A 241168-nucleotide genomic window follows, 5' to 3' on the forward strand; every position below is an offset into this window, starting at 1 on the left:
AATTGGCTTTTTATCTCCACCATAACATTGAAACAATTCTAATCAATTCCACAAATATCTTCATCTGTGACTGTGATGCACTACTCTTTTTCGGTCTTATAATATCTTGGTAGCACTTGATATCATGGAACAGATGCCTGCCTACTTTGATTTACTGAGTCAAATGCTTTGTTTAGGAAGATGAATACAATGTAAAATGCTCAGTGTCGTTCTTGCAATTTGACAGACAAATTCAGGAACAAACAACATGTCAAAGGTTCCTCCGCGAGATTTAAATAGACATTGTATCTGGATAATTTCCATAGTCACGGGAAGAAGGTAAACCAGGAGATTGTGTTTCAGGATTTTTCCTACCAAGGATAAGACATTATCACTTAATTTTCACAGCATGATTTATCTCCCTTCTTGAAGACAGTTCCAAATATCAAATTCCTAAAGTCAATGGAAATGGATGGGTTTTTTTTTTCTTGAATCCATAGGAGGTGTGCATGGAGTCTTAATGTGTGAAAAAGCCCATTAGCTTTGAAGACTTCAGTTGGAATAACATTAGGGTTGTGACTTTGTTTTTATCACAGGGCATTGTGGTATAATCTAGAACATATCAACTGCCACTGGACTCAATTTAGGGGGTTGAAAACTGTTGACAGTTGGTTTTCTCATCCACAGGAGAGAAACACCATCCTTTGGGTGAAGGAATTTTAATCACTTGAAGTTGGTCTATAAATGCCCTGGTGATTTGAAAAAAAGCTTTGCATGCAACAATGGTTAGAATTGTTAGATCGCCTGGGTTTTCTCTTACCCTCACATGACTTTTATCCTCTTAATTGTTCTGTGAACGTTAACCATAAAGCTTTGGAATGTTGCTACCTTGATCTGTGACCCTTGGTTGCTCTGCCAGATAATGATGAGTATCATTTGTGTTGTAGGAGTTCATATTTCAGCAGGACGTTTATCTCCTCAATCCTGGTGTCTACAGTGCTTGACCACATTGGTTTGTACGTGGGAATCTACTACAGTTGATTTGATTTGATTCCACTATTCTCAAGCAGAGTTTGATTTTTAACATTGTGAACAACACTTGAGATTTCTTTCTTCAGTCAGCCTAGTTTAGGGTTGAGATATTATTACCAAATGGATGTAAACACTGAGCAATTTGATCTATCCAACAGGCATCGATGACATAATTCAGGAGTGTTTAACCGAGGACGTCACCACATAGTTCTGTATTTGACCCTCTGGATGATAGTGTTCGTTATAACGAGGCTCTGCTGAGCACACTTGGTCAGCAGGTGAACACTAGTTGCATTGGCTTTTTCCACCACATTTTTCCTAATGATTCTGCTTCAGATATCAGACTCTGCCAATCCTAGCATTAAAGAAAGATCTTTTCAGATCGTGTTGAGGACCTCTTAAGTTATGATCTTACTGAATGGCAATGTAGGTACGTAATGGGTCAAATGGAGTTCGGAGTTGTCATAGGTATTGAGGGTCAGGATATAAGCATTGACTAGAGTGCCATATTGAAAAAGACTGAGCTTTAACAAGATGTCATTTATACCTTTGAGGAGTTCTGGGTGCTGTATTTCAGGAATGATGTGAATGCATTGGACAGTGTGCAGAATAGGTTTATGAGAATGGTTCCAGGAATGAGGAACTTACATTATGAGAATATGTTGGAGAGATTACAAGTTTGCTCACTGGAACATTTGTTCTTCGACTTCATCAACATGCGAGGTAACCTCTTCAGTTAGACTCTGTTGAAGCGCTGGTGTTCTGTCGCACTTTCTATTTGTCTGTCTTAGTCTGTTGTGGTGGGCAATATCACTTCCGCTTCTTTTTCTGAGGGGTTTGTTAATGGGTTCCAAATCGATGTGTGTTAATGGAGTTCTGGTTTGAATGCCAGGCCTCTAGGAATACCCGTGTGTGTCTTATTTTGGATTGTCCCAGTTGAACTGGTGTCCCTCATTGTCTGTGTGTAAGGATATTAGTGATAGTTGGTCATGTCTTTTGGTGGCTAGTTTCCTGCCAGTCTGTCCAATGTAATGTTTGTTGCAGTCCTTGCAGGGTGTTTTATATATTCTGCTGGTTGTTGGTACAGGGTCCTTTTAGATTCATCAAGAGCTGTTTGTGTGTTGGTAGATTTGTGGGTTACCATGATGCCAAGGCGCTGGAGTAGTCTGATTGTCATCTTAGATGTCTTTAATGTATGATAGTGTGGCTAGAATCTTTGGGTGTGTTGTGCTTTCTTGTATAGGTTTGTTGTTTAAGAATTGGTGGACTGCTTATTGGGTACCTGTTCTTGAATACATTTGTATAGGTGTTTTTCTTTGGCATCTTGTAGTTCCTGGCTGCTGCAGTGTTTTGTGGCCCATTTTAAATAATGTCCTGATGCAGCTCTGTTTATGGGTGTTGGGATGATTGCTACTGTAGTTGAGTATCTGGTCTGTGTGTGTCACTGGTCTGCAGTATTCATTTGGCTTTTTTGTTCTACTATGACATTTAAGAAGGGGAGTCTGTTGTTCTCTTCTTTGACGAAGTTTATACTAGTAAGGACATAATTTGTGTTTGTGGGTTTTTTCTAATTTGTTCCATTTCGTGATGACAAAGGTGTCAACCACATAGTGGACCCAAAGCTTGGGCTGGATCATGGGGAGGGGTGTTCGTTCCAACCTCTGCATAACTACTTCTGCCAAGAATCCTGACATTGATGATCCCATGGGTGTCCCATTGAATTGTTTGTAGGTCGTGAGGTACAGATCTATTAGCTTGAGGATGCTGTCCTGGCTGATGGAGTTGGTGCAGTCTGGTGTTCTGTCCTTCGTTCATTTAGTAGTGATGCTAATGTTTCTTCGGCCAGGGTAGTCTTTATTGATGTGAATAGGGCCATCATGTCACAGGAAACCATGGCCTCGTCCTTTACCTTGGTGTCTTTGTTCAGGAATTCCTAGGTGGACTGGAATGAGTCTTCTACTAGGTATTTCAGTTTGCGTTGAAGTTCCTTTGCTGGTCTGTATGTCCTGAAGAAGGGCTTATGCCCGAAACATCGATTCTCCTGTTCCTTGGATGCTGCCTGACCTGCTGCGCTTTTCCAGCAACACATTTTTCAGCTCTGATCTCCAGCATCTGCTGTCCTCACTTTCTCCTGTATGTCAGTGTGCCAGGAAGTGAGACCATGGGTCTGAGGGGTGGGGGCTCTGGTTTGTAATCCATAGAAATGGGGTGTTGGATCATTTGGGTTTCATTCTTTGGAGGTCTGTCTTGTGGAGTTTCTTCAGTGCTGCTGTGATACTGTATTCTAGCTGTGGAGTTGGATCCATCGCCACCAGTTGGTAGATGTCGGTATCTGAGTCGTGTGTTTTACTTTTCAATGTACTGTGTTGTGTTTTGTTCAGAATGGCAGTCATGCACCCTTTGTCTGTTGATAGAAAAGGCAGAAATTTTGTAATCCTGTGTGTTGAGGGTGTTTCCTTCCTTCCTTTTCGCTTAGTGTTAGTGCTAGTTCTGAATGGCCTGCTGGATTTCTTCAATAAGTCTGTTTACTTTCACAGTTGATTCCAGTGCTGCTAGGAAACCCCTTTTTGTCCGAGTCCCTATGGTTGAAGTTTATCCTTGTACTAGGACGGCGTTTTCCTTGTCGGTCGGTCCTTTATCCAAGCTTCTGAATTGTCTTATGTTATTGCTGCATATGAGCTTGTCCAGTTTTTCTTGTAGGGCTAGTCTTTTCTTTGTCTTGGTCTGCTGTTTAGTGTTGATGGCTCATTCTAGTGTACTTGTCCATTCCTGATCAGTTGTGTTGGTGTAGAGTTTTTCGCGTGAAGTTTCCCATTCATATTTGTGGAGTTGGTTGTGGGCATCACTTATCATTTCTCAAAAGATTCTGTGGCCGTTCTGTTCTGCTGTTCTGGCTTGTGGGGTGTTGAGAGGTGGTTTGTATTTGACACATGGTAATTCCTGTTTCCTGAGGCATTCATATAGGACGCACAGTTGGTGGGTGGCACTCAGTTAGATGTTGGTTTCCCATCTTCAGGCTAGTTTAAGTGTAATGTGCCCATAGGTGATTGTGATTTTGGAAAAGATTTGTAGTGGAATATATTGAAGAAATTGGGTCAGGAAAGAAGGCTAAGAGGAGATTTGATAGGTTTCAAAATAATAAGGCTGATTGGACTTTTATAGGAAGAAAATGTATCCTCTCTGAAAAGGATCAAGAACAAGAAGGCGTGCGCAAGTTTATTTGTAAAAGAAGAAAACGTGAAGTGAGAAAACCATTTTAAGTGTTGTGGATGCAGGTTCCCTTGAGGTATTTGGGAAGACAGTAGATAATGTCAATAGAAACAATATTCTGGGTTATGTTGAAAAGACACATCTTATTCATAGGGCAGGTGTAGGTGCAATGGGTCAAACAGTCTCCTGCACTGTAACAATTGAGATTCTGACAGTGCATCTAAGGTCCTATTCTGGGTGGCTAAACCAAACTTGTAGTCACAAGATTGACTGACTGTCAGCCTTTCTTTTCCCATAGAAGGTGTATCCTTGCTTGATTTTTTTTTTAAAAAGCTGTTCTTACTGAAGAATGTTGGCCTCACTGAGGTTAACAATGTCAAATTGAATAACATATAATAGTTGTTATTCTGGACTGTAGCTTGAGATTATTCTTGTTTTCTAACAGTCCAAGTTGCAAAATTTAATGTTTTATTTCTTTTGAGCATAAAAATGATGATCCTGCAGATTTCTCTAGCAGGAGAGTGGGTACCTCCATTGTGGTGAAATCAGTGTCTTGCATTTCTCCGGTTTATAATAACAATTTGAAATCTGAATTTCTAGAGGCAGGTCTGGAAGGTCTTCTCAATACTCTCCTACCTGACCCCACTCTAGCTGCAATTTTATATAGGATGGTGAGGCCCAGGACAGCCCACCTCGAAGACCACAAATTGTAGGAGCAGAAATAGGCCATTTGGCCCATTAAGTACCTACTCTGCCATTCAGTAAGGTCATGACTGTTCTGAATTGTCAATCCCATTTTCCTGTCCACGTTTATAACCCTTGATTCCCTTAATGATTAGAAATCTGTCTATCTCAACCTTGAATATACATGACAACCCTTGACAGTCTTTGACCTGTAATTGCCCAAATTATTGACCACTTGAGGTGCAATTTCTGAAGAGGAATTTGGAGGTATGGGAGACCTGGCAAATTGTCTCCAATTGGAAAGTTCCCTCAAGAGCCACCTTATTATATTGATATCACACCACTCTTCCCCTCCCCAAGATGTACCTCCTTTGGGTGTTTACTACCACACCAGCCTCTCTATCAAGACCCAAATCCCACAGACCTCCCCTCCACTCATTCCTGTGAGAACTCCTGCACTTAACCTAGTCATGGACTTCAAATCTGTTGTGCTGCTTGTAGCCCCAGTGCTGGCCACCCTGAGGTTTGTTCTCCACTGATTCCAGATAAGTGGTGACCATTCCTGACTGTCTATTTGTATGATCTTAATGTGTTTTTATTTTGCAAAAAGGATATTGAAGTAAAGTTTGTTTTTGGACCATCTCAGCATTTTGTTCCCAAGATCTGTGACTGGAAACTCTTATTTTGCTTTCTGGGAATAAAGCTATACCTAATTAAATTATTCAGCTGAATATATTTCCTTTACATTCTTACCATAATTAACACAGGCTTGTTAGCAATGTATTAATTTTGCACAGATTTTAGAGAAAGAGACGGAATATCTTGCAGTGTATTACAAACTTTAAAATAATAGGCAGTTGCTGAACTATCAAATCATGTTCTCATCATCATGTCAGTCTGAGAATTTAAGTAGTTTGGATAGATGATTGCATTCAGAAGATTTGATCTGGTTCGAAAGCAGCCAAAATATATTTCTTCATTGCATGTGCACTTCAGTGTCATAACAGCCTAACAGTAGCAGTCATGGTCATAGTTCCTGTTTTCAATCAAAAAAGAGTACTCTAACTACAGAACGGTTATTGAGAAAAAAAGATCTTGCACCCCTCAAAGCTGCCAAAATTACATCAATGCCTAAAAATAATAATTGATGTTAATTATAACTCGTTCAATTTATCTCTCAAACTTTTTGCTGACAATAGGTAGCTTCCAGAGTTGTATAAAAGTGCATTTACTATTAATGTAGCAATATTTATTATTGAGACATGTATTTAAGGATTGAAACCTACTCTAGCCCTATTGATAAGAGTACACACACATTCAGACATTGACTATGCCTTTATACATCTAAACTCCACAATTTGAAATTCTCTAGTCTTTTTTCACTCACTATTGGCTGCTTTGTTTCAACCCCTAGACTTAATAATCTGAATTCCCCCTTGAATGCCTTCTCTGCCATGATTCTACTCTGCAGTCCATCGTGCTTCTGGCATCCCTCATTATAGCTCCTTTCTTGGCTCATCCAGCTTTTCTGATTATGCCTTTGTGAAATGTCCTGAGATGATTGCTACATTAATGTGAAATAGTAACTTTCATATTTTGAGTGATTTTTTTGCTGTGTTCTGTCCTTCATTGTGTTCCATTTCTAACTATCTTTAGTAGGTATTGGCCTCTTAGGCAGTGCCAAGCATCTAGTCTCCAATGTCAGTAAGAACATAAATGAAACTTGAAAAACCAAGGCATTTCAATTTTTCGCAACAAATTTTATAGGTACCTATACAAAGTAATCTCTGATACTTAATAAAACTGGGAAAGGTAATATGAAACAACCCTTTAAGGAATCAGACAAGAGAACAAAGATTTAGGGATACAAAGGCCAAATTTAGGACAGATGCTAAAAAACACCTCTTTTATATATCTGGGTTAAGTTGCCAGAAAGTGAGATTTAAAACCTGGACACTGGATTTGTTTAGAAAAGGAATTTGATGATTTAATTGAGCAATGGTAAGGTTGGCATTTTGGAAAAAAAGGAACCAAATAATTTTAAAGTTCTTCATTATCTGATCTTATCTTGAGAATACCACGAAAGAGATGCATATTAATTAATGTTTAGTCAGTTAACAAGGCCATCACTAGTACTTCCGAATTGTCAGATATTCTAACATCCAATTAATTGCGACATGTGTCCTTGAATTCACTTGCAGAGGTTATAATTAGACTAAACGATAAAAGTTATCTCAGACCCAATGAGGTATGCGCTAAGTAATACATCGTTTTGTTGTGTTTGAGAATGTTCCTGATGTTTTTAAAAGATAATATTTTAGCAATTTGAGCAATTAATTACAAATGATGAAGTGAATCAAATGGAGTTCAAAGGCAACTTAATTTTCAGTAATCTAAAATGCTGAAATATTAATATTGAAAAATATTAGGGTTGAATGTTCTGTCAAAACATCTGCACTTGCTGCAAAGTTATGTGAACCAACAAGGAATTGATCATACAATAACAATTACTGACTTGTTATGAAGTTGAAGTTGTGTACTGTACCTTTGCAAGAGTGAATGCAGTTCTGAACTGAGAGTTTACCTGTGTATAGAACTAGATAGCAGTCCCAGAGTGTACTGGAAAATTGAAAATGTGTAACATTTGGCTGTGAAATGGATACCTGAGTTTTGGTTGCTATTTTGATTGACAACAATTCAAATTTAATCAGTTTAAATTATGCCCCAGACTACTAAAACCCAGTCGCGTTTGGTTCAATGAGACGATCTGATGTTGGGGAATATAAAATGTGGGCATTTTGAAAATTGGTCAGAGAGCAACTGCCATCAAGACAAATGCAAGGCGAACTAACATCTTGTTCTCCAAGAAATTAGGAAATGCTTTCTATCAAAGATACCTTTTCATATGAAATGTACTCTCAATAGAAAGAAAGATGACAACCCCAGGGAGATGCTCTGACAGAGGAAGAAAATCACAGAAGACAACAGCAACGGTGTGGTTTTGAAATTAAGCTGATGTAATTTTAATAAATATCTTATCGGAACAGTATATTGTTATATAGTTGGAAGCAGATAATAAGCAGTTAAGAGAAAGGGGGTCTTAGAATTATTAGTAGTTGTTTGATGTTCACTTTTAGAGGTAAAAAATAAATTCATGTTATTTTTCTTTAAATGAGTTCTTGCTCGTTTTATCAGATTTTGAGGTGAGCTTTTCTGGGTGTTTAGTTTAACTAACAGAGGGGTTCATCTTCATGCCATATACTGTACTGTGTTAGTCAACAATAGAGGGGTTGTGGGATTTTTTTTTTTAATAAATATTTACCACAGATGATTCTTCTGCCTCAGTTCTCAATCTCTTTAGCAGTGGCAATTTCTGAGCACTGGCCAATGGAAGACATTATAGAATGTTTTTGGTGACAGGGCTTTAAATACTACACTATATTTCTATGAACAAAAAAATTTCTTATGGAACAATGTCTGTGTAGAAAAGGAAGTTTGCAGTTAAGTATGAAGCAAGTTTCACCACGCACCCCAGCCCTCACCTCCTGGATCTGTATAGATACTTGAAATACTATGAAATGGCATTGATATTCATCCAACTTGTTGCAATGTGTATGACATGATCTTAAAATAAAATGAAAATCCATTTATTTTACTGACAAATTTCAGAAACCAGGAAATCTCAAACTAAAAGGGCACAGTCAATCATTAAAACCAGAATTAATGATGTTATAATTCACAAGTTTAATAAGATTCTTAATTCCAAACAACATCTATGAAAAAGGCATTGAGGTAATTCCCTGTTAATTATGACTATGTGCCAGATCTAATAAAAGTGACTAAATACACATGATCTTTATTCCTGTTGTATGCCATATCTAAGTGGTTTGGGAGAAATAACCAATCATTTTAAAATGTATTATTGTACCAAATGCATTAAGAAATCATTTATTTAAAGCAAAATAGCTTAGCTTTGATTACAACATACATCTGTACATTCCATGGATGAAAATTTCCAATATTCTTTCCACCATACAAACCTGTGTATTTGGACCTCGAAATTGCTCTCTTCCATGTAGGAAGTCTCAAACTTGACTCCAACCATATCAAGTTGCTAAAACTGTGAACTTGCCATAGGAGCCAGATTGCATGCCAATTCTACTCTCAAAGCAAAAAAGTGCTGATCCATCTGCTGTTTATATCCATCATCTAATTTTATTTCAGACTGCCAGTACGAACAGTTTATTCTTTTTTTAGTTCTTTACTGGCACCATCACTAATAAAACCAGTAATCATTGCCTACCTGAATTGCTAATTCAGAGAGCAGCTAAGAGTCTGTGGTGAGTCTTGTGACAGTAGATATCCTTCTCTAATGTAAACCATGTGGGATTTTGTAATAATCAATGTAGTTTTTCAAAAAATTGATTTTAATAATTCATTAATTGTATTTAAATATCACTGTGGTTTGAACACAAACCCCAGAATATTAGCCTGACCTTCTGGCTCACTAATGCAATAACATTACCACTATATCATCACCTACCAGTTATTAATTATTGTTACTCCTTGTTAGTCAAGGTTAATTTCACAATGTTCAATGCTAAAGCAATATGTCCATATATTTTTCAAATAAAATGGTCTTTAGTTTCTTCCATCTCACATTTATTTGTAGTGAGAACTAATCCCAACTAAAAGGAAAGGCAATCCCAGATCACTTGCTTTAATTGGATTGGAAACTTGCTGTGTTGGGAATCATAATTAGGAACGATATTGTAGCACAGAATGCACACTTCTATGTCATAATAATATTAAAAACAAATATGTATTAAATTATAAAATCATGAAACTTCTTAATCATTCTAAAAATCCAAACTAATGCTGGAAGTCTGGATGCACAATCTGTTGTTTTAAGACTTATAGTCTAAAATATTTTGAAAGGTATTACAATATACTTCCACATCAAACATTAATTTTGTTGTTTTAATTGATTACTCAGTACAGTAATAGCTCATTCAATTATTTCACAGAATCATATCAAAGTAATCCAATATCAGATACAAATAAAAACTGCTCAGAAAAGGAATTGATAGTTCTTGATTGTAGGTAAAGAGAACTATGTCAAAATAAAGTTTATTCCATTTTATGTAAAGGTTATATTTTCAACTGTTATGTACTCTTTTCTCACTTTTCATTACTTGCCACTGGCGAATTAAATATTGAATGTTTGGAATACCTTTTATCTTGAGTTAAGCCCACCACACAAACATCTTTAAAAGCAGATGTTGCTTCTGTAAGACAATAAACATTTCTTAATTTTTAAGTGATTCCATAAACAAAGTGCATTGTGAACTGAAATTGTAAACTTTGAATAACCCATACCCAACCTGATGACCCAATGCATTGATATTGAATCTCCTGGCAAAGTGCAAGAATGCTGCTGAAATAGGGACAGCAATTTCCATCAGGATTTGCCCAGGGCTAGATGGTCAACCTAATCTGACTCCTCATTTTTGCCAGTTCAAATATTTACACTTGGGAAAAAGATTGGGTTTGTGTATGATTTCAATAACCTCCATTGTTTAGCAGAATTAGCACGAGGAAATCACCATTGGTCCCCTAGATTATCTGGAGCCAGCAATATGACAATAGTAAATTCTGATGAGCCTCCAGAAAACTACAGCAAATGGAATTCTCCAAATGAAGCAACACAATTAACTGGAGGTGAAAATTGAGCACATGTAAAAACCAATCATTGCCAGCAGACAACAGAAGTTCTAAAGAGTTTTTGGACTTGAAACGTTGAATGTATTTCACTCTCTCCACAGATGCTGCCTTTCTCTAGTATTCTCTTTTATTATTTCGGATTTCCAGCATCTGTGGTATTTTGCTTCGACTTAAGAAAACAGAAGTTCTTAGCTCCACAGTAACGTGACCTGGATGGAGCCCATTGACAACACCATTACTGGAACATCAGACAGTCTGAGCCATCTATGGGAAAAACATGGAATGAGCTCCATCCCGAAACAATTTTTTTAAACACGTAAGCATTGAACCATCTTTGGTTCAGAAATTACAAATGCAAAGTGTGGCCATAAAATAATCACAATAGACTGAACTTTCCTTTTTCTTGGCAATGTGTATATTTCAATGAGATTCATGGCTGCCAGATTACCATAGTCCATGGTGGCATTGTTGATGCAGCCTGTGGCTCTTCAGCTCGTTAATTGTGCAACTGGCCCCTCTGGCGCACATCTCTTGGCATCATGGGGCAGGAGATGCAGAAGCGCCTGCCAGTGGCTGGGGCTTTGTGATGTTCACACCACTCATATCATATCTGACCCCCAGTTATGCACTACTTCAGAGGAGGGAAGCCAAGAAGTGTCCCTTATTCTACATTGTTCCAGCATTATCCCCAAACAAATGGCCCAGAAAGGGAAGGTAGCTCCTTCTTTGCAGATAGATACATTGAGGTGCTGGTGGACAGGGGCTGGAGAGGAGTGCCATCCCTTTTTCTTGTTGAGCCACAAAGAGGACACACACCAGACTCAGCCAGCCTGGACTAAAATTAGTGCCTTGAGTCAGCGCAATATCCCAGTTTAAAAGAAATGCCCAGGAAGAAAGTGATCTTTTGCACTCTGCAAGGGTAAGTATCATTATCTTCTCTGTGCTTCCTCATACTCATTCTAACTCTGCCACTGCTCATATCTCTCACCAAGGTTCACGGACTACAACTGTTGGAGGCAACCCAGAGAGGGTTCATTAAGTTGATCCTTGGTATGGAGGGACTTTGGGATTCAGTATTACCCAGTCCAGTCAGTGGCTTTCACCCACCTTATCCTCTCACCTTATCCTCCCAAATTGCTAACTTTTCAGAGAATTGTCAGACTCTGGAAAAGTCCCTGAAGATTTAAAACAGCCAGGGACAGAAATCATTGAAGTCCCTTTTTAAAAAGTGAAGTCAAAAGCAGGGAACTATAGGTCAGTTATGGGGAAGGTATTTGAGTCTATTATAATGGATGAATTAACAGAGAAGTTAACAATACATGACATGATCAAGCAGAGTCAACAGGTGCTTCAGTAAGGGTAAATTATGCATGATAAGTTTACTACAAGTCTTTGAGGAGTCAACAAGCAGGATAGGAAGCAGTGGGTGTAATATACTGGATTTTCAGAAAGCATTTGATAAGGTACCACTTAGGCCACTTAATAAAATAAGAATTGATATTGGAGGTATTGTATTAGCATGGATAGGGAATTGGCTAACTCACAGAAACTAGAGAGTTGGGAAAAAGGGTGTATTTTCAGGATCACAACCTGTAACGAGAAATGATTTAGGGATCAGTGCTGTGGCCAAAATTATTTGCAATGTGCATTAATGACTTGGATGAGGAAAGTAAATGTATTGCAGCCAAGTTTGTGAATGTCCCAAAAACAGTGGTGAAGATAACTCAAAAAGGGACTTAGACATGTTCAGCGAATAGGCAAAAATAGGGGGCAATTAGAATATAATATGAAAAAATGTGATGCTATGTACTTGGTCACAAGGAACCAAGGGGACTAATATACTGGCAGGGAGATTTGCTAGAGCTGCTTGCAAGGATTTAAACTTGTAAGGTGGGAGGGGAACGGGACCTGGGAGATAGTGCGGAAGGTGATCAATCTGAGACTGGTACAGTTGAGAACAAAAGCGAGTCAAACAGTCAGGGCAGGCAGGAACAAAGCAGAGAACAAGGTAGGACTGATAAATTAAACTGCATTTATTTCAATGCAAGAGGCCTAACAGGGAAGGCAGATGAACTCAGAGCATGGTCAGAAACATGGGGCTGGGATATCATAGCAATTATAGAAACGTGGCTCAGGGACAGACAGGACTGGCAGCTTAATGTTCCGGGATACAAATGCTACAGGAAGGATAGAAAGGGAGGCAAGAGAGGAGGGGCAGATGTGTTTTTGATAAGGGATAGCATTACAGCTGTACTGAGGGAGGATATTCCTGGAAATACATCCAGGGAAATTATTTGGGTAGAACTGAGAAATCAGAAAGGGATGATCACCTTATTGGGATTGTATTATAGACCCCCTAATAGTGAGCGGGAAATTAAGAAACAAATTTGTAAGGGGGTCTCAATTATCTATAAGAATAATAGGGTGGTCATGGTAGGGGATTTTAACTTTCCAAACATCGACTGGGACTGCTATAGTGTTAAGGGTTTAGATGGAATGGAATTTGTTAAGTGTGTACAAGAAAATTTTCTGATTCAGTATGTGGATGTACCGACTAGAGAAGGTGCAAAACTTGACTTACCTTTGGGAAATAAGGCAGGACAGGTGACTGAGGTGTCAGTGGGGGAGCACTTTAGCGCCAGCAACCATAATTCTATTAGTTTTAAAACAGAGATAATAGACAATAGACAATAGGTGCAGGAGTAGGCCATTCTGCCCTTCGAGCCTGCACCGCCATTCAATATAATCATGGCTGATCATTCCTAATCAGTATCCTCTTCCTGCCTTATCTCCATAACCCTTGATTCCACTATCTTTGAGAGCTCTATCCAACTCTTTCTTAAATGAATCCAGAGACTGGGCCTCCACTGCCCTCTGGGGCAGAGCATTCCACACAGCCACCACTCTCTGGGTGAAGAAGTTTCTCCTCATCTGTCCTAAATGGTCTGCCCTGTATTTTTAAGTTGTGTCCTCTGGTTCAGCACTCACCCATCAGCAGAAACATGTTTCCTGCCTCCAGAGTGTCCAATCCTTTCATAATCTTATGTCTCAATCAGATCCCCTCTCAGTCTTCTAAACTCAAGGGTATACAAGCCCAGTCGCTCCAGTCTTTCAGTGTAAGGTAATCCCGCCATCCCAGAAATCATCAGGGCAAAAAAGGGACATGAGATAGCTTTGGCAAATAGAGTTAAGAAGAATCCAAAGGGTTTTTATAAATACATTAAGGACAAAAGGGTAATGAGGGAGAGAATAGGGCCCCTCAAAGATCAGCAAGGCAGCCTTTGTGTGGAGCCGCAGGAGATGGGGTAGATACTAAACGAGAATTTTGCATCAGTATTTATGGTGGAAAAGAACATGGAAGACATAGAATGTCGGAAAATAGATGGTGACATCTTGAGAATGCTCATATAACTGAGGTGGAAGTGCTGGATGTCTTGAAACGCATAAAAGTGAATAAATCCCCAGGACCTGATCAGGTGTACCCCTGAACTCTGTGGGAAGCTAGGGAAGTGATTGCCTGGCCTCTTACTGAAATATTTGTATCATCGATAGTCACAGGTGAGGTGCCGGAAGACTGGAGGTTGGCTAAAGTGGTGCCACTGTTTATGAAGGTGATAAGGACAAGCCAGGGAACAATAGACCGGTGAGTCTGATGTCAGTGATGGGCAAGTTGTTGGAGAGAATTCTGAGGGACAGGATGTACATGTATGTGGAAAAGCAAGAACTGATTAGGGATAGTCAACATGGCTTTGTGTGTGGGAAATCATCTCTCACAAACTTGATTGAGTTTTTTGAAAAAGTAACAAAGAGGATTGATGAGGGCAGAGCGGTAGACGTGATCTATATGGACTTCAGTAAGGCATTCAACAAGGTTCCCCATGGGAGACTAGTAAACAAGGTTAGATCTCATGGAATACAGGGAGAACTAGCCATTTGGATACAGAACTGGCTCAAAGATACAAGACAGAGTGTGGTGTTGGAGGGTTGTTTTTCGGACTGGAGGCCTGTGACCTGATGCCACAAGGATTTGAATGTGAGCATAAGTGGAACAGTTAGTAAGTTTGCAGATGACACCAAAATTGAAGGTGTAGTGGACAGCGAAGAGGGTTACCTCAGATTATAACAGGATCTTGATCAGATAGGCCAATGGGCTGAGAAGTGGCAGATGGAATATAATTTAGATAAATGTGAGGTGCTGCATTTTGGGAAAGCAAATCTTAGCAGGACTTATACACTTGATGGTGAGGTTCTGGGGAGTGTTGCTGAATAAAGAGAGCTTGGAGTGCAAGTTCATAGCTCCTTGAAAGTGGAGTCGCAGGTGGATGGGATAGTGAAGGACGCGTTTGGTATGCTTTCCTTTAGTGGTCAGAGTATTGAGTACAGGAGTTGGAATATTGCATGTAATTCTAGTCTCCCTCCTTTCAGAAAGATACTGTGAAACCTGAATAGGTTCAGAAAAAATTTACAAGGATGTTGCCAGGGTTGGAGGATTGGAGTGATAGTGAAAGGCTGAACAGGCTGGGGCTGTTTAACCTGGAGCGTCGGAGGCTGAGGGGTGAGCTTATAGAGGTTTATAAAATCATGAGGGGCATGGATAGGATAAATAGACAAAGGGGTGGGGGAGTCCAGAATGAGAGGGCATAGGTTTAGGGTGAGAGGGGCAAGATATAAAAGAGACCTAAGGGGCAACTTTTTCACGCAGAAGGAGGTGCGTGTATGGAATGAGCGGCCAGAGGAAGTGGTGGAGGCTGGTACAACAGCAACATTTAAAAGGCATCTGGATGGATATATGAATAGGAAGGGTTTGGAGGGATATGGGCAGGTGGGATTAGATTGGGTTGGGATATCTGGTCGGCATGGACAAGTTGGACCCAAGGGTCTGTTTCCGTGCTGTACATCTCTATGACTCTCTGACTCTATGACTGTAATAGAACAGCTAAATAATATATAAATAATATATAAATGGAGAAAGATTACAGAAGGCTGCAGCACAGACCGATTTGCAACTCCTCATGCATGAATCACAGAAAGATGGCATTCAAATCAGCAGATAATAGAAAAAGAAAATGGAATGTTGGCCTTTATATCAGAGGGAATAGAATACAAGCAGAGGGAGAAATTGCTAAAGATATACAAAGCACTAGTCTGACCACAGCTGGAATACTGTGAACAGTTTTGGGCTCTTCATTGAAGGAAAGATATACTGCGATTGGAGGCAGCCCAGAGAGGGTTCTCTCAGCTAATACTTGGTATGGAGGTACTGTCATATGAAGGTGGTGTACGTTTGGTGTATACTCACTGGCATTTCGAAGAATCAGTGGTGATCTTATTGAAACATACAAGATTCCTAATGGACTTGATGAAGGTGAATGCGGAGAGGTTGTTTCCCCTTGTGGGAGAGTCTGGACCAAAGGACATGATCTCAGAATACATGATTGCCCATCTCAGTCAGAGTTGGAAGGAATATCCTCTTTCAGAGGAATAAAAGATCTGTGGAATTCCTTACCACAGAGGACCGAAGAGCCTTGTTAAGGGTTATTAAATGTACTCCAGACTGAGATAGACAGATTTTTAATTATTAAGGGAATCAAGGGCTATGAGGAAAAGTCAACAAAGTAGAATTCAGGATTACCAGTGCAGTCATGATCTCATTGAATAATAGAATGGCTGGCTGGGCTGAAAGGCCTACTTCTCTCCAACATCTCAGGGCATTAATGTTTGCAGCCAAAGCATTTGATTTTAATGTGAACATCACTGAGGCTACAAGCAATATTCAGGAATTGTAGTAAGGGTTGTCCTGCACAAATCCATATTCACACCACTTTGTAAGTTATGGTATGGAATTCAGTGATGATTGAATGGGCATTAGAGGTGAATAATGGAAAGCTTGCATATCCACTCTACCTGATCTTTCCGTGGTCTGCCAAGATAAGCCTACAAAGTGCTACCGCTTTCCTGCTAAATGCGGACCTATAGGATACTCAACCATTTCAAGACAATTTAGCAGTCACAAGATTTCGGAAACATTGAAGGCTAACTGATGATGGAAGAGTAAATAACAAGTTCCTCAGGATTAATTCCAGCTTTCTGCTAATCATAAGACTTCACTCCACAACATTTGGATAGCATATGCTGACTGAATCCACAAGAGTTGCCTAACCTCAGGTCCATGTGGAATTGCTGCCCTAGCTCTCTGATTGCAGCATGCTCCTTTTCATTGAGGAAGATCTGTAATGTGTAGATATTTGAGGGTGGGATCGCCTCAAGGTATCAAGCAGCCAATTGTATGGAATAAAAACATTTCTTTAGGAACAGACAAATTCAACAACTACAGAAGTAATCATGTCAATGTATATTTTGGACTAATTTGTCACATAACCAACAGTACATTTCACAATAAAAGGAACTCATTTTGAATGAGTTGGCAACCCAACTCATTCATCCTGGAAGTAGATAATGATTCAATTCTACCTTGGCTCATACTCAATGATGCATTACTCTATCATGAGCTCTTGATGTTGCTCTTCATCAATTCTTGTGATTCTTATCCTAAAGAGATTGCTGTCAAACTTCCCTTTTCCCCCACCACCATTTCCTTTACATCTGGGACATTCTCCTTTGTCAGCTCCAGTCATGAAGGGCACAGTATGTCACAATAATATAGCACACCCTTTCTGGACTACACTCCATGATACTGCCAGAGTGTATCAGGCATCGAAACCTCATCTTAATAATCCATCTCATCCAATATGGCTGTAGTGAAAGTGTTCTTTCTCTGTTGAACACTGTAAGGGTTTTGTAAAGGTGTCATTACCTATGTTGGGTATGCCTTGTCTCCCAGCAGCCATCCCTGCATGGTCCAAAGACCTTGGAAAGTCTCCAGTATGTATGCTTCACAGCATCTCCCAGGTTATCTGGCTTAGACTTTCAAAATCTGGCATCTATGGTCACAGAAACATTGAACATTGAGGAGTGGAAGCCTTTTCTGTTGATAAACACTGCAAGTTGCCGATCGGGTGCTCTCAAAGCAACATTGATGCAGGCTATAGCTCCCTGTACCTGAGGGAGGCCAGGAAAGATGGAGAATCCCACTATAGCCTGACGATGCCCAGACACTGCTAAGACCAAGCTCCTGACTGATGTTAGCCACCTGGCTGGACTGGAATCAGATATGTCCAGTAACTGTCTTTGTTAGCACACCTGAATGAATGGGCAGTCCCCCTTGATCCCATTAAGACCTGGTTCCCTTTGAATTTCATACATGGCCATTTTGTTGATGCACATGCTGTGTTTGTTTGCCATGTAAGCTACTGGTATATTCTATATATGCAACATTAACATAGTTTGGTGCCATTTAGCAATACGTCTACTCTGGAAAGTCATTGAGCTGAAAACCAATGCAATGCACAGAGCCTGGAAGCCTCTAAGTGAGTTACCACTGAAAATGTAAGCTAAGAGTCATAAGTTGCATTCTTTATAGACGCACAAGATGTGTGCACATTCCAGCATGCAAAGTGACCTGGAAGAATACAAGTCATAAGTGTTCCTGAGATCCAAAGTGAAGTCTTGAAGTGCTGAATTGGCATGCGGGTTGGTCTGAAATTAGCAATGATGATATGGTGAGTTTGGTGGTTTGGCAATACCTAATTCCTTGCAGGAAGGCTGGAGGAGGATGGTATCCATGGACCATGGACTAAGGTGTAGTGATGAAGGACAGAATTGTCTCAAGGCCTAGAGCTGTTGCTGCCAGGTAATCACTCTGATTTCCACGTTGGGAATTGTCACAATCAAGTTTATTGGGGAAGGAGAGGTGAATTGGGAACTGCATAAAAATGAGACAGGATTACTATACAAATAATAATCGTATAAATTGATTGGAATAAGGTAGTTCCACTCATTACTGAGATTCATGTCTAAACTCTAAGGGGAAAATATTTTTTTCTTTTTTTCTGCCATATTTTCCCAGTTTTCTTACTTTTGCCCATACCACTCAGGGAAGCTGAAAATTCTGCCCTCTATAATGCTGAATCTTGCAAAAACAGAAGTCAAGATCTCTATGTATGCTGTGGCCAACAATAATGAAGGTAATCATTAAGTTATGCATATTATGCCACAATATGTTTACGCACTGTCTTTAACTTCAGTAGCCACTTATTGATGTCTCATTCCTAATATCTTCAATTATCTACTACTGTAGAATTGGTATACAACTTTCATAACTTAAGCCTGCCACAAATATCCAATCCCTATTCAAGCTCTTGGCACACAGAGATGGGCGTGGTGTTCAAATGCTTCCTGAAATTTCAATGATTTGCTTTTATTGGATCAGTCCTTCTTTCAAAACAAAGTGTTTTGGACCATTCATAGAACATAGAAATAACAGATTTCTTCCAGAGTTAGTCAGGTCTGCAATTTGACAAATGAAAATTGACCTGTTAAGCTTATGCTTCTAAGTGATCATAGATTATTGCTGTGATTAGTGAAAATTATTGGTAGATTAGCAAGAAAGAACCAGTGCTTTGACTTGGTGATTCACAGATTTTGTCTGACAAAAAATGCTTTTCCTTTGATTTATTTGACATAATGGAAATAACAACCTTTCTATTTGAATTGTATTTGAATTTGCCAGATTGACCTTTTGAAGTAGTTTATATTGGTCTCGCAAATTTGAATGCAAATATCCCTGAATTTTGATTAAATAATTAGCAGGATAATGGCAATCTTCTCTGAGCTGCTCTCTTTTAACAAAAATAGTACTGTATTTGTAAAGTTTATAAAAGTACATATAGTAACCAAAATTGACATTGCAAAGATGCAAAACATCAATTCTTTTCAATAAAGTATGTTAGTCACTACATTTACAATTATAGTTAAAATTTAACAAAATTAATTTATGAACCCAAAGTACTAAGAGGATTTTAATGTGTAATTCCAAATATTGATTTTTTTAAAAATAGGAGAACTGACACAGCCAAAAAATGGCTGCGAATGTAAATAATGTTGTTGTCTGAAGAGAGCGCCATGAAATGTCACATCGAAAGATGTGAAGATAAATTCAAATAACAACTCTTCAAAGAGGGAAGATGCTAGTCAATCTGGAATCTCTTGTAACTACTAAGGTAACAAGAGAATGATGACTCCACTCAACAGCAAGCCGTATCCCATGGACTACATCCCAAACCACAGATGCATTTCATGTTTTGCCTCAAAAAACATAAACAACCAATTTCAACTCTACTCCTCTGTACTAGTGGGACTGAATTCTCTCATATGGACTAGCAGGCCAAGATACAGTGTGTATTAGCCTAGATTCAAGCATTAGAGATCAATCCAAGCAGTGACAACATCAGCAACAGAGTGAAGGAGAGCAAACCTGGGAGTGAACAGCGGCAGCCGCAACAGGATAAATACCGGAGGAGAGGATTTAATGCAAGGAGTATGGCAGGTAAGAACTTAGAGCTTGGATTAGTGCATATAAATATGATATTGTCCCAAAACAAAGACTTGGTTGAGAGAGGTACAAGACTGGCAGCTTGGGGCGCAAGGGAAAAAACTGTTAACCTTGTACAAAATCTTTGTTTCGCTTTTAATCAGAGAAGAGGCCCCAGAGGACCGAAGAATAGCCAATGGTATTCCTTTGTTTAAGAAGGGCAACAGGATAATACAGGAAATTACAGGGCAGTGGTTGAGAAATTGTTGGAGAAATTTCTTAGGGATATGATTTACTCACACTTGGAAAATTACAGACTAATTAGTGATAGGCAACATGGCTTTGAGCAGGGCAAGTCAAGCTGGTGTTTCACAAACTTGATTGAAGTTTCTTAGGAAATGATAATGATGACTGATGAGGGCAGGACTTTAGCATAAGGTACCTCATGGTAGGCTGTTACAAAAGGTAAAGTCAAATGGGATCAGCAGTGAGCTGGTAAGATGGAGTCAAAACTGGCTTAGTAATAGAAGATAAAGATTAGTGGTGGAAGCACGATTTTCTGATTGAACATCAGTGAGATTGGTGTTCTGCAGGGGTCAGTACGGGAACCTTGGTTGTTTGTAAATTATATACATGATTTGGAGAAGAATGTAGGTGACCTGATTAGTCAGTTTGCAGATGACATCAAGATTGGGGATCTGCAGATAGTGAAGAGATTGCTAGAGGATACAGTAGAATATAGATAGGTTGGAGACTTGGTGGAGAAATGGCAGATGAATCCGGACAAATGCAAGGTGATGCATTTTAAAATATCCAATGCAGGAGAGAAGTATACTGTAAATGGCAAAGCCCTCAGTAGCACCAACATACAAAGGGATCTAGGCGTACAGGTCCACAGTTCCTTGAAAGTGACAAGTGAATAAGGTGGTCAAGAAGGCATGTAGCTTGCTTGCCTTCATTGGTTTGGCATAGATTATAAAAATTGGCAAGTCACATCACAGCTGTATAAATTTGTAGGCCACATTTGGAATATTGCATACAATTCTGGTTTCCACATTACCAGGAGGATGGAGAGGATACAGAAATGGTTTACCAGGATGTTGGCTGGTTTTGAAGGTATACTTCACTTGAACATCGAAGGATGAGGGCGACCTGATAGAAGTTTACAATATTATGAGAGGCATGGATTGAATGGATAGTTTGAATCTTTTTCCCAGAGTAGTAATGTCAGTTATTTGGAGATGCAAGTTTAAGATAAAAAGGGGTACATTTAAAGATGTGAGAGGCAAGTTTTTCTGCACAGAAGGTGGAGAGTGTCTGGAATGTGCATATAGAGGAGGTGGTGGGGGTGGATACAATAGCGATGTTCAAGAGGCATCAAGGCAGATAATTGAATAGGCAGGGGATAGAGGGGATATTGACTTTGTAGAGGCAAAATATAATTAGTTTAGAAAGGCATCATGCATAAGCACAGTCTTGGTGGGCCGAAAGGCCTGTTCCTGTGCTTTGTTGTTCTTTGGTCTTAGCACACCCTGAATGTCACAGTTGAGGAAGTATCTCCTAGTCAACCTTGTCATAGAGTCATAGTCATAGAGATGTACAGCATGGAAACAGACCCTTCGGTCCAATCTTTCCATGCCGACCAGATATCCCAACCCAATCTAGTCCCACCTGCCAGCACCCGGCCATATCCCTCAAACCCTTCCTATTCATACACCCATCCAAATGCCTCTTAAATGTTGCAATTGTACTCGCCTCCACCACTTCATCTGGCAGCTCATTCCATACACGTACCACGCTCTACGTGAAAAAGTTGCCCCTTCGGTCTCTTTTATATCTTTCCCCTCTCACCCTAAACCTATACCCTCTAGTTCTGGACTCCCCGACCCCAGGGAAAATACTCTGTCTATTTATTCTATCCACACCCCTCATAATTTTGTAAACCTCTATAAGGTCACCCCTCAGCCTCCGACGCTCCAGGGAAAAAAGCCCCAGCCTGTTCAGCCTCTCCCTATAGCTCAAATCCTCCAACCCTGGCAACATCCTTGTAAATCTTTTCTGAACCCTTTCAAGTTTCACAACATCTTTCCGAAAGGAAGGAGACCAAACCAGCTCGTTAAGACAATAAAGAGACTCAACCAACCTGCTGAACTCAGAAGCTTGAAATTGACTATTCAGCTCCCAACACCAATGCTACTGGTAACCTTTACTGCAACAGCAGCAAAATTCAACTGCCTCCTCTTCACAAACAATTCAGAAATTGGTCCATATGCCATTTTCTTTTAAATCCAGGCTTTTTTGCACTCCCCTCTCAATCCTAATTTGTATGTAAGTGTGTTGCCTTATTACTTCTTCTCATGTTCAGCAATTAATAAACTCACTCTTTCACTCACGGTTTTCATTAACCTAATAGTTTTCCTGCTACTGTCGATATTTACCTCAGTTTACATTCTTGGAAGATTATGATTAACCAACATATGCAAGAATTTCTTGATGAACTACATAGATAAAAGGGTACCAGTGAATTTGATATACTTGGATTTCCAAAGGGTACTTGGTAAGATGCCACATCAAAGACTACTAAACTAAATAAGAGCTCATGGTGCAGGAGGAAAATTATTATCATGAATAAAAGACTGGTTGGCAGGCAGTAACCAGTGGAATGTCATAGGAGTTGTTGTTGTTTCATAATATTTAGAATCTACATGGATGAGGGGATAGATACATAAATGCTAAATTGCTGAGTTAGGACATAAGAATCATAAAGGGTTAAAGATAGCTCGAGTGAGTGAATAAAAACAATGGCAAATGGAGTATAATGTGTCAAAATGTGAAATTGGCTCCTTTGACATGAAGACTAAGGAAACAGTGTCTTATTTAAATGGGATTGTAATCTGTGGTACAAACAAATCTAGGTGTCTTGAGTGTTTCTTTTCCAGTCCACTTACACTAAATCTGCCTTCAGAGCTTTTCACTTGCCTTAATCTAAGTTTAAGACATTAGTTTTATATCAATCTTTCTCACTCAACTTATTATGTTAGGTGCTGTCACATCTACCTCGAAAGATACAGTGAAAAGTGTTTTGTCGTCACAATCTGGTGCAAATTTGAACTATACAAAGAATAAAAAAATTTACACAAATAGGGTTCATCTTCTGTACAAGAGATCTTCAACCACAGCTCCAGGGCTTCAGCAAGGTGTCCCAAGCCTCAAGGGGTCCCTGCTACTGGTATAGCAAAGACAACGATGCTTCAGGCACACGGCAGCCGGGAATCCCCACTGCAGGCACTGCCACTCTCACAGCCAAACACCCACTGAGAGCCTGTCCATGCTTCAAGCCTTCTGCAGCCAGGAGTCCCCATTCCAAACACCAACACTGCCACAGCCAAAGCTCTGAGCACCACCATGGTTATTAATCTTAACTTAGGTTTCATAGCTCATTTGTTAGAACACTGGTCTTGTAAACCAGTGATCATGTATTTGACTCTTAAGTGGAGGTGTTCTCTTAGTGATAATTTCACTGGTCTAGTAATCCAGAGTCTGTTAAGGAAAGAAATCGGCCATCCTTATTTGCATGTGATTTGCACGTGATTCCTAATGCAGAGCTTCCAGCAAGGTATTTGGCTCTTTCCTGCTTGCTGAGCAATTAGGAAGGCCAATAAATGTTGGCCTAATCAGTGATGCCCACATCCCTTGAAATAATAAAAAAAACTTGCAAACAGAATGTGAAATTGCAATATTTTACAATCACTCTTGCCTCGAAGATCCTTTATTATGAGGTCACTAACTAGAATAAATTAGATAACTCATAGCTATATTCTAGGGGTAATACTTTCATGAAAACCTCGAACAAAGTTGTGGCAAAGTTGCAATTATATTAAATTCCTGCTGGTGGCAATCTTGAGTTGTAGAAATGTAATTTTAGCCAAACTACCATTCAAAATAAAGGCAAATTCCACTAAACATCATTTGTTTTTGCATTTGTTATATGCATGCCTGAATAAATATCTTAATATCTTATTGAACTGTAAAATATTATACAATCCATATGAAAATTATTACAAATCTAACTGAACACAACTTTGGCATTTATTGGTGAGCTGATTTATTTTTCCTTCCTTATATAGAATGAAGAAATATTAATACATCAAATGCATTGAATGAAGCTCAAAATGGGAGGTGTATGTGGTCTTATAGTCCCCTATATGTGACATGAAAATAGAAGCAAGAAACAAAGAAAAACAATTAGTCATGACTCACTTTAGAATACATCACTTGAATTTACAAATGGCTCTATTTTCTGCATTTTTCAATAGGGATTAATGATAAGCAATTAAGAGCAATACCTTCATCTAACTATTTTCCTTCCATATCCCAGAGGAATAGGCCTAAATCTGTCACTTCCACGACTGCAGTTAAATCCAGTATCTCAGAATATGGAAGAAATTAATCTAGGACCATGCTGATGTGCTCTATATGCAGTTAAGGCATCTGCAAGTATTCAAAGTAAACGACTGCCCCATTTTTTTCCTTACCAATGTTTCTGTAGTTGTTCTCATGTTGGGAAAATACTGCTTCCTTCTTACTTCCTATTGTTTGTCTGTTTAATCCTTTATTACACTGGTGGTCAGTGCAGACGTAGAATATCTGATTCTTAACTGGGATATGACTGAATTCTTCTTTCTTTCTTAGTAACTAAAAGAAAAAGACCACAAACAATTAGCTCTCAGTTGATTATCCTTGGACAATTGCACTTTTAAATATAAAATCCCTTGAAGGAATACAGTTAGCTTTGGTTATTTTTAGCTTAATTCCATGACGGCATGGTGGCACAGTGGTTAGCACTGCTGCTTCACAGCGCCTGAGACCCGGGTTCAATTCCTGCCTCAGGTGACTAACTGTGTGGATTTTGCACATTGTCTGCGTGGGTTTCCTCCGGGTGCTCTGGTTTCCTCCCACAATCCAAAGATGTGCAGGTCAGGTGAATTGACCATGTTAAATTGCCCGTAGTGTTACCTAATTGGTAAATATAGGGGTATGGGTGGGTTGTGGGTTGGTGTGGACTTGTTGGGCCGAAGGGCCTGTTTCCACACTGTAATGTAATCTAATCTAATGACAGTTGCTTGCTTTTCGATATTTTAGTTCAAACAGAAGTATCAGACTGACAGACATTAGCAGGGGCAGTAGAATATTGTAACAATGTAATATAGGAAACAAAGTTTGATTGATGCCCCTGGGTGAATGGCAAATCAATTGCATTTAATTTAGCTCCATCTAATTCACTAACTCTTCAATCACAATGCATCCATAATTTTGCTTATGTCTACACTTCAAGACATGAAGAATGAAGGTGATGCGCCTGTAAATAAAATTAATAGTCTGATGGTAAATAGGTTGGCACAGTGGCTCTGTGGTAAGCGCTGTGTTACAGTACCAGGGAACTGGGTTTGATTCCACCCTTGGGCGACTGGATGTGTGGAGATTGCCTATTTTTCCTGTGCTTGTGTGGGTTTCCTTTGGGTCCTCCAGTTTCCTCCCATATTCCAAAGATGTGTAGGTTAAGTGGGTTGGCCATGAGAAATATGGGGTTACAGGGATGTGGGTGGGTCTGGGTGCGATGCTCTTAGGAGAGTCAGTGTGGATTCTTTGAGCTGAATGGCCTGCTTCCACACTATAGGGATTCTAGTGACATTGTTAAAGACTTGTGAACATCTTCCTAATGGATGGAAATATTTGGTGGCAATTGCAAAGCAATAAGTGGATAAGTTAAAATTGGCTTGGGAAAATAAGATTCATGTATGACACTGGAGATACTTACATGAGAGTTTGATTGTTCTTGTAATTTTTCAGCTTTTTCCATTTCTTTTAATCGCTGTAAAATATCAGTCATTAGTTAAGTCAAAGTGTAAGGAAGCAGAGAATAATAAAAGGCTATTTGGATCAATGTCCAAGTTCACTTTACAGTGTATGGAATGCCATGGATCAGACCTTAATCCCTTGTAGAAAAGTTCCACAATAACTTTTCCCTGTCATTTGCTAAATGAGATGAAATTCAAATATATTTATCTACTTCAGTGTTTCTGAAACTGACACCAAGATCGTTTGAAAGTTCTGTGGGATTTGTGAATTCTAGGAGCAATATGTTGATCATTGAGTACGATCCCTAGTTACCCTTTTGTCCTTAATGTCTTTATAAAATCCCTTTGGATTCTCTTTAACCCTATTTGCCACAGCTATCTCATGTCCTCTTTTCACCCCCCTGATTGCCCTCCTAAGTATACTCCTACAGCCTTTGTACTATAAGGATTCACTCGATCTCTGCTGTCTATACCTGACATATGTCTCCTTTTTCTTAAACAAAACCTCAATTCTCTAATCATCCAGCATTTCCTAGACCTACCAGCCTTTCCTTTCACCCTAACGTGAATATACTGGTCTCTGGACTCTCGTTATCTCATTTTGAAGGCTTCCCATTTTCCAGGAAATATGTTAATGTGCAGATTCTGCATATAATTAAACATTGATTAAAGACTAATGGAATGCTATCCTTTATCACAGGAGAAATTGAATATAAAAGTAAGAACACTATGCTTCACCTATATAGGACTGAGACAACAATTTGAACATTGTGTGCAGTTTTGGTCTCTTACTTAAATAAATGTATAAATGCATTGGAAATGGGTCATAGGAGATTTACTAGATTGATACCTGGAATGAGCAGGTTGTCTTATGAGGATTGATTAGACAGACTGAACTTGTTGAATTAGGAGGGACTTGATTGAAGTTTATAAAATCCTGAACTGTCTTAAGAAAGTGGATATCAAAATAATATTTTATCTTGTAGGCAATTCCAAACCAGAGGGCACTATTTAAAATGAGGAATCACCCTTTCAGGACAGAGATAGGGAGATTTCCTTTTCTTTAAGAGCATTGTGCAACTGTTGAACACTGTCTCAGAAGGTGTTAAAGATGGATCATTTAATATTTTTAAAGTAGAAGTGGACAGATTGTGGACAGGGAATCAAAGATTATCAGGAGAAGATGGAAATGTGGAATTTAAAAAACAAACAGATCAGCTATAATCTTATTGTATGGCAGAGCAGGTTTGAGGGGCTGAATGATCTATTTCTACTCCTATTTTGGACAAGAGGAAATTAGCTTGAGAGATAGATCACCAAACCTTGTATTCTTAACAAAGATTGAAATAACCATTTAATACAGTTCAAAAAAGAACATGAATTTTATATTGCTACTTTTGTGATCTCGGGATGTCCAAAGTGCTTCACAGCTAATTAAATATTGAAATATAGTCACTGTTTTATAGTAGGAAGTCCAACCTGCTCATTTACAATGGCATGATCTTGCTCAATCACAAAGCAATTTGTTGTTGTTGATATCCAAATGCTGGGCCTAGCAATACTGCTATTTAAGTAATGTTGAAACATTTTTTTCATCAACCTGAAAGAGAGGATAAGGACTTATCTGAAAGAAAGCATGTCTAACAGTAGAGACAACTTAGATTATAGGCAAAAGGTGGACAGGATCTGAACTCACAATCCGTGACTTTGCACATCGTCAGTAAGGTGCAGCTGATAGCTTTAAGAGGTCTATTTCCTATAAATACCATAATTAAGTCTAACTGCATGTGAGAATACATTGCCTATTGACCATACCAAGCGATGCTCTGACCTTCCAAAGTCAAAACTAGCTGAAGCCAATTTTGTTAAAATTGACATACCCCTGTCAATGAAAGTCACATGAAACAAAGTTATGATGCTGGATCAAGAGAAGGATTAACAATATTTACTGACATATTCTGTTTGTTCCTATCTATTGGACTTTCTATTCTGCCTTTGAGGATCTTAAAATTGTGAAAACAAACCTCCAGTAGAAACACAATGCAAAGTTATAGTATAACATTGTTCATAAATGTCAATCAGCATTGTTTGTATGAACAACGCATAGAAAGCATTTAACCTTCTTCATTCCAATGACAGCTCTGTGCTTTACCTTTGCTGTTCTTTCCACTATACGTTCCTGGGCAAACATTGGGATTCCTCCATTGCTGCGGTTTGCATATTGATTCACAAATGGTGTATAGCTCTTCAAGATCCTCTGATTGATCTGTAATTTGTTAGTTGGCTTGTTTATTTTATAGTAAATTCATTTGCTTCGCTTGACAAGAGAGTTCTAAGCCCCTCCCCCCGCCCCCAGTTAGTTCACAGGAACGTGTTTAAAGATATTGTCCTGATGGTCCACAGCAGCCCCATCTTGGATTCATGCCAGTATGTGCCTGCCGACATTGACCTCAAAACAAAAACCCACTTGTTGGCTGGATATCTGTTTATTTACCTTGATGCGCCAGGCAATTATTCTGTCAGTGATACATTTATCACATAAAAACAGAAGTTGCTGGAGAAACTTGGTAGATTGGTAGCATCTGCGGACAGAAAGCAGATTTAGCGTTTCAGATTCAGTGACCCTTCTTCAGAACAGAACTCTGATTTCTCTGCACAGATACTGCCAGACCTGCTGAAGTACTGCAGCAATTTCTGTTTTTGTTTCAGATTTCCAGCATCCCGCAGTTCTTGGTTAGATTTTATGCATTTATGAGACCTGTTCAAACTTGGCATACAATAGCAATGTGGCCAAGTCCAAAGTAAGTGTTAGGTCCTTCCTCACACCCAGAAAATACTCTCAACTGAGACAACACATCAGAATACCCTTGGCAAAATAACAATATTTGAGGAAACATGTTCAGGCCAAATAACCTGCCAGCAGACCTACCAACATCTTGCTGTATACCACTTATTCTTACTACAAATGAATCACCTGCAATATCAGGTGACAAGCTCAATAAAATATGTCCATATTTACCTGCTTTGATTTCAGCTTGCCCATTTGACGAATGGAGAGGGCAGGAAGAGCAGATCTGACTTTTGAGGGTTTTTGTTTTGTTGGCTTTGTTTTGGAATAAAGTGTTACTTCTGATTCAAACTCACTATCGCTGTCTTCACTTGTTCTGAAAAATGTAGAGGCATTTTTGTTTAGATGCTAATGCATTTAATCAGAAATTCCTGCCATGATAGTATTACAATTAATAAGGAGAAGTATCATTTTTTCTTCTCCATCAGATAAGTAGAGTGTCATCTGTGATAAAATACTGGTACTGCAATAGGAGTAATTTAAAGTCAAGCCCGTTAATGGCACTTTGTTAACCACAAACAACATCAAATCTGTCTCATTTGAATGGGACATTTAGTTCAATGTCACTCATTTCAACTGTGCCAGTTTGAAAAGTGCCTGAAAATACCATAAATATATAACTATGAAAAGATAACTGTCACAGGATGGTAGGTCCAAATGAGTATGGACTTCCTCACTCCCAGTAAGCCAACAGAAATATGCTTTGTTCCTTTATAAGGGGATGATAAAATGTTGTCACAAAATTACCTCAATCAATGGCGGTCCTGACCTTGATTGGAAAAATATCCAAAAACGTAGAATGATGTGCCCAGTGATTTTACTTGCTCAAAGGATATATGGGATCAATTGTTGACTATCACTACTTACTTTTGAGAAGGGAGTGCAAGCTGTCTTCTTGAACAACTGGAGTCCATTTGATGTAGGTGCAGTCACAATGCCATTCAGGAGGAGGTTTCATGGCATTTGATCCAATGACAGTAAAGAAACAACATTATAGTTCCATTTCAAGGTGGTATGCAACTTGGAGGGGAACTTTGAGATTGTGATGTTCCTATGTGTCTGTTGACCTGATTCGCACAGGCAGGAGAAGCCATGGCTTTGGAAGATGTTGTGGAAGGAACCTTGGTGAGTTGTAAATGAAATACAGGAGTTCCTGGCAGGTATATCTTGGTCATGTGGCCTTTCTGCTGCCCCACATTGATCCTATCAGATTATACCAGGAATGCACTGGAAAGGTTGCATTCTATAGACAGGCACATACAACTTACAAAAAGAAGCACAAACTTATAAATCTTGAAGCATGTTTATACAATTTTATACAGTTTTAATATGTGTTGAATTCTTCCAGTGGATTGAATACATACTCTGAATCGAGCACAGCCTCAGGCAAGTTTATCTGGCTTAGCAATGTGCAGCATTGCTGTATTGACTCCAGAGACATCTTATCTTCCAGCTGAAGAAAATTCTTTGCTTGTTGATGTCTTGGCTGCTTTTTCAAGAGGTTCTATGAAAGTATAATAAAATTAAGACTATAGGCACATGAATTTTTAATACTTCAATACTGACAACACTTGTCATAGACATGAATATTTGATTTGTAGGAAAATCTGACAGTTTTATTATTAAGCTTAACTAGATTCAATCTGGATAATTTGAAGCAAAAACGTACCCCAGACAATTAAGAAAACAGACATCTCGAATTAAAACTTCTTGGCCTCGATAGAAAATGGGTAAATTAAACAAAAAGCTAAAACACAATTTGAAACTTGTGGCACCTATTACACACAACAAGAGTGTACAAATGAACTTGGCATGTGAAGTACATTTGATCCTTATCTTAATTGTGTCAACATTTATCATTTTAAAGAATATGAAAATAATCTCAATTAAATCAAAATGAACTTCAAAACCAGGTCAGTGCAAATGAAGAGGATAATAGAGGGCATGATTTTCCAAGAAGTGGTAATTACATAAAGACTGCCAGACCATTCCTTTTTTATGGATTGAAAAAGGTCCATATTTCTGACATGACATTTTGATCGGTGTTTCTTCCAAAATGTGGATCTGTATTTCCATTCTGACAGGTAATGTAGAACATGGTGGGGTGGGGTGGAGGGATGCATGGAGGCAAACCATGCCCCCTTTTTACAGCAGTCAGTTTCTGTAATCTCTCATTTAAATATCAGTAATGCAGTCCCCTTAACAATTCTTGTGGAAAGGTAAGTACATAAAGGAAGTGTGAGGCTAAGATGACAGGAAGTAAGGTGCCAAGGTACAAGCTGAGGGGACTAGGTAACGATGGTAGATTTTCCGGTTCAGTGAGGGTGAAGGTGTGGGTCCAGAGAAGAAGTGGGAATTGGGTCCAGCGGTGGGCAAGAGATTGGGTTTCAGCAGTCGGGGTTACATTCTGATTCCCTCGGGAGGGGGTTCAGGTGGTAGCAGGGGATGATGTTGAGCTGTTGGGGTCTTGGGCATAGAGGGGATGGCATTGGCTCAGGACTTGGAGGGTTTTTAGTGATTTTCGGGAATTATAGTTGTTAAGGGGTGGATGGGGTGTCAGTTACGTTGGAGGTCAGTTTAAAAGTCACTTGGGAATTATGTAGGACATTTAACAGTCTAATATTTCCTGAGTAACTATTTCCTTAACTGCAGTGGAACCTTCTGGATTCCCTGATTTAAATGAATACTTTTGGAGGGGTCTGGGTATTGATTAATTGTCCAGTAGAATCTTTAAGTTCCTGGGAAATTTCCTTGGATTCTGGTGTGTTGGGGAGGCTGTGAGGTCCCCATGCATCAGAAATTCCATACCATTAAATTTATCAGCATTAATCAATAGGGCAACATTGTGTCATTGAAAATGACATGTTTCCATTTTCAGAGATACTCATTAAAAAGGAACTGGACCTGCATTTGGCGAGGTCCTTCTGCTTCGATTGGCAGGACTGGATAATTTAGTAAATGTCTCACCTCTTCATTGTATTCATTTATTTTGCAGCTTCCTTTTACAGCATCCAACTGAATCAAGTTCGAATCTGAATACAAAATGAAAAGCAAAAAATGTTGTAAATACTAAGGATTTTAATAATAGTAAATATACTTTTAGAATTAATAATAATTGTATGCAATATGAGTGAGTTTAGTGTCACTGCTGCAAATGTTAAGTGACTGATATCCTTTCTAACCACAAATGAAGCTCAGTTAAGTGATTTTTGTATGTCACCACCTGAAGAAGGGTCATGGAAGGATGTTTCACATTGATTTTATCTACACCATAGTTACCAGTGCCTAGTTAACTCTTCTGATGCCTTATTGGGAAGTGCGTGGTGAAGTTGTCAGGATTTTGTGGACCAAGTTCTTGAATACTTTTCTGCTTAGCTCAGTTGAAAGTTAATGGGACTCTTAATCTCAGCATCATGGTCTCAATTGTATATGATACGTTACAGTCAGTTCTGCTATAATATGTCTTTTGTTTATACGAATTGGCTGTTATATGATTGGGTGAATAGGGAACATTATTTCTGAAGCACGAACCTTTAAAGTACGTTGACTATAATGTGATTAAATCGCCAACACTTTAAGTGTTGTTTATGTTGCGTGATGTTTGTACACCACTGGGACGCACAAGAGCGCAACTATCGCAATCTGGAAGAACTGCCTGTATTTTATTTAAAAGCTTCAAATTGTATTCAATTAACAGAGTGAGAAACTTTTAGAAGAGGCTGTTTATGCTCAATTCTTTGACAGATATGGTTTGTTCCATTATGAAACACTATCACTGATACATTCAGTGGAAATCATCTAGATTAAGTACTTATAGAACCAGGTATCGTTCCTGCAACTATTGCTACTTTCCCATTTTACTTTGTCATGATTTTGCTAGTCTAATTTTCAACATAACTTTAGGGTAAAGCATGCAATGGGTGCAACACTGTAACTTCAGTTCACCGGATCTACGCATGTTAAAGTTCTCCCTTAGTCTTTTGGCACAAATAAATGCAACAATTGACAAAGCACTACTTTCTATTTTTGGCACACTGGTACTTTAAACTATAGAAAGGAATGTTCTATTTTTGGTACTTATCACTTGCCATAAAGTTTAACCCACAAACAGTGAATAGTTGCTTCCAGTTTGCAATGAGTTTGGTTTTCCCCAATTCACCAAGCAGTAATTTTAGGTGTCTGCTTCCAGGTGCATTCTTGAGTTTGCAGTGAGTTTCCTAAATCCATCATCTGCAGTAAAGCCTCTTGTAATTATTCAGGAAAGCCTATAGCCTGATCTCAAAATGACTTTCTCAGTGTTGTTCCCCATGGCAAATTAAATCATATTAGTCTGCATCCAAATAGGAATGCTGATTGGCTACTCTTGACACCAACTCATTCATCTTGAAGTAAATGGAAAGTTTACTTCATAATTGTTTACAACCCAAAACTTTCAGTACCATTCTGGGGCTTGTGAATGCCCATTGTCAATTTAGAGGTGACTGCCATTGTTCCCAACCCTGACACTGTTTCCCCAGTAACTCAGTCTGGGCTTTCCTTTTATTATTAACTGCCTCAGGTCCAGCAGACTTCAGAACAGGTCACAGGACCTCCTTCATTTTACCTTTAATTTAAAGAAACAGTCCCAAATCATAATGTTATATATCTCATAACTGGAACATGATGAAAGGAGAAAGTGAGGACTGCAGATGCTGGAGATCAGACTCGAGCATGTGGCACTGGAAAAGCACAGCAGGTCAGGCAGCATCCAAGGAACAGGAGACTTGCCTTATTGGGCATAAGATCTTCATCAGGAATGAGGCTTGTGGGCCGGGGGAGGGGGGAGGGGTGGGGGAGGAGGTTGCTGAGAGATAAATGGGGGTGAGGGGGGTGGGGGGAAGTTAGCTGAGAATGCAATAGGTAGATGAAGGTGGGGGAGAAGGTGATAGGTCAGAGAGGAGGGTGGAGCAGATAAATTGGAAAGACGATGGACAGGTCAGAAGGGCGATGCCGAGTTGGACTGGGGACTGGGATAATGTTGGGGGAGGGGAAATGAGGAAAACAGTGAAATCCACATTGATCCCATGTGGTTGCAGGTGTTCTTCCTCCAGGCATCGAATGGTAAGGGTTTGGCGATGGAGAAGGCCTAGAACCTGCATGTCCTTGGCAAAGTGAGAGGGGGAGTTGAAGTGTTCAGCCACGGCCACAATGTGGATTTCACCAGTTTCCTCATTTCCCCTCCCCCCTCATTGCCCCAGTCCCAAGCCTTCAACTCGGCACTGCCCTTCTGACCTGTCCATTGTCTTTCCCATCTACCCGCTCCACCCTCCTCTCTGACCTATCACCTTCTCCCCCACCCTCATGTACCTATCATATTCTCAGTTACCTTCCTGCCCACCCCACCCCCACCATCCCCCTCCCATTTATCTCTCAGACCCTCAGCCCACAAGCCTCATTCCTGATGAAGAGCTTTTGGCCGAACATCAATTCTCCTGTTCCTTGGATGCTGCCTGACCCACTGTGCTTTTCCAGCACCACACTTTCGACCAAGATGAAAAGTATGTTCACCCAAGACATGGAAGAATGCCTGTGAAATGTGCAAAGTGCCCGCTGAGGACACAATGATTAATGCACCAGTCTGCACAAAAATGCTTCTGCTTTATATTAAAATTTCAAACAGAATAAGTGGTCATTTATCTACAGAATCAAGTATAATAAGTCAGATGTGACAAGCAAGAACAAACTGAAATAAAAACTAAGCATGCTGGAAGTACTTAGTAGATAAATTTGAAATGTTAACAATTGTTTCTTTTTCCACAGATGCTGATGGACCTTCTGAGCATTTCCAGCCACTTCAGTTTTATTTCAGATATCCAGCGTATGCAGTTTGTCACTTCTTTAATTAAAGAATGAAATGAAGTGGAATGGGCTCTTATAGTTATTTTGATCAAATTTCTGCAAGTCTACCCAGTCCTTAAATCACACGTGGACTCTACATTTCTGCCTGCACAACTATAAATGAAAAGTAAGCATAAACATATCTTCTAGTTGAAGTTATGTTTTTCTCATTTTAGACAGTACTTCCTTATAAATTACCATTATCAGCAGTGGTTTTTTCATGTTTCTGTCTTTTATCTTCTCCTTCAAACAAATTGAGTTCTGAACTGACTGTCGCAGTATTGTTCCCGCTATGATTTGTTGCTATTGAATATGTCAAATTTAGAATTGCTTCATTAAGTTTCCTACAAAAACAAATTCACAGAGGATTAAATCTTGACTGTTTACTCTGTACATCATTACAGAAAATTAAAGCCTGGTATTAAAATGACATACATACCAATAAATACTTATGCATAACTTGTGCAACATGTTAATTAGCAATATTATAATATTTAAATTAGATATTGAATTCAAATACTTTGATGTAGCAGCAGCAATTTCTGTTGAAGAGAGGAACATGGCTTAAAATACATTGATTCTTTTCCAAGTATTTATATTTTCAAAAAATAAAATGACAGCTAATGGTAGAATGAACACCATCTTTTAAAATGAAATTCTACAATGATAGGGTAGAAGATGGATAAACATCTGCTAAAAAAAAGCATCAAGAAATGAAAATGAAATATGCTGTGTAATGCTTGAACAATCTTCTCTGACAGGTTTACATAAAGTTGATGAAGATGAGAAATTGCTGACAATTATGTCACAAGTGGCTAAGTTAAATATAGTATAATTTAGCCATCATTTTGTATATTAAACTCTTTCTTCCTCAAGTTGCTGAGGATCAGAAACACACCTGGGCCCACGTCCACCCCCTCCAGGTCTCAAAAGGTTTGAGGCATTAAAGTGGAGTCACGCCAGAGAAGAGTGAAAGCTCAACTTTAGGTCCTGATTGGCTGAGGAGAGAAATTCAGCGGTGGAAATACCTTTCATTGCAAATTTTAACATTTGACTTTTCACAGATATTTTGGGGATTCAATCAAGCCTAATAGAGATCTGTTAGGGCACACCCAGCAATAGAAGAAGAGCATGACGATTCAAAATGGCCACTAGCATTCAGCCCAAGCTCCATGGGGTCGTGACCCACGTGTTGAGCAATGTGACATCAACATGTGCCTGAACCTAGAGGCCCAAGATTGTCCCAAATTAGACAATTAACACAGTCAAAACTACCCCCATTGATTGCTTATCAAGAAGTAGGAAAATGCAAGTGGAAAATGTGTTTGGTTATTGACTTTCCTAATCCAAATCTAAGGAATGCTCCTTGTTTAAAGGCTGATTGATCTTGGCTTGCACCTGCAGTAAATGTAGGTTCTACAATGGGGATATGCTCATAAATCCCCATTGTAGAACCCACATATTACTCATTTCCCAATATTACTGCTTGCTGACCATTCCTATGCAAATACACCTTAACAGCATAGTTATATTGTTTGCTCCCGGAGTCCAGCTGACCCAGATTTTCCATTGAAAAAGATCAGTGAACTCCTATTACACATTGTAACCCCCATGCTCCCACCCCCACAATGGCCCAAGTTTCATGGTGTTGAAGTCTAATTGGGAACTTCTGGCTGTTGAAACCCAAGAGAACTGGAACTATGCCTTGCTTTACTTTGTGATATTTAGGCACATTTCCCTGCTTTGGGAGGTGTAAGTGGTCCAGGGAGGAAATCCTGATATTCTTGAGTATGGAGAGAACTTTGGATGCAGTGCTCCTATCTGCCACTATGGCAAGGGATGAGACAAGAAAATCTTCCCTCCTGCCTTGAAATTTTTCTGACTTGTTATAACACTTTATAAATTACCAAACCTACAAGGGATTTTCATCCAGACTAATATAGTCTATAATGCCTTCACAGAAAGTTTTCCCGATTGACATAAAATCTTGAATGTTGAAATGACGCTCAGCAAGTCTGAAAAAAAGGAAGACAAACATCAGAATTGGAAATTACAGCTACAGAACTTTCACAAGGAGCTGTTCAAGACCAGTTTGTGTTTAAAAGTGAGAGTGACAGCAGATAACCATGGTTTTCAACCTTCTCTCTGCAGAAACTCCATGCCTCTGTACTCCTCTACCTTTTGACTGGAGATGTCCATCTTTCTCAAATTATGGGCCAGAGTACTCTGGTCAAAATTAATGAGTGGGTTTCACATAACAGCATACAAGTACAAAATTGATGAGTGGGCTTCATATAACAGCATACAAATACAAGCTTCCACATTCTAAAAGTGAATTTTTCCCTCATCTGCACAAAACGTGGGTTCCTCTCTACGTACAAGACATAATCCCTTCCCATCCACTTAAATACACAATAAAATGAGATGGCAATGAGACCCCAGTCTTCTCAAAAATGAAAAGCCTGAACAAAAAAGCATAGTTTCATCACACAGTATAAAGTGAGCCCCAGATTCAGTATCTTTTCCTTCCTTATCTATTCTTCCTCTCCTTCACTGCTTCCTTTGAATTCTTTAAAACAATTAAAGCTCCAGATCTTTCTCGAGGATTGGCCAAGGCTGATGACTCATTGGTACTGAATAATCATTCTTTGAGTATTCAAAGCCTACATAAATAATTATTAAGTCCTCTATGCACAAAGAAAAGAGAAACCATTAAGATCTTGTTAACGAGAGAATCAAACAGAGCCTGCAATTGGTAGCATCGTTATACCTGCCACTCCATGAGGTTAAATGCTTTAAAAAGAATATCCTCTTTCACTAGACACTTGTAAGTTGGATTTGGTAGCTCTTCCAGGAAGGGTGGATAGGAAAAATACATTCTGGTATTATTCACAAAAATGTAAACTTATTGAAAAGTAACGGTGGTAAACCTAATTTAACTTACACTTATGAGGCATTTGTAAATTCTCAGAAGACAGCTGAGGCAAGAAAACCTAGGCCCACTCCCCTGCCAGTTAATTCATGCAATCATTCTTGCCTGGTTGAATGATTTTAGCCTTCAAGCGCATTTGCAACCCTGGGGGCTGTAATGAACCAATATCCTAACATTCAGTAGATTATTACATTGATGGTCTGCTGTAAGACTTTGCTTTGTCACTCTCAGGCAAAGTCAGTCATCCCACGGCTATCAGCTTTGTCCTCCAGGTTACTGGTGGACTTGTAACCACTGAATCATTAAATTTGTATTCTTGTTTATAATTGTATATACATATATAAATATATTTTAAAAGGTGTGATGTATTAGAGACACAGTGATTTTCTTACTGTTCTTTTATGGCTCCTGAGAATGAGGCTTCTAAGGTGAAGGAATCTATAAGGCCGAGCTGCCTGTACATCACCACACGTCCTGTCGATTCTTTACACTTTTGGATATGAAACTTGCAGCTCTTCCAGTCAAACCTCTCTGGATCCTCACAACAGAAAATGTAATGTAATTTGTTCAGTCACTCGTATGACATAGATGATACAATAGATGATTCCTGAAGAAGGGCTTATGCCCGAAACATCGATTCTCCTGTTCCTTGCATGCTGCCTGACCTGCTGCGCTTTTCCAGCAACACTTTTTCAGATACAATATCTCACCCAAGCTCATTATTACTTTTTATTGAGAATATATAGCCAGCTTCAGTAAAGAGATTTGGATTAAATCAAATTCCACAGAACATTTACAAATTAAACTTTGCTCAAGGTTCTGGAAACTCTTAGAAATTATTTTTAATAAGAACCAGAATGAAATAGAAAGCTTTGAGTCATTAAAGATGAATAATGTTTGATCACTTTGGAATGCTTAGTACTTCTGTAAGAAGTATTACAATAAAGGCCACTGTTAATTGTTCTAAAATGCTTTGGAATCCACTGCAAGCCTTTTCCAAACCATGAATGTGATTTTCAGAAATATTGATTAACTCCAGCCATGGATGACTGCTCTGTAACTGGTTTTAATTATAAGAAACATTGTTGAAAAACACTGTAGAAATTTCGATTAACCTCACACTATCTCAAAGTCAATCTTTGCTCAATGCCCAAGGCTGATAAATATTGTTAAAATAAGACAAAAGCAAAACACTGCTGATGTTGGAAATTCGAAATAAAAATTGAAAATACTGAAGGAAATCAGCAGGCCTCACAGTATCTGTGGAGAGAAAAACAAAGCTAATTTGAACCCATATATAGTATAAAATGAGACCCAGATTCTGCATCTTTCCCTTCTTGTCTATTCTTCTTTCCTTTTACATTTCCTAAGTAGCAAAGCATTTGGAGATAAAAAGGTGTAAATGTTGTGTAATTTATACAGTAGGAAAAGAGGGCTCTAGGGACCCATTTCCAGGGAGAGGCTATCTACTAAGATTCATTATAAACCATTCATTCTCATAGTTACGTTTATTACACTTCCTCACACCCTGCATCCTGTAGAGACTCTATTCCATTCTCCCAGTTTCTCGGTCTCCATCAATCTGTTCTGATTATGCTACCTACCACAATATTGCTTCCAACATGTTTTCCTTTTTCATTAATTCAGAATTCCCTCCCATTATGATGGACAGGATTCTCAACTGTGTTCCATCCATTTGCTGTTCTTATGTCTTCTCTTTCATTCCACAACTTCGATAGGTTTCACTTTGCCCTTATTTTCTACCTGCACCTCTATATTCAAAGGGTTATCACCTCCCAATTCTACCACCTCCAGCATGATACCACAACCAACACACACACATTCCTGTCCCTTTCGTAGTCAGTAATCCTAAAGGACCATTCCTTCCATGACACCTGGTCCACTCTATTTCAACATCTCCCTCATCCTCCTCCCTTGGTACATTTTTAGGAAATTGCAGGAGATACAACACCCACTGCCTCTCTCTTCAGTGTCCAAACATTTGAATATTCCAAAGTGAAACTGTAATTCTTTCAATCTACTGTACTGTATTTGTTGCTCACAATGCAGAGTCCTCTACAATGGTGAGACCAAACATGGACTGGGTGACTGCTTTTCAGAACACTTCCATTCTGTCTACAAGCAAAACTCTGACTTTCCAGTTGCTTGCCATTTCAATATACCATTTTGTTCTCACCCTCGTATTTCTGTACCCATCCCACTGCAATGTTCCACTGGAGCCCAATGCTAGTTGAAGAACCAGCACCTTATTTTCTACTTAGGTATTTCACAGCCTTCAGGACTCAATTTCAGATCACAAACTCTGTCCTCCATTTGGGGAATTCCTCCAATATTCTGTGCCCGTGTCTGGTTTTCTTAGTTTTGCTTTCAGCAGAACTGGCTTTTATTTTCTTATTAATATCCTACTCCAGACCTATTTCTTCTCTCTACAACCTTTATCTTTCCCTTTGCTTTTTTTTCTGAGAAAGAAATAATCTCTAATCTCTTTCTTCCTCAAATCTTACCCTCTTTCTGGTTCATCATTTCACCTCACCTTTCTCTACATCACTTGAGATGAGTTATCATTGGTAAACAAGCTCCCAAACAAGCTGGGAAGTTGATGTCTAATTCAGATGGAAGCACTGGATACCAAGATTTCATTCAATTGGAAAGCCAATGATCTGTAAGTAAAATTAATCCAGTGAAATAAATCATGTCCCACAAGGGGGAAAGGGAGCTGAAACATTCTTTTTTAAAATGAAGGACTGTTCACTAGACTTCCCCCCCAGTTGAGAATTCATTAGCTTGTTCTTCTCTCACTATGTAATTTCCCCATCTTTGATGGTCCTATTGTATTCCTCTCCACTTGATTCAATCCCTACCTTCATTCTCTTCACTTCCAAGTCCCATGACCCATGTCCTTCTCCCATCCTTCTTTTCTATTATTCTATGTCTTTTACTCTCCTGCTGTTTGGTTTGCCTCTCATCTTCTCTGCTATGTTTCCTTTCTCATTTGATTGAATTTAGACTTTTAACCCTGTTTGAGCTGAATGCCCAATCTGTTCTTGGTTAAGTACCGGTACTATCATGGGAAATCAACCAACCCCTAAAAAAAACTTCTTTGAGAGCATCTTTCAAACTCATGGTCGCTACCATCTGGAAGGACAAAAGCAGCAGATGCATGGGGTCATCACCACCTGCAAATCCTCCTTCAAGCAGTACTTCATTCTGACTTGGAACTCCATTACCTTTTCTAAAATGTCCCTAAATTCTAAAACTCCTTTCCTTACAACACTATGGTTGTACCTACCCTCCAAGGACTGTAGTGGTTGAGGGACGCCTCTCCCCATCATCTTCTCAAGAGCAATTAGAGATGGGCACTAAATGCCACCCTAGTCAGCGACATCCAGATCCCATGAACAATTATTTTTTAAAGTAGCCTTAACACTAGTGTTCTGATCATTATTTTTTTGACAGATCTATTAGCAACATCATTAGGGCTGCCCTGATGTTGAAGATTTCATATTCAAAACAAAGGATTACATAATTTATGACTTTAAAAACTAAGAAAAAAGGTTGATTGAGAATTCATTGGAATCATAATGTTCTTTTATGATTCCTAGGAAATTGTTACACAGGTTTTATTGTGAATTAACAAAAACTATTTGAAATACTATAGCTGACTGTACACTTGTTGTAATTTTATTCTTATACTGAATCCTACATTGATTTTATTTTTAAATACTGCTAAGATATACCCCAAGGTAAAGATTGCTGAGAAGTGGGATGATGTGATTTGGGCCTTCCTGGACCAAATAATAAAAAAAGTAAATGTCAGCAGAAATCTAGCAGATTATGAAAACAGACAGGCTACCGTGTAAGAACTAAAAGATAAACATCTCAACAGCGTCTCTGGGGCCTAGATATGGATAGAACTGAGACAAAATAGCCAAGTATCAAGGCCACCCTGTTTTTCTTGCTTTAGTCAAATTTGGTATTGCAATGTCAATGTGCTGATAAGAGTCTCAAAGTAGAAAGATGATGTTGAGAATTATGAGACACTGACTTTGCATGGGTGCACAGACATAAAAACTGCATGTTTTCTAAAGAGCTACTCAAGTAATAGGAAGGTAATTATTAAATGAAATCAAAGTTATTTCTGTGGCTTTAAAAGAAAAGTATGGGATCTTTTCCAAGGATAGAGATCACAGAGGTATGAAGTCTGACATTGGCTGATGCAATGATACCTGGGGCATGACCAAGGGAGCAGTAGCATAGAGATCTCATCTCTACCCGCAACTCAATGGAATACAATAGAATGCGTGATTCTACTGCTCAGCAATGGCCATTTCTCAAATCTTACACCAAATAAAATATAACCACTGTCTTCATTAAAATGTAACAGTTCAAATCTCAATGGACCTTATAAGTGGTGAAAGTGTTAATTAAATCTGATATCTTGAATTCCAACATCCTTCTGGCAAAGATCAGTACTTAACTCTGAAAACATTAATTCCAATCATTTTGCTTGTGAACATAACAACCAGAAGTGATATTTATGATTAGATTCCCTACAGTGTGGAACAGGTCCTTCAGACCTACCAGTCCACACCGACCCTCCGAAGAGTAACCCACTCAGACCCATTTACCCCTGACTAATGTACCTAACACTATGTGGTGCTGGAAAAACACAGCAGGCCAGGCAGCATCCGAGGAGCAGAAGAATCAATGTTTCGGGCATAAGCCCTTCTTCCTGAACCTAACACTATGGGCAATTTAGCACAGCCAATTCACATGACCTGCACATCTTTAGATTGTGGTAGGAAACCAGAGCACCTGGAGGTAAACCCATGCAGACACAGGGAGAATGTGTAAACTGCACACAGACAGTTGCCCAAGGCTGGAATTGAACCTGGGACCCTGGTGCTGTGAGGCAGCAGTGTTAACCACTGAGTCACATGCCACCCCTATCTTGCCAGGTTTTGGGCCAAATGATGGTCTCAAGCAAAAATAAAATGATGGAAGCATACAGCAGGTTGGGCAGAATCTGCAGACTCACTTGTTAACTAGTCCTGAAGATATAAAATGTATGTGGAATCCATGATCTAGCCTTGTAATGAAGCTGCAAAAACTCCTTCATTTCAGGAACAAAGGTGACCACTAGTATTGATCTTAGGTAATACAAGAACTGCTAATATATCGCTGGATTTACAAAGTTCGCAGCTGGTCAATGGAAACAGGATAGTATAGAAACTGAAAGCTAGCTCATGACATCAAATTACTGTCAATAAGCATAAAAGATGGCCAACATAAAAGTGCTTGTAATTAGGCTGAAATACAGAACAAAACACCATTCTGAATTACCCTCTGAGAGATCAGCCATGGAAATATTCTCTCTCTGAGGTAGTTGAGTATTTCAAATTGACAAGTGTTTCCTGTCTGACTGCAGCCATACATAAAAGCATTGGGTTTTCTACTGTGGCCATGGAGATCTCCATACAAAAGGATCTGCGGTAAGGTAAAACACAAAATTAAGACATAAATCCATAATTTTCCACAGATCATCTATTTGTCTTCAACATCATAAAATGAAGATAAAAGCAAATCAACTTAACTGAAGACTGATAATGAGAACAAAGTCTTAGTCCTTAATGATTCAGACTTTTATAAAAAGTACAATATTGGACAGTTGGGGAAAAGATAATATTATAATACAAGGGTATCATATGTTTCTACAAAATATGCATGGTGTGGTCTCTCAGCTGCATCATCTTTGACTCACGTAATAGTCTTTCTGTAGCTCTTCAACCATCTTTTTTGTGTGCCATACTGTAGGGAAGAGTTCCTGTTCTGGATTCCAATAGTTTCGGTTGAGGTCTCTAGCAGAAAGAGAGCACCTGGAATGAAGAGGATGCATTCTGTAAATAAATGTTATGATCCATTATAACTTAACCAGAAAAGCTCAGTTTTACAATAATACATGTTTAAATGCAGTACTGTGGAGAAAGGGCTAATGTTTTTTGAAGCTTTCTGTCTTACACCTATCAAACAATTTGCAAGAATACCATTTTAAGGTCAAAAACAACACTTATAGTGTATGAGAGTGCAGATTAGTTGGCAAGTTAAATTTGACTGATAGAAACATCACCACGGAGAATGCATCAATTGGTGATGACTGACAGGCTTTGTTTATATTTTAAACCAGACAGGTTGCCTGTGATTGGTCAAGGCATAGACATATTTAAATTCTATAAAGCCTCCTGTAGAGTAAATAGAAATTTTTAAAGACATATTAATTAACAAAACTTATCTAGTAGTATGTGTGGTGTTTTTCCAGATGACTACTCCTGGTACCTAGTGACATTTTCCTCCTCTACTCGTATGTGATTGTAGGTAAGGACTGTTTGAGGTGACAGCAATCATGCTTTCTTTTATCTTTGTCTTGGGTGTATCTAAGTTTTATTTTTGCATTTTGGTTACCATTGGTGGTCAGTCACTGAATGTAGTCACAAGAGGCTAGCAGAAAAACATCAAAGTTTATTACACATAAAAAGGAAAGAAATTCAGAACTACTTTACATCGCATTTGACTTGATGGGCCTCTTTTGTATTGAATCATTCTATGATTCTGTATGAAACTTGTTGAAAAGGCCTTATTACAAATATCAGAAATAAAAATTCCACATTTTTTCCTTAAAAAATTCTTATAGACTCCCAAATTTAGTGAAAGGTCACTCTTTTCCATTTTAAAGTTCTCTATTCACTTGGAACAGCTGCAATGGTTTTAATTTCATCAAACTTCTAACTTTACTTGATGCTATCTTCTTTAGTTTATGTTTCTTTATGAGATTGTTAAACAAACCATTAATATAGCTCATTTAATCCTTAACAAAATTTTCTTTCACTCCTTTTTCAAAGTCTTCCAGTCTTCTATTTCTGTAGTTTCTTAGAACTGCTTTCTCCTGTTTTGACTGTTTTGGAGAATGTTAAATTGCACCCCTGCTAATACATTTCCTTTCTCTCTGAAAGAAACCTTCATATTCGCTAACATTCCGGATTGTTCTCTCTCTCCAAAGGGAAAACCTTCTATATCTCCCTGTGTCACATGACACTCTGTTGCTGGGCAATAGTCCAATTTTAATCTCTTCTACTCTTTTGCTAAGGCACAGAACTAATGGCACATTTAGATGTATATAAACAATATTTCAGTCACACAGCACCACTCACAGATCTCTAAAGCAAAACCATATATTCTTCTTCACATATACAACATAGAAATAGAATTCCAACTTATAGCAACCATAGTTTTCATCTTCCATTCAAGTTATTTATATAAAATTTTAAACTGTTGATGCCCCAGCTCCATTTGACAGATGACCTGTCACATCTTAAGAACCAGAAAATGATCAGTTTATGTCTACTGTCTGTTTCCTGTTAGCCAGTGAATCTTCTATCATTGACAATATGTTATGTCTTGCATGAAAAGCTTTTATCTTCCAATAATCTTCGATATGGCATCTTATCAAATGCCTTTTGGAAATCTAAATACAGTACATCCACCAATTCCACTTTATTCATCACATGTTACATCCTCAATAAATTCCAATAAATTGGTTAAGCATGATTTCTCTGAATTCAAGTTGGTTTCCTACGCCTCCTAAAGGCTTTTGAGCCACATCCAATCAGATTTACCTGCAGTATCATGGGAAGGGTCCTTCATTGACAGGCAACCTGTGCCTGATTAAGGACTAGACATTAGGAAGAAGGTATCACCTAAAAGTATTAACCTTCCATTTTATAACATAGAACATGGAAAAATACAGTGCAGAACAGGCCCTTCGGCCCTTGAAGTTGGGCCGACCTGTGAACTAATCTAAGCCCATCCCACTACACTACTCCATTATCATCCATGTGCTTATGGATAGTTTAAATCTCCCTAATGTGGCTGAGTTAACTACATTGGCAGGCAGGGCATTCCATGCCCTTACCACTCTCTGAGTAAAAAACCTGCCTCTGTCTTAAATCTATCATCCCTCAATTTGTAGCTATGCCCCGTCATACAAGTTTACGTCCTCATCCTAGGAAAAAGACTTACCCTATCTAATCCTCTGATCATCTTGTATGTCTCTATCAAATCCCCTCTTAGCCTTCTTCTTTCCAATGGGAATAGATCCAAGTCTCTCAGCCTTTCCTCATAAGACCTTTCCTCCAGACCAGGCGGCATCCTGTTAAATCTCCTCTGCAAATTTTCCAATGCTTCCACATCCTTCCTGTAATGGGGCGACCAGAACTGTACACAATATTCCAAGTGAGACCGCAATAGCGTTTGTACAGTTGCAGCATGACATCATGGCTCTGGAAGGCAATCCCTCTACCAATAAAACCTAACACACTGCATGCCTTCTTAATAGCACTATCAACCTTGGTGGCAACTTTCAGGGATCTATGTACATGGACACCAAGATCCCTCTGCACATCTACACTACCAAGAATCCTTCCATTGACTCAGTATTTGGCCTTCCTGTTATTCTTCCCAAAGTGAATCACCTCACATTTATCGGCATTGAACTCCATTTGCCACCTTTCAGCCCAATTCTGCCATTTATCCAAGTCCCCCTGCAACCTGCAACATTCTTCCACACTGTCCACCATTCCACCGACTTTAGTGTCATCTGCAAACTTACTGACCCATCTACCTATGCTTGTGTCCAAGTCATTTATTAAAATGACAAACAGCAGTGTTCCCAAAACAGATCCTTGTGGCAAACCACCAGTAACTGGACTCCAGGCTGAATATTTTCCATCAACCACCACTCGCTGCCTTCTTACAGAAAGCCAGTTTCTAATCCAAACTGCTTAATCACCCTCAATCCCATGCCTCTGCATTTTTTCCAAAAGACTACCATGTGAAACTATATCAAAGGCTTTACTGAAGTCCATGTACATCATGTCAACTGCCATACCCTCATCAATATGCTTGGTCACCTTCTCAAAAAACTCAATGAGGTTTGTGAAACATGACCTGTCCTTGACGAAACCATGTTGACTATCTGCAATCAAATTGTTTCTTGTTAGATGATTGTAAATCCTATCTCTCATAATCCTTTCCAAAACTTTTCCTACAACAGGTGTAAGGTTCACTGGTCTATAATTACCTGGGTCATCTCTACTGCCCTTCTTGAACAAGGGCCCAACATTTGCAATCCTCCAGTCCTCTGGTACTAAACCTGTACACAATGATGATTCAAAGATCAAAGTCAAAGGGTCCAACACCTCTTCCTGAGCTTCCCAGAAAATCCTCAAATAAATCCCATTCGGCCCAGGGGACCTGTCTACTTTCACAACTTCTAGAATTGATAACACCACCTCCTTTCTAGTCTAATATCTCGTATCTCATTCTTCTCCTCTACAATATTCTCCTTTTCCTGAGTGAAAACTGATGAGAAATATTCATTTCGTACCTCTCCGATCTCCACAGTGTCCACACACAACTTCCCACTTATGTCTTTGACTGGCCCTATTCCTACCCTAGACATCCTTTTATTCCTCACATACCTATAGAAAGCTTTAGTGTTCTCCTTTATTCTACCTATTAAAGACTACTCATGTCCATCTCTTTAAATCCCTCCTAGCTAATCTGCAAACCATGGTTCCCTTACCTTATCACTTCCTCCCTGCTTGACAGGGATATACCTATCAAGGACGTGCAATATCCGTTCCTTAAACCAGCTCCACATTTCGATTGTTCCCATCCTCTGCATTTTGCTACCCCATTCTATGCCTTAAGTCTTGTCTAATCACATTATAATTGCCCTTCCCCCATCGATAACTCTTGCCCTGTGGCATGTACCCACCCCCTTTCCATCACTAAGTAAATGTAACCGAATTATGGTCACTTTCTCCAAATTGCTCACCTACCACTAAATCAAACACCTGGCCTGGTTCATTACCAAGCATCAGATCCTGTGTGGCCTCCCCTTTTGTCAGCCCTTCGATAAACTGCATCAGGAAACCCTCCTGCACACATTGGACAAAAACTGATCCATCCGACGATCTAGAGTTATTGCATTTCCAGTCAATGTTGGGGAAATTAAAGTCCCCCATAATGACCACCCTGTTCCTTTCACTCCTACCCAGAATTGTTTTGCCAATCCTCTCCTCCACATCCCTGGATCTCTGCACAGTTTTATAAAAAAACTCCCAGCAGTGTGACATCTCTTCTCCTGTTTCTAACCTCAGCCCATACTACCTCAATAGACAAGTCCTCGTCAAAGGTTCTTTCAGCAACTGCTATATTGTCCTTGACTAACAAGACCGCACCTCCCCCTCTTTTAATGCTTTCCCTGTTCTTAATGAAAGATCTAAACCCTGGAACTTGTAGCTGACCCTGCTCTATCCATGTTTCTGAAATGATCACAACATCGAAGTCCCAAGTACCTATCCATGCTGCAAGCTCACCTACCTTATTTCGGATACTTCTGGTGCTGAAGTAGATACACTTCAAACCAGCTTGCTGTCTGCCAGCACAGTCCTGTGGTGGTGAAATCCTGCCCATGCCCTCCCTACTCACATCCGCCTGTGCGGTGGAATTACACCATAGCTTCCCAATCCCTGCTGAGCTAGTTTAAACTATCCGAATAGTACCAGCAAATTTCCCACCCAGAATATTAGTACCCTTCTGATTCAAGTGAAGACCATCATGTTTGAAGAGGTCCCACCTTCCCCAGAATGATCCCCAATTATCCATGTACCTGAAACCCTCCCTCCTGTTGGAACCCCTAACAAACAAGGGTAGGGCTTATACAATTAGTGGTAGGGCCTTGGGTAGTGTTGTAGAATAGAGGGACATAAGGGTGCTGGTACATAATCCGCTGAAGTTTGCATCACATTTGGACAGGGTGGTTAAAAAGGAGTTTGGCACACTTGCCTTCATTTGCACTCCTTCGGATATAGGAGTTGGAAAGTCATATTGAGGTTGTACAGGACATTGGTGAGGCCTCTTCTGGTGTACTGTGTTCGGTTCTGGTCACCCAGTTATAGGAAGGTTATTATTAAGCTAGAGAGGGTTCAGAAGAAATTTACCAGGATGTTGCTGAGTATGGAATGTTTGAGTTATAAAGAAAGGTTGGATTGGTTTGGACATTTTCATTGGAGCGTAGGACATTGAGAGGCAACCTTATGGAAGTTTATAAAATAATGAGGGGTATAGATCGAGTTAATAGTAGTTGTATTTTCCCCAGGATGGGAAATTTCAAGGCCAGGGGGCCCATTTTTAAGGTGCAAGGAGAAAGATGTAAAAAAGGCATGAGGGGCAAATGTTTTACACAGTGGGTGGTTCACATGTGGAATGAACGTCCTAAAGAAGTGATGGATGTGATACAATTATAACATTTAAAAGACATTTAGGTAGACACATGAATAGGAAAGGTTTGGAGGGATATGGTCCAGGAGCAGGCAGGTAGGATTATGTTCTGCATGGACTGGTTGCACTGAGGGTTAGCTTCTGTCTGTATAACTCTATGACTATGACTCTTCACAACCCCAAAGATGCCTGTGCTTATATCATGCCAGGGGCCAGCATCAATCCTGTGGCTTGGACTCTGTGCAGTACCGGCATGTACCACCCCCACCCCCCCATCAATCCCAACAAGTCAAGCTGTGAAATTTCCGCCTTCAAAAGAAAGATCCTTAATCACGTGGTAAGCCCAACACTGGCCAGTTCAGTGATGATAGTCACTGGGTTCCCACCAGCTCTCCAACTGGTGAGGTCTCCACATTGCTGCAACACAATCCAGCCAATTGAATTTATTAATGCAATGTGCACAGCTTTCAGACTGATCATTATTTCACAGCTGGAGCCAATATTGCTTCTTACTCCTCTGCTTCCGTCTGTCTTTCATAACATTTCTTATGTTCACATGTGGCTAAAATGAAAAACATTACACACTGAAAGAAGAATGTGGTTAACTCCGCTTGAATGTTAGAATATGAATTTATTCTCACTTGGGCTTCAAATTCTTTCTTAAATTAGAGACAGAAAGCATTGGTGAAACTCAGCAAATCTGGAGTAATAGAGTTAACAGTATACGCCCAGTATGACTCTTCAGGTTAACTGGACTTCAGTCATACTAGACTTAAAACATTAACTCTGTTTCTCACTCCACAGATGTTGCCACACTTGCTGAGTTTCTTGAAAACTTGCTGTTTTGATTTCACATTTCCAGCATCCACATCAACAGTTTTCTAAGTGCTTCTATTTTTGTACAGTATATCCAGTGGGAGGTGGGGACCAAATATTTACTTGGTGCCACTGTATCTAAACTGGATGCTTGGCAGAAACTCTGCTAACATGTGTGAACAGAATTTCTGTGGCACTTGCAAATAGTTTACAAAGGCATAAGGAAATAGCAGCAAGAAAGTTCCTAATATGTTTAAATAAAATGTCTGAGCTGAATTATACGTGAAATGTAAATAATAAAAATGATTTCTGCTGGCCAATCAATGACCAACCACTAATGGACGATCACATTTGGCTCATTTATATGTGATATCTTCATAAAGATAAAAGGTGCAGGTTTATGCAAAGATCTAGCCTCTTTATTATAGAAGCAACGTAAGCACCTGACAGTACAGAAAAGCTGGGAATTGATGGTTTTATCTCATCCAGTTTTATTCGGTGTATTTTGAAATTTATGAAAGTTATTCAAAGTGAATATATTTTGAATGAATTGATCCCTCCCAACAAAGTGAAGGCAGAATTTTGAACCAATATTAGCAGCACTCAGATAGACTCTGATACAATGTTTTATATTCCAAATTATTGAGTTAAGAGATAACCTAGAGAGAGGCATCTTGGGGGACGAAATGTTTTGAGTAAGTATTGGCAATGAGAATCCTTGATAAATGAATATTCCACGTCTATGATTTCTTGATAGATGTTGGCCAGGACAAAGCCGTTGGCTGCCATTATAAACATGAGAGGTTTTATATTGAACTTGCATAAAATGGGAAGAATGGATGAAAACTGTCCATTCCAACTGTCTTTTGTATAAATCAACCTTCTGAAAGTGTTGTCCTCGGCTTCCTCCAAAAAGCAGGTCAAAATAGCAACAAAACAATTGAAAGATAATGCGTGATATATCCATGTATAATACAGATGGACTAAAACAAAATTTAATTTGTTTTTAATGTAATTACTTAGAATGCTTTACCTATAGTTTCCGACTATCACTCCATCTGGATTTAGCATAGGAATGATTTTAAAGATGCATTTCTTCCGCAGTTCCTATAGAGAAAAAGAGTTGTTAAAATTAGTGAAACATAATTTAAAATATACTTTATGAACATGAGGCAGTTGTTATTACTTGTAAAGAATAGTCCAAAAATTATTTTTCCAGAAACATCTTTTGCTTTTTGTTGCTGATACTGTGAAATAAAATGGCAACTGGCTGTCAGGGCCAAAAGAGAATGACAATCCTGATTAGGATCCAATGAGGCCTCAATTCAGTAGTGATCAATAAAGTGGCTAATTCCTATGAAAGATGACAGCTTACCAAAAAGCTGCCAGTCTAAATCAGAGGGGCAGCAATGCAGTAACTTCAACAGCACCATGACTAGCAGTAACTATTGTTGAGCCTGTCATTGTGAGGAAAGGGCACCTCAATGGTCAAGGCTCTGATGAAGAATGGAAGGGAGACTCCAGGGCCTGGCAGGTGGAAGGTTGTTGTGAGGAACAGTTAACACCATTGTTGTGATGGAGGTGAGGTGGAGGGAAGGCAATCCATCAGAATTGGTGGGCCTCAAAAGCAGGGACATAATAGATGATGGCACTTTATCCTGGACAGTCTCCCATGACTCAGAGGTCATGGGAAAAATGGCAAATGAGCCGTAGGAAGCCCTTAATTGTGTACCTCAGGGGCCAAATTGGGCTCCAGGCAGGTAGCAGATCTTCCCACTTTTATCAGCACTGTTAAACTGACATGGCTGTGGAAAAATATCAGGGAATCTCCTCTGTGCCATTCCCAAGCCATTTTGCCAATGTTGCCCCCTCCCAGCTCATCGCTGAAGGATTGGTAAAATTTACCCTCATCATTCATTCCCTCCTCAAGTCTCGGTTAAAACTTCCTTGATGCCCCTGTTACCAAATAATCTGAGTATGTACATTCAAAGGCACTGAGGATGTTTCAGCCACTCTCTGGAAGCAGCATGCAGTTTGCAGTCAGCCAGATCTGGTTACCTCAAGGAAATATCCCAAGCTCATTTAGTTTCCCACCCAGTTGGTTTCTGCCAGCTTTAGGCAATATCAATAATTTCCTTAACGTTTGGAAAGAAAGAAGGTGTGAATGGTCATTAGTAGCAGCAAGATAATGCCACAGCATGGCAACTCTTTACGAGCTGTCTACTACAGATCTTATTCTTACATACTTTATAATCGTTCTGCTCTTCTATACCTCAATTCTAAGTCCATCAGAATTATGAACAATGCTCTCTAAATCTACATTCAGGTATGAAGGTTCTCTGACAAATGAGGTCCAATTTCCAAAGCCCAACCAGCACGGGAACAAGACCTGACTCCTCAGTGGCCTGACATGGAGGAGACCAGACCAGACTGTCTGCAAGACCCCCCCCTCCCCACCCCGGGAGTTTATGAAAGGGACTAGTGCCCAGGGCCCCAATAGATGCATCAACTTATCTTGCTGATGCTGGAACCAAAAGCCCAGAGGGATCAGAGGCCATCCTGCTTCGCACAGACCTAACCTCTCTAATCTCATGGAAACCCAGAACCAAGGCCTGACCAGTGTGGGACAAAACCTGACTCTATAGCGACCCGCTATTGAGGAGGCCTGACCAGACCGACCACAAGACACCCCTGGAACATTCAAAGACATGCCCGGTGCCCAGGACCTCATCAGGAGCACATACTTACCTCTCAGAGCAGCAGACTTCTCTCACCAATGCCCAGAATCGACTAGGAGCAGCAACCTATCCGGGAAATGTGGGACACATGCTGGTCTTCAGGTCTCCCTCCCTCCCCAGCAGACTCATGGCAAACATCCAAGCTATTGAAAACAAGATGGATGACCTCAAAGCTAGACTCACCTACCAAAGGATTTGAGAGACTGTTGTGTGCTCTGTTTTATAGAGACATGGTTCACTCCTGATATACCTGAATGTGCTTTACAACCTGAGAGTTTCTCAGTCCACTGAGTGGACTGCTTGGTATCCATGGGCATGGCCAGGGGTGCCTGCTAATCAACACCACGTGGAGCTTGGATGTGGTCAATCTGGCGAGCTACTGCTCCCCAGACCTAAAATATCTTACAGTGAAGTGCTGTCCCTACCACCTGCTGCATGAGTTCACCTCTCTTATCCTGACAGCAATCTACATGCCATCTCATGCAGAAGTGAAGAGTATACTTGACAAAGTATACAATGCTACAAACAGCCTTGAGACAGAATACTCAGAGGACTCTTTGCACGTGTTCACTTATACCTACTTGCATGCTTACAGCATCTGTACTTGCCTGTTGGTGCAAAGATTTTCAACACTGCCACATTGACATGATCTTTAGCATAGACACACAGGCTGCAGGTCATGCTTTTATGGTAGAGATCTGTTGTTGTTTTTGTGGAGGGCTGATGTCATTGAGAAACATCTTGATGGGGACAATTCTCAGTTCAGTGAAAGGACTGAGAATGTAGGTGTTGGGATGGTGTGGATTGCTGTCTCTCAGGGGCTCCCATTTATGTCAGACAAAGGCACACAGTCCAGGAGCTTGGTCACCATCACTTGTCCACTTAGGATGCTCACTGTTAGGAGATTTGTCCTGGTGCAATCCAGTGAGTTGCTAATGGTCAGTCCTGTTGGCCTATCGCAATCCGTCAGGGAACAGTGTACCATCAAGTGGCAGTAGGCAAAAAAGAACATCTGAGGACTGGTCAGTCATGTCTAGAATCTGCTCAAAGGAGTCGGTCAGAGTTCTGACAGTTGATCGTTCAGGACGACCTGAACATTTATCAATGGAAATCCTTTCCTGCTGATGAATTCTGCAGTTTTATCATGCAACCCTTTCAATGTCACATGAGTAGAGTCAAAGGTTTCCTAGACCTGGTTGACCTCAGCTATATTGCTGAATCTTACAGCTCAGATTACAGCACTGATCACATCCTGGGTACTAAGTGAACCCATGTGGCTATGAGACATCAGTCACTCTCCTGGTTTGATTGTGGGTGCATGACTGAGCGATCTCCTAAAAAAGATTCAGATAGTAAAAGGACCTATAAGTAGTTTGATGCAATGAAAAGGAGCACAAAAATCCCAAATTGATTTTTGTTATAATGTAATATCAACTTGGGTGAACTAGATTCAAAAGTATTATGTAGTTATCTTGTTTATCTCTACCTTTGCTGTAGGCTCCTCAGAAAGCAAAAAGTCCAGAATGCCTTTCATCATCCAGCTGGCTTGAGTCTCCCCAGGATGTACTCTTGCTGTCAGCACAACACCAAGCTTTGATTTAGAATCTTCCATATCTGTCATAAGAGAAACAAGGCCCCTATTTGCCAAGAAGTCACAATAGACAATTATCATTTGGACATCTCAGGATGGCAGCTGGTGACAAGTGGTGTTCCACAAGGCTCAGTGTTGGGACCACAACTTCTCACTTCATACATTAACGATCTAGTTGAAGGAACTGAGAACCTTCTGGCTAAGTTTGCAGACGATACAAAGATAGGTAGAGGGACAGGTAGCATTGAGGAGATGGAGAGGCTGCGGAAGGAATTAGACAGGTTAGGAGAGTGGGCAAAAAAGTGCCAGATTGAGTACAACATGGGCAAGTGTGAGGTCATGCATTTTGGTAATAAGAATAGAGACACGGACTATTTTCTAAGTGGGGAGAAAATTCAGAAATTTGAAGTGCAAAGAAACTTGGGAGTTCTAGTCTAGGATTCTCTCAGGGTAAACTTGCAGGTTGAGTCAGTAGTTAGAAAGGCAAATGCAATGATGGCATTTATTTTGGACTTGAATATAAAAGAAGGGATATACTTCTGAGGCTCTAGTCAGACCATATTTGGAATATTGTGCAGAGTTGGGCCCATATCTCAGGGAGGATGTACTAGCCCTGAAGCTTGCTTAGAGGAAGTTCACGAGAATGGTCCCAGGAATGAAAAGCTTAACATAATGAGGAACGTTCAAGGACTCTGGTTCTATACTCAATGGGATGAGATGAAATCTAATTGAAACTTACAGAATACTGAATGGCCTGGACTGAGTGGATGTTGGGAAGATTGTTCCATTGGTAGACTGATCTACCCAAACAACCACTTCCCATGATACCAAGACGTTCAACAAGGTTCCCCATGGGAGATTGGTTAGCAAGGTTAGATCTCATGGAATACAAGGAGAACTAAACATTTGGATACAGAACTGGCTCAAAGGTAGAAGACAGAGGGTGGTGGGTGGGGGGTTGCTTTTCAGACTGGGGGCTGGTGACCAGTGGAGTTCCACAAGGATCAGTTCTGGGTCCACTACTTTTCGTCATTTGTATAAACAACTTGGATGTGAACATAGGAGGTATAGTTAGTAAGTTTGCAGATGACACCAAAATTAGAGGTGGAGTGGACAGCGAAGAAGGTTACCTCAGATTACAACAAGATCTTGATCAGTTGGGCCAATAGACTGAGGAGTGGCAGATGGGGTTTAATTTAGATAAATGCGTGGTGCTGCATTGTGGAAAAGCAAATGTTAGCAGGACTTATACAGTAAATGGTAAGGTCCTAGGGAGTGTTGCTGAACATAGAGATCTTGGAATGCAGGTTCATTGTTTCTTAAAAGTAGTCACAGGTAGATGGGATAGCAAAGAAGGCATTTGGTATGCTTTCCTCTATTGGTCAGAGTATTGAGTATGGGAGTTGGGCGGTCATGTTGTGGTTGTACAGGATGTTGGTTAGGCCACTTTTGGAATAATGTGTGCAATTCTGGTCTCCTTCCTATCGGAAGGATGTTGTGAAATTTGAAAGGGTTCAGAAAAGATTTACAAGGATATTGCCAGGATTGGAGGATTTGAGATATAGGTAGACTCTCAGTAGGCTGGTGCTGTTTTCCCTGCAGCGTCGGAGGCTGAGGTATGACCATATAGAGGTTTATAAAATCATGAGGGACATGAATAGGATAAATAGACAAGGTATTTTCCCTGGGGTGGGAGAGTCCAGAACTAGAGGGCATAGGTTTAGGGTGAGAGGGTAAAGATATAAAAGGGGCCTAAGGGGCAACCGTTTCATGCAGAGGGTGGTATGTATGGAATGAACTGCCAGAGGAAGTGGTGGAGGCTAATACAATTGGTGGAGACTAAACAGTTAAAAGGCATCTGGATGGGTATATGAATAGGAAGGGTTTAGAGAGATATGGGCCAAGTGCTGGCAAATGGGACTAGATTGGGTTAGGATATCTGGTCGGCATGGATGAGTTGGACCGAAGGGTCTTTTACTGTGCTGTGCACCTCTATGATTTTATGACTGTAAGGGTCCTTTGACAGAACTTATGACCAATGACAGCAACATGAAAACTCCACCATCTATGCTTTGCTGCATGTCACACACCAACTTGATTGGAAATATAACTATGTTCCTTCAACATCATAGGGTCAAACTCCTGGAATTGTCTTCCAAACACCACATTGAGAGTACTTTTATTACTGTCATGAATGAGGGTCACAATTCTGCAAACAAACCAAACTTTTCATTCCAACATTTGTTTTAAGCGAGGGCTGCTATAGCCAAAAGATGATTGCAGATGTAAATCCAGTGGTTGTTTGAGACAAATTTGGAATGTCGCATCTGAAGGTGCCTAAGAAGCTTCAAAAGGAGATATGCACTGTAAACTACTGTATAATTGCCTGTAAGGATCTCAGACTGTGAACATTTTTGGGGAAAATACATCAATCTGGACAAGAAGCATTTTGCATTTTCCTCTTTTGCAAGTGCACAGTGACAATGTTTAAAAGTGCATTTCAAACCTAGTCTGACATACTAACGTATGAATAAATGTGCTGTGAAGGTCACAGTTTGAGAACAGCCATTAAATACCCCTGTACTGAAGGTGAAGAAAGGGCCGAGAGTAAGCAGTTTAGTTCTGAATCTATCAAAAGGAACCAGGACAAAAGAATTTTAATCAATCTGAAAGTATGTCAAGAATCTCAAAATCCACTGTTCAACTATCAATGTCAACAGGACTGGCACCATCTTATGTAACAGCTGCAGTATTTGACTACCTATTCTTTAAAAATGACTCAGAGGCTGATCCATAAATCTTTTTAACCTTCCACTTTTTATTCTTAATCTATGAGCAAATATGTTGTATTATTGATTCTTCTTGTGGTTGGTAGCTAATAAACTCATTATTTGATTAACTCATGCTATCCTGGTTAAATTGGCTTCTTTCAAAACATATCTTCATTTGGGTCTGGCAGAGAGATATCCACGTGGGAAGGGAACCTTTTTTAAATTAACCACGTTGCAACCAACCAGGCAGAATACACAAATAAAGACAGGGAGGTAGTACATCCCTCCTTAGAAAGGAGCCTAACAATTTTAAACATCCCGCCTAGGATAAGAACAAATTGGGGAACTTTGCCTGGGAATTGGTCATAACAATTACACAGACTGTGTAATTGGTTCATGGTGGTGGCTTACCACCATGTTCTCGGTAGGAATACACCGTGGCTTTGCCAATGATGCCCACTTCTCAACAATAAATAAAGAAAGATAATCTCTCAAAAGTTATCAAACTTGTCATTCTATATTCCAAACTTATTCGGTGATCATGCATCCAATTCATTTTTGTGTTAAGAGAATAGAGATAGAACATAATTAAGCTTGCTTTCACTATGTCAATTGTGTTCATATCTCCATCAGTTCTCTGCCTGAAGGTTAGTTTGATGCACAGAGCCACAATCTCTGTCACAGATATAGTAAGGAGTTTAGTTCTGAATCTGCCACACATTCAAGGGGATTGTAAGCTATGCTCTTGGACTGGCATCAATCTGATCCAAGCATTGCCTAGGAATTTATGTTGGTGGGGCTGCACTTTTAAATGCATCTTCTAGTCTGGAGCTATGGATAATGATGATAGAAACTCCAATTTTCTTTCCCGCTCATAGCTGATCAGGAATCTTTTGCAAATTTACCGTCTGCCATTAGCACAGGTTGGAAAGATTATCAGACTGATCAGTTACGAACACACCTTTCTGGGCCATTAACTCCTGGAGTGGGTCTTGAACCCAGAACTTCTGGCTCAAAGGTTACCCACTATGTCATATGTCCTATACATAAAATGCTCACGAAGGCCTCAAGTCACTGCAGGGGGCATATGTATTGCAATGGTCATTTGAAATCACCTGTCAGGACATTGTATAACTGAGTACGAGTCAGGTATAAACAGTACACAGTGTAAACAGGTTGATTGGGAATTAGCTACAAGATATAATGAAAACTTAGTGCAACTCACCTGTATAGTCAGTGATTGTCAGCAAAAAGCAGCTATTTCCTGCTCTTGTTTCACACAGTACCTCCTTTTTAAAATGTGCTGAATGTTTAGAATCATTTACTATTTCATCCAAGTGAGCCTTTAGGTCAGTATATCTGTAGGGGTAGCAATGCGCTAGGTAGTATGTATCATTCCTATTATTAAATTCCTGAAACAAAATGGAAGAACTAGTGTGAAAGCCTGATCTGAAGCAAATAAAATTCAAGCTTTCCAAAAGGAGGTTAATTACAATCATAGCCAACAAGTTTCAAAACATCAAATTAGTGTGATGTGCATTGCAGAATTATTCAGCTAGCAGTGTTAGATTCAATCAGAAGCTACAAAGAGGAAGGGTTGTATTTTGATAAATTGTTGCTGATAAGATGACTTATTTATAGGCAGTATTTATAGTGGTGCTAATTGGTCCTAATTTTGACTCAGTATGGTGGCTAGGTGGATAGTTGACATAAGACCATAAGACAAAGGAGCAAAAGGAGGTCATTCAGCCCATCAGGTCTGCCCTCCATTCATTGAGATTGTGGTTGATCTGATGATCCTGAACTCTAATTTCCTGCTTTTTCCCCATAACCCTTGATTCCCCCAATGATTAAAAATCTATCTCAGCTTTAAATGGACTTAATGACCCAACCTCAACAGCCCTTTGCAATAAACAAATTCCACATATTCACAACTGTCTGAGAGAAAAAAAAAAATCCTGCTCATCTCTGTGGAAATGCGTGACCCCTCACTGTGAGATTGTCTTCTGGTCCTAAATTCTCCTACAAAGAAAAACCACCTTTCCACTCCTACACCTTCAAACCCCCTAAGAATCTTGTATGTTTCAAAGAGGTTGCTTTTCCTCTTGCTAAACTCCAATGAGTATACACCCAACCTACTCAACCTTTCCTCAAAAGTTAGTTCCTCTATATCCAGCATTAGCTTAGGAAATGACTTTGGACTTCTTCCAGTGCCAGGATATCTTTGCTGAGATAAGGGCCCAAAATTGTTCACAGCATTTCAGCTTGTTGTCCGATTAGTGTATAGTAGAACTGTAGCAAGACCTCTCTTTAGTTATATACTCCATCCTCTTTGAAATGAAGGCCAACATTTATTTGCTTTCTCTATTTCCTGCTAAACATATACACCAGCTTTTAGTGATTTATACACAAGGATGCCTAAATCTCTGTACTGTAGCTTTCTACAGGCTATATCCATAATATTTAGTTCCTCTTCCTCCTGCCAAAGTGCATAACCTCATATTTGCCCACATTATTTTCCATCTGCCGATCTTTTTCCCACTTGATTAACCTGTTTATATCTCTTTTGCAGACTCTTTGTATCACCTTCACCACTTATTTTTGTGTTGTCCACAAACTTGGCTATTATGCATGCCTACATATAATACTGCTCAGTCAGAGCAGCAGCCAGAGAGAAGCAGAGCAGAGTGAACCTGGGAGTGAATGGCAGCAATGAAGCTTCCAGATAAAACCCTGAGAATCTGCACCCAGATCAAGTTCAGTCAGCACAGCAGTGGGAGAGGAGAGGAGCAAACATTCGCTGAATCAGTAAACAAAGCTCCTAAAGGTACATCATGATTCAAAAGTGACCTAGGGCAAGAGGATTAGGGCAAAAGTGACCTAGGACAAGGGCTAGCACAGTGGTTCAGTGGTTAGCACTGCTGCCTCAGAGTGCCAGGGATCTGGGTTTGATTCCCTCAGGCAACTGTCTATGTGGAGTTTGTACATTCTGCCCTCATCTGTGTGGGTTTCCTCCACGTGCTCCCATTTCCTACCACAGTCCAAAGATGTCCAGGTTAGGTGGATTGGCCATGCTAAATTGCCCATAGTGTCCTGGGATGTGTAGATTAAGTGGATTAACCATGAGAAATGCAGAGTTACAGGGATAGGATAGGAGGGTGAGTCTAGGTGGGATACCCTTCAGAGTCAGTGTGGACTTGCTGGGCTGACTGGCCTGTTTCTATACTGTAGAGGGTTCTACAATTAGTTGCTTGGCAACTGGTTTTAGGGACTAAGAGTTCTACTGGGAATAAAGTCTTAATTTTTGTAATTTGTTAGGAATAGACAAAGAGAAATCTGATTTGATGAATAGTGGGCAAGGTTGAGGAATTGGATCTTAGTTTATTATTTGCAGTTGGTAAGATTCACAATGGCAGGAGAAGTCAGTCCCCAGAAATACACTTCCTGCAACATGTGGGAAATCAGGGACACTTTCAGTGTCAATGGTGACTACATTGCAGGAAGTGGGGTCAGCTGCAGCTCCTGATTTGCTGCATGGAGCATCTAGGGAGTATCCATGAGGCTGAGGAAAGCGAGTTGGTTACACCACAAGCAAGGGCTACACAAACAGAAAAGCACTGGTGACCACGAGGAAGACTGTCCACAGGTGCAGCCAATCCTGCTGAGTTGCTCCAGCATTTGCTTCTGATTGTTACAGATCTCACCTTACATGGGTTTTCATCTTAGATGAAGCAATTACCTTTCTGCGAGCACTGTTTTCACATAATCCCATCAATTTTCTCCAGTCACAAAGCAGGAAATTTCCACTTACTATTTGAAATGCTAGGCAGTAATATTGTACATTGGGCAAAGATTTGTTGAAGCCCTTGTTATTCCATGGTTTATATGTGATGTGATGACCTGAACGAAACCAGCCAATATTGTGTTCTTTCGCATCTTTCTCTGAGTAAACTAAAGGTTTCATTCCTAATAGAAAGATAAGTAGAAATATAAGATGATTCAAACACAGTCGACTTCATTTGAAAGGTTGTGTGCATATAAAATATATACATTCCCTATATATATATATTCTCTATACTTTGCAATTGGCACTCTAACAGTGCCTTCCTCTCCAGGAAATTAGGTGGCATTCAGGAATCTTTGACTGTTTAAAAATTCAGTATTCAGCATGACACAGCAGAGTAGGAAGTCAATGTGTACTGCGTTTTCCAGCTTTTTGAAAGAGCTTTCCAATTAGTCCCAGTCCACTACTCTTCCCCTTTGCTCTGCAATGTTTCCTTTCCATATCTCTATCCAGTTACTCTTTGAATGTTATTAGCTCTTTTAGACAATGGATCTCTCGTCATACGATGCATTGCTTATAATCATTTCTCATCTCTCTCTTGGTAATTTTGCGAAGTGCCTTAAATCCATATTTTCTGATTTCTGACTTTGTGCCAATGGAAACAACTGATCCCTACCTACTCTCTCAGATCCCCTCTTAATATTGAACACCTTGAACAAATCTCTTAACCTTCATGGCGCTTTGCCCAAGTTAGTAACCAAAAAAGTTCAATCTCTCCATTCTAAAAATTTATGTTTTATATTATTACTTTACTGCTGTCATTTTATTCCTCAAGTCAGATGCAGTTTTCTAACATTTTATTATGGTTTTGTGAGTTTTTAGCCCATTTATGTGTTTTAATTGCCATTGTGGTTTCAATCTGGAAATATCTCCTGCGCCCTGATGTTGCACAATCAGTGAATATATAAAATCCCAGTTTTCTATTCCTTCATGGGAAGACCAGTTTGATGGCTCATCATGTTGAATTTTTGTCCCCAACATTCTTGCTAACCCTGTGTGATGTGTGTTACTGCCTCAGGAAACAAAACCATTTAAAAACATTCAAGGGATTGGAACTCATATATTCCACGATATTGTGGTGCTTGGAAAGCACAGCAGGTCAGGCAGCATCCAAGGCAGAAACCTTCCTGATGAAGGGCTTTTGCCCGAAATGTCAACTGTCCTGCTCCTCGGTTGCTGCCTGACCTGCTGTGGTTTTCCAGCACCACACTCTCAACTCTAATCTCCAGCATCTGCAATCCTCACTTCGTCCTATTCCATGAAGCTGCTCACTAAAGGCAGCTTTCATGATTATATTTAAGTTAAGGACACACTTAGGATAGCTGTATATAGCCCACTGAACCAGAGATTTTGTGTGGTAAAATACTCTTCTTCCCTGTTTTCTTCTGATCATTTGTAAGTTTAACAAGACCCCAGTTGATTGCCTGTTCCTTTTCTATCTTTTGATATTGAGTTAACTATGACAGCAATGTTAAAACTGAAAGTAAAATTAGAGTAGAATTCTAAAATAGTGCTTACCATAATTATAAAGGCTATCTTTTTTCAGCAAGTTGACGATCTTAAATTTGTAGGTGACATCTGACACTATGTTCTGAATCCGAAAGTAATACCATTGGGTGTGTCTGTTGGTGAATGTATCCATTGCCAACACCAAATTATACTCATATTGGCCTCTGTAGATAGAGATACACAGTTTATTTGTTTGTAAAGTTCACATCGCCAAGTCAAATAAACCCCAGAGTACAAATGAATCATAATGTTATGTATTCAAATTATTTTTTCAGCATTTATCATTCCAAATTCAGATCAACCAAAGGAATAAACTAAAAATAACAACTGAAACTAATAGATGATTGTTTCTAAAAGATGTGGGCCTTTTCTTCTTACTGAGGTTTGCAAGAAATTAGCTGTAGTTCCTTTGCCAACTATGATTCTGTAATTAAAGCTAACTAAAATTGTAAATTCCTCATTTGGAAGTAGACAATACATATTTATTTGGATACAAGATGGCTTCAGCTGCTCACTAACATAAAAATACATTGTAACGTTGAATACAAGTCTGAATGTTCTTAAAATATGCTAGAATGAACTGATGTGGGGGCCAGTGACACACTGCCTGAGCGAAGATGCTGGATGGGCTCAAAAGTGTTAAGGTGGTCAGTTGGGTGCATTGGTACACCTCACTGGGGTAGGAAATAAAGTTCCGCTATTCCTACATTACAAAAGTTAAAAATGTTAAAAAGAATTCTCCAATTTACTTATCTTTTCATAGCCAAATTAACAGAAAGCATGCACCAAGTTTCTATATTTAACAAGAGGAACAGGGGAAGTTGATGGTCCAGTGGAGTTATTGCTACAGTATTAATCCAGAGACCCAGGTAATCTTCTGGGGACCTGGGTTTGAATTCCATCATGGTAGATGGTGGAATTTGAATTCAATAAAAAAACAGTGTGGAATTAACCATGAAATCATTGGCGATTGTTAGAAAAACCTATCTGGTTCACTAATGCCTTCCAGGGAATGAAATTTGCCATGCTCACCTAGTCTGGCCTACATGTGACTCTAGAGCCACAAGCAATGAGGTTGACTCTCAATTGCCCTCTGAAATGCCATGGCAAGTCACTCTGTTGTTTCAATTGCTACAAAGTCTCAAACTAGCATCAACCTAGGCACTGGAAAAGACAACGGCAGAAATGGCCCTGTCGACCCTGCAAAGTCCTCCTCATTCCCATCTGTAGGCTAGTGCCAAAATTGGGAGAGATTTTGACTCACAGACAAGTCAAGCAACAGCGTGACATTATCATACTCATGGAATGATACCTTACAGACAATGTCCCAGACACCACCATCACTAGCCCTGGATATGTCCTGCCCATCGGCAGGACAGATGCTGCAGAGGTGGCATCATAGTGGTATACAGTCAGGAGGGAGCTGTCCTGATTGTTCTCAATGTTAACTCAGGACTCCATGAAGTCTCGTGACTTCAGGTTAAACATGAGCAAGGAAACCTCCTGCTGATTACCACGCATTGTCCTCTATCAGCTGATGAATTGGCACTCCTCCATGTTGAACAACACTTGGAGAAAGCATTAAGAATGGTAAAGGAACAAAATGTACTCTGGGAGGGAGATTTCAATACCCACCACCAAAAATGGCTCAGCAGCAGCGCAACTGATCGAGTTGGTGGGGTCCTAAAGGACATAACTGCTAGACTGGGTCTGCAGCAGGTGGTGAGGGAACCAACAAAATGGGAAAACATGCTTCACTTCATCCTTACCAATCTGCCAGCTGCAAATGCATCTATCCATGTCAGTATCAGTAAGAGTGACCACTGCTCAGATCTTGTAGAGACAAAGTCCTGCCTTCACATTGAGAATAATCTCCATCGTACTTTGTGGCACTATCATTGTGCTAACTGGACAGGCTTTGAACAGATCTAGCAACTCATGACTGGTCATCCATGAGTTGCTGTGGACCATCAAAACCAGTGGAACTGTATTCCAACATAATTTGTAACCTCATAGCCCAGCATATCCCCCACTCAACCATTACTATCAAGCCAAGGGATCCACCTATTTCAATGGAGAGTGCAGGAGGGCACACCAGGAGCAGCACCAGACATACCTGAAGGTGAGGTGTCAACCTGGTGAAGTCACCAAACAGGGCTACTTGCATGCCAAACATGTGCAAGTGATAGGTATAGCTAAGAGATCCCACCACCAATAGATCAGATCTAACAGATCCAGTCCTTCCATATCCAGTCATGAATGGTGGTGGATCATTAAACAACTCACTGGAGGAGGTGGCTCCACAAATATCCCTATCCTCAATGATGGAGGAGCCCAGTGCATCAGTGCAAAAGATAAGGCTGAAGCTTTTGCAGCAATCTTCAGCCAGATATGCTAAGTGGATGATCCACCTCGGCCTCCTCCAATGGTCCCCAGCATCACAGATACCAGTCTTCAGTAAATTCAATTCACTCCACGTGATATCAAGAAACAGTTGGAGACACTAGATACTGCAAAGCATACGGGACCTTACAACATTCTGGCAATAGAAATGAAGACTTATGCTCCATAACTTGCTGCTCCCTTAGCCAAGCTGTTCCAGTACAGTTACAACACTGGCATTTACCAACAATGTGGAAAATTGTCCATATGTGTCCTGTACATAAAAAAAAAAGACAAATCCAACCCAACCAATTACCACTCTGTCAGTCTACTCTTGATCATCAGTAAAATGATGGATGATGTCATCAGCAGTGCTATTAAGCAGCACATGCTCAGCAATAACCTGTTCAGTGACGCCCAGTTTGGGTTCCACCTGAGCCACTCAGCTCCTAACATCATTACAGCCTTGGTTTAGACATGGACAAAAGAGCTGAATTCCAGAGGTGAGATGAGAGTGATAGCCCTTAACATCAAGGCTGCATCAAAGAGTGCGACATCAAGGAAGTCTGGCAAAACTAGAATCAAAGGGAATTCTGGGGAAAACTCTTTGGTGGTTAGAGTCATATCTGACACATAGCAAGATGGTCGTGGTTGTTGGAAGTCAGTCATCTCAACTCCAGGACATCTACGCAGGAGTTCCTCAGGGTAGTGTCCTAGGCCCAACCATCTACAGCTGCTTTATCAATAAGGTTCCCCCAATCACAAGGTCAGAAGTTGGGCTGTTCGCTGATGATTGCACAATGTTTAGCACCATTTGCAACTCTTCGGACACTGAAGCAGTCATGGACAAATTCAACAAGATTTGGACAATACCAAGGCTTGGACTGACCAGTGGCAAGTAACACTCACGTCATACAGATACCAAACTATGACCATCACTAATAAAAGATAATCTAACCACGCCCCCATTGACATTCAGTGGAGTTACCATCACTGCATCCCCTTGGTAAAAACAATGACTGCAGATGCTGGAAACCAGATTCTGGATTAGAGTGGTGCTGGAAAAGCACAGCAGTTCAGGCAGCATCCGAGGAGCAGAAAAATCGACGTTTCAGGCAAAATCCCTTATCAGGAACACAGGCAGAATGCCAGAAGGGTGGAGAGATAAATGAGAGGAGGGTGGGGGTGGGGAGAATGTAGCATAGAGTACAATAGGTGAGTGGGGGTGGGGATGAATGTCATAGGTCAGGGAGAAGGGTGGGGGAAGGTAGCAAAGAGTACAATAGGTGGATGGGGGTGGGGATGAAGGTAATAGGTCAGAGAGGCGGGTGGAGTGGATAGGTGGAAAAGAAGATAGCCCGGTAGGACAAGTCATGAGGATGGTGCTGAGCTGGAAGTTTGGAACTGTGGTGAGGTGGGGGATGAGGAAACTGGTGAAGTCCACATTGATGCCCTGGGGTTGAAGTGTTCCGAGGCGGAAGATGAGGCATTCTTCCTCCAGGCGTCAGGTGGTGAGGGAATGGCGCTGAAGGAGGCCCAGGACCTCCATGTCCTCGGCAGAGGGGGAGGGGGAGTTGAAATGTTGGGCTACAGAGCGGTGTGGTTGATTGGTGCGGGTATCCCGGAGATGTTCCCTAAATGTTCCCTAAATGTTTTTGTGGTGTATATGGACTTTAGCAAGGCATTTGATAAGGTTCCCCATGGTTGGCTCATTCAGAAGGTCAGGAGGAATGGGATTCAGGGGAACATAGCTGTCTGGATACAGAATTGGCTGGCCAACAGAACACAGCGAGTGGTAGTAGAAGGAAAATATTCTGCCTGGAAGTCTGTGGTGAGTGGTGTTCCACAGGGCTCTGTCCTTGGGCCTCTACTGTTTGTAATTTTTATTAATGACTTGGAAGAGAGGATTGAAGGATGGGTCAGCAAGTTTGCAGATGACACAAAGTTTGGAGGTGTCGTTGACAGTATAGAGGGCTGTTGTAGGCTGCAGCGGTACATTGACAGGATGCAGAGATGGGCTGAGAGGTGACAGATGGAGTTCAACCTGGATAAATGCGAGGTGATGCATTTTGGAAGGTCAAATTTGAAAGCTGAGTACAGAATTAGGGATAGGATTCTTGGTAGTGTGGAGGAACAGAGGGATCTTGGGGTGCAAGTACATAGATCCCTTAAAATGGCCACCCAAGTGGACAGGGTTGTTAAGAAAGCACATGGTGTTTTGGCTTTCATTAACAGGGGTATTGAGTTTAAGAGTCGTGAGATCTTGTTGCAGCTCTATAAAACCTTGGTTAGACTGCACTTCGAACACTGCGTCCAGTTCTGGTCGCCCTATTATAAGAAAGATGTGGATGCTTTGGAGCAGGTTCAGAGGAGGTTCACCAGGATGCTGCCTGGACTGGAGGGCTTATTTTACGAGGAGAGGTTGACTGAGCTCAGACTTTTTTCATTGGAGAAAAGGAGGAGAAGAGGAGACCTAATTGAGGTATACAAGGTAATGAGAGGCATAGATAGAGTCGATAGCCAGAGACTATTTCCCAGGGCAGAAATAACTAACACGAGGGGTCATAGTTTTAAGCTGGTTGGAGGAAAGTATAGAGGAGATGTCAGAGGCGGGTTCTTTACACAGAGAGTTGTGAGAGCATAGAATGCGTTGCCAGCAGCAGTTGTGGAGGCAGGGTCATTGGGGACATTTAAGAGACTCCTCGACATACATATATGGTCACAGAAATTTGAGGGTGCATACATGAGGATCAGTGGTCGGCACAACCATCGTGGGCTGAAGGGCCTGTTCTGTGCTGTACTGTTCTATGTTCTATGTTCTATGTTCTAAAGCGCTCTGCTAGGAGGCGTCCAGTCTCCCCAATGTAGAGGAGACCGCATCGGGAGCAACGGATACAATAAATGATATTGGTGGATGCGCAGGTAAAACTTTGATAGATGTGCAAGGGTCCTTTAGGGCCTTGGATGGAGGTGAGGGAGGAGGTGTGGGCACAGGTTTTGCAATTCCTGCGGTGGCAGGGGAAGGTGCCTTGGACGGGAGGGTGGGTTGTTGGGGGCCGTGGACCTGACCAGGTAGTCACAGAGGGAACAGTCTTTGCAGAAGGTGGAAAGGGGTGGGAGGGAAATATATCCCTGGTGGTGGGGTCCGTTTGGAGGTAGCAGAAATGTTGTCAGGTGATTTGGTTTATGCAAGGGTTGGTAGGGTGGAAGGTGAGCACCGGGAGGGTTCTGTCCTTGTTATGGTAGGAGGGGTGGGGTCTGAGGGCAGAGGTGCAGGATGTGGACGAGATGCGTTGGAGGGCATCTTTAACCACGTGGGAAGGGAAATTGTGGTTTCTAAAGAAGGAGGCCATCTGGTGTGTTCTATGGTGGAACTGGTCCTCCTGGGAGCAGATACGGTGGAGGCGGAGGAATTGGGAATACGGGATGGCATTTTTGCAGGAGGTAGGGTGGGAAGAGGTGTAATCCAGGTAGCTGTGGGAGTTGGTGGGTTTGTAAAAAACGTCGGTGTCAAGTCAGTCGTCATTAATGGAGATGAAGAGGTCCAGGAAGGGGAGGGAAGTGTCAGAGATGGTCCACCACTATCAACATCCTTGGGGTTATCATTGACCAGAAACTCACCTGGACTCATCATAAAAACAAAGTGACTACAAGATCAGATCAGAGGCTAGGAATACTGCAGTGAGTAACACACTTCCTGATTCTCTAAGCCTGCTCACAGGCACAAGTCAAGTGTGTGATAGAATGCTTCCCATTTCCCTGGATGAATGCGGCTCCAACAACACTGAAGAAACTTGACTCCATCCAGGACAAAGCAGCCTGCTTGATTAGCATTACACCCAGAAGCATCCACTCCTCTAACCATCATGTTCAGTAGCAGCAGTGTGTACTATCTACATAACTTGAATTGTTCTAACTGTGGAGTGAAGAAATAGCTCCTGAGATCTGATTGTTTCTTCCAAACATTTACACCCTCAAACTGTCAGGCTGGCTTGGAGCCAATCACATTGTTGTTGGCTTTTGCCATCAATAACTGATCACATTTAATTCGTCCAAGCTTCCTGTTGCCAGCCAAAACATCTTTTGTACACATTCCTTGGTTCCAGCTCATCAGCAAACTAGGCTTCCATTAGAGCTTGAGCAAGCATCTGTGTAAACAGTACTTGCAATGCATAGCAGCTCACCATCACTTAAACAGAGCAACAATCCTTCAACAATCCTAGATATAAAACAGTTTCTTCCCCTATTTCAATCCATAATTAGAATACAGAAAAATATGAGACATACACACTTTACACCATACATCTCATACATCAGTCATTAAGAATTAGTGACTCATATGCATGTAGAAATATGACTGGGTCATATCATTTTATTTGAAATAAATCCAGTTGGACATATGAATAGTTGTTTGGTAGTACGGATCTTGAGTATTATTGAAATAAGCCATATTTTGTTGTAGTTTTCCATCTTGCACTCATCAGGATAATACGCAAGAAATGCCAGAGTAAAAAGAGCAGAACATGTATATTGGATGAGAACAACTTCAATGTGTCTTTACTGAGCAGTATATTAATTGGAGTTGTATAAAGTACAATTGGAGTTGTATAAAGTACAATGTATACATGATATTTCTTCCCTGTATCGGGAAGAACCATGGTTGTTGCTATACTTTACTTTCAATTTTTCTCTTTAAATACATTTACTTTTTAAAATGTTGTCAAAATTAGTGAAGCAATAATCTGAGTGGAAATTGGTCAATGGAAGCAATAATAAATGTGCAGGATCTAGCCACCAACTAATGTGCAAGAGAATTGAGTTCAGGCAAATTATTTTAGTACTGAAATGAGCCTCAGTTCAACGTTTAAGTTTTTGAAAATGTCCCATGTTTATTCCAAATTTATAATTGAAGTTTTTCTCATGAACATGATCTACTAACAGATGGTTGGAGTTACGTTCTGCTGCCTTGTGGAAAGAAACCAGTTCATAACATGGATTATAATAACACAAAGGACTGCAGAATCTGAAAATCTGAAACAAAACAGAAACTGTATTTACTGCTCACAATGTGGTTTCTCTACGCTGAGGAGACACATTTCAGGCTGAGTGACAGCTTTGTAGAACACTTATGTTCTGTCCTTAAAAATTATCCAGAGTTTCCAGTTATCTGCCATCTCAGCATACCACAGTCTGCCCTGTCCAGCATTTCTATGTTGGGCCTGCTGCAGTGCTCCAAGGAATTTCAGTGCAAGCTGGAAGAACAGCACCTCATCTTCCTCCTGGGGACTCTGTAGCCTTCAGGTTTCAATATCAAGTTTAATAATTTTAGAGTCTAAATGCTTCCTTCAATATCCTTTACCCACCCCCACACCCCAGGACCTATTAATCATATGGACTGCTTTCAGCACAACCAACCCATTTTCACCCACGCATGATGCCATTATTTACTTTTCTTCTTCCCTTGCTTACTATCAAGCAATCTCTTTGCTTAACATTCTCTCTGTCTCTCTCTCTCTCTGGGCTCCATTTCCAACTTTCCACTCATTCCTCCTTCTTCCCAACACAAACACACAATCATCAGCAGAAGTACCACCTTTTACTAGCTATCAGTCCTGAAGTGTCACTGAACTCGAAACATTAACTGTTTTCTCTCCACCGATGCTGCCAGACCTGCTGAGTTCTCCAGCCTGATTTTGTTTCACAACATGGATTGTTCACCCTCAGGTGTGAAGCAATACAGAAAAAGCAGAAAAGGTCAGAAAAGAGATACCACTGCATTGGGGAAAGCAATGCACAATTGTCATTAACTTTCTGCTCTGCAGTTCTGCTAATAATTTACAATGGAACTATGGCTCATAAAGGTAAGACTTTTTATATACAGACCAAAATTCTGTGGAAAGGTTTGTGGATTTTGTGGGATAACCATATGATGTGAAAACTACTTTAATTACACTCCCTTCCCAGGTTGAAGGGTAGAGAGAAAGAGCTGCCTGTAGCCTGTATTGAGCTATGAATTATTTATTCCATATATCTACCAACCAGCAAATATTATTCAAAATATTTGCCAGACATGTAAATAGATGTTGTTAGAATTTCACATAGAAAGGTTTGATGTTGAGTTTCACTTTAAAATCTGACTTTGTGTGTGGCAATTATTCCCCAATATAGCAGACTACTAATGTCATAGAAAAATATTGCAAACATCATTTAAGTATAAGCTTAGGCCACAGTTTTACATCACACTGCCAAATAAAATAGCTAACACTCAGATGCCGTGAAAACACTTTTAGCAGCTGTACTGAAGTAGATGCTAATAAGTGGAATAAAGTTGAGTCTTCGTAGGAGGTTTCAATTAAGTTTTCATTCAAACTGTACCTTTGGTTACCAAAGAAACGTTCATTTTTCTTTCAAATTTGAGTGAATTTTTAATTAATGCTCAGATAAAATCATCCTTCTGCCACTTAAGTTCATATTTTACTTCCATCACCTTACACCTAAGCATAAATGGGCAGTTACCTTAAAATAGACTATTATGTGCAAAAGCAATGGGCAAGTTACCTTAGACTGTTTTATGCAAACCAAGTGAAATCTTTATTTCTCCTTTGTAAATCTTTTCATCTGTCTTTAAAAGTCTATCATTCATTTTTTAGTCTGTATCAATCAATTCGCCAAAGGAAGGAGATCAACAGCTCTTCTATTCTTTTTGGTTTTATTCAAAATGGTTACAACTAGGTGAGGAGGAATTAGTCAGCTCCCCCTTTTTGCTCCCCTGTATATTCTCAGTTACTCATCATATTTTTAAATCTTTAATGATTTGCTTAGTAGTACAGCACTTAAACATTGCTAAACGGAGACAAAAAAGTCTAAGCTCTTCATCCTGCACCCATCAGAACTAGAATGCAAGAAGTAGACTTGGCAAAAGGGGCACCAGTTTACACATCATCAGAAGAGTGCTGAAACTCATAGCACATTACACAAGGGCTTACTGCAAGGTAACTTTAAGAGACAGCTAGTTTCACCTAGCTGTTCTGAAACTGAAAAATTAACTTTATTTTCTCTCCACAGATACTACCAGACCTGCTGAGCTTTTCCAGCAATGTTTGCTTTTGATTGTAGCTAGCATTGTCTGTTTCTCAATTTTTTTGAGAACTTTCCTTCCAGATTAACCTGAAGTACACTGCGCACCATTAGTCATAGAGTCATAAAGATATACAGCACGGAAACAGACGTAAGTGGTTTCTTCCAATATTAGGCTACTGTTGTCCAGGGAAAAAAATATGTTTTGCCAGCTAATCAAATATGTCATATGATATAAGTTTCAATGTCAATGTGATGTCACATAACGTAGACCTTACATCCCAATGATTTGTGGACCACGTCAAATAATATAACTCATTGATCATTCACACTGGCCTGTGGTTGCTAGCCTCAGCCCAACATTAAATGTGATACTGCCATTGAGCAACATTTACTGAAGAATCTGAACTGTGCTAAAAGTTACTCTGGAAACCAATTTAAACTTTATCAGTTATGCATTTGTGCATATTAGAAGCTGCATATATTAACACATAGGACCTTGTTTTAAGATTGCAAAAGGAATTTGTACTTGTATTACAACTGTTTTATTGGGATAAGAAAAGCCGTCATGGAGACAGCCAATTTCTGCTGCATTCCCATGGCAATATCCTGACCAATCAGAGTCCATCGGTCTGGTCTAAGAACGAAGATTGACTATAATTAGGTCTGTATTCACTAAAATCTAGGAGGTTGATCGGGGATCTGATTGTAACTGAGAAGGTTCTAATGCCACCTCGCTGGACAGGTTACATACAAGGAAGGGGGAAACAGAGTTAATGTTTCGAAGAAGAACAAAGAACAAAGAAAATTTACAGCCCAGGAACAGGCCCTTCAGCCCTTCAAGCCTGAGCCAAACCAAATCTCCTGTCTAAACCTGTTGCCCAATTCCTAAGCATCTGTATCCCTCTGCTCCCCACCTACTCATGCATCTGTCCAGACGCATCTTAAATTAATTTACCGTGCTTGTCTCTATCACCTCTGCTGGCAATGCATTCCAGATGCTAGCCACCCTCTGTGTGAAGTACTTGCCACGTGTATCCCCCTTAATCTTTCTACCTCTCACCTTGAAAGTGTGACTTCTCGTTATTATCCTTCACCCTGGAAAAAAGCTTGTCTCTATCCACCCTGTCTATACCCTTCATGATTTTGTAAACCTCAATCAGGCCATGGGCACCCGCATGGGCCCCAGCTATGCCTGCCTCTTCGTAGGATATGTGGAACAGTCCATCTTCCGCAACTACACTGGCCCCACCCCCCACCTTTTCCTCCGCTACATCGATGACTGTATCGGTGCTGCCTCGTGCTCCCACGAGGAGGTTGAACAGTTCATCCACTTCACCAACACCTTCCACCCCGACCTCAAATTCACCTGGACAGTCTCAGATTCCTCCCTCCCCTTCCTCGACCTTTCTATTTCTATCTCAGACGACCGAATCAACATGGACATCTACTACAAACCGACCGACTCCCACAGCTACCTGGACTAAACCTCCTCCCACCTTGCCCCCTGTAAAAACGCCATCCCATTCTCCCAATTCCTTCGACTCCACCGCATCTGCTCCCAGGAGGACCTGTTCCAAAAACGTACAACCCGGATGGCCTCCTTCTTCAAGGACCGCAATTTCCCCCCCGACGTGATCGACGATGCCCTCCACCGCATCTCTTCCACTTCCCGCTCCTCCGCCCTTGAGCCCCGCCCCTCCAACCGCCTCCAGGACAGAACCCCACTGGTCCTCACCTACCACTCCACCAATCTCCATGTACAGCGCATCATCCGCCGTAATTTCCGCCACCTCCAAACGGACCCCACCACCAAGGATATATTTCCCTCCCCTCCCCAATCAGCATTCCGTAAAGACCACTCCCTCCGTGACTCCCTCGTCAGATCCACACCCCCCACCAACCCAACCTCCACTCCCGGCACCTTCCCCTGCAACCGCAGGAGGTGCAAGACTTGCGCCCACACCTCCCCCCTCACCTCCCTCCAAGGCCCCAAAGGAAACTTCCATATCCACCACAGATTCACCTGCACCTCGACACACATCATCTATTGCATCCTCTGCACCCGATGTGGCTTCCTCTATATTGTGGAGACAGGCCGCCTACTTGCGGAGCGTATCAGAGAACACCTCTGGGACACCCGGACCAACCAATCCAACCACCCTGTGGCTCAACACTTCAACTCCCCCTCCCACTCCACCAAGGATATGCAGGTCTTTGGACTCCTCCATCGCCAGACCACAACAACACGACGGTTGGAGGAAGAGCGCCTCATCTTCCGGCTAGGAACGCTCCAACCACAAGGGATGAACTCGGATTTCACCAGTTTCCTCATTTCCCCTCCCCCCACCTTGTCTCAGTCAAATCCATCGAATTCAGCACCGCCTTCCTAACCTGCAATCTTCTTCCTGACCTCTCCGTCCCCACCCCAGTCTGACCTATCACCCTCACCTTGACCTCTTTCCACCTATCACATTTCCGACGCCCCTCCCCCAAGTCCCTCCTCCCTACCTTTTATCTTAGCCTGCTGGACAAACTTTCCTCATTCCTGAAGAAGGGCTTATGCCTGAAACGTCGATTCTCCTGTTCCCTGGATGCTGCCTGACCTGCTGCGCTTTTCCAGCAACACATTTTCAGCTCTGATCTCCAGCAGTCCTCACTTTCTCCTCAATCAGGCTCTCCTCAATCTCCTTTTTTCTAATGAAAACAAACTTAACCTACTCAACCTCTCTTCATAGCTAGCACCTTCCATGCCAGGCAACATCCTTGTAAACCTTCTCTGCACCCTCTCCAAAGCGTCCACATCCTTTTGGTAATGTGGCGACCAGAACTGTACACAGTATTCTAAATGCGGCCAAACCAATGTCTTGTATAATTTTAATATGACTTGCCAGCTCTTATACTCAATACCCCATCCAATGAAGGCAAACATACTATATGCCTTCTTGACCATTCTATCCACCTGTGCAGCAACTTTCAGGGTACAATGGACCTGCACTCCCAGACCTCTCTGCCCATCAACTTTTCCCAAGGCTCTTCCATTCATTGTATAATTCGCTCTAGAATTAGACTTACCTAAATGCATCACCTCACATTTGTCTGGATTGAAATCCATCTACCACTTTTCCGCCCAACTCTCCAGTCTAACTACATCTTCCTGTATTCTTTGACAGTCCCTTATGCTTTTTGCTACTCCACCAATCTTCATGTCATCTGCAAACTTGCTGATCATAGCAACAGATCATTTATGTATATCACAAACAACAGTGGCCCCAACACTGACCCCTGTGGAACATCACTGGTCACCTTCCTCCATTTTGAGAAATTCCCTTCAACTACTACTCTCTGTCTCCTGTTGCTCAACCAGTTCTTTATCTACCTAGCTAGAACACCCTGCAAACCATGTGACTTCACTTTTTCCATTAGTCTACCATGGGGAACCTTATCAAATGTCTTACTAAAGTCCATGTATATGACATCAACAGCTCTTCCTTCATCTATCAACTTGGTCACTTCCTCAAAGTACTCTATTAAGTTGGTAAGGCACGAACTCCCCTGCACAAAATCATGTTGCCTATTACTGATAAGCCCACTCTTTTCTAAATATAAATAGATCCTATCCCTCATTACTCTCTCTAGCAACTTTCCCACCACTGATGTCAGGTTCACTGGTCTGTAGTTACCCAGAATATCCCTAGTACCCTTCTTGTACAGGGGGACAACATGAGCAACCTTCCAGTCCTCCGGCACCTCACCTGTATTTAAGGATGCCACAAAGATATCTGTCAGGGCCCCAGCTATTTCCTCTCTCACCTCCCTCAGCAACCTGGGATAGATCCCATCTGGTCCTGGGGATTTGTCCACCTTAATAACCTCTAGCCCAACACATCTTCCTTACTTATGTCAACATGATCCAGACTAATCAAACTTCTATCTCTAATCACAAGATTCATCATGTTCCTCTCCTCAGTGAACACTGATGCAAAGTAATCATTCAGAATCTCACCCATTCTCTCAGGTTCGACACACAGCCTTCCCTCATCATCCTTTAGTGGACCAATCCTTTCCCTAGTTACCCACTTGCTTCTTATATAAGAATAAAATGCTTTGGGATTCTCCTTAATTCTACTCGCTAAAGCTATTTCATGACTCCCCTTAGCCCACTTGATTTCTCGTTTAAGACTTGTCCTACTCTTTTGATATTCCTCAAGGGCCCGTTCTGTTCTTAGCTGCAAGTTAGTGGTAGGGCCCTGGGGAGCATTGTCAAACAGAAAAATATTCTCAGAACGTATTTGAAATTATCTTTTAAAACTAACAATGGTAATGTTGAAGTAATGTTCCCTAGCAACCCGTGAAAACGGTACAGAACCTGAGTGTACTTACACCCTCCAAGCTTGATGCAAGTTTCCAGATTCGAATCTTGACTCAAACATCAGACTGGGAGTCCAGTCCTCTGGAATTGAATGTGGAATTGACAATTTGCTCATTGTCCTCGAGTCAAAAACCAGATGTTTACATCTTGAAGGGTTGTTCTGAGCTTGTGAATCACTCAACTCCCCTGCAGTTATTAATGCAGAGAAAATGTCAAAGGTGTTATACCAAGTATATTTTTGTAACCAAGTTATCGAGATAAATAATTGCTTTGTTTACAGTTAATGTTCAGCTTCTAAACACAAAAAGCAAAATATGAGATATAAGATAATCCATGTGCAGAAAAGAAGCTCATGGACTTGTAATTTTCCAAAAATCCTTGGACTTGTAATTTTCCAAAAATCCTTGGATTCAGGAGATGAACTAGACAATTGAAAAGCTGCCAATAAACTCAGAGGGTTGAGAGTCTATGGAACTTCCTGCCACAGAGAAATTGGGGGGTTGAGGGGTGGGGAAGGGGGTTTGAATCATTTTGTTATTTGATGATGAAATTGATAGATTCTTGATCAGTAGCAGAAACGGAGGTTACGGTGAAAATGTTGGAAACTGGATATGAGGAATGTTTGATCAGCCATGATACTACTGAATGGTGGTGCACAGTCTTGAGGGGCGGAATAGCCTACTCCACTTTCTTAGTGTGAGCCTGCAAGATAGAAGGCCAGAAGCATCAATACTCCCAGGATCAATGGTTTTCTTAACATTGCCATAATGTCCCATCCCTAAATTGGAGATTTTTGTCACTTATCTAACTTTCGCTGATTACATATTTAGAAAAGCAAATGGAAGGTTGGCCTTGACTGAAAGTGGGATGGAGTATAAAGGTGGAGACATCTTGATACAACTCCATCAGGCATTGTTGATACCAATGTTATGTGGAATACACATAATATGCAGCACTGATCACCTTTCGTAGGGAAAAAATTACATTGATTGGAAGCAATTCAGAGAATGTTGGAATGAAGGCATAGTTTTCTAAGGAAAAGGTTGAGCTACTTCAGTTCTATTTAACAAGTGGAGTTCAGAAGTATGACAGGTGATCTTATTGAATCAAAAGATTTTGAGGAGGTTTGATAGAGTGCTTGCTGAGAGAATGTTATCCATCAGGGGAAAATCTAGAACTAGGGAATATTATGTAAAAATTAGGGATCTTCAATTGAAGGCTGAGATAAGGTGCCCTACAATAGGTAGGAGCTGGTGGTTTTGGGTGAAGTGTTAGCATGGATAGAGGTTGGTTAACTGATAAGAAATAAAGAGTTGGAATATGTGAGTCATTATCTTGTTGGCAAAATGTAACTGGTGTCACAGGAATCAGTGCTCAGGCTTCAACTATTAATATATTGAACTATCTGCATGAAGGGATAAAGGTAGGCTAAGTGAGTTGGAAAAAATTGACAGTTGAAGTATAATGTGGAGTAATAGATTGGATCATATTCGAGACTGAATTCGACACTTTGAATTTGCAAGGGAGTCAAGTATTATAAAGTGCAAGCAGGAACTTCTTAAGTGGATAGATTCATTTGTGTTTTGAAACATAGGAACAGGAGGAGCTGGATTTTTTTTCAGTTTGTTCCGTCATTTGATTAGGTCATAAATGTATCTTAACTACATAACCTAACTTTACTTGATATGGCTTGATTCTTTTACCTTACAAATATCTATCAATCTCACTTTCAAAAATGTCAATTCACTTAGAACCTACTGTATCTTGTTTTTTTATCCTATCTAATCCTTTTGTCATTTTGAAAAGACCTTCATTGAATCACTTCGAAATGCCAAGGCATACTTGCACTGCAGGGCAAAAGTGAGTATTGCAGATTCTGGAGATTAGAGTCACGATTAGAATATTGCTGGAAAAGCACAGCAGGTCAGGCAGCATCCCAGGAGCAAGAAAATCAACATGTTCCTGCTCCTGGGACGCTGCCTGACCTGCTTTGCTTTTCCACCACTGCTCTAATCATAGTTGCACTGCAGTCTTATTGCGAAGAACAGATGGAAAATACTTCTATTTCTGGGAGAAATATGGTCACCTGGTTCAATCTTGTGCCAAAGTGCTTCATTTTCAGGACAGTTTATGATGTGACTTGGGGTTGAACATAATGGACCAAATCCCACAGGCCAGAAAGGATCATGTCTGTGTTGAAATATATAATCAAGATAAAGAGTTATTGCATGCCAATTGAAAGTAATTTGCTGTAAACTATTCCTTATGGAATTATATAAAAATATGAAATGCAATATCATTGATACCTCAAAGTAAACTTTTATTGCATACCTTTAAAAATGCCATGCTAATTAATAGTTTGTAAAGTAATATCCAGAAATGATCTCGGTCTTCATTTTCTGAATTCTCCCTGACCCACTGGGCATTTTCAACAAATGCATATGGCTAAACCATGCATTTGGAAAGGTACTTCTCAATGAACATCCAACAAGAATCGTTCTCCCTCACATGCTGGCCATAAGCATTCATCCAAGGTTTACTTGGTTCTGGGTTTCCTGCAAAAACTTCAGTTCCCTTGCTAGGCTGATTTAGTGATCCCAGTTGAAAGGTAATCAGCTGATCTCATCTCATTTGGTGTTGCCAACACACAAACATCATTTGAATGGGCTTTTTGTGTTCATTTTTGTCTGGAAATGATTAGCGGCCTAGGCAGAACATCTGGAGAATAGTGGAATCTGACTGTTTCTTTTCTGCAGTAATTATAAGCACAGAAGGGGAATATGGTAAATTAAACTTGGTAAAAATGGCCACCTTGGTTGAATGCAGCCTGCCTGTGTTTTTGCGGTAAAAGCAACAATCTTGGTTTGGGAGGTTGGTACACAGCGATACCTAAACCAACATCAAGGATGAAAATGAAAGTAGAATTCTCAGTCATGAGCAGAAATGCCAAGGCTAAACTGAAAAGAATTTACTAACTCTAAATCAGTAAATAAATGTATACCAAAAATGCTCTGTTTTAACTGGGTGCAAGTGATGGGAGGTCTTTTTTTTTAACCCTTTGTCACCAAATCCCTTTTAGCTGTAAGGTGAGCTTTACAACCAATAAATAGAAAGATAATTCTAATGTCATGTGCTAAACCTCTGTATATTCAAACTGGGACAGCAAACTACTTTGAGATGATGTTGCTATACATTTACAGAAGTTTTAAGGAAGGACCCAGCAGTGGCATTCACTGTTCGGACAAATGCTAATGACCATTTATTAGTTAATGGATGAAAAGGGGAAGGCCATTTTATTGGCACTGAGAGAAGATTATGGTTAGCCCTACTAACACAAGATCACCAGGAGGCAGCCCTGAAAAAGTCATGAAGATTGTTCTCTGTGAATCTATTTATACTTATTGGTTTTGAAAACAACTACAGTTTTGAGTTGATTTGCTATTTTAATCACTTGGAGGGGGAGGAAGACGAGGAAGGCGTTCTCGTTCTACTCTTCGCTTCATAGGCTCATCGGCTTCAAGGTTGGCATATTCAGCATTTGACATAAATAATGACTAAATTGGACCACTGCAAAGATAGGTGAGCTTTGATACAAGCCCAATTTTCCACGTCCTCTCGCCAAAAACATGGCACATTGTTTTATTTTGTTTCATCAAACTTGCCAGCTAGTAAATCCAACAACAGAAGATTTCCTAAATACATCTCCAGTATCCCTTAAAAGTTTAATTTGTTCATGCAGGAATCTTTTCCCAGCCTTGAATAAAGATAAAACTAAAATAATTTAGTTTAAAATTCCCAACAATCTTTTTTTAAAATGTCGTTCAAGGCTGAAGAACATTTAAATACTTAATCAACATGGCTTTGTGCGTGGGAAATCATGTCTCACAAACTTGATTGAGTTTTTTGAAGAAGTAACAAAGAGGATTGATGAGGGCAGAGCAGTAGATGTGATCTATGTAGACTTCAGAAGGCATTCGACAAGGTTCCCCATAGGAGACTGGTTAGCAAACTTAGATCTCATGGAATACAGGGAGAATTAGTCATTTGGATACAGAACTGGCTCAAAGATAGAAAACAGAGGGTGGTGGTGGAGGGTTGTTTTTCAGACTGGAGGCCTGTGACCAGTGGAGTGCCACAAGGATCAGTGTTGGGTCCACTTCTTTTCGTCATTTATATAAATGATTTGGATGTGAGCATATGAGGTATACTTAGTAAATTTACAGATGGCACCAAAATTGGAGGTGTAGTGGACAGTGAAGAAGGTTTCCTCAGATTACAAGGGGATCATGATCACATGGGCCAATGGGCTGAGAAATGGCAGATGGAGTTTAATTCAGATAAATTCGAGGTGCTGCATTTTGGGAAAGCAAATCTTAGCAGGTAAGGTCCTAGGGAGTGTGGCTGAACAAAGAAACCTTCAAGTGCAGGTTCATAGTACCGTGAAAGTGGAGTTGCAGGTAGATAGGATAGTGAAGAAGGTGCTTGGTATGCTTTCCTTTATTGGTCAGAGTATTGAGTACAGGAGTTGGGAGGTGATGTTGCAGCTGTACAGGACATTGGTTAGGCCACTGTTGGAATATTGCATGCAATTCTGGTCTCCTTCCTATTGGAAAGATGTTGTGAAACTTGAAAGGGTTCAGAAAAGATTTACAAGGATGTTGCCAGGGTTGGAGGATTTGAGCTACAGGGAAAGGCTGAACAGGCTGGAGTGTCACAGGCTGAGGGGCGACCTTATAGAGGCTTACAAAATCATGAGGGGCATGGATAGGATAAATAGACAATGTCTCTTCCCTGGGGTGGGTTAGTCCAGAACGAGAGGGCATAGGTTTAGGGGTAGAGAGGAAAGATATAAAAGAGACCTAAGGGGCAACTTTTTCACACAGAGGGTGGTACGTGTATAGAGGCTAATACAATTGCAACATTTAAAAGGTATTTGGATGGGGTATATGAAAAGGAAGGGTTTGGAGGGATTTGAGCTGGGTGCTGGCAGGTGGGACTAGATTGGGTTGGGATATCTGGTCGGCATGGACAGGTTGGACCGAAGGGTCTGTTTCCGTGCTGTACATCTCTATGACTTCATGCCTTGACACGGTACTGACGCTGGAGACGTAAAATTGATTGTGAAGAGGAGTCGCTGGACTCAAAACATTAACTTTATTTTCTCTTCTTAGATGCTGCAAGACTGGCTGAGTTTCTCGAACACTTTCTGTTTTTGCTTGTTTCATATATCCACTATCTTCTTCTTCATCTTATTGTAAAATTTATTACATTTTCTATCAATAAAAGAATTAACAAAATTAATAAAAAATGGTCACCTGTTCAATGGAATTCGATTGGTGACATTGCTATCACATGAAATCAGGTCTAAAAATCCTTCTTTGGAGTATTTCCTGAAGTTGAAGAAAAATTCTATCATACTCTTGTCTTATACATCCATTCATCACAAGCCATTGGTACATGCAGTAATCACTAGTAACAAACAAACACACTGAAGGGATCAGCATCTGACATGAGCAATGTTTTCTCAGTTGAACATTGCCAGTAGTTTTTAAGCGTAACAAGAAATACAGATGAATGATACAAAACTAGAAAGGGAGTAAATTAGGGAGTAAATAATTATGGTGACAAGGGTCTCACAGGAGCTCTGCGTTAATACCCTCGGGGAAGGACTGCTGAATTTATGCCAAGCAAACCTTTAAGTGGCCAGTGATAGATCTCCTTGGGTATTAGGGATACTAAGGGGTGGGAATGTCCCCATCCCGCTAGCCCAGGCGCTGTCAGCTCATCAGATGGTGGCAACTGTAAACTGCAGGCAATACTAACAGGTGCGGTCTCATCTACCAGCAATGCATCCAGAGAGAGAGCTATGATTGCCGAGGAACCTAACTTACAGGTGAATAAAGATTAAAGGCTAAGTAAGTGGGCAAAAATGGAATGTAATGTGGGAAAATGTGAAGGTGCTCATTTTGGAAAAGAGAACAAAAGAACAGAATATTATTTAAATGGAGTAAAACTGCAGAACGTTGCAACACGAAGGGAACAAAACACAGATAGCTAGCACACAGGTGCAGCAGGTAACCAGCAAGGTGAGTGGAATGTTGGAGGGAACTTACTTATGGCTCAGTGGTGGTGTCCCTATCCCTGAACTGGGAGGCCTGGGTTCAAGTCCCACCTGCTCCAGAGGTATGTATAACATCTCTGAACTGGCTGATTAGAAAAACAGGCTAAATTAAAAAATTGAAAAACATTGGAACATTGTCCCTTATCTCAAGGGGGTTAGAGTAGAAGAGTTGGGAGGTATTACTGCAACTCTACAAGGTGCTGGTGAGACCAGACCTGAATTACTGTGAGCAGTTTTGGTCTCCTTATTTAAGGAAAGATGTCAGTGCATTAGAGGCAGTTCAGAGAAGGTTCACTGGGATGATCCCTGGTATGGAAGGATTCCTACTGAATGAATGGAGCAGGTGCAAAGAGCCTGCTCCTGTTTGTATTTCTTATGGCCTTATGGTCTTATGGAAAAAGTGGGTGTTGTGGTAAATAGCAGGGAGAGAGCCTGCAGAAGGAGCTGGTTCTTAGCAGGTAGCCCCTTTCCCCCTTCCACTGCTGCGTCTCTCCATCATGAACTAAATGCCTTTCATTGCGACACATCACAGGGAATCTGAAAGCAAGTCAAGCAGGATTTATTTCTTGAACTTCCAATGCGGTGACTGCCCACACTCTCTGGTCAAACACCAGTGGTGATGGGATGAGACCATTAACTGGATAATAATTAGGGTTTAAGTTCTAGTTTTGATTGGTTACATGGTGGGAAGGCTGTCTACTAACCATCTCATTCCCAACCTTCACAGGATCACAGAGGTGCATAGCACAGGAGGAGGCCATTTGAACCATTGTGCGTACACCAGCTCATAAATATGCATCCTTATGCCAGTGTCCTGTTTCCTTCCCCAGGCCCTTACAGATTATTTTTATCTTGGTAATCATCCAATGCTGTCTTGAATGCCTCAATTGAATGTGCTTCCATCATATTTCCAGGCAGTGCATTCCATACCCTAACTACTTGCTGAGTAAAAAGTTTTTCCTCATTTCAGCCTGGCTTCATTTGCAAAATCACTTTAAATTTATGTCTTCCTGTTCCTTTTATGAGGAGGGACAGTTTCGCCCGATCTGGTCTATCCAGCTTGCTTGTGATTTTGAAATTTCAATCCGATTTCCTCTTAGTCTTCTGCTCTCAAGGAGAACAACCTCTATCTCATCAAATAAATCCTCATAACTGAAGTTCCTCATCCCTGGAAACATGCTTGTCATTTTCTTAAGGCAAAGCAACATAATTGGGGCAGAGGTGTAAAGTCAGTGGGGCCTGAAACAACCATCTTCCCAAAAAATTAAATACCCCTCCACCTCCAAATCCAGTGCAGGGGAAGGCATTAAATTCCCTCCAGGTCAGTCAGTCAGTCCTGGTGGAACATCCTTAGTTCACTCGTATAAGCAATTCATAGGAATAAAATCACACTTTCTGATAGACAATTATTCCCAATTTTACTTTTTGCGTATTTTATTATTTATTACATTGTAGAACTATTGCACAGCCTCTGGTCAAAGGCGTAATTAAAACATACTTGCATTTCCTGAGCCGCGTTTGGTCCAGGGATGACAATTCTCCATTTTTCACCAGTTTTTTGACAGTTAAATCCTTTGATCTCAGATCAACCTGGCTTCTGTCTTTCAATGTACAGCCTCCTGTTGTGGTTAGAATGAAAATGACAAGGTAAGTGGCAAAATTTGACTTGTCAAAACACATATTCTGCCTCTGGTCAATTCTGAAACTCATAGTTAAATACGCCTACGTCCTCACTATCTCCTTAACCTTGTCGAACCTAGTCTGAATTGAATGCATTCCTCCAGTACTGGCCTGTTATACATTGTTGTCTTTCATTTCCCACCATGTCTTTAGCACTCTTATCCCGAATTTGGTTCACTCCGCATGATATCAAGTAATAGCTGAAGGCACTGTATGCTGCAGAAGCTATGGTCCCTGACAACATTCCGGGGAATAGTACTGAAGACCTGTACTCTAGAATGAGCCAGCATGCTAATCATTCTGGGCATGACTCTGATAATTGGAGAATTTCAGCCCATCCACCCCCAGCCCAAACCTCTCCCTCTTCCTCGCCAATTCCTCTTCACTCCAATTTTACTGGGACTCCTTAATGGTCCACTTGGTCAAATTGTGTCTTGATGTCAAGGGTAGCCACTTTCACCTCCCCCTCTGGATTAGACCAAGGTTATAATGAGATCAGAAGCTGAGTGGCCAAGCCATTCAAGTACAAGTGAACATCTGGCATCTATCCAGCAATGTGGACAAGTGCCCAGGTATGTCCTATCCATAATAAGCAGGATAAATTCAACTAGGCCATCAGTTTGGACTGACCCATCAGTCTAATTTGACCCTCTGTAAAGCATCACCATTAGTGCAATTAACTGTCACTTGCTCAACAATAATCTTCTTGTGGATGCTTCATTTAGCTGACTCTCTCATGATCAATATGCTTAGTGTTACTGGTGACTGAAAACTACGCTGAACCAGCAATATAAGTATAGCGGTTACAACAGCAGGTCAGAGACTTGGAATTCTGTGGCAAGTGACTCACTTCCTATTTCACCAAAGCTCATTCCTGATTTATAATGTGCGATCAGGAGCTTGATGGAATATAGTCCACTTGACTGGATGAGTGTAGCTCCAATAGCTTTGAAGAAATTTGGCACCATTCAAGACAAAGCAGTTTGCTTAATTGTTACCCCATCTGTTACTGTCAAGATTCACTCCGTCATCACCCATGCACAGTGGCATTAGTATTGACCATTTTCAAATGTCCTGCAGCAACTCACCCAGACTCCTTTCATGACATTTACCAAACACACATCTACCACCAAGAAGGCAGCCAATACATGGATACGTACCACTTGAAAGTTTTCCTCCAAGTCACACGTCAGCCTGATCTAGAATTATATTGCTGTTCCCTCAATGAATTTGGGTCAATATCCCTCACTAACAATACTCTGGGAGTATCTATATCCCAAGCTGTTTAAGAACACCACCGTATTCTCAAGGACATTTAGCAATGGGTAATAAATGTCTCAACCAGTGATACCCAACATTGCACCAAATTAATTTCTTTGATCAAGGTTCTAGTTATCTGTACTAGTATCTCCTACTTTGGCTTAATATTCACTGATGCTGCTCCTGTGAAGGGTCTTAGCACATTAAAGATTGGACATAAATATATAAGTTGTCGTTGGTTTTGCTGATGCTGGGTTCTAAAATATATTTCATTGTATGATAAAGCTCTGGACGACTATCCAAACAAGTAAATCACCTTCATGCTACACTTTCCTTTTTATTTACACTTTGAGAGAGGTTGGAACCAATTGCAGGAGATTTTTGTGTTCTGGGAAAAATACCTTTTCTAATAGACATCATAAACACTAACCATACACAGGTGTAAACATGACCGCAGTCACAAGGTTGCTTGTGAGAACTAATCATGACGAAACGTAGAGGACCCAGCACCGATCCTTGTGGCACTCCACTGGTCACAGGCCTCCAGTCTGAAAAAAACTCTCTACTACCTCTGTCACCTACCTTTGAGCCAGTTCTGTATCCAAATGGCTAGTTCCTAATCGATCCTTGCCTTTCCAACTACATATACATACTGTCTCTCAGGATTCCCTCAAACAACTTGCCCACCACCAACGTCAGGCTCACTGGTCTATAGTTCCCTGGCTTGTCCTTACTATGCATCTTAAACAGTGGCACCACATTAGCCAACCTCCAGTCCATGCCACCAGGTCCTGGCAGCTTGGACTCAGGAGTCTGTCTGTGTCATTGCCATCTCAATAGTTTTGGGAGATGGTCAGCTGTGCCAAAAGAAGATCAATGACCTTGTGTGGTTTGCCAGGGTAAGGGCAACATCTTCTCTGTTACCTCACACTCATTCTGTCTCTGCTACTGAACACACATCCCACCAAGAGAAGGCTCTGCCACTCTCTATTTCCTTTAATATTTTTCCTCACTTGCCCTCATTCCACCTACCCCACAACTTCCAAACCACTAACCCTGTACGCCATCAGCACTGCCTCCTCACTCTGGTGTAAATACCTTGCCATTGTTTAACCACCTTCACCAGGAGAAAATGTTGTGCCTTCCAATTCCATCTCTCTCAATCCCTCCCTTTATCTCATTAGGCGAGAAGACATCCCACAATAGGGTAGATAGGGCCCGAAAAGGCAGAGGGGTAGTCAATATGTAACTCCTCATCCCCTGTAAGAGGACAATCCTGATGGTAACAGAACAAGACTGTCCATGCAGGACGACTGAGGCATCCATGTCCTGCCAACGGAGTAACTCTTCTGTCAAACTTGTTCATTACACATCACTTCTAACCATGGCCCTTAATGCTTTCTCTTTCTTTTGTCTCACAGGTACCACCAGTATCTCCATGATGTTGGTAGCAAAACAGAAATCTCCTCCTCTATCTTTGAAGGCAAGAGCACTGAGGCCTCAGATGAACCACTGGCAAGGCTACCCACCCTCCACCAGATCAGACATTGACACATCAGAGGGAACATTAGTTTTAGAAAATTTGGGATCACAATCTGGTGATCACCTCACTGCAACAGCTCCGCAACTGGCTAAGGAAGGAAGGCCCAGGCTGTTCACTCCCAGAGGACTGCCAAATTGCTGAGTAGTGCCAGGTAGGAGAGGACCCTGTGGCATCAGTCATTGGGGAATTCACCAGAGTACACAGGAAGGGATAGAAGCAACAGACAGGTATGCAGGATGCAATGACCCTCATCGCCCAAAGCTGCAGCAGTGCCTACCTCTGGTTATAGCCTAGGCAGGTCCACTTGTCTTGGGCAAGATGACCTGTAGCATGCCTGGGCCACCTAGACATAAACACCCCTCAGGGGCACCTGACCAAACCTTCAAAACCAATTGGCTTCACTGTCAAGAATGCTCCCTCTACAACAACTGAGGAACCAGGGACTACACTAAGATGCTGTGGGAAGAAAAGAATACTGAAGATCTATTCAGGGTATCTTGGTGTAATGGGTAAAAATGCACTGTTCATGAATTCTCCCATTTGTACAAATTGTATCGCATTGAAGCCTAATGTTGTGTCAAAGCAAGATGTCCCTGGATTGACGTTTGTGTTGAGAGCTTGCTGCAGCATCTGGAAATAAGGTGAAGAAGGCATAACACCCTTCTGGCACAATCGTCCTTCATCCTACAACACCCCTATTCCTTTTTTGGTGTCAGTGTCCAAAAATGTTGCTGTGAATAAGTGGTCAGTCATGTCTTGGACAGGGAGGTGCACAGAAAACAGGGGATCAATACTTTAGGGTGGCCAGAGGTTAAGGACCCCACAGGTATAGGTCCTCAGCACTACATGGATCTGTGTATAATGTTTTTATCTTTTTAAAGGGATTCACATTGATGCAACCTCCTCCCTCATACTTTGAGGTTCTTACCCTGCCTTCTCTGAGTGTAGTTGTAGCTATTTCTTTCCCCTGTTGTGTACTTTGCTATTCAAGAATGATGGAAAGCGACAATGAGCACTCTTTGACCAATGGCTTCCAGCATCCATCTCTACATGTTAGTCAGGTCTCAAACATCCAGATTCCCTTTCTGGTAATTTTTCCCATTAACCCTATGGGCTTTCACCTCCCTGGTCCCCAATCAATCCATGTACAAGAGGTCCACATCTGCTCATAGTTCTCCCCCAGCCCCTGGCATATGAGGCAACCAAGCCAGGTATAGCATTCTTGAAGTTAGGGTGTTCCTGACCATAGATGAATCCCCTCTTTTGCATGAATCCCCTACTCTGTTCCCCTCCAACCATTACCATATCTCTCCGTTACAAATAGAGTTGGCCATTTTCACAACAGTCATCCCTCTTGCCCGAGCCTGAAGCCTTCAATTCTGACAAGCAGATTCCTAAGTCTCCTTCCAGTCATTGAGGTAAAAACAATGACTGCAGATGCTGGAAACCAGATTCTGGATTAGAGTGGTGCTGGAAAAGCACAGCAGGTCAGGCAGCATCCTAGGAGCAGGAAAATTGACGTTTCGGGCAAAAATCCTTCATCAGGATTACAGGCAGAGAGCCTGAAGGGTGGAGAGATAAATGAAAGAAGGGTGGGGGTGGGGAGAAAGTAGCATAGAGTACAATAGGTGAGTGGGGGAGGGGATGAAGATGATAAGTCGGGGGGGGGGAGAGAGGAGTAGATAGGTGGAAAAGAAGGTAGGCAGTAGGACAAGTCAGTGCTGAGCTGGAAGTTTAGAACTGGGGTGAGGTGGGGAAAGGGGAAATGAGGAAACTGTTGAAGTCCACATTGATGCCCTGGGGTTGAAGTGTTCTGAGGCAGAAGATGAGGCGTTCTTCCTCCAGGCGTCTGGTGGTGAGGGAGCGGCGGTAAAGGAGGCCCAGGACCTCCATGTCCTCGGCAGAGTGGGAGGGGGAGTTGAAATGTTGGGCCACAGGGCGGTGTGGTTGATTGGTGCGGGTGTCCCAGAGATGTTCCCTAAAGCGCTCTGCTAGGAGGCGCCCAGTCTCCCCAATGTAGAGGAGACCGCATCGGGAGCAACGGTTACAATAGATGATATTGGTGGATGTGCAGATAAAACTTTGATGGATGTGGAAGGCTCCTTTAGGGCTTGGGTGGAGGTGAGGGGGAAGGTGTGGGTGCAGGTTTTGCAATTCCTGCGGTGGCAGGGGAAGGTGCCAGGATGGGAGGGTGGGTTGTAGGGGGGCGTGGACCTGACCAGTTAGTCACGGAGGGAACGGTCTTTGCGAAAGGTGGAAAGGGTTGGGGAGGGAAATATATCCCTGGTGGTGGGTCCGTTTGGAGGTGGCGGAAATGTCAGCGGATGATTTGGTTTATGCGAAGGTTGGTAGGGTGGAAGGTGAGCACCAGGGGCGTTCTGTCCTTGTTATGGTTGGAGGGGTGCAGTCATCACCCAACTGTCCACCTTCTTCCTCTTAGTCTCTGTGGTTGGACCTGATGGACTAACTGTTGCCCATGCCCTTCAATGATGTCTCTGCACTGGCCTGGATGAGCTATAAGGCCCTTCGCTTAGCAACTTGCCTCAGCCTAGTGAGAAACCCACTTCAATCTGGGAAAATTGCATTAAAGATGCGGTGGACTACCACCAACATCATGACAGGCCTCCCTGGATCTCATCCGATTCTGCCACAGATTGTGCTGCAGCCCATGTCTCTGAGACCCTGTAAGGTTCTGTCCTATATCACCATATCACCAGGCCAAAGTTCTGGAACTCCCTATTCAACAATGCAGTAGATGACCTATGATACAGGGACTTGCAATGTTTTAAGCCTCATTATTTTGGAGCTTGGACCTGTATTTATTTATAGCCCTGCCTGCCAAAGTTATGCTGCAAAACTAGCGCAGGAACTTCGAAATCTTAGACCTAAAAGTCAGCTAATAGAAATGATCCTTAAGATGTTCATCTCAAATCTTAACCATTTGCTCCTTTTTTAGTCTACCTGTCAAAAATGCAAACTTCTGATTGATGTTCCCACACCATTAACATTCCCTAAATCTGTGAGAAGACTATAGATATTCAGTAAGAGAAGAAACAGAGACTTGAGAGACATAATGTGAAACAAGTCCAAGTACCTAAAAATACATGATGGTCTGATTGCCGAGGGCTGGAAAGGAATATCTCTTTCATTGAAGCTTGAAGACTTTTTATTTTATAGCGATGTTTCAACATGTTCCTCGTATCAGAAAGATGATGTCCCGAAACTTTCTGAAAGTCTAGTAAACTGAGGTGGGCGACTGTTCCAATTGGTAATTCACTGCCAGATTGAAAGCTGAAGGGAAGGTCTTGCAATAAGTCCTTAGTGGATTTCTCTTCACACCGCTCACGTTTCTGCTTTTCAACATTCACATTGTAACTTCTTGTTCTCTCCAAAGTTGATGTCTCCAATGTTTTCAGAACTCGGCTCTCCAAATCTGTTTCCTTTTGCTTCTTCAAGGATTCTTGCCATGTCTGGTCTGTACATTAACAAAGTATGAACAAATTTTACTCATTTCTTCCTGAAATATCACCATATTACATAAAAAATGATCAGTCATGTTTTAAAATCTGATCAACAAATAGATTAATATGTAGTGCAGAAACATAAATAGTGGAAGCTAAAACATTTCTTACATTCTTAATGCCTGCATACTTTTTGAAATATCTAACAATTCTGCTTATAACATTTCAAAATATCAAAACAAAAAACGTTAATGTAAAGCAGGTTCCTTAAGCATTTTGAAAGTTACTGAGTCCTGACACCTACCAAAGTTTCATTCAGATCATAAAGCAGTAGTTAATTCACATTTCTACTTCATCCTTGACACATTTATATGAACTACCCAACAGGGTAACTCAGTGGTTAGCACTGCTGCCTCACAGTACCAGGAACCTGGGTTTGATTCCAGCTTTAGGTGATTGTGTGCAGTTTGCATGTTCTCCCTGTGCCTGTGTGGATTGCCACTGGATGATCCAATTTTCATCCACAGTCCAAAAATATACATGTTAGGTGGATTTGCCATAGTAAATTGTCCATACTGTCCAGGGATGTGCAGGCTGGTTGGTTAGCCATAATTCCTTTCTAAGTAAGGAGATCAGTGCTCCCAGTGTCGTCTCACCAATGTACTGCACAGTTGTAACAAAATCTTCCTAATTTTTATACCATAATGCATTCTAATTGCAATTAAAGTCAACATTCCAGTTACCTTCCTAATTACTTGTTGCATCTGCATGCTCATGTTTTTACAATCCATGCACTAGGACATCCTTATCCCTCTACTACAGTCTTACTCCATTCAATTACTATTCTGCTTTCCAGAATTCCAATTACTATTCTTCCTGCCAAAGTGCATAACCTCATCCAATATTCCATCAACCCATTTTTGCCCACTTGCTTAACCAATTTATTTTTCTCTGCAAACTCATTGTATCTACTTCATGGCTTTATTTTCAAACTATCTTTACATTATCAATAAACTTGGCTACCATACTCTCTGTCCCTTCAACCAAGTTATTAAATTTGATCATAAATAGTTGAGGCCTCAGCACTGGTCCCTACGGCTACCAGTTATATATGCCAACCTGAAAAAGACCAAAATAATACTGTAAAAAACCTTCTATATATGCTGATATATCACCTCAAAGCATGAGATCTTACCTTTTATAACCTTTCATGTTCAATAACCTTTTATGTAATAAATTACTAAATACATAGTTTGGGAAACAACACATCATGAAAGCCATTTGAGTAATCTGGCCAGTTTTGTTATTTCCTATTATTTATCCCTTAACTGTGTTTGTTTGTCTGTCTGTCTATAGCATGAATGGGGGCTGAAAACAAATGTTTTGGGTTAGGAGAAAGTGAGGACTGCAGACGCTGGAGATCGGAACTGAAAAATGTGTTGCTGGAAAAGCGCAGCAGGTCAGGCAGCATCAAAGGAGCAGGAGAATCGATGTTTCGGGCATAAGCCCCTGGGTTGACAGCATAGGCATTAATCTGTTTATTTTGTTATTTAATATTTCCTTGTTAAAATTAATGTGTATTAATGAATGGTTAAGTCTTTTGTTTGAGATACAAAACTGGTGTCTGGAATTAATTATTCACAAAGTCTGGAGTTGGTTATTCAAAAGTCTGTTTAGGAACCATTGGAGTAATTGCTGGAGTGTCTTTGATGGTTTAGTTTTACTGTGTCGCAAGTTCAGAGGTAGAAGATTGATTTTGATAGTTATCTGTCACCAGGTTGTAAAACTGCTCAGCCATTCATTATGATCATGGCTGATCACAATATCATATTAACTCTGTCAGCCTGCTGACAGATTTGTATGATTTTCTAAATGTCCTGCTACCATCTCCTTAATAATATGTTCTAGTACTTGCCTAATAGTAATGGTAAACTAAATGGCCCATAGTTTCCTGCTTTTTGTCTTTCCTTTCTTGCACAGTTGTATTACATTTGTAGTTTTCCAAACTGCTGGGACCTTTCCAAAGTCTAGACAATTTGGAAATATTATAACAAATGCACCATTATTTGCATTGACTTTAACACCCTTGGAATTAAGTCATTAGGGAACCTGTCAGTCTTTAATCCAATTAGATTTTTTTTTGTGTGTGCAGGTGTGGAATCTCCTGTTAATTTGTTTTTTTTTCTTTTTTACCCCCACACTTCCGCCTAACTGCGGTAGTGCTTATTCTTTCCCCTGCACCCATGTTGTGTGTGTGCAGGTGTGGGACACAGTGAAAGACACAAGGTGCACAAATCTTTATTCAAATTTCCACCACCAGGAAGAAAAGCAACACCCAAGTGGCCAGTGAAAAGGCCACAGACTTGCCTTCTCTGTGGATTGAACTCAGGACCTTCAGATTATGAGACTGACGCACTGCCTACTGCGCTAAGAAGGCCAGCCGACTCCAATTAGATTTTATAGTACGTTACCTCCAAAGATCATTGGTTCACTTTTGCCCATTGCTTTTCTACTGTTCTTGGGATGCATTTTGTGTATTTTACTATGAAGTAGACAAGCAGGAGGCTAGAAGAATACAGCAGGACAGGCAGCATCAGGAGGTGGAGTAGTTGACATTTCGGGTGTCACCCTTCTTCAGGGCTGGGGGTGGTAATACCCAAAACATCAACTTCTGCTTATCTACTTTGGATTCCAGCATCTGTAGTTATTTTGTCTCTATTTTACTATGGAAGCAGATACGAATCACTTGTTCAAAATTGCTGCTATTTCCTTGACTCACCCTCCAAAAGATTAATATTCTCTTTTCTTTGCTTTTACACGATGTTTCTGTTTCTTTATTTCTGATTTTGTTTTCCTCCATTACCTCAATTTCTCACTGCTTACATTTTTCTTCATCTTTCTTCACTAGCTTATAAAATTTTCCCAACATACTGAAATATCAATAATATTTGCAACACTGTACGTGTTCTCTTTCAAGTTGATACCAGCCTTATATTCCTAAGTTAACCACAGATGCTTGCAGATTCTTTCCTTCTCAATAAAATATACATTTGTATAGTTTTAATGTATCTGGATCTCCTTAAGTGATTGCCACATCTTATTCATTATGTTTTTTTAAACCTGCTTTTCCATTCCACTTAATCAACATTGTCCTCATACCCTTGTATTTGTATTTATTAAAGTTTATGACACTAATTTCCTGCCTTCAAACTGAATGTGAAATTCTATATTATGATCACTCTTATTTACCACAAACTCCAAATTTGGCCATTTTCCAAATTCTAAACAGGAGAAAAATAAAAAAAAGTTCTGATGAACTATAGAAGAACCCATGTGTACACTTAATATAAAACTTCCTTCTTCTTTGTAGAAAGTTTTCAAAAAAATCTGAAATCATTCAGCAGTATTTAATTGAATATTAACTGCCTAAATCCAGTTTCAAGTTGTGATACAAAGGAAATGAGTTAAAGTTTTAATCATTAGTTCTCCAGAAATTACACCATGCAGCAAAGGTCTCTTTTTATACCATTTTAATAAATGGTATAAAAGTTGAGATTCTTGATAAGCAGTAAATTAGTACAGTATTCATTTATCTGTTTGATCTGCCTGCCATTACATTGATTTGATGAAAACAACATATAGCAACAAGTAGAAAAGGCCTTCAAATATCTCCAAACCCTGATCTGTTAGGGCATATGCCTAGCACAAAATTAATTCAATAAAACCCAATTTTTGAATCAAATTAGAAATTTTTTTGAGAACTCAATAATCAGAGAGTTAGATAGGGTGGACAGTGAGAGCCTTTTTCCTTGGATGGTGAAGGCTAACACGAAAGGACATAGCTTTAAATTGAGGGGTGATAGATTTAGGACAGATATCAGGAGTATTTTCTTTTCTCAAAGAGGAGTAGAGGCTTGAACCAGCCTGCCTGCAACAGAAGTAGACTCGCCGACGTTGAGGGCATTTAAATGGGCATTGGATATACATATCGATAATAACGGAACGGTGTAGGTTAGATGGGCATCAGATTAATTTCACAAATTGGTGCAACATTGAGGGCCGAAGGGCCTGCTCTGCGCTGTAACGTTCTATGCTCTATGTTCTATAATTGGCTGATTAGGGAAATGGGTAAAATGTCTGTTCAATTGGTATCAAGGACCACGATAAACTAGAATAAGTTTTAATCTGCATCAAACTGTGTTTTATCAAAGCTGAGGTCTTACTCAAGATTGGATTCAGAAATTACCCTGAGAAACCTTCAGCACTAAAAATATTGCCACTCAATCATCTTAGGCACTAGATTTAAAAAAAAAAGCTTCAGGAAATACATCTATGAAAAAGTATACATGAATTTCATAAAAGAAAATAAATCAATTCTTATCGATGAAAAACATGCTAACAGCTCAATTGTTCCATTTAACAGCCCTGACAGTGAACTTGCAGCACATTTCAACTGAATTCTCTTGGAATATACAAGAAAATAAGTGTAGAACTAAAATTATGTTTTTCCTTGTTTACGTTTAACATCCTTGCACATCTTTCTAGATAAATTCATATTCCTTGAACAGGAGTAATTTGTGAAGAAATTAATATTTTCAAGAAAAGTTATATATTGCCACTCAAGTTACTTTGCACTGGTCAATTTCAATTCAGAAAATGACTGAAATAAAGAAAGAAGCAATGGAATAATAAGGGATGGGTTTCCATTGATAGAGGTTATATTGAGGCTACAACAAAAATGTTGCATGCTCATGCCCAATCTCTGCTGTGTTAGGTTCATGAAAACAAAAGAAAGTAAAATAAATATTGTTTCATTCTCTTCTGCCAAAATTATGGTGTATGTCGGAGAGTTCATGTGAAAACTCATTCTAAAATATCAAAAATAGGAATTGTTCGTTAGAGATGTGGAACAGACACAGACATTTTGAAATAATAGGATGATGCATTTTAAAATTATGAAGAACACGTTAAAAAATACAAAGTATCTGCACAAAGAAGAACTAAGAATTCATGTAATCATATATAAATACACAGGAAAAGAGAAAGGGGAGGAAAAGAGGAAAGGACATTGAGGCAGAGCGAGGGGACAACAGATAGGGCCATAGTGATTGTGAAGGGGATGGCCAAACAAATATTTTAGATTAGATTAGATTACATTACAGTGTGGAAACAGGCCCTTCGGCCCAACAAGTCCACCCCACCCGCCGAAGCGTAACCCACCCATACCCCTACATTTACCCCTTACCTAACACTACGGGCAATTTAGCATAGCCAATTCACCTGACTTGCACATCTTTGGACTGTGGGAGGAAACCGGAGCACCCGGAGGAAACCCACACAGACACGGGGAGAATGTGCAAACTCCACACAGTCAGTCACCTGAGGCGGGAATTGAACCCGGGTCTCTGGCGCTGTGAGGCAGCAGTGCTAACCACTGTGCCACCGTGCGGCCCACAATATGGGGAGGTTGCACAAAGGTGACAGGGGTGAGGGGAGAAGTTGGTGGGAGATAATTGGGACTGAAGTGGCAGTAAGATCAAAAGAAAAGGAGGCAATTTGAGTATGGAAGCAGCGATAAAAGAGATTAATAAAAGGGAGGTCATGGGATGGAGCTATGTAGCTAATTAGCTCACTGGTGGGGATGGGCCTGACCAATTCAAAGCATGTGCAATGTCAGAAATGTAATAATGACATATGCATGTAGACAGGTGACTAGAGAACTGGATAGATGGGTCATGGAAAGAGTTGCAGTTACAGAGTTTGAGAAGCTAATAAATTCTGGATTAAGTTCCAGGGTGAATAGTGGGAGTAATGCCTCCTCTATGCAGAAAAATCCAGATATGACGTTTGTAAAGCCATCAGAGATGTTAGAAGCCCAAATTAACCATATAGACACCAGGCACCTGTGGCAAGGTTTAAACAACATAATGGGATACAAACTGAAGCAGAGCAAGATAGCAGAGAAAGACACATCCCGCCCTGATGCGCTCAATGCATTCTAAGCTTGGTTCAAGTAGAATGCCAGCAGCGTGGTGTCATCTGCCCCAACAGCCCAAGATTCACCTTCTCCCTCCATCACCGCTACAGACATCAGATAGGTCTTCCTGGGAGTCCACCCAAAGAAAGCGAAAAGCCCGATGGAATTCCCAACTGTGTACTTAGATCCTGTGTGGACCAGCTGGCTGGTGTATCACTGACATCTTCAATCTCTGCCTCCTTCAAGTCGAAGTCCCCATCTGCTTCAAGATCACCATAATTCCAGCACAAGGAAACACATGCAATGGGCCTTAAGGACTACTGACCAATGCCTCTGATCTCCATAATCATGAAGTGCTTCAACAGGCTGGTCATAGCCCATATCAAATCTAATGTCCCAGTCTGCCTCAATCCCTTACAGTTTGCCTACTGATGTTCAACACCATTACCCCTCCAGACTGATCTCAAAACTCCATTACCTAAGTATCATCTCCACCCTCTGCAACTGGTTCCTCAGCTTCCTGATCCATCGACTACAATCAATGAAGATAGATAACTGCACTTCCTCCACAGTAACCCTCAACACTGAAGCCCCGCAAGGATGCATTCTAAGTCCCGTACTATACTGCTTATACACCCACGATCGTGTAGCCAAACTCCGAATGAACACCATCTACAAGTTTGCTGATGACACAACCGTGGTAAAATGGATATCAAACAACGATAAGTCAGAATACAGAAAGGACTTAGAGGGCTTGGTGTTGTGGTGCAATAATAACAACCTCTCTCTCAATATCAGCAAACTCTAATGAACTGACTATTGACTTCAGAAAGAAAGGAGGAGGCCACACCCCTATCCACAACAACGGAGCTGAGGTGCAGAGGGTCGAGAGCATCAGGCTCCTCTGTGTGATGATAATCGACATTCTGTCCTGGACTTCCCATGTAGATGTGACAATCAAGAAGTCGTGACTATGCCTCTTCTTCCTCAAGAGACTTAGAGAATTCGGCATGTCCGTAAATCTTCTCACCAACTTTTATAGATATACCATGGAAAGCATTGTATTCAGGTGCATAATGGTCTGGTACAGTAATTGCTCTGCCCAGGATTGTAAGAAACTACAGAAAGTTGTGTGCATAGCCCAGACCATCACGGGAGCCAACCTCTCATCATGGACTCCATTTACACGTCCCATTGCTGTGGAAGAGCTGCCAATATCATCAAAGATCCCTCCCACCCTTGTAATGTTCTCCTACAACATCATCTGTCAGGCAGAGGATACAGAAGTTTGAACACAGGTTCAAGAACAGCTTCTCCCTGACCTTATTAAATAGATGAATGCATTCTTTAACTTCAAATAGTGCAGATCTTGTTAATGTTGATCTTGCTTTGCACACCTCCTGAGTAGTGTGACCTGAAAGCCTCACTCTGTCTAAGCGCACTATGATCTGTATGTCCTTGCTTACTATAATCTGCCTGTACTGTTTGCAAGCAAAGCCTTTCAATGTACTTAGGTACACGTGACTGCAATAAATCAAATCAAGTTGTGCAGCTGCTTGGATGATCTGGACAGCATTTGTACACGATGCGTACACAGACACATTGACTTCTGGTTTGAGGAATCATTGCTGTGTACAGAGCTCGAAAATCCATGCAGCAGCAGAAAGAAGAATTAGAGGGAACATAAATTGGAGAGTGTGTGACATACATAAGAACATAAACAATAGGAGTAGGAGTAGATTCTATAATCCCTTGAGCCCACTCCCCCATCCTATGCAATCAAGGGAACATTGAGATGAGCATAGGAATTAGGGACAGGAGTTGGCCATTCAGCCTCTTATGCCTGCTCCACTATTCAGTAAAATTATGGCTGATCTGATTTAACATGAAATCTCACCTTCCACCAAAACCTTTCACCCATTTGATTAACAAAAATCTTTCTACATCAGCCTTAAAGATACTCAACGACTTTGCCTCCACTGCCTTTTCAGAAAGAAAGGTCCAAGGACTCACAACCTTATGATAGAGGGAAACAAAACTCAGCTCTGCGCTAAATGGGTGATTCCTGATTTCAAACAATGCCTCCAAATCCAGATTCTTCAATATCAAGAAACATCCTCTCCTTATCTACACTGTCAAAACCCTTCAGGATCTTATATGTCTCAATCAACATCGTTCTTACCCATTTTGAACTCCAATAGATACAAGCCTTTTGTGGAGGGGAGTGCCAATCATACAAATATATGAACATGTGAATTAGGAGCACGAGGCAACCAATGGGCTCCTTGAACCTGCTCATCATTTAATACGATGGACAATCTGATTATTCCACATTCTCCTTCTCCTGATCACTTTACACCCCCTTACTCATCAAGAATACAACTATTTCCGACTTAAAAATAAACAAAGTCTCAGCTTCCATTTCTTTTTGGGGAAGAAAATTCTAAAGATTCATGACTCTCAATGAGAAAAACAATTCTCGACATCACTGCGTTAAATGTGTGATTCCTCATTTTAAAAACGTGATCCCTGGGTCTAGATTATTTCCAAAAGTGGAAACAATTATTTCACTTCCACGCTATCAGAGCACCTTCAAGACTTTTCATGTTTCTATCAAATCATCTCCTATGCTTCTAAACTCCAGCAGATAGAAGCCTTGTCTGTCCAATCTGTCCTCATAGGACAACCTTCCCATTTACTCAATCGTCAAGTAAACCTTCTCTGAACAACTTCCAAAGGATTTCTAGCCATCCTTAAATACCACACACAACATTCCTGATGTGGATTCTTCAATGCTTTAAACAACTGAAGCACAACCTCCCCACTTTCATATTTAATTCTTCTTGCAATAAATGGTGCCATCAACCGTGCTATCTCATAGCACCTGCTCAGCAAAGACCTGCTCAGCAACACCCAGTTTGGGTTCCACCAGGACCACTTAGCTCCTGACCTCATCATAATCTTGATTCAAACATGGACAAAAGAGTTGAGTTCCAGAGGTGAGGTGAGAGTGACAGCCCTCAACATCAAGGCTGCATTCGACCGAGTGTGATATCAAGGAGCCCTATGAAAACTGGAATCAATGGGAGTTAGGAGGCAAACTCTCCGGTGGTTAGAGTCAAATATGATATGTAGGAACACAGTAGTGGTTTTCGGAGGTCGGTCAGGGAGATTGAGGCCATTTCTATGGACAGAGGAGAAGTATTCCACAAAGTCTGTGCTTGGTCTCAGAAATGTAGAGGAGGCTGCATTGTGAGCTGTGAATATAGTAGACTGGATTGAAAAAAGTATGAGTGAAATGGTCTTCACCTGGAAAGTGTGTTTGGGGCTTTAGACAGTGAGGATGGAGAAGGTGAACAGGCAACATGGGAAGGTGCTATTGTTGGAGTGAGGAAACTTTAGGAGTGATGGAGGATTGGAGCAATGTGAATGAAGGCACATGAAATGGAATGCCGACAGTGGAGGGAAGGGGAAGATGGTGTTTGATGGTGGCATCCTGCTGGAGGTGACAGGAATAGCAGAGGATGATCCTTTGAATGTAGGAACTAGTGGGGTGAAAGTAAGGACAAGTGGAACTCACTGTTCTTCTAGAAACATAGAAGATAGGAGCAGGAGGAGGCCATTCTGTCCTTTGAGCCTGCTCCATCATTCATCACAGTTACAGCAGATCATCCAACTCAATAGCCTATTCCTGCTTTCTCCACATAACCTTTGATTCCATTTGCCCCAAGTGCTATAGAAACATTAAGAGGGAAGGGGTGAAGGCAGCAGTGTGGGAGATGGTCAGACATGGTTGAGGGCTGTATTAACCATAATGGGGGAGGGGGGGTTCTTGCTTAAGGAAAAAGGGTGCCATGTTGGAAGCAGCCATTGGAAGCTGGCATCATTCATCAGATGTGATGGAGTTGGAGAAGCTGCGAAACTGAAATTGAGTCTTGCTGGAAGCAGGCTGTGAGGAGATGTAATCGAGGTAACTGTGGTAGTCGGTAGGCTTGTAATTGATATTCGTGGACAGCCAATTCTCAGAAATGGAAATGGTGAAGCAAATTAATGGGATGGGAAGAGTCAGAAATGGACTAGCTGAAGTTGAGAGAAGGTTGGAAATTGGACACATGGTGATTTTTTTCCAAAACCATATGAGGAAGGCAGGAAGCAGCCCAAAGGCATCATCAAGCTTTCAGAGAAAGAGCTGTGGAAGGGGGCCCAGCTCAGACTGGACAGCAATGTGCCACATACCCCACATAGAGACTGGCATAGCTGGCATCCATGTTGATACCTATGGCCACACTTTTGACTTGGAGGTAAGAGGAGTTAAAGTAGAATCAAAAGCAGAAATTGCTGGAAAAGCTCAACAGGTCTGGCAGCATCTGTGGAGAGAAAACAGAGTTAATGAACTGAATTTTGCCAGCAATTTCTGTTATTGTTTCTGAATTACAGCATTCAGAGTTCTTTTGGGTTTTCTTTATGGAGTTAAAGGACACATTCTTCTCTCTTTGAACAAGCTCAGCTAGGTAAGTGGACGGGGAGGGGAGGGGGAGGGGGTTGATGGTAGTGGACAGAGACTGTGCAGGGTTCTTTTCAAGGATAGGCCATCCTGATGGGAGATGCTGTTAAGAGGGATTGTATTGAAAGTTGGGCGCTGTCTGGATAAAAATGGCTTAAAACGTCATACTACACACATCATGGTCAGATCAGAGCATTAACTAGGACTTTGGCATTTCAAGAAGAAGACTAATTGCAGCTTTTCAGGATTACTATGGGTACCCAATAACTTGAATCTTGCTGGCATCACTCACATCATGAAAATAACAATAAGTCTTTAACTTCTCTCATATGCTTGTTCTATTTAACATTTCAACATCTAACAGAGGTTTATAAGATCATGAGGGCCATGGATAAGTTAAATAGAGAAAGTCTTTTCCCTGGGGTCGGGGAGTCCAGAACTAGAGGGCATAGGTTTAGGGTGAGAGGGGAAAAATATAAAAGAGACCTATGGGGCAACTTTTTCACACAGAGGGTGATACATGTATGGAATGAGCTGCCAGAGCAAGTAGTGGAGACTAATACAATTACAACATTTAGAAGACATCTGGATGGGTATATGAAAGGATGGATTTAGAGGGATATGGGCCGGGTGCTGGCAGGTGGGATATCTAGTCGGCATAGACGAGTTGGACCGAAGGGTCTGTTTCCATACTGTACATCCCTATGACTATCTTGTAATTCCAGAAGCAAAACATTGGTCCTTTTGATCCCTAGTCACACTTTTTCACTTGGATAAAATTCTGGTAGGTCATCAGCATTTGACTTAAACTCCAGCTAGCTGTAGGTCAAAATTTATGTACATATTTGTCTGGATTCTGGCTTAACTTGTAACGAAACATTTGAATTCCACAAGTTATCTTCAATTGAAAAAACACTTTGATATAATATCAGTGTTCAACCACTAGTCAATAATAATCAACTAACCTGGGAACAATGAGTTGCACAATGAGTTAATACATTATCTTTTCAATTCCAAAATTTGGCAGGCAGATAGAATGGAGATTTCTACTCTTTGAGGTTTTATGAGTTTTACCGAAAATAAACTTGGACAATTTCAACCCAGCTGCCAACGGGCGTAGTCCACAGCATTAAACTGTACCTAAATTGGCACTCAAACCTGAATTTCCTGCCATTGCTAATATTATCAATCAAAGCAAACAGGACTCCATTAAGTTTTGTAATGCCAAACCAAAGTACAAATGAACCATTCACTTGTTTTCAGCATTGCCTGAGTTTTTATCCCAGCAGAAACGATTTTAAAAAGGGCACTGAAAAGGGAAATTAGTTGTGCGCATAAAAAAACGGCAGCTCCACGATGAAGCTTGTTAAATTGGCTTCGATTTTGCTACATCAGTGTATTTAATGATACCACCATTAGTTAGACTTGCCCTTACATATTTGAATTCATTTTCTTTTCACATGGCTTATGTCTGAAAGTATAAGGTGATAATGTTACATTGAGGGAAATGGGGATAATGTTTAAAAGGACTTGGTTAGGAAGTTTTGAGCTTAATTAGGCAACAAGTTGAAGTCTAGAACTTGTCAACAATATTGCTGCAGACCTCACTATCTGGTGCCAGATTCTTACTTACAATACGTTTGTATCCCAAGAGTACTCATTATTTTAAGACCTCTTCCAGCCAAGGAAGAATTTATGATCAAGATTTGACATGGAAGGGTGCTGCTGGAAGTGCCTGGTGTATTGGGTGAGAGGGTGATGCAAGTAGAAGATGCAAAATATGGTTCGTAAAAGGTGGGTTTTGTATTCAAAGTCGGATCTTGGGTCTTAAAGTGAGGAAGGTCCATGGGGAAAGTCCCCAGTTGCAAGGGCAAGACAACGTGAGAGCAGGAAAGATCCAGTCAGAGGGAGGAATAATAGAACATCTTGGGAGGTAGGTTAAGGGATTATGAAGACAGACCTAGCATCATTTGGGGAGGGTCTGGGATTGGAGGAGAAATGTCTACAATGAGGGAGATTGGGTCAAAGGGGAGAGGTATCATATCTACTCACCCCGTTACAGAGTCAATGATGATGGTAGGAGGCTCGAGGGTGACAGAGGGAAAGCACACATTGAAATTTGGAGGGTTAAAGGTGATAAATTCATAGGCAGAGGAGTTTGTTATATTGTTCCAGTATTAGTAAACAGCTAATTATAGCGCCACAGAGTCATACAGCACAGAAGCAGACCCTTCGGCCAAACTCATCCATGCCGACCAGATATCCCAATCTGAACTACTCCCGTTTTCAAGCATTTGACCTATACTCTTCTAAACCCTTCCTATTCATATAGCCATCCAGATGCCTTCACTGTCCACTACACCACCTATTTTGGTGTCATCTGCAAGCTTACTAATCATTCCTTCTATATTCACATCCAAAGTGTTTATGTAAATGATAAAAAGCAGTGGACCCAGCACTGATCCTTGTGGCACACTGCTGGTCACAGGCCTCCAATTATTATGCAAATATATCTTCCGGGGGTAAACATTCACTGTTACACTGCAGTCGTATACCCAAGAAAAATGGATCAGTTTACTAATCACATGGACAATACCAAGTCATTTAGTCAGTGAAGCTCTGCTGTCTTCAGTCTAAAGTGTGATTATTTCTACCTTATGGGAAACAGACAACAAGTCAAGGAGGAGAAGATAATGATGGGTTCCAGCTGGAAAGAGTCCAGCTCCAATGTGGGAAGAGAAAACACAAGTGAAAAAGAGCAGGTGGGGCAGTTTTGAGGAGTTGAGAGGGAGTTTGAGCAATTTCGGATTTGATCCATTGAATGGAGTTGAAAATATTGTTGTTCAGCAGTTGTAAGCCATGAACACACAGAGACAATCATAGCGCACAGAGACCTGCTTCCTTCATATAGCTAACCTGCTGGATTCTCAATGGGTCTTATGCACCTAACGTTCTTGCAACTTCAACAATATGGGAAGAAGATGCAAGGAGTGCTATTGCAGCCAAGGTGAAAGGCTGCACAACCACCACAGCAGGTAGTGTCTGAGCATGAGATTGACCAAGAGGTCGGCATCTAGGAAGGCATTGGCAAAGGTGGGCACTAGTATGCCACTTGACCTTTAGCTTTAGAACACATTAGTTGTAGATATCAGAGAAACAGCATCAGAGATGACTAGGGCTATCCTGGAAAACAATCACTGAGTATTGTTGGATCTCCACATGCAGCCCCATGCCACTGGCCTTCAAGCTGACTGCAACATTCAGGATATCTCCCAATAGTTGTCTTCGGGACTTTATGGCATTTCCCAGGCTACCATACACAGGTGAAGAAAGGAGGTGACCATTGACCCTTTCTATCATGCAAATGAATTCATTAAAACCTTCACCCAGTGAGGATAGCTAGACAGGAAGATTATTTATGATTGGGCTATCACCCATGTATCTAGAGCTTCTTGGGCCCAAACAATAGCAGAAGTCAATCACAAGAGATTTCACTCTTTGAAAGTGCTGCTGGTCTCTGACTACAGTCAAACACTCATGCAGCTCTGTGCATGTTTCCCAGGGACGTCTCAGGTCTCTGACATTTTGTGCGACTCTGAACTTTTGAGACCCAACCCAGGTTGATAGTTGAATTCCCTCAGGACCTGGTTGATGACTCAGTGAGATATCTCCAGGGCATGGAGGGTTGCTACAGTGCAGATCACATCTCCATCAGAACCAACATCCGGCAAACACATGTGCTCTCGCTGCCTTGACCAGTCTGGAACGACACTTCAGTACATATCAGAGAGTGTTTCATGGATAATTGTGGCTTACTGTGAACTGCACTGGATCTCTAAGCAACAGAGAGAACTGCTGCAACATTACAAGAGGCAAGAGTACCACTCCTCCTCAGATGAGGATGAATTGGAGCTGAGGAGGAGGCTAAGAATGTGCATGGACCTTTACTGAATGGCATGGTCATTGAGAGACAAACCCAAAGATAATAGGGACAACTTTATATACACCTAATTCACCCAAATGCGAGGTGCTTCAATGACCATGTTTCCATTGCTGGAACACAGCCCCTACCTCCCCAAGCATTAAGTTGTGCCATCTAGAACTGCAAGACAGCAGACCTTTCTCACACATACTTGCCAGTGAATACCAGTCATGAAAACATTTGTTTCATACTTAGATAGGCATCAATCAGCCTATAATAACTGAGAATTTAAATCCTGCACTATCCTTACAAGACTTTGAGTGGTTCTACAACATTTCCTCCTCCACAATAAAGAAAATGTCCCTAACTCCCCTGTACCCATCAATACGTGCCCACCATGAAGCACACCAGCTCTTACTAAGCAATTCCCCACAAATGATTATGCTATATGCATGAATAAAATGGAAACAATGATCTGTGCAATATTTACAATGACAAATTGAACTGCTCACCAGTGCACCTTTATATTTTCATAAAAGTCTTAAGTTTTCTTTTACAGCTCCTCTACGTTGGTACAACCTCAGCATCAATAAATGAAGTGGAGGCAGTCTGCTCACTGCACTAATCTGATGGTCCATAAGTAATTAAGGCTCCAACCTCCTACTGGCCTCTTACACTGATGCAAGTGCATTATCCACTGCCTTGCCCCTAGGGATCTCCTGAAAGACTGTCTCCAGAAGGCAAGCACGTTCTCCAGGAGTAATGGTACTTCATTGCTTCCCTCATGAGGAGGAGGATCTGGAGGTAGTCCAGGTCCATCTATCCCCTTCTCCATTAGTCACTGATATATGAAGTTCAAGGGTAAAGCATTAGCATGCAGTTCAGAGTGCATGCACACTGTATATTACATCAGGCTCTTAACAGCAGTGGACATTCATCCTGCAGTGAGAACAATTGTTACCTACTGCACGCTCCATCATTTCACATGAAAGTTGTGTCTCAGAATGAACACCAGGTTAGCAAAACCTGGAAAATGCCAATGAGAAATAGCAACAGTGCCAGCAATATTAACTGGTTCTGTACATTCCATTGAATATGTTAGCTACAACATTTCGTAATAGAACAAACCAGGTCCACCAAAGAACTGTGTCCAAATGAATTTATCAATACTTTTCATGCTCAGTTAATTAAATACAATGTATCAACTTCATATGCGAAATTTCTGTTGTTGCTCAACAAAACAAAACACAATGTAATTTATTTATTACCCTTGGTAGTTTGAATTGGGACAGTACTTTGTGTTTGTGGTTGTGACCCATAACCTATCACTAACTTGTGGAATGGATTCGAAATGTTGACTCACATGCAAACTGCAAGATGTTTGGTGGCGCTTGACTTGTTTTAGCTCTGTCTCGGGAGTGGACAATGTGAGTCAGCTAAAACTGTGGCATAGTCAACCGTGATCTTATTGAACGACAGAGAATAATCAAAGGGCCACGTAATCTATCCTTGCTCTTCAATCTGGTGTGACTTCTGTGACCAGTTAATTGTGCTTCCTTCAGTGTAACTTTGGCCATTTTTGGTAGAGAGAGGTGTGTTACCAGACCCAAAGGTTGAGCCTTATCCCTCTATAAACCTTTATATTAGATATTACAGTCTTCAGCCATAAAACTGGCTCCTACCAAACTGTATCATCCCAGTCTCAAAACAAATTTTCTCAACAGGCTTCTTTCACAATGTTAATTCTTCATTGCAGTACACAGATGCATTAAGAGGACTGGCATGAATTCCTTCTTTTTGACTACTGTGCTGTGTGGGAGGTAAAACTCACATTCTAGCCAACAGATTGAAACAGAAAAGCTGAGAGAACATCAGCAGATGTTACTTCACCCAAAGACATTTGAATGGCATCCTAAGAGTGATTTCTGGGCTTGTGTCCCATCATTGGGTGATATGGAGAATTAATGGTATCAGTAAGAATGTGCTGGGTTGCTCCTAAAGATTTAAGCCTTTCAAAAACAGTTCAGCTTCTTTGGAGCCAGATTGTATTCATGGTTGAAGCAGTTTGGCCTCATTAGGGCTGACACTGGTTTATTGTTGCTGCAATTGCTTGGATTCGACAGCAGGTGGGGCAGTGTCCTCAAGCTCTATGGCGGTCATCAGCATTTCCTTTGACAAAGATATTCTAAGGAAAGGCGAAATAAAGGACAATAGGACATAGCCAGCTTCAGTCATAAGGTCAGTGATGCAGGTATCATGTACTATTATTGATTTAGGTGCCATTTTGGGATTGAAGAGCATGCGCAGCTCAAGGTCACAATTGCCTTCAGTAATGAGATGACAAGAATCCAGAGAAAGTATATTTCTGTCAGGGTGAAAGGAAAGGCTGGTAGTTATAGGGAATGCTGGATGACTAAAGAAATTGTGGGTTTGGTTAAGAAAAAGAAGGAAGCATATGTAAGGTATGGACAGGATAGATCGAGTAAATCCTTAAAAGAGTATAAAGAAAGTAGGAGTATACTTAAGAGGGAAATCAGGAGGGCAAAAAGGGGACATGAGATAGCTTTGGCAAATAGAATTAAGGAGAATCCAAAGGGTTTTTACAAATACATTAAGGACAAAAGGATAACAAGGGAGAGAATCGGGCCCCTCAAAGATCAGCAAGGCGGCCTTTTTGTGGAGCTGCATGAGATGGGGCAGATATGAAATGAATATTTTACATCAGTATTTACTGTGGAAAAGGATATGGAAGATATAGAAAGTAATGAAATAAATGGTGACACCTTGAAAAATATCCGGATTACAGAGGAGGAAGTGCTGGATGCCTTGAAATGCATAAAGGTGAATAAATCCCCAGGACCTGATCAGGTGTACTCTAGAACTCCGGGAGGAGAAAGTGAGGTCTGCAGATGCTGGAGATCAAAGTTGAAACTTTATTGCTGGAACAGCACAGCAGGTCAGGCAGCATCCAGGGAACAGGAGATTCGACATTTCGGGCACAGGCCCTTCTTTCCTGAAGAAGGGCCTGTGCCCGAAACGTCGAATCTCCTGTTCCCTGGATGCTGCCTGACCTGCTGTGCTGTTCCAGCAATAAAGTTTCAACTCTAGAACTCTGGGAAGCTAGGGAAGTGATTGCTGGGCCGCTTGTGCTGAGATATTTGTATCATCGATAGTCACTGATGAGGTGCTGGAAGACTGGAGGTTGGCTAACATGACACCACTATTTAAGAAAGGTGGTAAGGACTAGTCAGGGAACTGTAGACCAGTGAGCCTGACGTCGGTGGTGGGCAAGTTGTTGGAGGGAATTCTGAGGGACAGGATGTACATGTATTTGGAAAGGCAAGGACTGATAAGAGATAGTCAACATGGCTTTGTGCATTGGAAATCATGTCTCACAAACTTGATTGAGTTTTTGGAAGAAGTAACAAAGAGGATTGATGAGGGCAGAGCAGTAGATGTGATCTATATGGACTTCAGTAAGACACTCGATAAGGTTCCCCATAGGAGACTGATTAGCAAGGTTAGATCTCATGGAATACAGGGAGAACTAGCCATTTGGATACGGAACTGGCTCAAAGGTAGAAGACAGAGGGTGGTGGTGGAGGGTTGTTTTTCAGACTGCAGGCCTGTGACCAGTGGAGTGCCACAAAGATCAGTGCTGGGTCCTCTACTTTTTTCAGTTACATAAATGATTTGGATGCGAGCATAAGAGGTACAATTAGTAAGTTTACAGATTACACCAAAATTGGAGGTGTAGTGGACAGTGAAGAAGGTTACCTCTGATTACAACAGGATCTTGACCAGATGGGCCAATGGGCCGAGTATTGGCAGATGGAGTTTAATTCAGATAAATGTGAGGTGCTGCATTTTGGGAAAGCAAATCTCAGCAGGACTTATACACTTAACGGTAAGGTCCTAGGGAGTGTTGCTGAACAAAGAGACCTTGGAGTGCAGGTTCATAGCTCCTTGAAAGTGGAGTTGCAGGTAGACAGGATAGTGAAGAAGGCGTTTGGTATGCTTTCTTTTATTGGTCAGAGTATTGAGTACAGGAGTTGGGAGGTCATGTTGCAGCTGTACAGGACATTGGTTAGGCCACTGTTGGAATATTGCATGCAATTCTGATCTCCTTCCTATTGGAAAGATGTTGTGAAAGGGTTTTAGAAAAGATTTACGAGGACGTTGCCAGGGTTGGAGGATTTGAACTATAGGGAAAGACTGAACAGGCTGGATCTGTTTTCCCTGGAATGTCGGAGGCTGAGGGGTGACCTTAAAGAGGTTTACAAAATTATGAGGGGTATGGATAGGATAAATAGACAAAGTCTTTTCCCTGGGGTGGGGGAGTCCAGAACTAGAGGACATAGATTTTGGGTGACAGGGGAAAGATATAAAAGGGACCTAAGGGGCAACGTTTTCATGCAGAGGGTGGTACATGTATGGAATGAGCTGCCAGAGAATGTGGTGGAGGCTGGTACAATTGCAACATTTAAAAGGCATTTGGATCAGTATATGAATAGGAAGGGTTTGGGTGGATATGGGCCGGGTGCTGGCAGGTGGGACTAGATTGAGTTGGGATATCCGGTTGGCATGGACGGGTTGGACTGAAGAGTCTGTTTCCAAGCTGTACATCTCCATGACTCTATGACTCTACTAAAACACGGTTTAAGGTCTGAGTGTGGATTTTTGTCATTTATATGAGTATTACCAATAGCAACAGATTTTTTTTTGTGTGGGAATTACTCAAGACAGTTCTTGAATATTGACTCTCAGAGACTAACAAAAAGACCTATGCAAACTTCTCCTTAACTAAATAAAGGCATCCTGCCATCTCACCCTCCAACTGTAAGTCAACAGGACTGTGAGCAATGTGTGGGGATGTATGGTTACAAAACACTCCATAACAGCATCAATCTATTCTTGTTCATGACAAGCATGTGCAGGAATGTATTATAATAGGCATTGGGGATAGTTTTTTGACAAGGTCCGGCACATACTTGAACTTCCAATGGGGCATTGCTTGCAGACAAAAGTCTACACCACCAATGCATAATGTTATCCTAAGTGTGTCATCGAATAATCAATGTGACTGAGGTGGTGTATTAAAATAAATTAGGCTGAGGTTCAATTTTGAGCAATTTCATAAACGACTTCTTGCCAAGAGTTCTAATAAGTTTTCTCACACGACCTTACGAGGCTCCTCTCATTATGTATTCACCTTGCCTCCACCATGACATTCAAGTGCTATCTTACACGCGGCAGCAACCAAAGTGCTCATCGCAGACGGGAACTTCAGCTGTTCATGACACAGGTACCAATGTTTAAAACCCAACTGCACATCAACTCAAAAGCTGCAAGTGAGGAATAGCTATTCAACTCAAAAGCTGCAAGAGGCACATTAGACAGGGGCCTGGAGGTGCTGGAGGATAGGGTATGTGGAAAGCAAGGTCATTCACTTTCACATGGACCACAAGGAAAGACAACAGCATCAATCACTACCAACCTGGTATGAAGTTGCCACTAGGGTCATTGCCATTTCCACAGTTCAGAGTAATGCCCAGCATGCACCCCATTATGGCAAGTGCTACCATCTTCTCTCAGCTACGTCACAGTTACTTCATCTCTGCTATTGTGCCTGCCTTCCACAAAGCCCCATCATCTACCATTTTCACAATTACATGCAGCATCTTATGTAACTTGCTCTCACCCACCCGATCCGCCCAAGCTACCAGCCCTTCCTGCCCCTTTGCTTCCCACCTACTCACTCGGGATATCCTATTAACTTTCCCCCACCTACCACAGTGCTAACGGCTGTGCCACTTCCATCTCAGTCTATTCTTCCCTTTGTTTTTCTTCAGGACAAAACTGTTCAAAATATGGCAGAGTGGGCCAAGGCAGGTGCTGGGGTGCTCGATATTTGCCTGTTCACCTCACACATGGAGAAAAGCCTCACATTAGCGGAATTGTGACTATTTATGTAGCAAAGCTGAGACCTCCTATGACCTAGAAACTGAGTAAGACTCATCATGAATTGCCTTGCCATTACCACCACTCCAAATGTGTTGTTAAAATGTCAAAACTTCCACCCTGATTGGCAACTCACCCCCGTGTTGTCTTCTGTAGGCATGAGTGGCGGCCGTACAGCCTCCGCACTGAGGCGAAAAGTCCTTCCATCCACCATGCTTTCCTTCACCTCAAAACGAATAAGATCCAGATTCTTCAGAGCAAGTACCCACAGCATTCACCCACTCAGATCCCAAACCTGAGCAGTTACATTCATTAGCGTCAGGAGCACCTTCTGGTGAGCACGTCCCTGTCACATTGCCGCAGCTGGTTGTGGAAGGAATATCTGAGATCACTGGCACTCAGAAGACTGCCACAGACCAGGCACTAGCACAGCCCCAGATAGGAGAAGTCCCGCAGCACAGGTACCAGGCCACTCACAGCAGATCTGAACTCTCAAAAACTGCCCAAAATACCAAGGCCAGCCTCCACCCAACCCAGCTGCAGACTACAGGACTGTACTGAGATGTGAAAGGTTAAGGAAAACATTCTGAAGGTACTAATCTGGCACGGGTGATATCTCAACATAAATAGAATCTCACATTTATAAATATATTTTCACTTCACTGTGTCATCAGTCCAATCGACTGTTACTGTCGCTGCAGCTCCTCGAATGAAGCTGGAGGGGCTCTTCTTCCTTTCTTTCCTTGACATCCTTGAATGTGGGAACTTCGAATATTGTGAAGTTTTCGAACATTTTTGTCATGTCAACTTTTATTGCGCAACAGGAAAAGCAGAGAAAGAGCCAAATGAAAAGTTGCACTTTCATTTGAAAGTAAGCAGAGGCTGTTTGCTTCTCCAGCAGCAACACATCAACAGTCCATGAGTCAAGACTTGACCCAATTTAGTTCCACTGCAACTGGGACTTCATTAGGTCCTGATTGATTCACTGCCGCCATTGTTTCCGCACTTTATCACGGGGACAGTGATGTTCCACCCAATCAACATTCTTATCTTCCTCTTCAGAAGATTGCTGCTGATCTCCCCGCTCTTCTGCATCCATCAGACTCTCACTTTGCCTGCTCCGGTTGTCCAGGTACAGCATTCCATGAGAATGAAGTTCACTCTGTCTGTAAAGAACTGCAAGCAACCCCCAGACCTGTTCAAGTCCAGGAAACTCATCTTGCAGATGCCAATAGCCCTTGACAGCCCCAGTAGAAGAATGCACTGCATTGTATCTTAGACACAGGGTTGTATATTAGAGCCATCAGCCATGATCAGAGCAGGAAGTCTTAACTCCCACAAGCCTTCATTGTAATGCATGGAATTAAACTGGAAACTGAGACTTTTCAAGGCTACTAGGACCATGAAAGTGTCTAAGGTTCTTCAGTGAGTCATTGAGATATAGAGCACAGAAACAGACCCTTCGGTCCAACTCCTCCATGCCCACCAGGTATCCTAAATAAGTCAAATCCCGTTTGCCAGCATTTGGCCCACATTTCTCTAAACCTTCTTATTGATATACTTTTAAATGGTGTAATTGTACCAGCTTCCCCCACATCCTCTGGCAGCTCATTCAATACATGCACCACCCTCTGCATGAAACCGTTGCCTCTTAGGTCCCTTTTAAATCTTTTCCCTCTCACCCTAAACCTATGCCCTCTAGTTCTGGACCTCCCCATCCCAGGGAAAAGACATTGTCTATTTACCTTATCCATGCCCCTCATGATTTAATAAACCTCTAAAAGGTCACCCCTCTGCCTCCAATGCTCCAGGGAAAATAGCCCCAGCCTATTCAGCCTCTCCCCACAGCTCAAACCCTCCAACACTGCCAATATTCTTGGAAATCTTTTTCTGAACATTTTTCAAGTTTCACAACATACTTCCGATAGACAGGAAACCAGAATTACACACAATATCCCCAGGTAGACTTCTAAGTTGTGGCTGTGATGATTACAGATGAAATTAATATTGTCCAAATTGAACATTGTCCTATTAATAAAGTCAGCTGTATCATTTTCAGCACTCTGTCAGTATAGCTATCGTGCCCTCCACTTGGAACACTCCAACAGATAACATTGTTCTCTCACGGCATTTATTTTAATGTAAGGAATCCTGCAAGTAAGGCAGTTTAATGCATGAAGATATGATACCATTGCTATCATGGAGACACAGTTGAAGAAGGGACAGGACTGGCAGTTCATTAGTCTGGCATATAGAATCTTTAAGCGAGGTGTAAGTATTGTAAAAGTGGAGTTTTTTTTATTCAATCATAGAATTTGGGCATCGCTAGCTGAAATTCTGTCAGAATTTATTGCTTGTTGTTTTATTGCCTTTGAGAAGGTGGTGTTGAGTTGTTTTTTTGAACTTTCGCAGGCCATATGCTGTAAATAGACCCACAATGCCCTTAGGGAGAAAATTCCAGGATTTGACCCAATGACAGTTAAGGAATGGTGATATATTTCCAAGTCAGGATGGTGAGTGACTTGGAGGAGAATTTGAAAGTGGTGGCATTCACAAATATCTGCTGCCCTTCTCTTTCTGGATGGAAGTGGTGATGGGTTTGGAAGGTACTGTCTGAGGATCTTTGGAGAATTTCTGCAGTGAGTCTTGTAGATCATACACATTGCTGCTACAGAGCGTGGGTGGTGGAGGGAGTGAATGCAGTACCAATCAATGGGCTGCTTTGTGTTGGATGGTGTCAAGCCTTGAGTGTTGTTGGAGCTGCACCCATCCAGGCAAATGGGGAGTATTCCATCACACTCCCGACATAGTTTGTAAATGGTCCACAGGATGTCAGGAGTCAGGAGATGAGTTACTCATTGCAGTATTCCTTCCCTCTGACCTGCTCTTGTAGCCAGCATGTTTATATGGTGAGTCTAGTTACGTTTTTGGTCAAGGATAACCCACAGGAACTGACGGGGGTATTCAGTGATGGTAACACCATTGAAAATCAAGGGGTGGTGGTTAGATAGTTTCTTATTGGAGATGGTCATTGCCTGGCATTTGTGTGGCACAAATGTTACTTAGCACTTGTCAGCTCAAGTCTGGATTCTGTCCAGATCTTGTTGCATTTTGAACAAGGACAATTTCAGTATCTGAGGAATTGCAAATGGTGCTGAATATTGTGCAATCATTGGTAAACATCCTTACTTCTGACCTTATGATGGAGGGACGGTCAAGGTGTCACAATATTGCTCAAGAAATCAGTTATGACAGTGAAGAGAGCTGATATCTTTGAAGGTTCCACAAATGAGACCTCATAGATAGAAATTAAAAAACAAAAAGTGAAGCAGTCACTTTGCTGGGCATATACTATAGACCTTTAAACAGTCAGGGAGAGATTGAAAGACAGATATGTATTAAGTCTCAGAGATGTATCAAAATAACAGGGTAATCATGATCGGGAATTCAAGCTTAACCAATATTAGTGTGGACAAAGAGTGAAAGGCTTAGAGGGGGTGGGATTCTTAAAATGTGTCAAATAGAGCTTTTTTAATCCTGCCCGTAGAAAGCCCAACAAGAGAGGGGGCGGTGCTGAGCCTGATTCTGAGAAACAAAGCTGGAAAATGGTAGATGTTTCAGTCTGGGATCATTCCTTTGATAGTGACCATAATTCTAGAAGATTTCATAAGATTATGGACAAGAACAATAGATGGACTGGAAATAAAAGGTTCTGAATTGAGGGACAGATTGATTTTAATATGAAAAGGCAGGATCTGGCCAAAGTGGACTGGGATTGACCACATGCAGAAAAATCTACAGATAAGTGGGAGAAGTACAAAGTTTTGAGGGGCATAGACAGGTTAGACAAGGAGAACTTTTCCCCTGAGAACAATAAACAGGTCGCATAGTTTTAAAGGAAGGAGCAGGAGGCTCAGTAGGATTGGAGGAAAATCTTTTTTCACCCACAGCGTGTAGATATATGAAACTCACTGCCTGAAAGGATGGTGGAGGCAGGTACCCTCATGACATTTAAGAAATATTGAGATAAACATGTGGAATGCCATAGAATACAAAGCTACAGGACGAGTGCTGGAAAAAGGGATTGGAATAGATGGATGTTTGATGACCAGCACGGGCGTAATGAGCTGTACTGTCTCTCAGTACTGTAAAAACTTCATGAATGAACAAGATTCTCATCAAACCACTGAAACCTTAAGAGGAAATTTAATTTTTTAAACTTAAGAATCTCTTTTTTTCCATTCTCCCCCTCCCTTTCCAACTGCCACACCTTTGCCAGCGTCATTCAGGAGTGCCCCTATAACCTGTGGAAGGTTTATATCCGTGTCATGATAATGTACCTAAATCTTGTAGGCATTTAAAAGGTTAAAACGTAATGGAACTCTTCAACTTGGATTCAAGCTAACCAATGACTGTAGACTTGCATAATATTTCACAGATGGAAAAGTACACTGAATCACAGCCAGCTGTGAAAATAAGCTTCAGCAACTCCTTATGGATCTGACATTGAAGTCTACCCACAAGCCTTATGTTGTTGTAATGAAATGAAAGTTGCTGGACAGTGTGATTCAAAACATTTCATTCTCCAGCAACAGTACTAAATGTTGAAAATAAATAACAACGTTGTGCTGAAAAAGCCTGTTGCTGATTTGATCCAAACTGTAGTGAAACCTATAGCAACAACATTTATTTTTGATTCAGTCTCAGTGCAACCTTATTTTTACTTTATTCCACCTAGTAACAAAAAAAATCATGAAATACATAATTTCAAAATTTGCGAGTAACAGGAAATTGCAGGTTAATAAAGCACCACAAGTTTTAAGTAAAAGTAGAAAGAACTCTGACAGTAAACAGAATATAATTTCTGCCAAACCTAAAAACAGCAGAAATCTTTGAGACATGGGTGCCAAAGGAAGGGGTAGAAGTGGGCACCCCTCCTGCTGGCATGTCAGAAGCCAGCAGGTACAGAATTTAGTGGTAATTTTGAAGGGTGGGCAGGGGCCTTCTGAATCATGTGGCAGGAATGGTCAACAAGTGGGCAAGTCCATCACTAGGTGATTGCAGAGCAGCTCCTGTCAGTCGATAAGGTTGAGTCCAGGTCAAGCAAGAATGTTTTGCAGGCAGGAAGCAGGTCAGAACAGTGTCGACGTTTGAAGATTATGAAGGTTATTGACTGGCTGCCAGATCTCCGTATTTCTTTGCAACTCTCAAACATCTGGCCATTTTTCCCCTCCCCAGTTATTTACAATATCCCAGGAATACCTATCGCTCTCATCCACTTGCTGCAGTGCAATAATCTCCTGGAAACCCCCATCACTCCCTGTCTCTGGAATATGTATGAGTTCAGGCAAAGAGCAGCCCCATGGTTTACTGATGCTTCTCTTTAGGTTCTCCTCCAGATTTTCTGGAGTGGCTATTCTTCCCCAGTGCTGATCAGACAATGAGTTAAATTCAAGTAATCTCTGGCATCACTGGCAACTTTTTCCACAGCCCTTACATCTTGGGAAGTGTGACATTCCTGGCCTCTTCTTCAGAACCCTCAGCATCATGCTTATCTGAATGGGAACACAGCTTGTTCATACCTTTCCAATTCCTCTCCTTGTTGCATATTATATAATGCACAGCAGAATGTACCAATCAGAGCACATTGTAATGCTCAGCCAGCCTGGTCAGGGCAACAAAGTTACATCATACTGCTCCTCCTCAGGGATTTGACTGTCAATGTAGGCAGGAGCCTTGAGGAGCTCTGTAAACTCAGCATGAAACCCCCCTGACAGCTCCGTGGAAACCAAGCACAGACTTGCATCATTGGCTGCATGTGCTGTGGTGGTATTCTGGTGCTGTACTGCCTGTTGTTGTTCAGCCGTGACAACTGTGTAACAACTCCTCTCTTCCTTCTCCTCCCCAAGGTTAAAGATAGACTATATCATTGGACACATCCAGGATCACAGTATGGACATTGACCATCATCCTGCACCATGTAGTCTATTGTTCTCCATTCTACCAATATCACCCTGCATGTTTCCTCAATCACATCCAAGCCTTGTACTATTACCCTTTGAACCAATGACCATGCTTCTTGACCATTCATCTCTCAGTGTTGAACTTAACCCTTCACCTTTAGCTGTCACCTATAATCCTGGAGCTTCTCTCCATCAATCTGCACTTGCCCACTATCAGTCTAGTCTTACCCTGGTACACTGTTAAGCTGACCTTCCCCCAAACTGGAACATCCTTCCATCAAGTTTTAGCTTCCCTATCTGAGGTCTCGCGGCCTCCCTTAGATACCCAAAACACAATACCTGACAGTACAAATCTCAGCCTATACAACAGACCACTGCTCCATTAAAACTAATTTTCCACCACTGCAGCACCTCTCTTGAGCATCCAGTGGGAGCTGCTCAGCGTCCCATATGTCATAAGCTATAAAACGTTTGCAAGATTTTCTGAAAATTGCAGGTGTAAACTTGTGGCCACAGTATGTCTGATTTTTGCCTCAACATCACACATAAATATTACATTCCCACTTCACCTTTGCTGCTCCCGACAGTTCAGATGCACAAAAATTCCCTGCTCCTCTCCCCTTCTCCTCAAGGAGCAGCAGAAACAATCACTCAGCTTTGACACAAGTGTACATCCTGCTTTTCTATCTAACCAGTTCGATTTTCCAGATGTGGAATTTCTATTCATATCCATCCATTGGTTAACCATTAATAACTGTAAGGTAAATGGCACAAGTATATAAAAAGACCCTGTTCATTACAGCTTTTCAGTTAAAGATGCTATCATTCAGAATGGCCCATTATGCACTTATGTCATAATGTCTATGGTCATTCAATTAAGCACTCCTGCAATAATACCCTTTTCCACTCTCATTAAGTTGTACATTAATTTATTTAAATCAATTAAAATTGCTTCTACTACCATGAGTTTATTTTTTCAATTTAATCTTCATAATGTTTAAATATTAAGTGCCAGATCTTAACTTTTTGTGTGGTAAGTTTTGATTTGAATCCCAATATCTACAGATTCTATAGTAATATCCTTCTGTTTTAGATTTGCAGAGTCTTAAAGAATGTTTCTATGCCACTTGGAATTTTTCTCTGGATTTAATCAAGCCTAATAAATCAAATACGCTCATCTTCTCATTCTAATAAAACCCATGAGCTGCTTATTGTGAAAAGTGCACCTTTTAATATTATGACTCATATAGTTTTGTATGCTTTTACTACCAGCTGCTGAATGATTTTAGGAGACCTTTTTGCTCCTTGCGTTCCATTCAGTGCTGTACATCCATTTCTCCTTTAGCAGTGTGACTGAGCTCTCTTCTTCAAATTACATTTCTATTTCAGTCTATCATCTAAAGATGTTTTTCCTACTGTTTATTCCGACTGCCTGCAAATTTATATTTATTTGTGTACAACCTCCATTTGTTTACTGTGTACCATCCAACCACCAGAGGTCCTACTATTTCTTAAATATTTTTTCCCCCAGCAGCCCATAAATTGATGAGAAAGTAAATGGGATTAGTGTCTATAAATGTCTTGAATAATAAATTGAGCGTGGAGGAATAACATGACAGTAGGGAAGCCATGATTGAAGCAGAAAGAAAGCTTTGCAATATTCTCTGAAAATCGCAGGTCTCAATTTGTTATTTAGCTATGTGAAGAATACATCTGAGCTTTAATTATGATCATTACCTCCTACTCCACATTACCATTTGCTATTCCCAGTGACCCTGCTTTTACTTAAAAAAATGATTTGATTCCTGTAACACTTGTAAAATAATCAAGTACCTTAACTATAATTAGTGAGAAAAATATGTGAGGAGATGAATGGCAAAGGTCTTCACCCGAGTGTAGAGGAGATCAAAACTACAGGGCATAGGTTTAAGGTGAAAGAAGAAAGATTTAAAAGGGACTCAAGGGGCAACTTTTTCATGCAGAGAGTGGTTCGTATGTGGAATGAACTGCCAGTGGAATGGTAGATGCAGGTACAGTTGCAACATTTAAAAGACATTTGAGCAGGTACATTTATAGGAAGGGTTTCGAGGGATATGGGCCAAGCAGGGGCAAATGGGACTAGTTTAGTTTTGAAAACCTGGTCAGCAGGGATGAGTTGGATTGAAGGCTCTGTTTCCATGCTGTATGACTGTATGACTCTGATACCCTCCCTAGATAATACAGCCTATTTTGTCACTAATCCACAGATTTTCTTTTACATAATTTGTGAGTATTAATGGTTAAAAACATTCTCGAGATGATAACTGTTTTTGTTTTGAGCTGTTACAGTCCATTGCCATGAATGTGCTCCCATTATGCTATTGGGTAAGGGCTTCCAATTTTTGTAATGGCAATAAAGTTTAAAGATTTCTTCAGCACACCTCATTCTGTTCATTCTCCCTGCTGTTGTGGTTTTTCTTGGTCTCTCTACTTCCTGCTGTAAATGTTTTCCTCATACCAGAACAAAAGTGCTGTGAGTTCAACATGATTGCAATACAAATAATATATTTCTCCAAATACCCTTGCATTTTAACTGATAGAGTAGTGGAGGATCAGTTTACATACAGTGGAAATAGTTGCCATATGACTGCACCCAACAAGTGGTTTGTGAATGTTAGCAATAGAGACAGAAGCTTTAATGGATGCACAGTTGGAAAAGAAGTTTAATGCATTGCTCAGCCATTGTTGTGTACTTTATTCTCTCTCTATTGCACTCCAATAAATCTAAAAGGGTGGCACATTGGTTAGCACTGCTGCCTCAGAGCACTGGGGGCCCAGGTTCAATTCCAGCCTTGGGGTGACTGTCTGTATAGAGTTTACACGTTCTCCTTGTGTTTGTGTGAGTTTCCTCCCACAGTCCGAAGATGTGCAGGTTATGTGGATTGGCCATGCTAAATTAACCTGTAGTGTGCAGGGTAGTTGAGTAAATGTGGGGTTGCAGGGATAGGGTGGTGGCTGGATCTGAGTAGCATGCTCGTCAAAGGGTTGGTGTAGACTTGATGGGCTGAATGGGCTTTTTCTGCAGTGCAGGGATTCTGAAGCTCTACTGAAGTTTAAAGAATGTCAAACAAAATCCCAACATTGGATAATTCATAAAATTTCATCATTTATTCTCAGTTTGCTTCACATATGTCTGGAACCTGATTTTAATTCTGTGCAAATGAACAGAATTTAAATGAGTTAAAATCAATTAGCCTCCACATTTTAGTAAGGCTTACCATGAGACCACTTCAAAAAGCTGTTAAAATCTGTCTTCCAGCTGTTTGAAAAGAAATGAGCTGAGCAAAAATTGCTAGAATTTAAAGAAACATTTTTTCTGTCAGAAAGCTGACAGAATGCTACTGCTGTATCCTGACAAATGAAGATATAATGCTCATGCTCAGATCAGACAATTTACATTCAGCTTACCATTTGGGTATGCCGGGGAAAATTATAACCTCAGTTCAAAGTTGATGGAAAAGTCTGAGGCCTTCAAATTAAAGCTGAAACAAACAGAACTGAAAAAAAACAAAAAAAATACAAATTTGATCATTTTAAATTATGGAAATTATTAATGTCTATAACACAGTAGGAGGCCATTTGGTCCATCATAAAGGCTATGACACTTCAAATGCACTCCAAATACTTCATGTGGTTCACATGGCCTTTTTATATCTACCACCCTCTCAGTCTGGGTAAAACAACTTCCTCAAATTCCCTCAAAACCCTCCTAACTCTTGCCAGAGGTCTACATCTCCTAGTTATGGACCCTCAGCTAAGGGTTCCAGGGTCTATCAACACTCTCTCTATTCCTCATAGTTCTATAGACTTCAATTAGGTTTTTGCTCAGCTTCATCCATTCCAAAGAAAACAACTTAAGCCTACCTGATGTTGCCATGTAACAGAAATTCTCCAGTCTTGGCAATACTGCATCCTCTTAAATCTTTTCTGTACCCTCTCTTCTGCAATCAGAGTTTCTTATAGTGATGACAAGAACTGCACATAGTCTTCAAGCTGTGGCTTAACCCCTGTTTTATGTAGTTCTAATATTACCTTATCTAATTGCCTAACCCCCTTCAAGGATCTCTGGATCTACACTCAAAGCTTCCTCTGTGTTTCTTTATTTCTCAGTATCCTGCCATTTATTATGTATTCCCTCTAAAAATTGATGGGTGGCAACTTCTCAAAGAACATTTTAAGTGATTTCTGGGTAATATTTAATGATTAATACACTTTAAGAAGCTCACTCCCACAATGAGTACAAAACAAGTTGTCAGGTAGAGAGGAGGCCTAATGTATTTAACATTAAAATATTGCTCACAATGTACCAGATGATATAAGAATATCATATTAATGACATTTCTCATAAGAACCAATGCCAAAAGCTTGCTAGAGTTGTTGAAGTGTTGATTTTCTTCTATCTGTGCTTTATTGAGTTGTTGACTTACTTCCTCCTGGTCATTTGGAAAATGTTTGTTGCTTAAATTGAACTATTTTCTGCTTTTTAGAGCTTTGTAGGCAATTTCAGGTCAACCTTGAGACATATGGCCATGAGTTACAGTAACCAATACTTAGGTCTACTTTTATCACTCTGGTGCTAATTTTGATTGATTTTTTTGCAATCAAATTTAACTTTAAATTTCATTTATGTTTAAATTTTACACAAAAACAGCTGCTGCTGTCAGGTTGTCTCCCCAGAAGTTTGAAATAATCGCACTTTTAGTCACCATGGGCAGAGACCTGATGCATTGTGGAGGTTCTATTTTGCCAGTAGAGCTAGCAAGAGACTGGCACTGCCACGTTTCAGGAATTCCTATCAAACCACCAATCAGGCCAATTGCAGGCCTTCCATGGCAATGAAAACCATGGGAATGGAGATCCTGACTGGAGAGAGCTGCCATCAGAGAGTGGAAGCTTCTATGTACAGTGGTGCCAATTCAGATGGACACGACACCACCCTCCAAGAGTCCCACAATTGCTGAGGACGTAGCTCACAAATAAGGAAGCAGTGGTATGACATTGATAGGGTGGGGAAAACAGGATCAGAAGCAATACTTGGTGGGTAACTGTCAATAGGCCTGCTGTGCTTCGTGATGTCTAGTCCCCTGATCAAATCATTGTTGACTGGTGTGAGCATGATGGGCCAAATTGCCTCCTCCTGTGTTGTAAATGTCTGCGATAAGCAAATGATCCCCATCCCTCATCTGAGATACAAATCATCTTGCCTCATATAAAAAAGTAAGAAGCATCTTGTATCATTTGACCTGCCTCCAAATTGAGAGAGTGGAAGATTTCACCCAAATACTGAAGTTGCCACGGAATGGATTTTTCTAAGTCTCACCATGCACTGCAGCATTGGTACACCGACAGTAGGAGAGTGATGCACTCTGTCATGGATATGACCATGCATACCCAATGTACAATTCATAAATTCTTTTTGAATAATGCTTGGTATAATGCTTGGTATTTCATAATGGAACCTAAATGTCAATGCTGAATTTATTATGTTACAGATCATTTTAAGAGACAGATTCATACCATGTTAGTTGGTCCCTTTCCAACCATTCAGACTTCACAACAAGTACAGAAGTTTGGAGTTCCATTTCTACATATAACATCTAACCAGAAGCACTTTAATCATAATTAAAATTTGGTTTTGAGATCCAGCTGAATCATACCAATAGATAAAAGACACCAAAATCATGTCCTCAGGCAGATTGCCTGTTGTGACTAACAAGAATATCAGCCAGCAACGATGGTTCAGGTGGCTATTAGGTGGGTAAGGAGTTGGAGTGCGTAGGTGTCCTCAGCATCTTTAAAAGAAGGGGTCCATCAGCTGACATGTTGGGTTGTCTAGTAACTTTAAAAACAAATACCAGAAAGAATGTGGTGATTAATAATACTGATGAGAGTCTAGAGGCTACCAATCCCAGTTTGAGGCTATTAACACTGACCTTAAGGAGATAAATTGCACTCCCATGAGAATAGACTTAGTGGATAGAGAGAGATTAAAAAATATATGTCTTACAGCTAACTTTTCTTACTAAGTGGCAGGGAATACATAGCAGTGTATCAATGAAAACATACAGACTGCTGTTCCACTATAACTTTCCAGAGCAATGCAAGTGATAAGTAGAGACAATGTATGTGTTAGCTCTTAGGAGAATGAGGGGCATGGAGACCGATCAAATAGTTATCAATTTAACTAGGGGAAGCATAAGAACATGAAATAAAGTTCTGACGCTCTAACAATGAGAAAAGGAAGAAAAAAGCCTTAGCAAAGGCGTAAAGGAATTAACAACTGAAATTTGCTTTTGTGATATGGAATTTTAAAGAATGTCTAGGGTGCTAGAGCTTTAGGACTTTCTAAAATAATTATTTACACCAAACTAAAAATATTCATTTGAACTAAGCAAGAGGTATAAACTGTTGATTCCCTTTTCAGAACCTTTCCTCTGCTCAGTTTCTTTCCATTATCATGTGATCATGACATCTTTATTGACATAACTTCCTATGTACATGATCAGGAGTTAATCTTTCATCTCACTGAAGTCTTTTCCTGTATCCGTTATATTGGAGATTTTCCTACAATATAAAGCAATTAAAGTAATAAAGGATGAGACTTGTGTATCTTGCAACATTAGTCCTGCTGATGAAAACTCTCAGTTTACCTTTATTTGATTAAAAACAATCAAGAAAATTAAAAGTCAACCTTTAGGAAATAGAACAAATTAGTACAAATGTATTTTTGAAAGTATACAGACATTGCAAGAGAAAGAAAAACAAAAAAAGCTGATATACAGAAAAGAAAATGTCAATATTTTGCTAATTTGATCAGTGATGAAAAGCTGCAGAAATCTCTTAAAGATGCCAAAGTGGAGGACAGCAGAAAGAGGGATGAATCAATGTTTAGTTGGATATCAAACATCATAGAGTGGTTGCAGATGAGTTATAGAAGATGTGTGGGGACTGCAAGGGAGAAAAATGGTGCCACAGATTTCCTAACAGGAGTCACCAAAAGCATGAACAGCAAAAAAATAAGGAGGCAATGACCCACATCTAAAAGAAACTGTAACTTAAAGCCTGAACCTAGAACAAACTTCAAGCTATATTAAACACACAAGATCATCTAAACAATTCAGGTATACAGTAGAATCACTTTCAACTGACTTGTTTTTTTTCTGCAATTTGATCAGGTATGTGTCTGTGTGTGTATGTATGTGTGTGTGTCTATGTGTATGTATATACGTGTGTGTGTATGTATATACGTGTGTGTGTATGTATGTGTGTGTGTATGTGTATGTATATACGTGTGTGTGTGTGCGTGTTTTACTGCTCCCCTCTGCCATTCATTTTCTTTCCTCCACAGCTTTCTATGTACAGTGAGGTCAGCATTATCACATGCTGCGTGGTCAGGAATTGAAAACTTTGTGCTACTTAGTCATTACTTTGGACAGATTCCTAAAGCTTTGTTTCATAGCTCTTTGTCTGAAGAGTTATGAAAGTGCACAACTCCAGTCGCACATCAAATTGCTGAAGCACAATAAACAAAACTGACAACGGTGCAGGAGTTTCCTGAAACAACAATCAGACCTCTGGGGCGAGGAGCAGCAGAGAGCTATGGGGTATGCATTCAGAACAAGCATGCCACAGGAGGCACCAGCACTGACGTGGAGCAGCCTCATTGGGGTGTGGGCTGTGTGAGTTCTCACTGAAAGCACCAAATGAGACTGAGACCTTGAGAAGGTGAATGGCTGGGCCTGACTAAATGGCAAGAGTCAATACCAAGGTTCTCTCTCTCCATTGCGGGAAACCTCAGCCTCATGGTTACTTTCCAGAACTCACAGGATAGTCAGCTTGGGCAATTGTAGCAAAATTATGTAACAAGAAAGACAACTCACTGGGAACACAAACTGCAGACATTCACATCAGATGACATTGTGGGAGATAATATCTCCGAGATGTCAACTGGGTCAAAGAACTCTAGGGATAATTTCAGTGTGTATTAATTGTGTAGTGAAGAGTCCCAAACATTCAAAAGTAACAACAACTTATGATCTCCAGTCCATGCAACACCTTGGCAAATCTCACCACACCCTCCCCAGTGCTATCACAACTTTCCTATACCTTGGTGAATACAATACTACAGTTGTGGTCCCACCAGCATTTTATACAGTTCTAGCATAACCTCCTTGCTCTTGAATTCTATGTCTTAGCTAACGAAGGTAAATATCTTACATACCTTCTTAACCACCCTGTCTACTTGCCCTGCTACCTTCAAGGAGTTTGGGATATGCACAACAAAGTCAGTACTTTCCAGGGTCAAACCATTGGTTGTGTCAACTCCTCTGTTATTAGCCTTCTCTAAGTGTGTTCCCTCACATCAAGTTTTCACCTGACCTGACTATACATGTCATCAAGATTCTCCAAGTAAAGACTTTCCGAGCTGTAATGGGGTAACAAAGTACTTATAAAATATCCCTCTGGAAGGCAATGTCAATAAGTACAGTTTAAAAATAGAAATCAGTCCAAATTTATATAAATAATGAACACAGCTGTGAAAATATTTCCAAAAAAAATACTGGATTAAATTAATAACTGACTTTTTATTACATTCACTGGGAATAATAGGAAAGAAACGCTCCAGTTCCAAGACTGGTAACTGGTCAAAACTTGATCAAACACATTAGAGTTAATGAGATTATAAACATGTTAAAGTTCAGATTCTTGCAACATTTATTTTGCATTCCCAGCAGAAAGGCAATTTCCATAAGCACTTCTGTTCTCCTACAAACTGCAACATGAGCCATTTTATATCCTGTGAGTGTGCCACAGGACTAACAAATTCAGAACCATACGTATTTACGATCCAAAGAAGATAATCCAGGTACGTGAAAATTCGATGCGTGTGGCAAAGCTCGCAATATTCTTACACAGGATTGAGAATCAAAGGCAAAGCCCTTGTCACAATCGCAGATGCTGGGGCCTTGTTTGTGGCAGACTCATTGATTAAATAGAATAGTCATTTATTATCACTTGCACATTTTACAAAAAAAAGTACAGTGAAAAGTGTTTGAGTCAAATATATTAATAACAGAAGGGACAAATAAGGAAAAACAGATTAAGATAAAGTCCTTTGTCATTAGATTCAATGCTCGTGGGTTCGGGAAAGACAGTGCCGCTGCAAGGACACCAAGTTAGGCTGGGTTGGAAGATGCCGCCAATGCATGCCAACCCCACTGGGCTGGTGGGAAAACCGGTGGAAGTCGCCTCAAGGAACGATCTCTGATCCTGGGAAGGATTCACAAAAGCTGAGTACGGGAATAGCTGGCAGAGGTGCCAGAGAAGGTGCAGAGACTGGAAGAAATGGCAGACGTTTTTCTCGTCAAGTCCTGTCCAGTCCACCATGGACTAGGTGGCAGCCACCACGAAAAGCCAGATTGAGCAGGACTGACAGTATCTTCCACCAATGTGTTCAGACCTTTCCTCCATCACTTGAACCATGGCTGCATTTATTCATCAGCTCGGCAAGAGGCGCTAAGGGACTTTAATCAAGTGCTCCATGCGAGGAAGGAGGAACAACTGACAAGCACCCAGGAATTGAGCTCTCAGGACAGCTCAGTGGTTCCACTATCCCCTGCCAGAGATCCAAATAACTCCATTAGCTCAGGCCAGAGAATTCAGACGTGCACCTATGCAGAAGACGCCCAGCTAGTCCTGTGTCTAGACACCAGGACATCAGAGAGCAGCCTCCAACAGCATCTGAGGCAAGGCAACCAAGCAGAAGCAGGCTTCTGCAACTTCCGCTGTGGCTGGCAAGTTGGCACCATATCATAGGTTAAGAAAAAAACTAAGATTACAGAATATTGAAGGTGCATATGTATTAGTCTCCAGTACAGTACTGCCCTGGAAACAAATCTTACAATTCCCGTGTTCTCATTCAATCTGTTAAGACTTCCAATGGTCAACTATCCATGGTTTCGATTTAGACAACATTGCGGGGGCCATTGTGAGTGATCCTTTACTCTCATGTGCAGCACTACAAGCAGCTCGGAAAATCTCTCCCTCAGCTGTCAGCTGGGAGAATCCTAACCACTGAAAAGTGGGAATAAAGCCGCATGATCATTGTTCAGCAATCACTGTGCAGTGGTTTGATAGATGAATTGTCCATGTAATCAAAGCTTTGTGATCCATGTGCAGCCATTCCCACCATGTAAGCCTACAGATTTTTATACTGATGATCCAGTTGGCAAGCTGTAAGCAGCTTGTTACAAAAGGGGAAAAATGTAGGCAAATAGAGTGTTAAAGCTATGAAATAATCAATTTGTTGAGTGCAGTAATGCTTCAGCATTGTAATTGCTTATAACTGAACCACCACAATTGGTCAAGTTCAGTCATTCATTCTCAAATCTCGTTGCTATTAGACTCTCATAAACCTACCTGCTTGACTGTGCTCAGAATAAGCACTGACTCTTTCAACAGCACTGTCACACACCCCTTCTTCTTCATTTGAAGAAACAAATGGCTGCTCCATTCCTTTCTCTACGTTCACAACCTATCATTGAGCTGAGTTATGCTGAACACAGCAAACAATCACAGTTCTGGAGAAGCTGCCTTCTGGGTACTACAGTTTTGCTCTTGAATAGTTCAGATAATGATAGTGCGTCGTCAGAAGCTCAATTGCATGTTTAATAATGGCCTTAGTGCCTTGATTTCCATTTATCTCCCCACTATGACTCAAAAAAGGCTTGAAAATGGTTGTGACTCCTCAGGAAAAACCATGGGAGTGAAGTTGATGTGTTGGAAGAGCAGGAGGTTGTTAGAGAAGGAGCATAACTGTTATAATGTGGTAGCAGTTCCATGATATCAATTTCTACCTCCAAGCTTATGACCCCAGAACTTAAGTTCATGACCCAATTTGTGGTCACAACTCCCAGTTTGGGGAACCCTGCCCTTCTCTATGTATTGGTTACAAGATAATCCTCTTTAGCATCTGTCTGAGGGCCTTGCACTCAAGTCATTAACCATGCTTTATGGGAGTAGCCCTGATCACCAATAGGCCAGGACTTAAATAATGTAGGAGAGTGAATATTCAAGGAATAGGAGCTAGGCAGAATATAAACATGGTGACAGTTCCTGAAAAGTGGGCTGTAGTTCCACTGCTCTTTCTCCCCCCAAACCCCCACCCCACTTCTCCAGCATGCCAAGTACAGGTAATCCCATCTGCAGCCCCACCCCCCCGTTCATTGTATCTGTTACACCTATGACCTTGACTCTTCACTCTCAATCCCAGTTTGCAGCCTTCATGTCCCAGGGTCTTTTCCCTGACCCTGACAACCAAACACTTTTAGTTGCTTTCCTTCCTTTTCACCCAAACCAATGTTTTGCAAATATTCTCTTTTTTTAAGATGTCATTTTTAGGTTGATCATCCCGCCCATTTAGCATTATGCTTCATTTATATCATCCCCTTTATAAGTTAAGGCATACTTTCTTGTCCTGGTCAAGTTTGTTTCAATGAACACATTTGTGTGCTGCACTGAGTAGAATGATGGACCTAATCACATGGTGAAATAGTTTCTGAAGCAGCAAAATAACAAACTAATGGTTTACTCACTGAAGCTGAAAGGAAATAGCCCAGGTACCTGTTTAATTCGGTTGGATTTGTGTTGCATGAGTTTCCTGTTCTCGGCTAACAATATTGCACAGTAAGCATTATTCTAGTAAACTAAAAGGTTAATTACTATTCATGATTTTATAATGAATGAGAAACAGGTATCCAATGCACCTGAAACAGGTTCTGCGAACTTAATATCAAAACTAGTTATTAATGATGATTGCCTCCCTCCCATTCAATTCCCATGCACACCCTTCCAAAGCCTCCACCTTGCCCTTTGTCTGACCCTGAGTGGGTGCATGATGTGAGAAGGTCAGGACCGTGAATGCCACATCAATTTACTTAGCCTTCCCTTCCCTTTTTACAAACAACTTGAACTATTGGATGATCTTATTTTGGACAAGCTAAGCGGGCCATATCAAAGTCAATGAGACTCCTGGCCTGGATACCTCCAGAAATTGTTCCTTGAATTATTTATTGTTGGCTGTCTTATAACAAGGGGCCTTATGGGTCTCATGTACATTTCTCTTTGCTGTTTGTCAAAGGAGTCTTTTTCCAGGATGGCAGCCAGTGAATAGTGGAGTTCCACATAGATCAGTGTTGGAACAACAACTATTCAGCTAATACATCAGTGATCTGGACTAAGAAACTGAGGTCATTATTGCTAAGTTTATAGATGACACAAAGAATAGGCAGAAGGACGGGTAGTGTTGAGGGAGCAGGGAGGCTGCAGAAAGATTTGGACAGGCGAGGACCACGGGCAAAGAAGTGGCAGATGGACTACAATGTGGAAACAAGTGAGGGTGTGCACTTTGGTAGGAAGAATTGAGGCATAAACTATTTTCTAAACAGGGAAAGGTTTCAGAAATAAGAAGCACAAAAGGACTTGGGAGACCTTGTTCAGGATTCTCTGAAGATTAAAGTGCAGGTTGAGTTGATAGTTAGGAAGGAAAATGAAAAGTTAGCATTCATTTCAAGAAAGCTAGAATACAAGATCAGAGGTTTATTGCTGAGACTGTATAAGGCTCTGAAAGTGTGGTGCTGGAAAAGCACAGCCAGTCAGGCAGCATCTGAGGTGCAAGAGAGTCAACATTTGAGGATAAGTTCTTCATTATAAATGTTCTGTTTGGGGCGAATCATTGAAATGCTTTATTAGGATATAGAAGTCTTGCATCAGTAGTACAAAGACTGCCAGCTGTTGACTTTAACATAAACAGCTACAGTCACCATGGAGATCTCTCAAATTGTGATGATTGAGTTTTTATTGTAAAGCTGTGACTATCATTTGGACAAACTCAAGATGCTGCCTGACCAGCTGTGCTTTCCTAGTGCCACACGTTTTGATTCTGATCTCCAGCATCTGCAGTCCTCACTTTCCCCTGTATAAGGCTCTGGTCAGATCGCCTTTTTGATATAATGAACAGTTTAGAGTCCCATATCTAAGAAGGAAAGTGCAGGTGTTGGAGGGGGCCCAGAGGACGTTTACAAGAATGATCCTGAGGATAAAGGACTTGTCATATGGGGAGTGACTGAAGCTCTGGGTCTGTACTCAATGGAGTTCAAAGGATGTGGGTGGGGGATCTGATTGAAATTTGCAGGATATTGAGAGACCTGGATATAGTGGACATGGAGAAGATGTTTCCACTAATCGGAGAGACTAGGACCTGAGCGCATAGCGTCAGAGTGAAGGGATGGACCTTTAGCACTGAGATGAGGAGGACTTTCTTCAGCCTGAGAGTGATTAATGTGTGGAACTCATTGTTGCAGAAGGCTGTGGAGGTCAAGTCATTGAGTGTTTTAAGACAAGAGATAGATCGTTTCTTGATTAGTAAAAGAATCAAGGGCTGTTGGGAGAAAGCAGGAAAATGAGTTTGAGAAGTATATCAGCCATGATCAAATGACAGGGCAGACTCAATGGGCCAAATGGCTTAATTCTGCTCCTATATCTAATGGTTTATTAGCTGCACAATATCAATAATTTCTCAATGTCTTATCGGTGAAGATTAGATATTGATGTAACCCATCGCTCCTGTTTAAAATATCTTGGGAAGCTTTTCTGTATTTAAATGTCATTTTTTACAATTTTGTCCTTTCATGAACTACTGTTCATTTTCATGAATAGATAAAGGGTTTCTATATAAGTGAGGTGGGGTGGGGGGTACAATAAATGATTCATACTTTAGCTATGAAAGTGCAACTTCCACAAAAAAAACTAAAAGCCTCTTCAAAAGTACATAAAAGATTGCTTTCTCCCATGGACTTTGCTACGTGAATATTAATATTATGATTTATAAATCATTCTCTCTGTTTTCAAAGGCCAACAACATTATTTACAAAACGCAGTACAAAACATCTTGGTACTACAGTTAAGAATTCAGTTTATTGCTTATATAAACAATCGATGGCAGGTTTAAGCATGTCATCCAGTAATTATAAATGAAAATCACGTGCTTGCAATTTTACTTTTGCTGTAACAGACTATTTTTCAGATTTCATGCTCATGTTTCATTTTAGTAATACAGTAGGTCTGTCAATGTTGGGTCTATGTGCACTTAGTGTAAAACAAACAATATTGTGCAATCATTGACAGTTCAGTGGCCAGATCTACTGTGATTTAAATAGTGCAGAACATCTTGAGTATGTCCAAATGATATTCACAGCTTCACAATAAAAACTCAATTATCATGATTTGGGAGATCTCCATGGTGACTGCAACTGTTTATGTTAAAGTCAAAAGCTGGCAGTTTTTGCACTATTGATGCAAGATTTCTGTAACCTAATAAAGCGTTTCAATGATTCACTCCCAAACAGAACAGTTATATACAGGGCTATAAAATAAAATCTGCAACATTATATAGAATCATAGAATGATACAGCGAAAGATTAGCAGACTAATTGGTGGTTAGCAGCCATTTCAGAACAGTATTTCATGTATTTAATATCGTTTTTACACAGTAAAAAGTCTCAGGTAGTAGAACCTGATAATGGAAGCTGAATATAAACAGTTCAGTTTTACAATGATTGCAGCAATATACAAGAAGCCAGAATTAGAGGAGCACAGATATATCAGAGAATTAAGGAGCTGGAGAACAGCACAGAGATGATGAAAGGGCAAGGTCATGGAAGTATTTTACATACAACAATGAGATATTTATCATCAAGATGCTGCTTGATCAGGAGCTAATGTAGGTCAGCAAGCATATGTGTGACAGGGGAATGCAACATGCTATGAGTGAAGACATAAGGAGCAGAGTTTTGGAATGATCTCAGGTTTATAGAGGAAGGAAAGTGGAAGATCGGCCAGGAGAGCATTGGAATAGTTGAGTCTAGAGGTAATAAAAGTTAAAACATGGGCTTCAGCAGTAGGTGAGCTGTGACAGAGGTGATGTGAAGATGGCCTTAGTGATAGCACGTGTATGTGATCAGAAGCTTCTCTCAGGATCAAATATGACACAAAGCTTATAAAGAGACTGGCTTAATCTCAGAGTATTGCCTTCGAGAGGGATGAAGTCAGTAAGTAGGGAATGGAAATTGGAATGGGCAACAAAAGTAATACATTCTATAAAGCCAAGGATACCATATGGTTTTTTTTCAGTTTGTTCTCTCACCCTAAGTACTGCATATATATATAGCCTCCAGAATCTCACTGTTCTTGCATTCCCTACAAAACTATATAATTTGAATTATATAGTTTCATCTCATTCTTCCTAACAAAAAATCTATGCTTTGAATTTCATCTGCCACTCATCTATCCATTTCACCAGTTTATATCCCTCTAAATCTTGCTATCTTACTAAATTTTGGATTTCTATATCACCTGCAAACTTTAAATGATAGCTAAAAGCAGGTGGTTGATATGCATTAAAAGAACAATGGTCTTATACTGACCTCTTGGATAATACTACACATTTTCTTCTTGTATGAAAGACAACCAATCACTGCTCCTCTCTGCCTTCTATTCTCTAGAAAATTGCATGTCCACTCAGCCACTGTCCTGTAAATCTCCTGGGCATTAATTCTGTCAACAGATAAATGAGTGGAACTTATCAAATGTCCATGCACACAGTATTAACAGTGTTATCCTTATTAATCTCCTCTATTGTTTATCAAATTACTCGATCAAATAAGTAAAATGTTATTTTCCCTTAACAATTCTATACTTATTTTCATTGGATATCTATACCAAATGGACTACAATGGTTCCAGAAGGCAAGTTATCCCCCTGCTTCTCAAGATCAGTCAGAATGGGCAAGAAATGCTGGCCCTGTCAGCAAAGCCCACAATCTGTAACTGAACTTAAAAGAAATCTTTTTTCCTAGTGTGAGGTAATGCTTATTATCAGCTTCAAGCTCATTGGCTGTAATTGCCTAATTCATTTTTTTTTCCTTTTTTGAACTGTATATACAAAGTGCAATCCTGAAATAATCTGTCACCATTGTCATATCTAAGGAGGATTGGAAGATTGTGCTTGAGCCCCTTCCCTTAGTAGCCTCAGGTGCATCCCATTCAGACTGGGTAACTTGTCTATTTTCTTCATTGCCAACCTTGTAGGTACCTCCTCTTTAATTGCATTCTGCCTAATTTTAAACTACACCCTCCTTTACTCAAACACAAGCACCCTCCTCTTTAATGAAGATAGAGATAAACACAACTGTGTGCCTCCATAGGAAGACTTATTTTTGGTCATCAAAATGGCCCTAATCATCCTCTCATTATATTTTTTACTCTTATTGTATTTATAAAAGATATTTAGACCCTTTTTTTGCTATGCACTAATAAATTATTTTACACTCTTACTCCCCCATCCTATTTCTATTTCACACTTCTCCCTGTTATTTTAATATTTTGCTTAATTCTTGACTGAATTATGAAACTGGCATTTATCATAGTCACCTTTGGCATTACAGTTTAATCATCTAGCTTTACATGCACTTCCTTTATCTCTTGCAGGAATGTTTCTATATTGTACCTGAACTTTCCCGAGGATTCCGATCACTCATTTATTTTTTACCTGCGAAGCTGCCAATCTTTGCTTTGTATAAAGTACTCAAGTACATGAGGTTAATGTGGATTAGTAACATTGTAAATTAGAAATATTGTAATTAGTTTTGAATCTACTGTGTTATGATGATAATTGATTTTTTTTTTCATTTATTCACAGGATGTGGGCATTGCTACCAGCATTTATTGCCCATCCCTAATTGCCCAACCACTTTGCCATTGGGTCTGGGGTCACATATAAGCCAGACAAGGAAAGGATAGCAGTTTCCTTCTTGAAAGGAAATTAGTGAAACAGATGGACTTTTCCTGACAATCATTTCATGTTTATTATTGGACTAACTCCAGTATTTTATTGAATTCAAATTCAGTCACCCACCATCTATCACCAGAACATGGGTCACTGGATTAATAGGCTATTAATGTTACCACATGGCCATTGCTTGCCTGAGACAATTCAGTTTCTTAATCAACAAAACTTATCATCTTTCCATATTTTGTATCAGCCTATGTAATATAAAGCTATTGTGTATTTTCTTCATTTTTTTTGGCTTTGCACTGACTGTGGAGCCGAATATGGAGAGCCTAGTAGAAGACTCAAAGTGGCAATTCATGCAAATGCTGCTGTCCATCAAAAAAGTCACTGTTCCAAACTCTTTCACTGGCCTAACCTATACCTCCACCAACATACAGCCTCCTATCAAATTCATAGTTAAACTCTCCACTCCAATCACATCACCAGTTCATAAATCACACTGGGGGACTAATTCACTATCTGTGGTAATCTGGAGGAATGTATGGCCCACACTTTATAGAATGTACCCATTTTACATTTCATCGATTTCAACAGCCTGTATGGATTCTGTAACTATATGGTTGCCATTCACTTTGTATAATTAGCCATACTTGGAACTAAAATGCTGCGCATCAGGCACAATGAATAACAAAGGCAATAGCAGCCTAGGTTTCCCTGTATACACACCTAAGTTTTAACTACTTCCTACATTAAGGATTTCGGCAGAATTGTGAAATGTGTTGAAATAAATTTTTTTACTACTCTGTAATTTTATTTGTGTGATGATTTATTCTGTGGTTTAATGCTGAAAAACATTTCTATGGGATTTTGGTTCTAGACACCACAATTGTCTTTTTGAGATTAGAACTCCTACAGTATGGGATCAGGCCATTTGGCCCAACAAGTCCACACTAACCGTCTGAAGAGTTAACTCACCCAGAACCATTCCCCTACATTTACCCTGACTAATGGACCTAACACTATGGGTAATTTAGCACGGTCAATTCACCTGATCTGCACACCTTTGGACTTTGGAAGGAAACCGGAGCACCCAGAGGAAACCCACTCAAACATAGGGAAAATGTGCAAGTTCCACACAGACAGTGGTTTGAGGTTGGAATCGAACCCAGGTCCCTGGTGCTGTGAGGCAGTGGTGCTAACCACTGAGCACCATGTCGCCCATTTTGTTCTTCAGTACTTTGATGATTAGTGTTAATGAGCTCCTACTGACTATTTTAATAGACTGCTGCGAGCTCAGTAGTTTGAAAGCTGAATAAAATTCAACTGAAGAAAATTCTTTCAAGAATTTGGAGACGGTTGTTTGCGGATCTCTCTCTACAGGATACATCAACTCTACTGGATTACAATTTTGCTTTCCTTTGTACTACTAATAACATAAATTAGTAATGTGAAAATTAATAAGTACATGCAAGAGGAATATAAATTTCGATATTAATACATTTCCTCTAAACGCTATTCAGCTGTTAAATAAGATCATTATTTTCAGAATATATAAAAGTGAAAATACATTTTAATTATTTTACAAAATACTAACAAGATTGAAGAGAAACACAGCATGATCAGAAACCAATTTTTTTGCAATAGACCAAGAGCAAAATGGAAATTGATTGTCTTCTCATGAGCTTAATCCTTCTGAATGTGTTCAGTGGCCCATACTCACAAAGAAATTAGAAATGAATAGTTGACTTAGCGGGAAGTATTTGACATAATGTACTAAGTTATTAAAGAAAATCAATGCAGCAAATTGGGTCAGAGGCCAATGAGAAGGGTTTGCCATGAAACAATGCATTAGAGAATGTTGGGCGGGGGGCGGGGGGCACGGTGGAATGGAGTGGGGGTGAGACTGGGGTCATTCAAAATGAAGTTTATGCACTTATTCCCTTTTGCTTCCTGTGCATTACAGAATTTCCAAAGTGTTTGGATGTATAAATTCAAATTTTAAGTACAAAAATGCAAAACAGACTATTGATGCACCAACATGCCATTCCTAAAATCTCTTGGATCCTTTTAAACATTTTCTAGAAACAGCCAGGAGGATTTTTACAGTCACTAAACATGGCAGAAGACTAAAGCAAAGCTGTAACAGTAAATGCAATATCAAACAGTTGTAAACATCATAAAAATAGTTTCCTTTATGTCTGTAGTTTCCTTGTTGAATACTGAAATTATAGTCATGAAATTATTTTTCACTCAATGTTAGACTGGCCCTCCAGTACATTATTGAGAGAGTGTTATACAGCCCTTGGTGCTGTCACCTGGATGTGGTGATAAACCACACCGTCACCTACCCTTTCAGGTGGATGGTTAAGCCCTTTTGGCATAACTTGCAGAACAGGACACACAGACAGACACACACACACGCACACAGATCCTCTCTCATACACTCCCTCACAGACTTAAACCCCTTTACACTCACACACATACACACACACTCTCTCACAGGCACTCATAACCCTCCCTACCCCGCCACATACACACACCCACATGTATACATACACATATAAGTTTGTGGAGTGAATTTGTACTTGCAGAATTACATTTTACTTTGCTCAAAAACTGTACGAATCCATGTAAGATTCTGTAAATCCATTTTGTAGATTAGAATCATTCTGACCACTGTGGCACAAACAGCCTCACAGGGAGTTAACACCTTCAATACCTTATCTGGGCCGACATGACACCAATTATTAAAGTGCACTTGAGAATGTAACTTCTCAAAAAAATTTTGCAACTTACATATGAAAGAACTGATACCAACATGGTCATTCAAAAAGGTGAGAGACTTAACAAACAATCCGGGTCTTTTTCAAATATATAATTTCAGTTATATCTTACTGTAAACATTTGCTATAAATTCTGTGTCTTACAATCTTATTCTCCACAGTCACCTGATGAAGGAATAGCGCTCCGAAAGCTAGTGCTTCCAAATAAACCTGTTGGACTATAACCTGGTTTTGTGTGATTTTCAACTTTGTACACCCCAGTCCAACACAAGCATCTCCTAATCAGAACAGTTCTTGCAAGTGTCTTGGTCCCTAATAACAGTTAATGGACTGCTGAGAACCACTGAGACTGTCCAGGTAAGGATGGTAGTTTCCTTCTCTAAAGGAAATTAGTCATTTGGATGGGTTCTTTTCTGAACTAAATCATGTTTCGCTCTTTACTTACTTAGCCACGGAGCCAAAATGTATGAATAATATAGGCTGCTGGTGAGTGCTGCTGATGAGTGGCAGCTGGAACTGAGCTATGTGAATGCCCAAATATAGTAGAAATGCCGTGGATGGTGTGGCTGACCATTGTGCTGTGAAGGGAATGTGTGGGTAGGTCCAGGAAGTGCAGCCAGCAGGTGATGTGAAGAGTGTTGGCAATATTCAGGCTGAAAGCTCTGAGACTAACATTTTCAGCTTCAACTTGTAACAAAATAACAAATTTCAGCAGTGATTCCCTCAAACCCACCAAATATTTCACAACACAAACAGTAGGTCAAGCCATAAGGTAACACATCAATATCTCACTGCCATTTCTCTGTGCTGAGTAATGAGTAGTGGAAACTGATTATCCTGGCAGATGCTGGTTTCAGCTCCAGTAGAGTATTTTTTATTTGATGTGGCAATGATAACATCTGAAACATAATAAAGTAGAGGTGGATAACATAGTATTGAAACATCCAACAGTCATTTATTACATTGGGCTGTTATACACAAATATCACATTCATATGTCTGGAATAGGTTTAGGCTAATTCCTGGCATATCTCCAACTCTAACTGTACTATCAAGCCAAGGGATCAACCCGGTTCAATGAGGAGTACAGGAAGGCATACCAGGAGCAGCACCAGGCATATCTGAAAATCAGGTGTCAACCTGGCGAAGCTGTAAAACAAGACTGTCTGCAAGCATAAGGAGCAAGGGTTAGACAAAGCTAAGCAATTCACAGCAATAGGATCAGATCTAAGCTCTGCAGTCCTGTCAGAACCAGTCATAAATGGTGGTCAAAAATTAAACAAGTTACTGAAGGAAGAGGCTCCACAAACATCCCATCCTCATCCTCAATAATGAGAGAATCCAGTGCATCAATGCAAAAGATAAGGCTGAGGCATTCACAACAATCCTCAACCAGAAGTGACAAGTGGATGATCCATCTCAGCATTCTCCATTCAATAAGATCATACTAATTGTAACTAATTATAACTTCAAATCAGTATGTTCACCTACTCAAGATAACCATTTACCTCCTTACTTCCCAAGAATCTTTGCCTTAAGAATATTCCAGAACTCCTCTAGCAGCACCTTTTCAGGGAGAGAGTTCCAAAACCTCCCAACCTTCTTAAAGAAAAGATTTTATCACATCTTTGTCTTCTCTGGGTGATTTGTGAATTTTAAAAAGTGACTCTTAATTCTAGATTCTCCCATAAGAGGAAATTTTGTCACTGAGAATCTTATATGTTTGAATCATATCACCAACCATCTCTTCTAAACTCCTGCCTGACCAACCTTTCCTCAGAGGACAATTGCCCCCATCATTCCAGCTTTTAGCCCAGTCATGTTGGCTTCACCAATGACATGTAATTGTTGGCCTGCACTCTAGGTTCATAGTTACAGCAATCTTCAAGTAATGCATCAATGACCATTTTTCTTACCTGAAGACCTTTGCAAAAAGTTTTATTTTGTGGTTATCATTATTAATACACTGAGCCTCTTTAGTAGCTCCTCTTCAGAAAGGTCGGACTCATGGCTTTTGCTTCAAGAACTTTCCAAATCTTTTCTGGATTTTTCTGATTGCGGAATGAGGATTGTGTGAGGGAAGAGTATATTGAATGTTATTCAAAGGCACTCAGTCAGAAACAGAGTAATGTTTTCATCTCTCAAAGTATTGCTGTGGGAGTGGCAATAGTCATGGAGAAGAAACAAAGCATTGGTCCAAAGTAGATGTTAAAAGTTAGATATGACTGAAAGCAAAAATATGCCAAGGTACAGATATAGAGAAGAAGGTATTAAATAGAGGACAGAATTGATGATCTAAAATTGTTAAACCCAACCCTCAGTCCACTCTCATTCTCACTTCCTCCACCACAAACACACAGCGGTAATAATGTATACCAGCTATAAGATGTATTGCAACAACTTGCAAATCCTTCATTGATGGTAGGGTAGTGTTTGTTTAAGTTTGTCTGAGCTCAGATCCTTGTCAAGTACTTGATTGGTTTAGTCTGTGAGTAATACTAGTGAGTCAATTGATTGATTCCTGACTCTCAATAAGAAAAAAACCCAGCAATTTTCATTCTGCTCTTAATTATGGCTACGTGCATAATGAAAGTTCTGAATAGTTGTCAGATCTTTTAAGTTATGTCAATAAACTATTTGAAATTTTATGTACCTCTGTATTACTCTGAGATAAATATGAACAATAAAAACATTAGGCACATGGTAACACAACCTCCAAGTCTGACTGCAGGTTAGCACTCCTGCCTCACAGCACCAGGGTCCCAGGTTCAATTCCAGCCTCGGGCAACTGTCTGTGTGGAGTTTTCATATTCTCCCCGAGACCGTGTGGGTTTCCTTTGGGTGCTCCGGTTTCCTCCCACAGTCCAAAGATGTGCAGGTCAGGTGAATTGGCCATGTTAAATTGTCCATAGTGTTAGGTGCATGAGTCAGAGGGGGGAAATGGGTAACTCTTTGGAGGGTTGGTGTGTACTTGTTGGGCCGAAGGGTCTGTTTCCACATTGTAGGGAATCTAATCAAAATAGGGGTGGCATGGTGGCTCAGTGGTTAGCACTGCTGACTTGCAGCACCAGGGACACGGGCTCGATTCTAGCCTCGGGTGACTGTCCGTGTGGAGTTTGCACATTCTCCCTGTGTCTGCATGGGTTTCCTCCGGGTGCTCCAGTTTCCTCTCATAGTCCAAAGATGTGTAAGTCAGGTGAATTGGCCATGCTACATTGCCCATAGTTATAGGTGCATTAGGAGGGAGTAGGGGAATGTGTCTTGAGTGGGTTACTCTTCAGAGGGTCGGTGTGGGCTTGTTGAGCCGAAGGGCCTGTTTCCGCACTGTAGGGAATCTAACCTAATCTAATCATAACAAACTATCCTGATTTGGAAATATATCATCTCACTATTGCTAAGTTAGGGTTTCCCAAACCATAGGTGATGTTCCCCAGTGGTGTCAACTGATAGAATTTGGGATCCTGACACCAAAACTCGAAAATGGGGCTATGAAGTAGCAGTAGCGTCACAGAGATATACACCACAGGTCCTCACTTGCTCCACTCCTCTATGTGCTGCTGACTGCCTGTCATGGGGTCTTTCTCACACCCACACCTATTGGTGCTGCTGACTGCTCTCTGAATAGTCTGACACTCATTTTAAGGCCCCTTGACCAAGAACCCCCCCACTGTCACTAATGGGTTCCCTCTATCAAAAGTCTCAGTCACATTACACCTTCACATTCTGATGAAGAATTAATACCGGGCCACAAATGGTTAAGTGGACAGGTTGCACTCATTTGGCTTGTGTTCCCTTCAATATAGGAGATGAGATGTTTTAATTGAACTGTTCAAGCTGAGGTGGAACTAGAGACAGTGCAACACATTCGGGGTTGGGGGAGGTTATATCTGCATTCTTTGTACCAAGAGATAGTCACACCTCTTAGGGTTGGGTCGTTTCATTTGGTCAATGATTGGTTTGGGGTGTTTGGTTGGCATGGACGTGTTGGACCGAAGGGTCTGTTGTAAATCTCTATGACTCTATGACTATGACTCCATGATAGACCCTTCGGTCCAACTTGTCCATGCTGCCCAGATATTCTAACCTAATCGAGTCTCAATTGTCAGCACTTTGCCCATAACCCTCTAAACCCTTTCAAGTTTTACAACATACTTCCAATAAGAAGGAGACCAGAAATTTACACAATATTCCAAAAGCAGCATAACCAATGTCCTGTACAGCAGCAACATGACATCAACTCTGATACTCAATGCTCTGACCAATAAAGGAAAGCATACCAACTGCCTTCTTCACGATTCTATCTGCCTGTGACTCTACTTTCAGGGAACAATGAACCTGCACTCTAAGGTCTCTCAGCTGTAGCAGGGCCCAGGAGAGTGCTGCAGAAATGCTAAACATTTAGGCTGGGGTTTTTGTCCAGTTACACTGTCAGTATCCAAAACAGTCAATCTAATACAGACCATTCATATTGACAGTCTAATCAGCCAATGGACAAGTCAGGATTCCTCCTTTCTTTCTTGCTTGCATTATGGATGGCTGTTGGAGACTGCTGGAGTCTGCTGTAACTGGTGAGTTTAATGTGGTTGCGAACGACTTTCCCACCATTCCTGTGAAGATCCAATCCCTGATGCGGCCTGACTGCAAATGGCACCAGCCTCCCATCACCATCCCCAATGCCTGAGGACTGCTCTCCAAAGCTATTTACTTCCCAACCTGAATGTTCAAGGACTGCTCCATGATGCAGATTGGGTGTAGACCTTTCCCATAATAAAAGCAAATTACTGCGGATGCTGGAATCTGAAACCAAAAGAGAAAATGCTGGAAAATCTCAGCAGGTCTGGCAGAATCTGTAAGGAAAGAAAAGAGCTGACGTTTTGAGTCTACCTGACAAAGGGTCAGTTAGACTCGAAACGTAGATCTTTCCCATGGTTAGTGGTTTGCTCTTTTCGTTTAACTGAACATGAAATGCAACTATTGAAGTTATTGTGACACTATTGCAATGTTTTTCTAAAAATAGGAAATACAGGAGTGAATGTTCCTGTGTTGCTGCTGTGTTTTTAACATGGGGTACAATAGTGAAAGCTGTTGTGCTGCTACTTTGTTTGATTTTAACATGGAATATAATGGGGAAGGTTATGGTACTCCGACTTTGTTCTATTTTTGTACTTTTAAATTACACCAAAGGTAATTACATGCTGGTACTTTGTTTTACTTAGACACTTCACAAATAAACAAACACACACTACCCTTGCAATCTGCTTGGCTTATTTTAATGCCAATAACTGCTCACAAACTGAAACCCCCTTGCCCCCCCAATCTACAATCCCCATTTCCCCCTCACAGCTTTAACTTGAAGTCCCGATAACTTGCAGTCCTCAAACTGAGATCAATGGGGGAAAGCATTTGGGAAGCAAGGCAGTAAATCAAAATCCTGGAACTCAGAAATATCTCTGTAACTGCACTAACACCACAAGAACTGTAGCTATTCAGGAGATTGATTCACTAACACCACTCACTAACAGTTAGTGATGGACAATAAACACAGGCCTAGCCTTCTGTGCCCATAAGGAATAGGAAAAAGAGAAATGGTGACAACAGGAACAAATTTGATTTTTGATTTTTTAAATTTTGATTTTATTGTCACCTGTACTCAAATATAAAAGTACAGGAGTACAGCGGAAACTGCATAATGTCGCCACACAATGTGCTTTCTTAGGTAGGTGTATCTAGGTTCAGAATCTTAAGAACAATGTGGAAAGAAAGAGCAAAGTTAAGAGTTAAACATTACAGTGATAGTAGAGTGACACCTTCCCAGGTTTAAGTAGAGAGTAAAAGGAACAAAACTGAAAGTTCAAACATTACAGTCTTCCTTAAGTGCTTAGCCACAGTGAGACTGCACTTCAAGGAATCACCTCGAGACCAGAAATCCACGCTGAGGCCATGCTAGATCGAGGGATCACACGCTGGGCATCTGAGAGATCACCACACTGGGCCAAGAGTCCAGCGCACCGGGCCGAGGGTCTACTGCACCGGGCCGAGGGTCTACTGCACCGGGCCAAGAGTCCACCGCACCGGGCCAAGAGTCCACCATGCACCGGGCCAAGAGTCCACCGCACCGGGCCAAGAGTCCACCACACCGGGCCAAGGGTCTACCGCACCGGGCCAAGGGTCCACTGCACCGGGCCAAGAGTCCACTGCACCGGGCCGAGAGTCCACCACACTGGGCTGAGAGTCCACCGCACTGGGCCAAGAGTCCACTGCACCGGGCCGAGAGTCCACTGCACTGGGCCGAGAGTCCACTGCACCGGGCCGAGAGTCCACCACACTGGGCTGAGAGTCCACTGCACTGGGCCAAGAGTCCACCGCACCGGGCCAAGAGTCCACCACACTGGGCTGAGAGTCCACCGCACTGGGCCAAGAGTCCACCGCACCGGGCCAAGAGTCCACCGCACCGGGCCAAGAGTCCACCGCACCGGGCCAAGAGTCCACCGCATCAGGCCGAGTCTGCCACACCGGGCCGAGAGTCCACCGCACCGGGCCGAGAGTCCACCGCTCCGGGCCGAGAGTCCACCGCTCCGGGCCGAGAGTCCACCGCTCCGGGCCGAGAGTCCGCCAGACTGGGCTGAGCGTCCACCGCACGGGGCCAAGAGTCCACCGCACGGGGCCGAGAGTTCACTGCACCAGGCCGAGAGTCCACCGCACCGGACCGAGAGTCCACCAGATTGGGCCAAGTCCACCACACCTGGCCGAGAGTCCACTGCTCCGGGCCGAGAGTCCACCGCACCGGGCCAAGAGTCCACCGCACCAGGCCAAGAGTCCACCGCACCAGGCCAAGAGTCCACCGCACCGGGCCAAGAGTCCACCGCACCGGGCCAAGAGTCCACCGCAATGGGCCGAGAGTCCATCGCAATCGGCCGAGAGTCCAACACACCGGGCCGAGAGTCCACCGCTCCGGGCCGAGAGTCCACCTCGCCGGGCCAAGAGTCCACCATGCAGGGCCAAGAGTCCACAACACAGGGCCAAGGGTCCACCACGCCAGGCTAGAAGGCTGCCTTGTCCGGTCTGCACTGAGTCCAAGGCCGGAAGTCTGTGGTTGGGAGAAGAAAGAAGAGAGAAGGCAAAAAAACAGGGAGAAGAAAAGGAAATGGACGGAGTGGACAACATCCTTCTGAAGCATTCTACTCTGCCGCCATCTTGGATATTTAAGAAAAATTTAAGAAAGTTACAAAAGAAAGTTAGAAAATAATTTTTTAAAATGATATGTGCTTCATTTTATTTAAGCAAAGTCAGTAAATAGATTCTAAAGGGGCCAGACAATGTCTAGAAATTGAGGAATATTTCAAGGACTACAAGGCGAGTATAAAAAGGGAAGAAAAGAATCCAGTGAAGACTGCACATGCTGTAATATTCTTTCATTCCATGGAGCAATGGAATCTGTGCTGATGGATAGATGTAAGCCTACAAGATTTCGCAAAATGGAAGAAGTCAGGATGGTGTAATGACTCCACTCTACAGCTAGATCCAATCCCATTTCTGATTTGTTTCTGGAAGTTTGATTGTACTGACCTTTGATGAGAAATTATATTTAATAGTTATTTTAATGACTACATATAAAGACAGAAAATTATTTGTTAGAAATCATATTCATAGCATATAAATTATAATTCAAAACGTATGTTGTTGAAAACTGTCATTATTCAGTGTATTAAATAAATGGGACATAACTTCATCTGAATAGCACTGGCTAATAATTTACCCAATTAGAAACAATGTGTTACAGAGATGAAGGCGATAGACTGATGGAAGAGAAGCAACCACCCTTTAATTCATCTCCTGGGCTAAACATAATAAGGTTGGATTCAGCTTCACTGACACAATTTAATCTCCATTTGTGCTGTGCGTACAACAATATTAACACCATTTGTCAATAGTAGCTTAAAGCATGAGATTCAATTGATCAAATATATAAGAGATTTAAGAGGACAGTTGTACTTTTCCAGGTATAAGTTTGAGAAATTGACTTCAGTTGAAATTAAATAGAATGGGATGTAAAATGAGTTGTGATTGGTACCACTGCCAAAGAATAAATATTAATCATCTGGCTTTCTGCAACATTCTGTAACCGGGACATTTTAGTTGATATTCTAGATGAGTTCAGCTCTGTTGCTTGAAGAAAGAATTTGAATTTACGGAGTATCTTAATGCATTCTCTGAAATTTGCTGAAGCTCTTCACAAAATAACAAATTGTCTGACGAAAAGTATGTTATAAAGGGCAGCATGTTACCCATTTGTAAATAACACGCTGCCACATGTAGAAGATGAAAGCTTATCAACCAATGAATCTATTCTGGATGACTCTGGTTGGAGAAGGGCTTTTGATTTGTTTTATAACAACAGGCATTTTTAATATCCAGTTGAACTATTTTAAACTTAGTTTCATGTCGCATTCAAATTATACCTTCTTTAGAAATGCATTGCAATGAACTTGAGTGATGAAGAATGGAGGTTTTTGTTCAAGCCATGAAATGTGAATCAGAAGAAAGGGAACTACCAATTAAACGCAGCTAACACATAAGCAGAGTCATTCAGGCTATTCTCAACCAAGGGCTCCAGCATAGGTCAGACAGCAATTCGTGCTTTAAGCATTGATGAGCCATACACTTTCATTGGTCTCAGTTGAATTGTAAGATTTGAGAGATGGAAAAATCCCTTTAAGTACTGCATTTATTTTGTTTGGTTGGTCATATACAAGAAGAATGTGGTTCCTTGGCATGTCATACTTTTATAGTCTATTCATTAAAATTATACTAAAACTTCACAAAATACGTAACTAGTTCAGGGTAGTACATTTGAAGAATATCTAGACCTTGGAAAGTGTGCAGAATGGAATCTGGGATGAGAGAGTTCAGCAATGTGGAGAAACTAAAGGAGTTTGAGATATAAAATAGACTGGGGCTGGGGCTTTTTTTCATTGGAGGACAGGAGTTGAGGGGTAACCTTATTGAAGTTTATGAAATCATGACAGGAATTGATAAGGTGAATGACAATGGTCTTTTCTCTAGGGTGGGGGAGTTCAAAACTAAGGGACACATATTTAAGGTGAGAGGAGAAAGTTTAAAAAGGGCATGAGGGACAATGTTTTTACACAGTGTGTTTCGTGTGTGGAATGAACTGCCAGAGAATGGTGGATGCAGGTACAGTTGAAAGGTTTAAAAAACATTTGGATAAGTTCATGAATAGGAAAGGTTTGGCGGAATTTGGGCCAAGTGTAGGCAGGTAGGCTAGTTTAGTTTGGGAACGTGGTCAGCATGGGCTGGTTGGACAGAAAGGTCTGTTTTCATGCTGTATGACTCTACGACTGTACAACTCTAATCTGTAGTTGATCTCCTTACTGCAGCGAAGGTTACTGGAGATTTGACATAGGCTTTTAGAATCTTGGATGAATTTGGAAGAGTAAATAAAGAAATATTTTCTTGTGGTAGAAAAGTTGGTGACCAAAGGACACAGATTTTAAATATTTGGCAATGAACCAGAAGTGTCATGAGAAAACATTTATTTTACTCAGCTAGTTGTTGCAATCTGGAGAGCACAGTCCAAAGGAATAGTGAAAACAGATTCAATAATAACATTCAAAATAGAGAATTGGATAAATACTCAAAAGGGAAAAGAAAACTCCTGAGTTGCGGGGAAAGAGCAGAGGTTTGGAATTAATTGGAGCATCCTACCACAGAAGCACAATGGAGCAAGTTATCTTCTCCTGTGCTATATCGATATATGATTGTATACAGTAAAGTCCCAGCTATCACAAACAACCAGAATTCTCATGCAACTAGCATCTGAGATTCAAAAGGAGGAGTCTTGATGCTTGGAACCCTGATAGTGGGGACTTCATTGTGCAAGCAATTGGAAGGGAATACCCGATAATGGGTCAGATGCATTATTAAAGCTACTTCAATACTCACCTTACTGATAAAGACAGAATCACCTATTATCAGGTATATTATTATTTATGACTGGCCCTCACTGCTAACTTGTAAAATGCATATTTATCTTATGGCAGCAATGAGCCATGTTCTCCCAGCTGCCTGTAGTATTTTTTATGCAACCAAGAGATTTAGGTGGCTGCCTCCCCTCCACTTCCCCAAGCATGCCAGAATCTGGGGAGATTACTGTACTGAAAATAGACAAGAAAATACTCATGAGTAATAATAGCAGCAGGAGCAAAGCACTATAATTCAAAGAGGAACAGAGGAGGGAACTGCCATTGGGTCAGCCAAAGGGTAGGTAAGTAAGACTTTGTAGAAATTTGGTGGAATTCCCAATGTCAACACCCTCACAACTTCAATTCAGCAACAGTCCCTGGGTGGGGGAGTCCAGAACTAAAGGGCATAGGTTTAGGGTGAGAGGGGAAAGATTTAAAAAGGATCTAAGGGGCAACTTTTTCACTCAGAGGGTGGTGTGTCTTTGGAATGAGCTGCCAGAGGAAGTGGTGGAGGCTGGTACAATTACAACATTTAAAAAGGCATCTGGATGGATATATGGCTAGGAAAGGTTTAGAGGGATATTGGCCAAGTGCTGGCAAATGGGACTAGATTAATCTAGGATATCTGGTCAGCATTGAAGAGTTGGAGTGAAGGCTCTGTTTCTGTACTGTACATCTCTAGGACTCTATGACTCGATCAATCCAAGCGTGGATGTTGGCCAGTTCTTGCTGTACATGGGCATGGACTATTTTAGTATCTGAGGAGTCATAAACGGTACTGCAAATTGTGCAACCATAAGCAAATATCCCCACTTCTGATCTGATGATGGACAGAAAGTCATTGATGAAGTAGCTGAAGATGGTTGGGTCAAAGACATGACTCTGAGGAGCAGGGATATTTGTATCATCTAGAGTTACAGGCGGGGTGCTGCAAGATTGGAGGGTGAATGATGGATTGCAGGAGATTGAAGTGATTTATAAAATCATGACAGGCATATATAAGATGAATAGCAAAGGTCTATTCCCAAGGGAGCGAGAGTCCAAACCTATTGGGCATAGAGTCACAGAGATGTACAGCTTGGAAACAGACCTTTCGGTCCAACCTGTCCATGTTGACCAGATATCTCAACCCAATCTAGTCCCACCTGCCGACACCCGGCCCATATCCCTCCAAACCCTTCCTATTCATATACCCATCCAACTGCCTCTTAAATGTTGAAATTGTACCAGCCTCCACCACTTCCTCTGGCAGCTCATTTCATACCTGTACCACCCTCTGTGTGAAAAGGTTGCCCTGTATGTCTCTTTTATATCTTTCCCCTCTCACCCTAAACCTCTAGTTCTGGACTCCCTGATCCCAGGGAAAAGACTTTGTCTATTTACTGATCCATGCCCCTCATAATTTTGTAAACCTCTATAAGGTCACCCTTCAGCCTCCGACGCTCCAGGGAAAACAGATCCAGCCTGTTCAGCCTCTCCCTATAACTCAAATCCTCCACGCTGGCAACATCGTTGAAAATCTTTTCTGAACCCTTTCAAGTTTCACAACATCTTTCCGATAGGAAGGAGACCAGAATTGCACACAATATTCCAACAGCGGCCTAACTAAAGTCCTGTACAGCCGCAACATGACCTCCCAACTCCTGTACTCAATACTCTGACCAATAAAGGAAAGCATACCAAACACCTTCTTCACTATCCTATCTACCTGCAGCTCCACTTTCAAGGAGCTATGAACCTGCACTCCAAGGTCCCTTTGTTCAGCAACACTCCCTAGGACCTTACCATTAAGTGTATACGTCCTGCTAAGATTTGCTTCCCCAAAATGCAGCACCTCGCATTTATCTGAATTAAACGCCATCTGCCACTTCTCAGCCCATTGGCCCATCTGGTCAAGATCCTGTTGTAATCTGAGGTAATCCTCTTTGCTGTCCACTACACCTCCAATTTTGGTGTCATCTGCAAACTTACTAACTGTACCTCTTATGCTCACATCCAAATCATTTATGTAAATGTCAAAAAGTAGTGGACCCAGCCCCAATCCTTGTGGCACTCCACTGGTCACAGGCCTCCAGTCTGAAAAACAACCCTCCACCACCACCCTCTACCTTTGAGCCAGTTCTGTATCCAAATGGCTAGTTCTCCCTGTATTCCGTGAGATCTAACCTTGCTAATCAGTCTCCCATGGGAACCTTGTCGAATGCCTTACTGAAGTCCATACAGATCACATCTACCGCTCTTCCCTCATCAATCTTCTTTGTTACTTCCTCAAAAAACTCAATCAAGTTTGTGAGACATGATTTCCCACACACAAAGCCATGTTGAGTATTCCTAATCAATCCTTGCCTTTCCAAATACATGTACATCCTGTCCCTCAGGATTCCATCCAACAACGTGCCCACCACTGAGGTCAGGCTCACCGGTCTATAGTTCCCTGGCTTGTCCTTACCACCCTTCTTAAACAGTGGCACCACGTTTGCCAACCTCCAGTCTTCCAGCACCTCACCTGTGACTATCGATGATACACATATCTCAGCAAGAGGCCCAGCAATCACTTCTGTAGCTTCCCACAGAGTTCTAGGGTACACCTGATCAGGTCCTGGGGATTTATCCACCTTTAACCATTTCAAGACATCCAGAACTTCCTCCTCTGTAATATGGACATTTTGCAAGATGTCACCATCTATTTCTCTACAGTCTACATCTTCCATATCCTTTTCCACAGTAAATACTGATGCAAAATACTCATTTACTGTCTCCCCCATTTTCTGCGGCTCCACACAAAGGCCGCCTTGCTGATCTTTGAGGGGCCCTATTCTCTCCCTAGTTACCCTTTTGTACTTAATGTATTTGTAAAACTGTTTGGATTCTCCTTAATTCTATTTGCCAAAGCTATTTCATGTCCCTTTTTGCCCTTCTGATTTCCCTCTTAAGTATACTCCTACTTCCTTTGTACTCTTCTGAGGATTCACTCGATCTATCCTGTCTATACCTTACATATGCTTTCTTCTTTTTCTTAACCAAACCCTCAATTTCTTTAGTCATCCAGCATTCCCTAAATCTACCAGCCTTTCCTTTCATCCTGACAGGAACATACTTTCTCTGGATTCTTGTTATCTCATTTCTGAAGGCTTCCCATTTTCCAGCTGTCCCTTTATCTGCAAACATCTGCCCCCAAACAGCTTTTGAAAGTTCTTGCCTAATACCATAAAAATTAGCCTTTCTCCAATTTAGAACTTCAACTTTTAGATCTGGTCTATCCTTTTCCATCATTATTTTAAATCTAATAGAATTATGGTTGCTGGCCCCAAAGTGCTCCCCCACTGATACCTCAGTCACCTGTCCTGCCTTATTTCCCAAGAGTAGGTCAAGTTTTGCACCTTCTCTAGTAGGTACATCCACATACTGAATCAGAAAATGGTCTTGTACACATTTAACAAATTCCCCTCCATCTAAACCCTTAATACTATGGCTGTCCCAGTCTATGTTTGGAAAGTTAAAATCCCGTACCATAATTACCCTATTATTCTCACAGATAGCTGAGATCTCCTTACAATTTTGTTTCTCAATTCCCCTCTGACTATTAGGGGGTCAATAATACAATTCTAATAAGGTGATCATCCCTTTCTTATTGCTCAATTCCACCCAAGTAACTTCCCTGGATGTATTTCCGGGAATATCCTCGTTCAGCACAGCTGTTGAATGCAATTCCTTATCAAAAATGCCACCACCCCCTTCCCCCACCCCCTTGCCTCCCTTTCTGTCCTTTCTGTAGCATTTGTATCCTGGAACATTAAGCTGCCAGTCCTGCCCATCCCTGAGCCACATTTCTGTAATTGCTATGATATCCCAGTCCATGTTCCTAACCATGCCCTGAGTTCATCTGCCTTCCCTGTTAGGCCGCTTGCATTGAAATAAATGCAGTTTAATTTATTAGTCGTAACTTGTCCCTGCCTGCCCTGACTGTTTGACTCACTTCTGTTCTCAGCTGTGCCAGTTTCAGATTGATTCTTTCCTCACTATCTCCCTGGGTCCCACCACCACCCCCCCCCCCCCCCCCACCCCCCTTACTAGTTGAAATCTTCCTGAGCAGCTCTAGCAAATCTCCCTGCCAGTATATTAGTCCCCTTCCAATTTAAGTGCAATCCATCCTTCTTGTACAGGTCACTTCTACCCCAAAAGAGATTCCAATGGTCCAAAAATGTGAATCCTTCCCACATACACCAGCCCCTCAGCGATGCATTCATCTGCTCTATCCTCCTATTCCTGCCCTCACTAGCTCGTAGCACCAGGAGTAATCCAGATATTACTACCCTTGAGGAACTCCTTTTTAAATTTCTACCTATCTCTTTGTAATCTCCCTTCAGAATCTCAACCTTTTCCCTTCCTATGTCGTTGGTTCCAATGTGGACAATGACCTCTTGCTGGCCCCTCTACCCCATGAGAACATTCTGCACCGTCTCTGAGATATCCTTGATCCTGGCACCAGGGAAGCAACACACCATTCTGCTTTTTCGCTACTGGCCACAGAAACGTCTGTCTGTACTCGGACTCGAGAGTCCCCTAACACATTTGATCTCTTGGAACCCGACGTACCCCTCGTTGCATGAGAGCCAGTCTCAATACCAGAAACTTAGCTGTTTGTGCTACATTCCCCTGAGAATCCATCACCCCCAAAATTTTCCAAAACAGCATACCTGTTTGAAATGGGTATATCCACAAAAGACTCCTGCACTAGCTGCCTACCTCTGTTACCTTTCCTGGAGTTAACCCATCTATGTGACTGTATCTGAGACTTCCCCCCTTCCTATAACTGCCATCCATCACATACTGTTGCTGTTGCAAATTCCTTATCACTTCTAACTGTCTCTCCAAACGATCCACTCGATCTGATAAGATTTGCAGCCAAAAGCACTTATGGCAAAATAATCCACAGTAACCCTTAAACTCTCCCTAAACTCCCACATCGGACAAGAAGTACATATCACTCTATTAAAGGCCATTTTTGCTCCGTCATAATCTACAGACCCAGAAAATAACACCGTCTTATTCCTCTACAAACACTGCCCCAGGTTAAATTAATAATTATGGCTTATATTTTAAGTTTAATCAAGAGACATATCTCCAAAGACATATAATCAAGAAAGAACCTGCTCTACTCACTACTGCAGATTCTCTGTAGGCCACACTTAAAATAACAATTAACTTATCTGATTCTGTGCTGTGAACTTCGCCCAACAGTTCCTCCAAGATTAGTTGTGAATTTCATTGTTTGATAATTTTCCCAGATGCACTCCGATGTCCAGCGATATATAATTTTAAAGATCAGAGGCAGTAATTGTGCAGGTTCTCTCTCTCTCTCTCTCTCTTTCTCTCTCTCTCCTGCAATGATAGGTTTAGGGTGAGAGGAGAAAGATGTAATAGGGACTTGAGAAGCAACTTATTCATACAGAGGGGTGGTACGTATATGGAATGAACTTAACGAGTTTTGAGAAGATTTGTAGCTCAGGTTGAGGTTTTGGATGGAGGTTTGCTCGCTGAGCTGAAAGGTTCATTTCCAGAGGTTTCGTTACCTTACTAGGTAGCATCTTCAGTGGACCTCATGCAAAGCAATGCTGAAAATTCCTGCGTTCTATTCATATGTTTGGGTTTCTTTGAGCTGGTGATGTCATTTCCTGTGGTGAAGTCACTTCCTGTACCTTTTCTCAGGGGGTGGTAGATGGGGTCTAACTCGATGTGTTTGTTGATAGAGTTCCAACCGGAACTCCCTCCTCATCTCTGGAATTTAATACTTTTGTCCATGTTTGGACTAAATCTATAATAAATTCAGGAGCTGAGGAAATCTGGCAGAGCCCAAACTGAATGTCATGGACTGACTATTGTATCATATTAAACATGTCCTAATCTAAACCTAATATTCAGAACTGGGGAAGGTACATAAACAACTGAGTATGTATCCAAACTCTCTCAGCAGATTGCCAGATGGCACTTCAGTGCTAAATCCCTTGCCAGCCTGGGTCTATTTCAGTTGGCATAAACAACCATTGTAGTGATGACAAATGTATTAAATACAGATTTTGGGCATTATGCAAAATATTGGCCACAATCTAGGCCACCGATATATTTAAAAGTTAAAATACTACAGATGCTGAAAATTTGAAAATAGCATAAGAAATGCTGGAAAAAAGTTTAGATCAGGCTGCATCTAATAGAAAGAGAAAGAGAGTTAATGTTTCAAGTCAATGATCTTTTTGCTTATTCTGACAGATGGTCATTAATCTGAAACATTCACTCTATTGCTGTCTCCACATGAGCTAACCTGCTTAGTATTTGCAGCTTTTTTGATTTTTTAAAAACAGATTAGGTTTAGGGTGAGAGGGGAAAGGGACCTAAGGGGCTACTTTTTCACGCAGAGGGTGGTGTGTGTTTGGAATGAGCTGCCAGAGGAAGTGGTGGAGTCTCGTACAATTACAACATTAAAAGGCATCTGGATGGGCATATGAATAGGAAGCTTATAGAGTGCTGTCAAATGGGATAGATTAGGTTAGGATTAATGGTGAGGTACTAGGGAGTGTTGCTGAAAAGGTAAGGTATTAGGGAGTGCAGGTTCATAGCTTTGAAAATAGAGACACAGGTAGATAGATTAGATTCTCTACAGCATGGAAATAGGCCCTTTGGGCCAACCAGTCCACACTGACCCTCCGAAGAGTAACCCACACAGACCCATTTCCCTCTGACTAACGCAGCTAACACTATGGGCAATTTAGCATGGCCAATTCACCTAACCTGCACATCTTTGGACTGTGGGAGGAAACCAGAGCACCCAGAGGAAACCCGCAAAGACACAGGGAGAATGTGCATACTCCACACAGACAGTCGCCCAAGGCTAGAATCGAACCTGGGACCCTGGTGCTATGAGGCAGCAGTGCTAACCACTGAGCCACCATGCTGCCCATAGGATAGTGAAGACATTTCATATACTTTCCTTTATTGGTCAGAGTATTGATAACAGAGTTGGAGGTCATGTTACGGCTGTACAGGACATAGGTTAGGCCACTTTTGGAATATTGCATGCAGTTCTGATCTTCCTATCGGAAGGATGGTATGAAACTTGAAAGGGTTCAGAAAAGAGTTACCAGGATGTTGCCAGTGTTGGAGGACTTGAGTTATAGGGAGAGGCTGAATAGGCTGGGGCTGTTTTCCCTGGAGCGTGGAGGCTGATGGGTGATCCTATACAGGTTTATAAAATTATGAGGGGCATGGATGGGATAAATAGACAAAGTCTTTTCCCTGGGGTGAGGGAGTCCAGAACTAGAGGGCATAGGTTTAGGGTGAGGGGGGAAGATATAAAAGAGGCCTAAGGAGCAACTTTTTCACACAGAGGGTGGTATGTGTATGGAATGAGCTGCCAGAGGAAGTGGTGGAGACTAGTACAATTGCAATATTTAAAAGGCATCTGGATGGGTATATGAATAGGAAAGGTTTGGAGGGATATGGGCCGGGTGCTAGCAGGTGGGACTAGATTGGATTGGGATATCTGGTCAACATGGAGGAGTTGGACCAAAGGGTCTGTTTCCATGCTCTACATCTCTATGACTCTATATTAGTAGAATTCAGTGTATCATATTACATTAGAAATGGATTCAAATACCTGTTGTGCAGTTAAACAGCAATATATTGTTCACTGTCTTTGTGGTATTTTATGACTAGACCTTGAGAAAAAGATACAAGTAGCTTCTTGTGGAACTGTATACAAAGAATGAAAAACCTGAAATGTTTAAGCTAGAAAAGTAAATTTGATATTACTTTCATTGGACCAGTAGAAGAGTCAAATAAGGGCAGCAATAAATGAGATAGAAACTAGAAAAGTGACTGCTATGGATAAGATGCCTAAAGAGTTGATCAAAAACATGCAAAAGAATAAAACATTAATGTTTACTAAGCAGTATCAAGATATTTACGTATCAGGAGAAAGACAAGAGGACTTCAGGCAGACAATCATAGTCACCCTAAGAAAGAAGGCAGAGACATACTGATGTTCTGACTTTCAGGCAAATAATTTGATTGCTCATGCAATGTTGTTTTGAGAGCTTGTAACTCATCCTTCCGTAAAAACATATTCCATTCACTAAGGCCAACACTTGAAATCAAAAGCTTAATGCGGTGGCCAGTTTTGAGAAATTGGCCAGCATTCGACAGGGCATGGAAAATCTGACAAATACAATTTTTCAATATCCTAGTCAGGAGGCAGCTGACAAAGTCATCAGATCACATGATGTGTCGAAATGTAAATATACTGACAGGTTTGGAGCAATTGGATCTAAATGCAGCCCCACATTCCTTATAAATGTTGATCCAATAGAACTTTTCTGACTAAAGTAAAACTGACTTGATGGGATCTTTCCCATTAAAACAACTTGATGAGTTAATAAACAATTCATATGACTGTAATACAGATTTGGTTAAGGCTTTTATCATAGATCTGATATTTATGTTGTTTTTAAGTGAAGTGTTTCTCACTATTGGTTTAGTAAGTAAACATAGAATAAGTATTGTCTTACCAAGCCACAGGACTGCTCTATGAGAAAGATAACCAGTGGTGATTTAACCCAAGGATCACCACACTCCAGGCAATGGGAGAAGTTCAGAAGGAGAGTCCTCCATGGTAACCTCAGCAGCCAGCATTCTGCATTGCAGCTGTTCAGCCAACTGAGCTGACTGACCTACTGACCTATTTGAGTAAACTGGAGAAACAGGCAACTTATAAGAAATCTAGAAATGGAGCCAACAGTGACTGTTGCCAATGGGGTGTCAGATCCCTGTGTAATTGGAAGAGGAGCCTAACAAGGTTGTTGCTTTTCATCAATCTTTAGTAATATCTGTACAGATGCAAAGCATTTGAAGACACAGAAGCTGCTGTTAAGATTGGGGTGCAGATGATAACCTTAGTTAGATTTATGGATGACATAGCACTTGAGGCAAGCACCAGCAAAAGAACTACAAAAACCAAACGACTGCTGGCAGGAACTTGGAATAAAAGTGAAAATTGACAAAACCAAAGTAGTGCATAGCTCAAAATCACTAAGAAATAGTTCTATATTCATTGAAAAAAGAGAACTAAAACAAGGTGCAAGATTGAAGTACTTAGGAAACATAAATTCTGCAGAAGAAAGACATGTTTCCTTTCATGGCAGTTGCAGCTAACACAGTGTAGACCATTGTACCACATACAGATGGCTTGCACAACATCTGCTCAATTATGTTATAAGGACATTAGCAATTGAATCCAGTTGTACTTACTTGAACATGTCTGCTTCTGTCTGTGCTTGTTTAGTTTCTGCAACTATATGTTTCATCCATGGGTATCATGCAGAACCTTCATTACTTCAATTTCAAAAGATCATTGACTCCCTAAAAGCAAGACAATCTATTGGAAATGATGGAATACCCATCAAGATGCTCAACTATGGAAATCCCAACCTGTTGGCATATACCTAAAGTCCCCTTCTCCTTTTGTGGAGAAAAAGCATAACTTAGACTTCCTCAAGCATGGGAAAGTCAACCACCAACTCTAGCTGATTAATTGAACAGGCAGGAAAAACTACAAACTGACCTGCAGGGTTAAGATATTTACCTTTCAAGGCCAGTATCCTCAATAGATTGCTATATAGCAGTGAAATCTTTACATTCATCAGGAAAAAAACCGTTCAACCAATTAAATACAGTCGCAACGTAAATATAAATTTGACTGAGGGATAGGAAACAGTGAGCCATGGTGAATATGTAGTTTTTTGGGGTGGAAGCGAGTTTATGGTAGAGTTCCACAAGGTTTAGCACTGCTTTTAAGAAGTTGAACAAATCCGAGAAGGCTTGAGTAACCACAAAGATTAATGCTTTAACCAATGCTGTGCAACATATAAACAAAACTAATAGTTTTGTTAAGTTACATAATGAGAACAGTAGAGTTCATATTAAAAGATATCAAATTCAAACTTTAAAATGCTCTGATCGGACTACCTCTTGACTACATCATGTGAAACATGCTAAGTTCCACAGATACACTGATGAAACAAGGTTCTAGCACTATATCATCTGTCTCGACCTCTCCACTGCTTTCGATTTATGTTGTTTGACTGATATCCACAGTGTATGAACACTAATTTCTTCCAATTAAATATGGAGAAGGCTAAAGCCATTTCCTTTAGCTTCTGATACAAACTCCTTTCTATAGCCACTGCCCTTTCTCTCGTTTGGCCACTGCCTGTTGGTGAAACAAATTCTGATAATCTTGACATCTTATTGGACTTGCAACTTAGACTTCGGAACTGACATCATCTCCGCCACCAAGGCTATTTTATCCTTCTACTGTTACCGTCTGGGTTCTTTTGTTTTCCATATAATTTTAAGACAGACATCTATGTTTAAAATAAACAATATCAAATCAAAAATATGTACATACTGGTAAGGCAACAGAGTTGTGTGTGTACAAGTCACAACCTCCTAGCAACATCCTATCAGATAACTACCGAGCTCACAATTATATTAGAGTACCCTTCAGGATCTCATCTACATATTCATTAAACCCTATCACTCATCAACTGTTGAACCCCTCATCTAAACAAGAAATATTCCAACATGGGAGATCAACAATGGGTATAGGTTTGCTCGCTGAGCTGTAGGTTTGATATCCAGACGTTTCATTACCTGGCTAGGTAACATCATCAATGGCGACCTCCAAGTGAAGCGAAGCTGTTGTCGCCTGCTTTCTATTTATATGTTTGTCCTGGATGCGGTTCCTGGGGTTTGTGGTGATGTCATTTCCTGTTCGTTTTCTGAGGGGTTGATAGATGTATTCTAGGTCTATGTGCTTGCTTATGGCGTTGTGGTTGGAATGCCAGGCCTCTAGGAATTTTCTGGCATGTCTTTGCTTAGCCTGTCCCAGGATAGATGTGTTGTCCCAGTCGAAATGGTGTTTTTTTTCCTCCGTGTGTAGGGCTACGAGGGAGAGAGGGTTGTGTCTTTTTGTGGCTAGCTAGTGTTCTGATACAGCTTCATTTGTGTGTGTTGGGATGGTTGCTGGTGTAGTTAAGTATTTGGTCAGTGTTTGTCGGTCTTCTGTATACGCAGGTTTGTAGTTCTCCGTTGTCAGTTCTTTTGACTGTGACATCCAGGAATGCGAGTTTGTTGTCGGTTTCTTCCTCCTTGGTGAACTTTATGCCTGTGAGGGTGTTGTTGATGATGTTAAGTGTCTCTTCTATCTTGTTTCGCTTTGTGATGACAAAGGTGTCATCTAGGTAGTGGACCGATTTTTGGTTTGATGGTTGATAGAGCTGTTTGTTCTAGTCTTTGCATTACCGCTTCTGCTATGAATCCTGACAGCGGAGATCCCATGGGTGTGCCGTTGGTTTGTTTGTATATTATATTGTTGAAGGTGACGTCACAGTCGAAAGAACGGACAACGGAGAACTACAAACCTGCGTATACAGAAAACCGACAAACACTGACCAAATACTTAACTACACCAGCAACCATCCCAACACACACAAACGAAGCTGTATCAGAACTCTATTCCAATGAGCCACCACACACTGCAGCACAGACGAACTTCGGAAAACAGAGGAGAACCACTTATACAATGTATTCAAGAAGAACGGATACTCAAATAATACAGTCCGCAGATTCCTCAAGAACAAACCACGACAAGCAGACCAAACACAGCCAGAAACCCTCACCACCTTACCATACATCAAAGAAGTCTCAGAAATGACAGCCAGACTACTAAGACCCCTCGGAATCCTAGTAGCACACAAACCCACCAACACTCTCAAACAAAAACTAACACACTTAAAAGACCCAGTACAACCCATGGACAAAACCAACGTCGTCTACAAAATTCCATGCAAGGACTGCCACAAACACTACATAGGACAAACAGGAAGAAAGTTAGCCACCAGGATACACGAACACCAGCTAGCCACAAAAAGACACGACCCTCTCTCCCTTGTAGCCCTACACACGGAGGAAAAAAAACACCATTTCGACTGGGACAATACATCTATCCTGGGACAGGCTAAGCAAAGACATGCCAGAGAATTCCTAGAGGCCTGGCACTCCAACCACAACGCCATAAGCAAGCACATAGACCTAGAATACATCTATCAACCCCTCAGAAAACGAACAGGAAATGACATCACCACAAACTCCAGGAACCGCATCCAGGACAAACATATAAATAGAAAGCAGGAGGCAACAGCTTCGCTTCACTTGGAGGTCGCCATTGATGATGTTACCTAGCCAGGTAATGAAACGTCTGAATATCAAACCTACAGCTCAGCGAGCAAACCTACACCCTAAGCCTCAACCTGAGCTACAAACTTTCACAACCTTGCGGAGATCAACAATGCTTGCAGAGTTTTGTCCAAAACAACTTGTATCGATTTCCCAGAACTCTTGATATCCAGATCTTTTTGAATGTAAAAATTTTGGCTATTAGAACACAGCAAGTTACACGTACGCAGGTCAGAGGTGGAGTAAGATTTTGTACAGCTTCTCCTAAACTGTCAAAGAAATTAAAAATGTTTCTTATACACACCCAGTCTTCTCAATCACAAATGCATAGAAGTCAAACTGCAACACTATCAGCTGCCACTCATATCACTTCCATCATGTCCAGTTTCCATGGTAATGTGGAATATATTTTGTAATCTGCAAGTCACACCTTGCACACAATCTCCCCATTCTTGATGATAAGGAATATACGTTCTGACCCTTTTTAAATGATCTAAGAGACTGCCAGCTGGTTAGACGCAAGATCACCTCTCACAAGAACTCACAAAAGCTACACCTAAATGTGTGAGTCCTGCTGAAATTACCAGCATCTATTTGCATGTTTCTAAATAGACTTGGATGGTTTGGTCATGGACCTTTATTTTGAACAGTTGCAGTCTGAATTCTTCGTAATTGAATAATATGCCTGGACCATTGTAGAGGATGGTTGAAAGTCAACCATATTGGTGTAGGACAAAGCTAACGGCTCTGTATCTGAATGTATGTAGGATTTGAAACCCAAGAAGAGGGAAAAAAAGTGCAACCCTATTGCCATTAGAGACATGACTGCAGGATGAAATAATTGAGAGCTGAATATTTAACTGTATGTGACATTGAGGAAGAAGATGAATCTATGTAGGGGTGGCTCTGTTAATAACTGATCATATTTAGCATAATAGATAGGAAAGACAGGAGTTCGGGAAACCTGGATGAAGTTTGGATGTGGATAAGGCAATAAGTTACAAGTAGGAATGGTATACTAGCCCCTTAACAATAATCTCATGATAGGTTTGTCAGAAAGTTATGGCAATAATTATGGGGAATTTCAATCTATATGTAGACTGGAAAGATCAGATAGACAAAAGTAGCCTAAAATGAGAGTTCATATAATATTTTCAGTATAGTTTCTTGGAACCAGAGAACAGATTATACACGTCCCAGTATTTTGCAACAAGCTAGGATTAGTTAATAAACTCATGTTGAAGCATCCCCAGGGAGCAACAGCCACAATATGATTGAATTTTATATTCAGAGAGAGAGAAGAGTTCTACAAGATTAGCATTTGAAAATTAAATTAAGACAATTATGAGTGGAGCTAGCTAAAGTGAGCGGGCAACCTGGGTTAAAGTGTAGGTCAGTAGGGATGCAAAGGCAGATACTTAAGAGAATGTTTTAGAGTATACAGAATAAGTACATTCCAATGATTAAAAAATTCTGTACAATCACCATCTGTAGTCAACTAAAAAAGGTAGTATCAGATTTAAAGCATATAAATATGCAAGAGTGAGCTGTGTGTCAGAAGATAGGGTTGACTATGAAAAAAGCAAAGAATGACTAAATGATTAATAAGGATGGAGAAAATTAATGTACAAGAAAATGTTAGCTGGCAATATCAAAATAGATTAACAAAGTGTGTTTTTGTCCTTGCACAGAAATTGAGTATGGGGAATAATAATGGAAAATAATGAGATAGAAGATTAATCAAACAGGTGTTTTGCATATTATGCATATTATCTAAATGGTGAGAGATTTCAGGGTTCTGAAGAATAGAGGGATCTGGGTATCCAAGTGAAAGAATTAACAAGGGTTAATATGCATGTCCAGCAAGTCATTACAAAATCAAATCGAATGTTATAATTTATTACAAGGGAATTGAATAGAAAAATAAGATGGTATGTTTCAGTTATAATGCACTGCTGACACCACATCTGGAGTACTGGGTGCATTGCTGATCTCTTTCTAATTATGGAAATGTGTTGAAGTATATCAATAAAGGTTTATTAAACTAACACCTGAAATTGATGGGTTGTCTTGTGAGGAATGGTTGGTCTGCTGGAGTTGAGGGGACAGAAAGGCAACTTGTTTGAAACAAAAAAGATCATGAGGTAATACGGTCTGATTCTCTGTAGTTGAATTCGCAAGAAGTCATGTAGCTTTCAGGAGTTATAGAGTCCAAGAGTCATAGAGTCAGACAGCATGAAAACAGATCCTTTGGTCCAACCAATCCATGCTGAACATAATCCCAAACTAAACTAATCCCACCTGCCTGCTCCTGGCCCATATCGCTCTGAACCTTTCCTATTCATGTATATATCCAAATATCTTTTAAACGTTGTAATGTACCTACCACTTCCACAGAAGGTTCACTTTACATATGAACCACCCGCTGTGTAAAACATTTGCCCCACAAGTCATTTTTAAATCTCTCTCATCTCATCTTAAAAATGTGCTCCCTAATCTTGAAATCTCCCATCTTCGGGAAAGACAACTATCATTATCTCTACCTATACCTCATTATTTTACAAACTTCTACCAGAACTTCTGCCTCTCAACCTCCTATGCTCCAGTGACAAAGTCCCAGCCTATCCAGCCTTTCTGTATAACTCAAACCTTCCATACCAGGCAATATTCTGGAAAATCTCTTCTGAACCATCTCCAGCTTGATAATGTGCTTTCTATAACGGGGTGACCAGAATTGGACACAGTATTTCAGAAAAGGCCTCACCAATGTCATGTCCAACCTCAACATGACTTCCCAACTCCTATACTCAAAGGACTGAGCAATAAAAGCAAGTGTGCCAAATGGCTTTTTAACCACCCTGTCTATATATGATGAAACTTCAAAGAATTATGTACCTGCACCCCTAGGTCCCTCTGTTCTACAACACAATGCGCTATCATTGTATAAGCCCTACCCTTGTTTGTTGCACCAAATTGCAATACTTCGTGTTTATCCAGATTGAATTCCATCTGCCATTTTTCAGGCCATTCATCCATTTGAGCAAGGTCCCTTTGTAATCTTAGAAAACCTTCTTCACTGTTTACGATGCCACCACTTCTAGTGTCATCTGCAAACTTACTAACCACGCCTTCTACATTCATTTGTAACATTTCTTATATCGACATGAAAAGCAGATTAACTTTCTTACAAAATATGTAAGATAATTACACATTCATGACAAAGTGACACACTATTTATACACTGAGCTAGCTGTAAATGGAAGATTTTTTTTCCCTAATTGTGACATTTGTGAACCAATTCTCTTCTACAGCAATCTGAAAGTATTGTGGGTAGACAAAGCAGAGTTGATGTTTCAGGTTCAGTGACCTTTCTTCAGAAGGTTCTGAGTCAGACTTCCTGAGTTTTTTCAGTAATTTCTGTTTTCATTTTTGATTTCGAGCATCTTTTGGGTTTTTTTTGGACAGCTTCATGGTTGCTTTTCCAATGCCAGGTTTTTGTTTTTGTTTTTGTTCAAACGTCAGAATTGAAATTGTCAGTGGATTTCGACCTCATATTCTCAGCATAAATGATTAGTCTTGGAATAAATCTCTTGTAACTCAACATTCATTTTTCAAACTTCCCTGAATTGCTGACTCAAACATAAAACAGAGCTGTCAGTGTCAGCTGATGCTGCAAACAGAAATAAATCTCTTTTTTCATTCTAATTTAGTGCAATGAACAGTGTGGGTTTTGGACTCAACTTGGATTTTGTCAAAATCACCTCCTGGTGTCGTTGGCTCACAAATTCCACCTAAGTAAGGATTTACTGGAAACAGCAGCACAGGCATCACACTATAGAAACTTACTGTAAACTGGTTCCAAATCAGCTTGCAGACTTCAAATTATTAACGCAATTGTCCTGTAAATCATGGTCTCGATAATATCAAAGAACATTTTCTTGAATTATTGCTAGTTGTACATTAAAATATTACATGCATAGTTCTTTCTTAAACTATTAATCACAGATTGAGGAAACACATTTCATTCTCCTTGCCTGGGTTGTCATTCTGATGGACCATAAAAGATTTGTACCACTAACACATACTCCTGAAATAGCCAATAACAATAAAATGGCTTGCCAAAACAAGATCATGGTTCATGTGAATCACCTGCTAACATTCTGCTTGTCATTGGCTTAGACAAAAGTACAACCTCATAATTTGTTCCTCCTGTGAAGAGAATGAGCATCATATTTATTTCATTTAAAACTCTGTTAAACTTAGTTACATTACCATAGTTCACAAACTGGGTCATAGCCTTATGAGATAATGATGAACCATCTGAAGAAATAATCACTGGTTTGGATTTTCCCAAACGAGTCTGAATAAAAGTGTTATTGAAAGAAGTTGATATAAGAAACATAGATCTAAACTGAAGAAGCAAATTATTTGTACATGGCCTTCATGAATAAACCTCTGTGTCAATTAGCAGAAGGAGGATTCTGTTCGTTTTGCTTTTGTAAAATTGCTACAGATATGAACTTTGATTATTTAGCTCTTCCTCATTTTTGACATTTCTCTAACTTAAGAAGAATTGAATAGTTATTTTGCTTTTGTTTTGTGGTATGTTTAATTTATTTTCAGTGTTTGATAATAAACATTATGAGTTTACTTATGCAAACCCAGAATCTGAGAAGAGTAGGGGTCTGGAGTTTGCCTAATTAGGTGTGCACTCCTTACTTCCTTTAATATGCCTGTATTCAGACACTTAAACCTACACCAGATTAAACAATTTATTGGTAAGTATTGCAAGTTAAGGATTAGGTATTCTAAATCATTCGACTGACTAAATCCATTCACATAGAAATGGTTAGGGAAAATGTAATGCTGAGTGCGTCAACACTTAAAACAAAATTGAAAGCCAAGGCCTTGATGCTGGAAGTCTCAGAACTACTATCTGAGCTTTATGTTAATTGTTCTAGTTGGCAATATGCATAATTACAAAAATCTTATGTACAAAACCTTGCATGAAATGAATACGTGTAATTTCCATTCAGTTCAGGTGCATGAAGACAAACCTGTAAAAAAACATGAAACCAATTCTCCAATTTTCAGACTGCGACCCTGGCTTTGTGTGAAAATTGCCTTAATCTCCCACTATAATGTACATACAAGATCAACAGAACTCCTGAAGAAATAGTGTAAAAGATCATTTTCAGCTACTGGCACCAAAGAAATATCTCCCAGGGAGTCCTTATGCCAGGACTGGGGAAGAAGTAGAAAGTAGTATTATGAGGAAAGTTACTCTATGTGACTAGTTATTGGCCTTATTACTTATTCTGTCCATTCATGCAAAGTGGCAATCAGAAGATCATGAAGCCACACAGTAAAAATCAACAGAAAATTGATCAGGCCTCAATGATGATCCTGGTACAAACATCTCTGACAAATATCTTTGATGATCACTGCACTAGTAAGTCTTGCAGACAGATGCTATTGATACATGGGGTGGTGGGACTAAGAGCTGTCATGGGCACAATGAGCTCCTCTGTGTTACATGATTCTATGCTGCAGAGAGTGAGGTAAGAAGCTCACATCACCATCTACCTGTGATACACACAAATGTCCATGTAACAGAAAGTTGCCAGCCTCTGACTGGTTAATACCTCTCAGAACTGACATTCCTGTCTTACTGGAACTGACTCAAGGTCCAATACTGAGAGACTGGGCAGTAACTTCACCTGATTTTTGTGAAGTAAGCTGCATCAATTATGCAGAGTGAGCTCTGCCTAATTTGGACCAGCAAGTAGTTGTGAGAAGGAGCACTAAGCTGCAGATGCTCTTTCAAGTTTACCAGTGCCTGCCTGGGACAAATCAAGGATGCAGGACAATCATGTTTCCAAGTGGAGCTTTTGGAGTGCCACTGTGAAAATATTCAGTAAAGGAATTCTAGGATCTACAATACTTCCACCAGAACTTAATTTAAATTGTTTGCTACAGTCTACAGAATCATGTATCATATTTGATATAAAATTACATCAAATTCACAGTAAGACAGAAAAGCTGGTCTATGCTTGCCCTTATACTCTAGACAAGCTTCATCCCCATTCTAATTTCTTCTCTCCCGTGGAGTCACAGTCATACAGCACAGAAATAGACCCTTCACTCCAACTTGTCCATGCCAACCAGGTTTCTTAAACTGAACTAGCCTGATTTATCCCTTTAACTAGCCATATCCCTTTAAACGTTTCCTATCCATGTACCTGTTCAAATGTCTTTTAAATGTTATGATTGTACCTGTCTCTATCTTTTCCTCTGGCAGCTCGTTAAATATACTTCACTTTCTATGTGAACAAGTTGCCCCTGAGAACCCTTTTAAACTTTTCCCCTCTCACCTTAAACCTATGCCCTCTAATTTTGGGGAAAAGACATTTCTGCTGCTCATGATTTTATTAACTCTATAAGGTCACCCTTCAGCCTGCTATGCTCCAAGGAAAAAAAGTCCCAGCCTATCCAACCTCTCTTTATAACTCAAACTCTCCAGTCTCAGTTACATCCTTGTAAATCTTTTCTGCGCTCTTTTCAATTTAATAACATCCTTCCAATAACAGGGTGACCAGAATTATGTGCAGTACTCTAAAGGTGACCTTATCCCAACTCCTGTACTTAACATTCTCACCAATGAAGGCAAGTGTGCCAAACACCTTCTTCACTGCCCTGTCTATTTGTGATGGTAAGGAACAATGTATCTGCACCCCTAGGCCTCTCTGTTTAACAACACACCCCAAGGCCCTACCTTAACACCCACATCCTTTCCACAAAAAAGTCCCTGAGCTTCCATTTGCCTGCCAATTCAACACACCACCATGATATCTCAGTCTTGGGCTTGCTGAAGTGCTCCAGTGAAACTCACCATAAACTGGAAGAACAACATCTCGTTTTCCACTAGAGGACCCTGCAGCCTTCAGGACTCAGTATCAAGTTCACTAATTTTAGGGCCTGAACATCTTCCCACATGTCCTTACCTCAAAAACCACACACCAAGCCACATGGACTACTACTACAAACAACCCATTGTCAGCTACTTATGGTCCCCATTAGCAAATACTGATTCTGCCAGGCTCACCATTAGCCATTATTTTGTCTGTCCAACTGTTGCCCTCTCTCTCTCTCTCTCTCCCTCTCTCTCTTCCCCCCCGGGCTTGATCTCCACCTGTCCTATATTCCTTCCCTCTGCCCCCTCCCCTAGCATGTACCTGTATATCAACTTTTTCTCAACTACAATCAGCTCTGAAAAAGGGTGACTAGACCTGAAACATTAACTCTGCTTTCTCCTCACTGATGCTGCAAGACCTGCTGATTTTCTCCAGCAATTCCTGTATTGATGTTTTGTTTGAAGGTGTGGGAACCAATTGTGCTCTCTCTGGTCCACAAGTTTTACTGGAAAGGCAGTTAAATGTCCCTGTCCTGCCTCTATTTAACTGCTGGCTTCGCAAAGCCTGAGAAACTCTGACACTAGCATTTAACCTGAAACAAAGTAAATTATTTTGCAGCCTAATATATAAATAAGGAGCCCACTTCAGCAAGTTAGTTAACTGGCTCCCAAAATGCCTCCATAACAAATGGAAGTTGGATTTGGGTTAGGTTGAAACTTCCATTTTTAAAGATAAATTCTTTGCTCTTCTGACTCTGAGGAGATACAATTACCTTTTTGTAATATGGAGAGCAGAACTGTTCACAATGCCATGAGTGGCCCAACTGGGGTTCTCCCTTAAAAATAGCATTACCTCCCTGTTTTTGTATTTGCTTCTTCTAGAAATGGAGTCTTGCTTGATTCCTGTAGGAAAAAGTATTTTGTGTTTATTGTCACTTACCTTACACTGTCGCCTTGAGCTCTCAAAGTGGTTGAGAAGTCCAGGTAAAAGGTGAAGGTGAATAAAAAAGCTGCCAACTTCTCGGAATTGGAAAATATGGGTTGTATCACAATAGTGCACATCAAACATCTGCAAGGAGTGTAATTAATGTATAAAACATGGGGTGAACCATACAGGGAGGCTGAGTTAACCTTGCTTCTTCAAAGTTGTTTTCCTTTGGTGTTGACATTTTTCCAGCGTTTTGCTGAGTTGCTGCTAAAATAACAGCAGGTTAGTGCTTTCATCAGTTTTTATTTATTTTTGTTAGGTTGAACACATGTTACCTCTTTGTGAACTCAGGTGGACAAACATATGTCATAAAGCCAGTTTAGATCCAGTAAGGTTTTTGTTGGCTCTTAGAAGGCTAGATTGGCAAAAAAAACCCCATGACAATCAGTACAATTTGGTCCCCACAGCAAAATTTATCTGCAGCTCAGAGTCCTAGACAATATTGATCTCTTTGAATGTTTTTTTATTTCTTTGAGAGAAACATGGAAGGAACATTTCTTGTGCTCATCACAACAGTAATTTGAGACTTGGCTGTTAGTAAGAAAGTACAGTTTAAAAAGATATATTTGTGTATCTTGTGCTTAACAAGATAGATATAGATATAGATATAGATATAGATATAGATATAGAATCCCTACAGTGTGGAAACAGGCCCTTCGGCCCAACAAGTCCACACCAACTCTTCGAAAAGTAGTTGGAGAATGGAATTCATGTGCTACTTTCAAGAAATAGTTTCAGTACCTTCTGTATCTGTTCAACACGCTGTAGATGCAAAGTGAAGCTTCCCTCATTTTGTTCCAACAACATGTTTTAATCACTTACACAAAAGAATATCTTTACCAGGCCACCATTCCACTTCTACTTCTCGTGTCAATTATGGTATTTTCCCTCATCTCATGCTAATTAGCATTTTGATGTTAATTTTAATAGAATGCCCAAAATGGAACAAGTGCTTTTTATGTTTCTTGTAGAAATCGATTGGAGTCAAAATTCCACAATGAGAAATAAATTGATGCATTTGTTTTGTTAACATAAAACAAGCACCTAATCATAAAACATGCTGAAACCTTGCAAGTGTGCTGTTCACTATAACGCTAAAGGCTCAGCACCGACATGCGGTTCTCATGCCTGAAACAGGTATCAAGTTCTTTGCATATGCATTTATCAGGTATAATCACCTTTGACCACAAGTCCATCAGAAAATGGTCAGCACATAGTAACCTCAAGAGTCTGCAGCAAAGGGAGATGGTGGATCCTGTTAGGTGGTTCCCTGAGCAGACTGTCAAAGTTGTTCAACGGAATGCCTCTTTGCCAAAATGTAGCTTGGTTGGTGGTGAGAAGGGCCCTGCCCGTCAGATCCTCCATGCCTGCCCAATCTCTGTGCACCACTGTACACTGTCCTCGAAGCAGCTGCATTAGCTGCTTCCAGAATGTGCCTTTGTCTGGGGTGCAATGCAGTGATTTTTGTCAAGGTTCATTCCAAGCAGCTCAGTGACCCAGGACTCTATGTTGTAAGGGCTGTTCCCCAGGGGACACACTGGGACAAACACTTGACTGCACCCGGAGGACTATCAACTCGGTGAAATACTCTTTTTAGTCTGTAAGAAGCTTGTTGGTCTTCCAGTGTAAAGAGTTGACCTCAACTGAATGTTGCAGACTGACACAGTTGCAGGACTATGTGCTGAGGGATGCACCAAATCTTGGGGTAGCTGCTGCCAAAGTATAGTGGAGAAAGATCACCGCCAAAGGTCTATCAGCCAAAGTATAACAATAGTCTGTTCAATTCTCAGACGCTCTCATTGCCTAAATGTATGTAAACACTGTTACATCAGTAAGAAATGCCTTTGGTTTTTGCAAATGTTGGGAATGTGAAATTCCAATGTTTGTTTTTCTTGATACATAAGGACTGTACCGAATTGTATTAGTACCTACGAATGTAAATAAAAATCTTTATGAATAAAATATATTTTTGCAATAAAAAAATGGCTGTTTCAGGACCCTTTCCAGTACCCTGAGCAAAGGAAACTTCAGGCTCATTGTATTCAAGATAGACAAGTCTTTCTCTGACCTAGATTGTGATCCTTAGAGAAATCATCGGGAAACCACCACCAAAAGGAGAGCCTTTAAACAAAAAACATACATGCTCTTAATGTGGAGTACAGTCTTGCAGCGATCCACAAATTAAGTTAGATGTCCAATATTGAATGGTAGCCTGTTCTTGTCAGTTCCTGAAAACAAAAAGTGCTGAAAATCACAGCGGGTCAGGCAGCATCCATGAAGCGACAACAAGGTAATGTTTCAAGTCTACATGACACTGTATCTTAGTCCTGTTAGCTCTGATGAAGAGTCATCTAGATTCAAAATGTTAGCTTGCTCTCTCTCCATGGATGCTGTCTGACCCACTGTGATCTCCAGCATTTGTTGTTTTTAGTTGCTTAGCCCTGTTAGTTTCTGACTGTAGTTCACAGTTTAGAGCAGCAGTATCTCTTCAAAATTGAAATATATTTAATCTGTGCCAACCCCAGTGGTGAAGCTGGTAAAAGCATGAGTGTTGTAGCACTGAGCAATATAGAATACAAGCTCTCAAATCCCCATCCTTACATAGCTGGATTAAAACACTTGTGAGATGAAGGTAGTGACACCCACATATGCTAGTGTGTAGCCTTTTCCTCTTGTGAGTAACTTATTCACATATATTTATACAGAATTTCTAACTGTTTGCAAATGAATGAATTGTATTTTGGTTTCTAATGCCAACTCATTAACTAATGCCAATTATTTTTGCTTAAAATTTGACTGACTGGATGCTTTTTTTATCCTCTTGCTGTTCCCAGCCAGTGAGGTAATCCTGAAGATAGCTTTGTCCCTCCTCTGTGATTTGACAGTGGGCCTATCAACATAACTGGCCCCTACCTTGCTTCATCTCCTCAGAGCATATCTTTAAAAAGGAACATCTGCTGTGGTTCTCAAAATGAACAATGTCATGTTAAACATTCATTCCATGATGTCTGTGGCCTGTGGCTGTAACTTTCTCTGTAAACTCATGTTTTCAATATAACTTAAATGCAACAGACTTTCTATAAGGACAAAAAATAAGAAACCCTAAACAATCCTGGGTATCATCCACAGTCTGTAATGAGTTGATAACAATGAAAGCAGATGTGGTAAATGTACCACTATTGTTCTCAATATCTTGTGACAATTAAGAAACAATCAGCTTGAGTTATTTATGATTATTAGCTGAAGGTAGAAATTATGCTTGTGTGAATGTTGGATCATAGCACAGTCAGGCTGTGCCCTTATGACTGAACAGGAATTTGTCAACATTAGTTTTCCAGCTTTGCACATGAAGAATAACATTAATTACTCCAAGGTTTCAGACAGTAGATATTTATTTATTTGGCATAAGTTGACGATTCAGTGAATGAAAGGAAATTTTTCAGAATAATGTGATGCCTTAATTTCCACCTCATAGTCCTCACTGCATTTATAAAACTGGTCCTGTCTCAAAAACCAAACCACCTCTCCCAGAAGGGCCTGGGAGATCCAGTGGGCCATGACCCAGGGCTCTTGAGCCTTAAGACTGGATTTAAATTTGGCATTTTCATGTTCCTTTAAAGATTCTGCCCACCAACAATTAATTGTATTGCAGAGTCATGGTTGAAATGATAGCAGATCGCCAAGCACCAACTTTGCTATGTCTGCATTCTGTTTGGAGGGAGCAGATACAAGACTCGTGCATTACTCCAATGAACAGACAGGGGGGGCAGGAATATCATGTGTGCATGAGCGGATGACCTGTGAGAAAGTGCTGGTTTGACTGTAAAGGTTGTTGTCTTATTCCAAGTGGAATGGAGCAAGTATAAAATTGGGAAATAGGTATTTCAACTCTTCTGGAGGAAATCGTATGAGAGGTGGTCTTATGATAAATTATGATTAGTAATGGATGCAAAGCACTGAGACATTCAGTAAACGATCAATAAGAGAGGCCATGTTAAAACTATATTTGGCCTTGGTTAAACAACTGGAGCTTTCAGTCTTAGTTGCCTTGTTTGGGGGAGGCTGTGGCAGTATCACTAAGACGTAATCAAGAAGCCTAAGCTCAAGTCCTGGGCCTTAGGTTCAAAGCCCACCATAGCAGATGGTGAAATCAGAATTAATTTTTAAAAATCTACTGAGTAGATGGTTTTATTAGAATTAGGAAGAATACTGATATTTTGTGCTGATTAATCATCCAACATCAACTGATTAAGATTCAATAACAAAAGGATAAAAATCAATCAAGGATTAAGACTCCAGATCAGAAAAGGGCTAATTTTAGGAGTCGAGAAGTTGAACTGGAGCAGGTTATTTGGAAATTCACTTGGTAGATTAAATAGCGGATGAAAATGGGAGAATTTCATAAGAGTGATGAATAGGGTACAAGCTAAGTACATACCCACGAGAAATAAATACTGGGTATCCACGGTTAGAGTATCCTGGATAACTAAGGATATTGATGAGAAAATAAGGAAGAAGCAGAAGCAATAAGGCTTACTGCAATAAGAATAGCAATGGAAATCAGAAAGAGTATCTCAAATGCAGGAGAGAGGCTAAGGTTAAAATAGGGAATTCTAAGGGGAAGTGTAAGGAAATGATGGCAGGTTGTGCTAAAACAAATAATAGAATATTTGTAGAACATATTAATAGCAAAAGATTAGTAAGGGGTAGTGTGGGGCCCATAAAGAACAAGCAGGGTAAGCTGCTAACTGAAGTGACACTAAAGGAGTAATTTGATTCTGTCTTTTATCAAAATAGAAAATGGTGACAATGGGCCAGTTGAAAGTGTGGGTACTGGCCAACTGACCAGCATAGTGGTAGATAAAGAAGAAGTGCTAAAAGGCTGTCAGCTCTCCAGGTAGAGAAGTCACCGGGCTTGGATAGGATGCATTCTTGATTGCTGAGGTAAGGCAGCAAATTGTTGAACTGTTGACTGAAATTTTCCATGCCTCTCTGAGCATATGATTAGTCGCAGAGGACTGAAGGATTACAAATGTGAAATTGTTTTTTACGAAAGGGACAAAGGATAATCACTCAGGAAACACAGATCTCAAGAATAGGAAAACTTATGGAAACCATAATATGGGATAAGGTAAACATACACTTAGAGAAAAATGTTAATATTAGACAGTCAACATGGCTTTGTCAAGGGCAGGGCATGTTTGACATACTTCATTGAGTTCGTTGATGAGGTGACACAGGTAATGGATGCGTGTAGCGCTGTGGATGTTGTACATTTGGACTTTCAGGAAGCATTTGGTACAGTGTCACATGGCAGGTTGGTTAGCAAAGTAGAAATGTTCAAGATTGATGGGTCCTTGGCAGCGTGGATTCGAAGCTGGCCAAAACATAAGAAACCGAGGGTAGTTAGAGATGGGCATTTCTCAGACTGGAAACAACTTGAAAGTGGTGTTTCACAGGGATCAGTGTTAGGACCCTTGCTTTTTCTAATTTATATAAATGATTTGGAGATGGATGTTGAGGGCAAAATTTACCAAGATGGGAAGAATAGCGAATTGTGAGGATGATGCTGAGCAACTCCAGAGGGACATTGACAAGTTGGTCAAATGGTAGACACTTGACAGATGTATTTCAATGCAGAGAATTGTGGGGTAATGTATTTTATAGAAGAAACACAGAGAGACAGTACAGACTCTATGATACAATTTTGAGGGGAGTACAGGAGCACAGGAACTTTGGGGTTCACTTTCATGATTATCTGAGGGTGGCCAGGCATGTTGAAACAGTTGTTAAGAAGGCCTCTAGGATCCTTGGGTTTATAAATAGAAGCATAGAGTGTAAAAGCAAGAAAGTGATGCTACAGCTCTACAAATCATTGGTCATTCCACATATGGAATATTGTATTCATATCTGGGCACCTTATTTAAGAAAGGGTTTAAACTAATTTGGCAGGGGGATGGGATCCGGACTTGTAGTCCAGCAAGTAGGCTAGCTGTTTGTCAGGATGTCCAAGAATGTAGGGAGGCTGTGGAGAAGGTAGCACTGACAGGGAATACTTGCGGACGCAGAGATGGGCTCAAGTGCATATACTTCAAGCAAGGAGTATCAGAAATAAGGTGGGTGAACTTAAGGCGTGGATCGGTACCTGGGACTACGATGTTGTGGCCATCATGGAAACGTGGATAGATGAGGGACAGGAATGGTTGTTGGAGGTTCCTGGTTACAGATGTTTCAGTAAAATTAGGGAGAGTGGTAAAAAAGGAGGGGGGGGGGTGGCATTGCTAATTAGAAATGGTATAACGGCTGCAGAAAGGAAGTTTGAGGGGGATCTGCCTCTGGAGGTAGTATGGGCTGAAGTCAGAAATAGGAAAGGTGCAGTCAACTTGTTGGGTGTTTACTATAGGCCCCCCAATAGCAGCAGATATGTGGAGAAACAGATTGGGAAACAGATTTTGGAAAGGTGCAGAAGCCACAGGGTAGTAGTCATGGGCGACTTCAACTTCCCAAATATTGGTTGGAAGCTCTTTAGATCAAGTAGATTGGATGGGGCGGTGTTTGTGCAGTGTGTCCAGGAAGCTTTTCTAACTCAGTATGTAGATTGTCCGACCAGAGGGGAGGCCATATTGGATTTGGTACTCAGTAACGAACCGGGACAAGTGATGGGCTTGTTAGTGGGTGAACATTTTGGTGATGGTGACCACAATTCTGTGACTTTCACCTTGGTTATGGAGAGAGATAGGTGCGTGCAACAGGGTAGGTTTTACAATTGGGGGAAGGGTAAATACGATGCTGTAAGACAGGATCTGAGGAGCATAAGTTGGGAGCATAGGCTGTCAGGGAAGGATGTCGTGGAAATGTGGAACTTTTTCAAGGAACAGATACGACGTGTCCTTGATATGTATGTACCTGTCAGGCAGGAAAGAAATGGTCGTGTGAGGGAACCTTGGTTGACGAGGGAGATTGAATGTCTAGTAAAGAAGAAGAAGGAGGTTTACATAAGGTTGAGGAAACAGGGTTCAGACAGAGCAGTGGAGGGATACAGGATAGCCAGAAGGGACCTGAAGAAAGGGATTAGGAGAGCTAAGAGAGGGCATGAAAAATCCTTGGCGGGTAGGATCAAGGATAACCCCAAGGCATTTTATGCGTATGTGAGAAACATGAGAATGACGAGAACGAGGGTAGGTCCGATCAAGGACAGTAGTGGGAGATTGTGTATTGAGTCGGAAGAGATAGGAGAGGTCTTGAATGAGTACTTTTCTTCAGTATTTACGATCGCGAGGGACCGTATTGTTGAAGAGGAGAGTGTGAAACGGACTGGTAAGTTAGAAGAGATACTTGTTAGGAAGGAAGATGTGTTGGACATTTTGATCAACTTGAAGATAGACAAGTCCCCCGGGCCTGACGGGATATATCCTAGGATTATGTGGGAAGCAAGAGAGGAAATTGCAGTACCGTTGGCAATGATCTTTTCGTCTTCACTGTCAACGGGAGTGGTACCAGGGGACTGGAGAGTGGCGAATGTTGTGCCCCTGTTCAAAAAAGGGAATAGGGATAACCCCGGGAATTACAGGCCAGTTAGTCTTACTTCGGTGGTAGGCAAAGTAATGGAAAGGGTACTGAGGGATAGGACTTATGAGTATCTGGAAAGACACTGCTTGATTAGGGATAGCCAGCACGGATTTGTGAAGGGTAGGTCTTGCCTTACAAGTCTTATTGAATTCTTTGAGGAGGTGACCAAGCATGTGGATGAGGGTAGAGCAGTGGATGTAGTATACATGGATTTTAGTAAGGCATTTGATAAGGTTCCCCATGGTAGGCTTATGCGGAAAGTCAGGAGGCATGGGATAGAGGGAAATTTGGCCAATTGGATAGAAAACTGGCTAACCGGTCGAAGTCAGAGAGTGGTGGTAGATGGTAAATATTCAGCCTGGAGCCCAGTTGCAAGTGGAGTTCCGCAGGGATCAGTTCTGGGTCCTCTGCTGTTTGTAATTTTTATTAATGACTTGGATGAGGGAGTCGAAGGGTTGGTCAGTAAATTTGCAGATGATACGAAGATTGGTGGAGTTGTGGATAGTGAGGAGGGCTGTTGTTGGCTGCAAAGGGACTTAGATATGATGCAGAGCTGGGCTGAGGAGTGGCAGATGGAGTTCAACCCTGCCAAGTGTGAGGTTGTCCATTTTGGAAGGTCAAATAAGAATGCGGAATACAGGGTTAACGGTAGGGTTCTTAGTCAGGTGGAGGAACAGAGGGATCTTGGGGTCTATGTACATAGATCCTTGAAAGTTGCCACTCAGGTGGATAGAGCTTGTAAGAAGGCCAATGGTGTATTAGCGTTCATTAGCAGAGGGATTGAATTCAAGAGTCGTGAAGTGATGTTACAGCTGAACAGGACTTTGGTTAGGCCACATTTGGAGTACTGTGTGCAGTTCTGGTCGCCTCACTTTAGGAAAGATGTGGAAGCTTTGGAGAGGGTGCAGAGAAGATTTACCAGGATGTTGCCTGGAATGGAGAATAGGTCGTACGAGGATAGGTTGAGAGTGCTAGGCCTTTTCTCGTTGGAACGGCGAAGGATGAGGGGTGACTTGATAGAGGTTTATCAGATGATCAGAGGAATAGATAGAGTAGACAGTCAGAAACTTTTTCCCCGGGTACAACAGAGTGTTACAAGGGGACATAAATTTAAGGTGAAGGGTGGAAGGTATAGAGGAGATGTCAGGGGTGGGTTCTTTACCCAGAGAGTGGTGGGGGCATGGAATGCGCTGTCTGTGGGAGTGGTAGAGTCAGAATCATTGGTGACCTTTAAGCGGCAATTGGATAGGTACATGGATGGGTGCTTAAGCTAGGTCAAATGTTCGGCACAACATCGTGGGCCGAAGGGCCTGTTCTGTGCTGTATTGTTCTATGTTCTATGTTCTATGTTGTTAAAGCCCTGGAGAGTGTTCAAAGGAAATTTACTAGAATGATACCAGGAAAGAAGAATTTTAGATACAAGGAAGGATTTAGAGAAAGTTGGCATATTCTTCTTGGAGCAGAGAAGATTGAGAGGTGACCTTATTGAGATGTTCAAAATAATAAACAATTTTGATGAGGTAAACAAGGATATCTGTTTCCACTAGTTGGTATGTCAGTAACTAGGGGTCACAATTTCAAGATTTTCAGCAAGAGAGTTAGGAGTGAAATTAGGAGAAACTCGTTTACTCAGAGAGCTGTTAGGATTTGGAATGCGCTGCCTGGGAGGTGAATTGCATAGGACGTTTCAAGAGAGAGCTGGATATATATTTGAAAGTGATAAAAGAGCTTCAGAGATAGGACTGGAGAATGGAACCAGATGGGTGACACTTTTGGGATCCAGTACAGAGATGATGCATCGAATGGCATCCTCCTATCCTGTAAAATTCTGTGATTCTGTTTCTAAACCATGTTGAGGTATTGGAGCAAATACAGGGAAGAGCTAAATGGCTGATCCCAAAGCCTAAGGGAATGATGTAGAAGCAAAGCTGACTACTTTGGGTTAGTTCTCTTATCAAGAGAAGACTGAGAGGGGATAGGATAGTGAAATTCTGCTGCAGCATTGGAAAAGAATGTTGGCCTTTTATTGCTAGGGGGTTGGAGTTTAGAAATAGGGAAGTTTTTTGTCATAACTGTAGAGGGTGTTAGTGAGGCTGCACCCTGAGCAATGTGTATAGTTTTGGTCTAGTATTTAAGAAAGGATATACTGGCATTAAAGACAGTCAAAAGAAATTCAGTAGATTGACATTTCAAGAATAGATAAATAGGTTTGACATTTATTTGTTGGAGTTTAGAAGAATCTTACTGAGACATGAGATTCTAAAGTGGGTTTGACAGGATAGGTATTGAGATGGTTGCACAAGTGAGGAAGTCTTGAACTAGGGGGCATACTTACAGGATAAGATGGCACTAGTTTAAAACCAAGATGGTAAAGAATTTCTTCTGAGGTGGAATGAATGTCTGAAATTCTCTACCCCAGAGAGTTGCAGAGGCGATGTCACTACAAGTATTTAAAGAGGAGGCGGATAGATATTTGAAACATGATGGGTTGAGGGCTATGAGGAGTTGGCACGTGAGGAGTTGAGGCCTGGGGCAGGTCAGCTATGTCTTTTGAATGGTGGAACAGACTTGAGGGGCTGTGCGGTCTACTCAATCCATTATTTCTTATGTTTCTTATGATGTAATATTTAAATGGTAAGAACCGATAGAATCTCAAAATTTATATTGATGTTTACAACCAATAATTTCTTAAAGACAGACCATATGTGCCAAACCCTGAAGTTTGTTTTTTTTTGTATCAAGCTGCAAATATTTCCTAATGCAATACTTATGAGCAAAACATTCCTTTTAGAAAGTTCAACAAAGCAGGGAGCTATTGTCAATGGATAGATTGTCATTTATAGATGAATTTAATTTGAACCAGTCTCATAAAAGCATATGGTTTGCTCTTGTAAAATGTTTTTTATGGCAAACCTTGCCAAACTACTATGGCCTCAATGACTACTTGAACAGTCAATTAAAACTTCTGGCCAACAGCTCCCTCTCTCCTATTTTCACTTATGTGTATTCTTCAGTCTGAAAGGAAATTACTTCAAGACAAAACCCAATAAATTTTCAGTGTGAGGGGAGCCTTGTTTTCAGTTATAGGATATTCTAGAATAGCTAAAAAATGTGGGAACATTCCATTCTCACCAATGGATTGCAGTTGCCTGCTCTTGGGACATATATAAATGCAATAGCAATGGAAAGTTCACTGCAAACCATACTTTCAGACATAAATAACCTTATAAGGCACAGGGAAACTAAAGCTGCGAAACCCTTCAGATTTCCACTCTGGATCCTTATGGAATAGAAAATATGGGTATTGGTGCTAAAAAAACAGCTGTACTTATAGAAATCAAATCCAACCCGAGATCAAAATCGTATTTCAATGTTTAATTGTCCATCTATAGTAATTTTTAAAGATTACACATTTTGAGTACAAACATATTGTGTAATTGGTTCAATTATTTGGCTGGCTCACAGATTTTGAATTTTGGGTGGAAATGACATAAATTTAGAGCACCTTAGATCTTTAGCAGATTTCAAAATATTTTACAACCAAGTGAGTACCTTTAACTTGTAGAAAGCTTTCTACATAGGTAACAATGGCAGTTAATTTAAACATTAATTTGCCTCAAATCAGCAAAAAGAACGAATGGTGAATTAATCTGTTTTTAGTGGTGTTCAAGTAGTGAGTTTTTAGTAGTGAGGAAAGAATGTTGCTTTGAGACAAGAAACTCAAAATTGATTGTCAAAGTGTCAAACACTAAGACATGAAATGGGCAATTACACCTACAATGCAGTGGACCAGAAACACATGTTCACAAAGAATTGCATTGATAGCCATATTTGTAGTGACAGAAAAGAAGCTTCCTGGGATCACATCTGAAAGAGATATTAAGAATTTTGCCTATTTAAATAAGGTGTCAACACTGGCTTGAGACTGGAATATTTGGGTTACCCAAAATGCAGCCATGATTGGGATGACTGTACTTTCAGCAAACAAGACAATGTGCATACCCCGAATGATCTGGCATGTTTAAATATAAGACCACTGAGCCCAACAGGTCTGCTCTGCTACTCAATGAGACAGTGGTTAATCTAATACTCCTCAACTCTACTTCCCTGTCTTATTCCCATAACTCTTGATTCCCTTACTGATCGAAAATCTATTACAGTCTTGAGTATACTTAATGACTTACTCTCTACAACATTCAATGGTGAAAAGACTGCACAGATTCACTGTTCTGGGAGAAAAAAATCCTTTTCATCAGTCATAAATGGTTGGACACTTATTCTAAGACTTAGACCCTTTGGCCTTAGAATCTCCCATTAGGAGTAACAATGTCTCAGCATCTACCCTGTCATGCTCCTAAGAATCTTGTATGTTTCAACAAGATTGTCTCTCACTCTTCTAAACTCCAGTGAGCACAGGCCCAACCCTACTCAACTTATCCTCATAAGAAAATTCCTCCATACCTGGAATGAGCCTACTGAATGTCCTCCTGACTCCCACCAAGCCCAGTATATCTTTCCTTACATAAGCCGACTAAAGCTGTTCACAGTGTGTTCTGCCTTGTATAATTTTAGCAAGATGTCCTGATTTTTATGTTCCATTCTCTGTGAAATAAAGACCAACAATATATTTGACTCTCTTACTCCCTGTTGAACACAGACGTAATCTTTTTTGTGATTTTGTGCAATTTAAATATTGTGTATAAAATATAATGACCTGAAAGCAGAGCTGGAAGGTACAGGAATGCTGATCCTTTCTCCAAATGCAAACCTTATGGACTTTTGCTGGCCACCGTGCTGAGAAGCATGCATGTACAAACCACCACATGGTGGGGGCTGGGGGGAGCGCAGGAGAAAGTTACCCTATTTTGCTGTCTTTCCAATCACCACCTGTGCAGAGGTATCAGTTTGCAAAAGCCCAGTGCCATTTTTCACTCGTGTTTCATCTGCTCCAGGTCTAACAAAGTATGGTTACTGCCACATTGCCCCGAAAACTTTATTCTTTTTGTACTACCATCCGTCCCTTGGAATCAATTGTGCAGAAAATCACTTTGGACCACAAATCCATCAGACATTGCTTGCAACGTCTTGATAAAAGAGATAGCGGATATGTTGAATAGATTGCATTGATGTCATTAACTTTTAAACAAGCATCAAGACATAAGTTGGCTGCTGGTGCGTAAGGCTCTCTCTATCAAATCCTTTCTGTGTGTCTGCAGTTCCATAGCCTCAACACATTGCTGTTAAGGCAATTGCATTTGGCTTGACTATTTGAGAAGCTTATAGAAAGCACGCTTACATTTAATACATAATTAAGGCCTCTCAAAAATTACTTCAGACAAAAGAGAAGTGGGATGATTTCAGGAATATACAGTTCACAGAGAACCCACAAAAATAGTGAGTCCATTAGAAACATAGAATATAAGAGCAGGATTGGGCTATTTGATGTTTCAAGTCTGCTCTGCCATTCCATATGATCTCGGCTGGTCATCCAATTCAGTATCCTGTTCCTGCTTTCTCCCCAGATCTTTTGATCCCTTTAGAATTAAACAGTACATGGGAGTGTTGCAGCAATTGATTTGTACATATAAAAGTGGCCACACAAACCAACCAACTAGTTCTTGACCAATTCATTGAATTCAAGTCCATGAAGTAGGGAAAGTCTATGCATAGTGTAGGATGATTTAACCTTGGAAAATGCAACCTTGGATAAGTGTAAGAAAATGTCAAAACTTAGCCAGTCCAAATCAAATCTGCCATGTTAGTTTAAAAGAAATGACACTGAAATGCACTCTCAGACCCTAGTTTGCACACAGCTTACTCAACCGGTTCATGGACAAACTTTGTGGATAAATGGATATCATCAGTCTCATCAGCAAATGCCCCATTGTGGGCAGAATCCATAAAAACCTTGCCCACATTATGGGGTATCTCTGGGCAGTTTCTCATCAATATTGATGGGAAGGTCCCTACATTTAATGGCAAACATTACAGGGGTGTTTACAGCTATCACTCTTCAAGATTACAATGACTTAATTACTTATTTCTTGGCAATAATGGTAATTTCAGTATGCTACAAAAACATAACCCTCAACAAGTTAATGTTTCATTTGGAAGTTTTAGGTGGATGGACCGTTTCACTATGCTTGAATTCAAATTGAAAGACACCACCGAATATGCATTCAGATAATTATATGCATAAATATGACACACTACACATGCTGGTATCCTTCTTTATTTACTGAATTAAGGAGTTCAAGTGATACTATTATACTCCTATATAGACTTATCAATTCCCCTAGTTTTGCAAAATTTGAAATGATTGCTGTTGGCAGGTGTAAACTGGAGCTGAAATGACAAGAAGCATTGAGCAAATTGATGTATCACCTTGGACTTCAAATCTATTCATTGAACACTGCACAAATGATGAAGCTACAAACATATACCTGAGTGGGAGCTGGCCATTCAGCCCCTCGAATCACTGTAACAGAACCTCCAATAACAAGGGGCAATGCTGAAAGTGGGACTGAACAACAGAGCTTGAGCAAGTATGTCAGGATCTCCACTAGTAGGTGGCAATGATGAGCAGGCAGCTGCAGCAGTCAAATGTGCCCTCTTTGGGGGTGAAAATATGTATGTTTTAGGAAAAGAGGGATCGTGGGAAGAAGGACCAGGGAGATGAAGGATGCTGCAATCCAATGTAGATCACAGACTTCATTCCGTGTGAATATTTCCTTGCTCAATCTTTGTTTCCCTTCATGTTTATAATTATCTTATAACAGTGGAATGCCTACTTCATGATCTTTGGGCTATCCATGTGTTCAACTTTCATTTTATAGAAAAAGTAGACCGTTCAGCCTCTTGTGTATTATCCACTATTCAATGAGATCGTGGCTGATCTAATTGTCATCTCAAACCTGCATTCCTGTCACCCTCAACAAACATCTATCCACCTCTGCCTTAGAGATATTCAAGGACTCTGCTTCCATCGCATTTTCGAGAGATGGGTTCCAAAGACTCACAGCCCTCATAGAAAAGATGTATTGCCTGGTACCCCCAAAATGTTTACATCCCTCTTTGAATATGCTGACGAATATTGTGTACAGATGTAGTCTCTGCAGTGCCTTTATAGTTTAACATAACCTCCCTACTCTCGTTTTCAATTCTTCTTGCATTAAATGATAACATTTTATGAGCTTTCCTAATTGCCTCTCATACCTGTACAACTTTTGTGAGTCAAACACAAGCAACCCAGGCCTTCTGGCTTAGGGGTAAGAATACTACCACCACAACACAAGTGCCCACTATGAGTGAATGCTAATGATAACTTATGATTATATTCAGCTTTGTTACCTCTATAGAGAGGGACATCAGCGATCAATGATAGACAAGACTGAAGGAACCATCTTCTGGAATGCACCATAAGTGCTAACCTTAGTTGATAGGTGTATTTCATTACTGAAGGATATCCTTTGTGATTAACAAAAGCTGCAACAAAACTAAGGCTTTGGTGTACAAGTGATATCTGAAGATAGCTCCATCACACACTGAGCTTTGTGAAGATTGCGAAGTCATAAAATGATATTGAAAGTTCTTGGATTATAGGAAGTGAATACCTGTCTGGAATGATAGCTTTGCCAACTGCCTAGACGTTGATGTGAAAGTAACTCCTTTACTCAAGAAGGGAGGGATACAACAAGTCAGAAACTACAGGCTCCATCTGCCACTGAGAAGGATGTAAAACTTAGAACATAGAACATAGAACCATACAGCGCAGAACAGGCCCTTCGGCCCTTGATGTTGCGCCGACCTGTGAACTATTCTCAGCTCATCCCTCTACACTATGCCAAAATCATCCATGTGCTTATCTAAGGATTGTTTAAATCTCCCTAATGTGGCTGAGTTGACTACATTAGCAGGTAGGGCATTCCACGCCCTTACCACTCTCTGCATAAAGAACCTGCCTCTGACATCTGTCTTAAATCTATCACCCCTCAATTTGTAGTTGTGCCCTCTCGTATAAGCTGATGTCATCATCCTAGGAAAAAGTATTTCACTGTCTACCCTATCTAATCCTCTGATCATCTTGTATGTCTCTATCAAATCCCCCTTAGCCTTCTTCTTTCCAATGAGAACAGACCCAAGTCCCTCAGCCTTTCCTCATAAGACCTTCCCTCCAGACCAGGCAACATCCTCTGCACCTTTTCCAATGCTTCCACATCCTTTCTGTAATGGGGCGACTAGAACTGAACACAATATTCCAAGTGTGGCCGCACCAGCATTTTGTATAGTTGCAGCATGATATTGCGGTTCCGGAACTCAATCCCTCTACCAATTAAACCTAACACACTGCATGCCTTCTTCACATCACTATCCACCTGGGTGGCAACTTTCAGGGGTCTATGCATATGGACTCCAAGATCCCTCTGCACATCCACACTACCAAGAATCGTCCCATTGACCCAGTACTCTGCCTTACTGTTATTCTTCCCAAAGAGCATCACCTCACATCTAGCTGCATTGAACTCCATTTGCCACCTCTCAGCCCAATTCTGTAGTTTATCCAAGTCCCCCTGCAACCTGTAACATTTTTCCAAACTATCCACTACTCCACCGACTTTAGTGTCGTCTGCAAATTTACTAATCCATCCACCTATGCCTGCGTCTAAGTCATTTATAAAAATGACAAACAGCAGTGGTCCCAAAACAGATCCTTGTGGCACACCACTCGTAACCGGATTCCAGGCTGAATATTTTCCATCAACCACCACTTGCTGCCTTCTTCCAGAAAGCCGGTTTCTAATCCAAACTGCTAAATCACCCTCAATCCCATGCCTCTGCATTTTCTCCATCAGCCTACCATGTGGAGCCTTATCAAAGGCTTTACTGAAGTCCATGTACACCACGGCACTGCCCTACCTTCATCTACATGCTTGGTCACCTTCTCAAAAAACTCAATGAGGTTTGTGAGACACGACCTGCCCTTGACGAAACCATGTTGTCTATCTGAAATCAAATTTTGCTTGCTAGATGATTATAAATCTTAGCTCTTATAATCCTTTCCAAAACCTTTCTTACTACAGAAGTAAGGCTCACTGGTCTATAATTACCTGGGTCATTTCTGCTGCCCTTCTTAAACAATGGCACAACATTTGCAATCCTCCAGTCATCAGGTACTAAACCCGTAGACAATGTTACAAGCTATTATTATACACATTATGGGCACTTAGATAAGATCAAGGTAATCAGGATGAGTCCACATGGTTTTGTGAGTGTTAAATCATGTTTGACCAATCTATTGGAGTTGCTTGTGAAGGGAGCATGTGTGGTCAATTAAGGGGAATCTGTGAACTTATTGTCCTCAGATTTCTAGAAGGCATTTGACAAGATGTCACATCAAAAGTTATTGCGGATAGTAAAAGGTCATGGTATAGGAAATAGCTAATAGGCCTAAATGCAAGATTGGCTGGCTAACAAGAAGCAAAGGCATAAAGGTATATTTTTGGTTTGGCAAGCTGTGCCACAGGGCTCAGTGCTTGGACTTCAACTGTTGACAATTTATATAAATGACTTAGATGAACAACTGGAGGAAATGTTTGCCAAAATTTGCTGAAAATATGAGGGTAGGCATGAAAACTGTGAAAGGGATATAGAGTACAACTAAAAGATGATGAGAGACTGTGTATATCCCTGAGATGCACACAAGAAGAACATGCAAACTCCACCCATACAGTCACCCAAAGCTGAAATTGAACCTGGGTCTGTGGTGCGGTGAGGCAGCAGTGCTAACCACAGTGCCACCCCATTGATTAGCTTAGTACTAATAAATGTTAGATAGCAATGATTTTTCTGTTTTGTTTAAAATTAATGTATTATGCAGATATTTTTGTTACATCTTCACATTGAACAGTGCCAACTACATACTGATCCAGTTATGTAAAAGATAATGATATCTTCTAAATCCTGTTGATTGTTTAATATCTGCCCTGCCTTCTATTTTTGTATTATCTGCAAACGTGGAGCTAAAAACATATATTTAATGTAGTGAAAATTTATTCTAAAGTATCATTGTTTTGGTTGTTTCTTCTTCCTTTTTCAGGCATTAACACGAGCTGCTTTTGCAATACACCATTGAGAGGACATATTTCCGATTTCATGTATACATGTGCACATCATCCACAGTATTTTGAACTTGATGCCACTTGAATAATTTACAATGAGGAGAGGAAATCAGCACTAAATCATGACAGTGCTTTGTAATGACAGTTTGGAACTAGAGATCATTCTGTAAAATTAGACATATTAAACTGAACAAATGTGGAAGCAGCTATGGGAATGGAAACTTCACATCTAGTGGTTTTGTAAAATGTAGTCCACCTAACAAGTGTACTTTTGACCCAGTTTATTTTGGCAAATTTGGTGTTTTGCAGAATAGAAACAAACACATCCATTCATTTGGTCAAAGCTAAACTCACACCAAGAATGCACCTGAGTAGTCTTAAGATATTGATCATAGCTACTTTTCAGTAGTTGCACCTGGATAATTTGCTAAACAATCTGTTTTTTCACTTTTAAACTATAATTATATCCTTTTAGAAAATTGGACTAATGGTTGGCTCCCTCTATGAAGTACATTTTCTTTTCTTAAAAAAATACAATTTTTCAGAAAGCTACATCTGACTATGACACCCTGATGTTGAAAGTGTCACTGATATGGTGTTTTTTCTCTGCAAAATGTTCATACTTTGGGATTCAAATTCCAGCCAGCATCAAGGGATTTTCAGCACTTCTCTGTGGGCCTTTGAAAAAATCAATGCCAAATGTGCAGTATTGTACAGGATCTCACAAATAATAATGTCTGATGTTTTATTTAACTAAAGGTATCTTTATTGTATTTCACAGGTCCTGCATTGATCTTACCTATTTTTGGTAGCACTTTGTCTTTCTTGATCTGAGAGTGGAGGTTTGCTTTTTGTGCCAGGAAAGACCAATCACATGGATTCTGACAGATAATGTGAGACCTGCAGTGATCTCTGACAGAGACTGTTCTTTTCAAGGAAGCCATATCTGTAACAAAAAATATGTTTATGTTTATGGGATAATTGTCCAATTCTGTTCCAAATGGATGAAAAATTTTGCACAGGAAATAGCTGCATTTGTAGGAAGCAGTGCCAGCAGAAGAGGGTCCTGGCAGCTGCAACCAGGAGGAAAATGACCCTTTTGATGAAATTATTTGATTCGAAAAATTTATTCTGGATCTGTCAAGAAATTATATGTGCCAACTCTGATAGCAAAATGGACAAGTATATGATGTTGTGGGACATAATAACATCTGGAACATAGGCCTCAACAGCAGGAGTAGGCCAACCAGAACTTTGAGCCAGCTCCATCATTCAAGATCCTGGCTAATCTAACTTAGACCTCTGCTCCCTGATTCCCTTGTCTAACAAAAATCTCTTGAACTCAAGCCTTGAATAAATTTAAAGACATAGCATCCACTACCTTCTGGAGGCAAAAATTTTACCTTCTAATGACACTTTGAGAGAAATGACTTCTTGTCAGAAGTGTCTTAAAAGGGATACTTCTTATCCTTAAGTTAGATCTCTTAGGCTCCTTTATAAGCAGGAACATCCTCTCATTGTTTTCTTAATTCATTCATGGGATGTGGGTGTCACTGGCTAGGTCAGCGTTTATTGCCCATCCCTAATTCCCCGGAGGTTAGTTTAAGACTCAACCATATTGCTATGGGTCTGGGGTAACATTTAGGCCAGACCAGGTAAGGCTGGCAGTTTCCTACTCTAAAGGACATTACTTAACCAGATGGACTTTTCCCAACAATTGACGATGGATTCATGGTCATCATTCGATTCTTAATTCCATATTTTTTTAATTGAATTCAAATTCCACCATCTGTTGTGATGCAATTAGAACCTGGGTCTCCAGGACATTATGTAGGTCTCAGGATTAATAATTTAGTAATAATACCACTAGGCCATCACGTCCCCAGTCCTTCTCTATCCTATATAAACCCTACAACAACTTAGACGTTTCTGTGCAATGGCTATGATTGCTACCTTTGCTGTGTACTTCTAGAAGTCAGTGTCACACTTGGACCTTGGAGGCTCACACAGCCAGAAAGAAAATTAGGGAAAATGCTGACTCCCCCCCCCCACCTCCACTGTCTTCTCAGGAAGAGCACTAAAGTTGCAGGGTGATAAGAGGGAAACAAAATCCCCATTTTTCTTTGCTAAAACGGCAATCCTAATTTTCAAACAGTGTCCCCAAACTCACCCCCAAGAGAAAACATCCTCTCCATGTCCATCTTGGCAAGTTCATTCATGATCTTTTATACTTCAATCAAATCACTGTTCACTGTTCTGAACTCCAGCAAAAACAAGCCCAAGTCTGTCCAAACTTTCCTCCTAATACAACCCGCTTAATCCAGGTATAATTTAGTATGAGCAAATAGCTTGAAGGGGAGTAAGGTGGAAAAGAACATTTGTTGTCTATAGCAAGATAAATGTCCCAGATTTAGACCTAAACTTCCAAATTCAACATTGGGGTAAACAGTTTTATCCTTGTGAGTGAATACGAATTGTTTTTCCATTTTCTACTCATGATTTTGAGCATTATATTAAGGACTAATGATTCTTTCTGTGGTCAACTATTCAAAGTCCAGAATGTCCTAGTAGTTTTTTTTTCTGGGATATAAAAAGAGCTATTCTGTTAATGTCTGACAGTTAAATGAAAATCTAAAAAGAGCAATATATCAATTTGATACTGTTAAAGAGTCACACGTTGAAGAACAGTGTATTCTACCAGTGTTCTGAGTAATGTTTATTTCTAAACCAACACGAGTATAAGAAAACATTACTTAATTGTTTTGGTCCCCGCTGATTGTGGGAACTTGCTGTGTGCAAACACACTGCAGTATTCATCTAGATTTATGTAAAAAAATAACTGCACTACAGAAGTATTTAATCAGTTTGGAGTTATTTGTGGGGGGATTTTGGGGTAAGGAAAGTTGTTTAGTCATCAAGTTCTTCCTTAAATAATTAAATTGTTTTTTGACATTGGAAAAAGTAAACCAATTCTTTCAGTATGGTATTTTCCAAACATTAAGATTTTCTATTTAGTATTTGTTTTAACCTCATGTTGGAAAAGTTTTAAAACTGGAAATATCTCAACTGCACAGTAAGTTGATCAACATCTAAAAGAGGAGAAAGGCATGTTAATGGCTTGGATTTACATCAGCAGAGCAGAATCTCAGTGAGTTTGAGACCATATTAAATAACAGAACCGGAGGAACTCTATCAGTCCAACATCCTTGTTCTGACTCTCTTAAAGAGTTACCTGCTGAATTCCCTTACCTTGCCTGTTCTCTTGCCTTTCACTCCACTTTTACCCAAACGTTTATTCAATTTCACTTTAATAGTTGCAACATTGTTCTTGCTAGATTACTTCAAATCTGTTTTTGTAAAAGTATATTCCGGCTTGAGTGCTGGTCTTAAATGTATGTCCTCAGTTGATGGAGCAGAAGGTAGGAGGAGAGGCAGGGCAATTCCGACCCTCAAACCTGCTCTGCTCCTTAGTGCAATCATAGCTGATCTCATCTTGGCCTCAACTCCACTTTCTTGCCCACCCTGCACAATCCATTTCTAATGAAAGATGTGTATATCTACTCCTTTACCTAATGTCCAGCGTCCACCATACTCTAGGGGTAAAGAATTCCACAAATTCATAACCCTTTGAGAGAATTTTTAATTTCTCCACACTTCTGATTTAATCTGCTATTCCTTATCATAAAACTATGGCTCCTCGTTCTAGATTTCCTCACATGAGCAAGCATCTTTTTATGTTGTTATTCCCATAAAGCACTTTAAGTTCAATTTATAGCAAATGAAGAACAAAGCAGAGAAGAGTGGAGTGGCACATGTATATGTGCGTAATTCACTGAAAATGGCAAACCAGGTGGAGAAAGAAGTTAATATCTAGGGCTTTATTAAGACAGTACAAAAACAAGGAGGTTACACTGAATTGATACAAGCCACTCATTAGACCTGAGCTGGAGTATAACATTGAAGAGGGTTCAGAAGAAGTTTGTAAAAATGATTCCAGTGATGTGAAACTTATGAGGTTATGAGGATAGATTTGAGAGGTTGAGACTGCTCACGTTAGAAAGACAGGGGCCCAGAGGAGCTCTTAAATAAGTTTTCAAAATCTTAAAAAGTTTGTATAAAATAAATGGGGAGAAGCTCTTCACATTTTTTATAGAGAGCTGAGTCCACAGTTTTTTCATCCCACAACAATTCTGATTGTGAGGAGCCACACTAGATTCGAATAGTGCTGTCATATAACAAAGATTCAGGTTTCCTTAATTTATTCTTGACAAAATGAATACCTAACAAAATGCAGCATCTGCAGTCCTCACTTTCTCCTCGAAAATGAATACCTAATCAACTTTCACAGCCTAAACCACAATGCAGAAGCCCTCAATCAAGCTTTACAGCTGCAGCTTTAATGTGAGCCAGAGTGCGGCTCTGGGAGTGACAATGGACAACGATGGTGAGCGGCTGAGCCAGTGCCTCAGGCCACACGATCGCTTTTAAAATATAAAACACTGCAAAGTAGGGAAAGGCAATGTGCAAGCCCAGCGCAAGGCAGAGTGAACCCAGCACAGGATTGGGTAGACAGTGAGGCGTGCGTGTGTTGGGAGGGGGGAGTGAGCTCACTGTATGTGTGTGTGGTGGGGGGGGGGGTGAGCCCAGTGCAGGGGGGAAGAGTGAGCCCAGTACAGGGGGAGGAGAGTGAGCCGAGTGCAGGGGGGAAGAGTGAGCCTAGTGGAGGGGGGGGAGAGTGAGCCCAGTGCGAGGGGAGAGTGAGCCCAGTGCAGGGGGAGAGTGAGCCCAGTGCAGGGGGGGAGAGTGAGCCCAGTGCAGGGGGAGGAGTGAGCCCAGTGCAGGGGGGGGAGTGAGCCCAGTGCAGGGGGGATGAATGAGCCCAGTGCATGGGAGGAGAGTGATCCCAGTGCAGAGGGAGGAGTGAGCCCAGTGCAGGGGGGGAGAGTGAGCCCAGTGCAGGGGGAGGAGTGAGCCCAGTGCAGGGGGGTGAGTGAGCCCAGTGCAGGGGGGGTGAATGAGCCCAGTGCATGGGAGGAGAGTGATCCCAGTGCAGAGGGAGGAGTGAGCCCAGTGCAGGGGGAGAGTGAGCCCAGTGCAGAGGGAGCGTGAGCTCAGTGTAAGGGGGAGAGTGAGCCCAGTACAGGGGGAAGACTGAGACCAGTGTAGGGGGAGAGTGAGCCCAGTGCAGGGGAAGAGTGAGCCCAGTGCAGGGGGAGAGTGAGCCCAGTGAGGGGTGGGGAGGAGTGAGCCCAATGCAGGGGAGGAGAGTGAGCCCAGTAGAGGGGAGGAGTGAGCCCAGTGCAGGGGAATGAGTGAGCCCAGTGCAGGGGGGGAGAGTGAGTCCAATGCAGGGACGGAGAGTGAGCACAGTGCAGGGGGAGACAGAGCCCAGTGCAGGGGGAGGAGTGGGCCCAGTGCAGGGGGGGGGAGGAGTGGGCCCTATGCAGGGGGGGGGAAGAGTGAGCCCAGTGCAGGGGGAGGAGTGAGCCCAATGCAGGGAGATGAGTGAGCTTAGTGCAAGGGGGAGAGTGAGCCCAGTGCAGGGGGAGGGTGAGCCCAGTGCAGGGGGGAAGAGTGAGCCCAGTGCAGAGGGAGGAACGAGCCCAGTGCAGGGGGAGAGTGAACCCAGTGCAGAGAGAGCGAGAGCTCAGTGTAAGGGGGAGAGTGAGCCCAGTACTGGGGGGAGAGTGAGACCAGTGCAAGGGGGAGAGTGAGCCCAGTGCAGGGGTAGAGTGAGCCCAGTGCAGAGGGAGAGTGAGGCCAGTGCAGAGGGAGAGTGAGCCCAGTGCAGGGGGGGAGAGTGAGTCCAATGCAGGGACGGAGAGTGAGCACAGTGCAGGGGGAGACAGAGCCCAGTGCAGGGGGAGGAGTGGGCCCAGTGCAGGGGGGGGGAGGAGTGGGCCCAGTGCAGGGGGGGGGAAGAGTGAGCCCAGTGCAGGGGGAGGGTGAGCCCAGTGCAGGGGGGAAGAGTGAGCCCAGTGCAGAGGGAGGAATGAGCCCAGTGCAGGGGGAGAGTGAACCCAGTGCAGAGAGAGCGAGAGCTCAGTGTAAGGGGGAGAGTGAGCCCAGTACTGGGGGGAGAGTGAGACCAGTGCAAGGGGGAGAGTGAGCCCAGTGCAGGGGTAGAGTGAGCCCAGTGCAGAGGGAGAGTGAGGCCAGTGCAGAGGGAGAGTGAGCCCAGTGCAGGGGGAGAGTGAGCCCAGTGCAGGGGGAGGAGTGAGCCCAGTGCAGGGGGAGGAGTGAGCTCAGTGCAGGGGGAGAGTGAGCCCAGTGCAGGGGGGGAGAGTGAGCCTAGTGCAGAGGAAGAGTGAGCCCAGTGCAGAGGGAGGGTGAGCCCAGTGCAGGGAGAGTGAGCTCAGTGCAGGGGTGGGGGGGGTGAGTGAGCCCAGTGCAAGGGGGAGAGTGAGCCCAGTGAAGGGGGAGGAGTGAGCCCAGTGCAGGGGGAGAGTGAGCCCAGTGCAGGGTGGAGAGTGAGTCCAGTGCAGGGAGGAGGGGAGTGAACCCAGTAAAGGGGGAGAGCGAGCCCTGTGCGGGAGGGGAGAGTGAGCCCTATGCGGGGAGGGGGTGAGTGAGCACTGTGCGGGGAGGGGGGAGTGAGCCCAGTGCGGGGAGGGGGTGAGTGAGCCCAGTGCGGGGAGGGGGTGAGTGAGCACTGTGCGGGGAGGCGGTGAGTGAGCCCAGTGCGGGGAGGGGGTGAGTGAGCCCAGTGCGGGGAGGGGAGAGTGAGCCCAGTGCGGGGAGGGGGGGAGTGAGCCCAGTGCGGGGAGGGGGGAGTGAGCCCAGTGTGGGGAGGGGGTGAGTGAGCCCAGTGCGGGGAGGGGGTGAGTGAGCCCAGTGCGGGGAGGGGGTGAGTGAGCCCAGTGCGGGGAGGGGGGGAGTGAGCCCAGTGCGGGGAGGGGGGAGTGAGCCCAGTGCGGGGAGGGGGTGAGTGAGCCCAGTGCGGGGAGGGGGGAGTGAGCCCAGTGCGGGGAGGGGGGGAGTGAGCCCAGTGCGGGGAGGGGGGAGTGAGCCCAGTGCGGGGAGGGGGGGAGTGAGCCCAGTGCGGGGAGGGGGGAGTGAGCCCAGTGCGGGGAGGCGGTGAGTGAGCCCAGTGCGGGGAGGGGGTGAGTGAGCCCAGTGCGGGGAGGGGAGAGTGAGCCCAGTGCGGGGAGGGGGTGAGTGAGCCCAGTGCGGGGAGGGGGTGAGTGAGCCCAGTGTGGGGAGGGGGTGAGTGAGCCCAGTGCGGGGAGGGGGTGAGTGAGCCCAGTGCGGGGAGGGGGGGAGTGAGCCCAGTGCGGGGAGTGGGTGAGTGAGCCCAGTGCGGGGAGGGGGTGAATGAGCCCAGTGCGGGGAGGGGGTGAATGAGCCCAGTGCGGGGAGAGGGTGAGTGAGCCCAGTGCGGGGAGGGGGGGAGTGAGCCCAGTGCGGGGAGGGGGTGAATGAGCCCAGTGCGGGGAGAGGGTGAGTGAGCCCAGTGCGGGGAGGGGGGGAGTGAGCCCAGTGCGGGGAGGGGGGGAGTGAGCCCAGTGCGGGGAGGGGGTGAGTGAGCCCAGTGCGGGGAGGGGGGGAGTGAGCCCAGTGCGGGGAGGGGGGGAGTGAGCCCAGTGCGGGGAGGGGGTGAGTGAGCCCGGTGCGGGGAGGGGGTGAGTGAGCCCAGTGCGGGGGGAGAGTGAGCCCAGTGCAGGGGGAGAGTGAGCCCAGTGCAGGGGGGGAGAGTGAGCCCAGTGCAGAGGGAGGAGTGAGCCCAGTGCAGGGGGGGGAGTGAGCCCAGTGCAGGGGGAGAGTGAGCCCAGTGCAGGGGGAGAGTGAGCCCAGTGCAGAGGGAGGAGTGAGCCCAGTGCAGGGGGGGGAGTGAGCCCAGTGCAGGGGGGGTGAATGAGCCCAGTGCAGGGGGAGAGTGATCCCAGTGCAGAGGGAGGAGTGAGCCCAGTGCAGGGGGAGAGTGAGCCCAGTGCAGAGGGAGCGTGAGCTCAGTGTAAGGGGGAGAGTGAGCCCAGTACAGGGGGAAGACTGAGACCAGTGTAGGGGGAGAGTGAGCCCAGTGCAGGGGAAGAGTGAGCCCAGTGCAGGGGGAGAGTGAGCCCAGTGAGGGGTGGGGAGGAGTGAGCCCAATGCAGGGGAGGAGAGTGAGCCCAGTAGAGGGGAGGAGTGAGCCCAGTGCAGGGGGATGAGTGAGCCCAGTGCAGGGGGGGAGAGTGAGTCCAATGCAGGGACGGAGAGTGAGCACAGTGCAGGGGGAGACAGAGCCCAGTGCAGGGGGAGGAGTGGGCCCAGTGCAGGGGGGGGGAGGAGTGGGCCCAGTGCAGGGGGGGGGAAGAGTGAGCCCAGTGCAGGGGGAGGAGTGAGCCCAATGCAGGGAGATGAGTGAGCTTAGTGCAAGGGGGAGAGTGAGCCCAGTGCAGGGGGAGGGTGAGCCCATTGCAGGGGGGAAGAGTGAGCCCAGTGCAGAGGGAGGAACGAGCCCAGTGCAGGGGGAGAGTGAACCCAGTGCAGAGAGAGCGAGAGCTCAGTGTAAGGGGGAGAGTGAGCCCAGTACTGGGGGGAAAGTGAGACCAGTGCAAGGGGGAGAGTGAGCCCAGTGCAGGGGTAGAGTGAGCCCAGTGCAGAGGGAGAGTGAGGCCAGTGCAGAGGGAGAGTGAGCCCAGTGCAGGGGGAGAGTGAGCCCAGTGCAGGGGGAGGAGTGAGCCCAGTGCAGGGGGAGGAGTGAGCTCAGTGCAGGGGGAGAGTGAGCCCAGTGCAGGGGGGGAGAGTGAGCCTAGTGCAGAGGAAGAGTGAGCCCAGTGCAGAGGGAGGGTGAGCCCAGTGCAGGGAGAGTGAGCTCAGTGCAGGGGTGGGGGGGGTGAGTGAGCCCAGTGCAAGGGGGAGAGTGAGCCCAGTGAAGGGGGAGGAGTGAGCCCAGTGAAGGGGGAGGAGTGAGCCCAGTGCAGGGGGAGAGTGAGCCCAGTGCAGGGGGGTAGCGTGAGCTCAGTGCAAAGGGAGAGTGAGCCCAGTGTAAGGGGGACAATGAGCCGAGTGCAGGGGGGGAGAGTGAGCCGAGTGCAGGGGGGAGAGTAAGCTCAGTGCAGAGGGAGGAGTGAGCCCAGTGCAGGGTGGGTGAGTGACCCCAGTGCAGAGGAAGGAGTGAGCCCAGTGCAGAGGGAGAGTGAGCCCAGTGTAAGGGGGAGAGTAAGCTCAGTGCAGAGGGAGGAGTGAGGTTGAAACTTTATTGCTGGAACAGCACAGCAGGTCAGGCAGCATCCAGGGAACAGGAGATTCGACGTTTCGGGCACAGGCCCTTCTTCAGGAATCTGTGCCCGAAACGTCGAATCTCCTGTTCCCTGGATGCTGCCTGACCTGCTGTGCTGTTCCAGCAATAAAGTTTCAACTTTGATCTCCAGCATCTGCAGACCTCACTTTCTCCTCAGAGGGAGGAGTGAGCCCAGTGCAGGGTGGGTGAGTGAGCCCAGTGCAGAGGAAGGAGTGAGCCCAGTGCAGGGGGAGAGTGTGCCCAGTGCAGGGGGAGTAGAGTGAGCCCAGTGCAAAGGGAGAGTGAGCCCAGTGTAAGGGGGAGAGTGAGCCCTATGCAGGGGGGCAGAGTGAGCCCAGTGCAGAGGGAGAGTGAGCCCAGTGTAAGGGGAAGAGTGAGCCCAGTGCAGAGGGAGGAGTGAGCCTAGTGCAGGGGGGGGGTGAGTGAGCCCAGTGCAGGGTGGATAGTGAGTCCAGTGCAGGGAGGAGGGGAGTGAACTCAGTAAAGGGGGAGAGCGAGTCCTGTGCGGGAGGGGAGAGTGAGCCCTATGCGGGGAGGGGGTGAGTGAGCCCAGTGCGGGGAGGGGGTGAGTGAGCCCAGTGCGGGGAGGGGGGGAGTGAGCCCAATGCGGGGAGGGGGTGAGTGAGCCCAGTGCGGAGAGGGGGTGAGTGAGCCCAGTGCGGGGAGGGGGTGAGTGAGCCCAGTGCGGGGAGGGGGTGAGTGAGCCCAATGCGGGGAGGGGGTGAGTGAGCCCAGTGCGGGGAGGGGGGAGTGAGCCCAGTGCGGGGAGGGGTGAGTGAGCCCAGTGCGGGGAGGGGGGAGTGAGCCCAGTGCGGGGAGGGGGGGAGTGAGCCCAGTGCGGGGAGGGGAGAGTGAGCCCAGTGTGGGGAGGGGGGGAGTGAGCCCAGTGCGGGGAGGGGGTGAGTGAGCCCAGTGCGGGGAGGGGAGAGTGAGCCCAGTGCGGGGAGGGGGGAGTGAGCCCAGTGCGGGGAGGGGGTGAGTGAGCCCAGTGCGGGGAGGGGGGAGTGAGCCCAGTGCGGGGAGGGGGGAGTGAGCCCAGTGCAGGGGGGTGAGTGAGCCCAGTGCAGGGGGGGTGAATGAGCCCAGTGCATGGGAGGAGAGTGATCCCAGTGCAGAGGGAGGAGTGAGCCCAGTGCAGGGGGAGAGTGAGCCCAGTGCAGAGGGAGCGTGAGCTCAGTGTAAGGGGGAGAGTGAGCCCAGTACAGGGGGAAGACTGAGACCAGTGTAGGGGGAGAGTGAGCCCAGTGCAGGGGAAGAGTGAGCCCAGTGCAGGGGGAGAGTGAGCCCAGTGAGGGGTGGGGAGGAGTGAGCCCAATGCAGGGGAGGAGAGTGAGCCCAGTAGAGGGGAGGAGTGAGCCCAGTGCAGGGGAATGAGTGAGCCCAGTGCAGGGGGGGAGAGTGAGTCCAATGCAGGGACGGAGAGTGAGCACAGTGCAGGGGGAGACAGAGCCCAGTGCAGGGGGAGGAGTGGGCCCAGTGCAGGGGGGGGGAGGAGTGGGCCCTATGCAGGGGGGGGGAAGAGTGAGCCCAGTGCAGGGGGAGGAGTGAGCCCAATGCAGGGAGATGAGTGAGCTTAGTGCAAGGGGGAGAGTGAGCCCAGTGCAGGGGGAGGGTGAGCCCAGTGCAGGGGGGAAGAGTGAGCCCAGTGCAGAGGGAGGAACGAGCCCAGTGCAGGGGGAGAGTGAACCCAGTGCAGAGAGAGCGAGAGCTCAGTGTAAGGGGGAGAGTGAGCCCAGTACTGGGGGGAGAGTGAGACCAGTGCAAGGGGGAGAGTGAGCCCAGTGCAGGGGTAGAGTGAGCCCAGTGCAGAGGGAGAGTGAGGCCAGTGCAGAGGGAGAGTGAGCCCAGTGCAGGGGGGGAGAGTGAGTCCAATGCAGGGACGGAGAGTGAGCACAGTGCAGGGGGAGACAGAGCCCAGTGCAGGGGGAGGAGTGGGCCCAGTGCAGGGGGGGGGAGGAGTGGGCCCAGTGCAGGGGGGGGGAAGAGTGAGCCCAGTGCAGGGGGAGGGTGAGCCCAGTGCAGGGGGGAAGAGTGAGCCCAGTGCAGAGGGAGGAATGAGCCCAGTGCAGGGGGAGAGTGAACCCAGTGCAGAGAGAGCGAGAGCTCAGTGTAAGGGGGAGAGTGAGCCCAGTACTGGGGGGAGAGTGAGACCAGTGCAAGGGGGAGAGTGAGCCCAGTGCAGGGGTAGAGTGAGCCCAGTGCAGAGGGAGAGTGAGGCCAGTGCAGAGGGAGAGTGAGCCCAGTGCAGGGGGAGGAGTGAGCCCAGTGCAGGGGGAGGAGTGAGCTCAGTGCAGGGGGAGAGTGAGCCCAGTGCAGGGGGGGAGAGTGAGCCTAGTGCAGAGGAAGAGTGAGCCCAGTGCAGAGGGAGGGTGAGCCCAGTGCAGGGAGAGTGAGCTCAGTGCAGGGGTGGGGGGGGTGAGTGAGCCCAGTGCAAGGGGGAGAGTGAGCCCAGTGAAGGGGGAGGAGTGAGCCCAGTGCAGGGGGAGAGTGAGCCCAGTGCAGGGTGGAGAGTGAGTCCAGTGCAGGGAGGAGGGGAGTGAACCCAGTAAAGGGGGAGAGCGAGCCCTGTGCGGGAGGGGAGAGTGAGCCCTATGCGGGGAGGGGGTGAGTGAGCACTGTGCGGGGAGGCGGTGAGTGAGCCCAGTGCGGGGAGGGGGTGAGTGAGCCCAGTGCGGGGAGGGGAGAGTGAGCCCAGTGCGGGGAGGGGGTGAGTGAGCCCAGTGCGGGGAGGGGGTGAGTGAGCCCAGTGCGGGGAGGGGGGAGTGAGCCCAGTGCGGGGAGGGGGTGAGTGAGCCCAGTGCGGGGAGGGGGTGAGTGAGCCCAGTGCGGGGAGGGGGGGAGTGAGCCCAGTGCGGGGAGGGGGGAGTGAGCCCAGTGCGGGGAGGGGGGAGTGAGCCCAGTGCGGGGAGGGGGTGAGTGAGCCCAGTGCGGGGAGGGGGGAGTGAGCCCAGTGCGGGGAGGGGGGGAGTGAGCCCAGTGCGGGGAGGGGGGAGTGAGCCCAGTGCGGGGAGGGGGGGAGTGAGCCCAGTGCGGGGAGGGGGTGAGTGAGCACTGTGCGGGGAGGGGGGAGTGAGCCCAGTGCGGGGAGGCGGTGAGTGAGCCCAGTGCGGGGAGGGGGTGAGTGAGCCCAGTTTGGGGAGGGGAGAGTGAGCCCAGTGCGGGGAGGGGGTGAGTGAGCCCAGTGCGGGGAGGGGGTGAGTGAGCCCAGTGTGGGGAGGGGGTGAGTGAGCCCAGTGCGGGGAGGGGGTGAGTGAGCCCAGTGCGGGGAGGGGGGGAGTGAGCCCAGTGCGGGGAGTGGGTGAGTGAGCCCAGTGCGGGGAGGGGGTGAATGAGCCCAGTGCGGGGAGGGGGTGAATGAGCCCAGTGCGGGGAGAGGGTGAGTGAGCCCAGTGCGGGGAGGGGGGGAGTGAGCCCAGTGCGGGGAGGGGGTGAATGAGCCCAGTGCGGGGAGAGGGTGAGTGAGCCCAGTGCGGGGAGGGGGGGAGTGAGCCCAGTGCGGGGAGGGGGGGAGTGAGCCCAGTGCGGGGAGGGGGTGAGTGAGCCCAGTGCGGGGAGGGGGGGAGTGAGCCCAGTGCGGGGAGGGGGGGAGTGAGCCCAGTGCGGGGAGGGGGTGAGTGAGCCCGGTGCGGGGAGGGGGTGAGTGAGCCCAGTGCGGGGGGAGAGTGAGCCCAGTGCAGGGGGAGAGTGAGCCCAGTGCAGGGGGGGAGAGTGAGCCCAGTGCAGAGGGAGGAGTGAGCCCAGTGCAGGGGGGGGAGTGAGCCCAGTGCAGGGGGAGAGTGAGCCCAGTGCAGGGGGAGAGTGAGCCCAGTGCAGAGGGAGGAGTGAGCCCAGTGCAGGGGGGGGAGTGAGCCCAGTGCAGGGGGGGTGAATGAGCCCAGTGCAGGGGGAGAGTGATCCCAGTGCAGAGGGAGGAGTGAGCCCAGTGCAGGGGGAGAGTGAGCCCAGTGCAGAGGGAGCGTGAGCTCAGTGTAAGGGGGAGAGTGAGCCCAGTACAGGGGGAAGACTGAGACCAGTGTAGGGGGAGAGTGAGCCCAGTGCAGGGGAAGAGTGAGCCCAGTGCAGGGGGAGAGTGAGCCCAGTGAGGGGTGGGGAGGAGTGAGCCCAATGCAGGGGAGGAGAGTGAGCCCAGTAGAGGGGAGGAGTGAGCCCAGTGCAGGGGGATGAGTGAGCCCAGTGCAGGGGGGGAGAGTGAGTCCAATGCAGGGACGGAGAGTGAGCACAGTGCAGGGGGAGACAGAGCCCAGTGCAGGGGGAGGAGTGGGCCCAGTGCAGGGGGGGGGAGGAGTGGGCCCAGTGCAGGGGGGGGGAAGAGTGAGCCCAGTGCAGGGGGAGGAGTGAGCCCAATGCAGGGAGATGAGTGAGCTTAGTGCAAGGGGGAGAGTGAGCCCAGTGCAGGGGGAGGGTGAGCCCATTGCAGGGGGGAAGAGTGAGCCCAGTGCAGAGGGAGGAACGAGCCCAGTGCAGGGGGAGAGTGAACCCAGTGCAGAGAGAGCGAGAGCTCAGTGTAAGGGGGAGAGTGAGCCCAGTACTGGGGGGAAAGTGAGACCAGTGCAAGGGGGAGAGTGAGCCCAGTGCAGGGGTAGAGTGAGCCCAGTGCAGAGGGAGAGTGAGGCCAGTGCAGAGGGAGAGTGAGCCCAGTGCAGGGGGAGAGTGAGCCCAGTGCAGGGGGAGGAGTGAGCCCAGTGCAGGGGGAGGAGTGAGCTCAGTGCAGGGGGAGAGTGAGCCCAGTGCAGGGGGGGAGAGTGAGCCTAGTGCAGAGGAAGAGTGAGCCCAGTGCAGAGGGAGGGTGAGCCCAGTGCAGGGAGAGTGAGCTCAGTGCAGGGGTGGGGGGGGTGAGTGAGCCCAGTGCAAGGGGGAGAGTGAGCCCAGTGAAGGGGGAGGAGTGAGCCCAGTGAAGGGGGAGGAGTGAGCCCAGTGCAGGGGGAGAGTGAGCCCAGTGCAGGGGGGTAGCGTGAGCTCAGTGCAAAGGGAGAGTGAGCCCAGTGTAAGGGGGACAATGAGCCGAGTGCAGGGGGGGAGAGTGAGCCGAGTGCAGGGGGGAGAGTAAGCTCAGTGCAGAGGGAGGAGTGAGCCCAGTGCAGGGTGGGTGAGTGACCCCAGTGCAGAGGAAGGAGTGAGCCCAGTGCAGAGGGAGAGTGAGCCCAGTGTAAGGGGGAGAGTAAGCTCAGTGCAGAGGGAGGAGTGAGGTTGAAACTTTATTGCTGGAACAGCACAGCAGGTCAGGCAGCATCCAGGGAACAGGAGATTCGACGTTTCGGGCACAGGCCCTTCTTCAGGAATCTGTGCCCGAAACGTCGAATCTCCTGTTCCCTGGATGCTGCCTGACCTGCTGTGCTGTTCCAGCAATAAAGTTTCAACTTTGATCTCCAGCATCTGCAGACCTCACTTTCTCCTCAGAGGGAGGAGTGAGCCCAGTGCAGGGTGGGTGAGTGAGCCCAGTGCAGAGGAAGGAGTGAGCCCAGTGCAGGGGGAGAGTGTGCCCAGTGCAGGGGGAGTAGAGTGAGCCCAGTGCAAAGGGAGAGTGAGCCCAGTGTAAGGGGGAGAGTGAGCCCTATGCAGGGGGGCAGAGTGAGCCCAGTGCAGAGGGAGAGTGAGCCCAGTGTAAGGGGAAGAGTGAGCCCAGTGCAGAGGGAGGAGTGAGCCTAGTGCAGGGGGGGGGTGAGTGAGCCCAGTGCAGGGTGGATAGTGAGTCCAGTGCAGGGAGGAGGGGAGTGAACTCAGTAAAGGGGGAGAGCGAGTCCTGTGCGGGAGGGGAGAGTGAGCCCTATGCGGGGAGGGGGTGAGTGAGCCCAGTGCGGGGAGGGGGTGAGTGAGCCCAGTGCGGGGAGGGGGGGAGTGAGCCCAATGCGGGGAGGGGGTGAGTGAGCCCAGTGCGGAGAGGGGGTGAGTGAGCCCAGTGCGGGGAGGGGGTGAGTGAGCCCAGTGCGGGGAGGGGGTGAGTGAGCCCAATGCGGGGAGGGGGTGAGTGAGCCCAGTGCGGGGAGGGGGGAGTGAGCCCAGTGCGGGGAGGGGTGAGTGAGCCCAGTGCGGGGAGGGGGGAGTGAGCCCAGTGCGGGGAGGGGGGGAGTGAGCCCAGTGCGGGGAGGGGAGAGTGAGCCCAGTGTGGGGAGGGGGGGAGTGAGCCCAGTGCGGGGAGGGGGTGAGTGAGCCCAGTGCGGGGAGGGGAGAGTGAGCCCAGTGCGGGGAGGGGGGAGTGAGCCCAGTGCGGGGAGGGGGTGAGTGAGCCCAGTGCGGGGAGGGGGGAGTGAGCCCAGTGCGGGGAGGGGGGAGTGAGCCCAGTGCGGGGAGGGGGTGAGTGAGCCCAGTGCGGGGAGGGGGGAGTGAGCCCAGTGCGGGGAGGGGGTGAGTGAGCCCAGTGCGGGGAGGGGGTGAGTGAGCCCAGTGCGGGGAGGGGGTGAGTGAGCCCAGTGCGGGGAGGGGGGGAGTGAGCCCAGTGCGGGGAGGGGGTGAGTGAGCCCAGTGCGGGAGGGGGTGAGTGAGCCCAGTGCGGGGAGGGGGTGAGTGAGCCCAGTGCGGGGAGGGGGGAGCGAGCCCAGTGCGGGGAGGGGGGAGTGAGCCCAGTGCGGGGAGGGGGTGAGTGAGCCCAGTGCGGGGATGGGGTGAGTGAGCCCAGTGCGGGGAGGGGGTGAATGAGCCCAGTGCGGGGAGGGGGGAGTGAGCCCAGTGCGGGGAGGGGGGGAATGAGCCCAGTGTGGGGAGGGGGGGAGTGAGCCCAGTGTGGGGAGGGGGGGAGTGAGCCCAGTGCGGGGAGGGGGTGAGTGAGCCCAGTGCGGGGAGGGGGTGAGTGAGCCCAGTGCGGGTAGGGGGGGAGTGAGCCCAGTGCAGGGAGGGGGTGAGTGAGCCCAGTGCAGGGAGGGGGGAGTGAGCCCAGTGCGGGGAGGGGGGGAGTGAGCCCAGTGCGGGGAGGGGGGAGTGAGCCCAGTGCGGGGAGGGGGTGAGTGAGCCCAGTGCGGGGAGGGGGGGAGTGAGCCCAGTGCGGGGAGGGGGTGAGTGAGCCCAGTGCGGGGAGGGGGGGAGTGAGCCCAGTGCGGGGAGGGGGGAGTGAGCCCAGTGCGGGGAGGGGGGGAGTGAGCCCAGTGCGGGGAGGGGGGAGTGAGCCCAGTGCGGGGAGGGGGTGAGTGAGCACTGTGCGGGGTGGGGGGAGTGAGCCCAGTGCGGGGAGGGGGTGAGTGAGCACTGTGCGGGGTGGGGGGAGTGAGCCCAGTGCGGGGAGGGGGTGAATGAGCCCAGTGCGGGGAGGGGGGAGTGAGCCCAGTGCGGGGAGGGGGGAGTGAGCCCAGTGCGGGGAGGGGGTGAGTGAGCCCAGTGCGGGGAGGGGGTGAGTGAGCCCAGTGCGGGGAGGGGGTGAGTGAGCCCAGTGCGGGGAGGGGGGGAGTGAGCCCAGTGCGGGGAGGGGGTGAGTGAGCCCAGTGCGGGGAGGGGGTGAGTGAGCCCAGTGTGGGGAGGGGGTGAGTGAGCCCAGTGCGGGGAGGGGGTGATCGGGCCCAGTGCGGGGATGGGGTGAGTGAGCCCAGTGCGGGGAAGGGGTGAGTGAGCCCAGTGTGGGGAGAGGGGGAGTGAGCCCAGTGCGGGGAGGGGGAGAGTGAGCCCAGTGCGGGGAGGGGGGGAGTGAGCCCAGTGCGGGGAGGGGGTGAGTGAGCCCAGTGCGGGGAGGGGGGAGTGAGCGCAGTGCGGGGAGGGGGTGAGTGAGCCCAGTGTGGGGAGGGGGGGAGTGAGCCCAGTGTGGGGAGAGGGTGAGTGAGCCCAGTGCGGGGAGGGGGTGAGTGAGCCCAGTGCGGGGAGGGGGTGAGTGAGCCCAGTGCGGGGAGGGGGTGAATGAGCCCAGTGCGGGGAGGGGGGAGTGAGCCCAGTGCGGGGAGGGGGTGAGTGAGCCCAGTGCGGGGAGGGGGTGAATGAGCCCAGTGCGGGGAGGGGGAGAGTGAGCCCAGTGCGGGGAGGGGGTGAATGAGCCCAGTGCGGGGAGGGGGAGAGTGAGCCCAGTGCGGGGAGGGGGTGAATGAGCCCAGTGCGGGGAGGGGGGAGTGAGCCCAGTGCGGGGAGGGGGGGAATGAGCCCAGTGTGGGGAGGGGGGGAGTGAGCCCAGTGTGGGGAGGGGGGGAGTGAGCCCAGTGCGGGGAGAGGGTGAGTGAGCCCAGTGCGGGGAGGGGGGGAGTGAGCCCAGTGCGGGGAGGGGGTGAGTGAGCCCAGTGCAGGGAGGGGGGAGTGAGCCCAGTGCGGGGAGGGGGGGAGTGAGCCCAGTGCGGGGAGGGGGGAGTGAGCCCAGTGCGGGGAGGGGGTGAGTGAGCCCAGTGCGGGGAGGGGGGGAGTGAGCCCAGTGCGGGGAGGGGGTGAGTGAGCCCAGTGCGGGGAGGGGGGGAGTGAGCCCAGTGCGGGGAGGGGGGAGTGAGCCCAGTGCGGGGAGGGGGGGAGTGAGCCCAGTGCGGGGAGGGGGGAGTGAGCCCAGTGCGGGGAGGGGGTGAGTGAGCACTGTGCGGTGAGGGGGGAGTGAGCCCAGTGCGGGGAGGGGGTGAATGAGCCCAGTGCGGGGAGGGGGGAGTGAGCCCAGTGCGGGGAGGGGGGAGTGAGCCCAGTGTGGGGAGGGGGGGAGTGAGCCCAGTGCGGGGAGGGGGGAGTGAGCCCAGTGCGGGGAGGGGGTGAGTGAGCCCAGTGCGGGGAGGGGGGGAGTGAGCCCAGTGCGGGGAGGGGGTGAGTGAGCCCAGTGCGGGGAGGGGGGGAGTGAGCCCAGTGCGGGGAGGGGGGAGTGAGCCCAGTGCGGGGAGGGGGGGAGTGAGCCCAGTGCGGGGAGGGGGGAGTGAGCCCAGTGCGGGGAGGGGGTGAGTGAGCACTGTGCGGGGAGGGGGGAGTGAGCCCAGTGCGGGGAGGGGGGAGTGAGCCCAGTGCGGGGAGGGGGTGAGTGAGCCCAGTGCGGGGAGGGGGGAGTGAGCCCAGTGCGGGGAGGGGGTGAGTGAGCCCAGTGCGGGGAGGGGAGAGTGAGCCCAGTGCGGGGAGGGGGTGAGTGAGCCCAGTGCGGGGAGGGGAGAGTGAGCCCAGTGCGGGGAGGGGGTGAGTGAGCCCAGTGCGGGGAGGGGGTGAGTGAGCCCAGTGCGGGGAGGGGGTGAATGAGCCCAGTGCGGGGAGGGGGGAGTGAGCCCAGTGCGGGGAGGGGGTGAATGAGCCCAGTGCGGGGAGGGGGGAGCGAGCCCAGTGCGGGGAGGGGGGAGTGAGCCCAGTGTGGGGAGGGGGGGAGTGAGCCCAGTGCGGGGAGGGGGTGAGTCAGCCCAGTGCGGGGAGGGGGGAGTGAGCCCAGTGCGGGGAGGGGGGGAGTGAGCCCAGTGCGGGGAGGGGGGAGTGAGCCCAGTGCGGGGAGGGGGTGAGTGAGCCCAGTGCGGGGAGGGGGGGAGTGAGCCCAGTGCGGGGAGGGGGTGAGTGAGCCCAGTGCGGGGAGGGGGGGAGTGAGCCCAGTGCGGGGAGGGGGGAGTGAGCCCAGTGCGGGGAGGGGGGGAGTGAGCCCAGTGCGGGGAGGGGGGAGTGAGCCCAGTGCGGGGAGGGGGTGAGTGAGCACTGTTCGGGGAGGGGGGAGTGAGCCCAGTGCGGGGAGGGGGTGAGTGAGCACTGTTCGGGGAGTGGGGAGTGAGCCCAGTGCGGGGAGGGGGTGAGTGAGCCCAGTGCGGGGAGGGGGTGAGTGAGCCCAGTGCGGGGAGGGGGGAGTGAGCCCAGTGCGGGGAGGGGGTGAGTGAGCACTGTTCGGGGAGGGGGGAGTGAGCCCAGTGCGGGGAGGGGGGAGTGAGCCCAGTGCGGGGAGGGGGGGAGTGAGCCCAGTGCGGGGAGGGGGGAGTGAGCCCAGTGCGGGGAGGGGGTGAGTGAGCCCAGTGCGGGGAGGGGGGAGTGAGCCCAGTGCGGGGAGGGGGGGAGTGAGCCCAGTGCGGGGAGGGGGGAGTGAGCCCAGTGCGGGGAGGGGGGGAGTGAGCCCAGTGCGGGGAGGGGGGGAGTGAGCCCAGTGCGGGGAGGGGGGGAGTGAGCCCAGTGCGGGGAGGGGGTGAGTGAGCCCAGTGCGGGGAGGGGGTGAGTGAGCCCAGTGCGGGGAGGGGGTGAGTGAGCCCAGTGCGGGGAGGGGGGAGTGAGCCCAGTGCGGGGAGGGGTGGAGTGAGCCCAGTGCGGGGAGGGGGGGAGTGAGCCCAGTGCGGGGAGGGGGTGAGTCAGCCCAGTGCGGGGAGGGGGGAGTGAGCACTGTGCGGGGAGGGGGGAGTGAGCCCAGTGCGGGGAGGGGGGAGTGAGCCCAGTGCGGGGAGGGGGGGAGTGAGCCCAGTGCGGGGAGGGGGGAGTGAGCCCAGTGCGGGGAGGGGGTGAGTGAGCACTGTGCGGGGAGGGGGGAGTGAGCCCAGTGCGGGGAGGGGGAGAGTGAGCCCAGTGCGGGGAGGGGTGAGTGAGCCCAGTGCGGGGAGGGGGGGAGTGAGCCCAGTGCGGGGAGGGGGGAGTGAGCCCAGTGCGGGGAGGGGGGGAGTGAGCCCAGTGCGGGGAGGGGGTGAGTGAGCACTGTGCGGGGAGGGGGGAGTGAGCCCAGTGCGGGGAGGGGGGAGTGAGCCCAGTGCGGGGAGGGGGTGAGTGAGCACTGTGCGGGGAGGGGGGAGTGAGCCCAGTGCGGGGAGGGGGGAGTGAGCCCAGTGCGGGGAGGGGGAGAGTGAGCCCAGTGCGGGGAGGGGTGAGTGAGCCCAGTGCGGGGAGGGGGGGAGTGAGCCCAGTGCGGGGAGGGGGTGAGTGAGCCCAGTGCGGGGAGGGGGTGAGTGAGCCCAGTGCGGGGAGGGGGTGAGTGAGCCCAGTGCGGGGAGGGGGAGAGTGAGCCCAGTGCGGGGAGGGGGGGAGTGAGCCCAGTGCGGGGAGGGGGGAGTGAGCCCAGTGCGGGGAGGGGGAGAGTGAGCCCAGTGCGGGGAGGGGGTGAGTGAGCCCAGTGCGGGGAGGGGGTGAGTGAGCCCAGTGCGGGGAGGGGGTGAGTGAGCCCAGTGCGGGGAGGGGGTGAGTGAGCCCAGTGCGGGGAGGGGGAGAGTGAGCCCAGTGCGGGGAGGGGTGAGTGAGCCTAGCGCAGGGGGAGAGCGCAAGCCTTGAAGTGATGTCAGTGAGGTACACTGAGCAACAAAAGATGGCGTCTGAGCAGCAGGCACTTCGACATTAGCTCAGCATGGCGAGGCAGCCGTGGATTGGAGCCGGCTCTGACCCATACGTAGGTGCCAAATCTTCTCATTTTCTCTTATTCTTAAACTGTCAAAATGGTCCAAGATCATTGCAACAGAAAATAGCTTTTCAAGGTATTTTATTATATTTCACTGTAAAATACATGTGACAATAAATTATTCATTCATTAAATCTTCCTGCCAAAATAGTGGTTTAAATTCTGGACCTCCCATTCTGATCACTGTCTTAAAAGCTTTATAACTTTGATAGTCTGTGAAACTCGATGCTGGTTATCTTTGAAATTACCCTTTTTGCTGCATTATATCTCCCCTGCATTGTTCCTAATGCTGCAACTCGATCTAATCTAAATCCAAGATCCGAGCTGCAATATATGCATAATTTTCCAGAATGTGAATTTTATCTAACCTTCTCAAACTCCTGAAGAAGTGACAAACCATTAGTGGAATGTTTATGAAGACAAAACTTGATTTTTCTCCTGTATTCCAAGCATTCTACATAAAGTCATAGCTACCAATCTAACATTACATCCTTCATAAATCAGCTCTGACCAATTATATTCTAAGCATGATATTTTCATGCTCCCAGCAACACAGAAGTCATCATGTGCACTTGTAAATTTGGCTATTGATTTTGCACATATATGCATTGTTCAGCAGTTAGCATGGTGAACTACTAGTTTGATAATTAATGATAATTATGCATTTATCACACTGAAATAAATAATCCATGCCAATGGTAATTTTTTGATTATTAACAAGTTTAAATTGCAGCTTTATAAATCATCTTTAAATCTGTCATTTTTGTCAGCTTGTGAATGTAAGGATAATGATTAGAAATGATTCTGCAAGCTACACATTTCTTATGAAATTGAACTTAATTCTCAGCTAAAAGGAATTGTTCTTCTCAATTATCCTTAGTTAAATAGGCCATATATTTCTTCATGGAGAAAGTGAGGACTGCAGATGCTGGAGGTCAGAATCAAGAGTGGGGTGCTGTCCAAAGCATAGCATCCGAGGAGCAGGACGTTTTGGGCAAGACTCCTTCATCAGGAATGAGGCTTGTGAGTCAAGGGGGTGGAGAGATAAATGGGAGGGGGGGTGTGAGGCAGGGGGAATTAGCTGAGAGTGTGACAGATAGACAGAGGCAGGGGTAATGGTGACAGATCAGAGAGAAGGGTGGAGTGGATAGGTGGGAAGGAGGATGGACAGGTAGGACAGGTCATGAGGGCGGTGCCAAGTTGGAAGGTTGGAACTGGGGTAAGATGGGGGGAGGGGAAATAAGGAATCTGGTGAATTCCACATTGATGCCATGGGGTTGGTGGGTCCCAATGCGGAAGATGAGGTGTACTTCCTCCAGGCATCAGGTGGCTAGGGTGTTGGTGATGGAAGTGGCACAGGACCTTGGGGGAGTGGGAGGGGCAGTTGAAGTGTTTGGCTATGGGTGATGGGGCTGGTTGGTGCGAGTTTCCTGGAGATGTTCTCTAAAGCGCTCTGCAAGTAGGCCTCCTGTCTCCCCAGTGTAGAGAAGACCACATCGGGAGCAACGGATACAGGAAATGCCATGTGGAAGTGTGCAGATAAAACTCTGATGGATGTGGAAGGTTCCTTTGGGGCCTTGGGCGGAGGTGAGGAAGGAGGTGTGGGCACAGGTTTTGCAACTGTGGCAGGGGAAGGTGCTGAGAGGGGAAGGTGGGTTGAGGGGGGGGGTGTGGACCTGACAAGAGAATCATGGAGGGAATGGTCTTTATGGAAATCGGTTAGGGGAGGGGAGGGAAATATAGCGCTGATGGTGGGGTCCGTTTGTAGGTGGAGTGGAGGATAATGTGATGTATGCAGAGGTTGGTGGAGTGGAAGGTGAGGACCAGGAGGGTTCTGTCCTTGTTGTGGATGGGGTTTGAGGGTGGAGGTGCGAGAAATGGATGAGATGCTCTGAGTGGCATCATCAACCACATGGGAGGGGAAATTGCGGTCTTTGAAGAAGGAGGCATCTGGCAGGTTCGGTGTTGGAATTGGTCCTTGTGGGAGCATATTCAGCAGTGGCAAGGAATTAGGAAAACTGGATGGCATTTTTACAGAGGCAACATGGGAGGAGATGTAGTTCAGGTAGCTGTGGGAGTCAGTGGGTTTGTAAAAGAAGACCATGTTGGGTCGGTCACTGTTGATAAAGATGGAGAGGTCCAGGAAGTGGAGGGAGGTGTCTGAAATGGTCCAGGTGAACTTACAATCAGGGTGGAATATGTTGCTGAAGTTGATGAACTGTTCAACCTCCTCGTGGGAGCACGAGGTGGCGCCGACACAGTCATCAATGTAGCGGAGGCAAAGGTGAGGTGTGGTGCCGGTGTAACTGTGGAAGATGGACTGTTCCACATAACCGACAAAGAGACAGGCATAGCTGGGGTCCATGGCGGTGCCAATGGCTACCGGGATTTTGTCTGGAGGAAGTAGGAGGATTCAAAGGAGAAATTATTGAGGGTGAGGACTAGTTCAGCCAAACAAATGACAGTATCAGTGGAAGGGTACTGGTGGGGATGCCGGGAGAGGAAGAAACGAGGGCTTGGGGGCCTTCGTCATGGTGGATAGAGGTGCAGAGGGACTGGATGTCAATGCCTCATCTTCATTGGGGGTCAAGGAAACAAAAGCCTTGGAGGAGGTGAAGGGCATTGATGGTGTCCCAAATGTATGTGTGGACTTCCTGGACCAGGGGGATAGGACAGTATCAAGGTATGCGGAGATGAGTTCAGTGATGCAGGAGCAGGCTGAGATGATGGGTTGGCCGGGGCGATCAGGTTTGTGCCTAGTGCTCACCTTCCACCCCACCAACCTCCGCACACATCACATCATCCTCCGCCATTTCCACCACCTACAAACGGACCCCACCACCAGAGATATATTTCCTTCTCCTCCCCTATCTTCTTTCCGTAAAGACCATTCCCTCCGTGACTCTCTTGTCAGGTCCATGCTTCACACCCCCCCCAAAACCAACCCACACCCTCCCGGCACCTCCCCTTGCCACCACAGGAATTGCAAAACCTGCGCCCACACATCCCCCCTCACCTCCGTCCAAGGCCTCAAAGGAGCCTTCCACATCCATCAGAGTTTTACCTGCACTTCCACACGTCATTTACTGTGTCCAATGCTCCCGATGTAGTCTCCTCTACACTGGGGAGACAGGAGGCCTACTTGCAGAGCGCTTCAGAGAACATTTCCAGGACACCTGCACCAACCAGCCCCATCACCCATGGCCAAACACTTCAACTGGCCCTCCCATTCCCCCAAGGTCCTGTGCCTCTTACATCGCCACACCCTTATCACCAATGTCTGGAGAAAGAGCACCTCATCTTCCGCATTGGGACTCACCAACCCCACGGCATTAATGTGGAATTCACCAGTTTTCTCATTTCCCCTCCTCCCATCTTATCCCAGTTCCGACCTTCCAACTCGGCACCACCCTCATGACCTGTCCTACCTGTCCATCTTTTTTCCCAGCTATCCGCTCCACCCGCTTCTCCGATCTATCACCATTACCCCACTTCTGTCAACGTATTGTAATCTCAGCTACCTTACCCCAGCCCCACCCATCCCCCATACATCTCACCACTCCCTCGGCTCACAAGCCTCATTCCTGAAGATGGGCTCTTGCCCAAAACGTCGATTCTCCTGCTCCTCAGATGCGGCCTGACCTGCTGTGCTTTTCCAGCACCCTACTTGCGACATATATTTCTTTGTGTTGATGTCAAGCTAATTGTCATTTCGTTGCCAGCATAAAGCAATTTTCTAAATGCATTAATAGTGTTGCTCATATCCATCAGTACAGTTGTAAACATTTTAACCACATGGGACTGGGTTATTTAATCATTTATTGTACCTTCAGTGTTTGGTTTTCTTTTGGGCTCTTTATCTTCACCTTCTGACAAGCCATCCTCCACCCTTGGTATGACCGAAGGTCCAGCAAATTCTTCCCTTTCTACTGGGCATGAACATGAAGTCAGCATGAGACAGCAATGACGCCGGCTGGTGAGTTGTCTACTTCTAGGCCTGAGGCCTAAATCATCCTTAGAAACAGACATTTCATCTGGACAACTTCTTTTCTCAATGGAAAGAACTCTCATACTTAATCTTGAAGTGTTCATGATGTTAAAGTTATTCCAAAATGAATTGTTCAAAAGAAGCAAAACTTCTTTTTAAAGTTTGAATGTGTCTGGAGAATTTTTGCTGCTTTGAACTTTTATTTCTGTTTCTGTCAACACTTACTTAAAGACTTCATTATGTCACTGTGTTTACAGTTGTATTGCTTCAAAATAATTTATTTTGGATTCTTCACACTTCTGGTTGAAGATCATGCTAGAAATCAAGGCATTGGTGCTGAATGGTCAAATATTTACACACAATCTTATGTAATGCACTTCAGTCACGATTTACAGGGTAAAGTTTTGATTCGGTCTTGGGGCATGTAGTATATTCAGTCTGGATGCACCCTCTGGATTTTCTGATGCACTGCATTTGTACTTTCCAGGTTATAGCAAAACACATTTCTGTTCAGTTGTGATGGGCAGCTGCAGGTCCAATTTCAGTATCTGCAAAAAAAGAAAAATTACTTGTAATATTTAGTTGTTTTATCACTGTCACCACTTTGTCATGTTGCTTTACTCGAGTAGGAAGAACCTAATCCCTACAGTTGGTCAAGGAACTTATAAAGTAACAGTAAGTAAAAGTATTTTCCCAAGGTAAGCTACAAAGTCACTATAAGGTGCTTACGGTATGATAATTACATTTTAAAGTACACAACTGAATGGCATTCTTTGATTAAGCCCTTAGAGTCCCAATAAGGCACTTATGGTACAGTGGTATTGCCCCTGCCTCTGAACCAGGAAGCTCAGGTTCAAGTCCCTCCTACTCTAGAGGTGTATCATAATATCTCTGAATAGGCTGATTAGAAAATATCTCTTTGAGTCCCCCCACCTTGTGGCACATTGACAGTTTCCATACTTTTGAGCCAAGAGATCCAGATTCAACCTGTTCTAGAGGCTTCAAATAATATCTCTGAACAGGTTAATTAGAAAATATCTACAATAAGGAGATATATCGCTCCAGTGTCTAACTCCCTGGACCTCTTATTGACATACTGGTAATGTCCCTACATCTAATCAGGTTAATATAATGTTTTTTATTGATTTGTGGGACATAGGCTTTGCTGGCTGGTCCAGTATTTACTACCTGCCCCAAGTTGTCCTCAAAAAGGTGCCATCCATGTGCTGTGCATGGACTCTGAATGCTCTTAGGGAGGGAATTCCACGGTTTTGACCCAGTGACAGTGAAGGAACAGCAATATATTTCCATGTCAGGATGGTTGAATGGCTTGGAGGGGAACTTGTGGATGCTGTGTCGTAATGCCAACTTTCTATTGCTCTTGTCCTTGCAGATGAAAATGGTTGTGGCTTTAGAAGGTGCTGTCCAAGGATCTTTGGCCAATTTCTTCAATGCACTTTGTAGATAGTACATATTGCTGTTCATGAACATTGGTGCTGGAGTGACTGAATGTTTATGAATGTACCACAAATCAAGCAGGCTACTTTGTCCTGGGAGGTGACAAGCTTCTTGATGTTTATGGAGTTGCAGTCACCCAGGCAGGTAGAGAGCGTTCTATCACACTCCTGATTTGTGCCTTGCAGATGATAGACAGATGAGTCAGGCAGCAGCCTGATGTAGCTGTATTCACAGAATAATCAGTAGCAAAATGCCCCAGCCACCGTTATCACCATCCTTGGATGTGTTCTGTCCCCCACGCAGGGCAGACCCGGTAGAGGTGACTACACAGTGTGTACAAACAGGGGGTGGGGGACAGGTTTTCCCCAGCAGTCTTCCACATTGACTCCAGACACCATGGGAAAGGAAACCTCCTGCTGATTACCACGTACCATCCTCCCTTCGCTGATGACTCTGTGCTCCTTCATGTTGAGCAACACTTGCAAGAAGTATTGAGGGAGGCAAGGACCTGTTGGGTACAGGTGCTGTAGTACTGACCAAGACAAAATATTAATTTAAATTTTATAAGTATTCTTTTGAATATTCCCTTTGTTACAGAACCCCTAAAAATGGTGTCTCGTTTACATTTAGTTTAATTCAGTTTTATTAACTGTTTTTTCAAGATAATAAAGTTGGAGAACATCTCCATGGATGTGCTCATGTGCATTACCAACTGGCCATGATCTGGTCTGGACAGTGACATATGAAGTGGACGTTATACCTGATTATCTTCCTCTCTTCTATAGTTACACCTGCACCCGCCTTGCCTTGGAAAGTGAGAATGCTGTATTCATGGATATGCTTCAGACCTGGTACAGCTACTGGGTACCACAGGGGCCGAAATGCATCGGCCCACTACAAAGTGAAAGGGGATCCTGCAGCACTGGCTACAATTCTCTTCCTAGTGACACTGTCACTCAGGCATGCTTTGACCAACATTAACCTGCATTCTGAGAAAGAATGCAACACACTTACATCATAAATCTCTGATTTTCTTTCATATTTATTTTGCTTTTTTTCTCCTTCATGTTGTGTTATTTTTAGATTATGTTCTAACACACAACCGAGGTGCCAGTAGGTGGCACACATAGCTGGTGAAGCTGAAGAGTCAAGAGAAAAGGTTGGTAGAAAGTGACAGCATGCAAGAGGCCAATAATTCTTATTCATTGATCTTCTGTGTAAATATGAGTCAAATTCAAAATATATTATTGGCAGTAGATCATAGATATGTGAAAATTGTGATGTAAAGTAGAAAATTTCCACCTTCAATGTACAATTTTGCGCAAATGTATAATTATCATCCTTAAGTGGGTCACAGCTCACCCACTGAATGTTCTTCCTACAGAAGCAACAGAAACATCAAAACACTTCTTGAAAAAATCAGAAAACATCACAGCTGAGCAGAATTGCCAAGACCTTTCTTTACTTTGGCACAAGAAGGAATAAATTCTACTGTGGTCTAGCATGAAATATTAGTTTCAATAAACAATGAAATTATAACCAGTGATACCGAAAGTGTAGGGAGCGATGCTACAGATGTTGTTTTTGACACTAATGATGAAACTTTCAAAGTATTAACAAACACTGAGAAAATAGTTGCAGATATAAATCTTGCACCTGAGTATTTTCAGTCTGCCATTTAGGTTACAGGAATTATTAGTAAAAGTTGTACAGTAAAAATTGTATATGTAATTAAAATAAAGTCAAGTAAATTAAAACGAATGCAAATAAATTCCTTATGAAAGAAAATACTTGTTAAGAAATGTTTTCAAGTATAATGATTTTTGGCTAATTTAGGTATTGTGTTTTGTTATATTGCTAATTAAAATAATTATGTGAAAAGATAATTAAGTGAATTGTGAATGAAATCTGTTAAATATTCTGTTCACATGCCAAGTGGGTGAATATCTCAGCTTATTACTTAATAAAACATTTCTGTTATCTTATTTTTATAACTTTTGACACTTTCATCCCTCTATCTTACATTTTGGTCAGCAATACTCCATAGACACTGTCAAACAATGCACAGCAGCCAATCGTTGATTAGCCAGCAGCTCTCGTCTCTATCTCGGGTACCTGATTCTGAGGATGGCCCACCACTGCCCAGTTAAGTGGCTTACTGCTGCTTATTTTGAAATATTTTTTTAAAAATAGGTAAAGCAGGTAGTTCCTTGGTCAATGGCCAATTAAACATTACCCATCATATGTAGAATTAATCTTGGCTCTGTAGAGAAAATTATAGTCAGACTCCATCCAAATCTCATTTGGATTTCCAGCCTCTTTCAAACTGGAATCAACTATGACAATCAAGAGCTGGATTTTTAATTGATTTTTGTCAGATCCTTACCCAGGAGTGCCATGATTATTTACAGTACTCCATATGCTGCCACAGTTCTGACTGGTGAACGCTGTAGATATTACTAATTGAAAGAAGGTTTATGCTGGTTTTTACTGAATCATGTTACATCAGTCAGTATCTTTCTCAACAAAGCAATTTGGAACATCTTACTCAAGAAAAAGAGAAACTATTGGCCCCACTTAATGTTTTTCAAAGCACTGAAACATTCTTAAGTTCCATTCGAGCACTTGCTATTAATATTATTGTTGCCAACCGACATGATGTCAGTCAGTACAAAACATTGAGCTACAGTTACCGAGAAGTCATGATTTGGAGATGCCGGTGTTGGACTGGGGAGCGCAAGGTTAAAAATCACACATCACCAGGTTATAGTCCAACAGGTTTAATTGGAAGCACAAGTTTTTGGAGCATCGCTCCTTCATCAGGTGGTAGTGAAGTAGCGTCGCTCCAAAAGCTAGTGTGCTTCCAATTAAACCTGTTGGACTATAACCTGGTGTTGTGTTACCTAGAAGAACTTTGTACTGGAATTATTGAGAACTCATTGTTGAATTTCCAATGTAAAAGTTCACATTTAAGTTGAACATAGTGCTGCATATAGAACCTCATCTCTGTGGATCGCTACTGTTGTGTTATGGCATTGATTTCAAACCAAGTAGTTCTAAACATTTACATGTTATAAATGCCAGTTTAAAGCTACTGACCTCACTTGGCATCACTTTTTCTGTGTCATGGAATCAGTACAGTGTGTTCAGTCACTTATGTGTATGTTGTACAGCACAGTATATTAACGTCAGTTAGCACAAAACCCACTATGTGTAAAAAGGTTTGTGAGAAGATTTGTAGCCTGGGTGCTCGTTGTTGTGGTTCTGTTCGCCGAGCTGGGAATTTGTGTTGCAGACATTTCGTCCCCTGTCTAGGTGACATCCTCAGTGCTTGGGAGCCTCCTGTGAAGCGCTTCTGTGATCTTTCCTCCGGCATTTGTAGTGGTTTGTATCTGCTGTTTCCTGTTGTCAGTTCCAGCTGTCTATTGCAGTGGCCGGTATATTGGGTCCAGGTCGATGTGCTTATTGATTGAATCTGTGGATGAGTGCCATGCCTCTAGGAATTCTAGGCTGTTCTCTGTTTGGCTTGTCCTATAATAGTAGTGTTGTCCCAGTCGAATTCATGTTGCTTGTCATCTGTGTGTGTGGCTACTAAGGATAGCTGGTCATGTCGTTTCGTGGCTAGTTGGTGTTCATGGATGCGGATCGTTAGCCGTCTTCCTGTTTGTCCTATGTAGTGTTTTGTGCAGTCCTTGCATGGGATTTTGTACACTACATTGGTTTTGCTCATGCTGGGTATCGGGTCCTTCGTTCTGGTGAGTTGTTGTCTGAGAGTGGCTGTTGGTTTGTGTGCTGTTATGAGCCCTAATAGTCGCAGTAGTCTGGCTGTCAGTTCAGAAATGTTTTTGATGTATGGTAGTGTGGCTAGTCCTTTGGGTTGTGGCATGTCTTCGTTCCGTTGTCTTTCCCTTAGGCATCTGTTGATGAAATTGCGCGGGTATCCGTTTTTGGCGAATACACTGTATAGGTGTTCTTCTTCCTCTTTTTGCAGTTCTGGTGTACTGCAGTGTGTTGTGGCTCTTTTGAATAGTGTCTTGATGCAACTTCTTTTGTGTGTGTTGGGGTGGTTGCTTTCGTAGTTTAGGACTTGGTCTGTGTGTGTGGCTTTCCTGTATACATTTGTGGTGAATTATCCGTTAGGTGTTCTCTGTACCATCACATCTAGGAATGGGAGTTGGTTGTCCTTTTCTTCCTCTGCATCAAGACACTATTCAAAAGAGCCACAACACACCTCAGGAGATCTCCCACCCACAGCTTCCAACCTCTTAGTCTGGGAACCCCGCACTGCCCTTCTACCTCCTTCCCAAGATCCACAAGCCTGACCACCCTGGTCGACCCATTGTCTCAGCATGCTCCTACCCCACTGAACTCATTTCTACCCATCTCGACACTGTCCTATCTCCCCTAGTCCAGGAACTCCCCACATACGTTCGAGACACCACCCATGCCCTCCACCTCCTCCAAGACTTCCATTTCCCCGGCCCCCAACGCCTCATCTTTACCATGGACATCCAATCCTTCTAAACCTCCATCCGCCATGACCAGGGTCTCCAAGCCCTCCGTTTCTTCCTCTCCCGATGTCCCCAACAGTACCCTTCCATCAACACTCTCATTTGCTTAGCGGAACTGGTCCTCACCCTTAACAATTTCTCCTTGGAATCCTCCCACTTCCCCCAGACCAAAGGGGTAGCCATGGGCACCCATATGGGCCCCAGCTATGCCTGTCTCTTTGTTGGCTATGCAGAACAGTCGATCTTCCGTAATTACACCGGCACCACTCCCCACCTCTTCCTCCGCTACATTGATGACTGCATTGGTGCCACCTCGTGCTCCCGGCGAGGAGGTTGAGCAATTCATCAACTTCACCAACACATTCCACCCGGACCTTAAATTTACCTGGACCATCTCTGACACCTCCCTCCCCTTCCTGGATCTCCCCATCTCCATTAATGACGACCGACATTTTTTACAAACCCACCGACTCCTACAGCTACCTGGATTACACCTCTTCCCACCCTATCTCCTGCAAAATGCCATCCCGTATTCCCAATTCCTCCGCCTCCGCCGTATCTGTTCCCAGGAGGACCAGTTCCACCACAGAATACACCAGATAGCCTCCTTCTTTAGAGACCACAATTTCCCTTCCCACGTGGTTAAAGATGCCCTCCAACGCATCTCGTCCACATCCCGCACCTCCGCCCTCAGACCCACCCCTCCAACCGTAACAAGGACAGAACACCCCTGGTGCTCACCTTCCACCCTACCAACCTTCGCATAAACCAAATCATCCACCGACATTTCCGCCACCTCCAAATGGACCCCACCACCAGGGATATATTTCCCTCCCCACCCCTTTCCGCCTTCCGCAAAGATCGTTCCCTCTGTGACTACCTGGTCAGGTCCATCCTGGTACCTTCCCCTGCCACTGCAGGAATTGCAAAACCTGCGCCCACACCTCCTCCCTCACCTCCATCCAAGGCCCTAAAGGAGCCTTCCACATCCATCAAGGTTTTACCTGCACATCCACTAATATCATTTATTGTATCCATTGCTCCCGATGTGGTCTCTTCTACATTGGGGAGACTGGGCGCCTCCTAGCAGAGCGCTTTATGGAACATCTCTGAGACACCTGCACCAATCAACCACACCGCCCCGTGGCCCAACATTTCAACTCCCCCTCCCACTCTGCCGAGGACATGGAGGTCCTGGGCCTCCTTCACCGCCGCTCCCTCACCACCAGACACCTGGAGGAAGAACGCCTCATCTTCCGCCTCAGAACACTTCAACCCCAGGGCATCAATGTGGACTTCAACAGTTTCCTCATTTCCCCTTCCCCCACCTCACCCCAGTTCCATACTTCCAGCTCAGTACTGTCCCCATGACTTGTCCTACCTGCCACCTTCTTTTCCACCTATCCACTCCACCCTCCCCCCGACCTATCACCTTCATCCCCTCTCCCACTCACCTATTGTACTCTATGCTACTTTCTCCCCACCCCCACCCTCCTCTCACTTATCTCTCCACCCTTCGGAGGGCGGGGGGGGGGGGTTGGGTTTCTCTTCGGAGGGTCGGTGTGCACTTATTGGGCCGAAGGGCCTGTTTCCACGTTGTAGGTAATCTTCTCTAATCATTTGCACCGACAGAAAACCTAAAACCTTTACTTCCCTTCAAATGATGTACATGAAAAAGAGGAAAGACAATGGCTTGCAGGTATTATTGCTAGAATTAATCCAGACATTCTGGGAATCACAAATCCTACCATGGTGGAATTTGGAATTAAGACGGTCATTTAAATGACTGTCTGGAGAAAACCCACCTCTTTTTCACCAATGCCCTTTCGGGAAGGAAGCTGTCACCCTTCCCTGGTCTGGCCTACATGTGACTTCAGACCCACAGTAATACAGTTGACTTTTGGATAATTACCTTCTGGACAATTAGTAATAGGTATTAAATGGTGGTCTTGCCAGTGTTGGCCACATCCTGTGAATGAATGAATAAAAAAAAGAACGGAAGACATGCACTAGATGCCAACATTGACACTGTAGCCAGTGCAAGTATCATTCCTTTATGCATCTTAGAGAAGATGGAGTCTGGAAAATGGCACAAAATGGTTCAGTCCATACAAGTCAAAAATGCTTTCAATTAGTCCCATTTTCCACACGTTGGCACTATCCATCCTAAATGCCAGGGCAGTGAACATGCCAGTCACTAGGTGTGATTTTATGTTCAGGTGGGAGGTACAAACAAGGTTGCTGGTCCCTTATGCTGGGACAGAGGTGATGTTGAGGAGTCCTCTTCAGGATAGTCTTCTGCCTACCCAAACAGGCAAAGGGCTTGTAAAAGTGCTTTGAAATCAGCCTATTCCACTTTCTCCTGCCTTGGGAACCACAATATGTGAGTTGGGATAAACTAACTCCATGTCCCCAAACTCGCAAGTCAAGAAGGCACAGCTCATACCTGACACCCAAAGATAAATCAATAAATGATTTAAATTGACAGGAAGAGGGGGCCTGAGTGATCCAACAACATGCTGACCCCTGTGAATAATATGAAGCCTTTTTGAAGCCACCAGGAACATCATTTCAAAATGAAAATTCTTTCCTGGAATGGGGGTGATGCCCGAAAGGCAAATATGTATTTCCCATTCCTAATTGTTCTTGAAATGAGTGCCTTGCTTGGCAATTTCAGGGTCCACCTCATTGCTGTAGATATGGAGTCACGTGTAGGTCAGACCGGGCAAGGGCGGGTGAAGATCAGATTGTTTTCACTGATGGGTATCAGTGAACATGATGGCTTTTTTTTTCAGTGATCAATGATCATCATTCTGACATAAGCTTTTAGTTCCTGATTTTATCAACTGAATTTAAAGTTCACCAGCTTCCATATTGGAATTTGAACCTATGTCTCCATCTGTCTGGATTGCTAGTTCAGTGACATCACTGCTGTACTCCCCTGTCCCTGAGGGGGTTGATGGCCTGCTGGTACTATGGCAGGGCTATTAATCCAGAGATTTAGGTTATATTCTGCACCCCTAGATTCAAATCCTGGCATGAATTCAGTTTGAATTCAGTAAATTTGGTTTGAATTCAGTAAAAGAAACCTGGAATTAGGAGTTTACTGATGACCATTAATGAATTGTCAGGGAAAAATCCATCTGATTCATTGATGTCTTTTAGAGAAGGAGGTTGCCATCCTTACTTGGTCTGGCCGACATGTGACACCAGACCCACAGCAATGTGGTTGACTCTCAACAGTCCTCTGGGCAATTAGGGATGGACAATAAGTGCTGGTCTAGCCAGTGATGCCCCATCCTGTGAATGAATGTTTAAAAAATGCGCAAAATCCTGTTTTGACTTTCATTATTTTTATTTTTATTATTTTGGTTTGGAGCTGTGAACTGCTTATCTCCATCCCTTTTCCATTATAATATTGTATACCTCATTATTTACACTTATTTACTTGTACTTTTACTTATTCATGGGTGAATTCAATAAATGTAATGGTCAGCCAGTGTTTAAAATGACATTACCAGAAGCAGGTGGAACTTTTAAAAACCAAAAATAGGTTTCTTAAAGTTTTCTCAAAAAATTAGTTTAACTGTTGCACCAGTTTTGCAAAATTTAGAAACCATTCACTTCCAGACATGGGAAAAAGTAACAAATCTTTGGTTGAAAAATATAATTCCAAAATAAATACTAATGAAGTCATTCTTTCTGGTGCAATGAAAGCTTTGGACTCCAAATCTGGGGATTTCAAAGAGTATATTTGTTCATGAGGTTACAGAATCTCACAGCAAGTCTGTCTGCTGTGCCATTTCGTGATCTAATGGGAGTCAAATAACTGCGAGATTATTTTGCAGACACTCATATCCAGTTGATGCAGTTAGTAATCAAGAAATGGTCCATTTCATTTATTTAACCAATACCAATAATTTTAAATTAAAGCATTGCATTTACAAGATAAATGGGTAATAAATTCTAACTGGGAGCTGACAGCTGTTCAGCTATTTTCGGCAAAGTTAATTCATGTTTGTTTAAAAAATGTTAGAAAAGGAGTCTGACTCAAATACTTGCCATAGTTCCAGACACCAAATAAAACTATATTGATGTCAGGTTATTTTTCTTTGCTTCTCTAAATTTTCCACTGTTTCTTTCACCTACAGCAAAGTGAAAGCAAGAACTTGTACTAATAGAACATTAAGAAAATTTCCTTGGATTATCTTATTGAGAAAAGTTTGCAAACAGTGAATTTACTTAATGTCATACAGTGATATTCACATTAAAGTCAGAAATCAGTCCAGGTGTTAAATTGTCCTGTCAGACTTCACGAGTAAAAGACCATTGTTACTTTTGGTCACATTGTAAAATGGATAATAATGATTCATTAACAAAAACAGTGAAAATGCTGGAGAAACTCAACAAGTATGGCAACATTTGTGGAGAGAGAAAAATACAGTTAACGTTTTACATCTGAGATAACTCTTCTTCAGAACCCTGAGGTTCTCCAGGATTTTCTCATCTGTTTCTGATTTCTAGCAGCACTTTGTTTTGATATTGATTCACTTGCTTGTTATGCATCCCTCTTCAATTCCACAATTACAAAATGCCAACAATCTCTTTGCTCTGATGGTGGAAAGAGCTTTAACACTTCAGAGAGCCTGAGTCTATCATTCAGGGTCCACACGGATCATATACATGGGCTGTGCATTAAGTGATTGATATCCCTTTCGGGTGGCAACATCACTCTTGCCCCATTTGTGCGTTATTGGTCCCAAGTCATTTAGCAATTGTTACTGGTACTTTAAGAAACGCTGCAATGGCCTCAAAGCATCATGCTCTCTCAGCCTGAACAGGGCTGAAGTTAATTGGTAATCCATTGTCCTGAACATTGCATCGGTGACATATCTGACACAATGATAGCCTACAGATTGTGCTGTGCCACAAAGATCTCCTGCTGATTCTTGAAAAGATACCAAGCCACAGAAATTTTAGTCAACCATGATGTTCGAAGCCATAGGCAGCAGATGGATACTCTTACCATAATTTGTGGTTACACTCTCTGTAAACATGTCTCAAATAGATGTGACTGCCACCTTAGAGCGACATGCCACTTAAGATGTCGGTGGTTGGATAGGTACAGGCAATTTGTGCGCTGCCTGTATACCATTCCTCAGGGTAAGTTCGCCTCCTTACCAACATACACTCTTCTTTGAGCTTCCTGGTCTTTCAATGTCACCATGTGACATGAGTGGCTGGACAGCAGTTAGTCAGCCTTCCTTCCTTCGTCCTTATTTGCTTCTCAGTTGAGAAGCCGCCACCCGAGTACATCATTTCTTGGCCTCAACTCCCTGTCACTGTTTCGGTCAGCTACTTCCGCTCCTCTTCTCAATCATGAACCACAGAATCTCTACAGTGTGGAAACAGGCCCTTCAGCCCATCAAATCCACTCTGAACCTCTGAAGAGTACTCGACCCAGACCCATTCCCCTATATTTACCCCTATTAATGCGCCTAAACTATACATCCCTGGACACTATGGACAATTTAGCATGGCCAATTCATCTAACCTGCACATCTTTGGATTGTGGGAAGGAACTGGAGCACCCAGAGGAAACACATGCAGACATGGGGGGAACGTGCAAACTCCACACAGACGTACACCCGTCCCTGGCGCTGTGAGGCAGCAGTGCAAACCACTGAGCCACCATGTCACCCATACATTCCAGTTCATTCCCTTTCAGATTAAACCATCAATTGTTCTCCTTCTAAGTGTTCTCATAGTGAGAACGATTCCCTTTCCTCTCAACCAGTCTCCATTGCAACCTCCAATTCTTCCATGTCCTCTTGTAATTGTATCTCACTTTTGTGTTGACTTTGATTTCCATCCCTCCTGTTACACTTTAGCTGCGCAGATCATTGGTGAGACCACATATCAAATACTATGTGCAGGTTTGGTCTCCATTTTTAAAGAAGGATGTATATGTATTTCAGGAAGTTTGGAGGAGACTTGAAAAATTGACACCTTGAACCAGTGGATTATTTTCTGAGAATAGGTTGGGCTTGCTTTCACTGGAGCTTTGAAGAATGAGGGGTGAGTCAATCAAAGAGGATTAATTCCTGTTTGGTCTTGACAAAGTGGGCATGGAACAGTTTCTTTTTGTGGGTGAATCCTGAACTAAAGAACGCTATTTTAAAATTGTCTGTGTCTCCTGCCACTCCTGAAAAATTCATATTGCATGAAGTTCTGCACATGCACCCATTGGGGAAACATCCCATTAGTAAAAACCATGCTGATGTACAAATGGCAAATAAATATAAGAGGCAGTGTGGAATGAGGTTTTGATTTGATACTTGAGACAATAATAAATTAAATAATATTGAAAGGTCTCGGGAAACCACATAAACACAGAAGATTTCAGGGGTGTCAGCAGGAATTCTTTTTAAATGGGTGGTCCTTTTAGGATCAAGATGAGGAGGAAACATTTTTCTCTCTGAGGATTGTACAAGTTTGGAACTCCATCCCAGAAGGCAGTGAAAGTGTTTAAGGCGGGGGCAGCTAGATGCTTGTCCAGCAGGGAATTCAAGGCTTATCAGCATTGGATGGGAATGTAGAATTAAATGTAGAATCAGGCATGATCTTATTGAGTGACAAAGTTAGCTTGAGGGATTGAATGGTCTTCTTCTGCTCCTATTTCATATGTTCGTCTTTACTACAGTCAATTGTTACAATGTCAGAGATCAGACCCGACATTATAACACCCAGTTTTACAGAGGAACAAGAGGGACTGCTATCTGAATCTTCAAACATGAAATTCTGTCCTAGGTACATTGTATTCCATGTAAGGCGTCTTAGCCTCTGTCTAGGTGACACCTTCAGTGCTTTGGAGACTCCGATGAAGTGTTGCTGTATAGTATCTTCTGGAATTTGGTTCTGTTCCTGCTGTTTCTGGTTGCCAGTTTCGGTTGTTTGTTGTCGTGGCTGGTATATTGGGTCCAGGTTTATGTGCTGATTGATGGAGTCCATGGAAGAGTGCTATGCTTCTGTTTATCTTGTCTTATGATCGTTGTGTTGTCCCAGTCGAATTGCAGTCCTTGTCACCTGTGTGTGTAGCTACTGGGGATAGCTGGTCATGGCATTTAGTGTCTAGTTGGTGCACGTGGATGTGGATTGCTAGTTGTCTGCCTGGTTGTCCTGTATAGTGTTTCATGCAGTCTTTGCATGGAATCTTGTAAACTATATTTGTCTTGCACATGATTGGTATCGGGTCTTTTGTCCTGATGAGTTGGTGTCTGAGCATGTCTGTCAGTTTATGGGCTGTCATGAATCCCCATCGTCGGAGAAGTCTGGCTGTCAGTTTTCTTTCTGCCTGTGGAATCTTAGCCTCCAGCGTGACCACTTGTCTGTACCTACTATCAATGATACTCTCTGCTTCACAGATGCTCTTCAGCTTCCCCAACCACTGCTCGGCACTTAAACCTGAGACTCCAGGAGCTCCAGACAGAGACACTTCCTGCACATGGGCTGCTCTCAGGAACCTGAAATGTGCCTGGTTTCTCATATAGAGCAGGAGGAGCCTTCCACGGCTTAGAGATCTCCTGTCATGACTTAACTCTTCTGACTAAAGTTTTATAAGGCTCTTAGAAATCAAATAATACCAATCCATTTAGACTGAATGGACTGCAGATGCTGGAAATCAGAAACAAAAACCAATTGCTGGAGAAACTCAGCAGAGCAGGCATCATCTGTCTGCAAATCAACTTCCCAGCTCGGCCAACATACCGACAATTACAACCAACACCCAGCCGACAAATCTTTATGTGAATCTTGAAGGCAGAAAGGAAATTGATGACAACCAGACAGAGTAAGAGTACTAGCAGGTAAAGCAGGAAGCCCATGTGGCTGTTCACTAGCAAAACAGATATATCACATTGGCAACTGTTGAGGGGAGTGGTCTCTCAGGGAAACTAGTAACAGCTAAAATTGTTGCAGCTCAGTTGGCTCTGCTGCATGGGGCAAGAAGAGAAATTGATGGAATGTAATAGATATTGGAGACGCGATTGTAAGGGGCATATTTGTGGCAGCGAACAAGACTCCAGGATGATATGTTGTCTCACTAGTGCCTGGGTCAAGAATGTTTAAGAGTGGTTAAAGGACATTCTGGAAGAGGAGGGTGTACAGCCATTGATGGTAGTACACATTGGCACCTATGACACAGTTAAAAAAGGGTTGAGGTCCTAAAAGTCAAATATAGGACACCAAAGGTAGCAATCTCAAGATTACTAACAGTGCCGTGTTCTAGTCAGAGTAGAAATAGCAGTCTTTAATAGTAGACTACACAGCTGGAAAGATGGTGCAATGGGGAGGGTTTCAGATTTGTGGGACATTGAGACCGGCTCTGGGGATGTTTGGGCCATTACAAACTGAATGGATTACATGTGGGGCACCTGATGTTTTAGGGCGAGTATTTGCTGGTATGGTTGGGGCAGGAATAAACTAGAATGGCAGGGAGATGATAACCTAAGCAAGGTGACAAGGGAAAGGGGAACAGGGACGTCAATAAAAGAATGACGATAAAATGCAAAAACGGTAGACAAGGTCAACGAGAGCAAGAAGAAAATAGGGTCATAGTACAAAGAAAAGTTAGGATGTTTAAAAATGGCAAAAAGGCAAGTCTAAAGACTTTGTATTTTAATGTACGCATCATTAGAAACATGGCAGCTGAAATGACAGTGGAAATTGAAGTAAATGGATATAATCTTGTAACCATGTTCCCCATAATGGCTACAAGGAGATCAGAGTTGGGAACGTAGCATTCAGGGATATTTGAAATTTCAGAAAGACAGAAGGGAAGGAAAGATTTGTGGGGTGGCATTGTTCATGAAAGAAGAAATGAAGACCGCTGTGAGAGATGATCCAGACGTCGATGATATAAACTTCTTTTAGATGAAAATAAGCAACAGCAAGGGAAAGCAGAAATTGATATGAGCCATCCCCTAAATAGTAGCCACACTTTAGGAGAGTATAAATCAACAAATTTAGGAGAATGTAAAAAAACAGTAATTAAGTTGACTTTGCCAATCTAGTTGGACCGGGAGAGGTTGAGAAGGAGAAACTTTCATGGTAACCACAGTCAGTGCTAAATTTGAATTTAACCCATGCTGTTGACTTCAGTCTGCAACATAAAACCACTGACCAGCTAACTGAGCTAGTTAAGTCACATTTCCATCATTAGAGAAGTAGTACTAGACAAACTAAGAGGTAAAGGCAGATAAATCTCCTAGCCCTGGTGGTTTGAATCTTAGAATTCTAAAAGAAATAGCAGCCGAGATAATGGATGAATTGGGTGTGATTTTCCAAAAATCATTGGATTCTGGCCAAGTACCAGAGGAATGGAAAATTGCCATGGTGACAGCCTTATTCAAAAACGGAGGGAAGCAAAAAGTGCTTAACTATCGGTTGATTAACCTGACATCTATTGTTGGAAAAATGTTGGAATCAATGATTAAGGAAATAATAGGAGCACATTTAAAAATTGTAATCTAATCAAACAGAGTCAACAGTCATTAGTCCCCATGGTATTTGAGGTGGTATATTGGCTTATATATATATAGAATTGGCTAATGGGTTAAGTAAGTGGGTAAAAGAAGTATAATGTGGGCAAGTGTGAAGTTGTTCATTTTGGAAGGGAGAACGGGAAAGTGAGACTATATAAATAGTTGTGAATTTTTGGCAGTACCAACCCAGTAGGCTGAAGGCCTCTTCTGTACTGTATGATTCTATGATGCTCAATGAGAACAGAAGACTGGAACTTTATTTAAAATGAAAAAGAAACCACAAAAACTGAAACACAAAGGGACTTGGGGATACTTGTAAACAAAACAAAGAAAGCTAGCACACAGGTGTACCAGCCAATTGTTTGCCCTTATTCAAGGGGCTTAGAGCATAAGAGTAGGGAAGTCTTATTGCAAATGTGCAGGGTGCTGGTGAGACCACATCTGGAGTACAGTGAGCAATTTTGGGTCTTTATTTAAAGAAGCCTATAATTTCATTGGAGGCAGTTCAGACAGAAAGTTCACAAAGATGAACCCCAGTATGGAGGGATTTTTTTATGAGCAAAGGCTAAACAGGTTGGAACACAACTCACCAGAGTTTAGAAGAATGAGATGTAATCTCATTGAAACATTTGGTATTTTTAAGGGACTTGATAGTGTAAATGCTGAGAAGATGCTTCCCCTCATGTGAGAATCTAGGAGCAGAGGGAAAGCCTCATTACAAAGCGGCACCAATTTAAGACTGAGATGAGGAAAGAATTTTTCTCTCAGAAGGTTGTAAGTTGTTGGAACTCCTTTCCACAGAGAGCTGTGGAGACAGAACCTTTGTGTATATTTAAGGCTGAGATAGATAAATTCTTGATCAGTTGGGGAACCAAGTGTTACGGGGAATAGGTTTGGAAGTGAACGTGAGGAATGTCAGATTAGCCATGAACCTATCAAATAGCAGAACAGACTTGAGGGATCAAATGGCTTACTCATGTTCCTATCTTTTATGGTCCTATTAAAACTCACCATCTTGGGTAGTAAGGCGGTCAAGATCAATCCCATCAGTTGTCTTAATTCTCAGCTCCATTAATGTCCAAATATGTTACATTTTTGAAAGACTCACAAATCTAAGCCGCTCAATTTATAGGAAGTTAAGACTAGGAGAAGTTCCTCCAGCTCCACAAGTCTGCTCTGCCATAGTAGGAAAAAGTGAGGACTGCAGATGCTGGAGATCAGAGCTGAAAAATGTCTTGCTGGAAAAGCGCAGCAGGTCAGGCAGCATCAAAGGAACAGGAGGATCAACATTTCGGGCATAAGCCCTTCTTCAGGAATGAGGAGGGTGTGCCAAGGAGGCTAAGATAAAAGGTAGGGAGGAAGGACTTGGGGGAGGGGCGTTGGGAAGCGATAGGTGGAAGGAGGTAAAGGTGAGGGTGATAGGCTTGCAATCTTCTTCCCGACCTCTCCGCCCCCACCCCCTCTCCGGCCTATCATCCTCTGCCATAGTAGGCCAAGGGTGATCACCATTTTCACTTGCTATCTCCATATCCCTTGAGGTCATCAGCATTTATAAATCTATTGGTCTTCTTTGTGAAAATTGTTAATGACTGAGCTTCCAATGTCATTAAATGTTGAAAAAATATTTTAAAAGTTAGGATTCAAGATATCATCATAAATTTAACTCCATAAATTTTAAATAATTTCTAACTTTAGATAAATGTGAAGGAAAAAATAATTTATTCATAATTTTCAGTGCATTTCTGCATGTCTCATGATGTTCTAACCATCTTCAGCCACTCATCCATGACCTTCCCTCCATCATAAGGTCAGTTGTGGGGATGTTCAGTGATGGTTGCACAATGTTCAGCACCATTCACGACTCTGCATATACTGATACAGTCCATGTTCAAATGCAACATGACTTGGACAAGATCCAGATATGGACTGACAAGTCCCTTTTGCCACCTTTTGCATGACCCTTGGTTCACGGAGTTTGCTTAGTTCACTTGAACTACCTCAAATCTGGAGCTGTAAGAAGTTTTGAGTACAGCCTCTGAGGGCTGATTTTAGAAATGGGCTGTTTTAGTTTGGAAAGTCCTGCTGATTTAACACTAAGTTAATCACTTCAGTTATACCTCTCCAGGAGACATTTTGCAGATTCTCATTCCTGTGCTGGAGTACATGATGGCAATTCAATATTTAGGTCAACATGTTCCACAAGATTTTGGGAAATTCTACACAACAAATATCTCAGTACCAGCTCCTGAAACTCACTCTCAGCACCAGAATATCAGTGCTGACAGCCCCAGTTGATTAAACCTGGTGTTAGTTGGAAATAGAAGACTCAATCTACTTCTGATTACAATATCCAATACTTGGCTGCAACATTAATATTAAAATGAGTTATATAAATTCTAAAAGATATTTTTCAGTTCTTTATTGTGATACTAAAGAATACCCATGAATCATGTAATGTTGTCCATTTTTGGTTCTGCTGCCAATCTAAGCCATAGCAACTGTAACCATGCCAGCCCAACAACACTCAAATCAATGCTAACGTCCATGCAGAATATTTTTGTGGAAACGTATTTCAGGAGGAATATGAAAAAGACTTTAAGTCCATCCAGCAATTCAACAATTTGTTTTTCCTGCTTTTACCAACATAGAAAAACTGAAAGTACGCCATAAAATAAAGGCTAATGAACATATTACTAAAATTCTCGGAACTCTCTCAGTTGTTCTATTGTATCTCTCATGCAGTAATGACATTAATGAATCACAAAATTGAGCTAAACTTAAATCAGAATTAGCACATTGCCAGATCAGAGAATAAATAATTTTCTACAAATCCAATAACAGTAAGCTGACATCTTAGATTTTTAATCATCATTCACAAGGCTAGAAAGCTGCAAAACACCAACTCTTCTCTACTTACATTGTCCATCCTGAATTAATTGTTTCATCCAAAATCAAATTGGCATCTTTTTAAATGAACAGTTGAAAAAAAAACACTTTGAATTCAGACCTTCTCTATTCTCAGCTTCAGTAAGTAAGGCTGTAATGCACAGTGTATATGATTAACAATCACTGTCACGGTGTTCCAATGGTTTAATCATTAAAGTCTCATAGCCACCATAGAGTTACAGTGCGATTTATTTGCACAGCGATTAAACATTCTTATTCTTCAAGAGGCTGTCTGTAAGAAACACCATTTAGCAAGCCAGAGTTTGTCTTCTTAAAGTATTTTGCTGCCGGGCACAGAAAGATATGCAACATGGTGCCAGGGAAACAATGTGTTTACAGTCACAGGGTTTGATAAAAAAAATTGTAGTGTCCAAAATAGCAAAGCTGATTTGTTAGTGGCTATCCCTTGCAACTTAGTCAAAAATTCATTACCCCGAAGATGTTGCTAAGAAGAAATATATCTAAAAATTTTTCAAGACCTTATTTCTAACAAATATATATTGCAAAAAAAATGAAATGAGTACATTTTTCAGGACTGTCTTTTTCAGTTTACAAGTTATTCTTCAGCAAATGAGATTGCTTTTTACATTGGAGCTATGACATGCTTTATGCTGAAATACAAACAGTAATCTGCTATTGCTTAACCTATATTAAATCAATTGAAACAGGTGCCCATGGCTGTTGGATACATGCTAACTTGTGTTATGACAATAGAAATAGTGTCGGTGTGGGCATGCCAGTAACTGTAAAAGGCAACTGCATGCTATTATTCAAAATCAATTGTTTCATGTTTGTGTAAGTGTATTGCAACAAGAGCTCAATGTGTGAAGTGTTGATGACATACTTCGGTCAAGGGAGAGTTTATTTCACTAATGTCTATGGAGGTGCATCTTTTTTAAAAAGTGAGCTGTCGCTCACTTTAATTTAACAGGAATAAGCCCAGTTTCATGACTGCCCTACTGAAGGTTCTGTTGTGAAGAGAAACACATAAATACATTCAAAAAGGGACAATTGGCAGGAGGTTGGCATTAGGTGATAGAGGAGATGCAAGCACCGTGGGCCAAATGGCCTCCCTTTGTATCGCAGTAATGTTTGTGATTCTGTGAATTCTATTACATCTTTCAGTGAAATAAGGAAATAGGTATGAAATAAACTCCAGGTGTTCCAGAAAATCTATAGAGTAATGAGTAAATGAATATGGTAATGATGTAAAGGCATGTATCATGATGCTACAGTGATATCAGAGGTCAAGAGAAAAGGTATAGAATAGTTTGTGGTGTAAAGGTTTGTGGTCACGTTCTCTGGAACCATTTGATTGCCCTTGGTAGATTCTCTGCCACCGATCCTTCTTAGTTAGGGATTTGACTGCAAGAGAAAAGAAGCCTTGCTTCAATTGTATGGAATGCTGGTGGGACTGCATATGGAACACTGTGTATGTCTCTGTATCCCTTGCCTAAGGAAAGATAAACTTTCTACAAAAAACTCCAGTAGAGGTCTGATTCCTGGGATGGTGAAATTGGTTTGCTATCTTGAGCTGAAGTTAATATCTAGATCAAATTATGAGAGACATTTACCCAAACTTCTGCTAGCCTAGCCATTCCTTTTAGTTATGGCTTTACCAACAACACAGTTTTATAAAATATTGATAGATTCATCAATGTTTAGCATCAGAATGTATGGGAAAATGCATACATATGGTATTGCAGTCGATGATTAGACCCAATTCACAATGATGGAGCAGTCTCAAGAGGCTGAATGGCCTACTCCTGCTTCTATACTCCCTCTGAGATCAAGTTGGAAAATACCCTCATGCAGTCTTCAGCAGAAAATAGACTCAATTTTAGAAACATAAAAACTAGGAGCAAAAGTGGACCATTTAGCCCATTGAGCCTGCTCTTTAATACAACATGAACATAGCTGCTCCTCAGTGTCAACATCAAACCATTGATCTCTCCCCAAAATCCTTTCTGCCTTTAAACTCTATAAATTTAACTGTTTTTTTCTTGAAGACACATAGTGGCATCAATAACCCTTTGTGTTATTGAGGTGATTTACATAAACATTAAGTTTATTACATGATCCTTCACGGTTAGCAAGATTATATCTGCAATGCATGCTTGATGCATGAGATATCAGGCTAAGCTTCACAATAGATTCTCATTACTACAACTGAAAAGGCCAGCACAGCACTAGTAACAAACACAGAAACAGAAGCAGAAGTGGTTAGCTTTTCCCACCTGGGTTAAATGCCTGCTGAATCCTGTAGGTGCAACATGTTGCTTTACTAGAAACATGGTGATCTTTGAGTTCTCAAATACACTTTGTAGAGGATGTTCTCTGACAGCAATGCTACTGTTGAATGTTCTGCTTCCCTTGGAGAGTCGTTAGTTTCCTCAAATTGTATCAGAGATAATTGTGTACTGAACAATGTAGTCTTGTCTTTCGATATTGTAATGAGGTACACTCATGTGGGATCTTTCCATTCTTGCATATATGCCAGTTATAAAACATCCACCTAATGTAGTTCCATATTCCATACTTGGCCCATTGTCTTGTATGCTATGGTGCTTCAAGTGATCATCTAAATAATTGTTAAATGCCTTGAGGGTTCTCATCTCTACCAACCTTTCAGGCAGTAAGTTCCAGATATCCATATCTGGATAAAATAAATCTTCCTAAAATCCTTTCTAAACCTCCTATCCTTACCTTTAATATATTGATCCCATAATAAGGGGAAAAATCTCTTTCTTTCTCCACAATGTCCCTCATAATTTTGTACAACTCAGTCAGGTCATTCCTCAGCCTTCTCTGTTCCAATGAAGCCTAACAAGTCTCGCTTGATAACTGAAATGTTGTTGCCCAGGCAAAATCCTGGTGAATCTCCTATGCACTGTCTCAAATACAAATATAAACTTCCTACAGTGTGCCAACCAGCACTGCACACAGTACTCCAGTTGTGGCCTAACTAATGTTATATACGCCCCCATCATAGAGCCATACAACATGGAAACAGGCCGTTGGCCCAACAAGTCCATACCGACCTTCAAAGGGTAACCCACCCAGATCTATTCCCTTACCCTATTACTCTACATGTCCTCTGCCTAATGCACTCAACCTACACATCCCTGTACACTATGGGAAATCTAGCATAATCATCTTTCCTGATTAAGGATTTTTGCCCAAAGTGTTGATTCTCCTGCTCCTTGGATGCTGCACTTTTCCAGAACCACACTCTCAACTCTGATCTCCTGCAACTGTGGTCCTCACTTTCTCTGAAATTTAGCATGGCAAATTCATCTAATCTGCATATTTTTGGATGGTAGGAGGAAACTGGAGCAACCTGAGTAAACCCACACAGACCCAAGGAGAATGTGCAAACTCCACGCAGACAATCCCCTGACACTGAATTCAAACCTGGGTCCCTAGCACTGTGAGGCAGCAATGTGAACCACTGAGCTACTGTGCTGCCCTGCTCTTGCATTCAATACCTTGACTAATAAAGTTAACAATCCCATATGCTTTCTTAACCATCTTACTCACGTGCCCTGTTGCCTCCAATGGTCTATGGACACCATGGTCTATGACAATGCTGTGGTTTTCAGAGGTGTGTTTTGTCCTTGTTTCTTTTTCAGAGAGACTGGGGGAACAGGTGACAAGCAATCTATGAGATTAACAACTTGTGAAGCCTTGGATGCTTTTTTCAAAACGTTAGAACAATAGAAGCAGCCTGACTGGGTGTGATCAAGCTCCCACCCACAGAAGCAGTGATTTTAGGTTTAGCTGTCAGCAGTTGCTGCTGGAGTCATGAAGAAGTGAAAGCTATTTTTCCCCTTCTTGATTACAGCCAAAAACTGGGTTTTCTCTTCCTGGGCTGCAGGATTGCATGTGAGACAAAATCTGCTTTCTGAATTTGCCTATTGCCAAGGGTATGTTTATGGGAAGTTACTAAAATTGCAACAGTTACTTCGTAATAAGTACTGTATCTATTATTTGGTTAAGTTTTCCAATAGAGTTTATTTATACCAAGTTCTTCTTTCTTTTGTCATATTTTAACAATAGTGTTTGAATAAATTGTGTTTTGCTTAACATCAAGTAGTTTGACCAATCAAATTGCATCTGTAACACAGCATCTGTCACTTACCTTTAAAATAAGGGAAAGGTAGGATCTAGACTATCTTCTTAACATATTTTGGAGGGTCTGGTCTGGACCATAACAGGTCCCCCTGATCCTCTGTACTTCCTAGTGTCATACTATTCATTGAGTATATCCTTGTTTTATTAGCCCTTTCAAAATGCAAAAACTCACACTGTTCAGGATTAAGTAGCATTTTCCATTGTCCTGACCATCTGATAGTCCATCTATATCACTCTGTAGTTTAAGGCTGTCCTGCTAATCATTTACCACTTACTGATGAAACCTCTTACATTCATGTGCAGATCGCTAATGTACATTACAAATAGCAAGAGACTCAGCACCAAATCCTGAAGTGTGCTACTGAAATGGGCTTCCTGTCACAAAAACAATATTTGACTATCATTCTCTGCTTCCTAATACTCAGCTAATTTTGGATCCAATTTCTCAAATTCCCCGGATCTCATGGCTCTTCTTGACTAGGCTTCCATACAAGATCTTGTTAGCACACTTACCATAGTCCATGTAAACTATATCCATCATACTATCCTCATCCACACATCTAGTCATCTGTTTGAAAAATGTAACCAATCGTGTCAGATACAATCACTCCCTGACAAAACCATGCTCATAACCTTATTAATCATAATATCTCCATGTAGAAATTAATTCTAATGCTTGGAATCATTTGCAATTTTTTCCTTTCACTGACATATAGTTGAAAATGTGTTGCTGGAAAAGCACAGCAGGTCAGGCAGCATCCAAGGAGCAGGCGAATCGACGTTTTGGGCATGAGCCCTTCTTCAGGAATGAGGAAAGTGTGCCAAGCAGGCTAAGATAAAAGGTAGGTGGGAGGGACTTGGGGGAGGGGCATTGGAAATGCAATAGGTGGAAGGAGGTTAAGGTGAGGGTGATAAGGTGAGGGTGATAGGCCTCACTGGGTTCCTCAACTGTTCCAGATAAAGACAGTAAGTACCAAAACCTTTTTATGTACTTACCCCCACACTCTGGGTTCCTCAACTGTTCCAGATATCACCCTCACCTTATCACCCTCACCTTAACCTTCTTCCACCTATCACATTTCCAACGCCCCTCCCCAAGTCCCTCCTCCCTACCTTTTATCTTAGCCTGCTTGGCACACTTTTCTCATTCTTGAAGAAGGTCTCATGCTCGAAACGTCGATTTTCCTGCTCCTTGGATGCTGCCTGATCTGCTGCGCTTTTCCAGCAACACATTTTCAGCTCTGATCTCCAGCATTTGCAGTCCTCATTTTCTCCACTGACATATAGTTCCCAAGTTTATCGGTCCCACCCTTCTTAAATAATGAAATCACATAAATTATTCCTCTGGCACCAATCCTGTGTCTAGCCAAAAAGGAATTTAAGATTCATACCAACAGCCTGGGATACATCTCATCAGAGCCTGGGGATTTATCCAATTTTGAAGCAGATAAAATGACCAACTCCTCCTCCCTCTCAATTGTAATTTGTTCAAGTATTTTACAGTATTGCCAGGACTCAAGGGACTGAGAAATACGGAGAGGGTGGACAAACTAAGACTTTAAAAAAGAGCAGCATGGTGACTCAGTGGTTAGCACTGCTGCATCACAGCACTAGGGACATGGGCTCAATCCCAGCCTTGGGCGACTGTGTCGAGCGTGCATACTCTTCCCGTGTCTGTGTGGGTTTCTTCTAGGTCCTCTGGTTTACTTCCACAATCCAAAGATGTGCAGGTTCGGTGAATTGGTCATGCTAAATTGCCCAGAGTGTTCAGAGATGTGTTGGTTAGGTGCTGTAGTCAGTGTAAATGTCAAGTAATAGGTTAGGGGAATGAATCTGGGTGGGTTACTCTTCAGAGGGTCAGTGTGGACTTGTTGGGCCAAATGGCCTATTTACACACTGTAGGGGTTCTATGAGTCCTACTCTCTGACCCTTTACCAATTTCATTCTTCTCAACTTGTGAATATGTATGCAATTGTTATTTAAAACATCATGTACATCTTCCGGCTCACAATTTGTCACTTAGGACTTTAATGGATCCCATTCTTTCATTGGTTATCCTTTTGCAGCTAATAATAGTTATAAAATACCTTTGGATAGTTTTTTATTTTATTCACCAATATTAATTTTAGGGCATAGTTTTTTTTGAGAAAACTCCTTTAATGTGAATAATTTTGCATATTTTAAAAAATCACTTGCGAGGCCCTAGAAGCAGTGGATGCATTGGTGGTCATCGTCCAATTTTCTTTCGACAATGGAACAGATCTTACAGATTGGAGGGTAGCAAATCCCACTTTTTAAGAAGGGAGGCAGAGAGAAATTGGGAATTTCAGACCAGACAGGTGGCATGAGCAGTGGGGAAAGTGCTACAGTCCATTATAAAAGTCTTAATAGCTGAGCACTGAGAAAATAGTGGCAGGATCAGCCAAAGTCAGCATGGATTTACAAAAGGGAAATAATGCTTGTCAAATCTATTGGAATTCAACGAGGATGAAAATATAGAGGGCATCGGTGTGACTACACCTCGAAAACTGTGTGCAGTTTTGGTGTCCTTATCTAAGGAAAGATGTTCTTGCCGTAGAGGGAGTGCAGTGAATGTTTACAAGGCTAATTCCTGGGATGGCAGGATTGCTGTATGAGGAAAGGTTGAATCAATCAGGGTTATTTCGCTGGAGTTCGTAAGAATTAGGGAGCACCGCATAGAAATCCACAAAATTCTAACTGGAAGGACTATTTCCACACAGTAGGGATTCTATGACGAGACAAGGTCAATGCAGGATAGGCGTTCCCCTTGGCATGGTGTCTAGAACCAGAGGTCACAGTCTAGCCACTGAGGAGAAATTTCTTCATCCAGGGAATGGTGAGCATGTGGAATTCACTCGCACAAGAAGCATTCAAGGCCAAAGAACTAAGATTTCAAGAAGGAGTTGGATATAGCACTTGGTGGTTAAGGAATCAAAGAATATGGGGAAGTGGGGGGGGAGATTAGGAACAAGCTATTGAATCGGATGATCAGCCATGCTCATAATGAATAGTGGAGCAGGCTCAAAATGGCCAAATGGCCTACTCTTGCTCCTGTTTTCTACATATCTATTGGATGTGGGCATCGCTGGCTGAGCCAGGACTTTTTGGCTGAGCCAGGACCTTTTGGCTATCCCTAGTTGCCCTTGAGAAGCTGGCAGTGAGCTGCTTTCTTGCTATAAAGTAAGGTCATGATTTATTATTACTTCCCATAAGAGAAAACTCTTCACTTTAGTTATCTTCTCGTTTGATGCTGTACAATAATAGTTATGCACTGCATTTATTAAGCCAGGACTTCAGCTAACTGGCTATAATTAGAAGTTACAATGTTTACATAGGTTGGATGACAACTACAATAGCATGCAAACCAGCTGCAGTTTTAACACGTTACAAAATTCAGGAAACCAGTTCATTTTTTCCAATTAACTGTGTCATAGATTTTACTGAAAAGAGTAAAAAAAACTGAGCACATGGCCTGCATAAAATCCTTAATTGTGAGTGTTTTTGGTAGCATTCATTTGAATATGCTGTAAAGGGTATTTTAAAGCAAACAAGTAATTAACAAGTTAAACTGACACACTAGCAAACAATAATACATTTTACATTTAACATAAAATGTAAACATGGCCATTTCCCAGGTTTATAACTTTGCACGTATCTTATAGTTACAGTGCAAATCTTAAGAGTATGCAATACTTGCAAAACATCATGGTCATAGCAATTGTCTTTGTATTTTTCAAAAGAAAAATGACAAATTAATGAATGCATGCAAAATGAATAATGTATCATTTATTCTTTAGTCTTTCCTAATCCTGAAATATATCAATTATAACTATTGAAATGTGAAAGTGAACATAAACCTTACACCTTCTTAGGTGTAATTTTCTTGTGTTTCTGAATGTCTGAAAATTTCAGCAAATTCTATCCTGGATACATCACATCTTTGAAATATAAACTGTAATACAAAACCTCTTTTTTCCCTATGGATTCATTTAATAAACAAATGTTAATTTAAAAAAGAGTCTTTATGGTTGCAAGGATTTCATTATATTTTGTCTCATTTGTTTTCATGACGGGTAAAGGGGTTGCAATGTTGGAAGGTGTTGGTTAGGTGCTGTAGTCAGTGTAAATGTCAAGTAATAGGTTAGGGGAATGAATCTGGGTGGGTTACTCTTCAGAGGGTCAGTGTGGACTTGTTGTGCCAAATGGCCTATTTACACACTGTAGGGGTTCTATGAGTCCTACTCTCTGACCCTTTACCAATTTCATTCTTCTCAACTTGTGAATATGTATGCAATTGTTATTTAAAACATCATGTACATCTTCCGGCTCACAATTTGTCACTTAGGACTTTAATGGATCCCATTCTTTCATTGGTTATCCTTTTGCAGCTAATAATAGTTATAAAATACCTTTGGATAGTTCTTTATTTTATTCACCAATATTTTGTCATGCTCACCTCTTTGCTTTCCTTATTTCTGTTTTAAGTAAACCTTGCCTTCCTTATATACCTCTCAGGCTTCTGGTCTTTCATAACCTTAAACCAAAAAAAATGTTGGAGAAATTCAGTCAGTCTGGCAGTATCTGTTGAGAGAAAACAGAGTTAAACATTTCACAACCAGTAACCGTTTGCTAGAAAGGATGCCCACATAAAGACTTTAGCAGAAGATAAACTCAATTTTAAAAACATAAATGTAGAAACAGGAATAGACCTTTCAGCCTATCAGGTTTGCTCTGCAATTCAACATCAACATGGCTGTTTGTCTATCTCAACATCATTCTCCTGCTCTCTCTCCATATTCCTTGATACATTTAATCTCTCGAAATGTATGTATTTTTTCTTAAAAAACATTCAGTGGCATCTATAGCCTTGTGCATTAAGGAGATGATATAGATCAGCATTAAAGGTTTATTGCATGATAGGGAAAGGCTAGATTACCTCTGAAATTCATGATTTTCTCATGAGATATCAGGCTCAACTTAACAGTAGATTCACATTACTACAACAGAAACATTCGGACACAGCATTGATAACAAACATAGGATTAGAAGCAGTATTTTGATGAATGGTCATTGGACTCAAAACGTTAACTCTGTATTTCTCTGAGTCGAGATTAGAGTGGTGCTGGAAAAGCACAGCAGGTCAGGCAGGTTCTGAGGAGCAGGAAAATCGACGTTTCAGACAAAAGCCCTTCATCAGAAATAACTCCGATGAAGGGCTTTTGCCCGAAATGTCGATTTTCCTGCTCCTCGGATGCTGCCTGATCTGCTGTGCTTTTCCAGCACCACTCTAATCTAGACTCTGGTTTCCAGCATCTGCAGTCATTGATTTCTCTGAGTAGATGCTGGCAGACGTATTGTTCTTCTATAGCACTCCCTGTTCTTGTTTCAGATATCCAGCATCTGCAGTTTTTTTGTGTTCATTCTATCATAAGTTTCCCTTTTTACCTTACCCAATCTTATATATTCCTCAATATCCCAATGTTCTTTGGATTTTTTAGTTGCATTCTTCTCCTTTACAGGAACAAAGTGACCCTGTATTTTCACAATTTCCTTTTTGGAGAACTCCCGCTGCTCCATTGTAGATTTTCCTATGAGTCGCTGAATCTAACCCAATTTGGCTAGACATTATCTTATCATATTAAAATCAGTCTTCCCTCAATTCAAAGCCTTCTTTCTCATTTCTGTGGCCTTTTCCTTAAATCTAACTGAATTATGGTTGCTATCATCAAAATGCCCTCCCACTTGTCCAGTTGGGCTCCCTAAAATAAGCTCCAATGTCGCCTGATATCTTATAGTCCTTATACAGAGTCATAGAAATGTACAGTGCGGAAACAGACACTTTGGTCCAACCCATCCATGCCGACCAGATATCCCAACCCAATCTAGTCCCACCTGCCAGCACATGGCCTGTATCCCTCCAAACACTTCCTATTCATATACCCATCTAAATGCCTTTTAAATGTTGCAATTGTGCTAGTCTCCACCACTTCCTCTGGCATCTCATCCCATACACGTACCACCCTCAGAGTGAAAACGTTGCCCCAAAAGCTCTCTTATTATATATGTAAAGAATTCTTCCCCTTCAAGCCTTTCACGCTTGTCTATCCCAGTTAACATTGGCAAGTTGCTACTTGCCTCTATCTCTTCCTGACCATTCTGGGTCTATTGTACAGTCCAAACATGTGATTTCCCCCTTTTTGTTTTTAATTATACTCGTATTACTCCAACTGAGGAGCCTTCAAAGTTATCATCCCTCCTTATTGTAGGAATTAACTCGTTGATCAATCTTGATCAATATTGCAAAGCCATCTCCTTTTCATCCTGACCTGATTTGCCTGAAGATCCTATACCCCGTAATATTGAGCTGTGAGTCCTACCCCTCCTTCAACTGTGTTTCTGTGATAGCAATGATGTTATATTCTCATGTGTTAATCAGCACCCTCAACTCATTTGCCTTAATCACAAGATGCTTTGTATTAAAATACTGTCCAACCCAGCCGAACTCTGACAACTATATACACTCTGCCTGCCAGACTAACTTGGTTTCTCTTCTATATTTGTTTGTGCATCACCACTAATGCCCCTCTACTCCATTTCGCATTCCCCTGTCAAATTAGTTTATCCCCTCCATGAACAACTCTAGCAAACCCCAATCCCTCACCCTCCTCCATTCTATCACTGCAAAGATGGTGGTGCCAAGTCTGGCACAAACTCAAATTTGCAGGTCTCCAAGTGAAATCCCCAACTCCTGGCAACGGCCTCAAAGGATATAGCCCCCAGCACAAGTTGTCTTTTGGTGTCCACTGGCAAATCCTTCACTTCCTCGTCTAACTGCCATCTGTCACTCCAAACACAGGTGGTTTCTCTCTCTGTTACTGCTGATAGGTTCTCTAGACCCTGTGTCTGAACTCTCTGACATTTTAGGAATTATTGGGGCAGGTTTGCTCCCTACCCCTGTGTATTTTGGAATTTGGTTCTAGGAGGGCAGTTGGCCAGGTCGAGTGTTTGAAAACAATCAAGAATTTGGAGAGATTGTCAAGCCATGGAGACACAGTCAGTCAGGTCTGGTGTAATGGGAGTTAGGGATGTAAATGAGTGGTCAGAGGGTAGTTAAGTGTCATCAGATTATTTGGGGTGTCATTTTATTATTAGGCAAATTAATCAGCGAAGATGTGTTCAGTTGTATATTTAACCAGATGTTGGATTAGATTTCAATCCATCAAACATTTCTTCAGTATCTATTCAGAGGAGTACCAAGGACTATCAGAGTCTTCAACTCAACTCAGACATTCAGGGAGAGTCTGGGGAGGTGGGGAAATGTCCATTGGAAAGCGAAACTAGCTGGATATTTCTCACTGAGGTCCACATGTCAGGATTTCCACTGGGTTCAGATCTTCAGTCATATTTCTGGCCTCCCATGATCCAGGCACAAGAGGATTTGGCCCATGTGCATAAGACAGGATGATACATAACTTGGAGATTATGGTATTCCCAAAATAGTACTGCAACTTTCTTATGGAAAGGATGTGCTGTCATACTACCTTGGTAAGTTATAGCAGTGTATCCAAATGACTGGATATGTAGTAACCCCAGTTCACCAATAATGGAAGATACTAATCATAACATACTAATCAATTGAACTGCTTTGTCCTACAATCCAAGCTTCTTGAGTCCTGTTTTGGTTGTATTCTTTCATACAGATAGAGACTATTCAATCAGACTTCTACTTTTGGACTTGTGATTAATTAAAAGACCACAAGGGGAGGGTGAGGCACTCATTGCAAAGTGCTCTGTCCTGCCCTAATAGCCATTATGTTGGATTGGTTGATTCATGTAAGTTCACATGGTCAAGGGTAACTCTCCACCAAGCACTTAGAAGTGGGGGACTCAACAATAGTGATATTATTGAAGGTCAAGAATCTATAACTGAGACTGTGCTTTATCCTGTTTGTGACTGTATTTTCTCGGTCTGGAATGTCCAAAAGGTGAACATTACTGACCACGCATCATCCCAAGCCCAGATTTTATCTAAATGGCCTCAAGTGCTTCATTATTAGAGTAATTTTAATTGATGGTGTACATGGTCCATTGTGTTAGTTTTATCCCACTTTAGAATTATTATACAAAGTGGATGTCACTGCTGAAGAGTTGAAGATGAATACTTTCATATCATGATCTCCTGAGGCTCTATTAATTGACATCCTAAAACCACATTTGTCTTTCTTTGTACACAAGCACTGAAAATCCAATAGAACACCGTTATATAAGAAAGTCACTTACCTGTTACTGGGGAAGGATGAGATTAAAACTAAATTATCACGGGGATAAAATTGCAGTTAAGGAAATAAACTAGCCACATCCTCTAGTCACTTTCAGGCAATTTGATTGCCCAATTTTTTTAATAGTTTCCCCTTTTAATGTCATTCAACAAGGTACAATCAAATAATAACTGGCATCCATGGAATTGGATTAAGCAGGGGGAATGTTGGTGAAATTATAATGGCACAGGATTGCACACGTGGAAAGAAGTCTTAATGCATTAGATGGAGTCACTGACAAAATCTGTTTCTTACACTATTGCAACAAGAATGTCTTCAAACTCATCATGTGCCCCATCTTGCCTTGACTGAGAATCTGGCAGTTTCTTCTCATTATTTGGACTTCAGTGGTGGTGTAGCTGTCTTCATATAGCCCCAATTTTAACTGAAGACATATATATATTGCATACAGGTGGTTTTCCTATAACACCGTCATTGCGTTCTAGTGAAACCTAGCTTAATGTAAATAATGGGGCCTATTGGAAAAGTGGGGTTGGGGACAGACCAGCAAAGAAAATCACCCAAGATCGCTCAACAATCACCCAAAAGTCTAGCACAGCCTGAATGAAGGTTGGAATCATATTTATTAATGAAACAAAAGTAAGTTTAACTCAGTACATTTTAAAAATGTAATAAAGCTGCTCTCTGTACAGTAGCTATCATAGAAAGCTGCTCTGTTAGCAGCTGACATCGATGCATGCGCTGATGGACCTAAAGACCAGCGCTGACACTGCGTATGTGCAGAACAGAGAGTTTGGTGCATGCGCACAATGGCACGAAGAGAAGCATCAACCTCATGCATGAGCAGACAGTGGCGCACGCACAGAACAGGAAGAGCGCTGGCACATGCGCAGAATGACATGGAAATATCAGCTTGCATATCAGCGCATGCACAAAACGATGCGTGCAAACCAATCCCCGCTGGAATCGCATTATTGCTAGCAGAGGTAAGCGTTCTCTAAAATACCGTTCCCTAAGTCTTCAGCAATGTCATAGCCATGTCATGCTGCTGAAACTTGCGTTATCTCACAACTACCTGCAGAACAGAAAATAAGAAACAAACTCAAATACCTATGCTAAAGTAATGCCTTGTTCATTTTAGCTCCTTGGACTCATTACAATCCTGCAGCAGAAAATGACAGGAACAACATGCAGATCAGTAAGAGAGGATGATAATTGGGCAGTTGGGGTTTCGGTTAAGACAAAGCAATGGAAGTTTAGAGAAGACATAGAAAGACTTGAAAGGGACTACAAATCAAGACAGGTGGTATGAAAGTAGTTCCACAGAAAATTAAAGCAAGAATAGAAAGAAAGAGGCAAGAATATTGCACCGCCACATTGGGAAGCTTTGGTGGGACCAAACAGAATAAGGATTTTAAAAGAGAGATAAAAGAATTAAAATATTAAATTTGTGTAAAAGTTTGGAGGAATCCTCAAGTGGTACTTTTCTGACAGTGAGTTGGTTTTTTCATCATTACAATTTTAATGAAGTTAACACCATATTAATTTTAGGGCATAGTTTTTTTTGAGAAAACTCCTTTAATGTGAATAATTTTGCATATTTTAAAAAATCACTTGCGAGGCCCTAGAAGCAGTGGATGCATTGGTGGTCATCGTCCAATTTTCTTTCGACAATGGAACAGACCTTACAGATTGGAGGGTAGCAAATCCCACTTTTTAAGAAGGGAGGCAGAGAGAAATTGGGAATTTCAGACCAGACAGGTGGCATGAGCAGTGGGGAAAGTGCTACAGTCCATTATAAAAGTCTTAATAGCTGAGCACTGAGAAAATAGTGGCAGGATCAGCCAAAGTCAGCATTGATTTACAAAAGGGAAATAATGCTTGTCAAATCTATTGGAATTCAAC

At 42.7% G+C, this 241168-nt stretch overlaps 1 protein-coding gene across 1 annotated transcript; it reads right to left on the reverse strand.

Moving 5' to 3' along the window:
* Nucleotides 1–9060: 9060 nt before the first annotated feature.
* On the reverse strand, nt 9061–227076 carry LOC122546367 (uncharacterized). The gene is made up of 25 exons (XM_043685104.2): nt 226801–227076; nt 208212–208920; nt 184755–184901; nt 89734–90114; nt 83655–83775; nt 81351–81425; nt 78122–78225; nt 76047–76221; nt 62214–62368; nt 60663–60817; nt 58077–58263; nt 53976–54103; nt 50785–50858; nt 43357–43471; nt 42939–43082; nt 37967–38112; nt 36559–36657; nt 34841–34986; nt 31733–31797; nt 30130–30269; nt 28937–29081; nt 28070–28183; nt 25878–25931; nt 24595–24754; nt 9061–10193 (listed from the first exon to the last, which is right to left on the reverse strand). Exons 2-25 carry the CDS (start codon nt 208474–208476, stop codon nt 10087–10089), a joined length of 3402 nt encoding a protein of 1133 aa, XP_043541039.2. The 5' UTR covers nt 208477–208920; nt 226801–227076; the 3' UTR covers nt 9061–10086.
* Between the last annotated feature and the right edge of the window lie 14092 nt (nt 227077–241168).

Source organism: Chiloscyllium plagiosum, unplaced genomic scaffold (genome assembly GCF_037043375.1).
Source record: "Chiloscyllium plagiosum isolate Xiang-an unplaced genomic scaffold, Cpla_swu_hap1 HiC_scaffold_3, whole genome shotgun sequence".
Lineage (NCBI taxonomy): Eukaryota > Metazoa > Chordata > Chondrichthyes > Orectolobiformes > Hemiscylliidae > Chiloscyllium > Chiloscyllium plagiosum.

Excerpts from the sequence above, each read along its gene's own strand:
- LOC122546367 (XM_043685104.2), bottom strand. The coding sequence starts at position 208,476 with ATGAACACTTCAAGATTAAGTATGAGAGTTCTTTCCATTGAGAAAAGA. Across the intron at positions 54,104-58,076 it reads GACAATCACTGACTATACAG|ATATGGAAGATTCTAAATCA; the intron begins GTGAGTTGCACT and ends CTCTTATGACAG. Across the intron at positions 31,798-34,840 it reads AAAAACCACTGCTGATAATG|ATTCGAACTTGATTCAGTTG; the intron begins GTAATTTATAAG and ends TTTTGTATTCAG.